Source organism: Fistularia commersonii, chromosome 4, assembly GCF_037954325.1.
Source record: "Fistularia commersonii isolate RoL2024-O1a breed Wild chromosome 4, RoL_Fcom_v1.0, whole genome shotgun sequence".
NCBI classification, from domain to species: domain Eukaryota; kingdom Metazoa; phylum Chordata; class Actinopteri; order Syngnathiformes; family Fistulariidae; genus Fistularia; species Fistularia commersonii.
Genome location: NC_141287.1, coordinates 8,584,508 through 8,835,219, shown reverse-complemented (window position 1 = coordinate 8,835,219; position 250,712 = coordinate 8,584,508). Strand labels below are relative to the sequence as shown.

The window sequence follows — 250,712 nt, the reverse complement described above, 5'->3', positions numbered from 1 at the left end:
AAGTGGTTTTATTTTGATGGGCTTAATATTAAAGTCATGTGTTTTTTATTTCATCTCAGTTGTTTGTTTGTCTGCTATATATTTACATACATGTGTTTATATGTCTACATCTATTCTCTGTATCCTTCTCTCTCACACCGACTACCTTCATATCCTCTCCTCTCTCACTGTGTCCATAAATCTTCTCTTTGGTATGTATATGTCTATATATATATATATATATATATATATAAGAGTAGGAGCATGCATCATGCAGTTTTGGTCATGGGGAGTTATGCAACATGAAAACTATCAATGTACAGGACTGTCTCAGAAAATTAGAATATTGTGATTCAGTTCTTATCTTCTGTAATACAACTAAAAAACAAAAATGTCATACATTCTGGATCCATTACAAATCAACTGAAATATTTCAAACCTTTTATTATTTTAATATGGCTGATTATGGGTTACATCTGAAGAAAACTCAAAAATCCTATTTCAAAATATTAGAATATCATGAAAAAGTAATTTTTGTTTTTTTAATTGCATTACAGAAGATAAAGAACTTTATCACAATATTCTAATTTTCTGTGATAGTCCTGTAGATAGTATTGTATAGTATACCATTTAAATAGATAATAAATAATGACTATTAAAGAGCATGTATTCAAATACATGCTCTTTTGAAAATCAGTCAGACCATTTCTGATCTCCATAAGATTTCTTTCTTTTTTTGGTAGTTTAACTTTTTTTCCTTTTATCAGAACTATAACCTTTTATAGGCTCCTCTGGGTGCTGCTATTTTGGAGCAATTCTGCGTATATTTAATCCTGTACACAGTATATACACATTAAATTGCTCAGAGTGAGTCTTCATCGTTGCCTGACATGAACATCAATCACCTGGAGTCTGGGATCTGGCTGCTTGAGCTCCTACTGAGATGAAAGGTTATGAGGCTCTTCCTTCTCAACAGTCATTTGAATAATGAGATGATGCAGTGTAACAATAATCAGCACTGATGTCTTAATTTCTCTTGTCTTCAGTTAGAAGAACACTGAACAGAACTGGTCCGTCCATAATTTTTGGTAGCCTGTAAGGATGGACTACCAATACTGAAATATTGACCAATGGACAATTACAACACTGGGAATTCAATTATGAAATTTTCGTTTGTTTGTTTGTTTTTTCTTTTCATTTTAGTAATGTAGGGATGTTTGCATAAGAGAAAATGTCTGAGTTACTGAGACCAGTGGATGGTTAGGTGAAAGCACCCAGTTGTGGGAGCTTCTATTTATTTTTCAAATAGTCATTTTTGTAACAACAAACTTGACAATAATCGTGCTCTGTTTGAATCAGAGTGTCATCATTTCTAGTCTCAGTTGCAACATTTTCATCCCCTGACCCTGACCAGTTGGTTTTACTTAAATTTATATTTTCAAACGCAGCCAAACTTAATAATTGAACATGCTAATATTAATGTTGAAATGACTTATTTTCAGTATTCATTTTTTTATGTTTTCAAATTAACCCTTAGTTCAATTCTTTGCAATTTAAGGGCACAGGGAACATTTTCATAAGACAGAAACACCATCATAAATCTTAGGACACATACCATGTTTGGCAAACGTACTGTAGAAAAAAAAAGCAACAACACTACACAGTGGTAGAGAGTACTGCGAAGGGGCCACAACAAAGCAAAGGAGTTTTCAGAGGACACAATATCATGAACACATCCTGCCATCACTGGCTGCCGTCTTTGAGGCTCATGATTGTATTTACTTGTCAGTCATTGTACCGGAAAACAAGTTCAATTGTCAATGGTAGTTCCCCACTTTTCATGCTATATTGTGAGGTTTTTACAGTGCATTTTCAAATGAAGATGTTTTATAATTCTCCATATATTCCAGATTACAGTTTGCCAGTGCCGAAGCCTTCTGTGATCTCGGCACCCCTCATCAAAAAATCTCTTTTTATAGGTGCACAGATGCAGCAAACACCTGAGAAGACAGGCAGATACGGCTTTCACTCAGTGAGCAAAGAATTTCTGATAATATAGTCACTCTTATATCTCAAACATACCACAGTGTTAGCACCCTTGAAAAATAGTTATGATAGCGGTCTGGTCAGAAGGAAATTTCATTGAATTTTCCAACAAGAAGTGCTGGGTCAAAATGGTCTGGAGATGACGTTCCTTTTTGTCAAATTCAGTTGTGTGCCCAGAGCCACTGACTGTTTGCTCAGTATTATCCACTAACGGCAGATCTCAGGCCTGATTTTTTTGCATGCATTCTGTTTCTGTGCATCTTACAGAAAAACATCAATTGTAGTAACAGTACAACAGGCATAGCGTAGTCAGCAGTGCTGTACTGTTTCAAAAACATTTTTTTTTGGATAACTGTTATTTTTTTTGATAGCGAATATATCATTATGAGTCAGAACGTCCATGTCGCTATTGACCATCTGGTCTTTCTCTTTTTGGATGCATATATGCAAGCAAAAAGTATTACCTAGTTGAAATCGATATCCTAATTTTCATCATTGCCTTCCTGAGTTTTGGCTCACTGCCATATCATGTGCCTGGGGGGCATCCATGTACGAGATAAATATTATGTCAAACATTCTACATTTGTGGAGATGCTTTTCTAGAGAAAAAAAAATGTGGTGGAAAGATTTCATGTAAATAAGGTTATCTTAAAACTTTGAAATCAATCCAGGAAGGAAATACTTAAAAAAGGCAGATGGGCTACAGAAAAGAAAAGAATTGTTTATCTTCCACCCCACCCCGTCTGGGTGGAGGGGGATTTATTAGCCGCTGTGTAAATCAATCTGCTTCTCCTTAAAGACCTGTCAATTTAGCGCTGATGTCTGGCAGCCTGACATCACTCACTGGATATTCAACTTGAAAGCCAATTAATCATCATGATTAATTCACTCGCGAAACCACGTAGAACTGTTGGACTTAACTGTATGGAATAAGAGCGGGAATCGCCAGACATGAAAAGGAGAAGAAATGAAAAGTGTTCAAAGACTCATAGTCAGTCCTCGTGCATGCACTTCTTCATCACCAACAGAAATACAACACGAAAACCTTAACTTCCTGCGCATTCATATGCCTTCTCACACACATTCATTCCACCATGCCGCACCAGAATGATGCTTCTAATTGGCTTTGCTTTTTAAATCTATGATATTTTAAAATGTGAATATAAATTTGCCCACATGTATAATGAAGTGACTCCGCAGTACAGAAAAAGCAGTAATTTTAGACAGTGCTTACTCTGTGCTGGCAGGCTAATATTTTCTTAGCCTAACTTACATTTCCTTCTTCTTCTCAAAGAAAATACGACTGACATAACAGGGAAGTAGATCGTGAATATGTATTACATTCAGTACTTAACCACTATCTTTCCTATTCCAAGCAGAAATAATAGAAATTACCTATACTGTATTTAGTCTCTGAGCGGGGGGGCCGAGTAAGTAAAAGAGAAAAACAGTCATTTCCTTGTGCTTCAGTCATCATCTTTTATTTCTTTGTTGATTTTCTAGAAGGACAGGAGATTCTGACAGGAGAAATTTAATCATACTGTGGGTGTTATAGTGTTATAGCAAGAAGTTCAGTGGGTGATAACCCTACACTCTATAATGTATTTTCAAATGCCAACATTCAGTGAAAATGAATGAAACGGCACCTGTTTTATGACACAATGTTGAGGAGACTCCAGATGGTTGAAATCCATTTTTGTCATCACAGGCTTGATTCTCAACCATTACAACAAAGTGTTTTGCTGGCATGCATGTCTGGCTGCTGTCACTCATGGAAAGAGTGAGCTCACTGAAGTGATGCAAACTGTTTCAAATGCGAGGAAGTTTTCGTTTCAGAGCTCAAGTCACAAACAAGTAGTGCATTTACTGTAAGTGCAGCATTTAGTTAACTGTAGCAAAAAATAAGGCAGACCCAATGCCATCACTGCTGTTTCCTATTACAATAATTTTGCACCACTTTGGATGTCTTTCAGAGAACAGATAAATAACAGGGGGAAGGGGGGAAGTGATTGTATTATCTCACACACAAAATATCCTTCAATATTATGCACAAAGCATCTAATTTGTCCTCTCTCAATGTTTTTGTTGTGACTCTCCAATACTGACTCAACAAAGTAATAAAGTCAGAGGTCGAACGATTCACGACAGCGATTGGCTGACTGATGATTTCCTGTCCCAGGCGCCGCTAAAGTGACACTAAGTGGGACTCAAGCAGGAGATCAATCAATCATGTAAGCCCCGACAGCAGAGATCCACTGAGGACGTTTTACTTGCAGTCTAATCACTGCCGTTGTACAGTGTGTAAGAGCTGGCAGCTCCACTGCCGCACTCAGCACATTCACGGGGCCTTTACACCTAAGCAAAAAGGTCCTTTGTACGCTGGAGCATCTGTTAAACACATGTCACTGCTTTTAAATTTGCCCGAGGTGAACATATCAGTTCCCATTTCTTAGCAGGAAAGTGATGCTTTTCCTATCAAAGCTTGTGCCATGGTAATTTCTGATTCTAATGGGGTATTGTGAGTAATTTAATGCTTTATAGTATCCAGTAGGGACCTCGCATTATCTCTTGCAAAATGATAAATGCTAAGCCCAAATAAACATCAAACAGATAAGAATGTTGTCAGTGAGAGTTGGATTGTCATTTTTGATCTTTTCATGAGATTTTCTGGCCTTATAAAAAAAGATAACTGTTGTCAGTGATGTGGCTCAGCAGTTAGCGCTCCTGCCTGTCACCAAGAATGTCCCTTGTTAATTCTGACTGGGATCCTCACAGTGTGAAGTTTCTCCGCATGCCGATGTGGATGTTCTCCATTTTCCTGCCGTATTCCACAGACACTTAGCGGCTTCACTGACGACATCTCTTTGGTTATAACAAAGACTGCATATAAGAGTAAACTTGTGTGTGACAAGATAGATAATATCTTTATTTCAGAATCATTTTTGCAGCATCTCGGTAATTTTCTTAATCACTGCTGTAGTTTCTCAATTACTTTTTAAATGGTTTAATTACTGCCAAAGACACGATAACCATACAGCAAAGAAACCAATCAAAAACCCCAAAACATTTGCGATTCAATATACCACTGCATATTGTTCCACGTTACAGAATAACTTATCCAATTCATCTCACTCATCATTCTGTCTTTCAATGAAATGTATCCACCCAAATTTAAAAACTCCTTCGCTGATGTCTCCCCTCTGTGTCTGTTTTGTTTTTATATCAACATTTTGATATTGTCTTCAATCATAAATACCTATCAGACCTCAGTTGAAGCACACCAATGACTTTATTTCAAACTTTGTCAGTAGGAGTGCATTCATATTTTCATGAAACGTTTTTTTATATTTTCTGTCTTGCTGTGAGGACTGAAAACTGAAATAGTACCTTGGAGTACAAAAAAGTAAAGCATCAGTGCAAAGAAATCGTGCTGTGGAAACCAAAAGTAGTGCATAATTGTAGTGGCGGGAAATCCGACGAGTCTTCAATGTGGCTTCTTGTGATGAAAAACATACACACTGACCACAAGGCCGAAGAGACATTTATAGAAACACACTGGAGCTACACTTGGCTGTCTACCCCCTGGACGTCATGCTGCTCTTGTCTATTAATCAAGATGTTCACCTGTAACACACCTGATTAAGGAATAGTGACTGTGCTTTTTGATGAATATATGCCTGGAACATTTTCACAACCAAATAAACTGTCATACATGTGGAGATCAGCATCTTGAAATGTCCCTACAACCATTAAGCAAAGTAATCAGCTTTGACCAACAAGACATGCATTCAGCTGTTGAAAATTATAGAGGGTTGTATTTGCTCATTTCAATGCGTGCCGTGAAGCATTTGAAACTCTTATCTACAAAAAAAAAAAAAAAGAATTTAAAAAAATCTGTCTGTAGGTTTCCAGCTGTATGGGGATTTTTACATGTTACTTTAAAAATATTCACACAAAGCCAAAGTACAGTAATTGCAGAAATGTGTATTGCGGAGATATACTGTATGCTGATATGCACCATCCTCAGAGAACAGAGAAAAAACTGCTTGATTTATTCTACGAGTGAAAACATCTTCTGTAGAATACAAAATCACTAACAGAGAATTATATCATACTTTCAACACATCATACTTTTTCATTGTATATCGACTCTACAAGATGTTTTCATGTTGTGCTATAGTCAAAAGGTTATTGCATCATCTGTTTTTTGCAGTGAAAGAAAAAGTTGATCACCCACATTAGGGCTTTTTAATCAGCTGATCCTCCTCCTATGAGAGACAACAGCCGTCCAAACACACACAAACACCCGCCCACAAGCATATGCACACAGCCCAACCAAATGCAACCTCTCACTGAGCCAAAGTTTGCACCAACCTGTCTGCCTGCCATTCCTGCTGCAGGCTCTATTAGGACATGAAAGCAACAGTGGACCCTCCATGTGGGCTTGTATTGGATCTTAATTAAAAAGCCTTGCATATTATTTGCTGTAACAAAGGGACATTTGGGGGTTCATTTAAATCCAATTAGACCTGTACTGATGCCTCAGGAGATGAGAGAGTAATTGCTGTTGGAACATGAAGAGATTTTTTTTCTTTTTTTTTTGTGGACTCCAATAGGTTGATGAAGACAATAAGCAAACAATGCAGTGTGAGAGTATGAAGGCTTCTACACACAAGATCCCATAACCATAAGATTAGTAGTATTAGTAGTAAATTGCTGCACATTTTGTTGAGAAATAAATGTGAATGAGCTGCCTTTGATGCAGTTGTGAGAAGATCATCTGTATAAATTGCTATACACTCCATACAACACAATCAAGAGGTAGACAACTGGTATGTGACTTTACTATATGAAGTATTATCTGTTATGTTCTTCTCACACAGTCACTGTCTATCAAAGTCAGATCAATGGTTCATCACATGTCTTTGACATCATGCATGTGCACACACACGCACACGGGCATCGGGACGCAATTCCTTTGGCCTCGTAATGCAGATAAAATCCCACAAGTAAAGATTGTGCATGAATAACGTTTATTTCATTTTCACAATTGTTCAAACGTCATACCCATTTCCTCAAATATCTTCACACAGGGTGCCATTGTAACACACACCACACCATTGTAACACACACCACACCACATCAAATAAGATTTGCTGCACAAACCATCAAAACACTCACTCATAATTGAGTCACTCTGCAGTCAATGTTCCGTCAACTTAAAAAAGACAACATCTTTCTAAAGAAGCACAGATTTGTGTGTTCATCTTCCATACATGCTTTGCACATCACAAGCCAAGCAGTTAAAGAAACTTTGAACATGGCTACTTTGTCTCACGAATACAAACTAAGTGATGAAATTACAAACATCTGTATGTGAATCGATGCTTTCCTAGATTGGAATCCTAAAAACTTTAACAATTTTAACTCTTTAAGGTAAAACAATATTCAGTAAGGAAACCAATCACAAACAAAAAAGCGTTTGGGATTCAATAAACTATTGCATATTGCCCCATATTACAGAGGAGGAAAAGACATGACAATCAGTCACTCAAAATTAATCGAAATTCAATTAATCAAAATTAAATCAGCCATTAAGAAAAGGGAATAGCAGGCAGCAATATCTTTACTAAACAGATTCACATTCTAAAGCAGAACGACCACTTTGGGTTGGCATTGCTGTCAGTGGAAGATCTCGGTGAATTGTAGCTATGAGCCAGAGGCGTTTTTGTTCGTTTTACTTTTTGCTTTGAGTCTGGAAATGATCACCATGGTAAGTCAGCACTGCATAAAGATTGACCATAGTAGGAAACAATGATGCAGGAAGAAAACTGGACATTTATGACTGTGGGTTTCACAAAGGCAGCACACCTGTAATAAGGCTGCCAAGTCCCCAAATGTGAAACATGCCTTTTTGTCTTTAGAAGAAGGCTACATATTTAAAAAAAAAGAAAAAAAAAAGCCTAAATGAACATTTTACACTCGTCAGATTGATCTGTCTTATTTGAAGCATATAGCTAACGTTGACAAAAATGCAGACCATTTCCATTCCGGATTTGGGGGTTCAGGACAGGAGGTTAACTTCTTTAAATCCTTCTCTTCTAACCTTGCTACCTTTCCACCTGGTCTCCTCAATACACAGTATCTATACAGTACAGCCCATTTCCTCCTCCTGTAGGTAATCCACACCGACGTCATCAACCTGGTTCTCGACCGATCTGGCATGAAAGTCATAGGTTTGAGTTGCAAATTTAGTTTGGCATATATTTTAAATCGGACGCCCTTCCCAACAAAACTCCTCTGCATTAACCTGGTCTTGGCACCAGCCCAAGCTCACTGACTCGATCCCTCTCTTGGTGCTGCATTGGAAATGACATCATCACATCATGCAGTGTTTTTGAAAACATCATTCAGAGAACAACTTGATATCAGTCTTGATGACAGATAAAATTACGTTCATACCAGTATATGATATCCTCTCAGCCCCACGTTTATTAGAATTTGGCAGACAAATATGTGAGAAGATTCTCAAGTGAGGAAACACCTCAGATAAATCACATATTTCGGAGAGCAGTATAAGCCAACATCAGGTGGGACTCCATGGAGGGTCCATGCAATCACTGCGGACAAGAAATCTCTTGCCACATTGAACTACATTTGCCATATTCACAGGTTAATCACAGATGGAGATGAAGTTGTGGTGTGATGTTTCAATTAACAAGCATTGACGTTGGAGGGAGGCGCATGTTATTACACCTGTATCTAGGCCTCATTCTGGACCGGGGGCTTGATCTATCTTCATATCTATCAAAGAAATATGATACTCCATTAAATTATATAGTGTTTATTCTGTAACGTTACTATAGCGCGTGAATATTTTGTATCTGTTCCTGCAATAACTTGACAGTCCGGCTTCAAACATAACTGTTGCTGTGTGGACACAACATTGACTAGCAGCCATACAAGATCAACAGGAAAAAACAAAGATGCTGACAGTATTCTAAAGCAGTATTTATTTTTCTATGCAGAATTTTGTTGATATTCACTAAGTTGTGTAATGTCTTGCCTATAGCCACGTTTCCACTATACACAGATAGAGTTAACAAAGTCCAGACTAAATCATCCTCTATATGTTGTGAAGAAAAAGCAATAGAATTAGATATTATCTGTCATTTTGTCAATCTAGAAAAAAAAATCAATGAGAATTTTTTCTCAAACACAGATGTACACTGTATAAATATCCTCAGAAACTTAGGGTCATAAACGTCTCAGCGCGAGAGCCCAAAAAGAAAATTAACAAACTATCTTCGTATCCGTTGTTGGATACAAAAAATTTACACTTTTCATATGTAGTGCTTTTTAAATCAGCTGTACATTTTACTTCTATTCCTGTTTGCAATTTCTCATTATCTTTAAGCTTTGTATTTTCCAGGAGACCTCATCATTGATGCATTGAAAACCTCACCTTACAAACCCCTTTTCAACAGTTTCTTTACAACAAATCATAACGTAAAATGTAAAACATCTAGAATGAGTAATGAAACATAAGTATTGAGTTTAACAAGAGAATTAGAAGAAGCTCATTGCATATGTTGCCAGAACATGGTAGCCTCCAGGTAAAACGTCCTCTCAATGCACAGAGACAATCATGATTTATTTATTTCCGATACTGCGTCATAACACACTACTCTTGCACCGATACCCATTGGGTCAAAGAAAATGTTATTCAACTTGCTCTTACCCACAACATTTGTCTTAATGTAGAACAATGTGCCAATGTAACATATAGATCAGTGTCAATCTTTGTTTTAGCTCTGGTTTGTTCTCCACCAATTCCTAACAGTAATGACTGCAAAATATCCTGGCGTATTACCAGTGACTCACTAATTGCCTGCCATTTTCTTCTTGGCAGGTGTTGACTGGGATTATCTGAGTTTTTCCACTAAAAACACTGTCTGGTGCTGATAGATGGTGCAACTCAACCAAAATAGCAATTGGACATCATAAAACCACCAAAAATGTTATGACTTGTGGCAGGATAAGGATTGAAAACACAGCACACTGCAACTCCCGCAGATATGGGGGAGGCACATTATGCTGTTTATGATCTCATGAAAAGAGTAAAGAAAAAAATAAAGGGGAACTTATAACGGTAAAATTATATAGGAAGCACACGGAACTCACTCTAAGAACCTGGAATTAAAAATCAATGGCTATCTGCCTCAAGCTATCCTCAGGCCAGCTGGTTTTGTGTCTCCTGTGCTGCAGATCCAATCAGAGTCTACTACAAACCCGGCCTTCAGGTTTGCCAATGCCAAAGTTCTGTCAGTCACGATGTGATTTCGCTAAAATGAATTCACAGTAATAAATGTTGGACCATACCAATACAAACACAAACATAAACACGCACACACATTTCAAAATTCAACCAGTTAGTGCACACTTTGGGAGGGACCTACTCGACAAAAAAATAGAAAACAAAATAGCAACGTTAAAAATATATATTAGGGGTGGACTCGATTGAAAAAATCTGTCTCATTGATTAGGCGAACCATAAATAATCAATCAATTTCCCAACCGGTCTATGACTCAGACCAGTACATGAACACGATTATTGTCTTTCATTGACATGACCCGTTTCACTTCCCTTTCATCGCCACACAATTACCAGATTTGTTTTGATGTTGTTTGTCTGGACAGCAATTCATAATTCTCAGAATCTGAACTAATGTGGGGCACCTCTTGTAACCCCTGATATTCGACCTCAGAGAGATGATGTCTTGTCCAAAGCAGTCCGGCCCATCAGTGAATTGGCCAATTTATTCGACATGGATGTGGATTTCGTTTCCGAATTTAAACCCCGACAGGCAACACTGCTTGCTCGCATTACCAATCCTGTTATTTTCCACAGAAAAATGAACACTACCAACATACATGCTCTTACAAAATTAACATTACTGACCTTGTTTTTCTCTATACCCACACCTGGAAGGTTCTTCCCAGGCATAAAACAAGCACAGTCTCAACTGCCTTGTCCATCATGCTAATCACATTGTGCGTTGGCGTAATTGGTCCCCTGGAACTTGTGCAGTGAAAAACATTCCACCATGCAAAAAAAGTTGAATTTTTTTTTTTATTTTCTTAACACGTTATTTTTTTCTGTGATTGATCAACTGAAATAAACACGTTGAAATCCCGGCTGAAAAAAATGTATAACATTTTATTGTACTCTAAACCCTGTGTTATGTGAAACACCACACTCCTACTAGTTCCTGTATATATGAATGTATATATAAATCTTATTTACTCCCTGTTCCTGGGCCTGATTTGATAACATCTTAGTTATTTGTCAACCACAATCTAATAATTTACACACATCTGACTTTTCTTCACAAATGGTTATTATTAGTCCTCATTTACCTCTGAGCAAATTCTGAGTTCCTTCAGTTGGTGTCATTGGTGTCCACTACATGTTGCTGTCCCAAATGTTAGGACATAGGACAATTAAAAGTGATGTTGCTTGGATGGTATTCCCAATGAAATCACCCTTGCCTTCTATTCACAAATGGTGCATTTACAGTCCCAGAGCAATTATACCCACGGACATACTTGGACCCAAAAGAATAGACTAGATCTTTATCTATAGAAAAAGAGCAGCAGCACTGTGTCAAATTGGGTTGCCTGTCCTGTGGACTGTTCTGCTTTCCCAATAAAAGAGGTGGCAACATTGTTTTTTCTGATCAAACAACCAGGATTATGGCCAGCAAAAATATCCATTATTATTTTGCATTATTTGCAAAATTCTACAACTCAACACAGGCCCACACAAACAAAGCAAAATACAAACATCTATTTAGTTAAAGTTGTCAATCTCACCACTGTAAATGGGGCATAACAGGCTTGAAAACAATTGCTTTATATGAAACCTGTACGATGCCAGAATTTTGGTAATTTTCTGTCCAGTTACTGAAGTATCATATTTTCATTCTCAAATGAGCCATCTTTTAATTGCTTTCTTTTTCATATGTGCGAGTAATGGGGATCTACTCCCCAATACATTTTTGGAATTTATCAACAGCAATACACAAAGACAAAACCAAATTATACTGTTATTATTTCGAAAGGTAATGCTCATTGTGAGGCCCTGGGAATGATTAATTCCCAATCCATGTTAGGATATTATGAACACATGAGTTCCGATGTGTTTGGAGGTCGAGGGTTTTTTCAGACATACTTTACATTCATCAGTCAATTGGAGCTTTTATAATGTGAATTTTGCACTTGCCCATATAGATTGTTCTGAAATGACTGACTGAACTCAGAGCATTTAGCCCACAAATTTACACAGGTAAAATCTTTAGCTCCAGGTGTTTATATGAGAATGCTTTTAAAAACATCAAGTTCTACCTTCGACTCTCTTCATCCTAAGTGATTACAAACAAAACAGATACTGGAAGGCCTCCAAACCAAAGACTACATAGAATACATCAAGCAAATATTCTCTAAAATAAATATTATCTCCTTTAACATGATTTCTTCCAGTTATACATGTGTTTTATGAAGGGTCATAATATGTGGCAGCAGTTTGGATGAAGGAAATCTGGAAATTATCGCGTAAGCTTGAATCCATAGAGTGTTTTAAGAAATCCGGTGAGGAGAAGGGAAAGACGGATATGCCCTGGTGTTACATCCAACTGAAGGAGGCTGTGACTGTTAGTTCTTCAAGGAAGAGATTAGTATAGTAATAAGTATGTGTTGTGTATTCCACCTGCATATGCATGAGTCATGGCATTAAATAATGGGACATATTATGCCGTAAATTCAAACAGTTATTATCAACTCAAATTCAAAGGTATGCATAAAATGTGTTGGAAAACACATTTTGTGCAATATTTGAGATATCAGTATGACAGCACACCCATCCAAACTCACTTCACTCTCTACAAACCCCCAAAATGTGGTTTGTTAAAATTTACATTGGACGGGTTACATTTCTGAAAACACCTAGTGTACAAGGTTTGGATACAAATCAGTCAATTGCAATTAGGGATTGTCTATTTTACAAAAAAATGTCATGACAGAAACCTCAAAACAGAGCATTTGCACGTTTGTTTTTCTTCAACAATATGAAGATGACTTTTAATGCGCCCTGGGATTCACGTTGGTGGAGAGGTTTGTAAGACCCTGCATTCCTCATGGGAGTATATCAAGGGGAAATTCAACCCCAAACCAAAAGAATTTTGCTTATTAATCTAGATTTTTTTTCTGTGTGAGTTGTTTACATTTGGGTGGGATTGGCTGTGGAGACTGCCTTCTTTCCAAATAGCATTTGGTAAAACTCAGCAGTAATGTGTCTTTCTAGGAATCACAGTTTAGTGGCTTGAGATAAATGAAGATTTTAATAATTTATCCTTAACTGATCCCTCATGGGGATTAACCCAACATGGATGAACCATGGGCAGTAGGTTGCCGTCCACCAGCGCCAGGGAACTTCAGTGTCTTGCTAGACACTATGACGAGCCAGGAATCAGACCAAGAATGTGTGGTTCCAAAGACGATCACTCTACCTCCTGTGACACACCGGCCCTCATCTTGAACATTTAATGGTCCTTTATGTACTCTGAGCGCCACAAGACAACTACCGATTCAATGTCTTAGTCATTTATTTATCTGTATAACAACACAATCACAAACACACTTTCACCACTTTGCAATCTATACACAAAACAATTTCCTGGATCCCATTAAGATTTTGTTTGTCTCAATTGAAGACCCTTCGCTGTTGATATATCCAAAATTCAGCAAATAGATAGCAATGCAGGTAAGTGTTGAAATGTATGTAATTGATATGGGAATGAACTGTGCCTTTTAAGTGTTAATAAACCTGAGCACACAGATATTGGGAAATGTGTCAGGGCCTTTGGGAGCTGTGTTTTAGACAATCTCTAATTAAAGAGCAAACTCCAAGCTGCCACTCTGCAGTCATGTCATGGCTGATATGCTCTTTACATCATTGGGTGCCTTTATTCGCAGCCAAGGCACCTAATTACTGTAATAGATCATGTGTTTGTGGAGCTGCTCCTTCAGTTCATAGTAAAAAACAAGGTCCCTGATCTGATTATTGATTATTAACAGCCAGGCATAAAACAATTTCAGTATTGAGTTCTGACAAACCTCAAACAATACTGTAGGCATTAAGGTAACTATTTATTAAGATTCAACAGATAGAACTCTCTTCAATTATTGTGATATCCAATTTCTTCTACCTTGTATTAAAAGGGCTATCCATCATTTTTTTGCTAATAAATTGAGGAAAGACATGTTGCTATAACTTTTCAATATGAAATATGTACTTTCTTGGAATTTGAATAACTGGGTTTTGGATTTCAACTATGACATGTCCATTAGCTATCCAACAGTAATACTATACCAGTTGTTTATCCCTCAGTTCTTAGTACTATGTTAGTTACTGGAGTATCAAAAGCTCAAAGCAGCATATCTGGTTTCTGCTTCTTACGGTTGTGGTGGTGCTTTGTAACAGAAACATTGCACACACGTCCTGTTTCCTCAGTAGACCTTGTCACTCCTTCCAGTCCCCTGCATTTAATTTTGGAGCATTCATTCAGGGTTCCAGCTTATTCCAAAATATGGAACAAATCTATGAAACCCATGAATAGTGAGAGCAGTCTTTATGACTTCCAATCCACCTGAGTAACTGATTATATTTCGTAACACATTAATTCTAAGTAATGAGGATGAAACGTGCTGCAAAGTTCACAGCTGTTTGATCAAGAAGATGCCGACTGGAAGCAACAGGAACATGCTGAAGGAACAGATGGCAAGGCAGGAAAGACAGAGTTCAAACAAGAAGGAATGAGGAGAGGTAAGAAGAAAAAAACTGTAGGAACTCCAGACTCAGAATTCTCTCAGAAATACACCGATGGGTGCTATTTGTATCAAAAGAGGTGCAGATCAATACTTGAATTGATTTTTTCCCACTCATTTGCAATACAGATGTCCTCAGGAAAATGCTGCCAAATTGGGCAAATATGCATAGCCAGCTCCTTGTAAAAGTTGTTTGGGGCATTGGATCTAACTATCTATCTATCTATCTATCTATCTATCTATCTATCTATCTATCTATCTATCTATCTATCTATCTATCTATCTATCTATCTATCTATCTATCTATCTATCTATCTATTGATTAATTAACTTAGACTATCTATCTATCTATCTATCTATCTATCTATCTATCTATCTATCTATCTATCTATCTATCTATCTATCTATCTATCTATTGATTAATTAACTTAGACTATCTATCTATCTATCTATCTATTGATTAATTAACTTAGATAGATAGATAGATAGATAGATAGATAGATAGATAGATAGATAGATAGATAGATAGATAGATAGATAGATAGATAGATAGATAGATAGATAGATAGATAGATAGATAGATAGATAGATAGATAGATAGACATTTTTGTTACGTAACAACTGGTCTTCCCCCGTCACTCGCTGAGAGCCCTGCTCATTTAAGCAGTATGTGCAAAGATACCAATGGCTGTTCAAAAGCTGGTTGCTAAGGGCAACCCATTGAGCCCCTCTCTCTGTTGAACAGATGCCCCTTTGCACATCCCAGAGGCTCAGAAATTGCAATGCCAACACGCAGGTGTCCTGTGTGCAGATGGCCACAAGCAGGAGAACTTCAGCTGAGTGAAGCAGTGCGGCGCAGAGACTGGACCTGGCTACACTCAGGCCAACACACACACTGGCACCAGACCCAGGCAAAACTACTAACAACCCAGAGGAACGGGATCTATTACCAGAGTTTAAAGTGGTTCTTGATCCATGTCACTCATTAAATGTCTGCAGACTGTACAGGTCATACATTGCCGATGGCAGAGTCAAATTTTTTATTGTGGGTGCAAATACAAAGGTGGATTATTATTCTCTGGTCTTCTGGCCATCAAATATTCAGGCTTAATTTTGGATTAAAGACTGTGCTATCTATTGTTCCTGAAAAGGTTAGAGGGTATACACCTATTGTCCCAATGCTCTTGAGAGATATTTTATTTTGTTAATTTGTTTTGTTTTGTTTTGGGTTTTTTTATTTATGCTTGTTGGTAAGGCAACTATATCTCAATTTACTGACGTAAAGTTACCTCTATTTTTGCTCCATTATTTCCACATCTGATAGTTCTACTGGATATTATTTCAAAAGTACATTTCAGACGGTAACATGATACTTTGTACTCAACTACCCTCATCAGACGGCTGTAGTTACTGTTTTCTTTCCAGACTTGTTATGCCATTCATGGCGAGTGAAAACCATGTATTTCTAAATGTTTGGGTTCTTAGCGTTTAGAATAAACTCATGGATTAAATGTTTCTCTATGGGTTGAGAAAATTCTTCTGCTTCTGAAGATGAATTCAGTCTTTAAAGTGGCTCTTTGACCAGCTGGAAAATGATTCACCGTAAAGCTGAAAACGTGCTGTTTTTCTCACTTTTTTCAGAACTGTGGTTCTCACAGCCCAGACGTGCCATAGAGGGCTTCTGATCGTCTTATAGATTCAATGTAGAAGTACCATGAAGTGGCATTAATATCAAGAGTAGCACAATTGCATATCTATCTATCTATCTATCTATCTATCTATCTATCTATCTATGTGTGAGTGTGTGTGTGTGTGTGTGTGTGTGTGTGTGTGTGTGTGTGTGTGTGTGTGTGTGTGTGTGTGTGTGTGTGTGATACATTTTTCATTGTAGATGTTTCTTTAGAAAGTGTTTAATTTTACTTAATGTACTGAAATGTACTGTGCCACTTTACTTATGATTTTAGCAATTTTACTTAGGTAGAGAATATGAATACTTTGTACACCCAATTCTATATTGCACTTTGGCCACTTATTTACTTATTTACTGACTGACTTCTTTACTTACTGACTTAATCATAGAACACAAAACGTACAACACGCAAGCAACCCTGCAACCCCATTTAGTGACTGATCACTAAATGAATAAAAAAGTTGCACCACATTGGTGAAAGAAAATAGAATAGAATAGGTGTATTAACCAGACACAATAATAATAAAAAAAAAACATTAAAATGATCACCAACTTTTTCCCTGTTATTGTCCCTGTTTACATTTTTGATTATTACCATGAATTTATTTGTTTCTCCCCTTAGTGGCTTTCTGATCTGGGTTTATGGCACAAATCGTGAGAACACGTTTCCTTCTGCCGCTTTACAAATAGTACCCCTAATCTAATCAGTTTCTGCTGATAGGAAATATGAAATACCTTCTGTTTTACAATTTATATTTCTATTCCCATTTTAACAATTAAAGGCTTATGGTTTCTCTTTAAGCTGAACAGCATGTTTGCAGAGATGGGAAAGCTGTAATATTTTGTAAATATATGGTTCTTAGTACAGAAATAATATCAAAACAATAAATAAACATTATTGCATTTATGGACTTTATTTTCTCAAATATCAAAATGCGTTTTGAACTTTTTTTCCACTTTGGTCATATTTATTTCAATTTAGTTATTTTTGAATTAAATTATATTTGGTTATTATGGTGATGTGAAACTTCATCACCAGTTTGTGCTTGTGGCTCAGGAAAAAAGGTAACTGCTATTATTCATGTGTTTCAGAGGGGTCATTAAATATTCTTTACCCTCAGAGCAGTGAAACAAATGAACCACGGCTTTGCTCTAACAGGGGTTGACAGATCTTTTAAATAATGTTTATTTATCAACTGTAACATTTACCAGCCCTTGTATATTCCCTCTGGCATCTGATTCAAATGCTTAAGCCCAGCAGTGTCTCTTCATCTGATACTTTCTACAGTCTCTAAAACTTTGGAGAACTTTGTGGTGTGTTTTGGGGGGACTCCTCTTCTCTCCATTACGTCTTTAGAGCAGAAGATACAGAAAGTGAAGCGAGGGTAGAAGACAGATTGGAGTGCTGAAATGCGACGATTTGCACAAGCTTGTGAAATGGCAGAACACAGTGAAGGCAATACAGCAAATGATCAAAATTATGATGAAAACATATACATATAAGGTATATTACAATATTGATATTTAGATGACTATAAACGCAAGCTCAATTGCTGCGCAAAAGTATAAATTAATAAATGAATATATGAACATATTCAGTAACCATCTGCATGAAGATACATTATTCACTGATCCCTTCCTTCTCCACATCCACACTAGTGATATCATTATACTTCAATTAATACAAATATACTTTTACCATTGCAAAACCAAACTCCACACTCCACATGAGATTTTACTTGCAGGGAATATCAGCCCTACTTGGGGGTCAGAGGTATAATTTTGCAAGTTGAAACCGGTATAAAAGCAGTGCAGTCACAGGATGTGGGTTACTGTGATGCTTGTTGTTCACGAGGCTGAAGCAAAAGGACATTGCTGGGTTTACATTAGCTTGCAACCGAAACAAAAGAGGGTCCTTCATTTGATGCGGCAGCAGGTAACACATTCCCTTTATTGTAACAGAATATTTGTTCATGTCTGTTCTGTCTCGGCTTCTTTGTGACATCTGCAGCGTGTTTCTCTGCACTGCTTCCTGTCTCTCATCTGCATCCTTTATTTAATAAAAAAGTCCCAGCCTTGCTTTGAGATGAACAACTAACTTGATAGTTTAGGTTTTTATTTTATGTTCTTTCTTAAAGTCAATCAAGTATTCCATCTGCTAATCAGTGCCAGATTTATGTAGAGTACATACAGTCAAGTCCGAAATTATGCATACCCCCAGGGTATTGATAATTTTGTGCTTAACAATATATATACATGTATGTGTATATATATATATATGTGTGTGTGTGTGTGTGTGTGTGTGTGTGTGTGTATGGCTTGACTGTATGTAACCTAAATCCTTAAAAGGATTTCTCATCTTATCAGTGTAGTTTGTGTCCAGACCTCGTCGAAGTTGCTCTGCTCTGGTTTCTTTGACCTCCTGGATACGTCACCTACGTTTTGAACAAGGCAACGTGACTTTAATGTCACTACCAGCGTATTTCATTTGTTAATAATAGGCCCCTGTTTGTTTTGCAATCATTTAAATTCGTAATACATCATTTTCATAAATGTTGCGCAAATGAAGTGAGGTTGCGTACGGAGGCACTCTTATGAATACACATGAAGGGTGAAACAAAGAGAGAGGAGATCATTTGAATACTTAGATTAGAGTTGTACATAATTCTTTTCTATTAAATATGGTAAACAGTGCACTTGCTTATTTCCTGAATCCCGACATGCAAAAGACAAACAAATATGACAGTGCCCTCTTGTAAAATTGTATTAATAATCATGTGTAACATTAAAACAATTTGCCGTATAATGGAAGAACAAGCATTTTATATGATTTGAGTTCTGGAAGTGACTGGTGCTTGAAGTTACGTGAGGACAGTGTGAAAATGATGAAGACAGAAAACTATTATTGAAACATTATTATTTTTCGGACAAGATTTTTTATCTCCTTAAAATTCATTAAAACGGGGTAAGAAATATTTTCCTATAGTTCGTCTTTTTTCTTTTGCAAATCGACCAATAGCCCAGAACTGCTGTGCTCCGTATATGATCTTTGTTTTGGACAGAAGTGTCCGTAATTGTATAGGTCTGAATTTATTTTCTTGAAAATCAAAATACATCTTTTTTCAAGAAGAAACACTTTACAAAAAAATATGCACGTGAATTACTTTCTAAAAGTACGACTGCTGAAAAAGAGCAAAACAGACAAAAACCAAGGTATGAATATGTAAGATATCTATTACTTCTGTAAAATGGTTGTTTGTATAATGTTGATAGGCATCAGCTTAGGCATTACTATTGTTTTTTATTTTGAATCACTTTAGTTTTCATAGAATTCTGAATAACGGCATCGATACATCTTCAATATTGCCCACATGTAAAACGCGGCCCTAAATTTCCTAATTTCTGGCAAAAATTCCAATAAATTCTTTTTGAAGCACCTATTATAATTAAGAGTGGTTTTGCCGTATCGGTGTACTTTACTGTAGCATGACAGTCACAGCTTTTCCGGTGAAGATTCCTTTGTCAAAAGAATATAATCAAAGGCGGTACAACTTTTAGAGAGAAAGAAAATATTTTACCAAAATACACTGTGAACACTGAAAATACCAAAATACAATTTTCACTAAGTGACAGAAGAACTAAGAAGTAAGTTTTCACTGATGATTCTTCAGAATGACTGAACGGCTCAGACCAGTATTCCAGTACAGAGTGGAAATGCGCGGCTGTGAAACCCCCGATGCCCCAGCAAGGCCTCGTAGTATAACACCGCATATAAAGCTGTGTATTTGAATATTCATGATAAAATCTATCAGCTGTTTGTACTGTGGCATTAATTAATTGCTTGAGGGGAGGCTGCACCCAAATAAGGGTCTCGAACGCTGCAATATAACAGTCCCAAAGACAGAATTATAAAGTGAGAAATTCATGACTGGAGGGTGCAAACACCATGTGGATCTTTCAAACAGCATGGGATGCGCACAGTGGAAGGTTTTACTGAGTCTTTTAACACTTAATAGATGTTTTATAGATGATCTACGTGACAACGACGGGAAAGTAAAATTTGAAACGCAAACTGGGCAAATAATCAATACATTTTAAATTGAGCGGACCTTGCTCTTTGTATAGGATGTTAGTGTGTGTGTCTTTATATATTTATACATATAAATGTATGCCATTAGAAGTGTATGAATATGCAAGACTGTTGAAGGGTCCCAATCAACTCCTACACTGACGGGCTGGCAGTTAAAAGAGTGCAGCGGGGAGGAGTTTCACGCTGAAAGACATTAGCATGCCTTTGAAACAAGAGACCTTGAATATGAACAAGAGCTTTCCGTGTACACTTTGGAATGTAATTTATATGCATAAAGTGAGGTGTGAGGCCAGAGGATGTAAGAGGGGCAGAAAGGCTACACTCAGTACAGGTGTAGCTCTCAACAGTCGACGACCAGATTTGTTTGGGGTTTTCTTTTTACACGCAGTGCCTCTTCAAACATCGGGAAGTTTCTCGAAACTTCCAGGATATGATAAAGATAGAGGCATGCATATTAAAGCCCTAAAAAGATTGTTAGATGTTTTTGAAGAAATGTTATCTCAAAAGTGATTTTGTTTGCAGTTTCAAGCGAAGAACCAAATGCTTGTTTGATGACCTGGGTTAATTTTAGTGCCAGTGCCACGAGTATCCTACGTGCTCAACTCTCTGAATTATGCATGGTGATTATATGATGTAGCCCTCTGAATTGTAAATTCTCACAATTATACAGCCCATTGTCTATTCATTATTTCAAAACGAATGGGAAATTATGTAAAACTATCTCTAAAGAGGTAGGCAGCGTGTAATGTGACTTGCCATACTGTTCATGCAATTCAAATACTTTGCTTTTTCTGAGAGTCGAAAGTAATCGTATTTAAATGAAATCTGACTTGCGTGTCGTGTGGGATTATGATACATTTGGAAGATAAGCTATGATAACTACATGCCATGAGGTGAAAGCACTCAGGCAATGAGTGTTTTCCAATTAACTTAAACCTCCTTCAAGGTTAAATATACAAGTATTGACTAAGAGTCAAACTTCTTTACTCGACCCGTCAGAGGATTTTGTGTCACTCTATCGGCATGAAAGAAAACATTGACCTATATTTTTAAAAGTAGGATCTTAGTTTGTTTGTTTTGTTGTGTCTGGGATTTTTTTTTAGTCCCTTGTTTTCATTTAAAACAGTTCAAGTGTCTTTTTTTACAATTCCCAAATTGTTCCCTTGGTCCCAGGAGAAGCTAAAATCAACAATTTGATTTTCTTTAAAGGCTGCCGCTACTTAAGGACTCAATGACTTTACTAGGTATACTTTTCTTACTGTTTCTATGTCACATTTTATAAGTTGTATCCTGGACCACAATTGACTTCCAGAAAACGTGTCCCAGAAGGTTTGTTGTATAAACAGGTCACGAGAGCACAGAGCCATTTCTTGAAGCCAAACGGTATAAATATCATACGGCACAGTTGAAGGCCAAATAACAGGGCAAGGATTAATGAGAAAATATATTTCAGAGTTTAAATTTTCATTCATAATAGCCTCAGGCAATAAGCATAATGGGAGTTTGGTTCAACACACTCAGATGGATCAACATCAGAGACTCTCCTTGTGGTTCTAAAAGGTTTCAGGTCCAGACCCCGAGTGCGAGGAGGCCAGATATTTGTGACCCACACAATCCCTGGACATCGTCTAAGGAGACAAATGTTGCCATGCATGCATATGTATGTATGCACACATACACGTGCACATGCGTGTGTATGGGCATATCCATATTTTCAATGCCACTGTCTTCTTTATCTGCATCACTTTGTCTCTATTTCTTTTAAACAGATAAAGGGAGATGTAAGCTGTTTTTTCACCATTTTATTTTCTCTTAACTTGGATGTTTTTGAGTGATTTTTTTGATGGTACTAGGATTCGTGCATCTGCTCACACTGAAAAGATGGAGTGCATTTTCCAATTGAAATTTTACTCCCACACTGGTGGATACTTTGAACGTATACAGTTAGAGTAATCATAATTTAAAGCATACAATATTAAGTCACTTTTATAATCAGTCTTTGTCTGGAGCAAATCATTTGTTGTATAGTTGAATTGTATTTCGATGATGTGCTTTGTAACTTTGATTTTAAGAGGTGTGTAATAACATTACAAATCTTAACCTCCCTTGTACATTTCCATCTTTATTCTATTTTACTTTGGCTTTTGATGTGAGGACTCTAATGGGCAGTGGCATATGCTTGGTGTATTAGATTAGAACCAAAGACAAATCATAAATGTCCTGGACTAAAAATGTCAGAGGTTTCCTTCCTAATTTGAAAAGTGTATTCTAGACTTGCCTCATGTGTTGGCTATTACAGACCCTGCAGTGAGACGCTGCTTCCTGTCCCTCCTCCTCCTTGTCTGGAAGTGTTGCCCTTTCATCATCCATCTCTCCTCATCCGCTATTCTCCTCCTCACCTCCTCCATCCCTCTGCTGAGCACAGGTATTTGTTTAGGAATCTCTCGGTGGAAATTATACTCCATCTCCGGTGCTCCCTATCAACACACAATTATCATGGGCAATCATGCAGAACAGTGTTCAATTCAGCTGGAACTCCCACTCTGATGACATTACTGACTGTAAGGCCCGGCTTCTTCAGGAGGAATCCTGCTCCGCACCTGCATGAATGCTCTCTCTCTCCCTCATCTCCTGTCTCATACACTTTCTCACAAGGGTGTGGACAGAAGCATGATTTAACTCTCCTTTTTATCTTATTAGGATTTAATTTAAAGCAGGAACTGAACCAGATAAGAAATCTCATTCCGATGGGGGACTTTCTCGCTAAGAGAACCGCTCCAACTTCAAACGGGACAAATGTGTGATCTTATCCTACAATACATTAGCATCTATGGCCTCCTTTTGTCGTGACCTGGAGAGGTTTACCTGGACGTGGCTTCCAGGAGTATGTCTGGCTATCCTCCGAGACTAGAACTTCAGGCTTCAGCAATTTGCAAGTGTGAATCTCCATTTGTAAAAGTAAAAGTCAATCTCACGAAATAATCACTGCCTTACATTGGCATCACTCCTTCCTGCATTCTGAGGCAAACAGCAGATGCATTCCGTTCTGTACGATAAGTACATTATTAAGCTCAAAAGGCATAGAGTTGATACAGACACATGAGAATCGACACAGGAGTCCATTCAGATCCTGATCAAATGCTCCATTCATGAGTGAAATTACCATCCGTCTGTCAGCCAGGGTGTGAATTCTTTCATCTTCAGATCCTACCTCTGAAGTTCTGATTGAATGCAGAACACCACATAGGCTCTAGATAAGCAAAATAGGATTTCTACTTCTCAGGGTTGTGGTGAGAGATGAGTCAAATGAGACAACAGTGCTCTCTTGTGGTGTGCTCACCAAACAACTACAGAATGGTTTTTGACAGCTATCAAGCTTGCCTTTATAACAATTTTATTACAAATAAATCAAATTAACTATTTATATGGACAAACTCATAACACAAAGGAAAGGGAATAAGTGTAAATCATGACAAACACAGCAAATAACCAAGTGTTACATAAACGCAACGATTAAAAAAATGAAATCATGTTGAAATGATGACTTACCAACAGAGTCAACCAAAAAAACAATTGAATCTGACAGAAATTACCAGTTTACTGCACTTACAGGCTTTGAATATAACAACCTACAATGCGGGATAAATAGCATCCGTTCTATTTTCCTAGCAATGAACTGATATTTCTGATATTATGTATCAATTCCAGTGATAATATAGGTCTTTGCTGCTCAGCGAATGGCATAAAAGTAAGAGAGAATTGGTCTGATCAACAGTTGCACTCAAAGCTGCATGACGCTTCCTCTGCTACGTCGAACTCTGTTATCTGCAAATCTACTGGGAATAACATCAGTGGGTCATATTGTTGCACTGGATGACATGTTCCTTCTTTGGAATAAGCCCAGAAACTTAGCCACACGGCCCCATTCCACATTAAAAAAAAAGAATAAAATAAAAGGATTATCTACTGCTAGCATACACAAAAAATTGTCAGAGATAGTCAAGTCAAAGTGAACTACACTTAAGTATAAATCTGAGAAACTTAATTTTAGGCCTTTACCGCTTGTGATGTTAAAAGCGGAAAAGCCCTGTTTGAAGTGTTCTGTGTCCATCTGTTTATGCAAATTATTTCCCCTTTAAAACGTGAAGCCATACACTCACCAAGTCTTTAAAGACATCTTCGCCGTGAATAAATATGAGATAGGAGTCTAAAAATATCAAATATAAATCAGCTTGTCATCTCAGCACAGAAAGGCCAGCATCACTCTTCCAAAAAACATAAGTTATAAAATTTAGCCACACTGTAAGCTTTTTCCTATCTAGATCAATCACACATTTTATAAAGTGCATAAGGTTATGTTTTTGTTTTGTTTTTGGTTTTTTTTTACACACTTTGTGTCACATACACATTATAATACTTGTTCAACCAAGTACTTCACTCTCCCAGCATTCTTAAACCTAAGCAATACAATAATCAAGAAACATCAACATATGACTCAAATTTCTTTTCCACAAACAAACAAACACTCACACATATCCACACTCAGGATCCAACCTCAGGATTTTTACTAAATACACCTTTTCCATGTATGATCTGAGGATCATACACATCCTTTTATTGGCGGATCAATTTAAAGCACCTTTTAATGGAGGGATCACAATGATATAACTCCCAGCATGATAACAATAATTGCAATGTGTTGATCCTGGAGCAACCATTAACTCTAACCATTAACTTTGTCTGCTAACCTACTGTGTTGACAACATGAGTCAAAGTGATGTTTCTGTGTTGAATATTCATGAGAATTAATCAAGAGCCTGACTGTAAAAGCAAATGTATTTCAAAATTCTTGATCCCTTCCTCTAAACCGTCATCGGTTCAAGTTAGTGATAATGTAGCTGAATGGTTCGGCCAATCAGGAGAAAAAGAAGGCCAGATAGTAGACAGAAGAAGATACCAATGGGGGCAAACATGAATGACAGGCCATAGTTGAGTGAAAGCTGGAATCCCGGACATAGAGCTGAACGCTGGTAGTTTATGTAGGCATCCACCACATCCAACACCTGAATCCACAGGACATACATGAGCACCACACACAGCAGGGAAAAACCTGGTGGAGAAAAAGGGGCAGCAAACGAGACAGGTAAGATTGTCATATTATAGCAATGGATTGTGAAAAGGGGTTAAATTATCAATTTAACCAGCTGAGAGCCTCACCAGATGCTAGGAAGAGGCCGCCTCCTGCTTTGTACAAGCGATGGCTGGCGAAAGGAGCAGCACAGATGATGATGAACCCCGCAAGCACGACGGCTGCCACACCAATAAGCATGAAGATACTCCAAAAGCCTCTGTAGACTGAATAACACAGATGTAAGCCAAATATGCCAATTACAATAGACTCTATCGACACATTTTCCTGGGAATATTGGAAAAAGAAAAAAAAAACATACTTATGGCAGAATCATAATCTGTGCTGTTGTGGTTCTTGTGCAACACTGGGAAGGGGAAGAGGTAGGAGTGCATGCAGACCTTCAGGTGAGGTTGATTTGCTGGGGAGAGGAAGAAAATTATTGGCTTTTAGAGGACAAAAACCACACCTGCCAGTGGTTGCCATAATAGCGAATGAATATTTGTGATTTTAAGCAATAAATGAAAATGAAAAACTCCTCTTGTTTTTTTTTTTGTACTTTCTGTCTACTTTCTTCTTCCCTGTCTTTGAGCATTTGGAATTCCACAGAGCCTCACAAGGTTGTTTTAGTGCTTGAGGCTGATTCTGACAATGACCCTCCATTCAACAAGTCAACATTGGAAATTAGACGGTGCGCAATCACCTGACAAGGGGACAGAACAACATCACATGGCACAGCCACTGAATCGTCACATGAGAGAGATTCTAGCAATGTGGTATCATGCAATTGGTCACAGATTGAAAAAGGTCGAATCAAAGATTCTTAGATTCAAAACGTATATTCTGTTGTATTAAAGGAATTAGAGTATATGGCTGTCATCAGCTTGAAAGGACGGACAATGGAAAACCTTTGGGGAAAAACGGCTTATGTTCCTTCTCTTGTGCATGAAAGCATTACTTCACTCTGTGAGTCTCACTTACTGAACCAGAGCTTCCACAGCAGGCTTTCGTCACCCATGTTGCCTCCAAAAGAGCACCTCCAGAAAAAGCCCTCATGGTATAGAGTGATTTCACTGGGGCCTTCCTTCATCACCACATCTCCCTGCTGGAAAACAAAGACAAAAACATAGCCCTTGACACATTCACTATTATTTGAGCATGCAAGTAGACTTCGGCGCTGTCACAAGTGTGACCATGGTGGCGAAGAGCAGCTGCAAGAGAGTTCAAAGGTCCAGCTGAGCGAGCACCTCCGAGCACGTGAAGCTTTGATGTGGTGTCCAGCAAGCGGCGCAGCCGAAGATGTCGTCATTTGGGAAACATTCATAATTGGTGGTCTCTATTTTTGTCTGACAGCCAAAAATGTATAGATGTTTGAAATCGTAGCTGGTCTGTAGAATGATATATATAATGTTGAATCTCTTATGTTGAGGAAATACAAATGTTTTTCTACAACATCCATACCTGCTGAAACAAAAAAAATGTTTTCAATCAACAGAAATTCTAAAACTGATGATGTTCATATTTTCTCCCCCCTGCTTTGAATGAAACAGGTGAGAAAAACAGCAGTTGTAAAAAAGTGGATACTATTATCATCTTAGTACTATGTATTGTAAGAAATAACTTACTATGTTGATATCTAATTTCCAGTACCAGTGCCCACTGTGAAAAAGTAGACATGCTCTAGTCGGTGATATTTAATACAGTCCTATTCCATGGGATATACTGGTATTTGTATTTCTATCACAGGGACACTTGCTCCTGGCTCAATCATTGCATAGCTGTATACACACAACATTTTATAGTGTCTGGTTTCATGAAGAGGTCCCTCAGGGACCCCTCCGAGCCTTGTGTGCCGGTTATCTCCTGACAGAATACTTGCAGCAACTGATCACTGCGTCAAAAATAGAAAAAGATTTGAAATTCAAGGTCCACCAATGGAATGATCTGTACTTCAACTGAGAGAGGAGAGAGAGTGCACCTTCACAAATAGCACTGATATGTTTGGAGATTATATAAAATAGAATTGATTTTATCGTTCATAAAATCAGAACGAATGAGCACTCATCCAATTTCGAATATGCATTTATATGTTTATAAGTGCCTTGACCATATTCTTAGTCTCTCAGCTGCTGTAAGAACTTCAACACCTACCTCTATAGTCACATCACCGAGGACAGCTGTTCCATTTTTGTTGCAGCTCTCGGAGGCCAGCAGCCAGTGATCGGTTCCAAAGGAGAGGAGGATGAACGCTGCTGCCAGTGCTCCAAAGAGCCCTGCGAAAAAAAGTGCCACACTCAGCTTCATGGTCCAGAAATGACCAGCTTCTCTCCGTCACTTGAACTCCTCTCTCCCGAGTTACAGTGGTCGCATGTGCCAGGTTGGGTCAGAGTGTCTCACTCCTCAGTACACCACTGTTGTATATCCACCCTGGGAGATTGCTCCTTTCTGCGTTGAACTGGTTTATGTGGGTTTACTGGATCTTGACTCCTCTTCTGCCCCCTGTCTCTGTATGGGAGGACAAGTTTGTGCACATGACTCCTCTGGACCCCCCACCCCACCCCAACCAATCCTCTTGGCTATTTTTGTGGTCTAATTGAAGCGTCTGCTACCCACAGTTAGTGGAGCAGCTGAAGAGTGTGAAAGGAGGGGATCCATGCAGAAATAACTAGTGGCAACTGGACACTCTGTGTCTGCACAAGAATGTCAGGGTAGGGTTGGACTGAAAGGACAGGAGTAACTCTCCTTCCAAGTAACTCTGCCCTACAAGAACAAACACATAAACAGACAAATACACTAGTGGCTGCTATTTCCTTCAAATTTTGAAAGTGAAAAGTCAGTTTCACCACAGATATGAATGCTAACTGTTATACAAGACATACAGTACGTGTTTTTACGAATGTCTGAACCTGTAAGTTTCCATTTTGCTTCTTAATTGCTTAGCATTGTGGTTTAACATTGCTGTGGCATTTATACAAGCATGTTATCTTGCTTAATATGTTGCATTTTATGCATTTAATATATTCAATTTCATTTTCATCTAACATTTCAAATAACTCCAAGTGTTTTTATACCTTAATTAGCTGTAGTACGTAACCACAACTACCACTTGTACTTTAACTTTGTGCTTAACCCCACTCCTGCTATTTAAATTTTTTTTCCAAAATTATCATACACTTAATAGATACTAAGCCTACTATTACTATCACCAATAACAGCAATACCACCACCACCAAAAACAGCAATAATATTAACGAAGGGGTATATTCCTTGAACTGAGGGAACCACTAACTTGTTAACATCCAAGAGACACATTCAGCAGTGAACCTAAATGTGGACACACCAATTTACACAGGGATGTGACTCAATCCACTGTGACCTAGAATCACTTCACCCATGTCCTCCGTTCCCTGGTGTTTGTCTAAGAGATGAAGTGTTGCTCCTACAATAACCTACATCTAAAAACTTACTGCGTTGCTGACTTCCATATCATATAACTAAAGGCGAGCAAAGAGAACATACTGTATGTAAGTGATAACAGGTTTGAGAAGTTGACTACAGTATAGAATTTTCTGATTTGTGGCAACTAGATACAGCCTCAATATGGTTTTTCCTCTATAGAAGAAATGCCTCAATCGTCATATTCAGTTATACGTAGAGCGCAACTGGACCACTGCATTTAACCCATTATGGAGGGGCCATGAGCAGAAGGCAGCTAAGAAACAGTGCCAGGGGAGCTGTTAGAGGTTCAGTGTCTTGCTTAACAACACTTCGGCAAGTTGGGAGGAACCGGGAAGCGAATCGGGAATGTTCGGTTCCAAGGACGAGCGCTCGAACCACAGTAACCCCCAGTGCCACGCAATTTAAAATCTCAAAAATCAACTTATGTCACTTCCTGAAACCCCAACATCATGTGCTTCATACAAATATAGTTCAACGGCATACTCTTTAACCGTGAATAAAGATGCATTTTTGACTGATAATGCAAACAATTAAAAAGGAGATAGTGATTACAACAAGTTGTACAGTCAAAATATGAAAGTCTGGGCAAAGGGATATTTAAAAACTGAAAATGTCTCAGTTGATGCTGTGTTGGAAGTTGAAGTGTTTGGCTGTAGCTGTGCCTGCTTTGTGTAAGCGTTGATATTTAACAAAATCAGGACAGCCTGATCGACAACTAAAATTGAGCTGTAATTAAAGAAAAATTGAAAAGGAAAGGGTTCAGAAAATAGTTAAATAGTAGCGTGATAGGACAAATATTCTACTTTAAAGTAATGTATTTTTAAAATAGTATAGCAGTCCATTGAATCGCAAACATTTGACTAGGTTTTGCGTGTCTCCTTTTGTCCAGCAGATGGAGTGCAAGTCCTGAGCCTCAGTAGTGCATAACTGCCGTTAGCCAATTCAATAATATCATATTACAAATAACATTTAAAAACGAGATCAAATTAAATTCTGAATCTCAATATTTATATTGATTTGGTTTGACAAGTACTTGAAATGACATGCGGTAGTGATTGTCCTGATTTCTGCAAGTACCTGACCCAAATGCAAGAACTCCGAGGAGTTAAGGTTATTTACAAACAAAGTGAACGGATGATTGTTTCTAGGGTCGAGTCGCGGGAGTCTCATAAACTTGCGAGGAAAGGTGAAACGTAGATTTCTGGACAAGGGAACGAAACGGAAATAACGGATCTTACGGTGGAGTTGAAGAGCCAGATGATCTGCACCCCAGCAGTGATCCACTCCTGCAGGGCTGCTGCTCAATCAGGCTCACTGGTGAACAACTGAGAGGTGAAATGAACTGCATATAGACGCATAACCCTGGATCCTAACAAATTGTCCTTGAGCCTAAAATTTTAAAAAGAAAGTTAAAGTCAATGACAGCTTTATTATCAATTTCTCCACATGCACCAGACATACAGAGGAATCGAGAAGACGTTTCTCTCTATCCCATGTCGATATGAAATTAACAAAACAATAAAAGAAAATAAGGCGCACATTAAACAGAAAAGCGCACAATAAAAAATAAACAATAAACATCTGCACGCAGATACAATTTACTGCAGTTATTAGATGTGGCTCTTTGAACAAACGTGAATAAAATGTACATATATGTGCATTGATAAATCCAGATGATACTTCTGAAAACACAAGTTTAAAAAATAAAGCAGGTAAACCCTTTTTTTGTAAAGGTTTATTTCAAAATATTGTAAAAAAAAAAAAAAAACAGTTTATGAATGAAAGGCAGCTCGTGACGTCAGTGGGTGATACCACCTGCCAGCGTAGGGGGGGCTGGCTTCAGACGAAGTAGCAGCCCATCGCCTCAAGAACGAACCAAAACGCTGTCATCTAAATGGCCGGATACCTGCGTACATTTGTTTGGATAATCCGCCTCCTTTCTCATCGTTTACATTTTTACCGGCGTTATAACCGGCTTCAGTTACCACCACCCCCATTCTCCGAGACAACCGTTGGGACGGAGACTCGCTCTCCGTTTGGATCAAAGGTCTGGATCATTCGCCGCAGGCCGGATGGGACCGTCCGCTCCGCTGCAGCCAGGCGATCACTGCGGGAGGATGATCGACCAGAAATGGAGCACTTCCGATCAGAAATCCGCGGAACGGACGAGAATTATATGGTGTATCTATGTGATCGGCTTCATGGTGAGCAGACATGACTGACCTCGGCCCAGCTTACCTGTAGGAACAGCGGGATAGACTGCAGAAAGGAATGAATCAATGCTTTTTCCGCAACCTCCAGATAAATATCACACCTCATTTCGTTCAGAACTCCAAAGTTAAACTTGAAAATGCAATGCACTTGGACTTAATTTCACTTACTAACACAATGGATGTATAGATATCAGATATTTATAGAAATTGAACATGCAGGTGTTGAAGCTTCAGTGATCTCAAAACAACCGTTTGTCTATACCAACAAAAACACTTTTTGTAATAAACTAATGCCGTGAGTGTTTGGAAATAACCGGTTGTGTCCTTTTTTGTAGGCTGCATAACCAGTTTTTTTTCTCCCTTTCAGCATTAGAATATTATAAACAGACATTCCCTGTATTTGACTTTGCTAACTGTTTTTTTACTTTGTTCCTCCCCACATTTGGAAAGTTTGCTCAGAGCAAGTAGTCCAACGTCCCATCTCAATTCAAAATTAATTTGTTTAAGGCCTCTTTTTTAACATATTTCTCACAAATTTAAAACTTCATTTGTTTGCCAAAAAAAAACAAAAAACATAATCCGCAGTCATAAGTATTTAATTAAAGTCTGTGGTATAAATCCCAGTGAAATGTCCAGACATTTCATGTTTCTAGTCATGTTTCTTTTTGCTTTAAATCAATATATGTCAGAAATTTGAAGAATTTGAGTCATATAGACAACAAAACTATTTCAGATCACTGAATGGATTTTGTTTGGCAGATAATGTATCGAAATAGAAAAAAAAACTATAAAAAACTATAAAAACTCAACGTAGTTATCTTGTGATAATGACAGCTGTTGTTGTTCTATTTATCATGTGCTATTATCACCAATATGAATACTACGAAACGTGCAGAGGCTGTTTTCACCCCTTTGGGGGGTCATTAAGGGCCACTTCTTCAAAGCGTCATTGTGGATAAGATGTGCTGGAGCGTTTCTTTTGGAGGGCATGAAAAAGAAGCCTCCGCCATGTCACAGCTGATGCACAGTATGTCGGAAAGTTGAAAGAAATCCCAACGCTGTCTTAAGGGTTTACGTGCCGTCATGTTTTAAAGAATGTACTTTAAATATCAGCCTGCATATTTGGTAATCATCTAATTAAAGGAGACGGGAAGAATCCCGGGAGCTCAGACTTCTGGCACATAACCACTGAGAGAAACGTTGCTGAAAGTTAAACAATTAGCGCAATGAGTTTGTTAGAGGATTACGAACAACGGTATGACTTCAATCAAGGGTTTGGCAAGCGTTTCTCTCCTCCTCACTTTGCAAACAAACATGATGGCAGTACAGAGGCCTTTTCCTTTAAGGTGGGAGGTTGCGTAGAAACTCAGAGAAATATTGTCCAACATAGTTTTAAATAACATACTGCATTGTATACTGCATTTTTACATACATTTTTCCTTTTCCTTCAACATTTGCACATTTTCAGGTGTATTTGTTTATTTATTTTTTTATCATTAATGACTTTTAATCATAAGGCCACAAGGTAAACAACATACTATTTCTCAATGATTTTATAATAAACAATTTGGAGAAGCCTCAGATTTCATACATTTTTGGAGACAGTTTAGTGAAGCCACCCTAAGAGCATAATATGCCTTTTGGTGGGAATTTTTTTTGTAATCCAGCCAAGACTTCTAGAGTTTAATAAACCTAGGAGTATTTACTCAGTAGGTCTGTGGGGAGCCAATTAACAGGACCCATCATCAGTGGAACTTCGAGTCAAGGCTGTGCATAGTAGTTGCTGCAAGCAGACACACTCATTGCTTCTGCCAGGTCTTTCCAGGTCTGTGATTGGTTGTTTTGTCACTGGCCTTTGATTGGTTTTATATCTAGTCACCAGTGTCTACAATATTTCGTTAACAGCTGCTTGGCAACTCAGATTAAGAGACTGACCAGTATAGGTAACTATGGTGATTTGGTCTTCTTATATTCCCTCCAACCGATGCTTGTCCAAGGGTGGTTTGCAGTTGTTATTTGTCTCTTGGACTTAACATCTTGTCATTCAGACATGACTGGAGTAGGGACTTTTCTACATTAAACACAAAATAATTCAATCAACTTCAGCACCCGCCCTCAAAGGGCTGTACAGATTAATTTATGAATTAACCAGAATCCAGTGTTTATCTGTCAGACTATTATAGATGAGATCCCTGGCAGAAGAAATAATAACAGCAGCATTATTCATATGCAACTTTCTCTCTCCCCTGCAGGACATGTTTGGGGTGAGCATGGTCATCCCACTGTTCGGCCATCATGTTAGAAGTCTCGGAGCCAGTCCGACTGCTGCTGGTATTCTAGGTAGGATGTGTCCCTTTGGGAATCTGTTAAACTTCCCCTGAAGAGCGTTAAAAGCGACACAAGTTTGTCCACTTTAAACAAGGGGAAAATTTTTCAAAGCAACCAGAGCATCAAATTGAAACTTTCGATTGATATTTTAAAAGCTGAGTTTCATATTACCCTAATTTCACTGGACAGTTCATATTTGGATGAAGAAACCATTTGCACACGGACAGACAGTTCACACATACTAGCTCCTCTGATAGTATGAACAGTTTAAGTCATTTATATGTTGCTTGCTCAAATCTGTTAAATTCTCTATTGTGATGTAGGACTCTCTTCCTAGTATGTCTGCATTTTTCTCCGTTAATTGAATAAGATGTTCTCCCAGTGGGCTGGAACACACTGGTGTCTGCTCTGCTGTATTTCAGAAATTGGACTGAAAGACTTTCTCTTAATATTACAGCATCTGTATATGGGGTCTTGCAGCTGTTCTCAAGCACAATCATTGTAAGTATATTGTCTCTGGTAGTGTTTTCTGGCCTGTTTTCAGTGTCTCCTGCCTGACAAGGCATGCTTACATGGAGTGGCTGAAATGGCTGCGTCTCATGTCATCTGTGGTATTTCATGGAAACAATAAACACTGGTTTGGGATGATTGTGGTCACACGACACTACCAGTATTTACCCGCTCATACACAAGCTACTCCCCGTTAGCCTCAGATACACACAAAAAAAAAAACATTTTTTGCAAAATAATTATCTCTTGTGCTCATCACCTGATATGGCATTAAAGGGACATAGTTTTTTCTGCAACCCAGCCATCAGACTGCCATCATAGATAACAATCTTTTTCATTTTAAGTTGTGTCCAAATTAAGAAAACCAAAACGCAAAACACTCAAACATCCACAGAAGCATTGCATCTGATGCAAAAGTCTTAGCTCGCCACTACTATCCCCACCACCCACAGCTCCTGAAATTGGTTTAACTCTCAGGGGTCATGCGACAAATTAAACAGATAAGGAGTCATCTGTTGGTTCCCGTGTGCAGAGCAGCGGAATCCTGGTAAATGTAACGAGAGGTGAACAGCTTTAAAATCCCACTGGACTGCATGCAGGACACTGCAAACACAGTTGCACCTAATTTCATTATTTTATCTGATGGTTGCTGTCTTGCCGTTAAACTACATTTGTGGGGTCCAGAAACAAGGAGCCCGCCATGTGTTCCAATGTACTTTGTGAGTTCCAGAACCAATAAACATAATATTGGGATGTAGGTGTGAGTGCCAATCATGGTACACACTCCTGCTTGCTAATGAGGTGTTGAGGCAAAATCAATTACTGTCTACTCAAAAAGTTTAACAATCTTTGTAATAAACACGGGGTCTCTTCTTGCTCTGTCGACTGCCAGGGCAGCTGGAGTGACGTGGTGGGACGACGTTACTCTCTACTGACCTGCCTGCTTGTCAGTGCAATGGGCTACTTCCTACTCGGCATGTCGACCAGCATCGCACTGTTTGTCCTGGCACGAATTCCTGTGGGTATGTGGCAAGGAAACAGCCTCTGCAAGCAGAAAGTCAAGTGAACAAGACAGACAGGCTAATTAAACTAATGAAATATGCCCATTAATATCTGATTTTTTATTCGTATTTATTTTATTAAAATGTATTTATCATTTCATAAAAAGGTTACCGCAGACTTTAATGATTCCTCAAAGTTACATTACATCTTTATGGGAAGCTCTTTATATCTTCTCAAAAAACATATATTGGAAATATCACAAAAATGTAGTTATATTGACCTTTAAACATGTAGACTAAAATATTCTCAATACCTACAGAATGATGTTGTACAAGATATGTAATGTTTGCTTTATGCATCAGAAGTTTAGATGAGTGAACATTGATATAAGCTGTAAGTTTTTGGTTTATTAATGATCTCATGACCTTAAGTAATCACAAAGCCAGCCTAAGGATGCATTTTTGAGTTGAATGTCAATATGCAATCTCAGTCACCGCTCGCTCACCCCAACCTTTCGAAAACATGACTATCAATTCATTTCTCTTCTAAGTAGAAAACAGCGTAGATCCTTGTCTTAAATCAACAACTGCCAGGCATATATATTATGGGCTGATAACTTAATTTTAGTGTGGCCACAGCCACACAAGCAACTTAAAATAGATCCAGATAGTCATTTTGCCATTCCAAAAAAATAATACCTTTGGATATGTGCATGCAGCAGTTAAGGTCTGACATCTCATCTGATCTGGTGTAGTTAACATCCCTGCTGCTGTCTCATGGTGCAGCTTTTCTCCATCAATAATGTCACCTAACACACAGCCCAGTCTCTGTTTAAACTGTCTTCATGTCAACATGTCCAACATATCCAAACACATATGATGTCTGACGTATTTGGCAGACGTCCTCAAGAATTAAAGAAACATTGGCATGAATTACCTCTTTAGCTGACTGTCGTCTAAAAACACAAAAATTGCAAACAGGAAATCATGTGTAAAGAAAAACTTGTCTAAAAACCAACAAAACATTCATAGAACCTGCAAAAATTGAAGAAAAGATAAGCTTTAAATTTATCAGATCTTGGGATTTGGCGGCTGTGTCAAGTCTCTGACGCCTTCATTTGGGGTTTGTCTTTGAAAAGTCCTAAAGCCACAGCTATGGAAAATAAAGGAAAATATCGTACAGCTTGTTGCATGCCATATTTTGAGCATCTTTAATATTGGTGCTGCAATGAGTTAGATTTAAAGGTAGAGACTACAAGCATAAGCATAATTTCAACATAAGAATGAGTACAGGATCTTGTTTTTAAGGGTGACTTTAGAAACTTTGGTGGCGAACCAGATGGGCAACACAGCAAACAACCTGTTCTATCAACATAGGAAGAGCTCCATCAAAGCAAAATGAGAAAAGCACCCAAAATATGCAGTTTCAGAAAATGTTCTTTTTTTATGGAGATGCAGGTGCATTCTAAATGAAAACATAGTCTTGTAAATCACTCACTTACTCTCAGCCACACTTGTTCTCTGTCTCAGGTCTCTTCAAGCACTCCCTGTCAATCTGCAGGGCCCTGCTGTCTGACCTGGTGACAGGGTCAGAGCGTGCCGTGGTGATGGGCTATTTCAGTACAGCGTCCAGCTTAGGCTTCATTTTGGGTCCTGTGGTGAGTGGATACCTGTCAGAGCATGAAGGTGGCTTCTATACTTCCTCCTTCACTTGTGCATCCATCTTCATCCTTAACGCAGGTGGGTTGTTCAATAGACAGAAATCAAGATAAATGTGAGAATCGTCATTCATCGTCATTCTCTGATCATTTCAGGACTGGTTTGGATGCTCCCGCGGCCAAAAACTCTACCTCACAGTAATGGCACCTCCTCCAACAATGGCTTCCAAGAAGTCTGCTGTGACACAAACTGTAGTAAAACTGTAAGCAATGGTTCTGCAAATGGCAGTTGCCACTGTCTGGAAGCAGAGAAGAGGGCGTCTGTGCTCCGGCCTGCCTTGAAGAAGGTATCCTCAATAGGCACCAACATCCGCACGGTCATTTGCTCTGACCTGTGGGACCTCTTCCTAGTCCGTCTGTTGATGGCAATAGCTATCCTACTTTTCCACAGTAATTTCTCTCAAGCCTTGGGGGAGCGTTTCTCTATGAGACCCAAAGACGCCGGTTATCTAATCAGCTACAGCAACACATTAGGAGCGCTGTCAGGGTTTGTGGTGGGACCAGTCATTCGGTTATACAGAAACAATATCTCAGCCTTGTTGCTTCACTCCACAGTTCTCACCTGTTCTCTCATTTTCCTCTATGCGTCTGCGGTCAGTGTGTGGCATGTCCTGATCAGCTCAACCTTCATTTCAATTTCTATCACTGTCGGACGAATGTGCATCACACACCTAGAGCTGCAGAGGGGAGGCGGGGGGGCCAGCGGGACTCTGATCGGCGCTGAACAGTCCGTCACCGCCGTTGGACGAGTTCTGGCCCATGTGCTGTCTGGGCTTTCCCAGGAATTCAGCCCCTGCGGCCCCCCCACAGTGGGAGTGGTGATGTCCCTCACGGCTGTCTTTGTGTTACTTATAAGAATTCCAAAATGGAATAAGATGGGGGTGACAAAAATGGACTAGGTAATTAAGCTAATTTAAATATATTTATAAACAAATACACAGCCAGCTGTCAGAGGTCTCTACAGAGACACAAGTCCCACAGTGACAGGAATATTTTCAACTCTGGGAGGCACCTTTCACCAAACTTATCTGCAAAAAAATGAAACATCGCAGAAGGTGAAAAGGCCTGCAAACACCACCACTGGAGTCCTTCTTTCACAGTGTGGATTTAAAATGGAGTGAGCCACAATTTCAGCACAGAGCGGTGTTGAAGCAATTATATCACTTATCAAAATTCCACATATATTTTTTGAACAGAAATGTGATCTTATCACGGTATCTGTAACAGTAAGTTATCATTCTTACACTTTTCTAAACACCAGAAACCACCTTGATGGACAGACCATTGCATTAATGATGTCAATTGTGAATCAAAGATTATTGAACCCGATGCCTTACTTGTGGAGAAGCTTCAAAAGGAATAAACATATATTTTGTATGTTTGACTGGACTGTCTTGAATTGCAAATGCTTTGAATCACAAAGCTGTGGTCATTGATTTAATCCAGAATGAGAGAGATGACAATCAAAAATATCAAAAATCACAATAGAAAACAGATCAGTGCAGAAATACGTGTGTTCCTGGTCCAATCTAATGCACAGCTACTCGATGCGAAAACAGAATATGTATAAAACGACTGTCAGACACAATGGGCATTAACAAAAAAAAAGACACTATTTACATACAAAGATTCAGGATAGTTTAAATTACCTTGAAATGTACTAGCAGACATATCTACTAGCAAATTAAAAAGCTAGTCATGAAACATTTAAAATATCTAAATCAGTCATCTCCAGACAATTGTCTTTACGACCGTGTACGCTACTTTGCTGCATATCTGTGATGCAGCCCACTCACACTGCCCACAGCTGCATTTCAGCAAACTCCTACTTGCACACAGTCTGAGTTGAAACAATTCAAAACCAGCATCCTACATGAATTCAATTGAACCCCATTGCCAATGTACTTGACCTTAAAAAGTGGTAAAAATTCACTGTTTAAGGCTGAGACTGCCAGGGAAGTCCAGAAACAGCGTCACATCTTCTTTGGGTTCCACTGAGGCCGTCTGAGCAGAGGGTTTCGTGCTGCATTATCTATAGGTTCAGCAGCCCAGCCGGGCGTTGGGGCAGCAGGTTGCTGCTCATCTCTCAAATTGACTGAAGAGCTGCTGTCATTCTCACTAGAAGAGAGTAAGTGTTGTCGAGGATATGGCAGCTGGGAATCATTTGAGAATGAGTTCTCGTGACCAGGGTGCACGTCATGCACCCTGCCTCGCTCTTCCCTGCTTTCATCCAGAAAGTCAACAGAGGGAAACTCCTTCAGGGTGTCCAGTCTTTTTAGGGGCATCATGGCTCTTGATGAGGGGCGCTGGCCAAATCGAGAGCGTCTCGCCGGGTAGGCCAACTCTGACATGGTGTCTTGATCATCTGTAACAAGTTAAAACATGAAATAATAAAGATTAACCAAATCATGCCACCACCATTTGTTACAAAAACTCTAAATTTAAGTATCTTATAAGACTACGATATAAAACTAAGGTGTTGGAAATTTAGTATGGTACACAATTTTTCTCTGCCTGGATTTAGTAATTTGTGATTTTTGGAACTACAGAACACATGAACTCCATTACTAGGTAAATATTATTTACAGGCCCATTTATGCAATCAAATTAAAGTTGGGTATTGCTCGCCTGGAATTTATTGTTTTGTTTGAAGACTGATGCCGTGGTATATGTGAGCCACTGAAAGAACAAAAGATGTCCACTATTCTCAATTATATAAGGAACCATCTGTCATCACTTCTCAACAATCCATTCTAGAAGCTGTAAAGGTTATAATAAAGCTTGAGAACTAGGATCTTCTCTGAGTTTTCCTTCTAAATTGGAAATAAAAGGGTAAAACTAGAGTCGAGGCTGTCACGTTTGATAGGGTTACCTCTGTCGCTCAGCCGTCGAGGAGGGAATTTTGAGTCCAGACTCTTCCCGGCAGGAAGTGAGTAGTACTTCTGAGACTTAGAAACCACCTGAAGGTCAAACAGGAAAAAAAACAGTAAATTGAAAGTAAGAATTAAAAAATAATGAATGCAGATCAGTTGTAGATAACTTCAAATAAAGAGAATCTGAGACCCTTACTTGTGTCTGAAAGCTGCCAGGGCGGAGACTGCGGCGGACGCTGGCATGACGTCGGATCAGGATCTCTTTGGTGTGACTGTCATTGGGCAGAGCGTGCTTGCTGGTGAACGCAACCGTCTGATTACAGAAAACAGACAAGACACCGCATTACGCACGGACACATCTGTCGGACCTTTACATTGCAGACTCGACCATCCTAAATAAAATCACAGATGAGACAAAAGGCAGCCGCCGTATGCACAGATTGTGAAATCCATGATTCTTTGAGGAATGACAATGTACTTTCTATCTGACAAGACACACCTGTGACATGTGCACAATCCAGAGTTTTGTCAATATCGAAAATCACATATTCAAACTACTCTGTTTCTAATTCACCTAATAAAAGATTAAGGTAAAAAGAAAGTCATGCGGTGGCTCCATGTAACTGTCATGAGTTTGAAAAAAGGAAAGAAAAAAAAAGGAGTACATGCACACAATAATGTGTGTTATGTAATCTGTCAAAAATAAACACATTTGCCTGGAAATAGATAATTCCAGAAACAGACTGAGAACATGTGTAAGAGGTAGACAGAGATTTATGTGTAGACTTGAAAAGAGTCAGCAGACAGTTTGTCCAAGAACAGAAGCACATGCTGCCTATTTGCCTGCACTTCAAAATATATCTGGGTACGACTGCAACGCCACCGACAGAAAAATACAGCAGGCCGATCTCTGACTATGCAAAACTATTTCACTTCTGTCACGCTATCGTTCCCACAAAATCTTTAGTGCCACAGTTATGAAAATACGTTCAGGTTTGCAAAATATGAATAGATATATGTTTCACTACTTGCTATATTAGGACTTTATTAAACAAGAGTTGTGGGTGCTGGTTGATCCATCTGGACGAAATAAATGAAAGCTCATAGCTGCTCTACAACACTGTCACACCAGCCATGTTACAGCATAGGTTTGAACAAATGCTTGGAAAAGGGAGGAAAAATTACCCGTTGCCTGATCTTGTACATGTTCTTGGACAGGATGTCATGCATGTTCCGCAGATCGGCAGCCAGGAACTTCTTCTTGGGTTTAGTGACATCTTTCTTTTCTTCGCTGCAAAATGTGTCAACAAAGTCAGCAAACTACTAACTTACATTATCCTTTGGATCTGGACAGAGGGTGAGGATTTGGTGTGATAGAGGAAGAAAAAAATATGATGTTATCTTACTAAAGAGAGACGATGGATGGAGCGGCGCTAATGTCTCCAGACACAGTGTCCAGGATCTCCATGGCGTTCTGAAGCTCCAGCTTTTTGTAGAGCGCTACAATACTGGACTCTGCCCGGTTGTCTCGGATCAGGACTTTACGCAGGATGCGATTGTTGAATTTCAAGAACCTGAGGTTGAAAGAAGATCGTTCTGAGAAGGGTCCCACTTAGTGTGAGATCCAGAAACCGCAGCCTGTCATATGGGACAGGTTATGGGGATATAACATATCAGGCTGTGAATATGGTAATAGTTAGTTACTCAGATATTTAACAATCTGAGCAATTAAGATATTTCTGCGGCATATATGTGCATTAAGTGCGGGCTTTTAATACACCTATTGTTTTGTGATTTCATTTTATCTTTTTTATATTTCATGGCACAAGTCTGGCCTGTAATTTGAGACAAATCTTCAGAATATTCTTCCTCCTCTGCTCCTTTCAGCTCCTCCCTTCAAGGGTCACCAAAGCAAATCAATCTTCTTCATCTAATCCTGTTCTCTGCATCCTCCTCTCTCACACCAACTATCTTTATAATCGCTCTCACTACGTCCATAAATCTTCTCTTTGGTCTTCCTCGAGCCCTCCTGCCTGGCAGCTCCAATTCTAGCATCCGTCTACCAATATATTCACTATTCCTCCTCTGTACATGACACCAACCATCTCAGTCTGGCTTCTCTGACCTTCTCTTCAAAACATCTAACATGTGCTATCCCACTGATTGACTCATTCCTGATCCTATCCATCTCTGTCACTCCCAAAGAGAACCTCAACATCTTCATCTCTGCGATCTCCAGCTTTGCCTCCTGTTTTTTTGTCAATATCACTGTTTCTAGAACATATGGCATCCCTGGTCTCACCACGGTCTTATACACCTTTCCTTTTATTCTGGCTGATGTTCTTCTATCACATATCACCCCTGACACTTTTCTCCACCCATTCCAACCTGCTTGAACCCGTCTCTTCACCTCTTTTCCACACTCTCCACTGCTCTGGACTGTTGACCCCAAGTACCTGAAGTCCTCCAACGTCTTGATCTCCATCCCTGCAGCCTCACCGTTCCATCCGGATTCCTCTCTTTCACACACATATGCTCTGTCTTGCTGCAACTGACCTTTATTCCTGTCTTTTCCAGAGCATATCTCCACCTCGCTAGATTTTCCTCAACCTGTTCTCTGCTCTCACTACAGGTCACAATGTCAAAGCATGAACTAGTGAGTGATTTGACCATATTTGTTGCTTAATGATGACAAAATAAAACATCATTAATACGCCGGTTCTTACTTGTCCTTCCAGTAGAAATGGCTCCACTGGCCACAGAGGTCTTCGATGCCAGCGATAGTGTGTTCCATGAGCTGAGAGCAAAGGGGCAACTGTTCACACTGCATGCAAAAACATGAGCTCCACGTGCACAACGACTGAGATTCATGTCATACCCTGCAGTGAATTTCCACATTGATGGTGTCAAGGTTGCGATTGGTTCTGCGGACGTTAATGAATTCAATCAGTGGCCGAATACTGATGCCCTGTGAAGAGAAGAAAAAGCAAAATCCAGCCAGCTCAAAAATGACACATCTGAACTCTCTAAGGACCCTGAATGAAGATGTTTCAAATATCTGGTCAATAGGTGATAAGGTTATTAAGGACCCGTTAATAAGGGTTCATACTAAAACGATGTCTGAATTGTCGACAAAAAATGAAAATAATAGACACTTTCAAAAAAATCAATGACACCATTTTGGTTTCTTAGATTGCCTTGTTACAAAACCATCAGAAACATCTTTAATATTAACCCTGAGACTAAGCATTAGCTTTAATACTGACAGGCAAACTTTTTCTTCTCTAACTATTGACTTTATGCTGTCAACATCAAACTCCTGTTGCAAGTGTCTGCATAATGCCACCAAATATTCAATCTCATGTCACAGTGTCATTCTTACCTGGAGAAAGACAGTGAAGATGATGATGGCAATAGTAGCAGTGACGAAGAGTTGCTTACGAGCAATATTATCAGGGAGGGTGAAGGCCAAGGCGAATGAGATCGCACCTCGCAGGCCACCATAAGCTAAGCCGAACTGATCTTTTAGGTTGAATGGGATGGTGCGGAAGGGGTTAATGATCTGAGTCAGCACCAGGACACCTGGATAAAATAGGGAAAAATGTTAGCGCCTCCAGTTTATATCATGTTTACTTCAGGCAAATTGGTTAAATGTGTATACCATTACAAAGTTAACAAAGTTAAATAAGTAATAAATTTAAATTAAGTATAAATCTTTGATTTGGTCATATTCGGGTTGAAGGTTTATCAAATTAACATGAGCATGGTAAAGCATGCAGCCATTTTATTGACGCAGGTAAAATTTCAATTCAATGAACAGCCCTAATCAGATATTTTTCTATTAGCAGAAGCCACAGCAGTGCCAACACATACAATATGCTTAGAGATTATATTCTCGGAAGAAATAAAAGCCCTTGTTCCTCCCCACAAGGGTGGGGACTGAACACTCAGGAGAAGGAGCTTTAGTTGTTGTTGCCCCATGTGGAGCTTTATAATGACAATTATCACATCATTGTGACAAACTAACAAAGAAAATGTTTCCATCTCCTCTAAACGTCCTGGCCCATCTCACAGCTGTCATTACCAAGAGCAAAGGTTTGGTGAACATTTCAATTTAAAAAACAATTGTCAATGAGCTAGCTCTTTGTGTAGAATTTACAATTTTAGTTATTGGTAAATGAACTGGTGGAGATTTTTCAAGTGGTGGGCTATTTCCTAAATGATTTTGGTGTAAAACAAGATTATAAGTCTCAGGACCACGGTCCAAGTGTTACTGTTTTGATTTGTTATCCTACCTGTTGATTGTGTTACATAGAAAATACTTAAGTCTAGGTCTGGATTTAAAAACTCCACTTTTGGGGTTAGGAAAAGAACATTTGAATTTAAATACAAAGAATTAGTTTCTTTAATTACTTTTGACATGCAATCAAGTAAAAAGGACAAATTTCCTCAAGATAGTAAAAAAAAAGACAAAGAAGTTTGTAGATTATCGAAGTTAAACAAAACCAAAGCTCCTCAATCCTTACCGAGACCCCTCCACAAGAAAGCAAACAGCAGTGTAAATAGGATGTAACCCCAGTTCCACTCATGTTCTGTTGTTATGGCAACAACCCCCAGGAAGAAGAAGATGAGAGTTTCGGAGATGGAGCCCAGCATCTTAACCACGTGGCGGATGGTGGTGCAGGAGCGCTGGGAGACATTTTCCTCCACATAGTACTTCATAGTGAGGGCACATGTCACGATTCTGCCAAAATAAAAATACATGTTAATGCATGATTTGAGCAACTTCAGCCTCCAGTCGGATATATTTCCTGATCTACTCACGCCATGATCGATGAGATGGCAAAGAGTTCGGCCACCAGATAGGCCAGGTAGCTGTACATGAATATGAAGAGCGGCTCGATCTCTCGAACCCTGGACGTGAACCTTGTGGTGAAAGCTGCGACGAAGCCAAACAGAATCCCGAAGCCCATTCCTCCGAGCCCCACCACAAAGAACCGCGCCACCCCAAGAAACACATCCACTGGCTCCACCACTGGCATCTCCGCTACAAAGTTGAACATGTTGTACAACACCTAAAAACACAGAAACAAGTCTCATACACATGATCTGTCTCAGGCTTGTATGTGTGTGTGTGTGTGTGTGTTTGTGTGTGTGTCCATGTAGCTTTAAGGTCATGGGTGGTGTCAGGGGCTGCGGCCTGTAATGACACAGTTCCAGACAGTAGTGATTGAAGGAAACCTTTACCCTGCACTGTTTGCAATTTGATAACCTTATTTCAGCCTGCAAACTGAATGACACACAGAGAGAGCGTTTTTTCAGCCTGCCAGTTTGTTCCTGTTCATTGTGTTCAGGCGAAACAGACCATTAATGGCCGCGGACTTCCTCTCGGTCTCACTGTTGCTGGGATCTACAGCTTTCCAGCCAATCAGCTGTCTGACTGCACATATCTTATGTTACTATTTTGATATTATTAGGCATCATATATTACATTAAAGTAAGAGACTGACTTATATAAATTAGCATTAAGGTGCAATAGCAGGCTTTAATATATATATATATATATATATATATATATATATATATGTGTGTGTTTGTGTGTGTGTGTGTGTATAAAATAGCATTAAAGTGCTTCTTATACATGTATATTTGTATAGATTGCAGATTCAGTCTTCCCAGCCCGGTGCAGGTCTACAGTTTTGTTTCTTGTGTCCTTTGACAGCTCTTTGGTTTTGGCCATAGTGGAGTTTGGAGTGTGACTGTTTGATGTGACAGATGTCTTTTATTCTGTATGACCAGTTCAAACAGGTGCCTTAATACAGGCAACATGTTCAGGACAGAGGAGCTCTTAAGAAGAAGTTACAGGTCTGTGAGAGACAGATATCTGGCTTGTTTGTTGGTGACCAAATACTTAGTCCACCATCATTTGCCAATAAATTCTTTAAAAATCAGACAATGTGATTTTCTGGATTGTTTTTTCTCCCATAGTTGAAGTGTAACTATGATGAAAATTCCAAGCCTCTCTCAGGCCTCTTTTGAGTGGAACAACTTGCACAATTGGTGACTGACTAAATATTTTTTTGCCCTTCTGTTCATATACATAAACACACACACACGTATATAAATATATATGTTTAAAGCATTCAACATAAGTATTTAGCAAAAGAAACAAAACCCGAAATTTGAAAAACCACAATTATACAAACATACATCCCAAGTTTTATACCAACAATCGACTCAGCATCCCTGATAAATTCAAATGTGTTCATTTTTAGAACACATGTATTCATAATGTCAAATCATTTCCAATCTGGAACTCTGATAAAGAGAATTTTATAAGAGGGGAAAGTGTTTTGTGAAAATTACCAAAAATAACATTACCTGAGAATAATAACGTGAGGTAATTTCATAAAGCAACTTTTTTCCTCTGTCACTTGATACAAAAACTTGTTTTTACTGAAGACATGAACAAAGATTCGGACACAACAGAGAGAGGAACATCTCATATTTCCTTGTTTCCTGCGGTGAACACTCGGTGGCATAACAAACGGAGATTACAACACGGCACATTGAGATTACAAGCCTGCTGTTGTCAGTTCTTTTCATCTCTCAGTTGCAATCTTGAATCTGAAAGTAATTCCTAAGATCTTTTGATCAGTTGGAGTCTACTTAACGCAGACCACTCCTGCTCTTTTCAGTCTCCTGGCTCAATGTTTAGATCTGCCACTGTGTACTAAACAAAAGATTCTTCACACCAAAGGTTGGGGAAGGTAAAAAGGTGGGCGTGTGTGTTTGAGAACAATAAGGGGAAGGGAAAGGGGGGTGTTAAGCGTGAGCAGACTAGTTTCAAATGATGTGTGCACGATCTCCTCCCACTTAGGCAAATGTAGCAGTGACCTCAGGAACTGGTTCGGCAGCATCTGAGTAAACGGATCCCTATCAGAAAACAGCGATGTCATATTTGTGCAGGAAAAACATTCCTTCACTTGAATTTTTCCTCTGTTTTTTTCCTCTACAATCTTTCAACAACAACACATATATTTTCTCTCTCAGCCAAAGGCTAAAGTAAAAGTCACGAAAACCTAGAGAGGCTGAACTTATTGCACGGTATCTAAAGAGGAACTTGAGAGGAACCTTGAGTGGGGGAACAGGAAAGCTGAAGACGACACAATAGGATCCATCTGCGGTTTCATGTAATGGCAGCTTGGAATATGAGGGTGCCAAACAAGCTGTCGAATTCTGGGCGGAGATGGAAAAGTGACCCCAATTCAGATCAGCAGAATATTTCTATCAATTACGGTACTAAATACATTTGCATTCATTCATAGGGACACACCTCTTGTTCTCTTCATTTCAGCTTTTCCCTTCAGGGGTCACCAGAGCAAATCAATCTTTTTCATCTAATCCTATTCTTTATATGCTCCTCTCTCACACCAACTAACTTCACATCCTCTCTCACTACGTCCATAAATCTTCTCTTTGGTCTTCCTCCAGACCTCCTGCCTGGCAGCTCCAATTCCAGCATCCGTCGACCAATATATTGACTACCCCTCCTCTGTACATGACCCAAACATCTCAGTCTGGTTTCTCTGACCTTCTCTCCAAAACATCTTACATGTGCTGTTCCTTTCATGGACTCATTCCTGATCCTCTCCATCCTGGTCACTCCCAAAGAGAACCTCAACATCTTCATCTCTGAGACCTCCAGCTCAACCTCCTGTTTTTCATCATTGTCACATCCATAAGGACACACCATCAAGCCGAATTCAGGGCGAGCGGCAACAACGCACCACGTAAGCTAAGTATTCAATGACCCCCATGGTCCCTCAGCATGTTATCATAACAAACATCAGCCTGAGGAGGTGACAACTGGCCATCGGAGTGCAGCAGGTGTCCTGTGAAACTCACCGCCGCAACGCTTTCGTAACATCCTTCTGGACGGACTCACCACAGTGACGGCGTCATTGAAGAGACATTCGCCAAACACTACGATGTAGAGCTGCTCGTTGACGGACACGTCCTCGAACACACTCAGCACGGCCACCGGGTCCACGGCAGAGATGATGGTGGCAAATAGCAAGTTCTCCTGCAGATTGATATCCTGGACACCAAACGCTTCGATCTGGCAAATGGCGAACAGAGACATGCCGATGCCGATGCTGTTCCACAGAGTCCCCACTACTGCGAACCATAGCACCTGCGCACACAAACACACACAAAGAATAACGGTCGGCCGAGGTATAAGGAGTTGTTTTGGGAAAGTGCGGTGAAACGGACCGTGCCGATGTTCTCGAAGAAAGGTCTGGTGGGCATGAAGTAGCCGGAGTCCAGGACGATGGGGGGCAGCATATAGAGGAAGAAAACATTGCTGGTGAGCACAGCGGGGGGCTCCTCGTTCACAGAGTGCATGATGGCCCCCACTATGAGGCCGATGCTGATCAGGAGGCACGTCTCTGGCACCCAAATGGTGATCTTATTGTAAACATGGAAGCCTGGGAAAAGAAGATATATGGTTAAGAGGAAGACAGAGGTAAAGGCCATCACCCTGGAGCTCCATCATTCACTGCTGTGCTCACCAATTTTTGCGAATGAAGCCAAGAGCACCCACAGAGTGATCTCGAATGGGATCTGGATTCTGGGGTAATCCATTGTGAATACGGGTAAATTGGACTTTTCCGGGTCCGGATATGCGTGAGGGCCGTCGTCGGGCTTAATGGGGGGCACGACCGTGACACCGCCCGTGGGTTTAGTCGGCATTTCTCCTCCGGATCCATGCAGGATGGTTAAAATTGCGAGGAAAAGTAGACACACTGTTCTTTGTAAATCCATGTTGCGTGAAAATGAAGTACGCGATCCACGTGGTACAATCTAAGTCACTCCATCAGGATAGAGATCAGCTCCTCCGAAAGTCGGTGTCTGGAAATTCCACGCGTGATTTCATCACGCCGTCTAAAAAATACGTTCAAAACTTACTCACACCCACACGGTTCTGTGCGTTATCCAGGTGAGGCGCCTTCACACACCTGTGAGCCGCCTTTCTGCGCGTTCACGTGTTCCGATACGGGGCCAGGCGCGTTCCCGAGGCCCAGCCTGATTGGGCGACGCTTTAGGCAAATAATAAGGGAGGGACGCGTCAGGTTTGCAGGACTTAGTTTCGGTGACAAAGTGACTCCAGGGACGAAGTTTCTCCTCTCAGTCTTGCAGTTTCTCCCCCCCTCCCCGTCGTTTGAGATAAAAATTAAACTTAATTTGCACCCTGGGCCACCAAAGTGTTATGACCTTTTCACGTTGAAATATTAAACAGTGAGTGCTTTTTTTTTAATCTGTCTCTAGTTACACAACATTTTTTATGAACTTTACTAAATGTCCTCATTACCTGGTTGTAAGAATCTCCAAATGACAATAAAAGCATTTTATTAAAGAAAATTAAAAAAATCAAATAACTCCCGATAATGATTCGGTTATTTAAATTGACTCTTACAAAACCCATCAAACAAATGCTCATGTTTCGTTTTGGCTTCCACCAATTCAGAGTAAAGGAGTTCGACTCTGATATTCGAAGACATAAATGTATTATTTTTTTTAAATGATGTTACCTGATGTCAAAGACAGTGCATAAAAAGCAGAGCTAACAAAACAAGACTAACAAGAAAATGATGCTCGTAAAATGGGGAGAAGCTTCTCCCCTAGTGTATTGAGTCACGAATATTGGGGTTTATGTTGATGCTTGTTTTCTGTGTGATTTTGGGGTGCAAGGAATTCTGTTTTTTTTTTTATTCTTTATCTGGAATTGAGCGAAAACACTTAGTTGTATTGCAAGCGTGACTGTGGCCAACAACAGGTTTTGCTTATTGAACGGACAATTTACCGTCAAGCAGGTGTTTTCCCTGACAAAACGCTACAGTATTTAAAAGGAACAACAATAAAAAATCAATCCCAATTACTATTAGAGGAGTCAAATGGAAGGGCTGGTAAAACACCATATGAAATATTTCTTTTTGAGATGGCTTGCAAAAGAAGACAGAGTAGTGAGCCTTTCTCTCCCTGCAAATAAAGAATTCAGACATAAAACTTTAAAAACATCATGATTCCAGAGGCGTTTGCTGCTGTTGCGCTCTGAATAACATCCTATTAAACTCTCTCAGAAGTACAACGCCCTGAAATCGCTGCAATTAAAATGAAAACAAACCTCACTCCTTTGGAGCATTCAAATAAATGAATTTAGGCCTGGACGTCTACCAAATGACGAATCATTTTACTTTCCTATCATCTTTTTTTATACATTAGAATCCATATCTCTCCCTACGAACCATGGCCAATTTGGCAACTGTATTTTTTTTTTTCTTTTTTTCATTATTTTTTTTATTTTTTTATTTTATTTTTTTTTATTTATTTTTTATTATTATTGTATTTCCGTTTCCCTGCGGTCGGGCGCCATCTCCGCAGACCGGTGAACAGCGCCCTCTCGTGGCGGGACGGGGCGCAGCGCCCAGCCCATCCATTTCGCCTGGATGTGTCAGAGGGAGCAGGGCGAGTCTTGACTGCAGAAATCGTCGAGGACGCGACCAGGATGCGCATCCGTATGAAACACCTTTGTGCTTTCCTGGATGGTACGTCTGATTTACTTCTGCTTTTGTCTTTAGAATGATATTATGTTGCGGTTTTGTCGAAGGTGTCGGAGTGATGGATGTGGCCGGAGGAGAGGACCGACAGAGACATGTTTATTATATCGGTGTTAAATGTCGATGAGCTGTTTATGTTTGTGTTCCTGCCTTTTTTTTCCGCTGAGGGAGTAAACACCCTGCAGCAGCGTCATGACGCAAACACTGTCCGAGAGTCAGCGGAGAGAAACACTGAACGATGTGATGTAATAATAATAACAATAATGTTATGACTCTGTGTTGCCATTTATAGACATCGCATGGATGTTTACATCCAGCCTAGCAGTGAGAAGGATAACATGGGTAACATGTTTCCTCGCAGGGTTTTGAAAGCCCATCGGCGAGTTCATGGTGGATTAGGATGAATTGTATTTTAAATTGTACACACAGTACAGTTAATACCGGATGTGTAGACGAAGGAGCTGCACGCACGTCATGATGGGCCTCCAGATGCTCCCCTCAGTGCGTGAAGGGTTAGATTTGATCTGTTGAGTCACTGTTTTCCATCCGTTCAAAATACAACTAGATTATGATGACTTCAGCTCGCTATTCTTTTTGTCATTTGTGTGAGTGTATTTCAGAGAAATACTGCCTGGCACACCACTTGACAGCATCCTAACTGCACACTTGTGTATAGAGAAGATCTGAGGGTTCTTCCATTATCACAAGTTTGACCCACTGTTAACATGATATCACTTTTCGTGTGATGTTGCTACATCTTCGTACATGTGTACATGTGTGTTTGTGTGAGAGAGTTCCCCTCCCTACTTTGCATCTCCTTCTCCCCCTCAGTCAGATCAGGAGGCAATGAACGGATGATCACATAATTGGAAGGCAGTCTCAAGGGAGCCACAGATATAAAGCAGAGCAATGGGTGTGAATGGTTGAGAGCACGGGGTTGGGGCGTGGGGGCGCGTGGGGTGGGGTCACAGGGGCTTAAGCAAAAGGGGAAAAGACAAAGCCTGATAACAGTAATGAGGCAGATCAACAAAGAGGACTGGAAGACTCAAGGTTTTTCTGTGGGATTTGAGGGCAGGACAAGAGGGGTTAAGGAAATGAACAGAAAAGACTCTGCAGTGCAGCGGTGCCGACAGAACCTGGCGGGTGGGGCCGAGGGGGTCCAGCTGTGAGCAGCCAGCTTGGAGAACTGGGTCACTTTTGTCCCTGGAGGAACACAAGAAGTCCCCGAAGCCTCTTTGCTTGGATGCAACGCATTGCTTGTTCATTGTTTCCCTGCATCTTCTTTTTTACATCTACTTCACCATGAACCTGGAAGATACTGACCCATTCACCATTCCTGGGGTCAGAGGTCGTGCACCGACTGTGGAGCATCTCGCTGTCATCGCTGCTGCCTGCTCCACTGTGTTGTTGATTTGTCAGTCAACAGTTAATTTGGTCTTCAATTATTATCCGAATCCAAAACTCTTGAGGGTGAATGTTTGCATAGTTATGAGTATTAAGGCGTTCACCACATCTGCTGTCTTTGCTCTTTCAGAAGCCATAGAAAACCAAGCTTTAACATTTATAACAACAAAAACATGATTAAATAACTCTGAAAATGCAATTATGAATGCACTTCTTTAACTCCAGCCACTTATTGAAACAACACTTCTTTTTTATATGTCATGTTCATGACCATCTTTAAGATAATCCCAGTCTTGAAACTCTTTTACTATGTTTTAATAATTAATTTGGTTGTAAATATAGTAAAAATGCATAATCATCAAGAAAAACTTGAACTCAAAGAAATCACAAAGAAAATTCAATATTGTCTGCAGGTCATTATTGCTTGTAATTTTGGATTATGCTTCATTCAGTTATTGCTGATTTCTTTTAGGGCTACAAAAGCCACACCTTTCAAAGCAGGATGGCAGACATTTCAATATGCAACTATCAAACAAAAATCAATAAGTTGCAATTTACAATTACAGAAAAAAGAATACAGGATAAACTGACCAATTAGAAATAAAAACAGCCAGAGCTCTTATTTGAGAAGCTTGAGTCGGAGAGCATTTTGCACACGCATGCACATGTGCACTTTTGTTGGTTTGCATGTTTGTGCATGTTTGACATGTGGGGATAAAGCTTTCACCGGCTCACAGGGTGTGACATCACTAGTGATTCACAAGTAAAAATAGACCACCACTGGTGAGATATTTACACATGAATACACTCTGGCACGTGTGCTAGAGCACACAAACCCAAACACACATCTTTTGATTTGTATCAGACAAAAAAACAAACTGGATATTAGATGAATAGAGCTTGAAGAGAAGGAAGTACATTGTCGTTGATTATTCTGAGTACATTCTAGTGTGTCATTGTGACATAAAGGAAAATGTCTTTTTGTGAAACTCACAGAACTACACGTTAACAAAATCTGATCGGGTACAACCTACATGAATATTTGTCTCTTAGAACTTAAATTCATTTTAGTCATCAAATCCCCTTCAATTTTTCCTCTTCAACATTCTCATTTCAGTGTATTTTTGTACATTGTGCATTACACAATTCAATACAACAGGTATTGTATTGCATATTGCATGTGATATCAAATTAAATCCAATGTGATTCTGCGCAGCTGTCTTTGTGAAGGAGGCTCTTTGTGAACCTTAACCTTACCTTTACCTGGACCTCAGAGATGAACCAGTAAAATGCCATTGTGAGAAAATTATACACGGACACACACGGACACAATTTTCTCCTCTATTTTTGCCCCTGTCCTTTTCTCTTCGTTATGTGTTACATTCTCACTCAATCTTTGCTGTAACTTAATAACTTTATTAGACTTTGTAATAAATTGAGCTGTTTTTTCTCAGACTGAACAACAATTTGAAGTAAATCGCTCAGGTTGGAAAAAACTTATCACATGAATACATAAAGGATAGGTTAAGCAATTTTTGCCGTAACAAATGAAAATATTAATTCTTTAAAGAAAACCTTGCAAGAAACAGAGAAGCTGTAAAGAGTAGAATTTAAGGAAAGCCTGAGGGAAGGAAAGGAAGGAAAACAGGCTGAGCAAATCAATTAATGAATGATTGCCTGAAATCTTTCAGCAGAACCAAATCTCCTGAGTTACAGCTCTGTTATCTCAAATTTACATGAAAATACTGCATCAGTTCCGTAAAAAGAACAGTAAGGGCTTTTGCTTCGTCTTCACAAATGAGCTGTGGATGATGAAGATGATGTTTCCTTGAAATCGATATAATCTGTACAATCACTGTATGGATCGTTTGTTCCCTCTAACACGGTCATATTTAGTTTTAGAAAAGTAAATCACAGGTGGATGTCTGAGAATCCTTTAAGGTGATTTACTAGAGAAAGAGCAAAGACCCCTTTTAACTTCAAATATCAAATTCTTTTCTTCTGGTGTCATTTTCTGTTGTGTTTTGATGGAATATAACTGAAGAGCAAACTACATTATTGACTATGTGAGTGTGTGTGCTTGCCATTTCAGTCTGAAACCAAAGCGTGATGAAGAAAATCAAACACAAATTCACACTCATTTGCAGGAGATCGGGAGCTGGCAGAAGCTGGTTTAGTCATTCACTGCTTACTTCTCAGATCTTGCAGCTGTGAGAGAAGTCACACGTTCAAGAAAAAACTTTCCCACTGCGTACATTAGCACTGTAACAGAAATGGCGCCACATTCGCACATATTCTTTTCATGACTGAGCACCGCAGCCAACCCTGTCATTCATCTGCGCCCTTGTGAAAACACACTGGAATAGAATGTCAGCCACATGTGGCGTAGCCTCCTTTATGCAACCAATTACTTACGACTATCATTTTATTTTCTTGTTTCCGCTTAGCTGCCATCTGCATTAAATCACAACATCATTATTAGAGTTGAGAACCCCTGTAATGTTTCCATGGTTACGATTATCCGTCTTCTCCCCTCTTTGTCTCAGGTTAACAGATGACACGTGCGTGAGAGCTGATATCAAGGGAACACATTCATATCTCAGAGAACAGAGAAGTTTTTGGTCTTGCTGACACTGCTCACGTCTTCGGCCTTGGCCTGTTTCCTCAACGATGCATCCTCAAGCCCGACATGAATCGTCCATGTCCGGGAAGGAGCGCAGTCCGCGCCACAGGCCCTGGTCAGTCTACCGGGCCAACACATTTGATCTCTCGGCAGAGATGATGGGGCTGGCACTATCAGGTAACTAAGAAACTGCCACCATGGTAACGTGATCACTGCACTGGTGATGAAAATACAGGATGTGTAGCAAGACTCATGGCTTTCTCTTTTTCCTTACAGGCAACAATCAGGATCCAGATGAGCCCGTGTTAGAATTTAGTCTCGGTGAGTTTCACCATGAACAACACATTTAATTAGATTTAGTGTCATATAGAGCGCCAAAGTGGCACAGTGATTAGTAGATTTGATTGCACCAGACGTGTTAATGACAAAGTGAAGGATTGTATGTCTCTATAGTTGGCACTGTGATTTACTGGGCGTCCCGTCCAGGGTGAACCCTGCATCTCGCCCAAAAAAACAGCTGGGATAGGCGCCAGCAACCCTGAAACCCTGATTGTGGGATAGGCGGTATAGATAATGAATGTATGAATAGCGTCTTATAACTGTACTAATAGTTTTTATTTGTCCCTTTGAAATAGAGGATGGCATTTCAGATCTTAAAGTGTGCGACTCTTTTGAAGTATATGTGTTGAAAATTGCAGCAGATTAATACTTGAAAAGGGGCTTTTGGAAAAAAATGGCCTTTAATTTTTGTCCTATTCAGCCAATATTTCTAACTATTAAAAGTGCTGTGTCATGTCTCACGGATTAGTGAGCATTCTGGAATTTGTGTGTGTTTTCATGCTTACAGCCTGCAGTGAACTTGTGCCCCCAGCTATGGAGAGAAAGCCAACCAGCTTTGTGGCTGTGAGCTGCACAACTCCACCCCAAGCTTTCTGGACCAAACATGCACAAACTGAAATCATTGACGTATGCTGTCACCCTTTCCTTCTCCCTGATGATTAAAAACTCCAGACATAGTCCAATTCTGTACTATGTCTCTGTATCCAGGCAACCAACAACCCCATCTTTCTGAGCAGCATAGCCTTCTTCCAAGACTCTATGATCACTCAGCAGACTCAGGTCAAGCTTTCTGTCTACGATGTGAAGGATCGTTCCCAGGGCACGGTCAGTCACCTCTCAAGAATATGATCGATTATACCGTCCTTAAACATCAATACATTTTTTTACTTATGCAGGCTAAATCCGTTAAATTTGTCGTGTGTCCCAGATGTACATGCTTGGTTCAGCCATGTTCGCTGTGAAGGAGCTGCTGCAGGACAAACACCACAGGCTGCACCTTGCTCTGAGGTAATAGGCTTCTCGACCGGTGACACACATGCAGCGGGAATATTGAATGGTGATTTTTAACCAGTGTGTGTCCTTGTGTGTGTGTGTCTGCGTGTGCGGATGCCAGGTCGGCGGAGAATGTGAATGTAGGTAACATCACTGTCATCGCCTGGCAGATAGAAGAGAAGCGTGAGCAGAGAGCTCCTGTTGCGAGATTGCAGAGGGGAGATACTATTAATGGAAGGGTGAGCGTGACAGAGTTTTAATTATAATTTTATGACAAAGTCCAAATGAAGCTGGAAAGTCGTCCTTCTCAGAATGACCAGAAACAGGGGCTGCGGAACACACCCCAATTAAATCCCAAGGGAACAATGAAAGTGGTTAAAATACAGGAGCTTTCCCTGCATTTTTTTAAGAATTTAATTAAAGACTTCATTTGTTGATTGAAAAGAGATATCGTCTATTCTTTTTTGACATTTTTTTGAGCTATCTAACATTTAGTTTTTTCTTTCTGTGAAAGAAAACAGTACTCTTCTCAAGTAATAGCCAATATTCCCTTCAAGTGTAATATACTATATCTAGCAGTTTACCTCAGTGGTCCTGTTGTGTTCAGCTCACTGTGTCTGCACACATTTGCAGGTCACATTATTGTTCGTCCGAAGTGTGTGATGCCTTTTTGTGCCTGTATATCAGATGGTCCTTCCTGTGGATGAAAGTCTAACGGAATCAATGGGCATCAAATCCAAATCCTCTTCCTTGTGTAAAGATCCACTTCTGAAGGCTGGTGAGTGTGTTAATGAGTGTATTCCTGAGCTGAGGTGCACTTCCTGCAATTTTGTGGTAACTTCCAAGTGTGACAGTATGTCTCTTTCCGCCTAAGTATTCGGGGGCGTCATGTCACAGACGTACCGTTTCCCCACCACCGATGGCAACCACCTGCGGGTGCTGGAGCAGATGGCAGAAAGCGTGCTGTCCTTGCATATTCCTCGCCAGTTTGTCAAACTGTTGCTGGAAGAAGACGCTGTCAGGTAACATCTGAGATCTGTTCTCTTCCACATTAAAAAGAGTGTCAGCTGTAAAGTTGTGATGCCAAATGAGACATTTACAAAACTAACATTATTCCACTTTTTCTCGTAGACCGAGGTGCAACCCTGTTTCATCTATGGCTTGAAATGATTTCCTTAGGAAATTTTATTTGCACAAACAACAGCAACGGGTTGACCTTTCAGCTTTAAAGATGGATAACTTTTGTCTTTTGAGATGAGATGAGATGAGATGAGATGAGAACAACTTTATTAATCCCGAAGGAAATTGTTGTGCCAGAGTTTCAAGTAAAAAAAAAACATAACAGTAATAGATAATAGTAGAAAGGAGGAAGAATAAGAAATATACTGAAATATGAATTGTCTTAACTGTTAGCAGTAACTACAAAGATTGAAGATTCCCTACGGCTGAGGGAAGAGGAATTAAAAAGTTTTTTTCTGTAACTTTTTCTGGGAAAGTCATATTTAAGATCTGCAGATTTTCTCATTCTCTAATATTCTCATTAAACGTCAGCAAAATACGGAGATATGACGGTGACCAGCTGCAGTAGGCTAAACTCAACACTACATAAAAAGTTTAGCGGTCCCTAATGATGAATTCCCTACTGGAAAGCATTGATACTGTATTTATATCAAAGTACATTGTTATTCATCCCATAGTTGTTGAGATACTTTACTAAAGAACATTATAAGTGAGCACCCAACAGAGATATGTTTTATATTACGAATCCTCAAGTGGCCTAAAGTAAACCTCATAGGTGACGTGGTTAAGTGTTTAAAAGCACTTTTACTGCTTTCAAAGCAGTCTTATGTTATCCACATGAATGGGGCTTCGCCTCTGGAATAATCGGAGGGACTTAATTGAGTATTTTACTAGGATTACATGCTGCATTAACCTCAAGCTGCAAGATCATCAGCTTGGTGTCTCAGCTATTAAAAGAATCATATTGTGCACAGGGTGTGTGAGCTGGAGGAGCTTGGCGAGCTGTCTCCATGTTGGGAGAACCTCAGGAGGCGGATCATCACTCAGTATCAAACCATCATCCTTACATACCAGGAGACTATAAGTGACCTGCATGAGTACAAAGGTGAGAACCACAGTTTAAATGAGGTGAACCATCAATTCAAACCCACCGACAACAAGGAGTCCGTTTTTTTTTCTTAGTTGTCCAAAATACCAAAACAAGAATGATGGCCCAACAGTCTGTCCTCTTCTTCTTCTTTCGGCTTTTGCCCTCAGGGGCACCAATGCAAATCAACCTTTTCCATCTAACCCTATTCTCTGCATCCTCCACTCTCACACCAACTAACTTCATATCCTCTCTCACTACATCCAGAAATCTTCTCTTTGGTCTTACTCGAGACCTCCTGCCTGGGAGCTCCGATTCTAGCATCCGTCTACTAATATATTCACTATCCTTCCTCTGTACATGACCTAATCATCTCAGTCTGGCTTCTCTGACCTTCTCTCCAAAACATCTAACATGTGCTGTCCCTCTCATGGACTAATTCCTGATCCTATCCATCCTCGTCACACCCAAAGAGAGCCTCAGCATCTTCATCTCAGCGACCTCCAGCTCAGCCTCCTGTCCTTTTGTCATTGTCACTGTTTCTAGTCCATTCAGCATCGCTGGTCCACCAGTTTCTTGTACACCTTTCCTTTCATTCTGGCTGATAACTTTCTATTGCATAGTACCCCTGACTCTTTTCCCCACCCATTCCAACCTGCTTGAACCCGTTTATTTTCCACACTCTCTGTTGCTCTGGACTGTTGACCCCAAGTACTTGAAAAAAAAAAAAAAAAATATATATATATATATATATATATATATATATATATATACACTGTATATATATATATACTGCATACATATATTTTTTTTCAAGTACTTATGTAGTGTTATGTTATGTAGTGTTATGTGTATATATATATATATATATATATATATATATATATATATATATTCTGTCTTGCTGCAATTAACCTTCATTCCTCTCCTTTCCAGAGGATACCTCCATCTCTCATGATTTTCCTCAATCTGTTCCCTGCTCTCACTACAGATCACAATGTCATCAGCAAATTTCATGGTCCATGGGGATTCCTGTCTAACCTCATCCGTCAGCCTCTCACTCTCTAACATCCTGTTGAATAATCTAGCCAGAAACTACCACTGACTCTCTTAGACACTTCCATACCGCCACAGGTATATCATCAGGACCAACTGCCTTTCCACTCTTCATCCTCTTCAATGGCTTCCTCACTTCACTTTTACTAATATCTGCTACTTTGTGGTCTACAATAGTTACTTCTTCTACCCTTCCCTCTCTTTCATTTTTTTCATTCATCAGCTCTTCAAAATATTCCTTCCATCTTCCCATCACTCCTTTAGCTTTCGTCAATACATTCCCTCTCTATCCTTTATCATCCGGGCCTGCTATACATCCTTTCCTTTTCTATCTCTCTGTTTTGCCAACCTGTATAAATCATTCTCTCCCACTTCCATCCTTTTTGCAAAATCTACCATAATCTGTCCCTCTGCGTTCCTATCCTAGATACCAAATCTGCCCATCACTTCTTCACCCCCTCTATTGCCTGCATCAGCATGTCCACTGAAGTCTGTACCAATTACCACTCTCTCATCTCTAGGGATATTCTGTATCACCTCATCTAATTCATTCCAGAACGTCTCCTTCTCTTCAAATTCACATCCCCCCTGAGGGGCATGGCCACTAACAACATAGAGCATCACACCCTCAATTTCCAGTTTCAAACTCATAAGTCTATCTGACATTCTTTTCACCTCCAGAACATTTCTAAAAAACTCCTCCTTCAAGATAACTCCTACTCCATTTCTCCTCCCGTCAGTACCGTGATAGTACAACTTAAAACCTGCTCCGAAGCTTGTAGCCTTGGTACCTTTTCACCTGGTCTCCTGGATATACAGAGTACATCCACCTTCCTTCTCTGCATCATGTCAAGCAATTCTACCTTTTCCTGCCATCGTCCCAATATTCAAAGTCCCTTCTCTCAGTCCCAGACCCTTGCCTTTCCTCTTCTCTCTCTGCTTCCGAACATGCCCTCTTCCTCTCCTTCATCGACCCACAGTAGCCTAATTTCCTGTATCCTGAAGGTCAACGGTACCAATGGCAGTCGTTGTTAACCCGTTGTTGTTGTTGTTATATTTATAACCCTAGCTGCAATTTTCTGAGCCCTGTAAACCTGTTTTGCACTGTATAAATGTTGCATGGGCTTTCCAAGGAGCTCCTGGTCTTTTCATCGAATTTTACAATGTTTACATAACATTCAGCCTTTATGTATAAATATCCCTATGAATGTCTGTATGTTAAATAATAATAGTACAAATAAAGTACTGCTGTTGCTTTATGTACAGTAGATGATTTATTTCTCCCCCTCCTGCCAGGTCCCTCTTTTAAATCCAGTACACTCAAAGCAGAGAGGAAGTTAGAGTTTATTCCAACTAATCTACACATTCAGAGGATGAGAGTTCAAGGAGAGACAGGCTATGGTGGGTTAATTGATTATATATTCTCTACATGTCCTGGATTTTGAATCATTCAGGTTATTCAATATCTTTTTTTTTCCTCCCTTTTAGACCACACCTATGATGTTGTGACTATTGGCGCCCCTGCTGCTCACCATCAAGGCTTAAAAGGCTGCGGCCTTCGAAAACTGGTCCAAAAGCTAGAGGAAGCCAGAAAAGAGTGAGTGGAATAACATTTCTATGATCTGGTGTCACAGTTATCAAGGTTGCGTTAGATGTTATTCACTTTGTGATTTTTTTTTTCACTTTCTCCATCAGCACATATGAGGAAGAGAGGTGAGTGTGCGACATTGCCAATTTTGTGTCAAAGTTTGCCACATTTGCGCTGCTATTTAATTCCTATTATCTTTGTTTTCCACACATAAACAAAGCTCTACTGGCATCGGCCTAAAAGGGATGGCATATCAACCTCAGGATGTGGTAAAAGCAAAAGAACTGATTGGTCAGATAAATACTCTGAAGACGCAAGTGTGTTACTACACAGAGCGCCTGTCCCGTGCTGCCAAGGATCGCTCACCTAATGCTCTGGAGAGAACACTGACCATCCTCACTGAGAAGGTAAGAGAAGGGCTTTTCTAAGCCAACACTCTCTTGTAGCTCATTATCTGTGAAAGATCTATTGGTGTTTGGCGTGGTCTGCAAGTTGTGCTGAGATTATGGCTTCACTTTGAAAAAATGAAACATCACGTCATCAGCGAGTCTCAGCAGTCAGCACAAAGGGAAATTGCAACGTGTTTCCAAGCCTCTGAATCACATCCTGAAATGTTACATAAGCTTTTAGATGAACAGCTAGATTGACAATTTATTTTCAATATTGTCAGTGTTGCTTTTACTTTGATGCAGAAAAAAACTTAAAATTTTCAAATACAGAACTGTCTCAGAAATTTCTGTAATGCAATTAAAAGAACAAAAAATACTTTTTCACGATATTCTAATATTTTGAGATAGAATTTTTTAGTTTTCTTAAGATATAAGCCATAATCGGCAATATTGAAATAATAAAAGGCTTGCAATATTTCAGTTGATTTGTAATGAATCCAGAATGTATGACATTTTTGGTTTTTCAAGTCCTTTATATATGCAAATGTAAAAGCCAAGGTTAGCATGTTAACTGAACACCTTGAAAAATGTGTTGGACTATGGATCCAAACTGAACCATTATGTATCTAATTCAGTTCGATAGGAACAGCCTTTTAATTCAAACCTGTGTAAAATTAAAATGACAATAACCATGAGCAGAATAGAAAGCTACAAGTGACTGTTTATAGACTTTAAAGAACATTTACAGCTGAGTGATTGTTAAATTCCTCTCTTCCTCCAGACACGTCAGCTGGTCACCGTTTGTGACTCAAAGCTGCTGTCCTCGGCCATCCTCGCCCTGGCAGCTGCCCGTCCGGAGGTCACCCGCCAAGGCACCCCGTCCCCCTCCTCCACCTCCCTTTCTCCCTCCTCTCACTCTCCATCCCGCTCGCCATCCCACCACCCGACTTCACCCTCGCGTTTAGCCACTTCCCCTTCCCGCCACACAGCTCCTCCGGAGGGCGGCGAAGCCATTAAAAACAAGCGTGCCTCCCTGCAGGCAGATTTGCATGAGGAGGAGTGGGTAAGAGACAGAGCCCGCGCCGTTTTGTTTATGAATTGTGATGAAAAAGCTTCATTAATGATTAATGTTTTTGCGCAGGAGAAGATTTGGCTGAATGTGGATAAGAGCCTGGAGTGTGTCATTCAGAGGGTGGACAGGTTGCTGCAGCGAGACAAAATCCAAAGTGACAGCAGCTCTGAGGATGTTTTCCTCCTCGCTAACGAAGAGCCAAAAAGCACCAAGAAAGGTAAATAGATAAGACCGACACACTCATTGCAAATCCACTCTTCATTGTCATCCTTAAATTTAAAAATAGCTTAGCTTTACGTTGTGTCTCATTCTCCTCATAATCTGCTTTGGAAGTTATGATAAAAATACATGAAAGTTGTTTTTTTTTTCCTTCAAATGAACAAACAAACAAACAAACAGACAGACAGACAGACAGATAGACAGATAGACAGATAGATAGATAGATAGATAGATAGATAGATAGATAGATAGATAGATAGATAGATAGATAGATAGATAGATAGATAGATAGATAGATAGATAGATAGATAGATAGATAAATAATCACTGATCGCTCTGCGTGTGCTAGTGTGTGTGTGTGTATATAAATTGTGTTAATTACTTTCTCTCCCTGGCAGGAAGCAGCCCAGAGGTTGAAAAGACATCACCAGGTAAGATTTAAAGCAAAGAAATATTCAAACAAGTCAGCGTTCACTTCAATTTTCGGTAACAACTAAAAAACTAGCTAAATATAAAAGCAAAGACTCCTCATCACAGTCCTGTAGTGGGGAGCTGCTTCTGCTTAATGCCGTCATTAATTAAAACAAATACAATATCGTTCGGCTTTTCAAATGTGAACGTAGTAACATAGTTTTAGTACCATATTACATTATATAATATTTCAATATGCATCAGGATATGAAGTTTTGAAATTGTCCTGTATTCATTACATTGAGGAGGCCTGTACTCCATCCGTACAGGCCAGCAGCTGAGAAGCCCCTCGGTAGGCCAAGCCATTTGGGAATGAAGGAGTTGGTTTTTGCCTCCTGCAGTTGCTCCTTCTCTTGCAAAGTACTCTTGCAATTCTTCAATGGAGATTCCAAGGTTACACTTGTCCTCTTCTCAAGGAGCCCACAATGGATTCCTGAAGAAACTTGAGCTTTCCTTCTCCCTTCTATTCCCCTGTCTTCGGATATGTTCTGCCCACCGGATATTAGCGAGACATCCCGGAGCATCTCATCCCGGAGCATTTTCAGGCCCTCCTTTCTCCAACGCTGGCGGAGATGACATCTGCTTTCCACCGGCTCATCGATCTCGTTCTCCCTTCTGCCCTTTGATCTTGCTGCAGTTTCTCTGATGCTCACCTCACCTTACCAGGTGAGGTGAGCAGATGTTCATCTAGCTTTCTCCACTCCTCAGCCTCGTTGGCCTTTGGTCCCCTGATCTTGTTCCTTCAGAGTGGCTTCTTCAGCTTCCTGGCACACCTCTGGTCTTGAACACTTGGGGGTGCTACTGGGTTCACTTCTTTGGGTTCATCAGCATCCTTTTCTTCCTCCACCCTCTTTCCTCCTGCTCTTCTTCTGCAACCTTATGCCTGTTGGCGCTGTGGTTGTCAACCCGGCCTTGGATCCCATTTGTCTGACCTGCCCTTTACGGGGCAGTGCAAGGCTGCATCAGTCTACCACTACCGCACATGGTTTCCCATGTTGTTGTTACACTTTTTAGATGGACCTTTGGTTGTTCTCTTTTTTTCTTCTTGGTTGTAAGCTTCCTCTTAGAGAACTAGAGCGTACGGTTACCAGCCCGCCCCTTCCGGTGCAGTCTATTCTGCTGTCATCCAATCTTCCCTGGACTCCGACTGCTCTATTTACAGTAGCCATCGTCTCCTAAAATGTGTTATTCATTACAGTGAGGTGATCTTTTCTGCGGGGCTTTAGGCCTGTTGCAACTCAAGCAGTGGCTGTGGTGTTCACGCCTAAACATGACCGCATAACTATGCAAGGTTTTTCAGCCTCATATGTCAAAACGTATGAGGGCACAGTAGCTGTGCTGTTGGGTGATTTTATTGAACCTGGGATTGGTTGATTTTTACTGATAGAAAAAGAAAAATATTGGTCTGTTCATTGATAATTACATCTAAGAAAGAAAGGTTTCCTGCCTATTAGAAACATAAAAATAAATACATTTGCACACAGTTCAAATATATGTTTTGTTTTTTATGAGTGGGAAATGTATTATTAATTATTACAGTATTGAAAATTATTATATTATGCATTGTATTGGTCAAGTGTTTACAAATTTCAACTCATTATTTGCATTTGCACTTTGGACAACACACAGCTGCGTACAATTGTATGCACTATATGTAAATGAGGAGCAAAATTGAAAACAACCATTTTTTTTTGGAAAATAAAACTGTCAAACTGTGACATGAGAATTATAGCGAATGGCACAGTGGTTTGCTCATCCGCCTCACAGCAAGAAGGTCCTTGGTTTGAACCAGACAGCGGCATTTCTGATTGGAGCATCCATGTGCTCTATATGTGGCCCTGTGCCCATTCAGGGTGAGCCGCCCCTCACACAATGCCAGCTGGAATAGACTCCAGCATCCTGAGTACAGGATGGCAGTATGGATAACGAATTTATTATGGCACCAACTTCTAAATTGTCTTAGAAATTGTCTATTCGATCGTAATTTTTGTGCTTGTACTGAAGAAATCCCTTCACCCGTGTGTACAGGTGAGTGGAGTGAAGCTCTGTACCCTCTTCTCACCACGCTGACGGACTGCGTGTCTCTGATGAGCGATAAAGCAAAGAAGGCCATGGTGTTTCTGCTGATGCAGGACAGTGCACCCACCATTGCCATGAGCCTTACCATGCAGTATCGTCGGGATGTCGTCTTCTGTCAGACAGTCAGTCACTCTTTCTACTATTTTGGCCATTGATTTAATAACCACGCAGTTACATGTCACTGTGCAGCATCTGGGTTCAAATCCCAGCTGTACTGATAAAGGGGGATGTGTTTCTTACAGATGACTGCACTGATCTGTGGATTTATTCTGAAACTGAGAAACTGTCTCTGCGACTCAGGCTTCCTCAGGCAGCTGCACACCATTGGCTTACTGGTGCAGTATGAAAGCCTGCTCAGCACATATGGTAATGTGTGTTTGCACTTGTACAGAAACTGATCGGCACACAAAAGAAAACTGTTTCTTTGGTTAAGCAATAAAAAACAAATGAATTCCTATGGCTATTGACTATAGAAATCAATGTTATAGTCGCCATGTTATCATATATAGAGGAAGTATATATCACTATAGTGATATATTTTTCAATGTTACTCTCACAATATTGACTTTTGGAAATTCACAGATATAATACATGCATACATCATCCAAGTGTCTCTTTAACATACTGAAGAGTAGTTTAATTCTTCAGTTAAGGCTGATTTCTTGCTGATTTGCCATACCATTCTTATTTGATAAAACTTGTTTGTTAAAGGAGAGGAGTTGGCCATGCTGGAGGATATGAATGTTGGAGTGATGGACCTGAGAAATGTTACCTTTAAAATTACCCAAGCGACTTCAGGATTCAGCCCGGACATGCTGCCAGTGATCACTGGGAACAGAAACGGGTTTAATGTAAGGGTGCCGTTGCCAGGGGCAATATTTGACACGTTGCCCAGGGAGATTCAGAACGGGATGCTGCTGCGCGTGCAGCCAGTCATGTTCAATGTTGGGATCAACGAACAGCAAACACTGGCTGAGAAGTAAGTGAGGAAACCAATGGATTTGAACGTTTGAGGGCGATTAAGCCAGTAAAAACTAATACAGCTACTCTAGAAAAGTAAACAACTGCCTAACATGGCTTATATGATTCATATCCAGGGACTTTTACACGTTCAAAAGAGAACAAAAGGCATTGTACCGAACCAATTTTTGCACAGCATTATTCAGAGAAATTCGGGCTTGTCATTACAAGAAAAATTCATGTCACTTTTCAGTTATACGATAATAAAAATATGGAAAACTTTAAAATATGTTGTGAAATTGATGTTAAAGATTTTTACATCTGTAATAATAAAGCAAAAAGTAGTCTGCTCAGACAGTAATATTTTATGTTTCTCAAATGATGTGGATATATTTGTGCAGGTTTGGAGATACGTCATTGCAAGAAGTGATTAACATGGAGAGCATGGCTCGCCTCAGCTTGTACTTTGACCAATTTAAAGAGGTCTTGCCAGAAGACTGTGAGTCCGAATACTATACATACATTTTCAGAAGGAAATATCTGTTATTTTGAATCCTCACATTTCATTCTCTTCCTCTCGCTGTTACCTCCTAAGGCTTGCCTCGCTCCCGCAGCACCAGCAGTCTCCCCGATCTGCTCAAACTGCTGAGCCAGAATGTGAATGCCAAAAAAAGCAAAAATGTGGAGATTTTGTGGCAGGCAGCGGAGGTAAAATGGCTTCTCATTCGTTTAATATAGCCTACCAAGAATATCAGCCTTTTAATCACTGACTGGTTAAAAGATGTGTGGTTTCAGGCTTACTCCAATTTATATTTTTGGCAAAAAATGACAGATAGATTGACATTTTGGCAATGAAAGGCAAGATAATTACCTTCTTAAAATGGCAGATGAATTCATGAATGGTTTCCCTGAAGCCGCCAGAGGTGGTGTGTATTTAGGATTGTGTCCAGAATAAATTCCCCTGGGAGTTATTTTAAATAATTTAACATTCCCTCCCTCTTCTATAAGAAGATCAGGCACCGTTTTTTTTTCTATTCCAATTTCGCTACTTTCAAAACACACCCCTTTATTGACTGGAAAAGCTTCCTTCCAAACAATGTAAGTGAAGGGATACCAGTTTTCAAATGTGATTTAAACAGCTGAAAATATGAAATAGCTCCATATTGCTTTGCTGCTCCAATCCAAATCTCTGAAAGACCTAATTTGTGAAACAGTGTGTGTTTTTGAAGAACAAGAAGATATTTATTGCAGTGTTTTAGCTCTGAGGCACGTGCTCACTGGCATGCAATCTGCCTGAACAGCTGAGTTCTGACTGTAAGTATTGTGAGTTCTCAGACTTTGCCTTTGTGAACAACTTGGTGTAAAATAAGTCTTCCAGAGTAAATGTCACATATCAAGGAGTGATATATGCCAAACACAAAAAACACACTTGCCCTTCTGGTGTTACTAGAGCAAGTGGCCAATGACTGATTTTTCATTTTGGGCTAATCTATTTATTCAGTCGCTCAGTTTTTGCTCATTCTCTTTTTCCATTTTCTCTGGTCACTCCAGGCATGCCGCCGGTTGAATGGAGTCCGTTTCACCAGCTGTAAGAGTGCCAAGGATCGCACAGCAATGTCCCTAACCCTGGAACAGTGTCAGATCCTGCAGCAGGAGCATGCTCTTGCTCCACAGATCTTCTACCAGGCTTTGGATTGTATGCGCAGGTTCGTTGATAATGATTTAAAACGTAAAACATTCCATTTTATGACTGCAAATCATTGCAGAAAAATGCAAACATTCCCAAAAGATTAAAAAAACAAAAACAAAAAAACAACGGCAAGATGCCTGCTTTATGTGTCTTCCATCTTTTCCACAGTGAAGGATGCAGGAGAGAGAACACGATGAAGAATGTGGGATGTCGCAAATACGCCTTTAACTCCCTCCAGCTAAAAGCCTTCCCTAAACAGTATCGCCCTCCAGAGGGGACTTATGGGAAAGTTGAAACTTAACTGGACTCCTTTATATGGAGATAAGAGACTGAAGGAGATAATGATGATAGCACCACACACATAACAACAAAAACCCATCTGGAACAATTGTTATGCTTACTCACTGTTGAGAAGATAGATTCACATCCAGCACGACCGTAGATCATTTCGTAGCAGCAGTCTCCCCCTCCTTTCAGTCGTACAGAGTTTCACACTCTTCTCCACCGCTTACGTCGTGGCCCATGTGGAGGCGACCATGTTGGCCTCGGCAATTGTTTGACCTCGTTAGTTCGCCAGGGTTTCTTTATTTATATTGATGATCAATAGAGAAGAGCAAATAATCATTTCACTAATCCGAGTTAAATCATCTTATACAACATAGTTATTGGCTGAACTGAAACTCTGAGCATTTTGTCACTATACATCATCATACAACCTGTAAATAGTTACAAATGTGCCACGTGTTGATCCAGCACTAAAAGTTAAAAAAAAATTGAAGTATTTTTCACTAGAAGGATGAACTTATATTTTGGTTCGGCTCATGAGCTCTGCAGACAAAGAAATACCCTCAGAATTCAAGGAAACATTATTTGTGTGGGATGTTCTCATTTTCCACCTAAAACACACACACATGCACATACACACGCAACATCTAATCTTATTTGTTGACTGACTCATTACTGCAAGGTGTGGCCGATGAAAAGGTTTTAGAGCAGATGTTTGAATTCTTAAAATATCATTGTCATTACGCTTGAACTACAGTGCAGGGCAGCAGCTGTTATGGTCAAAGCACTTATTTGTATTGTTCTTTTTGCATTTTGTCTGTTTCTTTAATACTGTGTCCCATGACAGTTCATCCACGTATATAAGCTGAAACTTGAACATCACACAAGGCACAGATGTGACTGTTTGGCTGGTGCGAAACACGAAGCATTTACTGTTAACCAGGTCACAAACTGTGGTGCATTACATACATTTTTAACACATCTACAGATTTGCAAGACAACACATGCAGGTTAAATCAATTTTTCAAAAGCTAGTATTGGTCAGTTGAAAAATTGCAGAAGTTTGTGATTTAAATTGGCCAAGGTTTCAATATTTTAGCCTGCATGAGAATAAATAATACCAATGTGTAAAGTAATAATTCTATACTGTTGCAATGAAAATCCATAAGCACTCAATTCATGCCTTTAGACTGATTTCAAAATACATGATGCTTAATTACACATATCATCAGCAACACTTCTGTTAGTTTACAGCTCTTGGCTCCAGGTTATGTTCTGTACAAAATTTGCAGACGCAGTAGATTTTATCATGTAAATGTTATGTTGCTTATATGTATTTATGTTTATACGGCTGATTTAGAAAAAGGCTGTCATAGCTTAATCTATTGTTATTGAGCAAGTTATTAGTAGATGTACATACACACATATTGAACACAACACGTTGGGAGATGGCTGCTTCCCCACAAAGGGACAAACTGAAACTGGATGATTAATAAAGCTTCTCAATGCAAAACTTGTGTATCACTTATTGAATATATCATTTATAAACAGTTTGTAATGACAAAAAACTTTCACTTGTATGATATTCAAGTGGAATATGACACATTTAGAACACAATTCAGACCACACCTTCTTGTGAGTGCAAATGCAAATTGGAATTTTTCATTCTATTTGACTGCTTTAATTCTATTTTGTTACTTCATATCCTTTACTGCACTGTCACTATAAAAGTAACACAGAAAATATTTAATTTCTTTGACGGTGTCTTGACCGGAAATGACGCAGGTGCAGCTCGTCTATTGCAACAGAGGACTCGCTCTGGGTTTAAAAGCTGGTGAGGTAAAACAAGGTCCAAACAGATGGCAAGAAAATGATCTTGTCTGTCGGCTTTTCTGGAAAAGAAGACGTGTGTGTGAAACGGGTGGAGCCATAAACTCGCCAACCGTACGCTTCTTCTTTGTTTTACATATGAAATTCATGTGGTTCTGTTACGCGGGTTAAATAATGTTTTCTCATATGAGGATTCGCAGAGCTATGAATATTAATTCCTTATATGTTGAAAATGGAACAGAGTGAGAGCTCTTCGTCCATCGTTTAGCTTCAATGGCGCTAACCGTAAGACAAAGTGCTGTCAGACTTGGCAAACACTTCAGCTCCACAACGAGGTAAGACACAGTTTGACCCGTTTAATATTACTCTTACCCTTTATATCATATTCATGCTCTGATAATTACCCATTAAAACCTTTCACTTTTCGTGCTTTCGTTTTACTATAAATGCTAGTTTGTCCTCTCCTTGCTCATTCTCAGAAAATAAAAATGTGAAGGATCACCTCTTTTTCTGTTGCTATCAAAATATCTGTGCAGAGTAGCTGAGTGAGAGAGGAGGCGTTAGTCGTCCTCAGACGACCTGTACAAAATACAGCTCTAATCGCTTTAACTGAAGGAAGATCAACTGGAATCATTAACTTCATAGTGCATAATTCAAACTCAATCTGCCTTCCTGTGCTGTTCAAAGGTTATTGTCGACCGACCGCCGCTGCTTAAAACCTGGGAGCAGAACAACTTGCACACCCCATAGATCTTTTACACTCTCAACAGGTGGGTTTGCATGTTTTATGCTAAAAATCCACTGAGGTAGAGGACTGCTGCAGTCCTGAGGATACCCAATTTTCCTCAGCATCTCTTGATAATTGTAGATGATGTCAGGGAAGGGGATATTTTGTCCATCGTGGATTTCAATTCTGATCTCTTTAGGTTCCAGGATGAAGAAGCTTCTGGTGGATGTAGACTGCGGGGTGGATGATGCTCAGGCCATCATGATGGCATTGGCTGTCCCTAATGTGAAGCTGCTTGGAATCACCTGCGTGAATGGAAACACCACAGTGGAGAATGTGTGTAAAAACACACTGCGTGTTCTCCAGGTTTGCAATAGACTGGAGGTAGGTGAAGACAGCGTTTTTTGTTTCTCTTTAAGTTCGTGTCTGTTCTGGACAGGTTTAAAAAAGGTCAGTGCTACCGTGGTGCATGAATTGGAATTCTGATCATCATGAGACTTTTCTGGACACGCTTTAGTGTGTCCTTCAACAGGTTGTTGTTCCCAAAGTCATCTGACTTAAAGACATGAAGTGGATGATTAATCGGTTATCTATTCAAACAGTTTTACTTCAGTAGATTAGACTGGGTAAGAGTCATACAGAGACAACTCAAGTGTGACTTAGTTGTGATATTCAAATGAATCCAATCATCTCGATACCAATAGAATAAAGCAAATTATTTTAACAAGTACATTTGATTAGAAACAGTTACAGTTTTAAAGTCTGGGGAATATTTTGGCTCTACTATTGCCTTCGTGCTTTCTTTCAAAATCAATGCTTGTAAAATTCCTTTGCTATGCACCATTACTAAAGATTGGAATTTTATTTTATCTAAACTGATGGGTACTCTTACTTGTGTTAGTGATTGTGTACACTTCTATTCTTTGCAGTGTTAAATATGATTTATTCCATTTCTTTCTTTTTTCAATGAGAAATCTTAATTTGTTTTTATGGACTACTCGTTTATTGTATTGCAGTCAAAAAACTCCATTCTCTCAAACCAATTAACTTCCTCTTTCACTACATCCCTAAATATTCACTTCAACCTTCCTCTAGGGTTCCTGGCATTTGAACAATTGGTTGACACGGTCACAAGACACTAAATATTACGACAGGCCCATATCCTGTAAAATCACTTTTACATAGCTCTAACACCTAAAAATGTACGACTCCATTTTTGATTCTAACACGTACGGGGGGGGGGACATGGACGCATATAAGTAATGCAATTCGAATTAAAATGCATTTGCGGAATGCTTTTTCATTTTCTGAATGTAGCAATATTTTGACTCAAACTAAAATAAGTTATCCACACTGCATTTTCATTTTCTTCTTCCAAACAACTCATTCTGTGACATAATCCAAATTCATCCATCCATCCATTGTCTGCTGTTTATCCTGCATTCGGGGTCGCGGGGGATGCTGGAGCCTAAACAGTCATCGGGCGAGAGGCGGGGTACAGGGTTAGGGTTTGGGCAGGGTTGGGCAAAGTATGGCCCGCGGGCAACATCCGGCCCGTTTGGCTTTTTAATCTGTCCCGATGGGTACCGAATTCATACTTGGTATGAATGATTGAATCAATTAATGTGGGAGCTCAAACAGGAGATTATTTCATTTTTGGAGCTACTTGAGAACACTTGAGAATTTTCCTGTGATTTAGCCTTTACTGTGGACATGCTGACACACATGAATGAGCTCGACGTGAAGCTACTCGGGAATAAACGGTTTGTCCATGAAATGCAAGTAAACGTCAGAGCCTTCAAAACCAAGCTGGTTTTATTTTCAAAGCAAATGTCAGACGAGTCTGATATGTGCTGTTAACAAATGTGTTTTATTTATTTTTTTATACGCATCATGTGGTGACCCGGCCCGTCTGTCAAATTTTAAAAGTCAATGTGGGCCCCTGAGCCAGAAAGTTTGCCCACCACTGGGTTAGGGTCACTTGGGACAATGTTTACTCTCGCATTCGGGTCAATTTTCCCATTTTTTTTCCAATTAACCTGCTGCATGTTTTTGGAATGGGAAACCGGATGCAGACACAGGGAGAAAATGCACACTTAAAATGCATTACGAATCATGCTACGTGTATGCTTCCAGAGGAGGGAAATCTCGAGTCTTCGAGAAATGTAGCCTCTCACTTGTCTACTTGTTCAGCGTGAGATACGAGCAACATATCCGATTTACGAGCAAGGCCTGCAAACTGCGTAGTACATCCTCGTATCTGCCGCCAACCTCGGAAAAAACACGTGCTGCCTGGATTATTTTCATTTTTGACAACAACATCCCAGCTACAAAGAGCAAATGCCTTTTTTGATTGAGCGAACCACTTTGCGTCCGACTGCTTCACCAACCTTCTGAAACAGGAGCCGAGACCAACCATTCGGAACAAACTGCACAAAAGGAAATGTAAGTAGTAATCCCATCTAATTTCTGAGCACCCTGTTTAGATGGTTTGCATACAGTTAGCTAACTTTTACCAGCTGTTTAACTTAACATTTACTAAGAACCGCTAGTATTATCAAGTTAGGACCTCTGGTTAAAATGTATTTTTAATTGCTACCACTAACCTGGTGTTGTCAGACAAGCTTTAGCCGGGCTGCGGCTATACTCTTGATTGATGCTTCAGCTCGAGCTTAACTTACTGAAATGCTTTTTTAGCGAATACATACCCAGCAGTTGTAAATCAGTTGAAATAAGTGATCAATTGACCAGAGGTGTGGTTTGTTTTGAAAGTATAAAAGGACACGGTAGTTTTGATGTAAGCAGGTGTGACGAGCTTTCGCAACTGCGCGCCGAGTCACCGGTTTGCTCTTTCTCCGCCTGCGGAGTGTAGAATTCGCTTGGAATAGCAAGGCAGTGCACAGAAATAACGTAAATAGATGATAAATAATCCGATGTCAGGATTTTGTGTTGACAAACTTCTCGTTGATACTCTGGAAACGTCATTCTTTTAAGCTAAAACAGCGCGCTGCTTTCTGCCAAGGCTGTCCTCACTTGCAACTTTTTATTTGTCTCTTACAGTTAGGGGTTTAATGGAAACAGTTGTGCTGCAGCAAGCCAAAATTTTGTTTCCTCAGACGACTTTAGTGCTGAAACAGGCTTGTCAGACATGGACATCAACAATTATAAAGAGCATCAAAAATACATCACCTGGAGAAGGATGACAATAGGTGGCGGCTCTGGTCCTTATGTGATAATACCCACAATTCTGAAGATGCAACATTTGCTTTTACAGAGTCAACACGTCATGTGAGTTGCCCCATATCTTTAATTCTCGATCAAAACCGGGGGATTCAGTTCTTTGTTTTTTAAAGAAGTTAATATTTATTGGCCAAGAATTGTGGTCAATGTATTAAAGTTTGCTTTTGATGTTCACATAAACAGTCAGAAATTAGCCTCCCCACTTCTAAGTAACACAGTGTGTCACAACTGTTTTATTTTTGTCTTTTTCTGTTTGCTTGTTTCTGTGATTTTAGCATCAACCCCCAACCACAGGATGAAGAAATACATAGTATCTGAATTCTGCATCAGGGAGCTTTTCAGGAGGGCCCTGTCTATAAGCGTGAGTGAGGTTTGCAGTCCAACGATAGCTACATTCCTCACTGTGGAGCAGTTGTGTCCTCAGTGTCTGCACACCAGAGGCTGGAAAAGTTTGAAAAGATCACCATCCCAGAAGACCTGACGGCAAGTTCTGAGATATCTGATCTGACAAGGAGGAAGTCATCGCTAGCTATGTGTCAAGGTTGAACGGAGGGGGAAGTTTTACCCCACCAAGTCTGCCATTGAGGTCAGGAGACCTGAGACTGATAAAGAAAACTGGGTTGGTGGAACAGGTGTTTGTCAAGGAATTCCCTGCCCAAAAGCATCCGCATGTGATATCTTGTTTGAATTTATTTTTCGTATGTATTCTAAATGTAGAAAAAACATTTAATATAAATTAAAGAACGAAAAAACAAAATCCAGCTTCTGCAGGAGTCTCCTCTTGTGTTCAATGCCTGATTAAGGGTTGTGTTTTGGGAGAGTCTGTGTGCTTCAAGGTGCACTTATCTGGTACCAGCTGCTACTAAGACGCAAAGCCAAAAGGCCACTTTTGGGTTTGTGTTTGAGGACATCGTCAGTTCAACACACTACCTGTTTGTCCTCAATAGGACCAAATAGCCATTGCGCTTCAGGAACAAGTCCGGAGTGGTATTCTAATCAAACAACATGTGAAACAAGGCATTAACAAACAACAAGGCACATCTCCGGCATCAATATAATTCAAAAGCCAATGTCACCACTTAGTTGAGATGTATCTTAACAAATCGACATACAAATATCTGTGTTGAGTGGCATCATTGTCTTAAAGCACAACATAAGACGTCTTTCACTTTAAATTGGCCTCAGTGCAGGCCCTCTTCTCAGTCGATGGCTCATGTCACATAGGTCAGGTCCATTATTTCCAATATAAATTGTTCACAGCGCACCAAAAATGTCCTTGTACATTTTCTGGAAATTCACTAAGGAGTTGAAATAGTCTCCGTCAGGTTTGCTCAAAATGTTAAAACTGCTCATGATATTAATAGTAAATGAATTAAAAGAAGGTCTGCTAAATAATTTGCAGCATTCTTAATACTTTTGGCAAAACGTAATCTTTTGGTTGACCAAATAGAATTGGCAGATTTTAGTTGATTGCTATCATGTTTGTCTAACACTTAAATTAATGGAACAGATAGTTTGACCCTGTGCTAACACATGTCTAATTCATTTTAATCTATCAGATCCCGGTGTTTAGAGGTGCTGCTAAGCCGATCCTGGGGGACTGCATCTACGCTGGGGATTTCCATGGACAGGATGGACTGGGAGATGTTCCTGACCCCAACGCACCCAGCCTGGACCTGCTTCAAGAGGAAGGGGCTGTGTCAGCCATGATACGGATTGTTAACGAGAACCCAGGAGAGGTAAGTGTGAGATTCAACAGACTTCCTTTTTTGCATGTTCTTGCTTCTTTAAAGTTAGTGTGTTCTTCACCTAGATATCCTTGGTTGCCACGGCACCCCTCACCAATCTGGCTCTGGCTGTGAGAATGGATCCTTCTCTGCCCCATAAACTTAAAGGACTTTACATCATGGGAGGCAACACTGAGTGTCAGTGAAATATCTCACTATGCCTTCGCTATACTGTAACAAGAGAACGGGTCAATGACTTGAACACTGAAAATACAAGACGCATTAACAAAAACAATGGCTTCAGTTTAAGGTTGTGGAGATCGTCACATTTCAAGGAAAACAAAGTCATGTCAGGTCATTGAACTAAAAACCTAATTCTTAGATACGCTTTGTAAATTCTTATATCCTTTCAGCACGTGGAAACAGCAGATGCTGTGCTGAATTCAACTTTGCTGCGGATCCGGAGGCTGCATTTATTGTGCTGAATGACTTCAAGTGCCCAACCTACTTGGCCTGCTGGGAGTTTACCTGCTACAACAAGCTGTCCTGGGTAAGACACCTTTCAAACATTTTATCAGAGAAGACCACTAACCCGGGGTATGTACTTATAAGAATCACTTTCAACATCAAAATTCAGGCCTTACTGAAGCCACTGGTCCTTTTTACAAATCTCAGTCCACTGGGAAGCATAAAAGCTGCACACACTTATTGATAATACATGTTCCTTTTTCAGCCCTGCCTCTCAATCCAGACTTGTTTTAGCACCAGTTTTTTCACTTTTGTTAAAATGTCAGTTTTCAGTAAACACACTTTCTTTAACTTCCCATTCAGTCATTATCTTTGTATTCCTTTCTTACGACAGGTGTCATTCTTCCCTCAAAGATGTTGTCAAAAGCTGAAACTGGAAAAAAAAGGAGCAATAATGATGCCTGTAAAAACACAAGCTGACTATTTAAACACAGGAAGTCATTATGTGACTGATAAGATAACTCAGTAAAGAGAAACATAGTGCTGGCTATTTATCTTTTTTCTGTCATTGCAGGAGTTTTGTGACACCTGGCTGGCACAGGACACAGACAAAGCTCGCTTCATGGCAAGGATTGCCAATCACAGCATTGAGGTAGGAAAGAGCCCGAAGTCCATGAAGGAGCTTATAGCCGGCAACGGTTTTGTATCCTGTGACTCGTACGCCATGGCAGCTGCCCTGGATGACTCCTTTGTCATAGAAAGTGACAGCTTCAGAGTTAGTGTGGAGCTGTCAGGGACATACACCAGAGGAATGATGATAGTAGACACTGCAGGCTTCCTGAAAAAGAGTCACAAAGCCCTCATCATGAAGAAGGTGGATTTGGAAAAGTTCAAGCAGATGATGATGGCTGCTTTGAAATAATGGCTCTAGCAAACCGAATGTCTCTGACAGTTTAATCTCCGCTCCAAGACCAGCAGCTTTAGACAGTTCAATATGCATCAAGCTTATTCTTTACTATGTAATACTGTTTCTTGAAGACTTTGTCTTAAGTGATACAAACTGACATAAAATGTCTGATTTTAAAAAAAAAAATATGAAAGAAAAACCTGTTTCATTCACTTTTTATTGCAACATATTGTATTTCAAACCATGCACGCACGCACACACCATTCATAAAAACAGAGCTGGCAATATATCTTTTACTAAGCTATACACAATACACAATTGCTTGAGATTATGTTACAGTAAAGATTTGCATGTTTGTCAATGACTTTGTTGTATCTAACCTATTCATGTTGGGCCCCATTACTTTGGTCAAAGATACTGCAAAGGATAAGGCTTTCCGGAATTTGTTCCTTGATTTTAGTATGAATAAACATGCTTGAACAATCCCATTGTCTTTATCCCTTATCCTTTGAAACTGAAAATTTTGATATGGAAAAAAATTGCTCAGCCCAAAATAACTCAATAAATATTGACTACATTTCAAGAATTCAACACTTCATTTCACTGACAGATTGTGAGTTCTCTTGCATCAGTGGACATAGTTCTCAAAAGTCACAGTCCATTTCTCATCAGTTTGATGATGATGTTGAGAAAGCTCGTCAGTAGGTCTGGACACTGGCCACCCTGTCATTCGACGATGAGCCACCCGCCAACTTGAAGACCTAATATCCTTTTCTCCCTCTGAATCTGGACCTTGTGTCCAGCTGTAGAGAGGACACACACACGTCATTCTCTGCAGCACAACATAGTCATGAGTTCATGCTATTTACAATAAGTCATCTCACCTTTGATTCATTTAATACAAGGGTAACTTTTTCTTTGACCAAAATTGAAGAACTTCATATTACCCCTCTCTTCAGACGTGATTTTTACTTGACTGATTTCTTATCAGTCTAACAAAAAACTTTGTCGCATGGTTTAATATTGGCCAATTGAAGCTCAGTGTATGACTTTTATACACAAGCATTTGAGATAATGTGGCCACATCTCCTATTTTTTTACAATAATGTGCAGCTTCGCAAATATAATATATTCTTAAGAAAGTCACAATTTATTACATCTTTCACTGTAGCACATTTTTAACACACCTGTTACATTTTCCAGTAAGCTTTTATGGTTGTCAAATGTGTTTGGGTCTCCAAGTACTCAACAGGACATTTTCCAAATTTGTCTTAGGACAAGTAATTAGTAGTCTTTCCTCAATATCCAATCAAGCTGTGGGCATGTTAGCGTTTGAGAGGACAGTAACATCATTAGAAAATAAATCAGTATGATGTCCTTCCGCATGAACAGATATGAAAATGCTAATGCCAATCAGAAAAAGAAAGTGAAAACAACATGAAAATGAAAACAGAACATAATTCCCTTGGATACTTTCGGAAATGAGGCCTTTCAAATATTTGAGGACAGCTTTAAGTGTAATACTTCTGTGATGGAAATATTCAGTAGTCTATTAACAGATAAAGATTTGGAATGAATTTAAAAATATAGTTATTCCCTGGTAATATTATGGCTTTGGTTCACAAGTAACCACTTCAGAACCACACAGCACTTTCAGGAATCTCTTCAGATAATAAAAGACATTCTTAAAGCCAATGAAACCTGTCTTTAATTGTATATGTATTGCTCTTATACTTCTGTTGGAGCAAGTATTCATTCCTGCTGTGGCTTTGAAAATTACTGTCTTCTTTGTTGTGATAAATTCTACTGCGGTCTTTATTTGTGGAAGAGGAGAAATGTTTCTTCTTAATCTTTTTGTAGGTCTGATCAAAATGAGCCAAATTATTTGCTGTACCAGTTTGATATCATGCAGACATGACTCACCATTGACCTTTTGCACTCAAAGAATGACGTCTGCAGAGCTTTACAGTGGCCTTCTTTTAAACACTCACTGGGCATCTTCCCCTCCTGAAACACGAGGAGACAATCAGATCATCACCTGAGGACAAAGTACTTTCTCTAACATTTCAGAGCATGCATCGTCTTTGTGTTGCCAAACAAAAATAGCTTAAATTATGTTAGAAACCCGTAATAAATGCCTCACTGGTGTTTGTTCAAATAAATGTATATTGATATTTCCTGCATCCTTTTCAGTCCTGCATGATTTTTTTGATGTATGAACACTGCGTGGTGGCGCTTCTGCCACACAGCACGAAGGACCCTGATCAACTCCGACAAGGGGACCATTCTGTGGAGTTCCATGTTTTCCCTGTGTCTGTGTGGGTTTTCTCCCACGGTCTTAAAAACATTAAGCAGGTTAATTGAAAAAATTGCCTCGAGTGAGTGAATGGCTGTCTGTTTATATATGTGGTCCTGCGATTGACTGGCGACCAGTACAGGGAGTATCCCGCATCTCACCAAATGACAGCAAGGATAGGCTCCAGCATCCCCCACAACCCTGAGTGCAGGACCAGAAGCAGACAGTCGACGGATGGGTAGCTTCATTACATAGTTATACATTTGCATAGAATCTACGCAAATGTTGAATTTTTTTGCATGCCATGGTTGCGCAGGGGTTAGTGCTTCTGCCACACAGCACCAAAAAGCCTGGTCAGATTCCCATAAGGAGCCTTGCATGTGCTCCCCATGTCTGCATAGGTTTCTTCTGGATTCTCCAGTTTTCTTCACGCAATCCAAAAAGTTTAATTGGAAAAAAAATGGGAAAAATGCCAAAATGACAGTGAAAAGTTTTCGTCTCTATATATGGCCTTGCAATTGACCAAGGTTTACCCTGCTTCTCCCCCAATGACAGCTGGGATAGCTCTAGCATCCCCAAGTTTAGGATAAGTGGTAGATAATGAATGAATGAATGCTGATTGTGCGACCACAAAGGAAGAGACAATTTATAATCAATAACCAAAACATGGGGGATACAAACTGGCATTCCTACTGATAGGTTTTCTCATGTTGACATATTTGAAGATTTCATGTAATATGAGTTACGGGCCACTTAAGAATATCCCCTTGTGTGTTTCACTGAAATAAACAACTAAGTGACCATTTACAACACCTAACTGACCTGATGATGGACATGAAGCAGAAACAACCAGACTCCCTGCTTGTTATTATTCTTGAGGCCTTAAAAAATGCATACAGCCACATACTTCCAAAGTACAGATTGTAAATGTTAAGTGTCTGATCAGAGACACAAATAGACTGTTACCAAACCATTAAATGATGCCTATTGCCTGTCCCCCATGCAGCTTTAGGACCCACTGCACTGCAATTTCCCCTTGGGAGGAAAAACAGTGGAAACCTACCCTTCCAGAAGCTGTGTGAAGTCCTTCCTGCTTTCAAACACTCTGCAATAACGGTCACCCCAACACCAGGTGTCATTAAAACATTTGAAAGGCTGGTATTGTCCCACTTGGAACATCGAAAGACCCTTGTAGAACCCTTTGCAGTCTGCCTGTCAACGTTGGATGACATTACATCCTCCAACATCTAGACAGATCACTGAACACCAACACTACCAGACAAAAGAAGAGCCTTTTCCCACAGACCATCACCCTACTGAACACAGAAATCTCTCAAGACCTTATATATCATGTGATTCATTACAAATAACGTATGTACATTTTTAAAGTCCAGGTCAAAAAAGCTCTCATGTACAAAGGTCATAGCAACAGTCAAAAGATTTAGAAACCTGAATCAACTCTCTCTATCCACTTACCTTATATATTCATCCCTTTCCTGATCTTGTCTCTGAACCAACATAGCTTAAACCTTGGATGGAGTATGTGATGGCCTCCCGACGGTTGATTTTATCTGTCTTTACTAGGTTATATATCATCCTTAAAAAAAAAAAAAAAAAAAGATAATTTTTCTTTTATCTTTTTATCTTCCATGATTTTTTTTATCACTATCATTTTTTTATTCCTACATGTACAAAACAAAAGTATACACTTTTTATACTCCAGTCCCGTAGCCTCACAGTTCCACTTAGGTTTATCTCGTTTACACATATTATTTTGTGTCTTGCTGCGGCTAACCATTATCTTCTCCCACCTGCTCCCTTTAATCACTTGAACGGACCAGAAATTACGTCTGCACATATCTTAGTTCATGGACATGGTGTGACTAAAAATCAAATTCCTTGTACATTTGAATATACCCGACTTAGTGTTTCGGGTTCGGATCAATCGCAGTAAAACCGAATAACTAAAAGCAGAGAAAATAAACTGCTGTATCAAACTGTACGAAGCCATATGGCCACATGGTCATAGATTTAGGGTGCTGCTAGTCTTCTGGATTAAAAATAAAAAAAATAAAAATCAAACACCCCCCCCCCCTAAAAAAATAAATTGAAAAATTAAAAACACTACGGTTTGACGATTAAATAACCGGGTGACTGCGTTTTTCTCGTGTCGCGTATTCTTGTAGTATTTGGCGACAGGGGGTGACTGTTGCAAAAAACTACTCGGAACAAGAGTTGTAATTTTGAGAGCAAGCTATTTATTGAAAGGGGGACTTCAAAAACAAACATTAATACACTGTCCCGACGGAAGGCTGAAACTCGGGCCCCAGAATCCAACTTACCTTGACGACGCAGTCGTGTTGAAGGAGACAAGCCTTAAAATCTTCTCTAATGCCGGCGCAGGCTCTGCCGTCCTCCTCTTTATCTTCGTAATATTTTGGCATCTTGAATTCTTCCACGAATCACTGATTCTGTCGTTTGTAAAGTCCGAAAACAAAAGAATCAGGAGTATAGCAGCAGCGAACGTCTCTGTACTGCTGCGCAGAGAGACGCCATTTTTGGAGTAGTGCATGACGGGAAACCGGAAGGGAATGCCGGAAGCGTCAAATACGGAAGTAGATGAGACAAGACTTTCCACAAGCCGAGCCTTGGGATGGAGAGCTGACAAGTTTCAAGTTGAGTGTCTTCACTCTTCTTGTTGAAATAAATGTTTTATTCTCAATTTCTGCACAGTCACAACCCTTACAAGCCCGGTTTGGCTCCCACTATTGAAAAATCAGAAGAAGTCACACTGATGTTAAACACATGATGGTGATGCATTTGATTTTCTAGTTTATTTACAGTTGTGTAAAATCAAACTTGGCGATGCAAATGGCATGAAGAACTAAATCATGACAAACAACGTTTTTTTTTTCCTTCCATTCATTCATTGCAAATATGACCACGAGAAATGGTGACAATGAAGTCAGAGGCAGGCATACACATGTACAGCATGAAGGCACATGAAGTAATGGGTGTATGGAGTCGTAAAGCCTGCAGAGCTCAAAAATTTTCAGTTTTCAGTCCGCTCTCGGTCATATGTCTTCTCATGCTGTTTTCATGCATTCAGTTCAAATCTGGGACATAGATCAGACACTCCAGACTGCAGTAGCGAATGTCTTTTCCTCCAAAACACCATGTTATTGACTTGCTCTCAAGAATAATGTTTACAGTTCAATCGAAAAGGCAGGATCTACATTTCAAAACAAGTCATGCATGAATGGTCGGACCAACATTTAAAATGCTTGAGCAAAAAATAGACTGGTTATAGTTAACAGATTTGTTTATCTGTCTGTGGACAAGTACAACTGGGAAAAATTGTCCCATTCTCATGAATTCCCCCAAGAAGGCACTTCATTATCCCCTCAAAAACATCTGGCTGTTTCAGCTTCATTGACAGTAACTTCTATCACACAAAATGCAATTAAAGTGCATTTCAAGAAGCTTAAATAAAATGGAAGAGGAAGCATGAGAGACACTCATTGCTTATTTCTATATATATTTACAAGAAGTGAATGAACTACACCCACGACAAAAGGTGCATCCTTCAATGACCATTGGTCATACAATTCTAAACATCAGAACAGATATGTGGCCTTCCAAAATAAATCTGAGTGGATTAATGGTTAAATTAGCATCTCTTATCATAAGACATAAATGAATTACAACAGTGAAGGGTGTGATACAAAACGCAGTGCAAACCAAACTATATAAGATCATGACCTTGTAAAAAAAAAAGAAAAACCAGACAAAAACAAAAAAAAAAAATCACTTTCATTCAGTATAACACGTGCTTTTTACAATCGAAAGACAAATTATTTTTTGTTATCAGAACAATACTTTATCCAGGTATGAGGTGTATGGAATATTAAGAGGAACAATGTCTGAAAAAGTTTAAAAGGGGGCTTCATTTAAGGCACATTTCTGTGAATTTGACCTACAAGTAATGAAAAGGAATCATGTGACATCTGTCACCATTCAGCTTTTATAATTAAATGAAAATAACCAATTTAGTTGAAATCTTCAACTTCAAGGGACAAACCAGTACAAGAACTGTAACAACCTACTTGCACTGGTTGACAGCAACACACCAAGTAGCTGCAATAACGATGAAATACACAAACAAATGAAAATAAAATAAACGCACATATGCGCGCACAAACACGCACATTTGTGGACAGTACACAAATAAAACAGACTGAACTCCAATAAACATCTCTTAATAGAATAAAAATATATTTTACCTCTTGTACAAATTAAAGATTTATTTCAAATAAATTAAGTCACCTTCATAGATCGTCATAGCTGTAATAGTATATCAATATAACAATATATTCTTTCGGGAAATAATGAAAAGGCAATGGCTGATTGGTTTTCTAAAAATGGACACTGAGGTCATACACAGCTTGTCAGAACAGAGGTGAGACATGATGTCATGACTTTTCTCAGTGGACTCGGGAAGTTACCACAGAAACTAGCCTCTGATCAAACTTATCACTGTCTGGCTGAAGGTAGGATTTAACACCAAACTCATCCTGAGACTATGTTCCAGGGCATGTTGACTATTTGTGTGTGTGCCAGACAGATATTGGTGTGGAAGAAAGCTAAACGTTTTTGTTTGGGCTGGTGTAAATCTAAGGTTCCATCATCTTTGTCAAGAACAGAGAGCAACTGGCCATTAGTGATGATTGAACATTCTTCATCATCACGGGCTGTGCTGTGGCGCTAGTGACAGTGCAATGCCTCAGCTTGCCCAAGAGTGGCAGCATTGAGTTGGAGAGGGATTTGGCAGCATCTACACCAGTGGCCAGGTGACTGGTTCTCCCCAAATGTGATAAGTCCTCAGGAATCCAGGTGTTCTCTGATTGTGTACAAAGCTGCTGATCAAGGCAGTCACTTCAAGGCTGGAGCCGGGGACAGATTTCTTCACACGCTTAGCTGTTTTTTTTTTTCCTTTTGACAGTAGTATTCACATTCTCACAATAGAATTAAGAGCACAAGAGTGAAGGGGATATGCAAAGGAGAGGGAGGAACTATAAGTAAAGAAGCAAAACAAGGTACAATAAGAAGAACGAGGACAGAGAGGGGGACGTTTCTCAGACAAGCAACTCTAGTGGATTCTAATGACTTCACTGCTGGTTGCCGGGTGCCAGAGGCCCCTGTGTAAGCAGTCTTAGAGATTTTAGTCTCCTGGGTGCCATGATTCATGTGCCTCCATGCAACAGTCAGCCCACTATTCTCTTTATATGTATCTGTAGAGAAAGATAGCAAAGCAATAAACCTCTATTGGATAAAAATATGGAGGCAGTGAATATCTGGAAATTCTGTCCATTTTAGACTGAAATAAAAAAAAAAGTAATGCTTGATTTGCTTACTTCACTGAGTATGGCCCATACAGCGGAGTCTTTGAGAATTGACAGTCGAAGTGCCATGACAGGATTGAAGGAAGGATCTACAGCCCCTTCTGCTACACCCTTGTCAAACTGGCCTGTTATACAAACACAAAGACAATACACAGAACACTCCATGTAGCTCAAACAAGAATCAGCTATCAGATTGTAAAGAGAACACACTTTCAACAGTTCGCCTCCTTGAATAATACAGTTAAAATTTGTTTAAGCACATTTTCAAGATGACTCACATGGAAGAAAATACACAGGCAAAGGATAATAAAACCATATACACTACACTAAGGAAAGCTGGAGGTGGGAGTAGTTTAATGTGAGCATATGAGGCTAACATTTGCCCTGACCCTCTCCCCTCCTCTTGGTACACAGGGGTTGAGCTACAGTACGACCCAGTGTAAAATGTCTTAAACATTTTTTATATTTGCATTTTTTGTTGGAGTTCAGTAACTTCACTGTGCATCACTTTATGTGTGAAAGGTACAGTGATAATTGTTATTGATTCAAATAAATAATTTTCATTTTTATTACGTAGCCGCTGCTACTAAGCTGCTTTGAACGCCGCAGGTTAAACAATGATGTGGCTGAAATTCTGAGGCTGTTCAATTCTGACACTGAAGAAGACGACTTTCATGGTTTTAGTCTGCAGGAGGAAGACAAAGATAGCAATCAGCTGGACAAAGCGGGTATAGAAAATGGATGGATGGATGGACTTTTCCTTGTTATTTATTATTAATCATTTTCATCAGTCGTGTTACAGGCACTGTTCGGAAAAAAGCATTTCCAGTACGTATTTGTGGATGTTACAGGGATGTATTTAATTATGAGTTAAAACCTATGTTTCTGTGTAACATATTTCTGTGTAAATATCTCACATTATAACGTAGACACTTGCAGCTTATAGAAAAGTGTCTATACATGTACACATCTTCTTCTTCTTTTCCTTTCGGCTTTTCCCTTCAGGGGTTGCCACAGCGAATCAATCTTCTCCATCTAACCCTATTCTCTGTATCCTCCTCTCTCACACCAACTAACTTCATATCCTCTCTCACTACAGCCATAACTCTTCTCTTTGGTCTTCCTCAAGACCTCCTGCCTGGCAGCTCCAATTCCAGCATCCGTCTATCCGTCTACGAATATATTCACTATCCCTCTGTAAATGACACCAACCATCTCAGTCCAGCTTCTCTGACCTTCTCTCCAAAACATCTAATATGTGCTATCCCACTGATTGACTCATTCCTGATCTTATCCATCCCTGTCACTCCCAAAGAGAACCTCAACATCTTCATCTCTGCGATCTCCAGCTTTGCCTCCTGTTTTTTTGTCAATATCACTGTTTCTAGAACGTATGGCATCCCTGGTCTCACCACTGTCTTGAACACCAGCGATCCCCAACCTTTTTTGCACCACGGACCAGTTTAATGTCAGAAAATATTTTTTCGGACCGGCGGACAAATACATATTAATATCAATATATAAATATTCCTGCGTTTTTTTCCGGTCTCTTCAATTTGAAGGCTTCATTGCCTCAATGGAGAGCCGGTCACTGCATATTATGCAGAGCAGGCTTGGTGTTGGGAATCACCAGTCAGGATAAATCCATATTTTAAGTAGGTCTCCTGGCATTGTTTGTTAAATGCTTCTTTCTTTTTCTTCGTGGTCATAGGCTCTTCCTCTGTCTCCTCCCTGGGCCTTTTCCTCTTTGCAAAGAAAATTTCAAAAGACATCTGTTTCTTATTTATTTTGCTAGCTCATTGGTTTAATATCAGTGTTAATGTATCATGTGACTGAGACAAGCATCTTGACATCCGTCAAGAGTGAGTCATAGATGGATGTGACAGAGAGAATTCATTCATTTTTCAAAATAAAACATTGTTCAGACTCAGATAACAAATAAAACAGAAATAATATAAGTTATATATTCTGTGCGGCCCGGTACTAAACAACCAATGCACCGGTACCGGTCCGTGACCCGGGGGTTGGGGACAGCTGTTGTACACCTTTCTTGTCATTCTGGCTCTTTTACACACTCTCTGTTGCTCTGGACTGTTGACCCTTAGTACTTGAAATCCTCCAACTTCTTGATCTCCACTCCCTGTACTCACACCGTTCCAACCAGGCTCCTCTCATTCACATATATATATATATATATTGTGTCTTGCTGCGAAAAACTTTCATTCCTCTCCTTTCCAGAGCATACCTCCACCTCTCGAGATTTTCCTCAACCTGTTCCCTACTCTCACTACAGATCAAAATATCATCTGCAAACATCATGGTCCATGGAGATTCCTGTCTAACCTTATCTGTCAGCTTGTCCATCACCACTGCAAAAAGGAAGGGGGTCAGAGCTGATCCCTGTTGAAGTCCCAACTACAACCTGAACTTCTCTGTTACACCTACAGCATTCTTCACCACTGTCTCACAGCTAGCATACATGTCCTGTACAGTCTAACATACTTCTCTGCAACTCAAGACCACTCTCTGCCATGCAATACCACTATATATGTACACATATATTTATTTATTTATTTTTAGCTGGTGTGGTTTATATTCAGGTTAGCTCAATAGTCCAGAAATTATGGTAATCTATGAACAATTCGAGTATTGATATTGATCCCTGATCAATGCACATGTTTTCAAATCACCCATGATGCTATTAATGACTTTAAGGACACACACAGCAGCTGTCCTATGAGATCCAAATCGACTTACCAATCCTATAGAAGCGATCTTCCGTTCTCTTGTATTTCTCTTTGGTCTGCAATCCACTTTCCTAACACATTTAAATATGAGCAGGTAAGTAAGGTTTTCACAATGGTCAATGATTTCACATTTGAGTAGTGGTGTAACAAATTCTTGCATAAGTTATGACAATACGAGCGCATATCACAGTGTCACAATTTAGCACCTCAGGCAGTTGAAACAATTCTGTCATGAACACGTTCTGGTCAATAATCAATAGCTTGCATCCCTGAGAGCAAGCACTCAGTGTAATCTAATCAGAAGCATTTGAACGTCACAATACTGACGGGTGACAGATTGTGTTTGTGTGTTGCCCTACTGAGACAGGCAGTATTTCCACTGTGGTGTTTTCTATCTTGTCCCCTGGGTGCTCCTGATTACCGCTGCGAAATAGGAACCTGTAAAAATTATAAATACATTTTAAAAGCTTTATTCAATGACAAGTATTTCAGTTTTTTCTTCATAACACCTCAAACATATCCAGAGGATTTGCCAGCGATGAATGAGTCACTATAATATATAAGAATGAATAACAGGGTTATTGAATTAAGGAAATTGAGAGAATGCTTCATTTTTAGTCAGCTGGGGAGAAAAATACCATGATTTTAAAAGCAAAATCTTACATGTGTTGACTGCCCTTGCTAGAAGGACAATAATCTAGGACTTCATCTGGTTTAATCTACAAACATGATTTCAAAGGAATATTCAAGCACAGAAGCCATGTGCGTGACAAGAATTATAACTATTTTTTGGCTTTAGGGTGTCACGGCCAATAACATTTGAAGAGAAAAAAAAAAACATTTATTTGGCCTAAATACTAAACAAGACAGAAAAGTATGCACACTGAAAAGGTCGTTTGCACAAAATGTTTTCCCTTAAGATCGACTGTGGGTAAGATGTTGTCTAATCACTATGGCAAGAGTCTATAATTGGTGTCACAAAACACATCAGAGGCAGATGAGGGAACTCTTGATGGCTCTTTTTCCACACACTGCCACTTCCTTGCTGAGTGATTGACAGTGTGACAAAAGTCTCTTCTCCCATTTTTCACTGTTTGATTATCTTTGTAGAAATGGTGGATACAATTTCCCACACCAAATATTAACATCATTTTCAGTTAGGCTGTAATCCAAACTATCAGTCCGCAATACTGTCTCTCCCTTGCTGCGGCTCTGCAAAGAACAAGAGGTTGACCGACCTGAGAATGCTTATTTTAGAGCTCTTTCATTAGCCTGTGCTGATCCCCAGAGAAACAAGGAGGCTAAAGACTGAATCCCAGATAGGCTGGGAGAATGTATTAAGAGGGCAGAATATGCATGGCCTGCAAATGTCTTAATGACAATCTGCTGGGCTGGTACACACATACATACCAAAGCTACCTGTCAAACTTACTTCTCTATGCTGACTGGTCTGTCAAATCTGAAGAGGATGTAGTCTCCTGCAGTGGGGGTGATGGCCCAGAAAAAATCCTCTCCTAGGTATGTCTTTTCCAGCGTATGGCCCTGATAGACCTGCATGACAGCACAGATTGTTCAAATATAGATTGTTCAATTTTGATTGATGAGTTTTCCTTATCTCATCTGACTTTCTCTTGTTTTCAATTATTGCCATGTGCTACACTATAACTTGACACGTATTACACAATTAAATGTGATATATTTTTTACACACCTAATTGTTAAGACTCTGACAAATTGTGGGAGGACTGATACCTTCATTGAGGTGGAAACTTCTGCTGGGGGATTGACATGCATTTTGTGAAGGAGTGGCTTCAAGAAATCTTTATCCTAAAGACAAAGAAAAAACAGAATTTCTACACAAAAAGTAGATTTAACTTCTCCTTGTGTTAAAATACAGAGGTATAGACACTCACGGTGAGTTTTTGGATCTTTCCAGCAAGAGAGGAATGGAGTCCCACGTGTTGGAATAAGGAGGGTCTGAACCGCACACGTAGGCTAGACTTCTGTCGCTCACAGTGTTTCTAAAAAAGATGAAATTAGTGAAAAGCTCAGACTTTAAAAAGACACTCGTGCCAATAAATTAAAAATATAACCATACCGCATCTTTCTCTGGATTGCAGACTTTGACCCAGAGAATATGGTCCAGCAGCCAGTCAATGGGCTTCTCCTTATAGAACATGAAGATAAACTCCACAATAAGGTTTAGGTCTGGCGCCTGGAACATTTTTCCTGTTACAGAAAGATGAGGGCTACTGTTATATTTAAAATGTCACAGCTGCATATCTTAGGGCTGGTTGGAATCTATGCAGCCAGTCATGATCATCTATTGGGATTCCAACATTGTGCTTATGTTTGAACTGTTTCAGTTGGCTGCAAGCCATATGGACTGCATTTTTTTGGTCTGAAAATAACACATCCAAAACTCCAATTGTAAGATTTTTTTCAACTCCTCATTAAGCTTTTTTTTTTATAATCTTCAACACAAGGCCAACTTTGACAGTAATTAAAGGCAGATGTTTTTAAAAGTAGCAAGAGCTGGAGATAAGGACTCAATGACCTGTTGCTTAAATGTAAACAAGAACGTGATCAGTTTGAGCCATGAGGTAAGATTTGTAGTTTAACTCTTAAATATTTTTTTTTAATTTATTTAACCATGTGTTAATGCAATGGCCTGCTTAATCCCATATAACAAATGGCTTTGGCATACATCTCACAATGCAACTTTGACACCCCCTTGGCAGTACAATCTGAAATCATGAGGTGCCTTCTGTCTCTCAACAACTATGAGTCACATTCTGGAGACTCAGCAGCCTACGGCAGTCAAACACCGTGTCCAGGCCCTGACTGGCTTTTGAGGTCTTGTGGAATAGATAAACCTCAGCCAGATATAAAACTCATCCAAGTCCATGTAATGGACAAGTCCATGTAATGGACAAGGCCTAAGGAATTCCAGCTGCAGTGGGGTATTGTTGCCCTCAAGGGGGCTGTAAAATCTATGCCAGCAGATTGATCTTTCAAATTAATGGCAAATAAAAGATAACCGAAATTGTATACAGTGAAAGCTCAATTTTCTAGAAATCCTGCCACATTTCTACTCCAAATTTAGATTTTATTTTCCTGGAAAATTTCATAAACTGTTAATCTTTACAGAGCTTTCCACATTGTCTTTAACTGTAAATCAGAATTCCAACTAATCTCTACTTTGTAAATACCTGGATGAGGTGCACTTCATTTCTGTGTTTACAATATGAGCTAAGAACTGTTTCTTGGGAAAGATTTTGTAAGAATGCTACATAGCTTTCCAAGAAAGCTACAGTACACAGCTCTTTTCTGTCAAACAGTTGAAATGCAGGATATGGATAGTTTCTTAATGACTCATACCAATAAAACCCAGCTGAGAGAATTCCAGGATCATCCAGTCCTCTGAAGAAAGTTGAAGGGCAAAGTTCTTCATAGTGGCAAAGTAATTGGGCTTGGCCACAATATCATCCTCCAACTGAGATGAAACAGAAACCATAGAAGCAACAATTAACCACTTAACAGAGATGGTAGGTAAGAAGCTGGTGGAAGACTTCTCCATTAGTACGAGGACACATCGCTTTAAACTGAGACAAAACATTGCTGGCAAGCTAAACTATGCTAAGCTAGCAGTTATATCCAACAGAAAAATACCTCTTCCCTCCAGTTGAGAGCAGAGAATGGAAATGATGCATGAGATGGAAAGATGGTAGATTGACAGCACAGTTAAAATAATTATCAATGCCTGGTGTTTATCTTAATTTTTGTTTACATTCACATAAACATTTCCACACTGGACGCCTCTTTCAAACAAAAAACACATGAAAGCAGTGAAACTTTAACGGCCTGTTTTTATGTGTAAAAATATTTGCGAGCGTGATATCACCATTAAATAAATCTGAAAGCTGACTTTAAACTGGGACATCTTCCAAATTAGCAAAACAGCAGATCTCATCCATGAAGCATGGTTGACTCTGTGAATATGCAATATGGGGCAATTTTTACCCTTGTGTGCAAAACACTGAGAGGCGAAAATGCAGAGGCTGATGTGTAACATGCATTGTGATTTCCTCTGCCTTACATTAATCAATTCTGACAGACAGTAAAATAAATTGCTTGAGAATAACATGTAAATCTGGCCCAACCACTCATACACTTTGGTTACCTTAAACATTAGAATACTGTATTACAAACATATTACTTCAACTGTAATCTTCATAAAATTGCCATTAAAACAAACAGAAAGTAATTTTTTTTTTTTAATCCGAATAGCGTATTTCAGGTTGCCTTCATTTCAGATTTTTCTGCTTTTACCAATGGTTTTCAAACTATTGCTGCTATTCACCCATAAAGCATTTTGTATTGTTATCCTTACATGTCTGCTTTATTCTCTGCATGTGTTTCTGTTTCCTCTAGTTCCTCACTCTTAATATTTACTTTGCCCGTGTCATCATTCTGCTTTTCCTATAAACTCTCTATGGCTGAGACAATGAATGACCCTGCAAATGACTGGCAACCAGTCCAGGGTGTACCCCCCTCTCGCCCAATACAGCTGAGATAGGCTCCAGCATCCCCCACGACCCTGAGTGCAGGATAAGCAGCATCAAGATGACATTATAAACAAACCTGAACATAATAAACCCCCTTGCTCACAGCGTACATCATGAGGAAGGAATAGTCCAGATTCTGCTTTGTTCGCCATCTAAATGAGACATTTACAAACAGGCAAAACATAACTTTCATTTCAGAGTCGTTTTCTCAGAAATATTGAACATGTAAAGGACATACAAATCTGAATGCAAAAAGCAATAACCTTCACCTTATGAACTCAGATACTTCAGACAGTATTAAGGATTGAGATGATGCCAGTTAATGGTGCTGCACACCCAGAAACCTTAATGAGATGAATCTGTTTCCTCCCCTTGGACCCCTTAAAAGTGGCAGTTCTGCTACTGTTTCTGATATTTCTGAGGAAAAATGTCTTGCCTAAATGTTAGTATATATCCCTGCCTTCATATTTTGATTTGATAATCTGCTTTAACTCATGACATTTACTTGTATGTAGGTGTCTACAGGACATGGCACTGTTGACCATTAGAGCATCTGTTCAAAATACAAACACACACATAGAAGATATACTACTGGCCTTGAAGGCAATCCTCAAAGATCTATGAGGTAAACATAAGCTATACTGTGAATAGATTTCTTCTAAAGCCAGTAGTGAGCTGAGAATAGAAAACATTCTGACAAATGATAAGAAATAGAGGGTGCTGTAGATGACCTTGATCTGACATTGAGAAGTGTCTCTGGAATACTAAGTACCTATGCAGGCCAACTAAATGCTCTTACTTGCTCCCTCCCACTTTCCCCCTGACTCATCCTCATGCTTTTTTCAGTCCTCATTTAAGCTCCCATGTGCTTCATGCCTTCAAGGCTGATATCTATCATTCACTTACAACTGTCTCTCACATTTAGCCTAATCCAAACAGAGGCAAAACGGATGTACAATACCTGTCTGATTTTCATACCTGACTCTCTCCTTGGAGTCTCCAAAGGTCTCTTTGAGGTTAGTGAGGTCAGGGTAATAGGCAGCGGGAGGTGAAATGACCTCTAGTAAGCCTGAACTCAGCTCTGTAGAAAACCTAATTAAAAAAGGTTAGTCAGTAACCTGAAACACATACAAACACATGCACACACGCACACACACAGACATACAAACACACATACAGAAACACACTTTTGTGCTACTAAACAGCCAAACTGCCAGAGTTTGGTTCCTCGTGTTTTGTATTTCCTAACAAAAGAAAAAAAACGTACTTACTCTTTCTCAAGTCCAGCAACTACACTGTTTACATACTCTAGGTCAGTCTGCAGAGATGCAACAAATAGAAAAGATTTACACAGACATACACATACATTTACATCACATTGACACACACTGTGCGAATGAAGGGCCTCACCTCTCCAACAAAGACAATGATGACACAGTCAAGTTTCTCTTCAGGTGACAATTTGTCTATAAGTGAACGCAGCGTCTCTGACAGGTACGACTTCACCTTCCGCTTCACGGTGGGTATCCCCATCACTGTGGTAACTGACAAGAAGAGTAAGATCACAAAGTATGTGTAAGTACACGGCTGACGGGTTTGTAAAGTCCATCCAAAAGCAAATCATCCCTGATTTAGACAGTATCAGCTTACACTGGCCTCAATCCACAGGACAGCAATCCATGCCCAGACTGACAGATGGCAGTGGGAAGAATTAGTAACTTAGATAGTTTGTAATGAATACTGTGAATGAAGGGAATTAAATAGGGAATTGATGGAGCTTTTACCCAACGATCTCACATTATTTGACAATGTATCACAGAACATTCAAGATTTAAGTTTATGAATGCAGACAATTTTAACGTAAACTATACTGGACTTATGCCACAGGAAGCAAACAAAGATTTTAGTCGATACTGTCATGAACACGGAGACCCTTCAAATAATGGACTTTGTGAAGAACAGTCAAGTGAAGAACATTAAAGTGTTCTGATTGGTCAATCTGCTATCCAATGATGATCAGGGTGGGAATTGTCAACTTTAAGCCAAGAAACAATTCTAAAAGCAAACTCTCCATTTATTGAAAAATCAATATAAAAGAAGGTGAGACAGGAGAGTGGGAGAAAAAGAGAAAAAGGACAAGTGATTTGGAAATTCCAAAGATGAAACCAGTCCATGTCAGAAGGGATGAGACATCAAGCCTATCTAGTAATTTCACAATGCTGAAAAAGCAAGACAGAGAACTGACTGTTTATCTGGCTGTTAATCCCATTCAAATTAAACTAAGGAGAGATTGGACTAGGTATGTGGTTGTTCTTGTGGGCTCCTCTTTTCTAGTTTGATCTTCAGTTTGCTAAAAATAATATATGTACTCACTTCTAATCACAAAGGTACCAAAGGTCCAGAAAATTCTTGTGCAATAATTCCATGGATGAATAAAATGTGGTTAATAGATGCACCTGGTTAGTTTTGCTTGCTCCTGCATGTATTTTTGTGCATGTATGGTACACAAAGGGAAACATCCTGACTGTGCGAATGTTGAGCCACAGGGGTCCCCGATGGAAGGCCAAAATCAAACTTGAGGAACAGAATGAATGAGCAGCTCAGTGGGCCTGAGGAAGGGTACAATCTCTGCAGCATGGACAATATGTCCCAGTTTTGCTTTGTTTCACACACTGTTCTTCGTGTCGTACAACGACACCCACCACAAAAAAATCTAGGTCGAAGATGAAAGGAGAGTGTGGGAGGAGGGAACGGAAACGCTGTATGACAGAAGACTGGATGGTGGCAGAGTGAATGAGTGATAATGCATGCAAGTGCAGTGTGTGCAAAGCTCTCTCCAAGATTGACGCTTGATCAGCATGCCTGCCTCACTCTGCCACACTTTCATCTAGCTCAGGACAAAAAAAAAGGGGTGGAGGGCAAGCAAAGGACTTACATTTTTGCTTGCTCTTCCATCATGTAAGCCGGGTAGCACCAAGCATCAGAAAATGTTACTATACATCAGACAAGTACTAGATAAAAACTGGGATTGCACGATGGTGCAGTGGTTAGTGCTTCCGCATTATAGAACCAAGGACCCTGGTTTGTTTCGGGGGAGCCTTTTGTCTTATCTGTGTGCAGTTTGCATGCTGTTTCTTTGTGGGTTTTTCCAGTTTCCTCCAAATAACTAGATTCATTTGGTAAAATTTGGCCAGATGTTTTAATGAGAGTGAATGGTTATGTCTATATGTGGTGAAGGTCACTAGATACCCTGCCTCTTACCCAATGACAAATGGGATAGGCTCTAGCATCCCTGCTACCCTAAGTGCTAGGAAAGCTGCAGATAATGTATAGACAGATAACAAAGAGATATATATCCCATACTGTCTAAATGATTGTGTATTGTTCGATATCAAATACATCCTTAGACACCTGTATATTTGTAGACGTCTTGTTTTGTGTTTCTAATTCTTTTTCTCACTTCAAATTTTTGTATTTATTTATGAAAAATCTGCACATGACAAATTCTTCAATAAATTCACCTGATTAATTGCAAATTGAGAGAAAATGGCCTTGTAAACGTGCAATTTATCACCTTTAAATCAGCAATAAAGTTACAGAAAATGAGCTGATGATGAAAAAAATTACCTACAAAGAATTTACTTTTGCAGAGAAGGAGGTTATATAAAAATGTAAGAAATAGAAATTAGTAAAAGATAGATAAGCTGTAAAAAAAACAATCTAAGCATCAATAAATCAGGGACTTTTTCAATTTGCTTAAGTTATAAAGGCCCGACAAAAATATTCAATAATACTTTGTGATTTTTTTTACTTAAACCTGTTCAAAGGGCTTCTGAACCCAACATTATGACAAGAACAACTCCTAATTGAATCAATGGAATTAGTTGCGCAAAACCGACTATATCTGACTAGGAAGTATACTGTCTATGTCATATCAATTGAAAAGGGAAACTTTAAAGTGACTAAATATTAAAAATTAAAGTGATGGCTAAATAATGGAAAGAAACTTAAGACTAAAAGTGTAATAGCACTTAAACACATGAATATCCTTATTTACGCAACTAAAATATTCCAGCGGTAGTTACGCTTAAAGCACTGGAGAAAACAAGAGTTAAGTTGAAGGGCATGAGACCAGCAAGCCACATAAAATGTCACCAGTGGTCATTCTGGGGTCTTGACACTAATGGTCAATTTCTTCTTTGACACTTGATTCAGGCCAAGTGAACTGGACTTGATTCAGGGTACAATGTAGGTAAGTGGAGAAAAACAATTGTTTTATACCTTAGCCATATTAGAGCTAGTTATTCAGTGCTGAGTCTCCTGTTCTTGTAGAGAAGAGACGGTAAAGCAAATCTGCATACTAATTCAAAATGGATGGATGTCTGTGAGTCTTAAAGACAACTCACAGAAATGACTCCACATAATCTATCTGCATACAGCTGGGTAAAATTAAAGAGTCCAGGCTCCTGATATAATGTATATCAGTACCCTTTTCTCCCCTGATATGCTGACATCTCAAAGAAGTTACAGAGAGACCTTCTGAAGTTCAATAAAGTTCTCAGCTGATGGCAAGAGCAAAACTCACATGCAACTTGTTCCACCTGAGATAAGATAAGATAAGATAAGATAAGATAAGATAAGATAAGATAAGATAAGATAAGATAAGATAAGATAAGATAAGATAAGATAAGATAAGATAAGACAAGACAAGACAGACTTTATTGATCCAACTACAGGGAACTTCAATTGACACAGCAGCATTACAGGGCAGAAAAAAGTGGGTGAATAGTAATGGTAGAAAAAATATGAAAGTAAGGATATCGTTACCAATGATCACACTACATACAATAGAAAAATAGAAAAAAATAAATAGAAAAAATATGCAAGAAAAAGAAAAGAAATGCCTTGAATGGTCACAGAAATAACAGGTACACAGTAGGGGATGTAGCTAGTCAAAAAAGAAACTATAATGAGTAAGATGTCATGGAGGGCATATAAATATAATATAAATATAGGGTGGAGGTAGCGCAAAATAGGGATTGGGGTAATGGGGTAGTGAAAAAAGAGCAGCATCAGCGCTGTGCTACATGCAGAGGAGTTTATGTGCTTGTTGTATTGAACAGTCTGACAGCTGATGGAATGAAGGACCTTGCGTTGACGTTCTATCTATCTCATGCATTATTTCCCAAATGTAACCATCATTGGTGCTATTACCAGATGCAGGCTTAGTGTTCATTGTGGCCTTGTTTGTTTTTTCAAATAAAGAACTTTCCTCCATTACCTCTCGGCATTGCAGAAAAAAATATTAGAGATGTCCTGATGAGGATCTGTTTTTTGTCTCAAGTGTGTTCTATTGCAGTTTAGCCATTAATTCCTGTTTGGTGAGCCACCATGAACATCCCTGGCTTTTGAGTCTCAAGCTAATCATTCCAGTTCACTTGTTTGTGTTGTCCATTCTGTTCTGTTCCGTTCTGTTCTGTTCTGTTCTGGGTCACTTTGATTGTCCATCACATCTCTATCATATCTACAGGTCAGGATAAGTATAACCATCTCATGGTTAACCATCTCAATCCTTAGATCATACCAGAGGCAATCCTGGTTTAGGCATTAAGCCCCCCCCCCCCCCCCCCCCAAGACAACAACCCCATGTTGAATCAGTGTTCTGTCCAGTTATTATTTGGTCAAACTTGCAGCAACTTAAGCGTTGCTTGTGCTTGTCCAGGATGAGGGCAGATTGGTGGCTATTAGGAGGACTTGCTTTAACACCTAGTTTGGGAACAGTCTGGCTACTACCTCAGATATTAAATCAGCATCCTAATTGTGCTCAGTCATCAAGTGGTGAGCTTGCTCTTAAAGAGTAACCCAATAGCAGAACTATCTGTGTCAGCTTTACGTCATGATCTGCGTTGAACTGACACATAAGTATGAAAAGTTTTAAGGTTCCAGCAGCTACAACATGTGGTGCATTGACAAAAATAGTCTGCAGCAACTGCGTGTCTTTGTGATCAGTTAGTGTGGTACCTCCACTTTGGTCGCGCATTCCGCAGAACATAAATAGCACACTTTGAGGGTGGGAGGCAGGTGAGAAATGATTCTTGTCACTGAACCAGAATCTCTAACTGGATTATTAGGACAAGTGAATTGAGCTGTTATCAGCACACACACTGCACACACTTCATGAAGAACCGATCAATTAGAAAACAAGTAATATGGGCATCTCCATTATGAATTTCTTGTTTACAAGACAAGAGCTGGAAAGCTTCTGCAAGTAAGAGACACCCTTCCACCTTTCATAAACCCAGATTGAGTAAATATGTAAAAATGGCAAGGACAGACTCTTCCAGTAGGGATACTCTGTGTTCATTAATAACTTGCCTTGCCTATAAAATCGGGCACAAACCAAGAAACAGAACGTGCTGGTTGTCAACTTCTGCCTACATCATTTTCTCTGATTTCAAGGGCCTTTGGTCTTTGCTTCAGTCACTGTGATTTGAAATCTTGAAAACTTTACTGGTTGTTCAGTCCCCGGACTCACCTCACTCAGGACAGATGTTCCTCAAGGCTCTCAAATACAGTATATGACAAGTATATTATTTTGCTTTTCATATCAGTTGCTGAAATTTGAAGTTAATAGGTTAATGAGAGGCTAGCAACTTGCTTAATTTCAATAGAAGCTGAAACTCCTCTGCTTTGAAGAGTTTTAAACAAAAATGGTTTCAGTTGTATCAGAAAGGCTGGGATAATTAACTGGCATCGGAGGAAATGCAATGGACCAGATCAAGTCCTACCTATCTGAGAGCTCTCAATTTGTACATGTAAATAAGCTATGTAAGCCAAATTTGGTGAGACGGTGCACCACAAGGTTCTGTGCACCTACTCTGGATGGTGTCAAATTGTCCCCCAGCACTACTGTTACAAACCTGGCATTTAACCCCCCCCCCCCAAAAAAAAAAAAAAAAAATTAGTCATCAAGGACAGCCTTCTTTTACTTCCTAATACTGCAAAATCATACATATTCTGTCTCAAAAAGGGTAAGAAAACTAATTCAGGGTTTTGTGTCTTCCAGACTGGATTATTGTAAGACTCTCTTATTAGGCTGTCCAAAAAAATCGTTAAGACTTTCCAGCTCCTCCAGAATGTTGTTGCACATTCTCTTCTTCTTCCCCTTTCAGATTTTCCATTAAGGGGTCACCACAGCGAATCAACCTTCTCCATCTAACCCTATTCTCTGTATCCTCTTCTCTTACACCAACTACCTTCATATCCTCTTTCACTAAGTCCATCAATCTTCTCTTTGGTCTTCCTCAAGACCTCTTGCCTGGCAGCTCCAATTCTAACATCCGTCTACCAATATATTCACTATCCCTCTGCTGTACATGACCGAACCATCTCAGCCTGGCTTCTCTGACCTTCTCTCCAAAACATCTAACATGAGCCGTCCCTCTGATAGACTCATTCCTGATCCTATCCATTCTGGTCACTCCCAAAGAGAACCTTAGCATTTTCATCTCTGCGACCTCTATCTCTGCCTCCTGTTTTTTTTGCCATCCACAGATAAATAGACAGCAGAGAGAACAACAGCAACAACATCAAGGATAAGAATAGACGACAGAATGGATAAAAAAGACAGTAAGGGTGAAAGTAGACCACCAAAATTAAACAACATAAACAGTGACAATAGCAATGATAAGAATAAAATAAATAAACAAAAATAGGCAGAAAGCAAGTTGGCTGAGACCAACAGGATGAAAAGAGACAACAGAGTTAGGGCATGACACATGTATGAATAGGTGAGGTAGTGAATGGGTGAGGTGGTGAGGTTGTGGTAGCACAGATGCAGCCCCATTTGGCCAGAGTTGTGAGCCGTCCAGACTGCTGTTATATGAAGTCCTAAATTGCAAAGCAGCATCATATCTCAAAGAAGTCTTCAAAGTCTATTGCCCAGTCAAATCTTTACATTCCCAGAGCGCAGGGCTACTTGTGGTCCCAAGCAATTTCAAAAGCAGAGCAGGAACCAGAGCAGTCATTCAACTAAGCTCCTTTTCTGTGTAACCATCTTCAAATCTCAATCCGCGTGAAGGACATCCACTCTTTGTACACTTGAGAAACGTCTTTTATGAGAAAACGTATTGTTAGGGGTGGGGTAGCCTCTAGTTATGCTCTTAGCCATAAGGCTTAGTCTGTTGAAGGATATCCCATGATACACCCCTGTCATTCCACCCACCCTATCCTGTCTGCACTTTTGTCCCATCACCAATATATATTAGTAACCTAACATCTTCTCCCAAGTCCTTGGACTCTCCCATTTCACAGGTTCTCATGGGATATGGCTTGATCAACTGGAGCAATCTCACTGCTGGTTTTAGTGGTAATAGATTATTTGTGCCTCTCTAACCCAACCCTCACAACCGCCTGTCTCTTCCACACTGCTTTCTATCTCTCTTTCCTTCTCTCTTTCATCTAAGATATGTCCAAGGTTTCTTTCCAGTTAAAGGCAGTTTTCTTTGCCACTGTTAGGAAGTGCTTGCTCATGGGAGAGTGTGCGTTTCTGTCAACAATAACATGTGGTTTATAATTGCTCTGCATGCAAAGTGTCATGAACAACCTTGTTGTGATTTGGTAGTATATAAACAAAATCTGACTTGACCTGACTTGACTGTCAGTAAAATAATCCATTCACTTGTAAAGTAAGCTGAAACACAAAGGCCGCAAAAAACAAGAATAGATTAGTTATTATTTGCTATGGTTTGATCATATTTTTATTGGTCATAAAAAAACACATGGTTAACAGTTACTTAGGAGTGGCTGCATCTATGAGTAACATGCCAAACTGGTATCATGGCACTAAGCGATGATGTGTATTCCCAGATATAAAATAGTTTTAGCATATTTTTAGACATATTTATAATGAACTTATTTTTTATTTCTTTATGGTCTTTCACAAGCCAATAATGTATTTGTTATCTTAACATCTGTTATCTCTCTCCATTGGTGGGTATGTTGGCGACAAACATTTTTCTCACTTCAAGGGCGCAATTTTTTCCTGTGGGCCTTTTTACATTTCACTCAGGTGTTACCAAATACTGTCATTAGTATGGAATACAAGTATGGAATACTGAGTGAAACTGCTCCACTTAAGAGTACCTGCTAATAGTAGTTATTATGAAATTGCCCCTCTGTTGGAATCCGAGATTGCCTCATCTTAAAGCTCACAGCCAGCAAAGAAATAAATCACAAGCCCACTTCAGTTCACTGTTGCAAGATCACTCAACAGAGGTGACAGAGAGAGCAACTTGTGGCCACAAAAAAATACCTCACACTCACAAACCAACACAAGTAATACTTTTATTCTGTAAGTAGCTGTTTTAGTATCTTGACAATTCTTTGGAAAAAGGAACACCTTACTGGGGTTTGAAACGTGGCTAAACCTAATCAAATCAAAGTCAAATAAGAACTCTGCTCTGAGGGAACAGGCAAATCTTTGGTGAGTGGTGTCACATGTTATGCTGAGATGTTGCCCCCTCAAGACAGCGTGACAACATATATGCATATTCATGTACTTTTAACCCATTTGCATTTACTCACAAGCCAAAGAAAAGCAGAGGGAGGAAGAGTAAATTTCAAGGACAGCTTTTTCAAGATTTTGGGACTTTTTTTTTCTCACTTTCCTTGATTTCCATAACCGGAAAATTGGTCAATCATTTTCCGGGTTTTCCCGGACACATGGGAAATCTGTCTTTCAGGGATTAAAAATAAATTCAAATATTTTGCTGTTAAGGAACTTGTGTCAAGTACATGAGATGGCATTTGGCAGCAGCATATGGTCTGTCCCATTCCGTTCCTCCTACTCACTGTTTTCTCATGCGCCACCATTCTGATTGTATTTGTAACCAGTTTAATCCGTAGCCCTGTTTGGTCTCTGTCCATTGATTATGGCCACTGGAAAAACTGACGCAAACTCAGAGAGGCTAATTTATCGTCGTGATTTGGTCCAGCACTGGCAGGCTAATCATGCCCCTTGCTGAGGAGAACAGTTTGCTTCCTTCTGCTCTACCAGCTCGGCTGCTGTTGTTTGTAAGACCGTTCTCTCATTTGAATAACTGAAAAATAAACTACATTAATTCAAAGTTTTTCTACAGAGTATCTTCTATGTTGCCAACTCACCAATTGTCACACTAACTTGCTATCCATTTCAGTGTCCATATTGATTGATAATAGTTCGTAGATAACTGTTCCCACAATACATTATTTACTTTCAAACTTAAGTTCAACATTCACTAAAACAGCCGCTCATAATATCCGGTAAATATTGCTTAACTGGACAACGTTTTCTGGAATGAGATATAGTACTTGGGTTCCTTGAATGTAGAATCTTTACTTTTGAGAGGAATGGGTTAGGTTGATAGGTTGATAACATCCAGAAATGAGCAATTTCAACCAAAATGATCACCAAACAATACTTGTACTGGCACAAAGAAAATGTTCCTTAAAAGCTGCTAATATCAAAGTAATTGAATTTAAGAAACATTACACTGACATTTTTAAAACAGACCAAAAGAGTCAAACATCAGATTTTTTAAAAGGTGCCTCCGACTAAAAAGCAACTCTTGCTCGCTACATTTTTCGTGTAACTTTTTCCCACATTCTCTAAGTAACCTGAGATTCATTTATATTCAATGATTATCTTCAACCATGTAACTCTTATTAAAAGAATTACATTGTTACGCTCAGTCCAGGGGGAAAATTATAACGTCAGAATCAGAATCAGAATACTTTATGATCCCCGATGTGACTTGTGGTCACATGATCTTTATTCTTGCTCAACACTTCCTTTTACAAATCCTGTTCAAAGAAAGCATCATAAATCAGCTCAGTTTAACAGAATATTCAAGAGTTTACGAATTTGTATGCTTCTCACCTCCTGTGCGGCCAAGAGCAACTTGCACAGCAGGTTGCAGGCTGCCCTCATTGTTGAGAAGGTGAGGCAGGTGGTGATAGATATTTGGAATCTGAAGAGATTTCCTGCTGGCAAGCTCCTTCAGTAGTTTCTGTGTCTCATCTGGAAACAAATGCAGAGGATCAAAAGTACCACATTATGACAAGTGTCACATTATAAACCAGCTTTTAGCATGTAATACTACCCAATGAACCCAAATGCTCTCTGGGAGATAAGCGATGCTGTTTAGTAAAGCACTCACTGGCAGTAGAACTCAGTCTACATATCTGACTTATGGCCGAGTGACCTTCCCAGTAAGACAACATGAATAGTGTGATAATACATATGGGATGTAAGATTAATTAAAAAGCAAAGTGCAAGCTTGTCAGTCAAGGAATGATAAGTAAGACTGAAAACTAAATCATAGGAGGCGTTCTACTCAGAAACACAATGTCATTTTGATAAGCAAACTTGATATAGATGCACCAAATGAACACAAAGACCTAAGACAAAAATACAATCTGAACATTTTGGCCAAGAAAGGGAAAACAAAAGTCTGATAATTTTACCAGCCTGATCAAAGGACCATTTTTGTAAATTACAGAAAAGATGACTTTACCAGGAACTTCTTTAAATTATTTTACTTCAGTTTTGAGGATTAAGTATCCCAGACACTGGTATAATTTTATGTCAGCAAACTTTTGTTTTTACTCTATCCATACTTCACATGTCACAGTTTTGAAAAATCAAAGATCAGATCAAGTTAAAGAGCCTAAGATGCAATGGTTGGTTACCAGAGAAGTTTGTGAGGGCGTCTTTGCTATTGTTAGTTTCAGCAATGGCTCTTCTGAACTGCTCAAGAATGTTGTTGAGCTCAGATGAGCGCTGTAGCGTCCTGTGCTCTGCCACGCGAAGGCGCTCTTTCAAGGCATGGAACTCCCGCTGGTATGCTACCAGCTTTTCTATAAGAAGAAAAGATAAGACAACTTGTTTCAACAAATGCTAACATTTTGTACATAAAGGTATTTCAGTTAACAATGACACCAATATCTTGATATGTTTTAACAATGTGAATTACTGAAGCCCATAATTATGCTGTAAGACTTGATGAACCAGTGGGGTGATGTGGTACTTGCTTTCTTGCAATTGTCCGCCAACCACTCTCACTGTGGTTAAACTCCATGCAGACTTGTACTGTTTACCTCTATACTGCATTAAGTGGGACTTTTAAATGACTTGATAGAATGATTTGTGAGGGGTTAGAAAATAGAGCACATTATTTCCTTTAGGGATTATTTGAGATCGTGGTCATTAGGGCAGTGGGGTGGCATGCAAGTACCATATCAAAACAGAGGCATGAAAAAAATGTAAAAAATAAATGAATAAAAATTAGTAATACTTGTACAGATGCATTGTTGCAAACTTGCTATATGATTTGAAAAGTCAAATTTAGGTTGAGATATAAGTCAGCATAACAATCTTGTTCAATTCTTTTTATCACTTAAATGGTGAAAAGTATAATATTTCAGTATTGTACCTCATTAATCTTTAACTTTCAGCTATTCCCTTCAGGGGTCACCAGAGCAAATCAAACCTCTCCATCTTTCCCAATTTTCTGTATCCTCTTCTCTCCCACCAACCACCTTCATATCCTCTTTCACTTAATTCACAAATCTTCTCTTTGGTCCTCCTCTAGACCTCCTGCCTGGCAATGCCAACCTCAGCAACCTTCTACCAATATATACACTATCCCAATTTTACCCCATTTATCAACCTGACTAAATTGAAAAAACTATATTAAAAATGTAGGGTAATATTAAATCCCTTTATCAGTAAAACCGAAAAGAGAATACGCCCAGAAATGTGTGTGACACATGCATGTCAGTGAAAGAGATCTTTAACAAGATCATTTCATAATAATACAAATGTCGCATGACAGACCTCAACCCCAGAGGTATTCTAAAGCTTAATGTTCCTTGTTGTTTTCCAGGTTTCTATTCAACTTCACAGGAATGGTTGGGAGTGGGAGTGGTCCTCACGGTCCTGGATACACTTTTTCAGTGAACTGGAGGGCAGCAGGGCAGCATGCTCAAAACACACGCGCACACACACACAGGCACACACACCCAAAATAAAAAATTGTGATTATATAGATATTTGGTGTTAATGGCTTTCCAATGATCTGGTCAGATCTCTTTTCATCTGACATCAAGCTGTAGTTGTTCTGCATATGCTACTACTTAGCCACATGTATAGTTCAGAAGAGGTAAGAAGGAAATGGGTAGCTTATTCCCTGGCTCAGGATCGGGAGGACCATCAGCTAGTCATCTGACCAGTAAGTCGCTGGATCTACTAGCTCAACATAATAACTTTCTGAATTACATTTTGCATTTATGAGTTAATAAGAGACCTGTGATTTACAGTACAAGACAATATAGGTGTGTATTTGTTTGTCAGGTGGGGTATCTTTTGGGTAGTCTCTGATCTTCCACAGCTGATATATTTGTGTGATCCTGACAGCTCATCAATAAAATATAGAAAATCTGACTCCCTTTATCTTCCCAACTGCTTTCTGCGTTCTCTCTGAAACATTGTCCACGGGTTGTCACAGGTTGCACAGAAGGATGATGTTCATCTTGAACTTTACCTTGACACTGGGACAGACGCTGTTATTCGGGTGCAATCTCATGAAAAAGGCAGCTTCAAACTAAGACCGACTTTCATCTTGGCAGCACTCCTTTGATTGCAGGACACTGGGCTTGTTGAAAAGAAACCCCACATGTACTTTCACTGCACGAACTGGCAACAAACACACACACGCACATGCACATGCATACGCGTATGTACGTACATACATACAAACACTGCACTGAAATTAATCAGATCTGCTTCCTGTCTGCTGTATTTTTTTCCTATACAAAACAAATCCATCTACAAATCTTAAAAAATCTGCAAAAACATTTTCGTCACAAAGCTGGTCGTATCAATTCAAGTAGAAAGCATAAAAGGGGAAAAGGAAAAACCCTCTGCTGCAATACAGCCACAGGCCTACTGCATGAGTACAGACTATGCATTAAACAATTACATCTATCTGAGGTCCAGAGCACATCTATACACTGCCAGTGAGCTGGCATCATTTTGTTTCCTTCCTCACATTTACAGCAATCCACTCTTTCTAACATGACATCATCCTTTCCTCCTCGTGATACTATTTCTCCAATTTCAGAATATAAAGTGCTACACACACCATCTAATCAACTGCTACATTTCCTGAAGTGCACTTTAAACTTATTTTTTCCTTTTACTCCTGATGTTCAGCGTTCTCACATCTGGGAATACAATGCCATATCTATCTTATTTGGTGATGTGATATGATGGGGTTGGGGTCAGATGAGTAAGGAACATTAAAAAATGATAAATCACATTATTGTGTCACTAGGAGAAGTTAAATCAAATTTATTGTGGACAAAAATGAAAAAAATGTGTGTGACACTTTGTCACCCCAGTAACAAATCAAGCATTGCTACTAGTTGTAATGATACATATTTAAAATTATGCATAGCAAAATTCTGTTTAAGTATAAATGTCATATCATTACACAGATCCAGTAAGTACACATCTTTCTACATTTGATGTAACACACCAGAGTAATGCATTTTGCTTCAAAAGTAGTCTTCTTCTTCACCTTTCGGCTATTCCCTTCAGGGATCGCCACAGCGAATCAACCTTCTCCATCTAACCCTATTCTCTGTATCCTCCTCTCTCACACCAACTACCTTCATATCCTCTTTCACTACATCCATAAATCTTCTCTTTGGTCTTCCTCAAGACCTCCTGCCTGGCAGCTCCAATTCTAGCATCCACCTGCCAATATATTCACTATTCCTCCTCTGTACATGACTGAACCATCAGTCTGGCTTCTCTGACCTTCTCCAAAACATCTAACATGTGCTGTTCCTCTGATAGACTCATTCCTGATCCTATCCATTTCCGTCAAACCCAGGGAGAATCTTAGCATCTTCTTCTCTGCAACCTCTAGCTCGGCCTCCTGGTTTTTCGTCATTTTCACTGCTTCTACGCCATACAGCATCACTGGTCTCACCCCTGTCTTGTACACCTTTCTTTTCATTCTGTCTGATCTGTCCTCTATTGCATAGTACCCCTGACGCTTTTCTCCACCTAAGTACCTGAAATTCTCCAACGTCTTGATCCCCACTCCCTGTAGCCTTACCATTCCACCCGGGTTCCTCTCATTCACACATATACCCTGTCTTGCTGCAACTAACCTTCATTTTGCTTCAAAGGTAGTCTATCCCCAAAATATGGCTACGTATATAATCATGAAATATATTCATTTATAAAACCAAAACCAAAACCAAAACATCAGTTGGCCAGTAATACATTTATACATGTTATCAGAACCATAAGTGTATAAAAGCAATAATCACATACCACTAGCTTTAACGTCACAATTTAGGAGAGAACAAGGACAAGCTTAGCTCTGACGGCATAGAAAGGAGTCCTGGCACTGAACTTCCCCTTCTGTGACCTTGACCTGACTCAACCGTTCTGATATGATGGGCTGTATAGCGTCGGCTTTTATGTAATGAGCTACTGCTATTCAACTTAAACTGTCATTGCAAATCACCTCCTGAGTTTTCATGCATATGTAATTGCCTTACCAATAAATGCATCTTTACAATGAAGCATGGCAACAATGGATACATGGAGCAAAATAATTAAAAGTAATCAGACAAGCAGCATTATGTGTAGTTGCCAGTGAAGTATTGGTTTACAGCACTCAAGAGATTGTTGATGTTACGGCCCAATACGGATCTTCCACATGTATATTACAATCGAATGTATGTTAAATTGAGCACATATTAAAGAAATATAAATATAAATTACCGTAAGCAAAACTATGGGTATTCAGAACATCTCTGACATACCTTTTGTGAGAATTCCTTGAAGAGAAGACTACCGCAGCTGCATCACAGCCTGTTTCTGTGGCCCAGCAGATGTCAATTTAATATGGTCTGAAAATCATATTTTGGTCAGGCCCTGGGGCTTAGTTACATTCTGACAAAATGATAATGACCCTTACATAGGCAATATTCATATTTCGTATGATATGCCAGTAATTTTTTGCATATAATTATGGAATGCAAAGATTGCACAAAAGCCAACCAATACTGTTTTGGTTTCTTTTTATTATTTCTAATTAAGGTGCTTATTGGTGCTCAAAAGTTATAGTTCTCATACGTAGGGGAATTCAATGGTTATATTCCAATTTTTAATGGTTATATTTCAATTTCTCCCCTCACATAGGATAAGTAGAGGCCTGTAAGTTTTTACTCATTACAGGAGGAGCCATAAACCTCGACTGTGATAGCTGCAGATACACATAGTAGATGCCAACAAGGTCAGATTCTCTAAAAAGGCACATAAAGATATATGGATGCTCCCTTGAGACGGGGGACATACCTACAACAACTGTCGCCACTAAACACTCATCCCAAGCAGAGTCAAGGTGAGTGCACTATAACACAGTTCACACTACCAGACCTCTGTTTGAGCATTTGTTAAGAGCTTGATACACTAATTAAATGTTTGCCATGTGAAGGAGGAGGGAGTTAGCATTTATTTAGTGCAACATTAAATTCATTCTGAGTTTGTCACCGAAGATCAAGTACCATAGGTTCTTGAGCTTCCTTCTTTAAATATCAATAGTTTAAAAAATAAAAGTGTGTACTGTATAATAACAATACAAAATAAAGTAAGATAAAGCATATTATTCTTCTGTCAGACACTGGCTGTATATTCACTAACCAAGCCCATGTGCAAATAACACCTGTTAAACAAATGTCTGGGGGAAAACAGTCTCTCTCACTAAAAGCTTAAAGGTGTGTGTGTAAAGAAAACAAATGTAGGAATATACTACTAGTAGAATAACACAGCCTTGGCACAGGAAAACCTGTAAAGCATACTTCGAAAATAAAGATCAAGTCATTCTGCATGACCCTTCATCCAGAGCATGTCTGCCTTGAGTCGACCTCCCTACAAAATGGCCTTCAAATGCAAAATGAGTCATTGGAAGGGAAAGAAAAAGCTGTTTTAGTTAGACAAATGTCATTATTTATTTAGAAAAAAAAAAACAAGAATTACATTTGTTATGAGGAAATGGCATTCCTAGATATTTTTGCAAATGTTTAGGACTCAAGAATCAAGAGACACTGTTTTGACAGGAATATTGGCACTGGAAGAATACTATAACCTTACTATTACCCAATTACCACTTTTTTTAGCAAGGGTTTCAATAGTACTGTGAGTATGGTGGATTACATGTTGGCAGAGGCCATGAATAAGAGGCTTAAAATACAAAAACACTAGTATTGTGGCAAGCAATATCTCCATCATCAGCCTTGATGCTCCCCCCACTCCCATTCTTGCTCTTTTAGTGGTATGCAGATTTGTACTCCAGCATCTTCAGCCAGTGCATTAGCGTCATGTTCTATAAACTAAAAGGTAGAAAATGTTTTCTAGGTGAAAGGAAGGCACTAAGCTCTATCCTGCAAATGAAAATTATGCTTTCACTTGAAAAATGCATCATTGTTGTGTTTCATCATGTGGTTGATAGTGACATACCACCCATGAAACACAGCTTTACAATACGATCATAGTATTTCTTTACATTTTGAAGAGTAATATTTTCACAAATGACAACCCTGGAGTGAACAGAAAACTAGGCAATTAAGTAGGTATTCAATTAAGTAATTTAATTTAGTAATTTAATTTGGAGATGAGCAGAAAAAGTAACATATATTAATTGGTAGCACATAGCATCACATCTACCAATGATGGCTCCTGATTTTTTGCAATCGGGGAAAATAAAAGCCATTGAGGCAGATGGTTCTTTCTGCCTCATTCACCAGTTACCTCTGGGAAAGGTTAAAAAATGTAATACTGTCCCATGTAAAAAGATCACTGCAGAAGCAGTAGCTGCTGGGGACTGTAATTCCAAGAAGCACTTCACAAAATCAAACCAACTCCTCTACTTTACAGCAATTGGTGGAAATTTAAATAACTGAGCCATCATTTGATTTATAGATTACAGATGAGCCATACAAATATGGGTTATTTGTTAATAACACAGATTACAGTATATGATATTATGTGAAGTAAAATATTTGAGAATATGTAAAAAGAAGTAGCTTTGTCTTACAGCCTCCTTGTCTGAAATTCAGGTCTGTTAAATCCTCAGACTATACTAAAAACGTGCTGTATTATGTTGCTGTTTATTACAGATGTGCCTCTACAAGCTCCACCTGCTACACATGACTAAGATGCACACACATGCAAAATCTGCTCATGCATTATGCATCTGTGAAGCCCCTCCAGTGGTGCACCTGCTAGCCATTTGGTTTGATACTGCAGCTGCTATGTGTACTGCAAAAAGTTTAAATAGGCTGTGTTTCTTAAATAGACCAGATGGTACAAAATGTGAGATTATACCAAATGGGGATGGTATTAACATGACCTATTCAATGTACACTGACAACTTTTGCCAACAATATTATCGACTTGGAAATTTATTTCATGAGGAATCATAGGATATGACACCTTAAATACATAAAATAATGGTTGTTCTACTGTAGTACCCCAGACAACTGATAATAGCAACTGATAATCCCTGAATGAAATCCCAGATTACCCCTGGTATCCCTTCAATTTCCAAGACAACACAGGGGGGACGATGTTTGTTTGCTTTTTTTTTTTGGAATGTCTAATGGGACAGCTGAAAAAGTGAGGCAAAACAGGACCAGGGCAAATATGTAGTCATTGAGTATATAACAGTATATCCCATGAACAGGAGTGTTACAAATTTATTACAAAACAATTAGTGTGAATGCAATTCAATTTTATACACAAAGTTCAATGATCACCTTTATAGTCTCAATATGGCCATGGTATGAAATTAGTTTTGACCGAGAAATGTAGAAGTTACAGCGAAGTATGTTCTTTACTGCCATGCAGCCCAGGCCTACTGCACTCAGTTACAAATCAGATTTCAACCTCTTTTCAACTGCACCCACTTAGCGGCTTTATCAGCAAAAATACGCTTAAGAAGTTTAATGACATAAATAGTTCAGGAGACTTCATGCTACATAGTCCTGGCTTATCAAGAGGCTAGATAAGTCTAACATGGCAAGTTAGCCAAACAGCTCAGTAGAAGTTCAAACGCCTACAGAAAAGAATAAACAGATTTGCAGGCTTGTTTTTTGGTTGGTTTTTCCGAGAAGCATTGCCAGTCTTTACTGAATGGTTAATGAAGAAACCATTTGTAAAACCACTGCTTTTCCTGTCAAGAAACGTTTCTAAAGGTATGTATTCTATGTAAATTCATTATAACGTCTCCTTTCATAACTCCATTGTATTGCTTTATCTGTGTTAATTTACAGTTAATAATGGTGGGGAGGCACCACCCAGTTCATGAGATCACAGCATCAACTTTAACACTAAAGAAGGGCCCATTATGTAATGTCACAGTTCATTGCCCCTCTCGCCAGTCCCTTAACCTCTGTGCTCAACAAACATTTATATTGAATTATATTCCTAAAAACAGTTGAGACCCTTGGGTATCTGTCACAGAGGACCAAAGGTTTGATTGTTTTCTACCATTAAAATATTTTGATAGCATAGATTTGAAAACTGTTATTGTTTTAAGCCAGTGAAATGCAAAGTATTTGCTGTTATGTTTTTTGTGACAAAAACCACAGCATGCAATGGAAACAAGTGAAAAGTTCTGCTACCCTGTTAAATAATTGTTACTTAAAACAGTGACTTATTCATAAGTAGGGTGATTAGAAAACCTGAAACAAACAGGAAAAAAGAGCATAGGTTTTATTTATACCAAAATTGCGATACATGGATAAACTAAATAGACTGGTAACTGGTTCCTGGCTTTTTCTTGAAACGACATAAAAACTTTAATGGCCCCTGCTTTTCTGGCAACCATCCAACTCAGTCCTTGTTTTGTTTCTAGATCATACTGTAGACATATTGTTTTCTTAACCTCCACCCACTCTCTTCCTCTAGTCTAATTTTACTTCCGAGAAAAAAAATAATCTCCACTTCGAATGATAAGCATAGGAATCAAGTGCGTCAAGGCTAAAAAACCTATTTCTATTACTTAAATGACATTTAGCCATTAGCTTGGTCTAATAAAATTATGTAATATTGAAATTAATTTTCCAAAAGTTGGGATTTGTAGAATTGATGCAGGTTACAGGTTCTCTTTTTGTACAAGCTGCAGTGATCGACATAGTTATGCATTATCATGTACAAGGGATATCAGTTCTGGTTTGTCACCCATTAAATGGCTCCGAACTAAATAACTTGATAAGATGACATGAGAGGCTTCCCCTTTTGTCTGGTCTAATTGCTGATCAGACCCCAGATAGTTGAGGTCCCAGGTCTTTACTCCAGTCTGCAGTTTGACATACAGACACTTAAGGTTTGTTAATAAGATTTGTCTGTAAATCAGTAGTCAGAGCTGATGTGTCTGCCCAGATAGTTTTACTTTTGATCCATCCTTCTGGTGTTTTTTTGCTAGTGCTCAGTTACACTGTATCTCTGAAATCTTATATACTGCACACTCCAGGTAACACACAGGAACTTGAAAAGTCATATTAGGATTTCATATTTTGGCATTGCTATTTTCAATGAATGAATGTGTCTGGGCTGAGCAGGGGAAAACTAAGCTTCCTAGTGAATCATATCATACAAATTACAATTGTTTAAAGTCATGTAATACTACTATAGTAATCACATTAGTACAAGTACATTTAGTTAAATCTGTCTAGAGGGCAGCTTCTTAATCAACTTTCACTATCACTGCTCCAAAAATGACAAGAAACAGGTAAACAGGGTCCCTATTTTTATTTCATAACAAGGATTAGTCCAGATACAATTGTACACCTACCGGTATTAGCAATTTGGTACAACACAATGTGGCCAATTATTCATTGCATACCTTAACATCCATCTGCCCCGCTGACACAATGTCCAGTGTTGAACCTGAGTCTACAGATCAACCCTTTTGGCATATTGATCTTTTAGGTTTACGAATGAAGCCTGCTTCTCCCCCTATTTTACCCAGGTCTTAACACAATACCACTGGTAATCTGCTGTTTCAGTATTTCAACAGCACATGAAGGACACATAAGACCTATTATGACAAAAGGAGGACTTGGTGGATGAATTGATGATGGTGGATCAATATCCTAAGGCCATTTCATCCTTCTAAAATAAATATTTAACAAGACTAAATACAGCCTTGTGTGATCAGTAAGGACTAAATACAAATAGGACTTCATTATAATTCATACTGTGAGAATGTCAATTTATTTCTGAGTACTTTGGAAGGTGGAGTCATTCTAGAATGTTCATAACCATCATGATATTTACAATTGACTGTAGCTCTGCAAATATATAGGCAAGTACCCGCATACACTACAATGATAAATCCTTTCCAAAGCGTCACACATGCATTCACATCTTATCACGGCTGTATGGTACGGAATACTGAGATATAACAAAGTGGTCAGAGTGCATGTCTGCAAAGAAAAAAAAAACATGTGAAGGCAATTCATTAATGCTATTTGTATTATATAAGGGCGCCCAGTTTCTTTTCTAACAGCTTGCAAATAATATACCCTGGGCATTATGACTTCAAATCTATATCATCATTATTTTAAACTTCTTCCCTATTTGCAATTAATGAATGTTAATTCAGTTATTCCAAATAAAATTTACTGTTAACAAATGACCTTTTGTCTATACTTTGTTCATTCCTTGCAGGAAATTGTTAGGTCTACTGCATTTAACCCATGAGTAGTGGAGAACCACTAAGCAGTGCCCAAGGAGCAGTCAGGGGTTTGATGTCTTATTCAAAAACACCTTAAGAGGCGCAGGAGGAGGTCGACAATCACGCAAGGTATTTTTCAGTTCTAAGACAGCCACTCCTACCACCTGAGCCACACAACCCTTTATGTCATTTGCAATTTGTGGACATGGCATTCTGCATTTAGCATATGCTGTTCAGGTGAAGATCTAATTGTTGGTTGAGGTGTTTGATCTCTGTGTTCATGCTGATTTGCTTTGAGAAAACAGAAAGAAAGAAAGAAAGAAAGAAAGAAAGAAAGACCACAGTTGTACATGCTACAGACGTTCAGCAGGTTGCTGTAACAAAGGTGCAGGTCTGCTGTGAAACCAGGTGTTGCTCGTGTCTGACTCAAATTATTTGTCAACAGAGGCAACTCTGCAGCCAGCAGTCATTTAAAGAGCTTTGTTATTTCTCAATGAATGTGACTTCACTTGACAAATCAAGCACACTGTAACCAATCAAAATGATAAGTGATACCCCTCTGCCATTCTGAAGTGAGACCAGAAGTTGCCCTTGAATGAGGACTAATAAAAAAGGTATTCAAGATGGGAATTGCACCAAATATTTCTTTGTTTTTTTCCCATTCATCCCAATTTAGTTATCTAAAAATAATTGTCTAGCCATAGTGACAGCGATGCTTTTCTAGATGGAATGCTCCTCTGTTTAACAAATTCATCTTTAGGGTGTATATAAACTTAGTCATATTCAAAAAAGGTGAAAAAGTCTTTCAAAGTAAAAGTATGGCATAACTATATGCATAAACTTTAATTTGCATGTTTGGGTTTGTACAGCAAACATGAAACCTGAGAGAAATAAGAAAAGCTAGAGCACAACAATCGCAATGTCTCCTTCCACTGTGGAGAAATTTGAGAATTTCCATGAAAGCCGGAGGAAAACAATGAATGAATGGATGAATGTATTATGATAAATAATTCGAACGGAAGCACAAGGGCTAAAGCAAAGATGATTCTTGAGTGCATAACAGTGGATTTTAGTAGTTCTTTCTCTGAATGGAACATGGTCTGACTGCGAGGACAGAATGCGGACATGAGAGACTAACTAAGCAGGATACAAATCATAAAAGGAAGCAAATCCCACTGTCTCAGTGCTTTGTCAGCAATCTCATCCTTTCCCCCATCATAGCCAACCTCAGGCTCTTCTCATGCTCTCTTGAAATTTTGCAGGCTCCTCTTTCTTCCAGGCCACTTGGGGTTTGTCTGGCACGCTGCCCTTTCTCATCTAGCACACAATAAATACATATATTTACACACACACACTGACAACTGGAATTAGTAAATGAAAAGCCTCAATGTGCGATGCGTATTGTCGCCCCATTTTAACTAATAAACATGTATCTGACCTACCACTCCCCTATCCTTCACAGCAATCACTTGTGCTATTTTTGGTCCATTGTGTTGGGAAAAATAATGTGATGACGGAACAAAACTATGTCTTCAAGCAGCTTGGAATGGAAAGTGATGGCCCAAGGACAGCAGGGAGGAAGTTGCATGGGTAAGACAGAAGCCTGGTTTGAGCTTGGTAAGCATCCTCACTACTGTCTTCAAACTAAAGGTGGAAATCATGTGAAGGAAACAGAATATTCAAAGTATCTACAGCATTTCTGAATAATGTGGTTAAAAACTGATTTGCTTTGTTGGAAAGTCATGTTCTACAATACTGGCTCACAAACTAACCTTATTATTCAAGGATCTACATTACACTGGGATAAAACAACAGAGACGCCGGAGTGGAGTCTCACTAGGGGATGGGTCAGACTGGCAGAGAAGCACACATTCTGGAGAGTCATTCAAAATGGAGTGTTTGTACAGCTGACAGACCCAGCTCTCATTCATAGTGGCCAAGTGACCAGGAGACAAGATGTCAGGCACAAGATGAAAAATTAGTCTTTGTACAAAGGTTCTCTTCAGTGTCACATCAAAACTACCCCTAAACCATGGTTTGGGTGTAGTGATTTCACATACAAAAATGTCACTCACTAGGTTTTCTGTGAGCAACCCAATAAATTGAACTTAAAATGTGCCCAATGTCTCTGCAACGGCCAACTTGAGAATGGAAGAAAATATATAGAAACGTTCAGTGAAATTTTATGTGGATCCAAGTTAATCAATAAAAATAACATTTTTGGAAATGTTATACCAGGGTACCACACACACAGGTCAAAGAGAAACAATTTACAGAAAGGTAAAACAATGGAATGCAGTGATGTAGGCTACGATACTCATGGGAAAAAAATCACAGAAGTGAAAGTGGATGTCCAAGAATTAGCAACCCTGTTCAGACCACAGGAAAATCAAGTTTGTTCCTTTAATTACATCAACAATGAACTCATTCCATATTCAAGGTAAAGTTCTGCTTTCAATGACTAATATATATGTGCTGGATTTTTAAGTCATCGTCATCAACAGCCTCAATGGTCGTACATATGTGCACTAAGCCAAGGCTTCTCTGTGGCTAACTGTTACTGACATTTTCTTTTTTGTATTGCACAGTGATGTGTGCCAAACAGACATACTAGATTCATCACGACTACATTCCTGATGAAGCTTTTTAAGAATTGTCGTTTTTTCTGTTTTATAGAAACGGGAGTATTATACTGGGACTAAACCAGCCTGTTCAACCCCTTGATCATAATGATCTTGTCTAACAAGATTCTGGTGGTTCTGGGTCATGAACATACAGCTCATTTATCCATTCTGTGTCCTCTGTTATGCGAATATCGCTGTCCAGCTCATTGAACAGGAGAGAGGAGTGTTTCTCCCTGCTGGGGTATTTTCAGGTGACAAGCACTAAAGGTTGTTCATCAAGTCTGTAGAAATGGCAGCAGAACTGTAAAATACTGGAAGCGCAGCAGCAGCTTACTCTATAAGCCTCCACAGGAAGCCTTCTTCAGTGCTCTTACACACATAAGCCAATCTGCTCAGAGACCAAAGTGTATTTGGCACTGAATTATTATCGATGATGATTTACACCAATTTTATCAATGGAACCATGCAGGAAAATGGTACAATAATTTTTGAGGTGATGATTATAAAAGTTCTTGCTGATTAGAAGTGATGATCACACTAAGATCTAAAACCATTACAGACGAAAATGTCAGTAGATATTAATAACAATAAAAAAGCGCTACACTGCCCTTTGGGCATTAAGTTATTTGCTTTGAAAATGTTCACTTTCCACCGAGTGAATTATTGTTCAAATGTATAGGTATACATTTTTACTCGCCACTACTGCTGCAGCTTATGACAACACATATGAGCCATCAAAGGAGCACCAGACAGCTTACAACCACAAAATGACTCAGTGATGAAGCACAATCTCTTATTATTGAATGGCCAGTGGCTTAATACAGCTGGTGAATAAATTTAATATACCAGAAAAAAGCTCAAAATATATGACCTATCGTTCTCTGTACAGAGTTACAATGCAACAAATTATGGGTCCATTAAACTCAAAAATAACTGACTTTCAGAAGAGCCAAGCCACTTAAGGACACAGTGTGGCATGACTCAAGACAATTTTTTTCTTCTTTTTGTGTCAGTTTCTTGTTGCATTTCAAAAGTAAGCAGTAGAGCCACCACAAGTCAAGTGCCCTCTCTAAGCTTATCAGGTAATCTTTATGTTAATAACACATTGTCTGGATGCACAGGCCAAAACACTCAAACTTTAAGTCAAGAGATCAATACTTGTTTGCTATGTGCCATGAAAAATCTCATTTCTTCAAGTGAACAAAAGAAAAAAAAATACTTGAAGCATTGATCAAATAATCAATCAAATCTAACAACAGAGATTTTACAGATTTTATGTCTGATACTAAGGTACAGAATCTAAAATATACAACAGATTGAGTCTGTATTAATTGTATGAATTGTATAACTTTAATTAAACTGGTTCGTCACAACAAGTGCAGCACTTCAAGGAAAGTGTGTCCTGACAATTTCCCATCTCACATACACTGGACTAGTCTTAAAGTCCTAAAGTCGTGGACACCATTTTTAATGTTAACTACTTCATAACACCGTAAAGCCTCACAACATCACAGCGTGAGCCTTTGCTCAGAATGTACCTGACGGATGCAATGATTAATACTGCTAAGTGAGCAAACTCCCAAAACATTCTCACACACATTGTATGCACCATAGTCAAGTAGGCACTCCAACCTGTCTTGATGCTGAATGCCAAGAGTCTCTTTGACAAGGTATAATGCAGGGCAAAGTTTGACAAGTTAAAAAAAATGTGGTTATTATTAGAATGATTTCTGGATATTGAGCTAATGAGAAAATGGGTATGAACAGTATGACGAGCTTCACTTGATCGTTGATAAAAGATTTGGAGATGCTCCACATGTGGCGAGGTATTTACGTCAGCGCCAACGCCATGTCCAACGACATGGAACAGAAACCGGTTCGTTCATACTCTTCACTTTTCGTTTAGATATCCCGTGTTTCGACTGATTCGCACCAACAAAGCAGTGCACCGAATGGCATGTTGCCCGATCGTGCCAAATCCAAACCTGCTTCTCTGCGACCAGTGCAATTTTGGCAATATCTACCCGTGTGGTACCAGGCCGCACAAGACTAAAAAGAAGCAAATCACACATTATATTTGCGTCTAACCTACCTTTGCCATTCTGCCAGGCAGTGTACCAGGACAAGCTGAGAAAAGACGTGAAGAAAATAATCGCAGTGGCCACAGTTCCATTTCTGAGCCTCATCTCATTTCAGCGATGCCTCCTTTCGGCTGAGTGTCGGGGAGCCTCCTTCTCGCTCTGCCTTTAGGCTGCCGATGGGGCGCGGAAGCTCGGGCATACGTAGGCGTCGAACGTTAAAAAGCCGTCTTCGTCACGGGGACCTGTGATCTCTCCTGGATAAACTTCACAACCTCGCCGTCCTCCGTGCTCCTAACTGCCTCCTCCTGAGCCGTTCCACGGCGATCGCTAACGGATAAATTGTCATCCGTGGCAATAAAAGTTTACATGATCGATAATGATAAAAAAAACAACCAGCTAGCTGTCAATATAAAGCATTTTGGTGGTTCTTCAAGCGTTTCCGCACTAGAAGTTAAAGATAACGGGCATGTCGAGCGCGGCGGTTCCGTTATATTAGGCTGCTCAGTCTCTCACAATATCCGGTGGTTGACTTATGCCGTCAATCAGACCGATTCCGTTACAACTGCCCAAAGACGGACGATATAAAGAGGGCGTTGCTAACTGGCATTTCCATTAAGGGGATTTCTTTCGTCATGTAGCCCGCAAAGTTTCACCAGTAATAGTACCCGCTCGACGTCCCGGCTATGGCAAAATGTGATAGCTTGCTAGTTAGCCACAAGCTAACAAATAGTTGAAACTCTGCGACGGATAAACCGCTATTCAAAACGCAAGCCCGCGGCAGAGGGATGAGACAATTTTCGTCGTGTTGCGCAAAACGTTTTTCGCGTTTTCGAACTCCCAGTTTCAGTCAAAAAACGCCTTACGAGGATTAACTACCCCATTCCACTCCCCAAACGACCGAGTATTTACCGTTAAGGATGCCTCTCTCGTTTAGTCGCTAACTAACCAGTTACGACCACCTGTCATTGGAGCCTGTGTCTGCAAGCCTTTTTCCGCCGGTGACTTTCAAAATAGACTAAATGATAGTTAGACATCTCTCACCTTCGTGCCTTTGAATATGCGTGTTGAACTGTATTATTTTTTCAAGGGGGGGCATATGAAATGATACGTAACAGTTGCTTTTTTAAATCCATTCGCTGTGTACATGGATATAGATAAGATGAAATAGTCAAGTTACAAATGATGAGGTTCCGAGATGGCGCAGTCTTTTCTTTTGAAAATATCGGGAAACCCTTGTGACCAAAAGCAAATTTGTTTTCCACTCCGCACCAGGGACCCTTCCCTCAAAAATAGAAAGCCCTCCGTCTTGTGGGCCTACACTGTCGATCCGGGGGGTTGCAGACTATCATTGGTCTTTTCAGAAATATTAGCTCGGCCAACCATCAAATAAGCCTTTGGACATGTTCAGTGGACATCATTTAGAGAACAATCTGAAAAAAATGAGTCGTTTTCCACAGATTTTTTTGGCCATATAAACTCCCCTGTATGTTGAAAAAAACTATCTTTTCTGTTTGTGTAAGACTGATGATGGTATCATCAGAAAGTATAAGCAAGTCAGAACAATTTTGAAAAAGGAAAATATAATAATCTCCACAGATTTGAGCAATTGTATTTACTTTCCCGCAGTTAATGCACTGTTTCATGTCTTAAAGAGTTGAATTTATTTCATTGAAAAAAGGATCACATGGACAGTACTTGTAAGGGAGGTGGTGGGTTTAGCATTTGTTCTGAGACTGTTCCTGTTTTTCAATGCGAAATGGCCCTCAGATGCATAGTCCTGTGCTGACTTTTACGAGACCTGTAAAGTACAGCAAAGTTGATTAGCCCTGAATGGTTTATTGTGAGCTGCCCGGACAAAAGATGAGGAAATTAAAACATCTCCATCTGCACTTGGGATTCAATTTCTAGATTCTCGATGAAAGTCCCAGCTGGTTATCTAATTTGAGGAGCTAATTTGGTGTGGGTGGATTGGCCTTCTCTGTGCTCATGCTTGGTGCATGCAAGGGATTTGGTTTTGTGAGAATTATGCATCCCTAAGTATAGCTTGGCGTATTGATCTGCAACGGTCCTCTGTCAGTCCAGGCAACATCCTCTCTTTGCTTTCCTGTTCTGTATCTGCCATGATACCAGTACAAATTATTTATCTAGTCACAAATCTTATCGGGGCAACCACACATGATTTTATTTTTTCTTGTGAAGTTGTTACACCTCTTACGTGAGAGGCTTCTCCAGTTCCACTTGATTGTCAGGAGTTTCCCCAAAATGTATACCTTTGTTCACACAATGACCCCAACATTAACGCAGCAACCCCATTCAACCTAGTTTCTGCAAAACAACTCACTCATTTACACAACGAGGTGGCTCAAACTGGGCCAATGCCCAACCCTGATTCTCACAGTTACAGAAGTGTCTCAAGGATAAAACATTTTCAAGAGAAATAAAACAAGTGCAGTTGCCATGATAAGATTTGACAACAATTAACCATGACCGGAATTACCGAAAACCTTCACAGACATTGTCTAGCCATTGTCAAAGACTCCAATAGAAAATAACAATATACGTTCAGTGTGGACATAAGGATTTATTTGGTCCCCAAAACATACTCAAGGTTAGGTTACCTCAAGCTTCCAGTCACCCAAAACACTTGACAAGTGCAGCCAATGTTAGCATCAAATGCTTGCTACAGCCATGTAAATGGCATTGAAACCACATCTGCCAATGTGTTTCAGAAAAACTAATGGACTCAGGGAGGAAGAGGGGTTATTGAGGATCAGTTCGATATTCATTCTGAGACCTTTCTCATTTTGCTGTTGTCATTCTTAATATCAATTTTAAAAATGAAGTAAAATTTTTAAATACTCAGCAGATGATCATTCCTCATCCTCTGTTAACTTTGTTACAGTTCTTGTGACTCTCTCTTGCAGGGTATCTGACCAAGTAGAAAACGTAATAAAACGAGTTTTTGAAAATATCTCTCATTTGTTAGTGAAAGTCACTTAGACGCATCAATATGAGGACATATTTAAGTAAAAATGAAGCCTTTATTTTAGTTTCATGCATGCATGTTACCAGTTGCTCCTTTGTGAAATATTACATTATATTAGAGCTGGTGTTACATATATTTAACAACTTATATCCATGCAGTAGTTTCACTACAGCCACTATCAATCCAAGTACTGTAAATCTGCATCCAATGCTACTGTTCAATTCCTTCAAAAAAACAACAAAGACTTTAGCACACCTTGTGACAATACCCAGGTTAATGTAAATGTAGTGTTTAAATCAGCTTCCTACAATAACTCAATTACACATTGTGCCATCAAGATATTTATCAATTTTTTCCAGCTTTTGCTCACTCACGCATGCTTGATCTTGACATGGCGGCAGTAGTAAGTTCGGAGTTTGACTAACCAGGGCCATGAACCACTTAAAAGTTGTACAATTCTGGCATCTTGTGGAGAAAAATAAGCATAACATGTAGTCGCCTCAAAGGGTCATAACTTACAAATACGTTTATAGACAAATCGAAATTTTGTGGAATTATTTTCTGGGGTGTTTTGGAATGGAACTAAGGAATGATAACAATAGTCTTGTCAAACTCTAACATCTGGATCATTTTGGATCCATGCCCATATGCTAACTTAATTTACCAGCTTCATAAAATTATGTTGACAAGTTTGTAAATTTGTAATTACTATGCGTCATTAGGGAAGTCCTCTGGGTTGCCACTTGCCAGACAGTCATCATGTGAACACTTTCAACAGGAAATGGGAAGTCTGATTTTGACATGTGTTCTGGACTGGGTTAAAACCGGATGTAACTGTCATTTCCCTTGTTTTCAAAAATCTTCACTTCAGGGATTTTTGACATTGCCTGTTACATCAGTGTACCACCATTTTTTTCAAGGGCTTTCGGAAAAAATATTATTTCATTTCTAGATTTCAATTCACACTAAACACAATTTAAAACCCCTACTCAATTGAACTTGATGAGATTTTATTTGGGTTACTTTCATAAAAATAACTGTATCATAAATTTGCCATCTTTAATTCTCCACATAATAGTGCTGACTTGACATACAAAAAACATACAAAATAACTGAGTGTGTTTAAGTCATTTAATTTTCAAACAGCACACACATTCCATACAAATCATCAAAACAATTTAAGTAACTTAAGTCCAAACGCAACATCATCCATGCCAGCTGTGATGTGTGTGACTACTAGGTTTCATTGGATTATTGTTTTTTATTACATTCATAGTGTGGGTCTTTGTGGTGATCTTAACGGACAGGCATCACATTGATGCTAATGGAGATTTGGCTTGTCTGTGCCAGAGTGGTTACTGATCTGAAATGGTTCAGTCTCCTCTGGTTGTGAGATCGGTGAAGTTTCTTTCTTACAAATCTGCATTTCCACATATAGAATTAAGCTTTCACAACTTTGACCCTACAATAATACTTTAAATAAAGCATCTGACATGCCTGAAACACTTGTGCAAAAATACTGAATTGTTGGCCAAGCCTTAGAGGTAATGATATGCTGAGAAAATCACATATTGACATTTTAAATATTATCTATTTTTGTCAAGACCCCAAGACCAGCCAAATATGTACTCTTATGTTCCTAGTGTGATTTTTTATCCCCTGTAGATCCAACATTGCATGATAGCAGTATTGTGTTTTCACTTGTTTGTAAAGCTCTGCACTATGGGTAAAGTGCCCCTGAACTGATGCATCAGAAGTTTGTACCATTGGTTCAATTTCCTTTTTTTTGTCAATTCAATAGGCTGCGGTGAAAAAGTAGGTATGAAGAATGTTCATTTTCACAGTTTATAATAGTAAAGATGTCAGAGGTTTGCTTATTTCTCTCAAAAGTTTTATAGATTCCCCCCACCACGGAGAGACATCTTTGGAAAGAGTGGGCTACCTTTTTTCAGGCTGACATGATGCAGGGGTAAAAACATTCTCAGAAAGGTGTAGCTTTATAGTATTCCTCAAGTGGAACGACCGATATGCCTCCAAACCAGTCCTGCAGCCAAACCTGAATCAACTCTAACTTCATGAAGAACCACTTGTGTCCCACTGGCCACTTTGTCATCACAGGGTGCCTAGAAAATAAAAGCAATATGTAAATACTGCATGTTCGCAGGAATATACTGGACTGATCAGTCAGTAGTTATCAAATCTGTGGTAGTTTTCCTTCCCCCGTAGTAATAAGACAATGTACAGATGAACAAAACAACATTAATTTAACAGGCTCTTATTCTATCCAACTACCACAGTGAATGAAACTAATTCAAACGTGTTGACACTGGGAATTGAGTTCTGCCTGTGACTTTTTTTTAATCAAATAAATAAATGCTCAAAAATAGACCATATTAAAGCTGTATGCAAGCATTCACCATCAACTGGAATGTGATGGCAGAAAAGTAAGCAGTGTGTTTTAAAGTGTGTGTATTTCTAAAAGACACAAAACATTGCTCTGTCAAGAAATTTGACAGCGAAGGCTAGGAAGACAATTTATTAGTTGCACCACAGATCATCAAGGATCTGCAAATGCTACTATTCTAACGACATAAAATTCCAACATCAAGGATCCTCCAAAATAGGGTTATGCAATTCGTCCAGACCTGAAAGATTGCTCCACGAAATCCTCATAACTGAGAAATGTGCATCAAATAGGCTCAAAGCACGTAAACCATCTGTCTAGTCATCACACACGGATAAAGTCTCTTGAGAATGATTAACGACCAATACTGCATATGCTATAAATTTTGGTGGTGTTTTCCACTTGTGCTTATTCATGTCGCCCATGAGCTCAGGTACCTTGAGAACATTGCCTCCTTGGCGAACGCGATCTCCTCGGGAGGCACCTCCACCATTTTGCCAGTTAGTGTGAGTCGAGCGCATCTGGGATCCTCTGGATCGTACAGCATCTGTCTAAAAAAACATTGACGATTGCGCTTCAGACATCATCACACCAGAAGTCAAGCCATTTTTTAACACAAGGTGTGCTAATTTGATTTAGTTAAGCTTCAAACACGAGCATGCCTAAGTACAGTGAGGTAAAAAAGTGTTTAGTCAGCCACCAATTGTGGTAGTTCTTTCACTTAAAAAGATGATAGAGGCCTGTAATTTTCATCATAGGTACACTTCAAGTATGAGAGACAGAGTGCAAAACAAAAAAAATCCAGAAAATCACATTGTCTGATTTTTAAAGAATTTATTCCCCAGTCATGTTGGAAAATAAGTATTGAAAATGTAGTCTTTAAAGATGAAGCTAATAATTGCTACATGTCTCCAAACATGTTTTACAAATGTAAAAAAAAAAAAAAAAACACCCACCAAAACATTCATTCTCACCTGCAGAACTCCCCCTCAGCCTCTGAGAATGTGAGAGAAGCATAGGGATTCATTTTCAGATTTTCCACGCTACTGTCCATTGGAGTCACATAGAAGTAGATGATCCCAGTACTGTTGTCCAGCGGTCCATCACTTACTGAGAAGATGTTCCCAAATGGGAGATCTTTGATCTACAGAGGCAAAAGAAGATACCATCTCTATTTCCATTTCACTTTAGTGAATAGTAATGAATAACTTATAATTACCACTGATGTCTTTTCCTAAACTTATAAAACACAGCACTGACATTGATTGGCTCCCGATACTTGTAGCTATCGACAGTCTAGTTAGTGCTTTGCATGACAGCACTGTGTGAATGCATCAGTGTGTGTAAAGTACTTGGAATCACAAGGTGTTGAAAGTAGTAAAGTAACAGTAGTGTATCCGTGATTAACATTCCCAACTCTCCTCAAGTCAAAAATGTGACTCAATTGAAAGATTAATTTTAATTATTTTGCCCACGTATTAATAGGGGGAAGTTAAAAAATGCGTTTCTGCTTCCATTTGTGCTCTGACAGTGGCTTGACAAGACATTTTCTGAAATGTCTGAAATTCTTTGGAATAGCCTGCTTTTCCAAAAGAGAACCATCAAGACATTAATTGACAATATTGTTATCCTCTTTAAAATACCGAATTCCTTGAAAATATTTGCAAGATGGCTCTAAAATCGTCAAATCAAGAATATATGCCACTGACAACCGTGTTATAGTTATCTAAAGACTTGGCGAGAAAGAAGACAACCACACTGTACAGGATATCAAATTTCAAATGACCTTCGGTCCATCTGACTGTCCAGCCAGCAAAGGTCTCAGTCAAACTATCCACTCAGGATAAAGAATAATAAGAATAAGAATGAACAATATGAATAAAGATGAATAAAGGGGTCACTGCGTTTGAATGCTGTTCGGACCTGATCAGACAGAGACCCCTGAACTTCTAGCGCTTCCCCCGTCATCGTACTCACGAGTGTTACCTTATCTTGGGTGGAAATGGTTGCCAGGTAGCCCCAGTCGCTCTCATGGGCGATGTATCTGGCGGTCCGGGCGGACTCCTGGTGGGGAGGTGGGGAGCCACCGGCGGACTTCACTTTCTCCAGCCGATACGAAAACAGACGAGAGGAAAGCTGCGCCACATTTTCACCCTGCGGCTTGTCTAAGTCTTCGGGTCTCTCCGCGCTCTCACCGAGGACACTGGAGGACGGATATACTTGCTTCCATAACCCCGCGCCGTCCGCCAGCAACGCCGGGGCGACTTCCTCTGACAAGTCGGCGTCGTCCACATCGTTGGAGGAGACGACCCAGGACACCGAGCTCCTCAAGGTGTAGCTTCGACATAAACACGGGACGTTGGCAACGACGGCCAGGAAGAAGCAAAGGTATCTCATCTCCCTCGAAGAATGGCCACCTCGGGCCCTAACGATACCCCTGGACTCGGAGGGAACACTTTCTCGCCTTTACCTTTTACCCCATTACGTATCAGTGCTTACATGTCATTGGTAGTTTTGCAACCAGGGCAGGCCTATAGCGCCCCCATGTGGTGGCTCGCGGGACTGCACTTTACAAAACACTTGCATACAATTTAATTATTAAATTGTATGTAAGTGCTTGGAGGACTGAGAACCTTCACAGACACTAGAATTGTATGAAAAATCGTTATAACCAACAGAAAAACAAACAAAAAATTAGGAAAAACTAGAATTATGGAAAAATGTCGGGCTGTCAAAGTCACAATTTTCACAACTGAGGTGTGTCTATCATATTAACCTCAGTTGTTTTGAAGGAAGCTATTTAACCTTGATGAGGCAATTTTGATACATTTCTCTTTTCCCAGAGAAAATCGTGACTTTGACAGCCTGACATTTTTTCTTGACTCGAATTTTTCCCAATTTGTTGTTTGTTTTTCTCTTAGTTATAAGGATTATTCATACAATCCAAGTGTCTGTGAAGGTTCTCAGTCCTCCAAGGCTTTGGAGGACCAAGCCATTGGAGCAAACGAGGGCCCACAGGCCACATCTGGCCCGTTGGTCTTTCTAATCCTGCCCGCCAAAGATTGGTACAGAAATTATACTTGATGTGAATGATAGTATCAACGAATATAGGCGCTCAAACAGGAGATTATTTCATTTTTGGAGCTACTTGAGAACACTTGAGACTTTTCCTGGGCCGAATGACACAGATTGGCTATGTGATTTAGCCTTTACTGTGGAGTCACATCTTATTGAAGTCACATCTTATCATTGCAACTGGGCTGGATAGTTGCTAAAGGAAAATTCACCTCTCATCCAACAGGCCTCTGTTCAAAATTGGAGAAGCCTCACGGCTTGACTACCACTACAGTACCGAGGACTAAGTTACACATGAAACCCTGACTTACCTCCTTCCTTCAGGATGAGGACATACTTACAGTTACATGCTTAAGATGAACCTCTTTTGGTTTCCGTAAACAAAACTATTTAGCTTTTCTGTACATGTAGAGAAATAAGTTTGATAAACCTCTATGCTTTATTATACTTGACAGTGTTTTTCTGACTTCTGTTTAAATTATTACCCATCCATCATCTGCCGCTTATCCTGCATTCAGGGTCGCAAGGGAGAGGTGGGATACACCCTGGACTTGTCGCCAGTCAATCGCAGGGCCACATATATAGACAGGCAACCATTCACTCACTTATTCGGGGCAATTTTTCCCATTCTTATGGAAAGATTTCAATATGGTTTATACTAGGATGGAAAAAAAATGGCAATATTGGCATTGAGGGCATGGGGGAGATTCAAGCAGCAAAACAGATAAAATGATCAAGATTGAAAATTAAGACAACTAAAATCTAAACTCATTTACATTTTTTAAGACTGGTGCAGAAATGGACCATCTAGGCTTATCTGAGGAACACATACAGGGAATACAGTGCTCACAAGGACTTACACAGGTAAACTCATAAAACTAAAAGAGAGATAAAGGGTACTCTAGATTAAGACAGACAGGAAAGTACCACCTAGATCAGGGGTGGGCAAACTATGGCCCGCAGGCCACATCTGGCAATATTGGTCTATTTCATCCATATACCAAAGATTGGTATAGAAATCATACTTGATGTGAATGATTGGATCAATGAATATTGGAGCTCAAACAGGAGATTATTTCATTTTTGGAGCTACTTGAGAACACTTGAGACTTTTCCTGAGCTGAATGACACAGATACATGAAATGCAAGCAAAAGTCAGGGCCTTCAAAACCAAGCTGGTTTTATATTCAAAGCAAAATGTCAGACGAGTCTGATGTGTACTATTAACGAATGTGTTTTTTTTTTTTCATATGTATCGTATCTTGTGGTGGCCTGGCCCGTCAAATTTAAAAGTCAATGAGGCCCCTGAGCCAAATAGTTTGCCCACCCCGATCCAGACTGTAGTACTATAAAGTCATGACACAACAAAGTAAAACAGACAAAGAGGACAATAAAAAGGAGCTCAGAAAAGTCTGCGTTCAAGAAGCACTATGCTCTTCAAACCTGGTCTCACTCCAGGGAAGACCTTGGAGCATTTCACCCCTTCCTTGTGAGCAACTGGTTAGACAAAAATGTGCTGCATTAAATGCTGCAGTCCAGGCTGATTTTGAACGTCTTTATATTAACATATAATCCGCAGAGCCTTTCAGTATCGTAATAACGAGAGAGCTGCAGACTGATATCTTCACAAATCGGAGTGTTGATGAGGATAGCTGTTCATGAAGTGACCCTTATTATCCCTCCTGGTGCCATAAATGTCACCCGGCCAGTAGAGGGCCATATGGGGTATATGTTATCCTCAGTAAATATGATTTCAAATATGACATAGGCCTTCATCTAATAATAATAATACCCTTATTCATCCAGTTATGCCCTTAACTGGCTGATAACCTCTCTTTACTTACATAATACATGTAATACTACATAATACATCAGTTTGCTTAAAATAACTGATATTGCTGCTGTTGCTCTCACGGAACTACTTCATAACAGAAGTCATTTAAAAAAAAGCGCCCTTTTCTTTACAATATGTTTGATGATGTCCGCATTTTATTTCGAAAATATAGTTTACAACTGTACATTTGAATTTCCTATCAGATATGTTGTCAGCGGGCTTCAGCTTGTCTACATTGACATAACTGAAACACAGAAAGTTGATGTCACAAATTTTAAAATGCAGAGAATATTAGTGACAAAGAGAATTAAGATCACATGATAAATAATTTAGAAATACACTTTATCTTGAAGCAGTAGAGAGAAATATTCAAACTATTTCTATCATTTTAAAAATAACAGGAATATTTCATTATATATTAAACTTAAATATAGAAACAAAACAGTCTGCTTAATGAACTCAGCATTTTTTTTTAGACACTCTTAATATCAATTCAAGATAGTAACCTTCAGAATGGTGGCTTTTTTGTACAGCTTTCTGGTGCAGGTTGTCCATGCTGTTGTGTAAACATTTTGAATTTTTCCTCTTAGTCCATGGTTTTGTCACTCCATGCCATTGACTTCCTCTTGGCCAGTTCCATCCAGGAGGGCTGGTCACTGTCAGACATGGCCTGCAGTGCTGATGGTATTGTGGGCGACATTGAAGGTGACAGAGAGGATGACATGTTTTTCCTCAGCCATTTCTCATCGCGAGGCCTGTCTGGAATTTTTGTTGGGCTTGAATCTGAAAGAAGAGACTGTGTGACGCTGATGCAAATAGAATTAGTGAATACCAACTTTTTGTGAAAATCGTTATTATTTATAAGGGTCTATGCACCTGGAGGTTTTATCCCCTGTCTTCCCTCAGTGATTTGAAGTTTTCTAACTGAGGCTGGAGATTCACCTGAAGCCTGTACTTCTGTTTGAGGCTTTTTCAATTCCACCTGAGAAAACAGATAATAGAGATCAAGTCAGGTACGCAGGAAAAAAAACATCATGGTTAAACGATTAATCTGGGTGACATTTACTTTTTTTCAATCTATAAAAAGCTAAAAGCAAATTGATCCTGTCAGTGAGTACCAACCATCCCAGTCAAGCCTAAACATTTTATTTATCTGTGCTACAGATTCTTATGATTGGTAATAACATACTGGTGTAACATGAACTTTTATTACAGAGTGGTCACCTCCTCTTAGACAAACACTGATAATCAGTAATTAATACTATTTTCAATTGTCCTTGTAAACACATTATACCCTCCAAATGTCTAAAATGTCCCTTGATTTAAAAGAATATCTGTGATTGAATGTTTTTACATTCATGCTTTTATTAATATAAATGGGTCTGGATTGAAAGCCAAGGAGGCCATAAGGCATTTCTAAAATGTGAAATGCCATCCTTTTACATTATTGTTGGTTTACAGGTACAGACAAGACAGCTAGAAAAAAAAAAAAAACAGCAAACCTCCTTGGTTCCAGATAAGGTGGTCCATTCTGCCTGTTTCTCCAAAAAGGCAGCCTTCTCGCTGACCGACCCTGTAAAAACTGTCCGTTTCAAAAACGGCGACAAGGTTTCTTTTTCCTGCGAGGCAGTTTTCTCCCCTCTTGTTGGAGCACTCAAAGAAGATGGAGCAACAGCTGTCGAGGTGGTAGGGACAGAGTTGAGGGCCGAAGTAGTAGATTTCGGCTGGTTGATGGGGTTGAGAGTTCGATTGTTCCAGGCCCATTGCTGCTGGCCTGAGGAAAGGTTTGATTGTGCATGAGATGGAGGGACATTTCCCGGTCCAAGCTGAGACGTCTCAATCAGTGAAGAGGTGCGCAAGGGTGACTGGGATGTCCAGGGATTTGTCGGTCCAGCTGTCTGACAGTCTGAGGCAGGCTTGGTTGTATTTGTGTGTAACTGAGGTGCATTAATATGTTTAGACATTTCTGGTTCTTTAAAGGTGCTTGACGTTGATGGAGCTGTTTTTTGTATTGTATTCGTCATAACTGATGACTTGACAGTCTGCGACTGATTTTGCACTGCTTCTTCTTTTACTAGAGACTGATTCATCTGTGTTAGTGTAGCAGTAGTATTCTGTGGCAATTTTTGAGTCTGTTTTTGTACTTGTGCCCCTCTCAGCGTCTCCGATGGGATGGCTGGCTGTGTTTCTGGCTGCACTCGAGAGGCCTGCCCACCTACAAAGTCTCTGGGAAATCTACTGGTGAAGAGCTGGTGAATGCTTCTGGTCTTTTCCATTGCTAGAGTCATCCAGGACATCTCAGGCGAGGTTTGAGGGGCAGGCTGGGCCTCCTGAGTAGTTTCCACCTCTCTGGTCTTGGAGGTCGCTGTTTGGTCTTCATTAGTCAAAGAATTCTGCTTGGCTGAAAGAGAAGGATGAGACACAAATTTGTTACTCACACGGACTCATGTCGAATCAAACGTGATCATGAAACAGTGCTTATTTTCCTTTATTCGCCAATATACATAACTATTGCATCCATGAAATATTTAATACACACAAAAGATAAAAGATTGTGTGCTCCAGTTTTACACTTTAACAGATGGCATACTTGCTTTCTAATGTAATAGTACCAAAAAAATTGAAACACTTGGAAAAAAAACTCACTTGTTAGTTTGTCATCATCAGAAGTGAAGAACATGCGAGGAGTGTATGCTGGCAATTTTGTATTCATGGAGGGGGCATTTTCAGTGTCTTCCTGTGGTTTTTGTTGGTCCTTTGGCCCTTCACTCAATGGTAACTTTGAATAAGGTTTGGAAGGATCTGACCAGATTCGCATGGACTGAGACGTGGACCGAAGTTTACAACCAAACACGGTCTTGCTGTCTTCCACCTGATCCTCCTCCTTTGCCTCCACTGCCTCTTCCACTAGCTCCCGATTGCTCTGTGTCTCCTCCTCCCCTGATGGTCTTGCGTCTATGGTAAGATTTTTAGATTGTGTCACCAGTTCCACTTTTCTAGGAAAATCTTGCCTCTCCCATGGAAAAACCTGGCCTTTCTGCTCTTGTCTAACTCTCCCCACAGCAATGGCGCCATCTGTGGGCAAGACGTCTTTATGTTCTTCCTTTTCGCTGACGTTAGCAGGGGTTGACTCCACTGCGTCCCCTCCCGTCTTCTCCTGCCCAGCTCCGGTTTGTTGGAGCACTCCAACAAAACTAGATGTTCTCGGTCTCTCCCAATCCCGACTCTTGGCAGAGGTGATGGAGAAATGGAATGATCCAGAACCGGCGGCATATCTCCTCATTCCTTGTGTGTTCTCTGTTTCACCTTGAACCTGGTCGTAAATGGAACAGAGCCTGGATGTCAAAGTTGTGCCAAAGCTCGCAGACGGCTGGTCAGAGGAGTCTTCTTTAGAGTTTTTACCAGCCATTCCAGCCTTGTTTGCATTATGCCTCTGGTCACTGGACTTAACACGAATTTGGAAATCCCCAGGGTCATCGCTCTTTTCCCTCCATTCAGACTGTATGAAAGATGAATGAGGTCTTTCAGTCAAACACATATTTCCTTTTCGATGAGGCTTTACTCGTAACAGCTGGGAGGGTAAAGAGGTCAGTCTGCTTGGTATGACATTGTCCGCTTGGGACAAAGAAAGATTGGATGATTCAGGTCCTCCCTCTGTGGTGACTGGATCTTCTTCGAGGAATTTTGAAACTGCTTGTTTAGAGGATTGACAGATTTCAGCCCCATCTTGATCATTCGATAAGATTGCCTTATCTGTACAGCACAGTTGCTCTTCTTCTTTTACAGGCTCAGGATGGTGGATGTTTAGTGCATCTAAATAAGACCCAGAGTCTGGCTGCCAAATAAAAATAGGTCAAGTAAGTGAAGCGCATGATGTATGTTGTTTGTCTTTGTCAACGTGAGCAGGCAGAAATATTGTTCACTTACTCTCTTCCTGCTGCTGGCCCTTTGGTTTCTCGGCTTTACAGACATCCGATGACGTGCCGCTGAGGTATCTAGACAAGGAGTGAACTGAGCCGGAGAACTGAAGTCCAGTGGGGATTCAGAATAGGATGAGGTGGAGGTGGAAAATGTAGAGAGAGGGGAGGTGTGGGATGGAGGGACTGGCACAGATGTGGTAGACAGAAGTTTGACAGGCGAGAGTGGCTGAGACGAGGGCTGGGATAGAGTCTGAAAGTAAGATAATCAAAAATATTGTCAAATCAACACATACCTGTAAATAAATGTGTGTATGATTGTTTACACAACCTCTGCCCCATAAACTACAACGTTAAGGAAGAGATAAATAGTCTGTAGGGAAACTTAAATGGGAATTTTTAATTTGAAGTCTGTCCTACATTTGACACCAAAACAAATACTGTAATTTGTGCAACTGCATTTTACACACTCCCTCATGTCATTTGCAGTTGATTTGAGTAATAGCCCAAACAAAGATGTACAGTACCTCCCAATTGATTCATTGCTTAATTCACCGCTGGCGAATTGATAAGCATTAATATACCTACCTTTGAACCTCCTAACAGATACTATTAGTTATCCTACAAATGAGGCTGCTAAGAGTATACGTATCTTCGGTCTGTCATCACAATATAGCCGTACTTGAAAAAACTGAAAAGAAGTAAACTGCATTTTTAACTGTTTAATTTTTTTTTCAAGAAGTGAGAGTAAAACCCACATGTTCTTGAGACACAAACATGAACATACTGGGGAAAAATCAAATGAAAAAAAATCTGTGAAAAACAGGCCATATTCTTTTAATATTTCGTCAAGTATGTCACTAATTTTGGCATCACTCAAAGTAGGCAGACTTCAACACATCTATACAGCATCACTTTTTGTATTAAACCATAAATAAGAAATTTGGTCAAGTAACTTTGAAAGCGGCTTTCCTTCCTCTGCATTTTAGCTTTTTAATGTATTTGTCCCCATCTGTCACTTCTTTGCAACAAAGTCTGATAAAATTAATCAAAATGTGCAATAAGGCTCAGTTTTTATTCCCAACATTTTGAAAATTATATAAAATTGTAAGCCCATATTGTTTAATTGGAAATTTCTGCATTGCTTGATATTACACAGAATAAGGAAAACAAACATATTATGGAAATATTGCTGAGAAGAGACTTGTAGTGACATTAAATATATTGTGTATTAATAAATGCTGTAATAAAAATGGCATTACATGGGAATTTCTGGGAAAGGGGATATTTAAGACACAAAGTGTCACACTTGGAGGAATAAACAGCGCCCATCCTACTGTTAAAATCCTTGTTAAAGACAATCAGCAAACTTGAAAAAATTTACATTTAGATTCTTTGAAACAAATGTCTTCTACATGTCAAAAAGGCCGTGACTCATCATTTAAGAAAAAGGGTGAAAAATAAAGGAATATCCATCTTTAGGGAGGAAAGGAGGTAAGGTGGCATGTGGATGAATGCTGCAGATAATTTATGAATTTATGAAATATCCAAAAACCATAGGGTGTTTTTTTCTGTCCTTTCATGATTCTTTTTTTATTTATTATGATAATATGTATAATGTACTATACAACCAACTTTACTTCAAATATTAATCTTCAAGTAAACCAAGACAGATGTCTAATCTCATACCCTTTTCACCTGCTGAGCTGGAATGAAAACCCATGTTACTAATGATCTGTCTCATATGGAAAGGATAATGCTCACCTTGCCAAGGGTTCTCTGATTTGTGATGCAACATGACGGCATCTCTGTGGGGCCATGAGGAAAACCACCATCGTGGGTGTTGGCCCCCAAGTCCTCTTGCCGCCTGACTGGCAGAACCAGAGGCGGTGGACCTAAATGCATCTTCTGCAGCTGAAGCTTCATCTATGAGAGCACATGACAGACTGAGTACCTAAAATCTTGTTCCTTTGAAAACACTCCCTGTGTAATGTGTTACCTGCAGCGCTTTTATCTTGCTGTGAACATTCTCCTGAGATAAAATCCGGACTGGCTCAATGTCAGACATGCCCTCATCTGCCAGAAAGATACTGTCATGGGAGAACGCTCGTGATCCCATCATTCCTTGGGACAATCTGAAATAACAGTCGAGAAAAGCAGGAAAAGGGTATATTTGTTATCTCAGAGGTGGGGCACTGTTTTACTAGCCCTGGGTAAGTTCCAAATCATCAGCAAGTCCAAGTCAAGATGGACAAATTTCAAGCAGTTCCAAGTGTATTCTTAACAAATGTAATCATATGGCAACATTTTAATCCAGCAGAGTCACAAACGAACACATGGTAAATTCTTTATAAACAGTGTGTTCATTTACCCTTGTTTTTTTCTTTTCATCCAGTAGTGATTATATTTTTCTGTTCTGAGAAAACTGAACTGAACTGCTTGGTCTTTTTGAAATTTCAGCCCGAGGGAGAATGTCAAGTATTTCCAAGCCATAGGGCTAAAATTACATATTAAAAATATTTATGTCAAAGTTAAGTTACAAGTCTTGCTGGCTTCCGATGTCCTCAAAGTTGTGTCTTGAATATGACAAGTCCAAGTCACATAATACAAGTCCACCTGGGATACACATGTTCAGCTACAAAGCAACAATCATAGACAAACTTACACTAAATCTTCATCTGATCTGAGTCCCTGTCCTGCAGTGATGTCACTGGCCGACTGGCTGAAATTGGTGTTTACCTCTCCACCTGCTGTCTTGCTCTTTCCAAAGAGACGGGATTTCAGAGTCTTTAGTCTGGATTTTTTATGACCTAAACATAAAAAAATGCGATGGATCCTAGTGATAACATCTCACATGCACACAAAGCCATTATGCTGCAGAGCATCATCAATCATTGACAGCAGATTGTCATTGTACGAGTCATGTTTTATGTTGCACTGACTATGCACTTTGTTTATAAAAAGCTGTTTTCCGCCAAAGCCTTTCTTTCTCTCTAATAATAATACAAATAGACGTGTATAAATATTTGCAATTTATCATCTTACCTGGAATGTCTTCAGTGTTTTCTTCTACATCTCCATAGCCAGACTCCATCAGCTCGATCTCTACGAGAGGCAAAAAAACACAAAAAGTGTGAAGACCTGCCTTTCTAATCAAATTTAACTATGACAGAATAGACCTGGGGCATACGCTTTAAAGAGGTTGTTGTCACATTCTGAGAGGCAGTCTAATGTAGTGCTGAATGTATCCTGCTCTCTGGCAAGCACAGTTTTATGGGCTTAAGTGATAGCTGCAAGATGAAACACTTGGGTTGAGGTTCAAAGGTCCGTTTTAATTATCAGGAACAGAACTTATGTTTACTGGAAAGGTGTGCTGCAAGAGGGTTTCTAATTCGATATTTGCATCATGTGCAGAGTTTGCATACATAAACATAATGTTCACGGCAGACAGGATCATGAATTTATTTTGAAAAATGCTGAGGTTTAGCTCACTGGCAGTTTTACACATGTACTACTTCTCCGGTTGTCATGGTTGGATACTCTATTCATTTGACTGAAGGTCATTATTTCTTGTTTATATGGTGACTTGATTGTTTTTTTTTTGTTTTTCTTTGGGCCTGAAGACAGAGGTCTGTTTGTAAACATGCACATTACATTTTCTAGCCTGTAAACACAGTTCGCAGTGTTCACACATGAGCAACATGGTACCTGATAAAGAGCAGATGTGTCAGGTTATGGATAAACATGCAAAGTCCACACCACATCTCTCATATAACCAGCTGTCTCTCAGGCTATTGTACATTCATGCCCTGCTGAAAAGAATATGAGAATATGAGCCTTGTGATAATCCAAACATCTGCAACATTTTCACCTCTTACACTGGAAAACCCAACTTGATGGTGAAATTACCACTCAAGTCCTGCACAAAAGTCACGGACGAAGCTGTTTAATGGGGTTTTTCTACCCAAAGAGGTGTGAGATTCAATAGAAACAGAGGTCAATCCCACAGATTACTGTCAATGCAGTGGTATCCTTGCAAGATTTCACAACACTATAATGCACAACAGAATCATTATTACTATTTTCTCATGCCACGCATTGCAATGGGAAATCCAGCTGGAAATCAGAAGCATTATTTCTCCCCACCCAGGAAAGGATGGAAATTAATGATCTTACTTGATGTCTTTCCTTCCTGGTCTGTCCTCTTCAATTCACTGGCCTGTCCTCTAACCGTCCAAATGTTTAAACCTCAGGATTGAGTCATCCACATCTGCAGAAGGATGGGATGTACAGAGGGAGAGGAGCCAGGGAAGTGGAGGGGAGAGACAGAGAGGTGGGGAGGAAGAGAGAGAAGGTCACTCCATGAGAGGGTAAGCAAACACACAGAGAAAAGAGGACAGAACAGAGTGAGAGAATGATAGGGAGGGAGAAAGAGAGAGAGACAGAGAGAGAGAGGGAGGGAGAGAGAGAATCTATTACATTAGTAGCACACTGTGGCCCTCTGCGCTAAGCTCCTTATAAAACGCTAACCTGATTTTAGGCCCAGAAATGAGAGTAGAGCGAAAAAATAAAGCTGCAGTTGGAAAGAGGACAGGCATACAGGAATTAAGTTCCGCTGTTAAACATTACACCAGGTTGCTTACACTCACAGACGGTCACTGGGGGGAGTTTTAACTGGTAGAACTGCAAAGAACTGAAGGGACTGTGTGAAAACAACTTTATTAGACGCAGGGTTCAAACCCAAGTGTAACAGATCTTAAGGCCGATGCTAAACAAATAGCTTTATTTATCAAAAAACTATTCAAAACAGGTTGGATCTTGTCATTTGGCCTTTATTTTTTTTTTTTTTTAATTAAACATACATTTTATGTAAAAAAATGCACTAAATTACTATGATGTCCCTCCCCGAAAGAATCTTTTTAGAGTCTCTGTTTCATTTGTGCACACCTTCTCCTGATCTTGGACTTAATAGTGCAAATAAAGCTAAAACTCTATACAATTAAACAACAATAACAACAATAAAAAGTTACTATTCCAGCTCTCTCCCTCACTTTCCCTCTCTCTCTCTTTCTCCAATCCCCCTCCCCCACTTGCCCTCCTCTCTCACAGATACACACATACACACATGCACACAGATCCCTGTGTATAAAGTGATTCCAGTGCTGAGTGCAATTAATCCTACTTTTGGACATTCACATGAGCAGAAAAGGGAGATGGGAGAATAATGTAGGCCACAGAGCAATAGACAGGGAGAGAGAGAGAGAGAGAGAAAGAGAGAGGGAGAGAGAGAGAGCAGGAAGGAAGAAGGAAATAAACCTGTATATCCATATTTGACTCCTTACACAGGAACCTCGAACACCAGTGTATGAATGTGAAAATGTGGTTGAACACTTGAGGTTTCTGCAAGGAAGACACATCACTTCCATAAATTACATTTACTTGCTTATATATTTTTATTCTTGTATCTGGATATGTGGCTGACCTGTCTGTGTGGTGAAGCTCCGCGTCACACAAATCCTTATCTCTCCAGTGGAGTATAAACCCAGCCAGTGACATCTGGATTACATACAGCAAAACCACATACAACATGTCAGCACCCCATGGTAGCACATGAGGGTGTTGGTTTTATTTAATTCCTCCATTCACAGATTAAATGCCTGTAATCTAGACTCTAAGGGTAATATGTGAATTTATGCAAATCTTATCTTGTAATGTGATTACAGCTGATACGGTGTTCTGTAGGTGTTTTTTTATCACTTACTTGAACGTGTTATGTGTTCATAGCACTGAGTGCTTCTGCTATTTGAAAACACTTGACGTTTATTACACTTAAAGCCATAACAAGCACATGTGGTTTCCTGATGGATTATAACTTCTTCCTCTCAGATCCCATGCAGATTTGAGCTGCATATCGAGATTAAGGCCGGTAGATAATCCGATCATTGCGCCTTTTGACCTCACATGGGTTCATTCACACAAACATTTTCCCATGGAAAAGGCAAAAAGACATTTATGTGTGTGTGTGTGTGTGTGTGTGTGTGTGTGTCTTTATTTTTCCCTCATTGAATCTCACTTATATCCACATCATACAGCACAAGGGGGGGAAAGATCATAAACAGATCAGTATCCCAACCACTGAAGACACCTACACTACACATTTTTAGATTTTGCTATGATTCTGTTAATTTGACTGTCATGTTAAATATTAACAATTTGCCTCTGTGTAGGCTGTTTTTGCACTAACAGGACAGTTATCAGTTAATGTCTAAACTCGTTACTGTTCAGGAGACGTATAGAAACTGTTTGTTTATAAGCAGCAACATTGTTCTTGAAAAAGACATCAATTATTTTTGTTTTAGATTGTAAGGTTAAGAATTGCAACAGTATAATATTATTTATTATATATGTTCTAGGTATGTGAACAATTGAGAAATCTGAACATTTTCATTTGTAATGTTTTGTATTTTAAGCAGAATCTTAATCTGTATTGTCAGATTTATCTCCCTCTATATTACTATCACAGTGAAGCAATGGAGGCCTCATAATAGTTGGGAAATGTCCTGATATTTTCATCAGGGGTTCCACACTCCATAGGTCCCATAGCTGTAAAAAATGTACTCATTACTTTAAAATAAACACTTAAACGTATTGCTATCTAAGAGCAGTAATCATTATCAAAGCAGTTACTCCAGCAATCCATCCATTTTCCTCTGCTTATCTGGGGTCAGGTTGTGGGTGCAGCAGGCAAAGCAGAGGCCAAGACTTTGCAAAAATATATTTTTTTTCAGTCAGTCTCAACAGTAATTTCACAAAACTCTATTGTAACTTGGGATGTATGTAAAGTCTGTAATGTATTAAATCAGTTCTTTGAACCCTTGGGATTCAATAACTTTCCTTTATTAATAATAGCATACACTTACAAGTGTATTACAATACATTTTCTTTATGTGACATTTATTTAAGACATCCATTTCATAGAGCAGCACAGGAATGAGCTCCATAGTTGTGTAAATGACAAATTTAAAAGATGTTTGAAGATAACATAAAGGCACTTATAATTTTAATATATAAACAACTTGTGAAAAATGCTTTATGCAATGTTATTACAAAGAAAATGAAACCTTGGGTATTCAATGTTAAAACCAATTTAACACAGGAGATGTGTGTGTGTGTGCGTGTACGTGAGTGTGTGTGTGTGTGTGTGTGTGTGTGTGTGTCTGGGTGTATGGCAGGTCAGTAAATTGTGTTAAATAAATTGTGTTCAATAAAAACATATACAATTCACAAATCACCAAGAGTTTTTGTATGTTTGGTGTGAAAGATGTCTACCGTTGTCTCCTGACACAGCCTGAGGTCATAGTCACAATATCCAATAGAAAATCGTCCCTGTGGGGTTAAAATGTATATTTGTTACAGAAAAAGATCAGCAACTTAGGATTGCAGGTGATAGTTAATAGGGCGGAGAATAGTAAAATATCCTTCTCACTTTAGGTCTCTTGAAGTAATCCAGACCTCTTCCTATCTTGATGATCCAACCATTGTCGAATCTACAAACACAGTGGTTTACATTAGTTCAGCCAGACCAGGAAATAAACTGCAAACTGCACAGAAATAAACTCAACATGAACAAAGATTGGGGGATCAACAGAAGCTGCTGTGGAAGGAGAGAATCTGCATGTACCTGATCTCTCTGTCATGGATAGTAGAGGAGAACTGCACTTCCAGAGACACTCCCTGAGCACTGAGACTCTCTTTCAGCTCAGCCAGGGCGCCACCCTGCTGTCCGTTGTCTGCCTGTACATGGGGACCACAAGAAGCTAAGATCCTGAGAAAAGACTGTATGGATGCGTTAAATAAAGTCTCATTGTGTGACCTTGTGACTTCAACAACATACCTCATCCTGTGAAGTGAGAAGATGGATCCTCTTCACACTGCAGGAGGCTTTAAGAAGCATCTCACAGAATCGCAGGAAGTTGTACAACTGAAATAAACAATCCCAAAGGTTCATGATTTTCTGAAATGTAAATACCCAACTGTTTCAAGACATCATGTTGTTACATATTCAGAGCATAGGTGGCTGGAGTTTTGTTGCATGCCATGATTTTTTTTCTGTTTATTACTGTTCTAATTTACCAAGGTGAGTTCTCGTGAACCATCAAGACGCATTAATCCATGTTAAACTATTTCAGACTGGTTCAGATGGATTATTGCCACTTTTGTGTTTGAGAATGATATCATTGTGAGAAAATGTCCAAACCGTTAATGAGGACCTGGTTTTATTCATGTTTTAGAAACAGATCAATGCTGTAACACATCCTGAATACCACATCCTATTCCAACCAAAAACCATGTGCTGATACTTGCCTATTGCGATTCGAGCTTGCCACAATATTTCATGATAAACTATCCATCTTTGGTATCTAGTTATTACACAAGAAGTCGAGTAGAAGTTTGGTTTGGTCATACCAATAATGAGTTGCTACTAATCTTAATTTTACAGTCTTACTAGTGCTAATCAATTACATATAACATAGCCATTCCCAGCCCGCAGGTAAAAACTAAACAAAATGATGTCAATGTCAATCGAGATGCGAGGGAGATATGACCTGGTGGGTTTGTCGTATGTAGGGGTCTTCCACCCAGACCTCTGTCAGTGCACTGCTGATGTAAGGTTTAAACAAAGCCTCGTAGCTGTAACCAGTGGAATCATCTGCTATTCGCATCTGCTCATGATACTTGCCATCTAAACAGACAGGAGAAACAAGTAAGATAAATCCCACCGTACAGTGGTGGCTCTACATGGGCCCCAGAGGCCCACAAGTTTGCTCTGCTTTATATGTCTGCTGGCTGAGGCAGTCATTTGATGTGAGCTGCAGCATCTTTACTCCGTTTTATTACTCCTTATTCCAGACTGTCATGACTTTCTCCTTTGCCGCCATTTAACCGACTCTAAAATCATCCGCTAACCTGTCAGATCCCTCTTCCGCCTCCATGACCAACAAACCACAGGGACAGGCAAAATAATTCTTCAGGATCAGTCTCACATCCTGTCACCCCTAAGTTAACTAAGTTAACTAAGTTAACACTCATTTTTCACTCTATTTTCATTTTATATACTTACAGATGATGGATCTGCTCTAGGATACTCTGCTACCCCATGTGCTCTCTAATAGCCCCTCGGGGGCAAATAAAGTTTCTCTGATTGCCATTGTGATACCTTCTTTCATCTGGTTCACATGAGCTTTGATTTGCTCTGCTCTGTCCATGTAGCCCTTTATCTTCTCCCTGTAGTGCCCTTTCTTGGCATCATCTTTAACAGCTGTTGGCAGAAGAAAATACAAGAAAACATTGGCTACGCTTTGGCCAGATTGAAATCTATGTGACGGAGGGAGACAGACACCTTTCAGCACGTCCATCAGGAGCTGGATTCCCTCTTGGTAGCAGATAAGACACTCCTGGAAGCGGCCGCTCTGGTCCAGCTCTACCGCCCGCTTCAGGACGGAGACGGCGGACGCCTCCATTCCTGACACATGATTGAGAGACATGTTTTGGACCCTGCCTTCAGCGGCTACTTTCCAGCGACGAGGACATACTTGACATACAGCTAAAAAACGTCACTGAGAGAAAATGCAACATTGGTGTGCAGCAATAACAACTCCCCGGGAAACATAGCAGCGACATCCTGTTCTCTAATCACTACGTGAAGATAAAATAAAATAAAATAAAATATATAGCTTAAATTAACGTGTGTTTTGCCATTTTCCAATGTTTTAGTGTTCTCTTTCTTCCACTTTTTATCGTTTATTTTCTTTCACTTTTTATTTTACTTGAAAATCATTAGGGTCATGACTTCATCGCATGTGTCACCCCGGCTCAAAATTAGTGTTACAACCAGATGACTTCCGGTTTGAGGACCGAAGGAAGAGGTGAACGAGTAGCTTGTCTTCGGTAGCGTAAGCCCGGCGATAAACACTGAAGTGAACGTCGTGTTATCATATTTTATCCCGAGAAATTTAATTTGGAAAGTTTAGTGGTGGTGTTGAAATACGGTTACATCCAGCATTGTTGGCGCTGTAACCTTGGGTCACATCCCTCATGAGCCTGGGTGAGCGGGTGTGAGAAGCTTCCGGAAGTGGGAGACACTGAACCGTTTGTGACTCAAAGTAAAACATGACAGGACTCAGTTTGAGCTTCTCATCACTCAAGGTAAGATCATTACTAAATAACCGTCTTCCTGATGTAGTGACCTCATATTTTTGCATTTTTTGCCGCGAGAAAATACTCAACCACGGATAACACTAAATTTTAGCAGCCACCTTCAAAAAAGTAACTATTCAAGTATAAAAATAAGAACAACTTTATTTATCCCGAAGGAAATTGTTGTGCCAGAGTTTCAAGTAAAACATAACAATAATAAATAATAGTAGGAAATTGTATAAACAGTATAATAAAAAGGGGGAGAATAAGAAATACAAATAAAACTGAAGTGACAAAGTAACAAGTCAAGGCTATAAAGTGTCTTAAGGTCTTAAGTACAAAGATACTAATATAATTCCATTAAGAATGAGAATACCATGTAATTAATTTATGACGGTTATCAAGTATTAAAATTTTTACATTTTGACACATTTGATAAAGGCAGAATTATAATATTGCTGAAGCTACACAACACCGAACTCTTAGATGTAATCTTTCAATGTCTTTATGTCCCAGCATTACAGAGCACCTCTTCATGCCCTGTCAATTTTGTTATGCTTGTCAACAGATCCTTACAGATGCTACGCTGTTACGATGTCCTCGGTTCGTATCGCTGCGCTCCAAGTTTACCAAAGCAAGAATTCCAAAAGAGGTAATATTCTGTTGACATGTCAAACAGGACCAGTCCTCTATGGCCTCCAAAGTCCCTGATTCACTGTCAGTCCAGTAGTTGCAGCAATAATAGGGCAGGACTTTGGAGGATCCATGAATATCACCTGACTTTGTGTATGGTAGGGTAAGGGGGTCATGTGTAACCCTTCAAGTTTTTGTTAATTTTGACTGTTGAAACAAGGTCAACACTTTCTGTTGGGCAAATTAATCTACTCTGCTGTGAGTACCTCTTTAAGAGATGAAGCTTTCCATAGATTCATTAACATTTGAGGCAGGATTGAAGATTTGTTGTTTGTAGGTTACTTTCACATCATTTGCACACCTTTCATAGGCACTTTAAAACTTGAACTCTGATTCAGTATCATTTACTGACCCCAAAAATATCAGCCTATTAGTTACTATACTTGTGTTTGTAATGCATGTTTTCTTGTAATTGTGTTTTTGTAATACAACATTGAGGTATGTGTAAAATTATTAAACAACATTTTGATATTTTTCTAGTTTTGGTCTGTGTTGAAGAACTGTGTGTCCACAGCTGTTCGTGGAGAGATCACAGGAGCATGAGAAGTACGGTGGAGACCCAGACCAACCTCATAAACTCCACGTAGTGACACGTGTTAAAAGTGTTATGCGGCGGCCATACTGGGAGAAAGAGATGGTTAAAAGCCTTGGACTTCAAAAGGTGAAGATGATGTTCTGTACTTGACTGACTGCTTCAGAATTTTACAAACTAATGACATAATGAAAGGGAAAAATAGCAATCATGGTAAAGACTAAAATGTTGTTTGGTGAAGTTTTGTGTCAGTTGGTATCATAAAGTTGCCTCTGCTTTTGTTGTTGTAATACTTTGGCTTTTTAAAAATTTTAATGATCTGTTAATGTCAGTTAGTTTATTTATCAATGTTCTTTGAAACAGCAAGACATCAGCTTGATGTGGGCCCTATGGCTTTGTGGTAGTGAAAAAAAAAAAAGAATTCATAGTATTCTGAAACTACATTTGCATATCGGAATTCACCAGGGAACTATCAAGAAACTTTCCTAAAAATTAGCATTTCTCAAAAATTAATGAGCTATTATGAAAAATTATCCTCAAAAAGTACTCCAAAATGAGTTAATAGGAACATTATCAGTAAATCATATTAAAGAAAAAAATCAAAAATTTTAAATAGAAAAAATTGTCATTGCCTTTGTTTGTCTAGGCTCATGTTCCTGTGATTCATAAAAACACACCTTCAGTCAACAACCAACTGAAATTCGTGAAGCATCTTGTCAGGTAAGTGACAATTAAATTCGTAATCACTGCTGGCAGTACAATCTCCTAACAGATGTTTGGAAATTCAAGAAATAGTTTTGACTTTGAAAGAGAAACCTCAGAATTCTTACTCTAAATTCATGTTTTCTCTCCCTCCTCCAGGATCCAGCCACTAAAGACACCATATGGACTCCCGTCTGAGCAGGACCTGGCTGAAACTTACATTAACAGCAACGGGGAGCTGATTGTGTGTCGCCTCCTTCAGCCCGTAGATCCCACGTCTGTAGAGTCTGACTCAAACTTGCAATCAAAGTAATATATTCAATATCTGTGTTCTCTTGTGTCCTGACCTGGTTTGTCCTCAAATATAAGGTTTTCATAATTGTAGAAATTAAATGTTGGAAAAAGACTTGGAACCAAACTGTTCTTTTATTTTGAATCACCACTGGACTTCTGTTGAGTTGGAAGACATTAGCAGATATAGAATTGCTTTTACATGACTCACATCCCAGTTTATCGAAAAGTATCTCATACTATTCCTTTTTAAAGTTGTGTGAGAGAAGAATGTCATCTTTAAGATTTTCTATCTAAAAAATATTTCACCTGCACATGTAAACTACAATGGGTCCGCTGCAAATAGACCTGTCCAGAGGCAGTCTGCTTTTCAATCCCATTTTCTCCTCATTAATATTTGGAGAATTCCCTATGTTTTACAAAAAACCTCCACTGAAACTTGAGGGGGAGTCAGAAGCCAACTTTGAATTTATCTTTAACTCCTAACAAAATACGCTGACTGAGATTTCTTACCAATGTCTGAGAGGAGGTAGTCATGTTTTATAGCATGATATTCTGCCCCAATATTTGATAAGACACTTGATTTGAACCAAATGTCAGCTCAGCTTGGTTAACCATAGTATGAATTTGAGATGATATCCCTTTGCCCATACCTAGTCTAAGAATACAATACAATTTCAGTCCTAAATTAAAAAGGCATTGAGAAATTTTTAGCTAGTTGTGGTATATTAAATTGTATCACCAACAAACACATGAGAGCCCATTTGATGTACAATAGGTAGATTAAGCATCTAAAATATGATTAAATTATTCCTTTAAGAGATTCATCTATTACCTTTCATACAATATACATATGCCATGCTTTAAAAGCAACAATTCAAATGTTGAAATATATTGTAAGATAGTCATCTTTAATGTATAGCATTCATAAATAAAGCTTAGTACAGTACTTTCCTGTGAAACTGAGTGAATAGATTAATTTAAGCAAAGCACAAGTAAATATAACTGGAGTAAATTAGATGATTATGCATTAACCGATATATTAGTCAGACTCCGTAATTTCTCTGTTTTTTTTATTTAGTCTGGACAAGTTGATGCAAATTTTTGCTACATGGAGATGGGTGAAAATGTAGACTTGGCACTCTCATGAGTCAAGTTTTAGAAAATCAGGCCTAATAGTTAAAAGGAAACAAGATAAACAGAAGCAGCTCCATCATCACGCCAGGCAAAAAAGCTTATTGTTCTGTCAGATAAAAAGATCAGGCATCCTAACTTAGCAGTGCAGAGGATGACTGGCTCACCCTGTGTTTTCTAATGTTCATTCTTTTCTTTTTTGAGGTTCATTTTTTTTAAATGATTCCATTCTTCAAATATGAAAATAACAAACAATTCATGGGATAAGGCTAAAACCAGAGCACCATTTTTCCACATGAAACTTAGCAAAACAGGTATAGAGAAATGATGATGAATGGGCAAGTCACTGAAACTAACTTCAAATGAGGTAGCCCTGAGGGAAGAAACCAGACGGCTGTTTGGATTTCTCAGTCGGAATCAGAATCAGAGTCATAACCCCGCCCTCTGATGGTTTTCTTCTCCACTTTTTTGAACTTTGTGCCGGATCTCTGCACACATGTGGGAGGCTCCATCAAGTTTCCGCTATGGGAAGAGTAACAAAAGGTGGCATGAAAATGGGATTTTTGCCATGATTCTGTAGATATGATGCATTTGGTGGCAAATCAGTCGGTCTTACCTGTAGTTAATCACATCTGCACAGCCAAGTCTCCATTCCAGCATCTCTGTGGAAAAGTCATCTGTGTTCCCAAGGTCAGTAAATCCGACCACATAGTCCTTTGTTTTCCCATCAGTCAGCAGAGCCAGAGTGGGAATAACCTTGATCCGCAGTCTCTCCGTCAGAAATGGGGCCTTTTCTGCATTCAGTTTTATAAACTTGGTCTCCACGTGCTTTTTTGCCAAAGTGGCCAAGTGTTTGTCAAGAATCTTGCATCTGTAGGTTGTGGATAGAAAACAAACAAACAAACAAACAATATTATAAGCTGATGACACATATACATGATGTAACAAGTAGCAAGTATTGAAAAAATATTTGATAACAGGTCACATGAGGTACTGTGCTCTTAACACACTATTTTTCAAATACTGATAATTATAACATTCTTTCTTGAAGGTGATTTAGGTTTTAAAAAAGCATTTTATGTATGATGAGACTTTATGGAAAAACATCAAATTCTCATCTTTATTCGTAAAGAGCAAAAGACAAGCAGCTTTTTCTCTCCAATGCAGGAGGAAAAGGTGAACGGTGTTCGTGACCAACTGCATCTTCTATGGTTTACTCTGGTCGAGATCAGTGCATCAGTAACTGCTTTGTTGTCTTTTCCCGTCTGTGAGTTGTCTCACAAGAAAAAGGGCAGCTATTTATTGTAATTCGCAAAAGCCACAAGGGCTGCTGCTGCTTGTTTCCCTCAGGTAGTATAAGACAGAACTACACTGACAAACAAACATGTCACAGATGCCTCATGACTGGGAGCTAGGATAGTCCTCTTGCTTAACGCTCTCTGTAGTTTCATCTACCGGTAATTACATTTGTACCATATGATTGTACTGATTCTAATCAATTTTTGACAACACTCCTGTGTAAGCACTTTGTAATACAAGTACTTGGTGTGGGTTTACCTGAAGGTGGAGTTTCTGTAAAAGTGGCAGATAACATTCTTGCTCTCTTTGACCTCGCTGAAGAAGTCTTTCTCACTTGGGATTTCTCTGAGCTCTCCATGTCCTTTAGATAACCACTCCTAAAAGAAAAACAAATAAATCAATTCAAGTTGAAAAACATGACTGACAGCAGAGAATAACAGAGAAACAATTTTGTATTCATGTTGTGAGACCACAGAATCTCAAACTACATTCTTGAAACCAAAGTCTTTTAATGTGTACAAAATATTCAAATTACCTGCTTCTGTTTCTGGGCTTTTTTCAGGGCCTCCAGTCTCCGCTCTTTCAGTCTTTCTAATTCATCTTCATCCATTTCATTGAGTTGGCTCAACTGTGCATCCACCTGCTCCTCCACCAGCTTGGCTGACTGCTCCAGCACTTTTGTTAGAATCTCAATTTGGTTGGCCATGTTGCCTCTTCACGTTGATGATTATCACTGAAGAACTGAAGATGTTGATGATACATAACACACAATTTTAACAAGATACTGGGGAAAATGGTTGAATTAGGAAGAAAACGTACACATATGTATATATGCAATAGAGAGTGGAAATCAAATCCTTCCTCAATGAACCTTGGAATGTTTATATTTCATGAAATGTCAATGTGTTTTGACAAACAGTTTAACATGGATAGCAAATATTACAATATATTCTTTAACGGTATAAGTATTTTGTTAATTTTCATCATTTCACTGAAAATTTGAAATGGAAAACTTCCATTAAAACATATAATATACCCTTATAGCTTGCAACCACTTTCAAGCTAAATGTAATAATGTCTAGTGATAAACATATTTTCTTTCAACATCTAAGAAACTGGACTCCTTGCCCTATTCTCCAACGACTTCTGTGCAGTCGGCTGCTATCGTTACCACCTCTTTCCAGAAAGTGGCATTTTATAAACAATTTTCTGTTCCACTGCAACAAATCGATGATCAAAACACATTTGATTATTTTACTGGGCACATTGTAAAAACCAACAACACTTTGTCTAACTGTTACCCCACTAACCTCAACCTTACAGGAACTTTCAATAGTATGTTCCACGAGTAAAACAGCAGTTTCAGCTTCGCTTTTAACGAGATCATTTAGAAAAGGGAAAAAAAACGGAGTGACTGTTTGAATAAGTTGAATGTCAGTGGTCCGACAGCTGAGACAAAGCCGTTGTTCCCACAGGTCACGCCTTGCCGTTTAAGTGTGCGTTCACTAGCTTCACCGCTGCATCAGATTACACTTTATTTCTAACCAGCTCCTTTTCACCTTTTCTTCAGCCAACATGAAACCAGTGGATACTGAAAATCGTACTTGAGCTCTGTATATTGGCTTCAGCGAGAGTAGCTACTCTGCTAAACAGATAGCCTGCTAATGCTAGCGTATCGCGTTAAGTTAGACTGCGTGTTACGGGAAGTGCAACCCCAATAAACCGGTCAGACACAGAAAGTTACGTAATATTCTATAGGATAGAGATGTATTACCGAAACAAAAAAAGGATTAATGACCAAAATGTCAATAGTTTACCTGCTCCGATTCGTGCGCCAAAGACCGTTGTCAACGGGTTCTAAGGCCGTGTGACGCGTTTATGGCGTCATCAAACCTTTATTGAGCCAGTCGCTACGCACAAGTTTCCAACTGACATCAGGATACCAACATTTAAGTCATAGACAAATTGAGAAAAACAAATTACTTGGCGTGAAATATAATTTGCGAGATTTTACTTACGTAATATTTAAATTTATGGCCGTCACTATTATGGAAGACAAGAATCCTCTTTAAATGAACCTGTCAAAATGAAAGTGAATTTACAAGCCTTCTTTCCTATTATCAGATAATCTTTACTGGAAATACATTTGCACGGCTTTAAGGCATCAGTATTTTGATAATTACAATAGCAGTATGTGAACTTTTCCCCTTTTTGGGATTTTATACATGTATATTATTTTATTTTCAATATGGCTGTTCTAACAAAGGGAAATCGTGTTACTCAATCATTGCCTACAAGTAATTTTATCCTTGTTTGGTGTGTGCAACTTAAACTCAGGCTTGTTAAAACATCCCTTGTTGAAGCCATGCGGCCAAAACTTCAAAAAAGACAACAGACATTCATTAATACAGAATTTACAGTTTATTATCAAGATTTAGAAAAACGTTCACAGCTTCAGGTCTTCAGGCACAAGCCAGATTACAGATGATAAAACAGACCAATTATAACCTCTGGCCATTCCCTTTTGGAGAGATGACTGGTGAACAGAAGCAACAACTTGAAGGTGAGAAGAGACTTACACATTCTGAATCACATTCGTTTCAACAGGTTACAGAAAAGGACAGATTTGGTTTGCATATAGAAATATCATTTTGAACAAACTGTTCAACCAAACACAGCATATCTTGCACAGTAAAATCAAATTCCAGCAAACAAGCAGCATCTGCTGAGCTCTTATTACCACCCATGAATGTTAAATTTGCAAAAACAAGAATGTTGCTATGAGCCATCCAAACTTCTTTTGGGCCTGAAGTACACAAGTACACAAGATGGGTAACAAAGTTAAAAATCAGATCACCTGTTCCGATTCAAAGTATTATTTGAATAAGATTTATGAAACAGGTAACTAGGCTAGAAACACACTAGAATACCAAGATTTCTTCGATATACAAAGGCTTTATGAAATGTTACATTGTCTTGAAGGGACATCTCACTTATTAGCAAAAAATGCATAGGCTACTTATTGATTGCCATAACCCCTGTTAACACCCTCCTAAACCAGAGTGCTACTGAGAATCAACAGTTAACCTCATGTGACTTGCTTTGGCCAGCTTCTGATTTCCATGTTGGAACACTAAGAAACACTTAAAGAGTGACAAAGTCTACATCTTAAAGACAGTTAGTTACTAAGAAATCACTACATGTAAACAATACAAGAGGTAAACTCTTTACATACTGATATTCTTTTTAAAACTTTTAAAACAAGTATCTTTTAAAAACATTATTTACACTTTAATGACAAGAATTGGCACTTTTTTGAGAAACAAGAAAAAGTTACAACTGTATGCATTTCAGTTCTTTTCCATACAGCAGGTTTAGATGTTTCACAACTGTACGGTACATTAAAAGGTTTGTTAAAATATTCCTGGGCTCAGTACATTGATTGTGTTTGTGTCGTCTTGTTTTGACAGGAGGGATAAAATTTCAATCGACCCACACCTATCTCAAATAATAATGTATTAGAAAAAAGAAGAAATGGAAAGAGCCATAGTGCGAGTATAAGAACAACTTATGCAATGTCTGAACATTTTAACATAAAAAATAACATAACATAATATGCAGTAGATTTAGTGCACCAAATGAACATATGACATATGAACCATCTGAACTGGGAAAAAAAAAAAAAAATAATCGAGTAATATAACTCGTATTTGGGATTTTAGTTCGTAGTCCTAAGTACATTAACCTGCCCTTTTAGTTTGCTTCAGTTGTCTTGTAGAGAACAAATACAGAAAGTGGTACACTAGACAAACACTGATCTAATATTCATTTAAACCTTCTGAGCTTTTGAATTTTGAAATTATTAATGTTAACCTTGGGAAGCTGCAGCAGTCATTGATGCGGATATGCTGTGATGCCACAGTTTCAACAGGAGCATCCGGTGTAATCCAATGTGTGCTGATGTGCCAAACCTGATCACTGAGATGTTATGAGAGTAAAAACGTTTTAGTAGTGAAGTTGAAGGTGAGGAAGGACCCGTCCATCTTCATGTCACCTTCAGGGTGCTACCGTAAGTTTGCTGTATAACAACCTGCACGTTGTCGAGGATGAAGTCAAAAGCCATGCTCCATACGGACTCCACTGACTGCTGCATGAGCCTGCGGGGATCAGATCGATATGTCACTTTATCGGTTGGAGGTAACAAGTTGGAAACCTAAACAAGTCCACCCTGGCTGTAAAACCAGGAAGGAACTGCTAACATCCTTTCAACCAGGAAAGTTCCAACTATTAATGCACAAACTCTTACTTGAGGTGTCACAAGCTTTGACTGTTAACTGACAGAATGAGAATGTTGAGACAGGAAGGGGACATTAGTAAGAGAAGTGGGTTAGCCGGCCCTTACAACTGCAGTGAGGGTTAACAGAACTGGTTATCCCTTACATATATTTCTTAAGACCCATTACATGAAACAATGCCAGGTGTTCGCAACAGGCCAGGCACATTAACATGACCATGATAAAACTTTAAGTTAATATGCACATTTTTCTTAGTGCCAAATGTTTATGAATGTTTTTTAGAGCCAAATTATTATGAAGTAGTTTCTAATTTAACATACATGCCTTTTTCTCATTAAGGGCCCTTTCAGAATTAAAAACACTTCTTTTCATTATTTTAGTATTTATATGGTGATGTAGGTTCTTTTTTAAAAATCCATGTCAAATGATGCTGGGACCCAGAAGTTGACAGTGACCATCGACTGAGGAACATATTGGTGTTAATAATGTTGTTTTTGTCTAGGGCACTTACAAATAATTCCTTAAAGGCATCACAGACAGAAGGGAGAAGTGGGAGCATTGCAGAGGTGTGCACTCACCTTTTCATATATTTTATAATCAAATCCAGTCTCTCCAGATCCTTATCTTCAATCAAATCAGTGCAATATTTCACCACTTGCAAAATGTCCTCCTCCATGGGTTCTGATGAAAATTGGAAAAACATTCTATAACTTTAATTTATGATTAACATTATCAATTTCATCATAAATAACAACAACAAAAACAGCAAAGAGTTATAAAGCGCTTTTTCATAAAAGTCTGTACAACGCCTCGGCGGTGACTGATGTGGAGTGTAAAGTGGTGTGTGATGCCGCAAATACTTCTTGCTCAACATGCTTTTAAATGAGGTTTTAAAAGTTCTATGTATAGACAGGTTAATTTCATAACAAAAAATCACCATTCAAACATCAAGTTGGCATTTATAAGTCACTGCTGAGCAAGTAATCGACTGCCTTCTTGTTTGAGCATACTGCAGATGCACAAACACAACAGCCTGCCATTTTTAGTGTGTGTACCTATTACGGTGGTCACCCATTCCCGTAAGAGTGTTTTAATATCTGGCAGGTCACAGGCTCCGGCCAGCGCTGGAGTAGGGCGAGGAACAAATTTTGACAGAGATTCGGGGATGTCCGGCTTTGAGGACGATGTAGAGGAACCATTTTCAGTCTGGTAGAGAAGAACAGATGTGAACTAAAAAGTAACAAAAATGATCAATCTTAAATGGCAAGCCCTTAAAAGACTTACCTTTAGTATGTTGCCTGAGTCCCTTGGTTTCACAGAAAGGAGGATGGTTTTGGCTGGGCTGTTTGTTGTTTGACGCTTCTTAAGTGGGGAAGGACCTTTCTTCACAGGGCTCACTGCAGTCTTCTTTCTGTAACACCGCTTCACTCTTCCAATACTGACTGATTGTTTAAGCTGCAAAAGTGGGTTCTTCTGCTCCACTGCATGGTGTCAAAGAGCGAAAAAAGGAGGCTTAAGTAAACATTCCATCATGCCTGCACAAGTTGAATTAACAAGTTATTCATTGGGGGGCTTACAGTTTTTTGTCTGAGGCTGGATATTAGTTACACGGCTGTAGGCTGCCTTCAGTTCCTCTTGGAGCTCTTTGGGGAGGGCAGCAAAAACTTCTGGATCGACCTAAAGTTAGAATGGCGAGAGAGCAGAAATTAGGTTTAAAACCAAATTACAATGCTTAAGGAATTATGGCCATTTATTGACCATATAATGCAGTCAGCACTCATGACAGGGATCTTCTAACTGGAAGGAAGATGTAGGCTTCTGATATTTGTTTGTCTTTTTGCAGAATTGTATAAACTGAGATTTATGGATGATTTACAGGTTTTTAGGTTCCTGGCTCAGATAAGAAAAACTAAATGAGGAGTCTGATAATCAAACAATGCCAATCATCTTAATGGTTTGGCTATGAGAATGACAAAATTGCAATTGCTTAAAGAAGGTTATATACTGTAGTGTTTTAGTCATGGAAACACCCGGGTGACGGTAAAACGTCTGTTAAATGAGCAATAGCTGTTGATGGCCACAGCCATGTCACATGAGCCTGCAATATAACAAACTGTTTCTGATCAATTCCAGGTAAAAAAAAAAAAAAAAAAAAAAATCATTGCACCCAAAACCATACCCACATCATTACCAGCAACCCCAAAAATCACACAGAAAACAAGCATCAACATAAACCTCAGCATTCATGACTCGCTTCAATACTATTACAAATTAAACTACACATTTGTACAGAATGTCTCCAATTCTCCAATCTATTTTATATGTTTTCATTGTTTTGGTAGTCAAAATTAAGGTTTTGACTACTATAATGAAAGATACATATGAGTCTGTGAGGCCATTTGACAGATCAAATTATATTTAAAAATTAAATGATGACATCATTACTAATAACAATAATCTCATTAACTGTTACATACATACCTGTGAGAAATTAGGAAGCTCCAAAACTATTCCTTGACCATCTGGTTGGTTTGGAATCTGTAGCACTAATGTGCCAAGAGGTGGACTGAGGAGCACAGACCCAGGGGGGGGAGGAGGAAGAGGAGGACCAGGAGAACTTGGACACGATTTGGGACTAGAAGGCTGAGTACTGGGTGAATGACGGTTACTTGGCCTTGCCTCCCGGCAATTCCACGACTGCTCTACTTGCTCTCTCAGGTCTGGAGGCAGGGCCTCTAACACGGAGCGATCAACCTATGATTCCAGACACACAATCTGTTGAAATCATTTCTTTCTCTTTAGCGCTTGTTTTACCAATCAGATGTTGGCCTTCAAAGCCCTACCTGAGAAGGAGATGGTATTTCAATGCTGAAGTTGAGAAGTTTTCGAGAATGCTTAGGCGTTTGTCTACATGCTTGCTGATCTGTGCTAGTTCCGGGTACTGGCTCATTTGGGGGCAGAGGACAAGGAATGGAGCTAGATGCTGGAGCTGTAACGGAAGAACACTTTTCCTGATGAGTGTCAACCCCACCTGTGACATCAGAGTAGCATCGGGATTAGCCTGATTTGTGATAAACACGAGAAATAGGACTAAGAAATACTTTACATACCTCTCGTGCCAGATCCCTGGACAAGCAGCATGTCTTTAATGGAGCGTGTTCGAAGCCCATTGGTGTAGTGGGGCAAAGAATGATTTCTACAGGAGGGTTTCTCCAGAAGCTGGACCTGGATGCCAACTCCTCTCAGATCCTCAGGCTGTAACTTCATGGCATGGAACATCTTGATGACCGCAGCTGCTATAAGCTGACCATTATCAGTTGACTGAGCAAGCATTACAGTTCTGGACAAAGGAGGTAAAAATAAGTGAAAAGGAGTTTTTAGATACACAGTGGGTGTGGAAATGGACTGGGGGGGTATTGAATTTTAACTTCTATAATATTTCTGAAAAGAGGGACCAATTTTATTACTTTGCCATGTTGTCACATATCCCATGGCCACCATATTTGGCTGGCTCCAGTGGGGCTCCAGCCTTGCGGACCATGACCTTTAGAGTCACTCTACGACCTCGCAGCCCAGCTTCTTGTAAACGTTTCTGTACCTCCATAGACAAGTTTGACAGAAAACACTCTGCCTCATCAACCTTTTAAAAAAAAAAACCCAAACAGAAGAGGTCAGAAGAGAGAGACAAATGCAGGGCCATTAGATATAAAGATTGAGGAGTCCTAACCCCTTTAAAGCGTATGCTGTAATTCATCTCAGCAGAAACGGACTTCCTTTCCTTCTCATAGCGAACAGGACGATCGTCTAAACCCCTGCAAAATCGGAACAGGGTCTGTCCAGTGCGGGGTCCAAACTTCCTTTGTAGTTGGGACAGTGACACCTGCTGGAGGTCACCACATGATCTCACACCAATAGCAGCCAGCTTTTTACCCATAACTGGGCCTACGCCTAAGAAAAAAATTGCAAATTCCATTCAATTTCATATTTATTTTGAGAAACCTGAGACACTGTAAGTGATTGGAATGACCAGCAGGTGGTGCTGCATCTACCTGGTAAGCTGGTCACTGGCAGGTCCCTGATGAAATCATCAACCTCTTCAGATTTTAAGTAGTACTGGCCGTCTGGTTTGGCCTTGCGGGTCGAAAGTCGAGCCAAAAGGATGTTTGACCCTAAGAAGATCAGTAGTAAATGTAGTTGAATTTGCTGTGTTACAACATTATGTTTATTGACTTCACAAGGTATTGGCTCAGAGGGTTAGTGCAATTGTCCTTGGAACCGAACATTCCTGGTTTGATTCCCGTGCTTCTCCTAGTCTTTCAAAGTATTGTTGAGCAAGATGCTGTACCCCTTACAGCTTCTGGGTGTTGCTCAGTAGCTGCCTTCTGCACATGATTAATCCATGATGGGTTAAATGCAGAGGTTGAATTTCACTGATGCTATGCTATATATGTAACTGACTGCGACAAAAACGGTCTTTCTGTCATACATAGGTAAGATAAACTCACCCATGCCAACTGATGCACAGCATCCCGTTTTTTCCTTGATGTCTACTCTGATAGCTCTGGCCAAATCTTCTGGGTTGATGTTCAACTCAGCTATCAGAGCAGAAGCATCAATCAACACTTCATCACAGCTGAGCGCCTCAATGTCATGGGTATAACTGCAAATGACAAAGGGGAAACCATTGGTGTCTTTTACTTCAGCATTTAAAAGGATTAAAAAAAAAAAAAAAGAGCAGATACATTGACCAGACTGTTTCACTTACCCTGCCAGGATCTCATACATGTCAAGAGCCACTTCCTTAAACGCTTCAAAATCATATGGGACAGACTGCAGGGAAGGACACAGCTGTTTTGCTTTGCCAAAAAACATCCCATTCCTCACACCTGCCTGCCTGTGAGATGATTTATCAATATTTCTATCAGTATGTTTTACAGACAGATTTATGTAGTATTTGAGAATGAGCTGGTCTATATGTGGTTGATTCCATCTCACCTGGCTGCATAACTGCAGGATGCAATCTCTGCCATTGACAGTACAGCATCCTGGTCCACTCCATTTGCGTGGGAGATTGGGCTCTCTTGTGAAGGACTGCTATGTAAATAGTCATCCTCTCTTCCTGATAAGCAGAACAAGAATACAATAATTTGTCTCTCAAACTGAAGTGAGGTGCTTTGTGTCATCCCTTGCTTCCTTGCTATGCGCACCAAAACCTACATCCAGAGAACAAAGCTGAATGTTTACTTTACTGACTGAGTCGACGACAAGTGTGGTTTTATTGATCAAAATAGAAAAAAAATATGAACAATAAACAAGAAAGAGCAGATAATATTCAATGCAATTGTTTAACAATGAGAACATAACCTTGCAGTATTGTCAAGTGTTCATCCATCATCCCCCATCAACTTGTTATCCATATAGCAGCTGGGATTTCTTAGACAGCCATCCATCATTATGTTAATTACAAGTGTACTCGGGGTGCCAAAAAACATGATTGACAGTCTCACCAGGCTGAGCCAAAGCATGTTTCCTCTGATAATACTGCTGCTCCAGCTGAGGATTGGCCCCAGGTCTTAATGGTACTTGAGCCTGCCCGCGGTTACTGGTCACAGCCACGGGCTTCCCTGAAAGAAAACCAAAAAGACTATCTTCATCAAAGGAGACACAACGCAACACTTGACCCCCCTCGATACAAAAATACAAGCAAGATAAAATAACTGGATAATGAAGTACATTCGAACCCAGACTTAGTTTGAAAGAAACTAATTCTAATGTGGTTGTCCCACATTAAATAAAAAAATATAGCCTGCTACAATGTGACTTTGCAAAGAACAACATTTAAATGGAAAAGGATGCCCTTTGCTTAGAACGTCAAATATTTTTTTCATTATTGATTATCTGTCAATTGATTGGTTTAGAAAATGTTAAAAATTGGCAAATGTGTCAAAAGGTGCCTCACAACACCCGAGGTGATGTTCCAAAATATCCCAAACCCACAGGCATTCAGCTTTGTGGAAGGGCTTAGCATGATAATTTTGACCACTCAATTCATTTCAATTAATTGAATATAAAACTAGGTGGCAAAATCTTTGAATGTTGCAGCTCCACTTGCCTTTGAGGTCTGGTCGATGTCGAATCCCAACCGAAACAAAGAAACAGTCCATGTCCACGTGGAGAATGCAGGACTTTATCATAGGGGCTGATGTGCCTGGCACAGCCAAAACAAACCATCAACAGACAAGTTCCCACAAGTATCACTAGAATCCTTTGGATGACAACATGACTACAGATACAATATTTCAAATAGTGGGACGTGGTTTCTTAATTTTTTGAGAATGCAACAATCTGCTTGAGAGCCTTGGGAATGCTACCTTCCATTTCACAATGATGTGACCTTTTTCCCAAATTGATAAATTCTGGATTAATTAAGATGAAAATGTCAAACAATGAGATAAAATGTAAGCAATGATCTCAAACTTTGACTTTGTTCTGAAGAGGTTCATTTTGTGGGGAATGGGTTTTGGACTAACACAGCAATAATATTTTAACTATAAGAACAGAACAAACGAAAGCGTCGCTTGGACCGATTCAAGGGATCCATCCTCTCCTACCTTGGCTATCAATGGGCCGCAGTGCCAGAGATTTTCGCAGTTGCTCTTTCCCAGGAAAGGATGCAACTCCTGTTGATTTTCTTTTGCAGTGCAGTTCATTGACATATTCAGAAAATCCAGTCCTCCATGTTGAGATCTGATGTAAACGCGAGTGAGAGTAGAATTCAGAGATCAAACTACTTGTCTGTGCGATCAGCTGTGCTGAGGACTCGGACGATGGAGTCTTATCTGAGGGAGTATGAGGTTTAACTGTTATACTGTCTCTGTTAACTGAGGCAGGGTTGGATGAAAAGGCATTGTGGTGACTTCCATTGATTCGCATGGATGAATGAGAAAATGACTGAGATGCAGTCGAAAAAGAATTATTTTCAAGTTCTGAATCAACATGACAGGATGGCTGAAGCTCTTGCGGGAGTTGGTGGCCTTCTGTGGCTTTTTTGACCTCCCGGTGGATTGATGAGGGTAGTTTAAATCTCTGTTCACTGACGTCTTGTACACTGGATTTCTCAAGACAGCAAGGGGACGGGTTGGATAGCTTTGGAGGACTGTGGGGAAACTCATATGGGTCTGGTTTGGTCTGTAATTGTCTTAGGGAACTCATAGGTTTATTCAATGGACTCTGAGGTCTGCGTTCAGGTGAGTTCTTGTCACCGGAGGGTCCATCTGCAACTAAGGACGAGTCCTTTGACTTTAAGGCACCATTTACAAGATGAGCATGTCCATTGGTCAGGGGTTCAGGCAACACCGCCTGCTGGACAGTTCCCGTTTTGCCACACTCTTGCATTTCATTTATTCTTGAATGGCTAAAGTCCGACGAGGTTTGCAATAATCCATTTCTGTAAAATAAAGAGATTGAAATTATCAGTAACTTCTCAGTCACACCAATGACGATCAATGTTTCCTCACAATGTACATGTACACTCACAATCTCGATTCAACTTCCTTGCAGGAAGGGCTGATCTGAGGTTCAGGTTGGCCTGCTCTCTGAGATTGGAGACCAGGATGAGGTGTTATGGTGCTTGGCTCGGGGGTCTTGGGTGAGAGCTTCATGGAGCTGAGGGCAGATAGCTGGTGAGTGTGTAACAGGCTACAGTGCCTGGGCTCTGCAATGAAGTGGCTATGTTCAGGGCCTGAATGAGCAGATGCTAAAGGACTTGGAAATGGGTTAACGAAGTCTAATAAGGGGCTTTGCTGGGAGTTGCCCTGTTGAAGTTGTTTGTGGGGGGTGTTGGGGTTGGAGTTCTGGCAGCTGGACAAGGGCCGCTCCTGATTGAGACGAGAGTGGTGTATGTTGAGCTGTGGGGGATGAGGCTTTTGAGAGAGATTCGAATGAGGCAGCCTATTGCTGGGTCCTGGGATCTCAGAGGTCTGACGAAGATTCATGCCAGAAAAAAGGGGGCCCCTGTGTTTAGCATAGAGCTGATACTGCAGGTAAGGGAGGAGACGGCCAGCTTTGACACTGTTTCAAAGAAGTGACAGAGTAAGCCCGGTGAATGTTGAGAAAATTACATGATACTGTGTACAACACAACAGAAGAATATTTAACTGCATTTCAACACACCTGTCAATTATCCAGTCAGGCCTGATGACCTTTTGCCCCTTGAGTTCCTGAATTTTGCAGTTGGGCAAATTATTAGCAATTATATGAGTAGTCTTGGAGCGGGAATAGTAGACATGGTATTGCCCACCATGCAGCATCATCATCCTGCGTAGCTCATCTGCACTTGGTTCTGCTCACAGAAAACAAGCGAAGAATTGAAAACTAAGACTGAATACAGAGTCCTCTCATTTCCTAAAATGTTCCTACAGTGACATTTTAGCACACATTTCCTTTCTGAAAAAAACAAATTAATTACAATTGCATCGGATTTTAAATGGCCAATAACCTGTTGACAAAAAAAGCATTGTAATAATTGAAACAAAATGCGGAATAACACAGAGTTAAAAAAGTGACAGTTGCCCTGACACTGAACTCAGCACACTGATGCATTTTTAAAAATGAAGATAGGCTATTTGCAACACCTTTTTCTGACTATAAACGTTGACATTCAGTCATCAGTGATCAACAAGATAAATGTTTCTATTAAGGTAAAATATTAATGAAGGTGTTGAAAATTCTTGGCTATCTGAGGAATCAGAACAGGGGAGCACATCACTGAGTTAAAAATAGTATGATGCCAGCACTTTAGAGATGACTTATATTGCGAGTCATGTCTTCAGATTGTTCTTAAAGTGAGCATAAGTTGTGGAAAAGGTGGATAAAGCAAAGATATGTCATATAAAAATGGAGTGTAAATGCTGCATAATGATACCTGTGTATCCATTGACATAGATGGCTACCCCACTGAAAATGGTGGAGCATGTGCCATCCCGTTGTTTTTCCCTGGGAGCATCACTTTTGAATTGCTCATCCAGTTTGGAGACCTTGGCAGCCATATAGCCACCCTATGAAAAGTAGAAAGATTTAAGAAACATCTAATACACTTAGGAAAATTAATCCCTGTCAAAATCTTATGTTCCAGTTCATGAATTGAAGAACCCCTAAGATGAGAGATGAAACAGATGAAATCAAGTCCAGTTGCCATGATAAGAGTTTGACGAGGATTAACCATGACCTGGATAATAATAATAATAATAATTATCATTATTATTGTTATTATTATTATTATTATTATTATTATTATAGGATGACTGAGATGATGACTGGATAACTGAGAACCTTCACAGGCAGTTAGAACACTGTTCTAACAGTGTTCAGCGGGCCTGTACAACTCACTGCATTGATGTTTCCTGACTATCTTAACACAAATTTAATTCCAGACAATATGATGACTTTTTAAGCACAATTTGTTCTTGTGTAAGCTGTCCCAAGGGGAGCTTCAAATGGTTCAGGGTAAGGTTCAGTGAAACGAAGATAGAACAATATAGTATTCATCAAAGAACAGTGCCAAGAACAGCTGAAATACATTGACCTGGAGGACATGGTTCAACACACTATGTAGTTTGGTGGAGGTTTGCTGTTTTTTCCACATTCCCATTGTCCATGATTATTGGCCCTAGAACAGATCATATTCATGAACCTGGTGTAGCTTATAGTTATGATAAACAAGTGATCAGGTATCATTTGATGATCTAATTGACATTTAGGATTTAATAAAACTGGGCAAGTAAAATGAGGCAGCAACAAAACATTTTCATTTCTTGATCATTGTTGAAAATTGTAAACTGCCAAAGTTACCTAAAGGTGGAGGTAAAAGTCAGGTTTTTTCCATAACCAAGACATTTTTATTACTACCAGAGGATTTAAAAAAAAAAAAAGAAGAAGAAAAAAAATCTATTTTAAGCTGCTGAAATAATTGAAATTGCACAGTAGATCATTTAAATTAACTCAAAAGTATTAATCAATTGTTTCTTTATGCTTTTATTTCAGACAGTTATTTGCACTCTGCACAGACTACACAGAAAATTATGAGTGTTTTTCCTATTGCATGCCGCAGAGACTGAAGTGTGCATTGTATTACAGTAACATCACTGGAATTTCAGTTGTTGCACTTTCAAACACAATTTTTGGCCAAATCACTCTTGCCCAAATAAAGATACAGATCTCACTCAAGTCTATTTACAGCTCCAGTGTCTTTGTTTTTCTGGTAAATTTCTTAGCTGTCATAAGGCAGGTTGCACATCTCAGGTCTGCCATTAATACTGACACTCATTAACTATATATTGCATCTTTTTATACCCGTTAGCACAGGGTGGATTATTTTGGGTGGCTGTGCCACAATCACAAGTCAAACACCCTATTTCAATTATTCCTTCTTCGGGGCAAAGTGTTCATTTAGTGGTGTCATTCCCAGCAAAATATACTCGATTGTGATACAAGATTGATTTCGTACTCACCCTTTCTGCCCAACCATTATCCCCACTGGCATTGGCTCTCTTCTTTGCCCATACATCTCGACTCATAGTGAGCTACCTGGAAGCACAGCAAGTTGACCATCATCTGCTGAAGCGTGAAAATTAAGAATGTGTCTGACAGTCAGCTAAATGCTAGATAACGGTCCCCTGTATTTGCATGTGCCGTGCAAAACTCGCGATGGCAACAGATTTGAGAAACTGAAATTTTTGAGGAAATAACTTTTGGACAAAATGTGTTTAATGACACTACAAAAGGGAGGGGATTCAAAATGTAATTTTTGCTTTGTTTCTTTTTCAAATACAAGCCGAGCGAACAAAAAAAAAAAAGACATGTGACACTGCTAACAACTGATACAATGCGCGTTGCTGATAAACGTATCGATTCATTATCTATCTGTAACAGGATTGTATTCCATAATATAGTGCGATATTTGTTTTCTGCTCCGTGGCTTGGTCTACAAGGGCATGTCCGGGCAGCTCCTCCGCTCCTGACAGCTCGGTGACAAAGAGCCACATGTGGCACTTTGACAATTCTTTCACGTAAAGCGGTTTACTGCTAGCACTAGCTTAGCTACTAAAGACGATGCTAGGCTAGTTAATCGTACAGTCGCCGCACCACGACATGACTCTAACATCATGTCAGTTCAGGCGAGAGAAAACAGTGTCGCCGAGTGGTCGCTAACAATGCTTGGCAAATTAGCCAACACAAATAGACGAGGTACCGGCTGGTGTATGACTGAGTAACTTCAGTTTCGTCGCAGAGCATTGGGCATAAACAACAACGGTCTCAAGTGTTCGCGAACAGAAGTCACTTGCTTTTACCTTTTATCCTGTCAGATGAGGTGGTTAGCCCCACACACGCACACGCACACACACGCGCACACTCCCTGCAGTTAAGAGTCCAGCAGAAACGTTGTGTGCACTGAATATGCGAATACCAACGCGAAACGAAATGAACCCCCCCGCCACCCCCAAGACAGTTGTCTCAACTCCCCAGTCTTGACGTTGGTCCAGAGAAAACTCTTTCAGGTGACCCGAGATCCCCTTATTTAGTCATGAGGTCCCGCCATGTCTCTCTAATATTTTCGCTCACCCTCCCAATCCTTTGGCTCTCCGTTTCTACCGCCTGATTCCCTTTGCTTTCCCCTCTTTCAATGACTGTCAAGTGGCTATTTGATAGACATCACTTCCGGAGAAGATTTTCAAAATAAATGTATCCCTTCAACTGGACTTTGCAGTTTTGAGTGACTTAAAATACGGAGAATTTCAATTTTCTATTTCACAACGTTTCTCAACTTCCAGTACATGAGAAGAATAATGTCAAGATTGTGTTATCTAAATGAGGGCATCCTGTTAAAAGACTACAAAATAGTATCTTCACATGCCCAGGTAATATTTATTTTTAACATTGTTAAACATATCGTATTCGACTTATCAAAAGTGATTTTTCAAGTTTTATTCGTAAGAACAACTGAGGAATGAAAGTTATATTTTTTTTGTTTGAAGAAACCCCCTCAATTTCCGCTTCTGGTGCAGCTTTTCGTCAACTTGCTCCAGCGGCTCGTCGGCGTGTTTTTAACCTCTTCTGGTTCGGTTAACGCTACCGCGATGTGTACAATCACACACACATCACCCGAATCGACTCATGAAAAGCTCATATCGGTGACTTCGGACCTTCTCTCCTGTTTTTGCTCGCTTTATGCGGAACCAACCCGAGGCTTTAGACTGGATTGCGGTAATACAAGTTGGTTACACAACTCTGACTGAATGTTAAGGTTTGGGGGGGGAGGAAAGGGAGGGTTAGCCCCAATGCGTTCATAGCGCCTGCCCTCCATCGGCAGACGGTCGTTGGAACAGTCTAGGATTTTTTATTTTTTTCCGATGTGTATCCTACTGTCTGGCTCCGGTACAGTTGTCCTCAAACGGCCCTGCGCACGAGTACCGGCGGCCGTGACGCAGAGGCACGTGCGGAGAGAGCCAGCAGCGTGACAGCCGCCTCGCCGCGGTTACGCAAAAACATCCCACACATACGAAGGAATCGCCGTCGTGTCAACTTCAAATGTATGATATAGCTCAATTCAAGAGGTCGTCGACATGTGTGAACAAGTAGTTTCCAACAGCTAATTCCATCGAATCGAATATAGCAGGATACAATTGACCCACTGCTCGTCCTAACCCTGTGAGCCTTCTTATTGGTTGTTCTCTGTTGCTATGGTACCAGACATCGGATGCTGAAGTTTCATGCGCGTCTGCGTCTTCTGTGTCAGTGGAACCGGACGCGTTTGTTGTGATGGGGAGAATGAAGACAATGCACTTAAATGACCTTTTTTTTTTTTTTTTTTGAAATCGAGGCTCTTTATTTGGGAATCTGAATGAGAGCAAGGCTGATTTAAAAATCATGTACTTGCAGAGTTGTTGGGCAGTTTGCAGATGACATCTATACTGGCTGGTTTGAGATTCAAATTTAGAGTTCATATGTAATTCACCATCACTTACATTTGCCTGGAGATAACTATAACCACCTATTCACCAGTTGCTTACAAATAATTTTAAAGTTTCTGCGCTCTTTGTAATAAAGCCAACATAAGGTTGTGAAAAGAGTCAGTCACCTACAGTATGTGAGTCTTGGCATTTTGTGGCTGAAATAAAATAAAATGAAAACAAAGCTACATGTAGTAAAGTACCAGTTAAATCATAATTACTTGATATAATTTTTTTTCCTTATGCCAGGAATTGGCAATGGTTATGGTTCAGCTTTTTCCCTCTAGATAAATTGGAGATTGCAAGCAGACTCAACAGAAAAGAAGGACATCATTTTGACAAATTGTGCTGAAATCAAGGGCATTAACAGAGATCTGCTCAGCTGTGGCAATAACAGAATGGTCAAATAAGGTCACTCCACTCCACACCTATTGGTAATGTCAATCAGGAAATAAGGTCAGGCACAACATAAAAGACCTGATATGCACAGACGTTTAGCACCTCCCCCTCACAATAGTTTTGCCAGAGCCCTACCTTCAAAACAAAAAGTGTCCCTCTGCAACCCTTGTGAATTCAGTGAATTACAGAGAAACAATGGAGTACCCCAATATATGAAAACAAATAGATCAAGCTAATCTGAATAAACTGAACATTAACTTGTGTCAAACATAAAGTGGAAGAAAAAAAAGCCACATCTAAAAGTATGATGGCCACAAACCTCAACCAAAAGTGACCACAAAAAATCCAAACTAAAGGGAAATATGACAGACTCACCAGAAACTCACTGCATGCAGAATTATTAGGCAAGTTGTATTTCTGAAGATTCATTTTGTTATTCTACAACTACAGTGCTCTTGGTCAATCCAAAATCTTAACAGCCCCGCAAACCTGAACAAGTGGTAAAAGTTTCGGCTTTCTTAAGAGAATATCTTTATGTAGACCATTATTAGGCAACTATTAGTGTGCAGAATGAATTTCATGCAATTAAATAAAAAACAAAGATTTTCCCATCTCACTTGTTTATTTTCACCTGTTAAAGTGAGAATAATAAATAAACTAAATATTTACAAATAAACATTTCTGAAATAAATAAAAACAACAACAACAAAAAAAAAAGCCTCAGTGACCAATATAGCCACCTTTCTTTTCGATGACAGTAACAAGCCTTTCATTCATGGAGTCAGTCAGTTTCTTGATCTGGTCAGAATCAACTTTTTGTGCAGCCGCAACCACAGCCTCCCAGACACTATTCAGAGAGGTGTACTGTTTACCTTCACTGTAAATTTCCTGCTTAAGGGCCCCGAAGTTCTGAATAGTGTTTAAGTCAGGAGAAGAAGGGGGCAGTGTCAATAGGTTTTTCATCTATAAGGCCTTTACTGGCCAGCCACGCAATGGAGTACTTTGATGCATATGATGGAGAGTTGTCTTGCATAAAAATCAAAGTCTTCTTGAAAGATGCTGACTTTTTCCTGTACCACTGGTTGAAGAAAGTGTCTTCTAAAAATTGACAGTAGGACTGAGACTTGATTTTGAGTCCATTTTTAACCCGAAAAGGTCCAAATAGCTCATCTTTAATAATACCTGCCCATACCAGCACCCCACCTCCACCTTGCTGGCATCTGAGTCGAAGTGCAGCTCTGTGTTCATTATTGATCCAACCACGGGCCCATCCATCTGCTCCGTCAAGAGTCACTCTCATCTCATCAGTCCACAAAACCTTTGAAAAATCTGTCTTCAGATATTTTTTGGCCCATTCTTGATGTTTCAACTTATGTGTCTTGTTCAGAGGTGGTTGGGTTTCAGCCTTTCTTACCTCGGCCATGTCTCTGAGAACTGAACACCTCGTGATTTGACACTCCAAGTAGGTTGCAGTTGTGGAATGTTGCAGCACTGGGGGATGATGGGTTTCTGGTTGCTTCATGTTTGATTCTTTTCAAATCTTTGATGGTTAATTTGTGTATCTTCTTCTTGACACGTTTCTGGCGGCCCTGTTGACTGTATGCAACAAAGCGTTTGATGGTTCTGTGATTATGCCCCAAAATCTTAGATATCTCAAGAGTGCTGCATCAAAGACTTTTTACAATTTTTAACTTTTCAAAGTTAAATCTCTGTTTTGGTCCATTTTTCCTGAGGAGAATAATCTGCCAAATAATTATGCACACCTTGATATAGGATGTTGATCTCCATAGGCCACACTCTCCCTCATTACACAAATACACATAACCTGATATGTATGAAATCCAATAAGCATTCAAGTTTATACAGTTTTTAGTTGGAAATTATGGATAAGATTGTGATATGGTCAAATAATCACTTGCCTCATAATTGTGCACACAGTATAGTCTCATACACAACAAGCAAGTAAACTCTACCAAATGCATTGAAGAATAAACTTGTGAAATGGAAAGCCACATTCAAATCACAGCAATCCTATCTGGTATTACTTAACTACCATTCAAAGCTAAACTACCAACATCCACAACTTCTCCACAGCACTTAAAGATCAGACAAAATCTGATGAACTCTAAGATGTAGGCACCAATGACATTGAAATACACTCTTAGATTGAAAGGGTCACCATATATAAATTGTCAAGCTGCAATGACCTCAAGGCCATCATTAAAGAGGTAAGTTATCTTTTCTAGACAGATAGCTGTAAAACCTAATAGTCACTTACATTCACCTAAAATTCAGTCCTAAATGGAAACAGTTAGTAACACAGTGGTTTCTGCTTAAGGAGTAAATCTTGGGCCACACTATCAAAAAGCTCAACAATGTTTCTAACTTTAAACTGTACCTCAGTCAAGGTAACCTAAAACACCAGATTTTTCAGTAGTCGGCAGAGGAGAGATACAGTGAACTGCTGAACAGGGAAAGATAACCTCTCTCCAGATGGCCATTAAACACCATGTACTAAAACAAGGTAAAACAACAGGAAAGTCTGAATGGAAGTCATATATAAAGCCTATCAGTTCTTCAGGTCAGAGCCACAAGAACCGAAAAATCCTCTTATAAAAAAGGCAAAACGTCTTCAAGAAATTAAGCTGGTCCAGTTGCCATGATAAGCTTTATCAGCAAATGCCATGACTTGGATGGCTGAGAACCTACCCAAACATGCTCCATTGGAACCCAGGCAATCAAGAATAGTGGCTCACACACACACACACACACACACACACACACACACACACACACACACACACACTCACAAAGGTATTTCCACTGCCAAATGCATTGCCAGTGAAGAACACGACAGTAGCCACAACTGATGCGAAACGAATACTGTCAGCAATATATATATATGTATGTACTGTATAGAAATAATACTTTTACTTTATTTACCCCTACCTGCTATCTTTACATACAATGAAGCATGAAAAGTAGAAAAAGAAAAACAATATAAAATAAATTAAAACAATTTTATATTGGGATCATTTGCCTACAGTCTTTTGTGACTTGTTTCCTTATTCAGTAACCTTAGTAGTCACACCAAACAGACACAAGATAAACTTGCATTGAACAGACCTAAAATGTTGTCAAAAAGGTTTCCTAACATTTTATTTTTAAATTTTTCTCTCCTGCTCTCTCTCTCTTTTTGAAAAAATCAGTTACTCCAACAAATATTGCACAGTAAAAATGCATACAATTAAAAAAAATCATGTAAAAAATTACAAGACCTCAAAAAAATCATATCAGTTAAAGATACACACGACAATTAACCTCTGCGAAAAGTGGTATCCTTCAGCATCTTCTCTTTTGGCCCCACTGAAACAGTTCAGTGGGTAACAATTATTTCCAGGAAATTTAAAAAAAAGTCTTTGCACAAGAAATTGCACATACATCTGTATAGGAATCCTGTTTCTGATGCTATTGGACGTTTGGCAAATGATTAAATCCTTCACATCCACAGTATACATGACTGTCCGGTTTGGTCCAATGAGGAGGGGCAAGGTGAAAGCTGTTTGACTAGAACTTCAAGGATTCTTCCATAAACCAACCACAAAGGCAGAATCAGAGTTCAGGTGCTTTTTTCCACATTGGAAGACGCAGCTTGTGAGCACCAACATCCTATAAGGATGACAGGTTTTTGACTCCATTGGATTTCACCTATCAGCATTTCATATCGCACAGTATGAATGAGAACTATCATGTCCCCGGCACAAAACAATCTGCATCCCTTTGTCTCTTTGAAACGTGTGCTTGAGATCTATTTGGCAGGTTCAAGTGAAGCCCTCTTGTCGTTAGTTTATTTTGGCACTAATCCGTATCCACTGAAGTGCTTGTCTGGTATACTGGACTGCATGACCGATGCTACTGTGCAGTGTCAAGGGCCCAGACAACGTATTCAAGTAGTTGAAGAACTCTGAAAAAGAAAAACAGCACTCTCAAAATCCCAGTTCATCAGCTGTTTTTGAAAAGTGATTCACTTAAAGGTGTTGTCTGTTGAATAGGTGTGTTGCGACTCTCGCTTTGGCTCGCTGGACCGACAGACATCTTTACCTTTACTCTCACTTGCAAGGTTGTCTGCCACCTCCCAGTACTCGTAGCTGTAGAGGACACTGTTGGTAATGTTTAGGTGATTTGCTGCCATCTGGTGGATTCTTTGAGGAATGCTAATGAGAGAGGGGGAGGCGCTGCCCCCATGTGAACTCTGCCTGAGGTGTTTGGCATTTGGTGAGAGTAGGGAAGGGAGTCCCCCTGTGTCCCTGCAAAAGACAATATAAGCACAACTGAAGGAAATCACTCTTGTCTCAGCGGATAGAATGAAAAAAAAATGCAACTGAGGGCACACAATATAAATTTATTATCCACCTACTTCTCATTGTCAATCCAGCAGGATGGCATTGTAGGCACTTTAGGAGAAGTCTATAAAGACAGCAGAGAAGAGACAATATGTCATCCAAATGCTAATGTGTATACTGAACCTATCATCGTTCCATGACTTATTTTGAATGTGTCAATAATGTACCTTAAAATAGTCTAGCAGTACTTTGGAGTACTTCAGTGCATGGTCTTTTTTTAAACGAAACATCTGCCAGTAAAGGAGGGCGAGGCATCGAAAACTGTGGATTAACATACAAAAGTCGAAGATACTCAGAACCAAATGCAAATCATCCCCAAAACTCATGTCTTTCGGTCTGATATTTGATGGATGCAGCACAAACAGAGATGACAAACGCACCACAGAACTGCAAGCTGTTTATCTTCCTGTTTGGCTCCGGGGCCAGAGTGGCTCTTTAGCCTCATGGCGTACCTTGAGACATGGGACCGTTAACAACAGCTGTGTTATTGTGCTGTGCTGTGTAACAGCAAGTGTTATTGATGCGCTATGAGCATCTGTTTTTTCTGTCTCTCTGAACTACTAAGAATGTCTCATTCACCTTATAAGCTCCACTGTCTCTGAGTACATTGTATAGGGGGATTTTGCCTCAAGAGGCCCTTCCTCCATTGCCTTCCCACATTCCATGAAGGAGAGTGCAGCATCTACGTAATTCACAGCTTTTCCCAGTTTGTCCACCTGGGTGCAGGACAAACAGAGAGGAAAAGACAAGACAGAATTAAACATTTTTATTGTTTTTAACCATCGAGATTGTGATTAATATCTCATCTCCTTATTCATCGAAGTGAACAAAGCTTCATATGGAAGTTACAGCTTGCTTCAGTCAGTCACAGGTGCCTTCTACAAACTTGATAGGTCTGCTCTGCTCTCCCTCTAACAAAGTATGTTAAGTCCACGGCCTGAGGCCAATTGAGGACTGAGTTGTAATGGAAAGTGGTATTTTGAAGATTATCATACCCTTTTAAATAAGTAATAGATGTGTTTGAAGTCAAGAAAATAGTTTTCTTTCAGCTTTTTTTTCCTTTGTTTTGAATTGCACTTGTAAAAAAAAACAAGCATCTAAAAAGCATCTGTCAAATATCACATGAATAGGTAGCTGATATACTAAGACCTACAATTCTGGTATTTTCCACTCAGTTACAAGGTAAATATAGACCCTATTTGTGTAATTACTGCCAAACCATATATTGTCAAACGAGGGTAAAGGACTCACCATTGCATCTGCACGATGCTTCATCCTTTTGGCTTCATGTAAGTAGTACTCGGCATGGTGAGGACTAGAAACATACATATGAATATGAAGACCGGCACAGCCTGCGATTCATGGAAGGAAATCAACATGGAATTGTGTCTATGACAATGGCAGAGCTGAAACTCTATGTGGACTGTTTATTACAACTCACGTATCTTGTTTAGACATGGTCCTTATTTGTCCTGCACCATCCCAGGGCTCAGATGATGGCTTTGACAGTTTTGAGACTTTTACACATTCCATCTCCATCTTTGGCTGGCAAGAAAAGAGGTTAATTTCACCAGTAAGTTACTTGTACAGGGACTAGGACGACTTCAATATTTTCAGTGTCGATTTTTGCTGTTACCTTTACTGCAGAATCTCTATTTTTGTCTCTGTTCTTGTTGGTATGCATGTGATGCACCTCAGTGTTCTTTGTTTTGGAGGAAGGCTTGGTGGTCTCTGGGCTGTCAGACAGTGGAGACAGGGGAGAAAGCGGTCTCTTACTGTCTAGGTACTCCTCCAAGTACCTGCAAGTGTAAAGACACATAATACTGTCAAGTTTTCACACATAAAATATATATTAGAATTACTTTAGAAGTGTTCAGATGTGTATGTGGAAAGTAAACAAAAACACAGTGGTGTTTTCTTACCCGTTATGTGTTGTATCAATTGAAATGTTGTTCTCAGCTGAAAGACACGATGACGTTGTGTGGCCTGGGAGTTCTTTCTCATATGGAATGTTCTTCTTGCTTTCTCTGTGAGGAGCACCATTCTCCAACTGGTCACGTAAAAAAAAAAAACAAAACATGCATGGTTTGAGGAAATCACTTGATTTGAAGGCTCACTTTTCAAACAAAAAAAACACTAATTATATTTAACAAAGAAGAAAAGCGACCTTGCGTTTTCTTTTTCCTTCTCTTGCCACAGATGTTTGCATATACATGTGTTTCATAGCCTCTCTTTGCCTCTCCTTTGTTGATGAGGAAGCAGAGGAAGATGAAGAGATTTTGGCAGCGGACTTGACGGCACTGTCAGGGACTCTTCTGAGGAGACAGAGGTCAATCTGCACCACCAGATTTCTAAGTCCACGCTGGGAAGACGCTGTGGTCTGATCACTTCGCCCAAAAGGAACCAATGTGTACAGTTTCTGTGTTCCCTCACTGTGCTGCTCCCCCTCTATCAAGTTACCTGAGGTTTGAGCTCTGGGGGGCAATACTTTTGGCTTGTTGGCATCAGCCCTGCCTGGCCCTTGTTGGCCTCTGTTGTCGAATCTCTTGGGGTGAGAAGAGTCTGCAGCAGCCCGAGTGATGTGGCCCTGATATTCAGATTCTGAGTCAGAGCTTGAAGAGGCAGAGGATGAGCGTGATTGCCTTTGAGGAGTGGAGATACATGAAGGGGGAGAAGGGTCCCGTGATTCCTGTCGCTCTTCACTTCTCCCTCCCTTCTTAGTCTTGTCGTTGGAGTGTGATTCTTCTTGAAGGCTGTGTCGCTCTGTGTCAGTAGGCAGTGTAGCCTTGAGTGTCTGCCATCTGTGTTTATGATACTGCTCCTGAGTCCTTCTGTTTTCCCCTCTTTCTCTCGTCTCTCTCCTCCTCTGCCTCTCTGTTTGTCCCACCTCTTCCTCTTCCTCGTCCTCTTCTGCTGAACTGTGGATCCAGGGACGTCTCAGTAGCTGCTCCTCCGCCAGCCTCTTGTCTTCCTTTCTCTCCTGTTCCTTCCGTTGTTTGTCCCAGTATCGATCCCCCTTTTTCTCCTGTTTTCTCCCCTTGGCTTGAGCGAGATGAGCTCCTCTCGGGTTCACGTCCCGTTGCTTGTGCGATGTTTTGATTTGATTAACATGCGCAAGATTTGTGGCTTTAGCCTCCCAGGATTTGGCTGTAAGCTGCAGGCTAGGGCTGCATCTAGAGCTGCTAGGAGTTTTAGAGACAGATTTAGTATGAGAACTTTGGCCGGCACTGGTTTCACGACAAGCTGGATCTGAGAGTCTCGTTCTTGTTGGGCTTAGTCGAACCGGAGGTTGGGGTTTGTGGTTGGAGCTGCCCTTGGATATGCCTTCCTGGTTTTGTTCAAAATGAGGTGTTTGTTTAGCTTTAGAAGCCTCGGTAAGTCTCTTCGAGCTCGGATGTGAGTTAGACCTGGGTTTTGATGTTCGGCGGTGATTATCAGTAGAACTTAAAACTCGAGAAACTTTGGGTTTGTTTTGATTTTGATCTTGCTGCTGTGTGGATTTAGACTTGGGCCTGTGCTGATGAGGTGTCTCAGGGTCGGTGCTGTTTACTGGCTTACCCCTGTTAGACGACGGGTTAGTCCATAACCTATTTTTTGTTCTGTGGGGAGTGGTTGTTAGGTTTGATGGTTTTATCTGATTTTGACTCTGGACATCAGAGTAGTGACAATCACGTGATTTGGGAAAACTGGGACTTGGACTTCTTGGGGGGTCACTAGGGATATGTATAGGACTAGAACTATGGCTAGCTCTTGGACTCCCACCTGGACTATGGCAAATACTGGGGACGGGACTTTGGATCGGGCTGTGCCTTCCACTGGCGCTGGGACTCGGACAGGTGCTGGGAAATGGGCTTGGGCTGGGGCAGAAGCTGTAACCAGGACTCGGTACAGGGCTGATGATGCTGTAATTAAACTGTGGGCTGGGAATGGGGCTTTGGCTAGGGCTATACTCTTGATTGCTGTCCCAGCAACTAGTTGGAGATGGGGCTCGTTGGTAAGGAGGGGAAGGCAGCCGTTCTGGAATGCACCGGGGAGGATAATGTCCACTTCTAGCAGATTTTTTCAGTGACTTCTTCAGCCACTTATCCAATTGCCACTGGGCAGCTGAGGGGTGATCATTCTGGGGAAAAGAATTGCAAATATTATTCTTACAGAAAATTAAATTGAACCATTAACATATCAACAAGCTGTTGGAACAAAACATGTATGTATGCTGACACACAGTGAGGCCTGATAGACACGGTGAGGCATGAACTACAAAGAGGCAATGTGTTATATTCAGCTGTGTCATATATCTTGCACAAAAACAACCGGATTTCTATTTCAAAACAGCCATCCAAATGCACAGTACCAACAACATTTTGCAAAGATTTCATTAACTTTTGGTCCTGAAGTTAATAAAATGGCAAAGTTGTGACTCACATTTAAAAAAATGTTGGTTCACCATAAACCTGAGGTGACATAACATCTTGGGAACTTACTCTACTTTCTCCCTACAGTTGCTCCAGTCTACATCTGGGGTTACAGTAGCTCAGTCCCATCCAATTATGCCAAATGACTCGCTCAATGTTTGCTTAGCAAACAACTGGCCTTGTAACCAAAGCAATGAGAAGAAGTCATGCGAGAGAAGGCGTTTTAAATCTAAAAAAAATGTGCCGATACTCACGACTTGAGAGCAGGCTTCCTCCCTGATCCATTTTCTCTGTCTCTCATATTCTCTTTTTCTGACCAGGGCTAAATTAAACCTCCCGTCCTCAAGTGAGCCCCCTCCCTGGATCCCTTGCCCTCTTTCCAGTGAAGACACTACATCTCTTGTACTGTCTTGACTGCCCTCCCTCCTTCTCCTCTGTCCCTCCCTCTCTCTCTCCTTCCTTCTTCCTACCTGTAACTTTAAATTTGCTGCTTCCACAGCTCGACCCCCTTCTCTTCCTTTGGAGACGCTCAAACTCTATAAATGAAAAACACATGGTGCACACCCTAACCCCTCCATATACTTTGCTCCCTCCCTTTCTATAGGGGCCCAATGTGATGCATGTTTAGTAATATGGTCTACAGGGCCTTCCATTCATAAAAGAGAAGGTGGGTTCCCCTGAAATTCCCCAAATTTTAGACCAACCCCCACAATACCCCACACCTCCAGAAGTCCGTCATGCCTACCATATTTCATACCCTCAGCACCAAGCTATGTTATTCAGTATTTATCTAGTAAAATCCAAGTAATTCACACTACCGTCTGCACTGTTTTGAAAAAGGCATCTTTTGTAGATTTCATCATGGACACAATTCTTTCATCTCCCAAGAGCTTTTCCTCTTTAAGACTCCGCTTGTTGACATGACACCCAGGCATTAATTCCCAAAGCTACCACAGCACCTCCACCCCCTTCCCATCCTCCTTCTCTCCGGCTCACAGGCATTCCTCATTCCTCTGTCCCTCCCAACACCTGATGTCAACTGCCTTCAGGCCACCAACTCTGGGTCAACGGTTGACCCAGAGCCACACATCATAGAAAGACAGTGAAGGCAGTAAAACTAGACTGTGATACAGCATCTGTACCTCCTTGCTGCTGCACAGGGGCTGTGTTTTGGCAGGCGAGGCAGATCTTGGGTGAGCAACTGGGCTGGAACTCTGGGAATGAAGGCTACTGCTGCTTGACTCTGCAGTGTTGTTTGAGCCCGATGAGTCTGAGCTGGAATGTCTCACTCGCCTGCCATGTGTGTGCGTTCGCTGTGCTGACAGGCTGTAGTTCAACACACATAAACACCAGAGAGGGGTCAGCAGACGTACACAGCAAAGTGGAAGACACACACACACACACACACACACACACACACACAATAATACACTAAATGCAATTATTCTAGCAACACAGAGCTACAATTACATGTTTATACAAAGAAACACGGGCAAAACACACAAGAGCTCGAGTAAACGCATGCGTTTGACTACCTGTGTCCATCCCAGGTGGCTGACTCATGAGTTGCCTTCGGGCGTGCAGGGTAAAAACAATAACAGCAAAAAAATAAAAAAAGTCAAACCACAGTAGATCAGTTAACAATTTCCTGTATGTAATGTGTTACCACTGCTGCTAATCTGTTACTATAATTAGATGGAAATAAGTAGATATTTCCCAGCTCACTGCACATGTGAGTCTGTTCGCTTCCACACATTTGTACGTGTGCATTTTCACAGAACTGAAAACAACTGGAAAAACACACCTCCAAATGAGAGTTACCAAGAGCTACAGTCATAGGTTTGAGCATTCTCTTGCTACCACAAATATGCACAAAACCATTTAAGCATGCAGCTCTGAGGTTATAGCTATTGTTAAAGAAACCTGTAACATAATGGGAATATTAGGGCACAACATTATGTACTGGCTATGGGAAAATATGAAAAGTTTCACCATTTGTGTGTCATCTTCATCACTGCTCAGCTTCAGGTCATCTGCAAGCATGCTGTGAAACACACAATACCGAGAATGGTCTGTTATACATGAGAACATTCTGTGTAGGTTGAGTTCCAAACTTTTCTCATGCTTTTGGGAACTCATTCTTTTCCACTATACGTTGGGGTTTTAGATTAGATTTCATTAAACAAATATGAACCTTTTTTTACTGCCAAAAATAGGAATGACTAACATTGAAATTGTAGTTTTCCCTCATTTTTATTATTGCATTACCCCTTTATCACAGTCAAGCTAAAGTTTCCGCAGTTGATTTTTAGAGGACTTTTGGAAAAAGACTACTCATTTTAATTCTTAATTTCTGTTTTTGTACTTGTGATTTGAGGGCACTGGTTGCACTTTCTAACTATAGGTAATGAGATGCACATTTGGTGGTTACTTCCCCTTCTGACAAGAGGAGCTGCAGTTGAGTCAGGTGGACCCAACAAGGCTTGATGAATCACAAATATAAAACAGCATATTAGAAAAGAAAACATCATTAGTGTCCAACACATGCTTTGGAAAAAAAAATAGTGCCGCTGATGAACTATGATGCATTTTGTAACGCACAGTTGCACAATTGGCCCGGTTCAGTGATCTCCCCAAAGTTCATAAATCCAACCACAAGCAAAAAAAAAAAAAATGGAAAATTAGAATGATTCATCTTTTCCCTCTACTTTCTTATCACTGTATTCTTCTGTCACAAAGCTAAGGTGAACAATAAAGATTTCAATGAGCAAAAGTTCAATTTATGACATAAAAACTTAAATCTAAACATTTCATTTAATTCATTTTGACTGGAAAAACAGTCTACAAACTGCAAAGGGTTATATAAGCCACTATATTGTTATCTAATTCACAATCCAAAGAATGTGCAGCATGTTCATGTGCAAATGTATCAAGTCCAAATACTTGCTGTTAAAGCTGTTAAAACTAAATAGTAAATTGTTAATTAATTGTTAATTCATAACATTTTGAAAGGGTCAATGCCTCTTTAATTAAAGGGTCATTTCAATATTTTTTTTACATTATCTGATTTTATTGATAACTGATTTACTGCAAAACATACTCAGTATTAATGCATAAGGAAAAACATTAAAATATTTTGGTAAATTTCATTCGTTGTAAAACAAAAACAGCAATTAGTACATTATTAATCCCTCATGGGGAAATTTGTTCACTAAATTTAACATACCATGAATGAATCATGAGCAGCTGCTGTCCATTAGAGTCGGGGGGGGCAGTTTGGGGTTCAGTGTCTTGCTCAACAACACATTGACACACTTGGGGGAGACAGGAATTGAACCAGGAATGTTCTATTCCAAAGACTATTGGTCTACCTCCTGAACCACACCGTCCCCTTTAATTCAGCTTATATAACAAAACATGTGTTTTACATTAAAATGAGGAAGTAAAGAGTGAAAACACAGGAGCTCATCAGTCTCCACTGACAGCTTTCAAGAATGTGAACTGACTTTTGACCCCAGCGACGCTGCGTAATCTGAAACACTAAAACTATTAGCTAACTGAGGATACTCCTACCCGTCTTTGCTCTGTTGCTGTGTTTTAAATACATTCCCTGTGGTTGTACAAATGAGGATGTTCAAGATTTATATCTAGAAGAGTACCTTTGAAGACTACATCAGTTATGTGTGTAATCATTGTGTACGTGCCACAGCTGCAGTTCAGGTTTAATGAGCTTCAGTGGGTCATGTTTCCTCATGTCCGACTTACGATTTGTGAGGCGCCACATGTGGGTGACGGGTCATTCGTAGCTGAGCATCCCCCTGACCTGTGATAGAGCGAGTGTTGAAAATTTAACAAAATTGTGCATTAGCCAAGCACGACTTAAATTATTGCACAGTGCATGAAACACATGTTTAGAGACATACCTTGCCTTTGGTGTGTTGTCGTTGTCTGCTTTCTGTCCTGCAGAACAAGGGGGACCACAAGAAGAAAGGGTATAACCTCAAATTTTGCAGCAAATAATTAATTAATATTCAAATATTTATACACCACATGCACATACCTTCAGGTTGAAAAGGTTTCGCTGTGCCTGGTCACCCCCTAAGGCTTGCTGGGATGGCCAGGACTGAGTCATGTCCTGTGGAAAGGAAGGAGGCCACTGTGATTGATTAGCCTCACAAACAGAATGGCTGGGCTTCCTAAATCTGTCATTGGAACTCTTATTCTTTCATTTAGAAGTAACCTGCTTATCTCTTTTTATTCCCACTGATTTCATGTAGAGAACAACAGTTGACTCATGCTGTCATCACTGCTGCTTCTGAGTGGGTTGAAAATCAAGGTGTGAATAAATGTTGTAATTTCATGTCACTTTTATTTACATCCCCTCATTATTGAGTGGTTGGTTGCTCTGTTCAGCGATTCAAAATTGCTGTGCATTTTTTTTTTCAGATGTGAGAATTCCTCTTGAAGAAAGACAGCTCTAGAAATTGTAATAAAGACAGTAGCTCTGCAAATGTCTGTGCAACAACTGTTCCATCGATTTGGTATGTCAGCAAATTACCTCAAATAAATTCAGAGATTTAGAAAAAAAGAATGAAGGCAGTTTCAATTTGAAGAGAATAAGTAAGTTACCACTTGTCAACTTGGGGAGATACCCTTATTAGAATGAGAGTTTAAAACCCCTCATATTTGTGTATTAAAAGAGACAAAAACTTTTAAACCATATCATTCACAGATCTGACATTTTTCAGCTTCCAATGTGTGGGGCTTCAGTTAATCCACAGCAACAATGTCCACAAAGGCAGAAATTGATACTATATTATAAATATGGATACCATACAAGACCAAGTTCATTTTTCATATTATTTGATCTGCTGGTGTATTTTATCAGCTGGTTGGTTAAGGAGAATGTGGTGATATTTTTCCTGCATCAGAGCACCACATCATGTCACCAACTCATAGATTTCAAGGCGAAACTCCCAAAATGATCAGTTTCATAACTCACTTTCTTTAATATTTTTACAAATTTATAGACACGCCTCTGCTGATTTTCCAAATACATCAGGAAATGCTCTTTGGTGTCTTCAATTAGACTTAAAATACTAGTTAAACAGACAAAAACAAACAAACAAACAAACAAACAAACACACAAACAAAAATTGTTGACCCCAAACTGCACGTGGTCTGACAGGGAACTGAAGAGGGGTTGATGTATTTCCTCTCACACGTCCACCAGACGAAGCTCAATGGAACAGTGATTTTGCTTTTGTCATTTTTTTGTAAATGCATATTCTATTCAATCTGCATAACTGTCTCAAACTCACAGTATAGAATCAGACATGCAAAAACCATGTACTAAACCATGTACCAAAAACATACTGCCTCCCACTGGGCACACCTGTGTGAATGTTTGTATTGAGATTTTTTGGCATTTGGTTATGGTTGAAAATATTAATGCAAATACAGCAGATGTGAAAATGCTTTATGTGCCTTTCCCTCCTGAAGGGAAAAGCCGAAAGAAGAAGAAGAAGAAGACCAAGTTCTAACTACATTGAAATAGTATATGGTGACTCCTCATCTGATTGTGCTTCAGTCCATATTTCACTACCCACTCCACAATTTTACACCTAGTCTCTGAAAGACCACCGTTTTGTATTTGTTATACAGCCAAATAGATCCATCGTGCAGTCTTAGCTGTTGCTCTGATTTTATTCTCTGTCGATTAGATTGCCCAGAGTCACCCACACCCAAACTAGAGCCTGGGACTTTGAAAAAAAAAAAGGCCTAATTTTTCATCACAGAGATGGCATGAGAGTTGCTAAACTGCCAAAGCAGTGTTTTATCGTCTCCAACGTCTGATGATTTGCGTGTGCGTTGGGGAGTAGTGGACAGAGTGCTGGTCAGAATGTGAAGTAACACATGTGCAGTGTCAGTGCCAAACTGAGAACCAGTTAATTGCCTCCAGAATTGTTGCATGCTACTGTCTTGAGAATTGCTCTGCTGCATGACTTCACACTCGATTGATTCTGTTGGCTTATCAAAAATGTTAAACGCAAATTAGCTGCCAGCAATTGCAAAACAGTCAACAGGAAACTCTGTATTTGTTCTTAAATTGCTTTGGCGTATCCAAACGTGATAACATGGACAGAAGGACGGCTGATAGTTGTACCCGTATTATGAGGTTGTCATTGGGTGAATTGGAGCAGTCTGAGCAGGTTCCAAGACATGAATGAATCCTTGCTGTTGTTAAACACAGTGTCCAAACACGCTAATAAAAAGGATGGTGAGACAACTGTCACTTGGCGCAGGGAAAATATTCTAATTGAGTTGTCAAGTTATCCTTTGTTTGTAGCTCCTGTGTTGAACTTGCAGATCCTGAAATTACGAGTGACCCTCTACTCTGAACCCTCATTCACATATAATGCATCTTCTCAAATCAGCAGCAAAACAGCATCTGATTTGAAATAGAAATAGAATTGGTGGTTACTGGGAAAATGAATTGAATGGTTGTTCATCTCTATATGTGGCCCTGCAATCGACTGGTCCAGGGTGCCCCCTGCCTCTCACCCAATGATAGCTGGGATTGGCTGTGGCATCCCCGTGACCCTGAATGCAGGATAAGTGGTAGATAACGGGTGGATGGATGGCTACTGGGAAATTTGATAAACACACACACACATGCTTTCACTCATATGTTCATGGCTGTAATATTTGAATAAGCAGCCTGATAGTCCTTTGTCTGTCCATCAAGGCTATACCCAACACACTGGAAACATAATGTTTTGTGCAAACATCATGAAATCTTTTTTTAAATTACAACAGTTGATTAAGTCTTTATAGGATTGCTTTTCTGTACTTTTAATTTGTGTATTTTCACTTTTTGGAGAAATTCAGCATCGCATTATTTCTTATTGTCATGTATCTCCGGGATTCTTGTGATCTGGACTTCAGTTTTGACATCATTTAACTTGTTTATTTGTTTACTGGGCTGTATGTATGTTCTTAGTTTTATTGTCTTATAGTATTTTCCTGTTTTACTTGAATAATTGTTGGTTCTGTGCTTATGTCCTGTCCTGTTTTGGTCCTCTTGCAACACTGATATACCATTCTTCTTATTTCTTCCAGATTCAAGCCAATCTGCTTTCTTCCTGCCCTCAAGTTGTTCCTATCTCTCATGTTGTGCATTTTAGTTGAGTTTGCTTCTTTGTCTGTAGAAGCATGTCTTGCTTCTACACTTTACTTCTTTGGCAGATGTTGTGAGTTATTTCCAGTGTTCTTCTTTAATCAATTTGCCCAAAATTTTGCACGTATGTACACTTTATGTTCTGTTCCCGCATTCATCTTCGGCTTCTTGCTTTTGCTTTTGTTCAATGTTACATGAAACATCAGCCTCAAGTTCTGGCTCACTGTTTCCTGTCGGGTATTCATTCTCACTCGACTGTAACAGTCAGACTAGTTGCATTCACTGTTTATGCAAAGTTAAGGTCACTGTGGTATGTCATATCCTCTGAGTAAAATTGAAAAATAGGCAACAATGTGTCAAAAAATAATGGAGCAGTTTTAGATATTTACACCCACAATGTTGTATCACAGTTAAGGTGATATGTGATTTTTTTTTCTATTCCAACCACAACCGAATGCTAAATAATCTAATATCGTGCGCGTCTTTAAAGACCGATTCCCTGCTGCATCTTGAAAGAGAGCATTACCTCATTTTTCACAAGCGTGAAAGGTGACTAAAAGGTTCACTCTTTTTCTCTCTTCCCGCCCTTTGCATCAGGCCCCGGAGGGCCAATATTTCCTCTGCTCATCCTTTCACTTCATTATCTTTCTTCTGTCAGTTACCAAGGACACACACCAGCCCTCACCCCCGTCCTCTGCCAACAACAACAGGTACTCCCCTTGGAGGACTCATGTGTTGCTATCTTTCTCATTCTCTCTGCCTCCTGTTCTGTATTATTTTCAACATTTTTTAATCCAGCGCACTATGGTAGAGGAAGCCATATTTTTCAAAGGTGATTGCTATCACGCCAAATTGGCTGGTGAAATATCCCAATGCGGAAATATGTAACAGCAATGCTATGTTATATCTAGGGTGGTTAAGGTGGCATTGCATTTGGGATAATGGAGTCTTGAAACCTGTTTAACGACTGTACAATTACATAATTACTGACAGGACCATATAATGATCTATCACAGGAATTCCATTTGAAATTCTTATTTTAACTGGAATAGATTCTCCTAGGCACACAGGTTGAGGAAAAGGACAGACGCTTTGGCATTAAGGAATACACAAAACCGAAAAATCAGACATTTTCTCATAACTCTGTACCCAAAGAATGCTGATGAACTTTCTTAGTCCACAAAAGAGTTGCAGAGTTTCACGTAAAAATGTGTTAAGAGGTTCAAAATAAACCACTGATATGAACTGTCCGCATGTCCCTCGTAATCCAAGCGTCTTAAAACAACACATGCTGACTTGAAAACATAATTTACGCCAAGGTTTATGCAGAATTATGTGCACATTTAAAATATCAAGACCTGACTTATTGTAATTGATCATTTCAATTAAGGTTATTTGGGTAAGCTGGAGCTAAGGGACCTTATCTGAATTGTCTTTGGAGCTGGGATTAGTGTGTTAGGTGAACTATTGCTTTAATTTGAAATACAGCTGTTTTTAAACATGATGTAATCATTTGAGTTCAAGACTTACTTTAGGAGTTCATCATATCAACTTGTTCCATCTCCCATGTCTCTCTCATTGGATCGAGGGAAGCATCTTTGAGCGATGATAAGCTGAAATATTAAAGGGGCCCTGGAAGTGGATCAACATCACAAGTGGAATGTCTGGCCTGGAGGTATCTAACATGGGTTTTCCATGGGAGTATTTTTTTTCCCCTTTATTTTATTAAAGAGAATTAAAGAGAATGACTTAAAGGTACAAATGATTTGTAGTGAAGAACTGTAACTTTTTAAATAATGTGTAGACACTGCCTTTGATTTGTTGCAAATAAAATATGATGAAAGAACACGCCAACTTGTTTTTTATCATGACCCTTGAGGTAAGACAAGAATCTCAACACGGAGGCCAGTCAGCCAAACCCTACTCAGAAAAGAATCATTTTAGGAATAGTCTGTATTTCATCTTGTGCACAGACATGACAAAGATGGGATTAGATTTGTTAGAATCACAATCCTATTTTTGAGGGGGGGGGCAGCTGGCTTTTTTTTTTTTTATAAATTAATCGCAAATAATAATAATAATATATATATATATATATATATATATATATATATATATATATATATATTTTTTTTTTTTTTTTTTTTAAAACAAATGAAACTAAAGACAAGGTGCAGCGAGGTGTTTTAGTAAATTATTTCCGGCTACGTATTCACTTCAAAAATGACAATGTGTCGTAATATTACATTCCATTAGGATACTATCGTCTGTTTTTAGCAAACTAGTGGAAGTGGGTGTGTAGCTCATTTCTGCATAAACAAAGTAAAGACAGGCATCTATCACAGCTAAACCTTTTAGATCGAAATAGCATCAAATATTTGACCTAATTTGAATTTACAGCGTCAGGGCTTGAGTGGTGTGCTGAATAAATAACCACACAGGAAGTATGACAAGTAGATGGGGGAGGGAATGCAACAGTCTGTCCGTGAGACCCACTCCAACCTAGGATGAGAATTCTTGCAGATTTTTTTTGTCTCTAATTTTATTGGAGTATAGAGAGTAGATCCTGTTAAATTAATGATATCAAGGTTTATCAATAGATTTGAAAATGGGTTTGAAAGTGGGGCGTAAACTAGATCCCTCATAAACCGGTGAAAGTTATTAGCAAAAGTTACTCACCACACTACTAGTTAGCACAAGAAAAAAAGGATTCTAAGTTTCATTGTTCTTTTAAAGGTGAAAACCAATCCACTCCCAGCTTCTCGGATATAAAGCTTTGACACTTTTCACAAGATAATTGGTCGCACAGAACTTAACAGTAGAAGTTATAAAACCACTGAAGCATATAATGATCATATAAAACACACCGAAATGATTGATAATGAAAGCGATCACTCAGATCTGTAAGTGAGATGCGGGTGACTTTCCCAGCAGAACAAAATGACTTGCTAAAATGAATCTTCCAAACCTTGCAAATGACTTTAACCTGAATTTAAAAAAACTATTAACTGCAATTTCACAAATAGAATAGTTTATAGTATATAGAATAGTATTCATCTGCATCACTGCACATTGTCAACTAAATTACTGCTACCATGGGTACTACTATAATTTCTATTTTTAGTTCTATAAGGAGTAATTAGAGTTATTTTAGGCAACTGTTGCAAAAAAAGCAAAGTGAAAGGACGAGTTTACCCCAAGAATATCTTTGGCACAGACCTTGTGCTGGCTTCTTGTCACCTGTGTGAAGAGCAGGATAAAGGTGAAGAACATCACCGGAAGTTGAAACTTGAAGACAGTTACAGGAAGTATATCTAAACATGACAAGTTATTAGTTTGAAAAAGGCAACCGGGGGGTTGGGTGAGGGTTGAAGATTTTTTTTGAAACAAATATCTTTGTGCATCTATATCACAGTAATCTGTGTGATTTAAAAGAGTAATAATAATGCTAATTAAATCACCCTTTCATCTTTTATTCCCTTTCTGTTGCCAACATGACTCGGTCCAGCCCTCTACAGTTAACCTTACAGCCACTACACTTGAACAGGAAGAGAGGAAGAACAGAGAGAATGTTGATGCTGGCTGGTGACTCATATCTTAGAAATCACAGCTGCAGACGATCAGATGGATGCCGATTCTGTTGTAAGAACATTCTCTTTCCATCCACATTGGGCAACTCTCCTCCCCCCGTTCCTCCATTTTTCTCCCTTCAGCTAAAATTCACGGTGCCAGGGTCGACAACAACCCCGTTGTTCAAGTATTTAAATAAAGTATCCGTACATGACATATGACACTGACTTGTTTTTCCTTCTCACCTCGTGCGTATACGTGCGGGTGCTCTCTTTGAGTCCAGTGTGAAATCTCTCAACCGTGTTGCACATTTTCACAAATTAATAGTAAGCCCTGTCTCACCCGGTATTATTTTTGATAACGGCATCATAAGTTTTGTCTTTTGCTTTAAACTGTATTCTACATGATTCTCTCCATTACTGACAATTTCCCGCCCCAATGTTCTGTTGGTTTTGCTTTCTTTGGTGCCATCTGTGCAGCATGGATACAGACGGTGCACAATTTGTGCAAAGTGTTCGTTTGAGTGTGTGAGAGACTCTTTTTGCCGGCGTGACTCACTAAGGTCACCTTTTGAATCGTGGACTTTATGCCAGCGGATGGGAAACCATGTGTGAGTAAGATCAGCGCTGCCACAGTAAGTGAGGGCGAGCTATGAGGCCGCGGGTGCCTGATTAAAAACATAAACACAGACATGATATGTTTTACCTCACTGTGTGCATCCACAGGCAAAGTCAGGCTTCCTTGGTTTACACTCACAGGCCCATTGCTTTAATTACTATCATGTGCAATATGTTTCTCACCTCCATATCCTCTAGCATTAGAGGATGTGGTGCAATACCCTGCTGAATGACCCCCCCTGGGAGTGAGCAAAATAACACCTGTAACAAGCAACATGCAAGTACACTATTCACCACCTGTTACATACTTGGAATATCTGCAATTCAGTGCACTTCGTCACCATGAAACCACCGCCTCTAAATATGAGGTCTGTGCCATGAACAGCACAGCTTTACTTGGTTAAGAGCCAATCGGGCTACATGAAGACAGTCGGCACCACACATTGGAAAATACTCCATCCGTCTCCCTCACCTGAGAATTTGCGCATCTGAGCAAAAAAAAGGCGATGGAAAGTTTCCCTCTGCCACTGAGAACAGTAGGCATGGTTTCCGAGTGGTTAGAGCTCCATCTCAGGCAGGACGCGCCTTCTGAGCAGCCGCTACGTTACTCCTCCGTGAGGCGATGACAGACCGGCTCTTGACTGGAGGATCCGCCGCCTTGATGCTGTGGGGACGCGCCGTGCGATGTGTGTGCGTGTGTGAAGGAGGGAGACAGGGTGCGATGTAGGCGGGCCGGTAACGTCAGAAATGACACACGCACAGTGCCGTGGAGAGATCACGACTCAGTGGCCTTGTGGATGATGCGCAGCGCCGCCGCCGCCGTTGAGACGCTACTTTGGAACTGCGTAATGAGACCGACACCGGTGTTACCGGCTGCATGATAAACTTCTGTCGGCGTCAGACCGTGGCGTCACACAACCCTGCTTTTAGACCGTGATCCTCCTTGAAAAAACAAAACAAAAACAACCCAAAACAAATTAAAAGGCGTCAGTGCACACACGCACTTCCTTTCACTATTAATATCAGATAGTGACTCCTCCCCTCACAAAAATCAAAATAAACAATACGAAAGGAGTCAGTTCACAAGCTCGCACACAGACACACACGCACGGCACCGTGATAAAGGCTCACTGTCAATTAAAAAAAAATGTTGTTGTGAAAAATGAATGTTTGAACTTCTCTCAGTAAAGGGATGCGCCTGCATAATGTGGTTTTTACTCTAACTGATGGCAGTAAACATTGTCTCTGAACACAGATAATCCGATCCAAGAGGTTGGAGCTACACACATCATGTGTGACATCACAAGTGACAAAATCGTGATTCGATGCGCGGACAACACTGGTGTTATGGAAAAACATGATATGCCCGGTCTTGTCGAAATCTTCTGGGCGTTGCAACATGACTCTCTCTTCCGAAAAAGGAATGACCTGAGTTCCCGAATATAACTTATATTTGGAAACTCCCCACAGGTCCTTAGAACTGAAGAAGCCTCTGAAGAAGAGGCGAAACGTTTTCAAGAGAAGCAATTCAAGTCAAGTTGCAACGACAAGAAGATTTCGACAAGAATTCACCATGACCTGGATGACTGAGAACCTCCAAAGACATGATATGCTCATATCACCAACACTGAAACTTGACAATCTTTATCCAACACTTATATATTAACATATTCCCCATTTTATTCATTTATCTATTTCGTTTAATGAGAAAGTTATTTTTTAATTTCAATGCATTCCATATATGGTTATTTACTGTATATGGCTACATATATTGGCAGATATTTACACTGTATTTGAAAGAATCTGAACGGCTACAGAGTGAGAAAACGGGAATATTCAGATGATTAAAATGCATTCTTGGTTGAAGGTTGTCGCTGGTTAATACAATCTGTGTTATACTAACTTTTTTTGAAATAGTCAAGCTAAGTGTTGTTTCTTTGTGTGAAGATTCTGGATAACACAGGTCTGTGACTGAAACCATTTAATGCTCTGGGACATAATTGAATCTCATGGCTTTCACTTTGGCTACAATCCTTCACTGTTGTTGCAGAAAATATATGTCTGATCATCTGTAGTTGTTACATCTTGGCATTGCCTCCTCTTTTAGGCCATCCATTATTCCACTTAATGCATTCTGGCTTGTTTGCATGGATTCTACCTTGTCATGATAAAATATGACCTGTCTTTCCGGTTTACAGGGCTCTTGGGGAAACCAAGGGGGGATGTAGAGTGTGACAAATGGACCTGGATATATTTTAAATGAATTGATTTTTGGCATCATATATGGGGTCAAAACAAACTTAACTCTATGAAAATCCAAAAAGCACAGAAATTAAATCATGATAGATGATGATTTAATGACTGTAGTTTTAATCATTTTCTTGTTCCAACACACATATTTTCATTCGAGACTATATCCCTCAAATTGTTGTGCTCTCTGACGCAGCTTTTGAAAATATTTACAGTTAACTGAATTTGGGAATTGGTTTGACCAGTGTAACTGTGAAACCAAAGAAACTCCTGTTTATTTAGGAAAACTGTAAACATGACTACAGAACAAATGCCAGATAAGCGTATTGAGTGTCAAGCTTGTAGAGCACATATGGATATCTGGTGTCATTTCAAAGTTGCCTTTTTCAAAAAAAGCAAATGACTAAAAACTATAAAATGCTTTGTATGTGTGTTGATAGACTAAGTTTCATAAATATACAGACCTGTCTCAGAAAATTAGAGTATTGTGATAAAGTTCTTTATCTTCTGTAATGCAATTACCAAAACAAAAATGTCCTACATTCTGGATTCATTACAAATCAACTGAAATATTGCAAGCCTTTTATTATTTTAATATTGCTGATTATGGCTTACATCTTAAGAAAGCTCAAAAATCCTATCTCAAAATATTAGAATATCATGAAAAAGTAATATCTGTTTTTTTAATTGCATTACAGAAGACAAATAACTTTATCACAATAATCTAATTTTTTGAGACAGTCCTGTATTGTGTCTCTTGTGTTGATTTGAGACCCAACAATTTATTGGAATAGAAAACAAAACAATTACATAAAGTCCTTTCTGATTCAAAAATAATAATATTTGGAATATAAAATGACTGGCTGAGGTAACATGCAGATACAAGTAGATACAAGTCAGAGTGAACCAATAGAATTTGAATATTTCCGATTCCATGCACCAGTGACGGAAATGAGACACTTTTGTTATTGTACAAGCCAACATTGCATTTGGATGGTATAAAAGGGTAATAGTAAAAATAAAAAAACAAACCACTAAACAGTAGCTTGTACATCTATTACGCAATCACTGTTTAGTGGTTATGCTTGTCAGTCACTGCATTCTGTACAAGTAGTGTGCCAGGTCACAAACTGTGATACATCTAGATTTTTTGAATATCGGAATTTTTTGGAGGAAAAGGGTTGAAATGGAGGGATTGATAGTGAGTGGGGAGACAAGAAATGTCTGAGGCCAGTTGCTCCAGCCACACAGAGGCGCCCATGGTTACAGGCCTATGACGACGGGACCTCAAAGGCATAACTGCATCCCCTCGACACTGCCTATTTAGAACAGCGATGGCCCCCAAGAGTCAGCCTTCTTGACAACACATACTCTGCCTCAGTCATTCTTTTTCTTTCTCTGGGTCAGGCAAAACAGGGGGGGGGGTCCATACCTGCAACTTGCTTTAGTAACCATGGCGATTATGGATTCCTCCAAGTTACAGTTTGCACCCCTTCCTGGAAAGAAACTTAAAAAAAAAAATGCTATCAATAGCAGGAGTTTCTGATTTTCACAAATGTTGTACAAATGATCACTTGGCATTGCTAAATTCAAAGCAAATATTGCTTGGAAAATCAGTACATTATTTCAAAAATATTTCAAATGCAGAGGGGGTATTTATGGCTACCTGTTTTTCACTTGATAGAATCAGGCTTGCTCTCCCATAATTGTTAATTTAGATTTTCTTTCATTTCTGGTATCACCTCAGTTGCTGTTAAAAGCCAGTTCTAAGAGCCGGTATGACTGCAGAGCACTGCTTGGCCCGGGGCAGTCAGTACTAGAATCAGTTCTCAGTGTTGTCTCAGGGTTACTGGGCAATTTACTGGACGGCTAAAAAATTGTTATTCTCAAAATTATGCTGAGGTCAACTCGGGGGAGTTCAAAACAAACTCCTTGTAACACTGAAGAGAGGTAATAAGCAGAGGTTGGGAAAACAGCTTGAGGCTTTGGTTAATGCTGCTGAAAGAATTTGAGGTTTATCAGTTAAAGTTAGTGTGATAGGGTTTTTAATGGCAGGTGACTGACCCCTGGCTGGCCTTTCAATCGTCTCACTTTGTGTGCCGCTGGCTGCCACAGTAACTCCCCAGGACTGGGAGCGGCGACATCCTTGCTCCAGTAGATTTAAATAGAAACGCATGAGTAGAATTGTAATGTGCAGACAGCGCTATCCTGTGGCTGCACTCTACTATTACAGCTCCTGTGCATCAGACGTACATTGAATATTTTGCTACAGGGCCCTCACAGTGGGAGAATAAGATTATGCATTGTTTTTTGTTGACATACACAAAGAGACAGTATCCAGCCTTTATTGGCTTCATCACAGGCTGAGTGAGATGCCTACTTGTAGCTGTCTTCACAAAATTCACAGGGAGAATTTGCATGGAAAACAAAATGAACGATGGCATTATTCAATTTGGCTGTGTAACGTCTGGTATTGTCATGCCTTATTAGAGCAGAAACCTTGTTAATGTTATGACTAACACCTGTGCTATTGTTAAAATTGCAAGTCTGTAGTGGATAAAGGCCTATTGATAAATTGTGCCTCCACATGGTTGATTGCTTCCCTTAAAATTTGTTTTGTTGTCAAGTCTCTTTCTTTAATTGAGCCTCATCCGCAATCCTGAAAATGCAGCTCAGGTAAAACTTGGACTGTCAACTTTACGATATCTAGTTAAAGAGCTGTTTGTCCTAAAAAGTGACTTGAGAAATTTGAGCACTGAATGAATTTGACATTATATGTTTGTTCCTCTTTCAAAATGTAAATTAAAAATCTGACAAGGCAGATGTCTTGGCATTGATATGTTATTGCTACCCAGTATTCCAGAATATGTTCTTTAAATGTGACTAGATGACAAAGTCCACTCTGTGAGCTGCCACCTTACCGTAGTGGAGGGGTTTGCACGTCCCAGTGGTCCTGGGAGGCATGTTACTGGTGGCTTTATGCCCCTGGAAGGGTCACCCAAGGCAAACAGGTCCCAGGTGAGGGACCACACAAAGCGCAGCTCAGAAGACCCCATGAAGAAGAAAACATTGCCCCCCGGCATTGCGCCTGTACATTGGCGTTCAACCTGGTGGATGAGAAGGTAGTGGGTTCCAACTGTTGTTTGTGGCTATGCTCCAAACAACAGTTCAGTTTACCCACCCTTCTCAGGGTCCCTAGAGGGGCTGCTTGAGGGCGCTCCTACCAGGGACTTCCCCGTTCAACTGGGAGGCTTCAACGCTCACATGGGCAACAACAGTGCGACTTGGAAGGGCTTGATTGGGAGGAATGCCCCCCCCGATCTGAACCTTAGCTGTGTTTTGTTATTGGCCTTCTGTGCTTGTCAAGGATTGTCCATAACAAATACCATGTTCAGGTATAAAGGGGTCCATATGTGCACTTGGCACCAACACACCTTAGGCCACAGTTCTTTGAAAAAAGGGGATCGGAGGCTGTGCTCCAACTACAGGGGGATCACACTCCTCAGCCTCCCTGTTAAGGTCTATTCAGCGGTGCTGGAGAAGGGGGTTCGATGGGTCGCTGAACCTCGGATTCAGGAGGACCAGTGTGGTTTTTGCCCTGGTTGTGGAGCAGTGGTGTCACGTGACGCGGGGTGGACTTGGGCAGGGAACCACACCACAGAGCAGAAATCTAGATCAAAAGCGCATTGAAACGGCAGGTAGGGTGTCGCTGGTAAACCCCGGGCCCCGAAACAGAGTTGCAAAGGGCTGGGTCTCACCAGGACGGGTTGCAGGCGGGACTGCGGACGGGACCTCGGACGGGACGGGGTCAGAGGTTACACAGAGCGTGCCGCTGCCCTTTAAAGGGATCTTGATAAGCGGCATCTGCTGCAGCTGGCGCCGATTACAAATTGGGGTCAGGTGTGAAACCCTGACAAGTGGACCAGCTCTATACCTTCGGCAGGGTCCTTGAGGGGACATGGGAGTTTGCACAACCAGTCTACGTGTGTTTTGTGGGTCTGAAGAAGAAATTCAACCACGTCCCGTGGAAAATACTGTGGGGGTGCTCTCGGAGTGTGAGGTACTGAGCCCCGTCATACGAGCTGTTTGGTCCCTGTATTATCGGTGTCGAAGCTTGGTATACATTGCCGGTTGTAAGTAGGACCCGTTTCTGGTGAGAGTTGGACTCTGCCAGGGCTGCCCTTTGTCACCACTTTTGTTAATAACTTTTATGGACAGAATTTGTAGGCACAGACAGGGCATTTAGGGGATCTGGTTTGGTGGCCGCAGGATCGAATCTCTGCTTTTTGCAAACGGTGCGGTTCTGTTGGCTTCATCAGGCCATGATCTCCAGCTTTCACTGGAACGGTTAGCAGCCAAGTGTGAAGCGGCCGGGCTGAGGATCAGCAACACAAAATCCGAGACCATGGTGCTCAACCGGAAATGGGTGGAATGCCCACTCCGGGTCAAGGAAGCGTTCCTGCCCCAAGTGGAGGAGTTCGAGTATCTCGGGTCTTGTTCACAAGTGAGGGAAGGATGGAGCGAGAGATCGACAGGTTCATCGGTGCGGCGTCTGCAGCAATCTGGACTCTGTAACGGTCTGTCTTAGTGAAGAAGAGCTGAGCCAAAAGGAGACTCTCTCAATTTACCGGTCGATCTGTGTTCCCACTCTCACCTATGGTCACGAGCTGTGGGTAGTGATTGAAAGAACGAGATCATGGATACAGCGGCCAAAATGAGTTTCGGCCACAGGATGGCCGGACTGTCCCTTAGAGATAGGGTGAGAAGTTTGGTCATCCGGGAGGAGCTCGGAGTAGATCCTCTGCATAGAAGAGCCAGATGAGGTGGCTCGGGCATCTGGTCAGGATCCTCCTGGACGCCTGCTGGGGGAGGTATTGCGGGCATGTACAACTGGGAGAAGACCACGGGGAAGACCAAGGACACGCTGGAGAGACTATGTCTCCATGGTGGCCTGGGAACGCCTTGCGGTCCCCTCAGAGGAACTGGACCATGTGACAGGGGAGAGGGAGGTCTGGGCCTCACTACTTTGGCTGCTGCCCCCGCGACCTGACTCCGGATAAGCGGGAGAAGATGGATGGGTGGATAGATGGCAAAGTGTTAACCTAATTTCTTCTTTCCCTTTCTGCTTTTCCCTTCAGGGGTTGCCACAGTGAATCAAACTCCCCCAGCCAACCCTATTCTCTGTATCCTCCTCTCTCACAGCTAACACGTCAACTAACTTCATGTCCTCTTTCATACACCCATGAATCTTCTCTTTGGTCTTCCTCTAGACCTCCTGCCTGGCAGTTCCAATCCCAGCATCCTTTTACAAAAATATTCCCTATCCCCCCTCTATACAGGACCAAACCATCTCAGCCTGGCCCCTCTGACCTTATCTCTGAAACATCTAACATGTGCTGCCCCTCTGATGGACTAAATCCTGATCCTATCCACCCTCATCACTCATCAACATCAGCATCCTCATCTCTGCTTAATTATAAACCACATTGAGCAATATTCATGTGTTCAACACCTTAATGTCCTTTTCATTTGTTGGATCCACTGTTTGTTTGCACCACTGAAAGTCAATCCAAAATACATCATTCAGTTGTGATTATTTTTTTGCTCTTTATGTGTCATAAATAACGTGTCCCTCTTATTTATCCTATTTCTTAAGGTATAGAGCCCCAAACAGTGAGCAGTGAGTGTGCAGCAGTGTGCTATTTCAGGTTCCTGCAGCTCAAGTTTCCCTTGCTTGCATGCACCTTTTGTCACATTAGGGGTAACGTGAAGACAGTGACATTACTGAAAGACATTTCTCTGCTCTCCTGCATCGAGGCCTTTCCAGCAACACACACAAAAAAAAAAAAAAAACAGAACAAGAAAACATCCCCGCATATAGCACATAACTACGGATAGCCCGTGGCGTGGTTATTATCAACGGATAAAAGAGCAGGAAATGCAAAGCCACGCTGAAAAGAAGCCTATTCATGTTATTCCGAAGTGCCCTAACAACTGGCTGATCTGGCTTGTCCCTCTGATGTGATGTCATCCAATGGACGGGCGGTTGGCGGCTGCGATGCGCATGTATGCAGCTCGCTGCCTGAACACATCACAACCGACCGCATCTGACAGCTTGCCAGGTTGGAAGGGAGAAAACACACCATCCGAGGGAGGAAACCGGACCTGCTGAATTTCCAGCCGAGGTGGAGGCTTTCCCGCTGCCTCTCCCCTCCCAAGCATCATCTTTTTTTTTTTCATCAGGAATGAATAGGCGTGTGTTGTGAGGCGCGGATGACAGCCTGACCGGGCCGGGGGAGCTGGGAAGGAAAATCCGCACAGCCTGCTTTTGTTGAGTCGGATCCGTTGTGACTGGACATGAATTCTGCGGAACAGACGGTTACATGGTTGATCACTCTCGGGGTTCTGGAATCGCCAAAGAAGACCATCTCGGATCCGGAGGCATTTCTGCAGACCTCCTTGAAAGATGGGGTGGTCTTGTGCAGACTGTTGGAGCGGCTCAGCCCGGGGTCCACGGAGAAAGTAAGGGCAATAACCCCCTTCCCCCCCCTGCCACCCTCCACCCCCCGCCTCTGCATAACGTCGGCGTGTCTGTGTGCAGCCCATATCCGTGAAACCGGCGCGGTTTGTTGTCTGGCTTCTCTCTCTGCCCACTGGTCCATGAGGCGATTCCTTTTGTAGGTCACGACAGCCCGGGTTATTGTCTGAGGGAACGGCCGCGTCTGTCTGTCAGTGCGTCTCTCTCTGCTCTTAACCCAGATCACCCACGGCAAAATGATGTATTGTTGTTTATATTATTTTACCAGATACTTTATGGTCTTAATAACGAAGGCCTCATCCGATGCGTTTGAACGCGGGATGTCAAAACAGCCTTAAAGATCTGGGGTTGGGAAAGTCCGGATCAAAAGCCCTTGTGTCCTGGCCAGTGTGATCCTAGTGTCCGTGTATTTTTCACACAGTGAGATCAGCCGTGGGTTGAGTGTTATCTGTACACAGACCGTGGGCCGCCATTGACTGCAAAGGCGCACACAGCCACGGGTGGACCCCCTCCCCTTTTAAAGGAACAGCGCAGTGTTTGTGTCTGTCAACTGCAAAGCAACGGCCAGTTTAAGACTGTCACCTAAAGGGATGCAATGTTTTTTCTTTCCTGAAAAGAGACGCCGTATTTTTTGGGGGGGTTTTGCAAACCCCTCGTAGAGAGATGCGCCCCACTCCTCGCTTTGATGGGCTTCCCCCCTTTCTTTCTGACCCAGAGCAAAAGCATCAAGTATAAAAGAAACGATTCATACCTGACAAATAACGAGATCCCCTGTAATTTTACCTCCACGTGATAGTTTCCAAAATAATCCCATTTCTATACATAGGACACTATCTTGCTCAAAACCAGATTCTCATCACTTATACCTCTGTTATTTATTCAACTGGTTATCATATATTCCCTATTAATATTCATGTTTTTCATCATCATCATCATCGCATTAGATCATAGGGACATGGAAAACACAAGAGTTTTCAGTGATCTTTGGTTGTTGACTGGTTTTTCTCCATATAATCTATATCTTGTCATCTCTGTGCTGTAATGGCATGTTTATTCTTAGACATCACTCCCCCCAGTGCCATTAAAACTGCTAATAGAAAACATCTTCCCTATGATTTTCAGTTTTATCTACAACTGACATCAAAGTGTGACCATTTGAACTATGGTTAAATAAGCTGTTTATGTAACTCTTTTGCAGGGTAAAATCAGCCCATCAAGAGCTATTTAGGTTTTAAGGTTTGGCCAAATGAGACTTCCCATCTGAAGGTGGAGATGAAAACAGTAACTGTCCAGCCACACAGCGCCCAACTGAACCCAAGCCACCCCTCAATCTCTTGGTAGTGTTTGACACAATATAGGAGTTCCCGGAGTCCAGTCAGTGCACAACTCTTGTGAGGTCCATTACATCCCAGAGATGTGACACTTGCTCTACAAAGTTATACAGCCCAGATGATAATTTCCTGAAGAAAGAAGGAGATGCGAAGCAGATATTACATACTGCTGAGATGCCAGTGATAACATCAACTCTTATGGACATTTAGCTTGTGGGTAAAATACCACAGACTCATTCAGCAGAGGTTCCAAGGACAGAGTTTTTCTCTCATTTATGACTAAAATAGGCAGATAACATAAAATACAATATACTTCTACTTGTTAAATAGTGTGCCCAAAAGTGTTATTCCATAGGGTAACAAACTGTGTGTCAGGTGCTGGGGAGGACCTCGGGGTCAGACAGGGAAGGTGGTGGAAGGATAACATATGTAAGGGGACAGAGGGGGCAGCAGGGAGGCCACCGACAGCCAAATACGCTCTGAGACTGGAGCAGGTCCTGAGGCGTTTCGCTGGATGGGACGATTCGCCCCAACTCCAGCATTGGGGATCCTCTCAAATGTGTGAAACGATAGAATGTGAATTTGTGAATAATGTCATACAGACTATGTTTGATTGGTCCAATCTATAAATGACATGTAATTAGAATCTCGCCTTAACATGCTTCATCAACCCCCTTTCCATTGTTTCAAACCCTTGCCGAAATGAGAGGGGAAGAGAGAAAAATTATACTGATCAAAGTAAAATATTTTGTTGAACACATGCATTTAGAAATGTTGAAAATAGAGAAAATATAGATGAAAGTTGTAAAATATCTCTGATAAACAGAACGGCAGAAGATTCATATATTTCATTTTATAAATATTTTCATTTGATTTGAATTTCACTGCGCTTACTTCCAAACAATCCATGGTCAGTTCCGGGCAGTAACTGAAAACATTTAGGATTCTATTAGTGTGTAGTCCTGCATGCATATGCATTTACATTTTATCTTTTTGCGGATGGATCTTTAGGTTAAAAAAAGAGTCCCAAATCACCAACCATCCATCATCTGTATCACTTATCCTTCAGACAGGGTTGAGGCTCGATCCTGTAATCCTGTAACCAGGTACATCCTGGACCACTTTGTAAAACTACATCAGTCACAATCCATCCATCCATCTTCTTTCGCTTATCCTGCACTCAGGGTCGCAAGGGATGCTGGAGCCTCTCCCAGCTGTCATCGGGCGAGAGGCAGGGTACATCCTGGACTGATTGCCAAACAACCAATCATTCTGGAAAATTTTCCCAATTTTTTTCCAATTAACCTGCATGTTTTGGGAGGAAACCAAAGAACCCATGCAGACACGGGGAGAACATGCAAATTGGTCAGAACCGAACCAGGGTTCTGAAGCACTAACCACTGCGCCACCATACCGCCCATCATTCACAATAATATCCTCAAATTAAGAGAAGGAACCTGGCCAGAAACGGCAATAGTTACACACCAACAAACCCACAATAGACCAAATATCAAATATAGTAGTAGTTTTATAGTATAAAACTCAACATTCAGGTAGTACAGGACATATTTTGATACAGCAACTCTCTCAAGGAAAACACTGAAAACCTTTTTTTGTACAAAAAAAACCCCACAAGTTATGCATGGTCTTAAATTATACACTGGGTAGGATTATACTATAGGATTAGTCTTTTTTTTGGCTTGTGGGCCAAGTCTATATGATGAACTTTTATTTGAATCCGCACTAAAGATATTCAAGTTGCATTATTATGCCCACTGACTTTATTTAAACACTCTTAAGTATTTCCCCCTAGACAATCCACGTCGTAGCAGAAGGTTATATAACCCACTCTCCGTGCGTGGGGATCCCTATTTGTCAACGTCATTTCCTCACTCCGACCCTCCAGCCTCTTCCACTTCCCTGCTGCGGGATTTGAGCTCAGCTTTCCGTGGTGTCACAGCCAGTCCCGCCGCCTGCGTGTTGTTGTTGTGGAACTAAATAGTTTTGTTTTGGTTCATTTTCCCCTTGTTAAAGTCCCCGGACGAGCGGCGAGACGACAGTCCGTGGCGTGGAACGGTGTGCGTGTTTGTGTCTTAACCGCCGTCTCCTCGTCGTGTCTCCCAGGTTTACCCAGAGCCGAGGAACGACGGCGAATGTCTGTGCAACATAAAGGAGTTCCTCAAAGGCTGCACGTCTTTCCGCGTCGAGGTAAGGATCCGTAATCGCGTTCGTCCCGCGTGTTCGCATCCGAAACCGGAGCACTTTGACACGGAGCGCCGAAGGAGGCGCCGCCGCCGGAGACAATGGGCTCGTAGAGCCGACGCGCACTGGGCGAAGGAGCCAGCGAGCAGCCGGGGAACAATCACCCGTCGTCGGGCTGGAAGCACGCTTTGCCGCGGGGCCACGCTTCTGCAGCGATTTGGGTCAAATCAATCGATTTGGATGAGCGAAGCTAATTTATTCTAGCTTGTTAGCAATATCCTGCCTGCCATTGACGTGGTTGGATGCGCCGATCCAATGTTGACACTTTTGAATTAATGCAGAGCTTTGTCCTCCGGCAGATGCGTGGCTTCATTGTCACCAGTGGCCGGGACGAGTCCCTGAATGGGCCGCTTTCACGCACAAACCAGCTGCAGCTCTGAGGGCTAGAACTAGGTTTTGTTCTAACTTGGTCATTACAGTCTTACATGGTACAAAGTCTTAACATGCCCTTTGATGAGGCCCCACCCGAAAGCTTATACAGGTTGGACTGACGAATAAGAATAAAAACAACAGTGTGGTACAAGCAAATTAAGGATAGTGTCCTGGGTAAGGCTGTGATTTGACCAGTGCATAGAGGGGCCATTGAACCTCTCTAGCCTGACAATGCAACTCAGTGTTCCTCCGTGTTGCCTCCCTCAACCGAATCTCAAGCCGCCGAACAAGAGATCGAGATGGGACGAGACGTGGTGCTGTCGTTTTAAGTAGTTTGGCGATTATGAATTGCCTAGGAAGCCGGGGGCATCCTCATCTACTTCATTGTTTCTGCTCAGTACAGGACAAGGTTCCTGCAGTTGTGATGATCAATTAATTGTGGTTCCCTCAGCAGCAACTCTTCCAATATCCTATTTTATCGACATCTGACTCCGAACCCTGTCTTCTCTGCCAAAGTTAATTCTGCCATATACCAGGCTACATCGAGTTTGCTGAAACTGGAGTCTTCTAATTTGTGACTTTTTTTTTTTTTAAAGAACCAAACGAGCGCAGGATTATAGATCGCTCGGTTCTTGGCAGTTCTGCTATTTGCCATCTGTGGAGCGAAGCTGGATTGTGTCCAGAGCCCCGAGCACTGCTGGCTCCGACCCCAGGTAGCTGTGGCTGCAGATTAGAACAGTTGCTGCTCACCAGAGAAACACTGACGGATAGATGCTGTGTGCTTTTGCAGCCCCAAGCTCTTTTTTAGTGAAGTTGATTCGGGCATCTGGATGAGCATCAATGTGTTTATATCTTTCAATAGGACATTTCAACAGGGTGTATTATTATGAGGTCTGGGTTGATACTGCTTCCCAGGAGACTCTCAGTAACAGTTTGATGCTGCTGTAAGTGACCCTTAACCTTACATGTATTTGGCTATGGGAAAGACTTATTAGGTTGTTGTGACCCCTCTGGTCCACAAGAGAGACTCCCTCCTGACTTCCACCACACTAACACAGATCCGTATGTCCAGCATTGTAGTTTGCTGCTATGAAAATTTAAAGGCTATTTAAAATAAAATAGTCAGAAAGCCACTGTGTCTACAGCCATTCTTACTCAAGCAGTTTGGATTAAAACATCTCTATCGTATGGAGACTGTGGCCAGTTTTAGACAATATCCTCCAATTTTAGGGCATAGAAGATTAACTTAATTTCAGGGCTACTCATATTTAGTTACAAATCCTCTCACAGTCAGTTTCTGGCTGAAGCCTTTGACCCAGAAACATAAGACATAGGCTGTGCTGCAATAATTTTCTCCAGACCGAAATCCAGAAATTGCCTAGTCCAAAGCTAGAAATGTACTGGCTTTGTTAACTGTGCACACACCGCAACATCAGAAAATTGTTGGCTATCACGCACCATACGATATTTAGATTTCTGTTGTAGATCAGCGGTGTCAGCTTTTATACCGGACGACATAAGCTGCATTGGTAAGCCTAAAAGGTCCTTTAGTAAATATAAGATTTGTCGCTCATTGTTATCACATTACACGATAAGCTGTTGTTAGCAAGCTTTTTAAGTAGAATAGTAAGAACATTGATAGCAAACAGATGCGCAAGAGTAAAGGTATTTCACAATCTGTTAAATATCATAAATTGGATGCATTGAGGGTCACTAGTTTATGAACATCACACTTTCAGAACTGAGCCTTTAACTGTATTGTGCAAATTATATTCATATGGGCCATATACTAAAGTGCTGGTCATGATTTGGCACCTGTTATTGTCGTAGGCTTTTTAAAGAAATGAGCGTGATTTCACATAATTTCATGGTTTCACTTACATAGATGTAAAGAACAATTAAGCGGGGATCTTGCATGTTAAGTTTTTTTACAGTGAGAAAAGACTGAGGCTTAAAGCATAGTACCTTAACCAATAGTCATAATGTTTGAGGTGTGTCGTCTCAGTTCCCAATGAATTTCACCTCTGATTGTTGTCTACGGCTGAGTCATGGCAAATTCACAATAAATGTCTTTGGTGTGAGCTCGTGTTCTGATCACAAGTGTGCTGCCATGAAACATTCGGGGTCATCAACAACAGAATCGGAATTGTTCTCAGCCACGCTTAGCTGCACTTTTATAGCTGTGGGAACGTGACCAGTACCACATTATTGAAAAACCTACTGAGCAATTGATTTCCTCCTTGACAATTTGACCTCTTTATTTTTTGAAAATAAAATGGAACAAGTTATTTGTATTCAGTAAAGGGAAGTGAGTTCCAATAGCAAGTAGATGATGGTAATGTGTTTGTGAAAAAGCAGGTAAATACTACGTTTCCACTGGCCTTATTCCTAATTATATTTCACTCTAGTCTCACTATCAAGTTCATGTTCACTTACTGCATTTATTTACAGCTCTGTTCATGGTTGCTGTATCAACCCCACTGCAATGCATTTTATTACAATTACTGTATTAGTAATCATAAAAAATAGAAGTCTCAATTCGTTCATCTAACTGCATTGTGGAAAGGTCTGTCTAAGCCAGTGTCCAAGCTTAAGCAAAGATTTTCCTAGTTTAAAGTATTGAATAAAAATGTTAATCTGTCTCTTTTTTTTTAGCTTTAAAATGTTATCAGGTGATTCAGCATCCATCTCTGGAGTTCAAATATATTTCACGGTACTAAAATAATGTCAGTAAAATCTGACGCTATGTACATACTCCAATGTGACTGGTCATATGTTCAGCCAATCAACCTCTGTCCTCATCTGGGGTATTAATAACCATTATATGATGAGCTCAGTTTGAATGTGTAGAATTTGCTGTGAATTCTGTGATTTGCATTTAGATATGAGCTATAAGTTATAAAGCATCATAATTTATAATGGGCTTACAGCTACTGCTGTTACATATTTTGTTTTGTCATCACCCAAGGACTCGGTAGATATTTAAAAAAAAATGGATGTAGGTCAAGAAACCTTTGTTGTCCGTTCTATAGGTTTCTATCCCACTGCATGCATTGAAGAAGGCTAGTTATTTGTAATACCACATGCAGGTAAATGCTCATTCACTCAGTCACAAAAAGTGTGAAGCAATTTGCTCTCTGCCTGCTGAGTCACAAAAAGGTGTTGCTGTGTGATCACAGCCTGCTGTTAGTGGCTGGATCCGCTGCTAATGCCTGGCAGAAATGTCTAATGAATTTTTCATGAACATTATTGTTAATGTTAGTGCAAAGACACTGATGAATTTTCTGCTAATGGGCAACCTATTAAAGTCACGCACGGGTTGATCAGAATATCAATATTTTGCGAATACTCAAATGAGAAAGAAAAGTTAAGTGTCAAAGCCACATTGCACAAAACTATTGTTTGTTATATTATTTATTTTTTCATATTTTCAAATGAATAAAACAAAAACTTTAATTGTAGAGGAAATTAGTTTATTTTAGGTAACTATTGAAAAATGTCATTCTGTACTGATATTTTTTTCAATAATTGTACCGTGTTCCATTCGTCTTTGCCGCTTTTTAAGATTCATGTAATTCAAGGGAATTGACTCACGGCATTCAAAAAACAGGATGTATACTATAGGTTATGTGACTTTACCTTAATTCTGGCAGTATTTTGAGACCTAAGTGAGGGTCACAAGAAATTGTTAAACAAGTTTTTTTGAATTGTATATTGTGTCGCTCCCCATCGGAGAATAGAACCTCGAGTAAGACTACAGATTTTTCAGTTTAGTTGTGCTACAGATGTTCAATGCAGGATGCATTTCAGTATTTCATCGACCGTCAGTTCATCGTAAGAAATCCAATCGCAGTGCAATAACATGCTCTACTGGAAAGCTTATTAGCTTTGTTACATCCTGTGACTATTTCTAAACATTTGTTAACTTAAAGTTTATATAGCGAGGGCTAGCTTGGTAGTTTACATTAATCTCAATCAAGAAGTTGCCACAACATTTTCATTTTGAACGAAAGGCATATATAGAAGCCTTTATGAAGAGTACTGAAGCTTACAGGAAGGCCACTTTGTGAAGCTGAAACCAGTTCATAGGACTTTGGAAAATGATCACTCCTGTGAATGATGATAGAAAAAATAATCCAGTCTTTTAAAAGATAACTGTGAAGTTTTGTGAGTTGAAAAAAAATTACGATATAATACTAATAATAATATAATAAGGTGAAGTTTTTGAGCCACAGGCTACTGATTTATCACAGTTTGTTTTCACTGGACGAAAGTGGTATTAAAGCAGTTCGTTGTCAGTGGGAGGAAGCTTAAAGAGTCGTTGAAGAGGTAACATAAGAAGTCTGTCCTTCATTTTAAAGCTGTTCTGCTTCCATGTTTCTTCAACCACATTCTCTACTGAACCTAATCCAGAGGCCAAATGGGCGGCACTTTTCACATTTACAAAAGTATGAAAGCAGAAATAGCCACAAAAACAAGAGACATTATTGAAAGCAGAAAAAGAGAACCCAGAATTGCCTGCAGAAGCCAATTGAGCGGATTTGTGCACAGCAGAGTACCAGGTAGGAGAGCAGGTATTTCAGATAAATGCTATGGTTGGTAAATGTAACCGCATTAAAGTTAAAAGTGTTATTGGTATGGGTGATCTGGTTAGTGTTGTGGCACCCCAAATGAGATTACCAAACTTTTAATCAAGCAGTGCCTACTCTCCCACTGACAGATATCCAAGATGTGAGTGGCAGTCCACTTGTGGTTGCTTTATGAAGGCATTTGAGAATTGGATTGAGACATCGTATGTTCTTTGAGCAGTTACTCCGTGGCAGGCCGAATGTGCTGGTACCCTGATGCCAGCATATGCATACTGAAAGTGGCTAAACACAGCCCACATTTGACCAAACACTTTTGAGCCTGAACAACAATTACTCCTGCTTGTCTTGGAAAGGCACTCAAGTGGCACTTAATTTTGATAGGATAGATTCCTTTTCCTCAGTGGTTGCTAAAATAAATTTCCATTGCATGAAATACATATAGAAACTATTGAGCAAATTTATTTACAAGAACCCTTCTAAAATGCTGGAAACAGAGAAGGGAGGGAGAAAGAACAGCTACAGTATGTTCAGAGCTTAAGTTAGCTTAGTAGATATGCTGGCGATTATTGCTTGTCTTGGTTTGCCAAATACACGCGCAAGTTAATGAAAGTAAGTAATCAGGAAAGTAAGCCGTTTGCTTGCGTTTGAATATTCTTGAATTCCTTCAATCAATGACTTTGTGCAAGATACCTGTGACAGGAATTTTCCAGAAAAGGGTGGTGAAAAAGGCTCACCTTCATTTTAAAATACGTCTCTGTTTTCTAATGAAAAAGCCCAGTTTACTGGCTGCTGGTGAAGAAATGAAGGAGAAAACAAACAGATTTGAATTCCTCCACCACAACAGAGGCCGAAACCTGTTGTTGAATCTGGTCATGAAAAAGGTCTGCAGTTTAATCCATTTAAGTTCATGTCTGTGAGGGGCAATTGAATGGTCAAAAATTATATTATTTTTGAGTCTCTGCAGTAAACGAATTTTCTGTTCAGAAGTTCTGATAAGGAATCTTAATACAAAATGAAGTTATTTAAAGTTAACTTTTTGCTATATACTGTAGGAATAGAAGAACCGACACATGTTGTAAGAGGATTAAAGGTCCATGATTTGTTGGAAAAACAACCTCTTGGAACTCCAGCAAGACTTCACACACAGAAATATCTAGACAATAATTGCAACACATTGAGGAGGACAATATCTGTGAAATGTCCACTATCACAAATTTCATGCAGGTATAAGACTTTCAGGAACAATTGTATTTAAAGCAGTAGAGACGTAGGGGTCCTTTATAGTAACAGGGAACCAGTTGCTTTGAACACTTCAAAACCTATATAGTTTATTTGTATGTAGTTATGGAATAGAGTACAAAAAGGGATAGTAGCAGTACTGGTATTATTTGATTAATTTTTAATTGGTAGAATACACTTAGCAGTGAATGATGTCTAATTTTTGTGAGTCACAGTTAACCAGGAAGGAGGAAATGTTTAACTGTAGACTACTCATGGATTTGGTATCATGGGCAGTAAAGCTGGTTAATGTTCATCATAATATCAGCTTTCCTCTAAAGAAAAATGCAACCCTGATCCTAAATTATGGAGATATTGCAGCTCAGAGAGCATAAAACCTGGAAAGGAAACATGTTAAAAATATCAGTAATTTCATGTGGTTTGGAATTCAAAGCACGAGCTGTAGCATCAAAACTTTAAATTCTAATAAAAGCTGGGCTGGAGGTGCACTGAAGATGTTGTGCTTTTGGATGAATTATAATTGTTTTCCTTGGGGCCTTGATTAAATACTGTACTTTCATTGCCTGACATATGTTAGTAAGATATTGATATAGATAAAGATCCAGATCCTCATCCAACACAGTTGATTAGACCTCCAAATGCTGTCCTTTGTTTTTTTTCCAAAGGCTATGACTTGCATCACAAGACAAGACTTATTTGGCAGAGAAGATTTGCCATAAGCTCTGGGCAGCACAGTTAAAACGCTTTTAGTTAATGGCAAGATGGAGAAAATCCAAATAGAGGTGGAAAGAGAAACGAGAAACTTTTTTATGTTTCACTTTGTAGATTATTCCTCTCTCTAAGTTGAGTAGTTTAAGCAGATTTGAAGATTATTTATTTCAACCAAACAAAGTTTCTGTCAAGAGCTTACCATGCTTCTGGACGCGTAGTCGATTTAATGAAGCCCCTCTTTTATCTGGTGGCATCATTCATCGAAGATGGTGTTCTGATAGTAGGTGGCAGGATGCATCGATCAACATTTCAGGAGTCAAATAATCCAGTTTTTCATGCTGTGTAAGCATTTGGTAAACCTTCAGATTTAAAAAACATTAGCGTCAGATTATATCCGTTTGGGTTTTTAACCCCTATCCTTATAACAAGTCATTTTGAAAATAAATGTGAGCCGCAGAAAAAGAAGAGGGTCAAGTGATAATGAAGCCATTACCACAATTTTATTAATCCCATTGACCTGGAATCATGAAGGCTCAACTGTTGACTGTTACTCCTGGTTTTATTCATAAGGCAGGGATCTACTTGAAGCATTGGTGACAAAAGGTTTACGGTTCTTTTTATTCCTTTACTATATAAACTACTGTTTATTCAAGTGCAACAAAAGTGGGCTTATCCACCTCATCATAGAAAATGTTGTTTCCTGTTGAGAAGGATTGAACTCCTGGCAATTTGCGATCCTAACAATTTAAAACTCCTTTTTGGGCATTAGTTCTCATCAATAGATGAAAAATCTGTTGAGGTTTGAGTCAAAGACTGATTCACTTTACTTTACTTTAAACAAACAGACAACCTTGGTAAAGGCCAGGTAATTTCAGGTTTGAGCTGCATGTTTGAAAAGATTGTAAGATAAAGAAAGAACAGGGTGAAACCCAGCGGATCTATTTTCCTCAGTCCCATGACAAAGTTGACTAAGTATGGGATGCTACTCAAGGGTGACATTAAGTAGCCCTTCCCCATGTCAAAACCTGATCTCTGGCTCAGGTTATGTACTTTTATACTCCCAATGATAAATATTAACTTTTTTTATTCATTAGAATACATCTGTTTAGTTTTGCATATCACACATGCCTCATTGGACTGTTTTAGCTTTGATGAAAGTACTACTACTACATGAGTTAGAGGACGTTTTCAATACATCAAGAGTTGATTGTATTTTTACTCCAAGGACAGAATTACCTGAGGAAGTTTATTTTCACATGAAATCTCATGTGCTAGCTTGTCAACAGATAATCACAAGGATTTACCAGAAATAACACTCCCTAAAACACATAGTCATACAAATATTCCTCTGAGGCATATCTTTAATCAGAGGGGAAGATGGGAAAGACTCATATATCTCAGTCACTCATCTTCAATGTCACTGAAGCGAGAGTAACCAATAACAAGCAGTTATGCAGGAAAGAAAGTCAACAGAGATACAATCACTGCCATTCATACAAACCGAGAGAGTCACGCTCACATTCACATGCCTAGGCATTGCTTCCACTTCTTGCGGTTAAATGATAAGGCTATTATTATCCTATATTTTTGTTACTTTAAACAAATTGCAAAATGGAGAAATATTTTTAACAGTTCATGAGAATTGTCAGACGCTTTATGTTTTGATTGTTGCTTGTGAAATGCTGTTCATTTATAAAAGATAGTGTTAAAGAAGCCTAAAAGATATAGTTTCCGTTTTTGAAATGGTGAGAAAATTTACATTGCTTTGTCAGGCATGTATTTTTTATGCAAGGGTCAAACAGCACAAATTTTATATTTCTATGGCACTAAAAAAATGGGGGTTTATACCTCACCATATTTTTCCAATTTTTTATGTAATTGAAAATGAGACTTCCAAAATGTAAAATGTACATGTAAAATGTAACAAAAAAATTGAAAAGTTAAAGCCCAACATTTTTTTGTTTAAAAAAAAAAAGAAATGTTGCAAACTGATCGGTAAAAGGATATATAAACACTACTCAGCTAGGTCACTCTCAGAAATGTTCGGAATTTAATTCCAAGGCAAACCTGCAATGTGCCAGTACGTATAAAGACCTCCGAGATAGAGTATGTTCAATAGATTCCAAATATATCTACACCATAATGAAATAACATGTCTTTAGGCCTGTTGGTGTTTTTCATGTGACTGGAGCATATTAGAAATATCTGCAGCTCTAGAAGAGTCATGTGGACAAGAGATACCAACAGCACACAACAACAACATGGCTGAAAATATCCACGTGGAGTAATTACAAGATTTGGAGAATTTAAGGGCCAGACTGTTCTATTTCCAGGGCTGGTTTTCTGGCCACTGATAGGTGTTGGTGTTATAGTGGTAAATAAAGCTTCTTAGTTGATTTGTACAGTTTAGGTAAAAAGTAAGTATGAAGGGTACATTTGGGAAAAAAAGACAACCCCCAAGTTTTGTACACGCCTTCAATTTGTGCATTAGTAATTGAGTGAAAAGAGCTCAAGGGAAAAATTAAAACATTTGCTATTTACAAAGGTTGAATTTTCAAGATTGATAAGATAAACTTTATTGATCCCCATAGGGGAAATTCCCTTTTGGGAAATTCCAGTGGTTGTAATAGCAAAAAAAATAAAGAATGAAATAAATATGAATATAAATATAGAGACAGAAGATAGCAAGACATCAATGAATAAATAGACAGCAACAACAACAACTACAACATAAAGGAACAGTAAGGGTGAAAAATGAACAACCAGAACTAAATGACAATATAAATAGAGTGACAGTGACAAGAATAAGATAAATATATAGCCTGAAACCTATGTTGGCATGTAGCTGCTGCAAGCTTCTGTGCATGCTGAGCCTGTAATTGCCCACCACTGTCAAACAGGAGTTAAGGATGGTCAAATTGTAATTTCTGCTTACTTATAAAGACGACGGTTCTGCTGGTATGAATGATTTCCTGGCACTCACATTCATGAATCTCTTCCTTTCTGATCCACAGCCATTCGAGGCCAGTGACCTGCTGCTGGGACTGAACTTCTCGAAGGTGTTGAGTAGCCTTGTTGCTCTCAATAAAGTGACTGCAGGTTAGTCGAAGCATATGCTGTATTTGTCAGCTTGACGCGTATGTGTTTCTTTATAAAGGACACATGAGTAATGTGTGGGTTGTGATAGCATGTAACTACATCTTACCCTCTCACCCTTAGATATTGGTGTGGGCAGTGATTCAGTGTGTGCCCGACACTCTTCAGCGCACCGCATCAAGTCTTTTGAGTCACTGGCCTCTCAGACATCTCTCGGTCGATCCTCCAAACTGCTTCAAAACCAGTTTCGCAGTCTGGTAAGGCTAACATTTGCAAATCCAGCCGCACAGTTGTGGAATATATCAGATTTTTGTCGTTAAAAAAAAGAAATGACAGAAGACAGGATACCATGCCAAATGAAATAAATCATATGTGTTTTTGAAAATAAACTGAACTAAATCTCCACTTCATCCAAGTACAGCTCTTCGTTCTGAATTCTGAATATTTCTAACTTTCTAGCAATATCTAATGAAAGCACTTAACATTAGTTACCTTGCTTTATTGGTCTATTGTAGCTAGGACCTTTTGTCAAGGCCCAGTACCTTTGTTGGATATACTGATATTCATTTTCAGCTCAATATCATTTTAGAACTGGAGGTCTTTTATTAAGAGAATAGTTTTGGTCAGAGAACTTGGGGCCATTTTTAAAGATGAGGAAAAACATGTTTTGTAAATGCCTCTATGAACAAAACTAATGAATGGCACATTATGTTGAACAATACAAAGTGGCAAAAATAATTCTGAGTCAGTGAATATCTTGTTTGAAAATACAGTTTTGTATTTTAAGAGCATAATACTCCATGCCATCCCCTTTTTGATGCATTAATAGATACCTAACACAAAATGAGCTGGGGGTTAATTTCTACATTTTTGTGAAGAGTTTACTGACACTACGACAGCTATCAATTCTACTTTGTGATTTTAGTTTACTTAATTGATTTCAATTTTATTTTTGAGAGTTGGAAAAACAGATATCATGGGTCAGGTTTGTTTTGACAATAAATATAATTACCAAGTAATTGATTGATTCTGAAGATAGAGAAGAAATTGAGTTGAAAAGAGGCTGCAGGTAGAGAAGGGGAGAGTTAACTGCCCTGCAGGAGGTGACACTAGTCATGGATGGTTTGCTGTCACATATGAACATCATAAAGCCTAAATCCTTTTCTTGACAGGAGACCTAAGTCCTTTACATACTGCAAGAGATGAAAAATGTGTCATTTTCTTGAGGTGACAAGAACAAAGGTTGACATGTCATACTTCGTGAGAAACTCAGGGTCAGACACCCGCCCATACGTGCACTAAGTGAGGGAATCTGATAGAAACAACAACAGTGCAGCAACAGCAAAGGTGACAATGGCAGAGAATGAAACAGTCATGTTGGCGGTCTTTTCATGGTGTTTATCATATCCAGCGAGCCACTGCAACCAGGTGTACAGTGCTAGGATTGATTTCCAGCCACTCTTAGTTTTCTGATCAAGCTGTTTGTCCTTTGCAGATTTTGTGGTGAAGGTAATGACATTTGTCGTTACACACGCTCTCCTCTGTGCACAGCGTCCTGTCTACCTTTTTCCAAGAATTATTGGCCAATTTCTTCTTTCTTTCTTTCTTCTTTATTTCATGTCATTCATGCCTTACTTGATTTGTCACATAGATTTTCATACTTTCATTCATCGTTCTACAATTTTCTACACCAGTGGAGAAGTGGGATTGTCAGCACTTCTTCCTTTCCCTGTTAACAATGCCTATAACAAATTTCTGCTCAATAATAAAATAGTGCTCTAACACCACACAAGAAAAAAGTGCTGCCTAGATGATGTGTTGAAAACACATCTCCCAACCCGAAGTGCGAGAACCAAATTACATCTTTCCAACAAATTTCTTGCTTATGCGGAGTTTATGCAGGTCTTTAGCTCATGAGTCAGGCTTGCAGTCGCCTGGGAATTGGCAATGACATCAGTCAAGCGTCACCTCCGAGTGAGCTGTTGCCCAAGAGTTAGCTCAAGCCTGAGTTAGGCTGTAGTTATTTGTTGCTTGTGAGTTGGCTTTAACTCAAAACGTATCCTTTTTCCTGACCGTGCTATCGTGTAGTCACTATGAACCAGTCGATTCCAAACCAATGAAGAAACAAAGCAAGCCTGCAGGCCTGAATTTTCAATGAAAGCTGATGGTGAAGGATGTAAGACATCTTGGCAGCAGGAAGCAGCAAAATTGGCAACTAAAGCAAAAATTTAAGTCAAATGTTATGGAAAATAGCAACAATTCGGAAAAAAAAAATGGGACTGCTGTGTGATCAGGGTTGCATTTCCAAGATGTTATTTCCCCTAACTTGGAATGGCAAGTCTTTTAAAACTCTTCATATCTATATTTTATCCCCATGGCCTGGAAATGTTTAGAATTGCTCGTACCTTTTGCTTCTTTCCCTCCTCAATTACGCTGCTTGTCTTATTTCTCAGGACATGTCAGAAAACAGTGGACAGCAGCTGCTGGTGAAAGCACGTTTCAACTTCCAGCAGACAAACGAGGATGAGCTCACCTTTACCAAGGGTGACATCATCAGTGTGACTCGTCAAGAGGATGGTGGCTGGTGGGAGGGGAACCTCAATGGCAAGACTGGCTGGTTTCCTAGCAACTATGTCCGTGAAATCAAAGGCTCTGGTGGGTGCTTTTGCTATCTTTTGTAAGATATTTATATATATATATATATATATATCTATATCAAATATCTATATCATGTTAAAGTCAAATTTCTTCTTGCTATTAGAATACACATTCATCAGTTGATGACATTCACAACTTTAATATTTATCCTGTCTGGCTTTATTATAATTTAAGACTGTTTTATTCATTATAATTTGAGGTAATTATAATCAGTGATCCAATTAACAAACAATATGGACGGTTTCTTGGGATTGTCATAATGATATGCGATTGATTTTAATAAGAGCGAGCACTCAAACTCTGTAATTTGGAATTACAGAAAAAGAAAACCGTGCTCACATTAATTTTCCATCTCCCCTCCCCGGAGGCACCCAGAAGTACTATTTATTGTAATAGAAGTAACTTTGAGCACAGTGTTTTACTGCATAGTCGCTAAAGGAAAGGTTTGACCTGTTTTTCTCGAGCCTCATAAACTGCAAATATTCTGAAACTAAACAGAATCATCCCCCATATCAGGAGAAATGAATTAGCTTAGATCAATACTCCTCATTGTTTTAGTGCATCAGTCTCACAAGATCTGGCATCCCATCTTCATGCTCTCTGTTGAATTGTTGAGTTGATTTTTTTCCCACTCCACAACATGCTGCCAATGTTGTTTTCAACCCCGATAAATAAACACTTAAAGGGGTCTTAAGTGAATACTTGTTTTTATTAATCCACATCGCATTATATCACTTTCAAAGAGGGTGAATTGGGTGGAATTATATTTTTGTCTGGGAGTGTGCATGTACCTGTTTGTCCGCTTGCATGTGTGGAGTTGGGAGGGGAAGATAATTGGAGCTAATTGTAATGATATCTGACACGATTTGGTTGTTAATTTTGTTACAGAATGACCTTGGAATGTTCATGAGCACCCAACTTCATAGCAATTTGTTCATATGAATGCAGCTCTCTATGTTGTTAATAATTCATTTAATGCCTATATATACACCACATACTTGAAAAAATATATTTAAACAGAAATATTTTAGTTACTAGATTTTTTTTTTTTGCTGCTCACAGACAAACAAGTGTCCCCCAAGTCTGGCACGCTTAAAAGCCCACCCAAAGGCTTTGACACTTCTGCAATTAGCAAGACGTACTATAACCTGGTAAGTATGCATTTCAACTGGAAGACCAAGACCTAAACATGAAACTCTGCAGCTGAATGTCCTCACTACAGACACGCATTAAGAAACCCACTTGTATACTTAGAAGGCAGGATCCTTCAGCTGGGATTACTCCTTGACAAGGATAGGTATTAAGGGGATGTCTGGTTGGTAGGTACTTAAACCAGATTTTCGCTACTTGTGAAAAGTCAAGCTGTTTTTCTTAAAAAGATGATGTGATTTGACCTTATTCAGTTCTGTAGGTCTTTCACATAAAATCTGACTTATCACATTTTTGTGCACTAAGATTTTATATTTTTAGCAATGATTGACATTGTAGTTATAACAATAAATGAATGTTTTAATATATCATCTTTCTGAAATGGATTGATTAAAGACATGACTGTTTTTATGTGGATAAACCCTGTAAGGATGAATGGTTCTGTTTCATTATGATAACCTTCAATTCAGACAAAGCTGAGATTGTTCTTTTACTGCAGGTGTTGCAGAACATCTTGGAAACAGAGAGAGAATACTCAAAGGACCTCCAGAGCCTCCTGACGAATTACTTGCGACCACTTCATGGCATTGAGAAGTATGACTTGCTTATATAGTCTGTATATGTTGACAGTTCTGCTGCAGTTCTGGCTGTTGTATAAGCAGAAACCAAGTAATTTGCGTCCTTAACAGCAAAGCTCAGTTTCAGCGCAATACAGAATCAGTCACAGAATCCGATAATACCGTTTTGCTTTATCGTCATTTCTGTTTCTTCAGATTGAGCAGCTCAGATGTATCTTTGATTCTGGGCAACCTGGAGGAGATCAGCACCTTTCAGCAGATGCTTGTCCAGTCACTGGAGGAGAGCACCAAGTCAGTCCATCCCAGCTGCAGCAGCAGCCTCTCTGTCTTTATGTGTACAGTGACATTCAGTGTTGAGTATTTGTACTACAGAGATGTTGGCTGTACACAAAACGCTACGATATACTCTGCAATGTATCATTGTGTTTTCCTTTGTTTACCACCAAGCACACACATTTTTTTCTGTTGCAGTTTATATTATTCTCAGTCTTTTGAACTTTTCATAGATACATTTTTTTATTTGTCTCACAGTTTTTTTTTTGTTTTTTTTTCTAAAGGCTTCCCGAGAGTCAGCAAAGGGTGGGTGGCTTTTTCCTTAACCTCATGCCACAAATGAAGGCGCTCTATGTTGGTTACTGCTCTAACCACCCTTCTGCAGTCAATGTGCTCACTCAGCAAAGGTATGTTAACACACATTAGTAATATTTAGCTTGACACCCCCAGTATTCTAAATCTTCAATGACTTAGCAAAGGCATTTAGGCATAAAAGGGTACAAATGCAATTGAGAAAACTTTTACTAGGTATAACAAAAATGATTAGGATGTAGTTTTATAGTTGTTTTTGTTTGTTGAATAGCTGTAGGTGTCTGTGTCGTGTGGTCAAGACAGGATCCCTCAGTTATCTGCTGAAAAATTACTTTTCTCAAGTAGAGATTTAGTAGCAAAACTACATCCTTGACCCTGAAATGAATTCTTATTCCTTTGTGCATCTTGCAGTATCTCCTCACAAGCTCAAATGAGATCAGCTTCAGTGAAAATGGCATGACTCTTAACGGCTGCTTAACAACCTAAAATAGTTAAATAAAGCGAACGCAAAGCCCAAAACCCTTGCATACAAACACAGAAGTAATGTAACAATGACAGATAACATGCTTAAGATATAAACCTTGTCATTAAAGTCGACTTGAAGTTAATATGCATTTATATAATTGTGCAACATCAAACTCATCTTATTTGGGATTTTTAAAAAGCTACTGAAAATGTTTTAAATCAAAAACAAGCAAGTTGTGGTCACTGGAGACTCTAAAAGGCCTGTAGGTGTGAATAAGCTTGTGATGGTTTTCTGTTTTTATAAATAAGCCGCATGTTTGCCTGGTGAGTTGTTCCTGCTCCCCGCCTGATGTCTGCTGGGACAGGTTCCAGGAAAAACAGTTTAAAGAGTGAATTACTGAATAATTCATTGACAGTGATACTTTGCAGAAGTTGTTTCAATAATGTTGTCTCTTTTAACATTTACTGTTGTAGTACTATCAACTAAAAAGATATAAATATTTTTTAAATGTTTTCATTGGTGTGAAGATCCATATCCATTATGTTTTTGATGTCACTGATTCTGTAATAAGGATCAAGATCAGTTTATGAAAGTGGAATCACCAGGGTATTGCAAGTGTCCTTACATACACAAAGCATTGTTTATTTCTGTTTGTACAAAACTGTTTGTTTTTTGTTTCAAATGAGGCACAAATTTGCCTTTTGAGTTAGGGATGATGGAGTCACAATTTGGCTGCAAATTTTGACTTTTTCTCTTTCTGCCCGCAGTATTTATAACTAAATCACTCAGAGTGCCTTTTCATAGTTCAAAATATTGCCTCAATGAAAATTAATGGATTTTAGAGGTTGGGAGAAGAATTTAATCTTCTTTTACCTGTTACAAATTGATGCACCTGAGAAATAATTTGAAGTAGATATTTATTTAATCTTTTAGAACCCCTATGGAGATTATGTCAACTTTTAGAACTCCTATTGAAATATAAATTAATTCTCTTCTGTGAAGATATTTAGAACTCCAATGAAGATGAGGATTGGAAAATAAGTAGGAAATAAAGTATGAAAGTGATGAGCAAAAACTTTTGAAACACGTTATGTGCTGAGTCATGCTACCTTGAGGGACTTATTCAAGTTCATGAATATGGTGTCAAATCAAGCTTTTGCTGTGATTAAGTGCTGTGCTGGTTGCACCCTGTCAATACTATAGACTGGCTTAGGAGCCATCAAAAATGTGTATGTGTTAAATTATTGATTTTTATTGTTTTGTTCTTGTTCTACTTCTGTCCTTTTGCAGTGAGGTTTTGGGGGAGTTTATGGAAGGAAGGGGAGCTGTCAGTCCTGGAATACTCACCCTGACCACAGGCCTCAGTAAACCTTTTATGAGACTTGATAAATATCCAACCTTGCTGAAGGAGCTAGAGAGGCACATGGAGGTGAATATATGCGTACCGGTAAATATTTTTCTGGTAAATTGTGCATTGCATATATTTCAGCATTTCTATTTTTCCTCATTTTTAGGAGAGTCATCCTGACAGAGCTGACATTCAGAAGTGCATGGGGTCTTTCAAAAGCCTTTCTGTGAGTTAAACGTCTATAATCCGACAGTATGCAATCCTGTAATGCAATGATCTGAAAGGAGAGCCTTGAACAGGGATGTGTTTGTCTCAGGCTCAGTGCCAGGAGGTGCGGAAACGTAAGGAGCTGGAGCTTCAGATTCTCACTGAGTCCATCCGGCTATGGGAGGGTGACGACATAAAGACCCTGGGTTCGGTGCTCTACATGAGCCAGGTCCTGGTTCACAGCCCGGGATCAGAGGTATGAGCACCACTGAACTCCCCTCCCTCACATCGTTGTCTCTAAACTGCTTCTATTAATGTTTTAGAATAAATAATGCCTCACATACACTTGATAACATACAAGTTATTTCAGTGCATCAGATTATAGATTTTTAATGTATGTTTAGCACATTTGGGTTATCCTTACTGATTATCACAGAAATGAATGATAGTTTACTGAGGGAAGAGTCCATACAGCATTGTTATGTTTTTATTTTTGCAGCCTTCTGAGTCAATTGTCCAGTTACTTTTGGTACCTTAAAAAAGAGGCGGCAATGTATTAAAGAGCTGTAATTCCTAAATCCTTGCTCCCAACGTGGATGTGAATACTCTCAAATTACAGCTGAGAGTCTGCAGAATATATATGTGTGGTTCTGAAAACATTTGATTTAAGACTCAAAGAATGTCAGTTATCCTGCTGTGTTCCTTAACTTACATGTTTATTTACCTATGTTGCTCTTACCGCTACTCTACCTCTCCTGCAGCTAATGAGTTAAAGTGAACAGCAAATGTAAGGGAATATACAAATTTGTAGGGAAGTTAAAGGAATTATTTGTGTTAAACTTTATACATACCTTGAAATGTTATTTCTTTGTCTAGAAATCATATTCCACTAGTGCCAGTCTTTTCTACTATTGAGAAAAATGTAGTTTGCTCAAGCTGCTACTGTGGTGACATTCCACTAAAATCAGCATGTGCGGGGAATATGCAATGCAAATGAAAAGGATATAATTCAGATTTTACAGATTAAATGGTGCAACAAGAGTGTTCTGACACTTGAATTTGACAGCCCTCTTAATAGTCATTGTCCTCATTTTAAACAGGAAAAGAGACAAATTAACAAAGATATTGTTCTCTTCATGTACTATTTATGCTTTCCATGCTGAAAGATAACAATCTGCTGACTTATAAGCAGAGAGCATGGAAAACAAATTATGTTCATTTGATTTACTACTACAGCAGATCAAGATGTATCTATGGGTTAGCTGCAGGATAAGATGTATCCACGGGTTATCTCTGGGTTAGCTGCTGGATAACATTTTTTAGCCCATTGGTTCATTTCTTTTAATACAAATGGCATTAAAGGTTTTGAGGGGTATTTAACCACACCCTGTGAATCACTTGCACTTTTCTGTTGTGATTTTCCTGACGATGGGAAAGGCTTAAAAAAGACATTGTAAACTTAGTTGAATAAAATGTGCAACCACAACCAAAATGTGCACTGAAACCAAAGTCATATCAGAAGTCATACCAATATCAAATGTAAAAAATATGCTATGATTAATGATTAATGTATGATTTATCCATTTTCTGTGCCATTTTGTTTTTGGCCTCCCCCCAATTTCCCCTTTGTACCAGGAGAAGAGTGAGCGTTACCTCATGCTCTTCCCCCACGTCCTGCTCATGTTGTCTGCCAGCCCCAGGATGAGCGGCTTCATATTCCAGGTCAGCAGCGACGGCTTCCCAAGATAATTCTATCTTTTCTGAATCTCATGAGCCTTTTTTCATTTATATTTTGGGTCACTGCCCTTTTTGTCCACAGGGAAAACTACCTTTGGCCAATATGTCAGTGACAAAACTAGAAGACTGTGAAGCCCACAAAAATGCTTTTGAGCTCAGTGGTAAACCGTCCTGATATTGGCAATGTGCTTTGGAAAAAAAATCTGTGATCATTGCTTTTTACACCTTTGACACATTTTGTTTTTCTCTGCAGGCACAATGTTTGATCGTCTTCAGGTGGTGTGCACTAACCAGCAGGACTTGCAGGACTGGGTGGAGCACCTGACCAGACAGATCAAACACACTGCAGCCACAGCACCCAGTCACAAACCTCTCACTGTCCCCTGCCACACGGTCAGCAGTGAAGACTTACAAACCAAGACAAAAACGATTTTGTTTTCATTAAGTTTATACATATCAAGTGGTGAAAACTTTGAACGGTACAGACTTTACAGTGTAAAACCTAACCCTAACCCACAATCCTATATTAAAATGAGAAAATGGGACACATGGTGCTTTAAACTTAGCTAAAATTGCTATATTTGTGAAAGGGTTTATCAATGAACAATAATGCAGATGTCAATGTAATACTTATACTTTTTTTTTTAGGTCAACGGTAATGCATTTAAAAACAAAACACATCAGGAGACATTATACGTTGGTGGAAATGGGTAGGAAAAAATAGGTTTCCCCAAGACTTGAGCAGAAAGGAATCCTTGACATTGATTCAGTTGGGATTTAATGCTGGAGCCTTTAAGTGGAGGTAGTTATACCCATCCAGGAATAGAAACAGCGGCTGCAGGTTTTAAGACCAAGTTTGGAGATGGTCCTTTTAGAGATTTCAGTCTCCCTTCCACTGCATTAGAATATCCTCTTTATGGGTTGGAATGGTTTTCCTTCAGCTGACTGTGTTTGTACGGATGAAACCATCATGTTTCCAATAAAATGCTGCGCAACTCCATTTCACTGGCTTGAATTCAAATATCTCAGATAAATGCCAAAATGGACCATTATCTCAACCACATACTTGAATTTTAAATTTAATAAAAGATAATATCTTCAGCTTCAGTTTGCAGCACTGACTATTTGTGGCTCACTGAACCTCTTGGTCGACACAATCAACCAAGAAAAAAAAATGGTGAAAATATTGCCATACCTACCACTTTTTTTGTAAAATTTAAATACAGGCGATCCTGTGGTAGAATCACTATGAAAACTGAGTCTGAATTCGTGTTGTTTATAATTAAAGATCCATAACTATGTTGGACATAGTAAGCAATATAATGTGCATTCTAATGAAAACACATTTATTTCACATGTCTGTACATCACTCATATTTCCTGATTATATGTCATTCAGTCATTTAAAATCTAATTTTATCAATTCAGGACAAATCTTAATATTTTGCAGAAAGTCACCTGATGTATTCTTCGCAGTTATATTTACTTTCCATAGACTGTCTGTTGCCAGGTAGTTTGTCAGTTGATGATTAAGAGAAAGCAGGAAAAAAAACTGATACTACATGCTGGAGTTGTATGTTGTGCATATACAATATACAAAGTATATTGTGTATAGTGTGATCAAAGTCTTGATCAAAATGACAAGTTAAAATTGGAATTTCTTTGCAGAAGTGAGGATTTTGATCTGTATATATACATATAGATATATATATATGTATTGTGACACCTGTTCTCATTGTTTCATTATTCAGCTTCCGTCACACCCTCTCACCCCATCCCGACATGCTGAGGGTAGAGCCATGACGGTTGCTCCCACCTACCACACCCTTCCTCATCCCTCCTCCCATGGAACCTCTCACAGCACCATGATGTGGGGCCCCTTGGAACCCCCTAATACCCCAAAACCCTGGAGCCTGAGCTGCCTAAGGCCTGCACCCCCACTTCGGCCCTCTGCAGCCCTCTGCTACAAAGAGGTGGGAAGGTGTTTTTATGAGTGCTAATTAACAATTTTAGCTAAAATCTCAGTCCTCTAATATTTCTTTTCAACTTCTGACAATGTGCAGGATCTCAGTAAAAGTCCTAAGAGTGTGAAGAAGCTTCTTCCCAAGCGCAAGCCTGAGAGGAAACAGTCTGAGGAAGAATTTGCCTTGAGGAAGAGTATGTTTAATTTTTATAAAATCTCTTCATTTCTCCAAAGTATTTACTGGAACGGCTTATTTCATTAAGTGTTGTGAGTTGATGCCAAATCATCCATATCCTACTATATTATCCTATTTTTTGCCTTTTTTTCAAAATAACATATTGATTCATACTAATTAAAACAAAAGTGTTTTCTTACCTTCAAATAAAGTTTTTACAGTTTAATGCCATATTTATAGTTATTTAACATATGGCACCTCTTTTGCTCTGCTTACAATAAACATCACAGTAATTATTTAGAGCAAAAGTTGCTTCAAAGTTAAAAGTCAGCTTTATTGTCAATTTCTCTGTACTGGACATAGAGAGGAATCAAGAAGATGTTTCTCACAATCCCATAGTGACATTAAATAAACAATACAGTCATAATAATTATAATTAAGTGCAAAGTAGTAAAGTGCACTGTCACACTAAACAGTAAACACTGAACAATGAGGTATGAAGTAGCAAGTGCATGCAGATAGAAGAGTAGCAGTAGGTTTTTCTTTTGTGCAGTTTAGTACAAAGGTCAGTAGTCAGTGCCACAATGGTATATGGTGCAATAGCAGCATGATGGTTTCTCAGTGCAGTGTAGCAGTTGTGCAAACAAGAAAAAAGTGGCAAAAGTGGGTGAAGAGAGAAAGAGTTCAGCAGGGCCCGGCGGTCGGTTTGCAGTTGTGAGTCAGCAGGATGAAGAGCGATGGACTGAGCACGCAGCCCCGGTGAGCCCCTGTGCTGCGTGTAATGCTGCTCGAGATGTTGTTGCCGACTCATACTGCTAGTGGCCTCTCAAAGAGGAAGTCCAGCAGCCAGTTACAGAGGGAGGTGTTGAGCCCCAGCTGTTTAAGTTTGTTTGTAAAGTTTCAATCACCCTTACAGACACAGTGTGAGATAATCAGTAAATATATGTGTATATCACACAAAGTAACTCCTCCTTTTTTAGTTTACTCAAGAGTGAATAGTTGTTTCTAATTGTTTAAACTATCTTATTTCTATAGAATGAATACTACTTGATTGTCATCATGAGCAACTCAGTTGAAATCAGTGGGATAATTCATATTCTACTGACTAATTTGTTTTTAGCATCCTTATCTCAAACTATTTTTCAACGTATTTGAGACTAGCAACAGAGCATCAAAGATATCACCACTAATTCCTACCGGAATGGATGTCAATGTCTGCCAGTGACACAGCATGGAATAAAAATACGCCTAAACATAACTGAGAGGACAAGCGTATGCAAAATGAAAAGCAGTTGCTAAGATTGTAGCATCCATCCACTCTTTTGCTCGTAGAAAGCTCCAATCCATTTGTCTGTTTATTACTTTTGTCTTCAAGGTACGGCGGCTCTGGAGGAAGATGCCCAGATTCTGAAAGTTATTGAAGCATACTGCACCAGCGCCAAAACCAGACAGACCCTTAACTCCAGTAAGAAAAGACCTCTTCCACCATCCTTCACATTTATACACAGTAATGACCACAGGTTTATACTGGAGCTGTAACTACCTGACCTTTCATTAACACTGATATTCTGAACTGATCTTTCTAACAGTATCTCTTCCTTCTGTCTGTCTCTCCTCATCTCCTAATGTTTTGACATTTCTTTGGTTTGGTTTGAGTTCCCTCTTTCTCCTTTTTTCATTTTTCATTTCTCCATACTGTTTGTTTGTGTTCTGTATCCTCCATATGTTTGAATTTGCTTCATCATCCCATCCTGCATCTGTTGTTGATTCTATGATTTACCATTTGTCGCGTGCTGCGTATCCCACCTCCTTGTGTGCTGCCACTCCTCTTCCTCACCCACAACCCCCCCCCCCCCCCCCCCCCTCCCCACACCCTGCATCAACTTGGCCTTCTTCGACCAGCCTGGCAGGGCACTGACTTGATGCACAACCACGTGCTGGCTGACGTGGATCGGTCCTGTGCGGACTCCCCTGGCCGCCGTAGCAGCGTTTCGAGGCCAGAACTGACCTCTGACCTTTCGGAGGACTCTGACTATGACTCCATTTGGACCACCCACACTTACAGGATGGGTTCAGTGCCGCGTAAGAGTTGTATCTCTCACCAGAACTAAAGAACGTACAGCACTGCCACGCTGTACTGTAGTCATGTACAGCACTAGATTTTTTTTTTTATTTATCTATTTATTTTCTATTATAAACGTGTCAATTTTTTGTTAAATTATTTGGTTTATTTATTTTTGACAGTTTGAAGATGTAAAAGCATCTTTCTGTTGCCTTTGCCACTTTCCCTTCTATGTGCCTCCTCCATTTCTGTAATCGTCATGCAGTAAGTGTTTGGTAATTCTTGTTCATTTTTCTTGAATGTGATCACTCCCCGTGTTTGACCATAAATGTGGGGAACTCTCTTAGCAAGGGAGTAGATAAGTTAGAATAAATGGAAGGGAGAACCAGTGGAGGGAGAGGTGTGGGACTCAGCTTTTCCTGTCTGATATTCAGATGTACTTCAGGAACGAGTGTATTCTACTTACCATGTACAACTACTACACACGCACACACACACACATACACACACGCACATAGAGGCAAATATTCCCCTGTTGCCATATCATTTAGCAGGATACAAATCTAATATCCAAATCAAATTCTTAATATTTTATATAATTATTTTTTATTATTGAACTGAACTGTATTCACTCTTCCAGCCCTAAGCTGAATCTTAATTAAATGTATCCAAGCAACAAAACTAATCCTACTTAGATAATAGTCTGTGACACACAGTCCATTTCATGCTGTAGCTGCTACATGGGATTAGAGGAGTTTGTTTAACGCACCTTGCTCTAGTCAAGGTTTTATCAAATGGACAAAAGCTATTAGAGTGGTGATTTTAAAAGGTCTGCTCACCCAAATTTCCAAAACATTGTTGCACTTCCTATCGCAGTATGTTACTATTTAATGTCTTTTTTTACTCTTGCGTTTCTGTCTCAGCTCTAAAACAAGTCGGTTGGAATGCAACCCGTAATATAATCTTCAAATTCATTTTTGAATCTCCATATGTCTACTCTTGCATTAGAAAACTTGGTCAAGCCAGAAAATAACTCTTGTTAGACTAAGTGGTCCTGCATTACACATCAGTAACTGTTGGGAACCTAACACACTAACTTTGTGATAAGTGTGAATTGTAGGATACACAAAGCCACCTTATCTGGGAAAAGAGGCCTTTTCTACCATATGGATTTTGAAACCTGGGTAGAGGAATAGTGAAGTGGATGTAAATTTCTGCAGTGGCTGGAAATTAAAATGTGGAATTATTAATAAAGCATCAGCCTCTGGGTCCTCAGAGACTCCTTCTCATAGAGTCGAGACTGGAGGCAGAAGAAGCCGTATATTATATATTTAGAGCAACAACTCTGCAGTTCAATTTTTCAGTCACCTCACCAAAAGCTGAAATGTTAGGACTAACATCAAAACATCTAGAAAGTAAGGACCAGAAACTACCTGACAAGTTCCCTTTTGGGTAAAAGTAGAAATTATATTTTTCGTATAATTTGGGTGAGCAGACCCCATTTTATTTAAAAAAAATTAAATGTAATATAGAGTCTCCTAAGCATTATCCTTTAAAGGCCATTCCTAGATTCACTGTCACTGTCATTCGGTGGTTCTACAGGGTTGCATTTATAATACAATTGTTATGTTAGTGCATCAACATTAGATTTAAGTCAGGTATACCAGCCAGGAGTTTAAAATTTAAAAATTTGCAATTGCTGTTCAACAAATCTCTCGCAGTTTAAAGGCATAGTTACACATTTTGAGAAGTTACTTAAACCTTTGCGATATTGTTTTAAAACTACTATCTCTCCCTTTGAATGAAACTGGAGCCAGCAAGCTGCTTGTGCTTTCCTGTCACAGCACCCAATCATCTCTTTGGCTTCTCCTCATGAACTGTAGTGGAAAGTATTATTTCTTTATATGTTGGTATTGTATGTTCTGAGATTCCAGTGTTTAATTTTTTTTTGTTTATTTATCTATCTCTCTGTCTGTCCATCTGTTTATTTGTTTATTTATTTATGTATTTATTTATGTATTTATTTATTTATGTATTTATTAATTTATTTGTAAGAAACAGAGAAAATATGAGGATCAGGTCAACGTGTTTGCATTATAAATGCTTGTGAACAGATATTCCGTGATCAGAAACAGACTGGTCCCTCGTTCCAATCCTTTTTCCTGATACTTAACTTGCTTGTCATTTTTCCCCTTTTTAAAATGTTAAAGCATACAATAAGCTAAGTCAACACTGGCTCCAGTTTCATATTTGCAGATAAACATGGGGATGTTATACCGATGTTCTGACCTCATTTCAAAATACTCAAACTGTCCCTCGGTGGGTGTAGCTGTTGTTGGGCTCAGATCACCTCAAAGTCAGAAGAGACATCCTTTTTAACACAACGAGCTAGTACCTCTTACCTCCAAGGCCCTGCATGCCATGATGCTGTCAGGCTCTTGAGGCTTCCCATATGTCTTGCATTGATTACTATTTTCATGAGAAAGTATTTTTCCAATGTTGGTATTAAAGTACAGGTTGGTGTTCACCCAGAGTCTGTCCTCCTACAGCAATTAGTGACATTTGGAATACTGGTCCATATTTCAGTAGTTTACTTCAAAAGGATTCTTTAATGTAATCATTTTGTTATTTATATTTAATTCTGTATATCAATGTTTAGAAAATGTTCCCTGGAAATTCTCTTCTGTACTCTATTGGTCTGTATGATAGTTAAAATTGAAATTATAACATGAAGTGTTATTATTTTGCACAATTCATGTAATGGGACAGCGGGTGGGTGGGGAGATAGAATCTGTACTTTTTGTCGTTTACCTAGAGTGTGTATGATAGTCCTAAAGAGAGATTTTAGTATTCAGTGTTACTGTAAAGTTAATGCTCATCCGTGTAAATCCTCACCTTGAGTGCAAGCACTGGGGGTAGAAAAGAAGACACTAGAAACCGCGATTTAAAAAGAAACATTTCTATGTATGGACAATTCACTCAGCCTGAGAATACTGTACGAGTGGCCGGAAATGAAAAGAGCATTTAGTCTCCTTTTCTGTATATACTAGTTGTTCATGAGGGGAAAATTCCATTCTATGAGTATTTGAGCTGAAAAAAATAATAACACCGTCCTGTATTATGTGCTATACATTGTGACAGGCGTATTCTGTGGTTTAAAAAAAAAAGGTCAAACTGTGGGAGCGGCAGGGTGAAGACCAACATCGTCCTCTGTGTGCTCTGTTGTGCTCAGTTCAAACGTGCAACCACGTCTTATCAGCAAACAGCGCCTTCAGTGTATCTGTTCAACACTTTTGAAATGTTCAAGTCCCAAACGCTGTATTATGAGTTTTGAATAAATCTGTCATTTGGTAGAGACTGGCCTTCTGGTGGTTTTTAAATATCCAGTTCTAATTAATAATCAATTGTATTCTGAACAAATGAATGGTTGTGTTCTTCCACTACCTCTCATGTCTTTTCACTTGCCTTCGACTCATCTGGTACTTGGTTCTTGCATGACTAACACACTACTCTTACTGAAATTGGTGGAGGTTGCGCACTCTTTGTGTCATCAGTGCTTCTAATAAGGAAATCTCAGCATTTTCTCTGAGGATGAGTCAGTGCTGACTCATCTTACTGCTAACTGCAAGGTGAGACAAAATGTTGCATCAGTCTCAGTGCTCTTCTGTTTTGAAACAGGACCGCGAAAGGAAACAGGGTTGCATGTGATTATCCCTGGGGAGGAGAAAGTCCTGGTGGAGGATTCCAGTCACAACGGACAAAGTGCCGTGGAAGAGAAGTAAGGCGAGACAGATGGTACCTTTGTCCCGAGTTAATGTCTACTTACTAGAAATCTGATAAAGACTTGAACTAATGCTGTTCGTAAAGATTCAAAAAGATATCGCTGTGATGTGTTAAATATGGCAGATATAAAAGGGTATCAGATTTAAATTTGGTATTTTTGGGGGGTGAAAAAGTTTTGTATACCAAAAAACATGCATTATACTTTTTAGTCCTTCTTTCTGTATATCAGACTGGCATTAAGCCCAACTGAAGGTTTCACCTCGTAAAACAAACAGACCTTGGATATTTGGAACTAAACTTGTGGATGTCAGTTGAAAATATGCTATGTTAATCGGTCATTTGTCACCACTACACATGTTTTAGGCACAACATGATGACTGTAGACCATCCCGCTCTGCTTTGCTATGTCTGTTGCCCTTTCTTTAACAACTAGATTCACATGATTTAGGTAATAATATATAATAATAGGATTAATATGTTGCAGGACCTTAGTAGATGTGGTGTACGCCCTGAGGGATGAAGTTCAGGAGCTGAAACAGGTAAATATACTGAACTTCAAAATCAATGATTTAAGCAATTGTTTGCTCAGAAGGCAGTTTGGAACATAGGCAAGGATTTTTGTAATCCTTGACGGAAGTCTCTGTAGATGTGTAAAAATGTTTCGCCATGTCTTCAGTATTTCTGATAAATTCCTTTTACAATATTCTGAATCCCAATGGACATCCTTCATAGGATAACAAGAAGGTGAAGAGGTCGCTGGAGGAGGAGCAGAGAGCACGCAAGGATCTAGAGAAGGTAGTGAGACGGGTCTTGAAGAGTATGAATGACCCGACATGGGACGAAACAAACCTGTGAGGCTCTGCTAAGCTTGGAAAGAGAAAATGTCTATGGTTCGCTTCCGAGTCAGCATTCCGAGCTGTTTGTGGTGGACGTATTTGCTTTATTGCCACTTGGCCTCAAAGACATATGTGAGACTGATGCTAAACAGACTGAAAACTCTGCTCAGTGAAAACGTTCCTTAGAAACAAGGTTAGGTGATGTTTCAATGTTCACCTTTCGCCTCCGGCTGTGTTCAATTTGCTGGAAGACAACTTAGAGCTGTTTACAATCATCGGGTAAGATGTGATCTAGTGCTACTCAAATGGTACTTGAAACGGTATTAATGGTCACAAGCCTTCATTTCATAACCTCTCTTGTTATTTAATTTTTTTCATGAATTCTTGTGGGGTTTCCTTCTGTGACGCAAGCTTTTCCAGGGGACCATGCCGTTTTGTGTGTGTGTGTATGTGTTTTTTTTTGTTGTTTATTTGTTTTTTCTGTTTTCATTTTGCCTGACCAGTTCTCAATTTTTTGTTGCCATATAATGGGATATGTACAGAGTTGTTGAAATTGTAAAATGTAAATAATGCAAACAATGAGCCTTTGACTTTATGGGAGAAATAAATTTGTTTTTAGAACAATGACTTTTACTTGCGATCAATTCTGCCCTAGGATTGTTTGTGGGAATGAAATATTTCTGTTCAAACACACACATCTACACAAATACAAAAAGTATTTTGGCTAAATGGGCTGTATTTAGTGGTCTGTTATTCACAAAACATCAACAACTATTTAGTCATTTAGTCTGCTTTGCCAGCGTATCACTATCTCCTTGACTGAGTCTACAAATCTAATCTTTTTTCCACCTCTAAAACTGAAGTTGTTCCTGGTGGCAGTATTGAACCTAATGGCTGACTGTGAGGGGCCCAACCCTGCATGTTGTGCTGGCATGTTGGTTTCTGATGCTCTTGGCAAACAGCAAAACAACACATTCAGTCGTATAAAGTTGCTTTCAAGGTGCAGCTGGAAGAATAGTTTTGACAGTGGATGGACGCATCTAAAAAAAAGTCATCGGTGAATTTATATATATTTTCTACATCAACAGCGAACTCCCTCTGAATATTTTTTCATATTGCATTTCATGAGTCTCAACCAATCCGATTAGTTGGGTTTACCTGATGCAATAAATGTTGCGGTCTCACGTTATCACTCTGCTCCACGTGAGTTGACATGAATTGAGTTCTTAAGAGACAACATTTGACTTGTATTCAGTGGAAGCGAAACAAACACTAGCTTTATTTACAATTAGACTATGTTCGTCACCCATCTCTTGGACAACCGAAAATGATGCTCTTACATCTTGATGTTTATGTGTGTATTATTTTATTGTCATCCTCCTTTTGAAACTCTTAGCCTTTTTAAAATGCATTGTGTTCCCTGATCGTCGTGACAAGCTTTGTGTCGGGAGATGATCCTATTCTGCTGCTGTTCAATGAATAAACACAGACGTCAACCTTTTCACTGTGACTCTCACCTTGTCCACTCATTGGTAATGAAAACGGTTTCCTTTTGTTTCACATTGAATGCTTCCTGGGAACAAAGACCCAATTCACATTCATCCTGTGAGGCAGATCTCAACAGATAAAGCCTGCCGTGCTGCGACCTTTTTGGCCTGACTCTCATAGCCTGGTTGACTGTCACTCACACCTTGTTGATGAGCTAGAGCACAAAAAAGGCAATTTTCCTACTTAAGGAAAGATAACCTTGATCGTCACGTTGATGTTCCCAGCTATAAATACAGCTGGGGAGCTGAGCAGTATTACAATATGTGTGCTCCAATTTTTCTCCTTGTAATTTTGCACCTTATCAGAAATAACTTGAGTTACCGTCTTCCTGTCAAGTGTCTGCTGGTTGAGAAACTTGTGGATTGAAGAGGCAGTGCTGTATTATCTGGTTTCTGACCTGCCCCAGCCACACTTCACTCCCTCTGCCTCTTTCTTCCTACCAGGATGGAGTGACAGCTTGTCACTGTGGCTGCTCCACAATTCAGCTCAGAACCTACAACTATTGTGGAGCTCAGAAAAAGAATCAAGGTCTTCCCTGGTTTGCTCAGTCTTTTTTCTCTCTTTTCAAAGCAGAGAATCAATCAGCTGCAAGCACACAGACGCACACACACACACACACACACACACACACACACACACACACACACACACACACACACACACACACACACGTACATACACAAGACTTACTTCCCTTGCCTCTGTCTATTCAACAGCCAGTGATCATTTAGACTTGACATGTATTGTGAAAAACTGAGCTACTCTGCCTCTTTCTTCTCCTCTTTCTTTCTCCCCTTTCTCTTACAACTGTCTGTCATTAATGTCCAGGTCTTACAATATACTAACAGAGGAGAAGAAGAAAGCGAAGAGTGAGGGATGAATTGATGGATGGCAGGATAAGCACTCAGTGTCCTTTCTTTAAAGATTTGTTATTGTACAGTACTGTCTCTCAGTCATTTTTGGTTGGTGTTTCAGTCTGAAAGCTGGTCCACGTGGTCTTTTGTATGGGAAAGCAATAAGGCCCCATTGAATGAAGCTGAATGGACCTGCCATCCTTAGGGGCTGAGGCCTGAGGACTCCTATTCTTTAGCCCCCAATCTAATTGGAGCTGAAATGAAATGGAGGTTTCTTATGAAAATAGGCTTTGTTTGGCCGCAAGGCTGGTAATTCATAAACAATAACCAGGGCCCCATTGTGTAGATAATAATATATTCATGCCGCTGGAGATGGGGAGAAGGCAACGGGAAGGCTGAGGATATATAAGGAGGATAGGCAGAGACAGGGATGGAGAGTGGAAGGATAAGAGAAAGGGGAGGAGGGAGACTAGGGGCTAATAGCAAATAGTGGGTCAGAGAAAATTGGTAATGGTTGGGTAGACGCAGAGGACTTATTAGAGGAAGTGAAAGGACTAAAAGTGACTGAGTGACGGAGGTGACAATGAAGGGAATGGGAGAGAGACGAGAGCAGGTAAGGGATTTGGGGAACCGTTTACTCCTGTCAATGATGCCACCAGTGGCAGACCAGACAGGAGGGAAGGCACATGAGAGAGTCACCAAAACTGAATAGGTCGTAGAGTGAAAATTTCTGTGGCATTCAGAGTGGTGGAGCCGGTAGAGCGTATTGGTCAAGTGCAGTGAGCGAGCTGAGCACAAACCATCAATGTTTAGTAGGTGAGGGAAGATGGGGAGAGTTTGCGGCAGTATAAACTGACAGGAGGGGCTTTCAAAGCCCGGAGAGACGCTGTGCTGCAAAGACAAACAGGTGAGCCTTACTTGCATTTTATGCATCTGTAGTCTGTTGACTCTGTCTCACATGTCACCTGTCATTAAACAGGACAATGCTGCATCTCTGGTTGATCTTCAGATGAGTCTTCATTCCCTCAAAATGACTTCCTCTGCTGGCACTCAAACAGCACTCAAAATCATGCTGAACTGAAGTGCATGGAACAGGTGATCTGAGCAGCAAAAAGACCTCATATCACAGGCTTCTTCTTCCAAGGGATTTTACAAAGTGTATGAAAGGAGACTCCTGGATGATTCTGGAAAAACTTCCTCTGTGCCATGGCTTTTCTTGCTCTTTACCCCACTAAATTTTCTGCTGACTGTCCTGGGCTGTATTTCACAACAGTGGAGAAAACTGACTGAGACTGTAAACAATTCTGAATCCAATTTGCTTCCTCTTACAGATAGAGCTCATATTAATGGTGAGTAATCTAGATATTGCACTTTTTGGGTGAACTGGTATTGCGTGAGTGGTGTGGTTGTTCATGTCAAAAGTTAAAAGATTCAATTTTTGTGTTTGTAAACGATAAAACACTGACCAAGAGTATTGCCCAATATTGGCTCTATTCACTATTTATTTGTGCTCTAGTGGCATGGAAACAGTTTGTATGAATTCCATAATAAACTTGAAATTGACTCTGAACCCTGTGTACAAGTTCTCACTGGTGCTGGAGTCACCAGGATATGCAGAATATCTTATGGCACAAAGCTTTGAATAAGTTTAACAAGTGTGTAGTTTAATGCCACGTGTGTGTGTGTGTGTGTGTGTGTGTGTGTGTGTGTGTGTTTGTGTGTGTGTGTGTGTTCACACCTCACTATTCGCCATGGAAATGTTAAGATATATTAATTCATTGTGTTATTATGACTTATTGAATTTGAAGGGATCCAAACACTATTTATTTTTATCTGAACACCTCAGAAAAGAATACAAATAGATTCTAGCTATGCAGAAATGTAAAAATAAATTGAAAATAAAGTAAAATGCTCATACATCTAAAATAAAGAAAAAACAAACAAACAAAAAAAAACAACAAAAAAAAAACCAAGATAATTCAAGGATATATTGGGTCTCCTTGTTCTTTCTTGAGGTCTTGGCCCAGAGAAGAAGTATTCATGTCCATCCATGACACTTTAATGCCATGTGTCTAATCAGCCACTAGATGTCAGCATTTGTAAACATATGCAACATGTATATTCTTATTTTATTTCAACGAGGCCAATTAACAGCCAGTGCAACACAGATGTGCTGAGATGTAGTTTTTATTCCCATGTGCAAACTGGTGGTGCACACGCAAAGCCCTGTCTTAACAACGTAAAACACCTATAAATTGCCTATTAGAAACTTATCATCAATGGAGTATTTTTCTTCCCTAATATGTCAATGGATAATCCTGACTCTCTTAAGCAGTCAGGAGGTTTAAAATGTAGTAATTACATTCATGTTTTATTCATTATGTAAGAACTCTTGACTTATCAGTGCATTTTTCCTCCCTTTTTCTCTACTTTTCCATCACTTCTAAATAAAAACAGTAACTCTTCCTGCAAGATGGCAATAACACAGAATGAAAATCCTATGTATGTGTGTGTGTGTGTGTGTGTGTGTTTATCCATCACGCTTACACAAATAATATGACGGCATCATTGGTGTGTTTTTGGTAATATGTCACTATATGTGTTTCCATCTTCTCATTAACCTACAGTACTTAGTGAATCCATATCTTTGCAAATGGAGCTGGATGTTTCCCTGCTGGAGGTCTTTGTTTATTTTGTTTATTTTAATCCTGCGAAGTGGTTGTTGGCGGTGCTGGTCACTACAAGTGTCTGGCATTCGCTGCCTGCTAATCAGGCAGCGGGCAAACTGGGTGGCAGCTCTCCGAATGGTTTTCTGGAGATTATCCCAAATTTATCCATGAATTATCCCCCAGAATTATGCCATTTCAGCCAGGCCTTGTGCATTGACAGGGCTGGGAAAAAAGCATGTTGGATAAGGAAGTATGTTTACTGCATGTGCTGCATATGTTGTCAGGGGGCAATTTGGTTGGAGCAGTGCTGTTGTCAGTGTTGCGGAGTGTATAGCGGTGTGTGAGTGTGTGTGTGTTTATGCTCTCTAATGATGCTGGCAGGGTTGTTCCGTTGGGGTAATGGAGCATGGTAATCCACATCAAACAGCCATTAGTGGCAGATTTTACCCTTAAATGCCAAAACTTAGAGGAAAGACACAAACTTAACATTTGTATGCAATGAATACATTTTATAATTTAAAGCAATCTTGCCATTTGAAAATGTTTTTCCTTGTGTGCATGGATGTGCACCTGGATATTTTTAACAAAATAAATTACAAATATAAAAACAAATGTCAAAGAATCTAATGCAGTTGATTTGTGAGTTAGGAGCACTATATAGAATGCTGACAAATCCCAAAATACTAAATAAGCAATGCATGTCCCAATTTTGACGATACATGCTTCTTCCCAAAGCTGGACATTTTCTAGTTATTTGCAGCCTCTCATTAAACTAATTTCACTATGCTGTCACTCTAGATTGTACAATCATTAAAGTAGATCACTTAGTTGCCAACCTGCGCTGATGGCTGCTGGAGATCCAGGAAGATGAATAGTGCTGGTGAATCTTTCTGGGATAAGTGTTCTGTAAACAGGTCAGTAGATTGTCCTCTGAGGCTCAATCTGAGCTATTTTCCCTCACTGGGAGCACAAATTATCCTTCCATATTTATCCCATAAAACAGACCACCAGTGGCGCAGACTCCACATAGTTTGTTGGGGCTGTATTTGCATGCTCTGTTTTGTTGTACTCGGCTGAACACAGACAGAACTAGTTGTGCATGTGAATCACAATATGGGATAACACATGCATGCTTTTTATCCACTTAACACCAAAGTCAAAATGCAGCGCTGGCAAAAAGATGAAAGCATATCAACTAGTAACTACTTTGCTTTGATAAATACCTATTATATCAAAGCTAAAATGTATTGTTTTGCAGCGCTAGAAAACCCTGAAGTTGAAATGTGTCATTATAGTTACACCTGGGATTGTCTTTACTGCTGCTGATCACTCATATGGAGCATGCACACAAGCGAAGGATGTGGACGAAACAAACGCTGATAAGAAAGAGGAAAACAGAGGCATTGGGGCAAAGACAGTGAGAGGCAGATGTGAAAAAAGGTTAAGTACTCATTTTTCGGATGCTGTAATTCCTGCAGGGCCTTGTACATTGACCTGCTGGTTTGAGGGGGGCGAGGTGAGAAAAAACTGAGTGAGGAAAGAAGGGAGTGAAAAGGCTAAAGCTGCATGTGAGGTTGCAAGGTGAAAGGTGGGAAAGCTAAAATGGGAGGAGTATTTGCCTTTGGCTGATGGGGAACCAAAATGCACAGACAGACACATACAGACACATACAGACACACTCTTACACACTCACACACATAGACCAACAATCCCAGCAGGCTATGAACTTCAGTGGAGTTGTTGCCATGGCAATACACTGAGTTGCTGACCCCCGACTCCATTTTTCCTGCCGTTTGGCTATTGAAAGAGATGATTGACAAGTGTCCAAATGTCAGACGACCCAGCCGGCCACACAGATGGTGGCGCGGGCTGATATGTTGGGGGACAGCCATGTTATTACGTTTATTCACAGCAGACGTAATGGTGTGTGTATGTTTGTGTGTGTGTGTGTGTGTGTGTGTGTGTGTGTGTGTGTGTGCATGCACAAACACACACACACACACACACACACATGCATGCTTGTGGTCAGCATGTAAGGATGTACTTAGCCATCAAAAAATGGTATATATTTTCCAATTTGGAAAATACACACAGACCAAAAAATTATATTCACTCAGACAAGTCTCACATGCATTTACATATGTATAATCATGCACAAACAAAGGAATGACAGGGTAATATATTTGCTTGGTCCTTTGAGTATGGCTTAAAATATATTTGGTAAAAAGTTGGACTGATAGGTTTGAATTTTTTCTGTTTGGTATATATTTAAGTAGTAAGCTGAATAGACTTGAACTCATCACCAAATATCTAAAATTACAAACAACACATTTACAGGCACCAAAGCAAGTCATCTCTCAGTCACATTCTGTTTAGCAGAAGGGGCTTTTGCTGTTTTTATTTATATTTTCTTCTTCCTATAACTCCAGATTTGTTGAAATCCTCGCTCTGGTACTGTGTCATTGTCTGGGGTTGAAGGGATTGGTTTTATCTTGATCACCCACAGCAACACATTAACCTCTCCTCTCTTATCTCTACACTGGTCATTAGTGCCAAAACCATTAACATCCTATTGACAAGGGGCACAGAACTATGTGTGTGTGTGTGTTTGTGTGTGCATGTGTGTGTTTGTGTGCACATGTGTGTTGGTGCGTGTGCTTGCGTGTATGTGCATGAATGAATGTGTACCGTTATCGTAGGTGACATGTGGTTGAGATCTGCTGAGTTGGTGATCAGAGGCGATAACATTATTAGCCCGCTGTGTGTGTGTGTGTGTGTGTGTGTGTGTGTGTGTGTGTGTGTGTGTGTGTGTGTGTGTGTGTGTGTGTGTGTGTGTGTGTGTGTGTGTGTGGGTGGGTGGTGTGTAAGGACGATGTATAGGAGAGGAAAAATGCCATAACATTTCTTTAAGCTGTTTTGGTGTAATGGTATGGCCGGAGCGGATAATGGATATTTTAGGGTATTACAGCCTTTGATCATTTTGCTTTTACATGGATTTTAAAATATCAGGTTCATACCTTTATTTTTGATATTTATATACCACTCATTATTTTGTTCGGCCCAAATGCTGAAAACATTCAAGTTCCTTCTGAATAGCACTGAAAGTGGTGTCTTTGTAGGAAAATGTATTTACTCAAAGGGCTATCGTGAGTTTCTATGATGATGCTATTTAGAAAGTATTGAAGGAAAATGAAAAATGTACTTCCTGTCTCTGGCGCAGCAGCACTGGCACTGAATGCGCAACTCAATTTACTGTTGATTGAGAGTCACACTTCAGCTCAGACAAACAGCTGTCAACAAAAAATGTAATCAATTTAAGAAAATCGTATCTTGACTCAGTAATCAAGTCACTTATAGTAGCCACTTTAAACACTCCTTTCACATTAGAGGTATTTGAGCTGTGTCTATCAGTTTCTATATTGCGTATTTTTACACAAATACATAATATTCAATATGTAGAATGTTAATTTACCGTTCAGATGGATGCTACACTGTAAGTCTGGATTTCAGCAAAAAAAAAAAAAAAAAAGAACAAAAAAATTGTAAGAATATAATCATTGGGCATCATTCATGCTGACAAAGCCACATACAGTATCTCAAATACTTAAATGCAGGCATTGAATTTGGAGTGAAATGTTTGATGCTATTTACAACTAAATGCTCCACAACTCTCATCTCTCTGTTTTCTGTCCCCTCCTGGTCCAGTGTGTTTGTTGCGTTGACAATCTAACAGGTTAAAAGAATAATTGCAACTCTATTTACCCCAAACAGCCTCTTCTCTGCACATAATTACATCCATGCACACACACACACACACACACACACACACACACACACACACACACACACACACACACACACACACACACACACACTGTCACATACTCCAGTATTGATGCTGAAGAGAGAGAGAGAGAGCGAGAGAGAGAGAGAGAGAGTCCCTGCACTAATATTTAGGTAGTAACAGTCATGTGTTTGAGTGAACCCTCCTCTTGTCCTCCTCTTCAACGCAAAGCACTGTTAACCACTGACACTCACTGTGAGAGGAATACACCCCGCATTGACTGCACTCATTGTGCTGTTGGGGTGGATACATGCCATGTATGTGTGTGACATACACTGGGATGAAGTGACATGTGAATATTTACATTTTTTTCTACTCTCCGGATATTGTGGAACCCAGAGAAATAAGAAATATGCGTTTGAAAATCTTGCTGTTAAATTATGTTTTTATTGTATGACATTCATTTTTCACAATATCCACAATGCAGTGCTGAAATAATTATTACATTTTCCCAGGAAGGTTTAATTGCTTTGCTTTCGACAGTGATGCTGACTGAAACCTAAAATACATATGCCTGAGAGAAAAGCCCACAGTATTTTTTTTACATTTGAAATAGGAGATAATGCTCCATTTTCTTGAATGACCATAAACAAATATTGCACTTTCAAAACGAATATATACTAGAAATTACACATCCTTTCCCGGAGCCAAAAAATATATTATTTATTGAAAAGTACCACAGATTTTACTAGCTTTCAGAAAATAATTGCTGTTGAGTTATTTCAATTATGTTATTATTATCCTTCATAATAAGCAATTAGATTACTCCACATACTTACCAACATGTTCCATCAAACTTGATTTCTCAAAATGATCACTTTGGCAATTTCACTGACAAAATACGTCTTGAAATACTTAGATATTTCCTAGTTATTGCTCAGAGCTGCAGTGCGTGTGCTCAGACATTGGTGGCGCTGCTGCTACATTGAGATTAATAACTGCTCCAGCCATACAGTGGATCATAGCCCCGGCATTACATTAGAAGACATTATCTAAATGCTCAACAAAGTTAAATTGAATTTAAGGCTCTTTTCCAATCCCCCCTCCCTTCCCTGGTTCAACCAGGCCGCTCTTGGATCCCATTCTCTCCTTGTTGTTCGAGCCAGTTGCGCAGGATCCTCTGCTCCTCATCTTCTCTCAAATTGAATCTGTCTCAATTTGACCTTTTATGTACCAGAATCTGATACATGCTTCAAGGCTGCAGATGTAAAGTATGTGCAGGCGAATATGTTTGACACACATGTGTGTGTGTTTGCCCGTATGTGCCCCCATGTCAGCTTGCATTGCTTACAGTGAAGTGGGAAACAGCATCTCTCCATTTGCTGCAGAATAGACCAATTAGTGTTTAGCAACAGAGCAGGAACCCATGTGAATGTGTCATTGATTAGCAGGATTTTGCTAATCACCACATCTCATGAACTTACCCGCTACTGTCAGCTGGAGCTTCTACAGTTTGCCTCCTTCTCCTCACTCAATCTATCCCTCTATCTTCTCCCCTCCTTCTTTCAGTTCCCTCTTCCCGCCTGTCTTTCCACTCTTGTCTTTACGCCCATCTGTCTCTGTCTGTCTTCTGTCTTCAGCTCCATCCTTCCTCTCCTTTTCTCTCCTCTTCTCAATTTCTTCCTTCCTCTCTTCTCCTTTCTTCTCCTTTATTTCAGTACCGTAGGGGTTTACAGTAGAAGGAGCTGAGCGGATGCTGAGTTTCCTCCATGTACACTATGAAACAAAATTTGGATCAGAGTTCATTATAGTAGTCTACATCACTGATCATTTTTATCAGTTATAGCTATAATCTATACAAATGTAATTGTAATTGCTCATTCTGGAATAATTTCTTTTTCTTGACTCCTCATCGAAGATTTTTTTTTAGATTGTGAAATGTGTTGCATGCTGTTATTTCTATCAGTTCTTATCATCCAAACTGTTTTAAGGTGAATGACTGTCATGAAATTTGTTCTAAACAGTGTGAAAAAATGTACTGTGAGGTCAAAAATATAAAAGATAGGATCAAGGAAGCACCACATCCTGAATGTATGTGGATGTCAAGACCTTGGCCTCTGGCGGAACTGGGAAAATGTAAGTTGACATTTTATAAATCTAAACAACAAGGAATTCAATTTCTTTGTGCATGAAGTTTTATAACTATTAATAACAACGTCATTTGGTTTATGTGAATTTAAGAAATACTCTCAATATCCACCAGTCTTCAGATGCTGTTCCAATAGTCTTGATGAGTTAAAGTACTGAAAATATAGGCAGGGCTGAGGGTTTAGTTTCCCCACTACCTCAATTGCTTGCTCTGTTGAAGAAGGACCTTAGATACAACTTATTTTGCTTGTATCACATCAAATTAAGAAAATATACCAAAATGTTTGATTTATTAAGCACTACTATCATTGATATTTTTAAATGTAGAACAATTACCACAGGAAAGATCCACTTGACATTTATGACTACTTATTGATTTCTTTGAACAAGTATATAACATCTCTGAGCATAGAACATTGCTGTTATCCATCTATATTTGATATTTATGTCCTGTCTGAGGCATTTGATGAATTGACCATGAAACAAACATGAATGAGCACTTTCGATTCATCTCACGAAGGAAGGAAAATAAATTTATAATTTGGGGCTCGTTGTGTAAGGGGTATTAGTTATCATATTAATTAGCATCTGTTTGACACAGTGTGGTGTGGCCAGCTGGGAGTATGATGGAGGACATGCAATGTGCCTGCAAGGGTGTGCATGTGAGGTGGGGTGGAGGGGCAGAGCGTTTGATTTGTTGTGTTGCTAATGTGACACTGATTATACAGGTCAGAGAAAAACCAAACTGAGATGCTGCAATGCTGATACTGAAGCTGTGATAACAGGGTTACAAACACGCACACATACAGATACACGCATGTGCGTACACACACACACACACACACACACACACACACACACACACACACACACACACACACACACACACATATACACGTCCATGTAGGTACACATATTCATTCACAAGCACACACATACACACGCACGCTAAATACACATGGATAGATCTAACGTGATCTGTACCTATGTGCATATACATGTAGGCAGGCATACTTGTGTTTTTTTGAAACATTCCAAAAAACAGTCACAAGCAGATACACGAACACACACACACACACACACACACACACACACACACACACACACACACACACACGCACACGCACACACACATATCTGCAGGTAATGGAAAAACACCTGACAATGACTTCAACAAACCACATTGAGCTTTTCCCCTGCAAGAGGTAGACGGTTGCCATGGAGAGAAGAGGCTAGAGAATTTGACCTATGCTATCATGCTAGCTTTGGTCCCACAGTTGTAATTTCATATGAGAGAAAAACAGTGTTTCTCACTGAATTGATTTATCCCTATGTTTATGAGTAGATAAGTGCAGCAATGCTTAGATGGAGGGTTATTTTCATGGGGTGTCTCTTTTGTGTGTATTGTGTTTATCTAGGCCACTGTTTATGTAGGGAGTACTGTAGCTCTTTTCTCGCAGCAGGGATCCTCTTTTTGTGTTTGTGCACTTGGCTTTGCTGTATGTGTGCCTACAATTTGTGTGTGTCTGCGCCAATCTCCACCACAGGTAAGGCAAAGGCATGGAAGACATTGTGGTTTATAAAGACCGAAGCGTGATCAGACTGCTATGTAGCAGCAACAAAATCAATCAAAATAGTAAAGAAAAAGAAAATAATATACAGCCTCTTTGTTCTGATTTAGTCCACATAACGTCTGTTCTATTTAAACAGGGCATGTGTTATGGCCTTGGGTCAGCAAGTGCTACAGTGTGACGATCACGCATTCTCACAAAAAATAATGCTCAAAAAAAAATCGCTCAACAACAGCCATAATAAAGTGCTGTATTGAGTATGTATCATTTGGAAGGCAATCAAAATGCTCCTCCCGTAAATGGCCATCTGTCTTTTTAGGGGTAATATACAGGGGCTGCTGTGCTTATTGGTGGAAGTGGGAGGGATCGTGTCAGTCATGTTTTTGACAGGACCTTGTATAGGTTGTCATGTTACTCGGGAGAGGAGGCAGGGGAGATGTGAACCCGGGGGCGAAGAAGGGGTCATCGTCTGCCCCAAATGGTCCCGTCAACAGCACAGGGTGCAGATAAATGAGATGTTGCTCTGGGGAGGTCAATCCAAAGGTGATTCAATTCTCTGTGTTTGGATGTTGGGAGATTGCGTGCTCATCTCTGTCAGCTCTAACTCTAAACAGGTCAGCAAAACAAGCCGGAGACTCAAAACTGGAGGGAGAAGGGTTAATCTGAGACAGATGGAGGGTAACCTGTGTGTGTTTGTGTGTGTGTGTGAGTGCATGTAATTCAGTAAGTCACAAAACAAGGTTGTGTCTCATCCATCCTTTCTTCAGTTGTCAGACAAGCACCAATGTGCCACTTAGCTGAACCTCAAAGACCCCAATGGGGGAAACCAAGGGGGTGACTTTGCTCCTGAAGCCCAGGAGGCATCATATTTATTGTTTTCCTTTTTTTCTCTTATACCTGTTATCGCTCACTTTCTCAACTTTCCTCATCAGGGACTCTTCTCACCTTGCCTCTGTATGTTTAGGATGTTTGCTCAGTTTTGTGTTGGATTTTCTCCTGTGGCCTCGTCCTCAGCGGAATATAATACAAATCAATCAAAAGCTGCCTATCTTGGTTTACCTTCAACGCTGGCAAAAGAATATGGATCACAGAGTTCAAGATTATTGCTGTTGTGATCTGTTTGTGTTGAAGATCTTGTAAAACATCATGTTCAACCCGCTGAAGGACATGAAAGTAGTAACCAACTGTTGTCAGCTCAGTACATTATTAAAACAGTTGAAATAAAATTGTAATGTTTTCAAGTATTTTGTCAAGATTTTACCCTTTTTGTGCATTGCGTTACCCCCATGATCCTATGTATTATGATATGACACTATGATCTTAACAGTGGTATGATTCAAGATGTACTCAAATGATTTCTCCACTAATCTCCCCCAGAGAGGTCATCATGTTTCTCTTAAATAACTTAATTGGAAGTACCATCCTATTTTTGCATGTACATAAATGTAAGTATCATACTTTGGGCGCATTGTAATTTAAAATTTTGCTACATAAAATATTGTGATATTAAGATATATTGATTTCTCCCCATTTTGAATGTAGGTCTTATGCAACATCTGCTAGAACCAATGTCTGTTCCTCACCATTGATATTTTGACAAGATTCCACATTTGGTTGAATCCTCTTTTTTATACTTCTCTGAAGGGGATTGCAGTTGGAGACTTGGTCCTACAGCAACGGATAGAAATGAGTTTTGGTTAAGATGAGGGTTACATTGGGTGAACATGTGTATGTGTGTGTGCATGTGTGTGTGTGTGTGTGTGTGTGTGTGTGTGTGTGTGTGTGTGTGTGTGTGTTTATCAGGATAGTGGGAACTACCATCTGTTCATGAAGGCCTGTAGACTGTTGGAGCCCTACCCTTGTCAGTGGCAGCTGTGTGTGTTTGTGAGTGTATATCACATGTACTGTGTGTGCACAACATAATGTCTGAGTTTGGTGTGTGCGTGTGTGTGCTTGCTTGTTTGCGTGCTTGCTTGCGTGTGTGTGTGTGTGTGTGCGTGCTTGCTTGCGTGTGTGTGTGTGTGTGTGCGTGCTTGCTTGCGTGTGTGTGTGTGTGTGTGTGTGTGTGTGTGTGTGTGTGTGTGTGTGTGTGTGTGTGTGGGTGGGTTTGTGTTGTTAATTAAGACTGCCATGGTTGTTAGAAGAATATGCTCAGACCAGCCACGGTCATCGTGTGTTGACACTTTAAGGCTCTAACCAAACAAAACATTCCTGCCTCTGATTGTTTTGCATTTGTGAGTCTATTACTGAGGTGACCACAAGTCTATATCTCATTTGTAAGCAAAATAAAAATATTTGGGGATAGAGACATACCTTTCAAACACAAGTTTTTGGATCTTGTCCTTTATGTTATTTTGAAACAGTTGCAGGAAATGACACCTTACAGAATCGCTCGGCATGGTGTCGCTCGCAGTTTTCGGGCCCCTGAAAAGTTGGGTTTTAGACTGAATGTACAACAAGCTGAGATTAAATCACTGAACATGCACTGAACTTTAATCTTATTTCAAAACATTTTTAAATTTGCTGGAGATTCATCACAGAAAACATTTAATCCACTTTATTGTCAATGTCATAGCAAGCGGAAATGTTTTTGATTGAATTACCTATTGATGAACTTAAAATGGCTTGAATACATTTGTTGCATGGGCAGAAACTATAATTATTTTCTCAGAGTTTCAATTTCTAGGCCAATTTTTGAAGTGCAGGTACACTTGACAGCTATCTCACATGGTCACAGCTTTCATGGAGGCATCACCTGAGCAGGGTTCAATGGCATTACCACTTGCAACAACATAATTACCATATTTGTATGGAACTTTATTTTAATCTGTATCTATTTGAATGGAGTAGTTCACCATTAAGGCTGTTCTTACATTAAACATGTATGTTTGGAGAAGGACAAGCTTAAAGCATCCAATGCACTCAAGTTTGCAACTGAACTAAGGCTAAACCAGGAGACATGTTGCATCCAGCATCTAAATTTGAAGTTAAAAAATGTTATTTCCATATTAATTATTACAAAATTGACAAAATTCTTCAATTAATGAAATGCATTGGATAAAATTGTCAGAATAAGTCAATTAATAAACATTACATTCAGTTGTTTGAAAAGGAGTACATACATATTTTGTCATTGCTCTACATTAGTTTTGTTTATGTCTGTTTCTGGTTTAAGATGAGCATCATTCAGATGACGAAGAGAATAAATAGTAACCGAAAGCCCCAAGCTCACTTGGATGAGCTTGGGGCACTTGGATGTTACTGGGCTTTTCTACTTAGCCGTAGCCACAAAATATCGTTTCAAAAACATTAAATAAATCATGTATTTCCACATGATAATAAGTCGTGGAGGTAATAACCAGGACTTTTTCTGTCCAAAGCAAACTTTGCCGGTGTCTCTCCTTCCCTTCATCTGTAATTGTTCATTCTAACCCGCTCTGCCTCCCCCATCCCATTCCATCCCAAGGGCAAGCCAAAGGCTGACAGCTTTGTTTGTGTTCTCCACTAAGTGATTTTTAATCAACTGGTCTGCATGAGTCCTCCCAGGGGCCCGGGGAACAGAGACAGAGAGATTGAGCAGAGCGCTGGGGGACGCCTGAGAGGACATCGGGCTACCTCTTCGTTTGACCCTTGAAATGTCTCATGCATAATTGTTAATTTAGCACGTTTTATGTCTTCTGTAAAGTCAGAGGTGTAAAATTAAATCTGTAAAAACGCAAGCTGGTGAACTGCAACTTTTCTCCAGCTCTGCCACAATAAGTTATCCCGTGGTCAGGCAGGACTACAACTATTCAGCTATTCAAAATAGTAACAGTGATAATGAGCATAATCCTAATCCATCTCTCTCACAAGAAGGACAGCAATATAAGTTGTGTGTGAAATGTGTGACACAAGTGTATCACATGGGTCAATGAAGTTGTGTGAAAATAGGAAACTTGTTGTCGATAAGAAAAGCATAGTGGCTAAAATGAAAATGCAGAAACATTGGCCTACGTCATCCAGCTGAGTGCAAAATCACATCAGAGGGAAAGTAGCATGAAGCATTAGGAATGCTTTTGTGTGTTTTGAACTACATACTTTTTCTCCATAGGATTGTATCTCACAAAAAAAAACATACTTTATCGTAAATTCTATTTCAATCATCTCAAAGTCGCAGTGTTTTCAATCACAGGGGTATTTATCAGATTTTGACCTCTGATTTGGACCTTTGATCCAATTTTCAATTACATTAGAGATTCCTCTGTCTCCCTCAAGAGTTTAAATACCAGTGCCTTTTGCCAGTACATTAGTATTGGAATAACTGGACTAGAATATAGCAATGTTTGATATTTAAGGTCATGCAATATCAAGTTGTTCGTGACTGAGATTTAAACTATAGTGTTTGACGGTGAAACCTACTATTTGTATTGATTGACAGTATTGTTGTCGAATCAAGTACAAGATATTGTGTGAGAGCAGCGGCAGCAGCACAGGCTTGATGGGTGCAGATGGTTTGTGAGGATCAGATGTGCGTGAAGGATCACTGTTTTGTCAGAGGTTGTCATGAAGAGCAAAGAAGTCAAATGGGCATCGTGTAGGATTTTTTTGATTACCAAGTTTAACTGCAGAACACAGAAGCGGAAGTGATGTGATTATATGTGTTTTAAATATATATATGCTAAAAAAAAAGTCAAGAATTCAGACTATCAAAGCCTTCAGTAACAGAGTCAGGCCAGTATCTTCTTGTTTGGCTTATTTGACATGCAGATTAAAAATAAAATAAAATCTGATAAATATAATTTCACACCTGATTTTTAAAATGCCAGCATGCATGCTGAGCTGTGACTCGACCTCACTCCAAACATTTAATGTTGATAAAAATCCATGTTGATCATAATTGCAGAGGCATCATTTTTCTTTTAAATTGTGCTGGAAGCAGCCATGCTTTCCTCCCAGGAATGAAATCGAAATTGAAATACAGACCTTGATGGGGATTTTAAAACTTTAATGAATACAATTCAGCAAGCATGACAAAAAAAGTTTGTAGTTCCTCTAATGCAGGTTCACGTAGGTGGTCCATCAGTTTTAAAACAGTCTTTACTGTCCTCAAATACTCAAATACTATATTGATACTATATTATATGCTATATTATCCAAAACTGTTGCTTTGAGGAGTGAATGATGCTGGTCAGTCTCTCTGTGTTAAGTTCAGTCAGATTTTATAGCAATGTGTCATTATGCAAAATTGCATATATTATTGATAAGGCCACATAAATGGGCGGGGAAAAAGACTGGCAATTAATTACATATTAATTTAATCAGAATAACTAAATAATCAATTGGTCATAAGTTATCACCAAGATAATATTAAATAAATTGTAATTCCAGTGAACAAATCCATATTTTTTTTCTAAATAGCATTTTCATGACTGGGGCTAGGTCTTAGTGATACACTGCCACCTTGTCTGTGCAGGCTTATGTGTCGTTGTTTCCAAAAACCTTAGTTTTCTTTGTCCCCACAGAAACTGCTTCTGATGTTAAAGGTTTCGTCAGTCTAAAAGATCCACTTTCAGAAATAAGAATGCAGGGATGGAGGTTTGACGATAGATGATTGGGCACTGAAAACTGAGAAAAGAAATATTTTCTCGTCTAACTGGCTGGATGTAAATAAAGAGGGGGAATAGTGGAATCTGGTGGAGTTGTGAGACAAACAAGTTACGCATAAGGGTTCAAGGACAACACATATGCTTTTTTCATCTTAGCGTTGCTTCATTCATCTAGAAAATCAATGTCGTCGGGTAGAATTTTTTTTGTTTCTTGTGTATCTTTTTTGCCACAGTACTTCAGTCTTTTCTACAGAGGACAATATGAAGTGGAAATGCCAGGCTGTATAGAACCGATCAGGTTGCTGTTGATGCTCAGGCAATTGCATTACCTAGACTTCAGCTTGACATCAGTTTTTTGTTATACCATTTCACCAATTTACCTGTCCCATTTTTATGTCTGATAAAAGCAAGTTGACTACGTGCTGAATAACATGGTTCCAATAAAATCTTAGACACAACAACAACAACAGTTGGGTGCATGTAAGATGAATGGGAAGTGAATCCTGTTAGGATATATAAAGCACATGCACTGTATATCTGCACTGATCCAACATTTTGAAAAAAAAATAAATAAAAAATCATTTTTGACCCAACTGGACATACAGTGAATTCTTGCCAGTGCTTGAAGTGGAAAAGAAGAAATTCTGTGCTCTCTCCCGCTATTCTCGTACTGTCTATCAGCTATCATCAGAAAATCATGCTTTAATCATCATGACTTACGTAAATGAGCCCAAACTAAACCTTGCCACACAATGATTCGTCAGAATTTTACTTAACATCATCAGTCTTGTAATGGGAATAACAAAGAACAGACAGTCTTTGTAGGTTATCCACCCAGCAAAATAATTTTGTACCATATTACTCTTTGCCGATTGCTTTCTGTCAAGGACTCAATCAATTTTTTCTTCTTTTTCTGGTAATTCCAGTTATATTTTAACATTTACATCCATCTTGTGTCTCTTGTGTTGTACTACCTGTCTGCTCAGCCGTGTCCTGTCATCTGATCACCTTTGTCAGCCCTGTTCCTTTTGTCTTCCAAACCTTATCAGCTCTTTGTGGGCCCGACTGTCCTTCACCTGCCTCTTGTTGTGTGATTAGTTTAGTTGTTCATCCATTCCAAAATTCAATTTTCAGAAACTGAAAAACTATAGAAAATCAGTTGAAAAAAGACCTAAATATTAAATGTTGGTGTGATGGTCCATTGTGTTAGATGAAATGTTATTTTTACACTATCCATGTCTTCCGTGTCTGAGTCTTGTCCTGCATATAAATGAATAGTTCTGAAAATGAATACTTTATCATCTTGTGATTTGGTTACTGTGTGGCAGAATCTGAAGGGAATGTTTATTTAAAGATCAGCCACTTTATTCAATCACATCGCTAAAAAATGATTAACAGATATCTGTCACATTACTGATATGACTGTTTTGCGAACTTTTGGCGTTGTGAGCAACAGGATAGGGATGGGTATCCTGCTTAATATCTTGCCCAGAAACTGCTGTTGAACAGCTAAATGCAGACATGGAGCTTGTGTTGCAGGTTAAACAAAGACATTTCTGTAACTCAGGGTTTACTCTTGTTTTGTCAAATTCAGCAGAATGATCAGGAACCGCTTAGTGAGGTGAGAATAGTGACTCAACAGATAATATCTTGTGGGGCTGGAGATAATTATCTTATCTGATCAGACGAAAGAATATGACAGTAACATGTTCTCAAAAGATAATATCTTATTCTCACACCATGTCATCTTGAGCGCTTAAGATAATATTTTTGACTAAAAAAAGGATCCTCTGTTGGCTCAGTGTGAGGCATATTACCTGAGTGTGAACAAAGAAAAAAAAATTAAGAGAAATCTTCTGATTAATTCCTCCAGAAACATTTTAGAATAGAATGTGGCTTTGCTGAGATGTGAGAGTGACCAAATTGAAATGTTAGAAATTAAATGTGAAGGTGAAGAAGAGGCCAGTAATTAAGCTGGATTGCCAGTTTGATTGATTTTGAATTTTCACTGGATGGCGGAAAGAATAGGAGTTGTGATTTCTTTTGGACTTTCTGTGATTAAAAGAACCCCAACTTCAGAGAGAGTTCCACTAGCCTAATTGGGAGAAAATTATTGTATGGAACAATTGCTCAACAACAGTACATGGCACCACGGATTGTATTTGATAATATTTTTCAATCAAAAGGACAAAACAACTTATTGACATGTCTGTCAAATCTTATACATTGACTGGAGATCACAGTGTGATTGTTTATATCGGGTTTAACCTTTTTGTGGCACAACAAACTGAATACATTTCAGGACCAATTAAAGCAACTTCAATTTGGATTTGGCAAGGAATTTGATTGGAGTCGGCATAGCGGTTATATGACATTTCCTGATAGGGCAATAGCAAGTGAGCCATAGGGAGGGTGTAAAAGGAAAATGGCACTGGGTCAAGGATGGAATCCTGAAGGACTTGGAATTGAAAGGGAGCACACGAAGATATACGGCTATTAAACAAACCCTACAACTATAAAAAATAGACATGACACCACTTCAAACCAGTACAAGTATTACTGTGCAATTCAAAATAAGCAAAGGACAAAAGGGCCAATTGAGCCACTCCCTGGGCAGAAAAGTAAACGCACATCCCTAATTATTCAGAACCCCAAACTGTCATCCAGTGTCATTAAGTTCAGTCTTATGCAGGGCTCGATGTCACCACATTTACTGTGGAGGCTGAGAGGACTGTGATGCAGAGCAGTCCCTTCCAAAAAATGTTGATGATCTCTTTCAATGTCACCATTCAGTGACTGATAGCAGATTGTGTCTCCTGCTTACTCTATTCATGTTGTAAATACAAGCCCCACTGAGTTGGATATACCCCTTTCCTCTTTTTACAGACTGACAAGGTTGGGTCATTTTACTGCATTCAAATTAGCAGGAAGCTATTCGGAATTCCAAGGTCACATAGGTAGCTGCCTCTATCGGTGCTTTTACTGTCGTGCGCAACCCATGTGTTAGCAGATGTGGCCGTCAAAGTCCTCTTGTCACAACCATGAACATGTCGGATTAAATTGCATTACATAGAAATTTCCCTTCCACTCTCCTACCGTTTCTCATCACGTGGCACAGTGTAAAGTTCAGAGTGGTATGTGGATTCTGTACTGATGGATTGTCGCCTGACAGTTTTCATGTTAAAGATGTTGCTTATTAGGAAATGGGATTAGTCTAGATTTTATTCATGTCATTATTTACAAGTTCATTCCCAGACAGAGCACCAATGCAATCCTCACCTATTCAAAACAAACAGCCATCTAAGTCAAATTCATTCCATAAAAAGATACCTGCAAAATAACTCACAGTATCCCAGAAGGATGAAGGATTCCAATAGGAACAATATGGAGAAATTAAGTGGATGGATGGACGGTAACTGAGTTGGTGTTCTTCTTATTTTGCTTCATGATGCCATGTCAAGTGCTCATTGTTCAGATGTATAAATGTCATTTTAAAAGTTCTGCGGCAGCTGCATGAATAAACCAGAGAATAGAGACTGAATCACCTACAATTTCTCAGTGGTTCAATCAGGCAGCTTGGACCTCTAGCAGAAGTGAGATTCCACCGTCTGAGGTTTTAAATCTTTTATTCTTTTTTTCCCATCTTATTTACCTAGTACAAGCCAAGGTCCTATTCCTACAGAGAAAATGAAAGAGTTCGGGTTGCGCGCTATCGAAGTATGAGAGAGAGGGTAGTTGTTTAACAACAAACACATGCATGGTCATTCGCAAAAAAATGGTCGGGTTCCATAATAGATAACTGACTATTGACGTTTAAAGCTGGTCAGAAGTGACTATCAGGATGAAATCAAGTATCAGCGCAACTCAAATCAGGATCAAGAGGGTTCTACCAGTATGATGGGTGCACTGGCTGGAAATGATTGCAAGATGGCTTTTGCAGCTTCTTGATGGACACAAGGCAAGTTCTCCATACAGTCACAGTTCATCTTGGGGCAGAGGAGTCAATCGAAAAACAAAAAAAAAACTAAAAGTCCATTTAATTAAACAAAAAATATGAGACAAAAACGAATGAAAATAATTTTTAACAGACAGTGGGATGCTGCGCACAGCTTCACTCAGCCATCCTCCTCTCAAACTAAGCAAACTTTGGGCCCCTATTTTTGAAATGATCTCTGGAGTGAGTCCATCACAAAATGCAATTTTTTTTTTCCCTTTCGTTGTTCCAACTTAACCAACCATGCAGCAAAGCATTTAGCATCCTAAATACAAGCAAGCATGCACACACACATACTCATTCAGCTGTTTGCTTTACTGCAGTTTTGGTCCTTTTCCTTCTTCCTGCTGTGCAGAAGCAGCTGTGGAGGAGAAGAGATAACTCTTAACTTTGTTTTGACACTTTTGATTAAGGACCATTGAAGGAACACCTGTATGGCGGGAGGGAACAATGCACCGAGCCCATAGAGAGATTGATTTTGTGCATTAGAGAAGCAGCCTTTGTCTAAAGCCACGAGGCCCTTTGTTATGCTAACCAGCCGTGGAAGATTTCCAATTCAATTTCACCTGAACGCTGGTCAGCCGCGCGCTCCATTGTATGGCGTCCCTCGAGCCCAGTAGCCCCCCACCACCGCTGCCACCGCTGCCGCTCCCCTGTCGTCTCTCAAACTGCAATTTAGCTGCCGAGGAGTGCGTGCTTGTGTGTGTGTGTGTGTGTGTGTGTGTGTGTGAGATGGGTGGGGGACTGTGGCCCAGATTGACAGGTGACTGGATACTCTCACCGCAATATTCGCCGCATCCTGTCCTTGTGTGTGCAGTGGGCCGCAAAGAGGATCACAGTGAAATGAGATGATATTAATTATCCTAATCCTGATAGCTCTCTCTGGAACTCTGCTTCCACTCGTCTGTCTCAGGAGAGGACTTGAATGGTCAGACAGAGAGAATGTCAGATAAGTGAAATGAAAGCTGGCAAATTCAGGGGAGACTACTTTGAACAAAAAAACACTGCTTACTGAATAAGGTAGATTAATTGTTTAGTCTTTTGCTTTTGTTTTTATAATTTCATGGTTGCTTAATCATCTTTGCATTATCGAAATTTCAATCCCATCTCGAAACTGAGGGTCCTTCTACAGTCATTTGCAATCTTAATCAAAAACACTTTGGAATAAATGTAAATAGGCCCTTTGACAGTGAATGGTGCACATCTACGTACAACTTATGTGACACGGAAGCCTTGAAATAAATCCTCAATTTCTGAGGATTTGTATAATCTGTATGTATAGAAAATAATCATGTATTGATTTGTCGTAAGATTACAGGCCGGAGGTTCCTGCATAGGTTTCTTTACATGACTAAACTATAAACTATTCCTAATGTTCTATGCATATGAGTTGTACTAAGAGCAACTGTGAGACCATTGAAGAAATTCAGATAAAACTAAAGGAGGAGCCCTTTTAATTGAATGTCTCTCCAAAAGAGCAGCTGATAATTGAACCAGAGGGGAAAGGCTGGCTTCATGAATAGGCTAGCATAACACAGAGATTTGTATTAAGATCAAGTTTCTACAGTGATGGAAAAACACAATGCCGAGCTGCAAACATTTATTGGCTGCGTACATTAAGAAAAACTTCTTAACTTGCTCATTATACTTGATGATCGTAGCCTATTATTTTTGTGGCGTCACACTCCAGTGGGCTGAATTTAATAACACAATTCTCAGAGCTCCAAGTCAACAATCAGTTTTCATTCACTTTATTTTATTATTAAAATTTGCTTTCTATCGTGTGAGAAGCTGCTCAGTTTGGCGAGTGAAATGCAGTAGTAAAATACTTAAATAGTATACAGTAAATCCCATAAAAGAATCTGGATCTATTTGGCTTGATTCCTTTTAGATAACATGTGAGAATATTTACATGTTATCAATCAAATGCTCAGCTGTTTGCTCAGTTTGTTTCAGCACATTTAAAATTAATTGGTTTGTCATTTATCTGTGTGTTTGCACGGTTGTTTTCAATTTTGATAGTTCTTTGTTCCCTAATGCAGCACATCAACTCAAATGTGTGCACAGAAAGGCCTAATCCTGGCCTGAAGTGGAGGTACAGTATATTTAGAGTGCTTTTGATTGTGAAGGTTGTTATTATTGAATTTGAGTGACGATCACGGTCGTTTGATCATGAATCAATGCCTCGCTGTTCATTGTGATGTGCTTGGGGGGACGCGGAAGTGTAGAAATTGTTTAATGGGGCATTTTGTGTTTCTTGTTCTTTTAGGGGGTTCTTGTCGTCTCTCTTGAGCTCACCCTGTAGCCTGATGAGACCCCTGCAGGCACCCCCCCAACACACACTCACCCTTTACCAGACAAAGTGAAGTGAGGAGAATATATCACAGTAGAGAGGCATATCTTTCCCCCCCCCCATCCCCTCCCCCTTCCCCCCGAGTCCTCAATAAGCTTCTGAAGTGTGAAGTACATTTTTGTTCTCCTGTTTTTATACCAATTTTAATTCCACAGCTGCATATCTGAGAAGCAGGATTTCCTTGGTTAGGTTCCCAGATTTTCTTTCTCTCCATCTTGCTATTTGCCTCACTTATATCCTCCCCTCTCCCTCACCCATTTCATCTCCTTCTCCTACCCCTACAATCCCTAACCTTTCTGCCTCCCCTTCCTCAACCCTCCACCCCCCAACCCACCCTTCCGTTGCCTGGGGGCTGATTATTTTAGTGGAAATACCGCCACCGTGTATCGCTGCCAGATTCTGCCAGCCAGAGCCTCTGCCACCCGCCCCTCCCTCCCCGCCCCCATACCCACATCCATCCACTTAGAATAACCAATCTGATGATGTGACAGTTTCTTTCTCCCCATAGAAAATCTGCCTCTAACCCTTTTTCTCTCCCTCTTGCATTTTGGATTCCAGCGTTGTTTGACATGTTATGGAAGGGTTTCAGCTTCCCACCTCCGCAATCCTTATTCTATCCCAGGGAAGCGGTTGGCATGGGAATCTAATACTTGGCAGAGGCCATGAAAGGAGGTGGTGATGGAGGGGAGACTGGGGGATGATTATAACAAAAATCATTTTTAAACACTCTCCATGTCTGTCTCGCTTTTCGCAAATATCTCTGTTATTTCCAACAGAGTATCTGATTTAAACCGTGCCACTTTGGTGTGTGTTTATGCACCGTACAACTTTGCACAAAGTTGAACCGTGAGATTGACCCGTGCGATGGACCATTTCTGTCTGTATGTGTAGACGCTCATCTGTTTGTTGTGTGTTTCCCCAGTGGTCTTTAGTCCTTAGATGGACACTAGTTGCCATGGCACTCGCACAAGGAGAAATCAGGTCCGGTTACAAAGCTTTGATGAGAGCTACATGAAAGCCTCCGTCTTCATAACACCGAGACAAACCGCCAGAGTTGTAACCGGGTTGTATCTCATTGCTGGAGGCGAA

At 39.7% G+C, this 250,712-nt stretch overlaps 15 protein-coding genes and 1 long non-coding RNA gene across 22 annotated transcripts; 6 read left to right on the top strand and 10 right to left on the bottom strand.

Annotated features, from left to right (window-relative positions):
* Positions 1-24,055: 24,055 nt before the first annotated feature.
* Positions 24,056-28,347, bottom strand: tmem182a (transmembrane protein 182a). The gene is made up of 5 exons (XM_086145113.1): positions 27,970-28,347; positions 26,800-26,923; positions 26,141-26,239; positions 25,908-26,045; positions 24,056-25,800 (listed from the first exon to the last, which is right to left on the bottom strand). The coding sequence occupies exons 1-5, from the start codon at positions 28,120-28,122 to the stop codon at positions 25,574-25,576; spliced, it is 741 nt and encodes a 246-aa protein (XP_086001239.1). The 5' UTR covers positions 28,123-28,347; the 3' UTR covers positions 24,056-25,573.
* A 2,798-nt stretch (positions 28,348-31,145) lies between these two features.
* On the top strand, positions 31,146-37,966 carry slc67a2 (solute carrier family 67 member 2). The gene is made up of 6 exons (XM_086145112.1): positions 31,146-31,481; positions 33,743-33,830; positions 34,276-34,319; positions 35,221-35,350; positions 36,860-37,069; positions 37,144-37,966. The coding sequence occupies exons 1-6, from the start codon at positions 31,350-31,352 to the stop codon at positions 37,944-37,946; spliced, it is 1,407 nt and encodes a 468-aa protein (XP_086001238.1). The 5' UTR covers positions 31,146-31,349; the 3' UTR covers positions 37,947-37,966.
* Positions 37,967-39,020: 1,054 nt separating this feature from the next.
* Positions 39,021-48,928, bottom strand: slc9a2 (solute carrier family 9 member 2). 2 transcript variants are annotated; one of them, XM_086145110.1, is made up of 13 exons: positions 48,497-48,928; positions 48,198-48,412; positions 47,869-48,117; positions 44,745-44,995; positions 44,447-44,664; positions 43,303-43,502; positions 42,799-42,888; positions 42,647-42,717; positions 41,327-41,494; positions 41,106-41,211; positions 40,117-40,233; positions 39,920-40,007; positions 39,021-39,412 (listed from the first exon to the last, which is right to left on the bottom strand). In XM_086145110.1, exons 1-13 carry the CDS (start codon positions 48,747-48,749, stop codon positions 39,021-39,023), a joined length of 2,418 nt encoding a protein of 805 aa, XP_086001236.1. In that variant the 5' UTR covers positions 48,750-48,928. The 2 variants fall into 2 exon arrangements, with proteins under 2 accessions (XP_086001236.1, XP_086001237.1); XM_086145111.1 differs by having other exon boundaries at positions 48,529-48,928.
* Positions 48,929-50,422: 1,494 nt separating this feature from the next.
* inpp4aa (inositol polyphosphate-4-phosphatase type I Aa) lies at positions 50,423-69,330 on the top strand. The gene is made up of 24 exons (XM_086145116.1): positions 50,423-50,530; positions 54,493-54,746; positions 54,846-54,890; positions 55,417-55,535; positions 55,617-55,733; positions 55,837-55,916; positions 56,023-56,140; positions 56,589-56,679; positions 56,776-56,923; positions 57,896-58,026; positions 60,361-60,465; positions 60,553-60,661; positions 60,760-60,777; positions 60,873-61,059; positions 61,823-62,104; positions 62,183-62,330; positions 62,731-62,763; positions 64,832-65,004; positions 65,125-65,248; positions 65,594-65,861; positions 66,244-66,341; positions 66,438-66,550; positions 67,394-67,548; positions 67,701-69,330. The coding sequence occupies exons 2-24, from the start codon at positions 54,617-54,619 to the stop codon at positions 67,831-67,833; spliced, it is 2,925 nt and encodes a 974-aa protein (XP_086001242.1). The 5' UTR covers positions 50,423-50,530; positions 54,493-54,616; the 3' UTR covers positions 67,834-69,330.
* A 388-nt stretch (positions 69,331-69,718) lies between these two features.
* On the top strand, positions 69,719-77,201 carry LOC147234572 (inosine-uridine preferring nucleoside hydrolase). The gene is made up of 7 exons (XM_086145118.1): positions 69,719-69,982; positions 70,335-70,417; positions 70,574-70,758; positions 75,174-75,353; positions 75,428-75,539; positions 75,755-75,891; positions 76,384-77,201. Exons 1-7 carry the CDS (start codon positions 69,921-69,923, stop codon positions 76,729-76,731), a joined length of 1,107 nt encoding a protein of 368 aa, XP_086001244.1. The 5' UTR covers positions 69,719-69,920; the 3' UTR covers positions 76,732-77,201.
* Positions 71,253-75,071, top strand: LOC147234573 (uncharacterized). Its single transcript, XR_015106028.1, has 3 exons — positions 71,253-72,819; positions 73,435-73,662; positions 73,890-75,071. It is a non-coding gene; the product is annotated as an uncharacterized LOC147234573 (long non-coding RNA).
* Positions 76,901-81,717, bottom strand: coa5 (cytochrome C oxidase assembly factor 5). Its single transcript, XM_086145119.1, has 3 exons — positions 81,355-81,717; positions 78,640-78,723; positions 76,901-77,519 (listed from the first exon to the last, which is right to left on the bottom strand). The coding sequence occupies exons 1-3, from the start codon at positions 81,454-81,456 to the stop codon at positions 77,478-77,480; spliced, it is 228 nt and encodes a 75-aa protein (XP_086001245.1). The 5' UTR covers positions 81,457-81,717; the 3' UTR covers positions 76,901-77,477.
* A 110-nt stretch (positions 81,718-81,827) lies between these two features.
* Positions 81,828-119,188, bottom strand: mgat4a (alpha-1,3-mannosyl-glycoprotein 4-beta-N-acetylglucosaminyltransferase A). Its single transcript, XM_086145117.1, has 16 exons — positions 118,248-119,188; positions 103,459-103,626; positions 102,647-102,787; positions 93,139-93,272; positions 93,000-93,046; positions 92,707-92,820; positions 91,805-91,880; positions 90,542-90,656; positions 89,259-89,389; positions 89,074-89,181; positions 88,913-88,987; positions 88,594-88,712; positions 87,521-87,599; positions 87,172-87,232; positions 84,427-84,539; positions 81,828-84,303 (listed from the first exon to the last, which is right to left on the bottom strand). Exons 1-16 carry the CDS (start codon positions 118,339-118,341, stop codon positions 84,277-84,279), a joined length of 1,602 nt encoding a protein of 533 aa, XP_086001243.1. The 5' UTR covers positions 118,342-119,188; the 3' UTR covers positions 81,828-84,276.
* Positions 119,189-122,339: 3,151 nt separating this feature from the next.
* creg2 (cellular repressor of E1A-stimulated genes 2) lies at positions 122,340-126,132 on the bottom strand. The gene is made up of 4 exons (XM_086145109.1): positions 125,613-126,132; positions 124,601-124,770; positions 124,064-124,177; positions 122,340-123,345 (listed from the first exon to the last, which is right to left on the bottom strand). The coding sequence occupies exons 1-4, from the start codon at positions 126,021-126,023 to the stop codon at positions 123,204-123,206; spliced, it is 837 nt and encodes a 278-aa protein (XP_086001235.1). The 5' UTR covers positions 126,024-126,132; the 3' UTR covers positions 122,340-123,203.
* A 2,017-nt stretch (positions 126,133-128,149) lies between these two features.
* cracdla (cracd like a) lies at positions 128,150-136,840 on the bottom strand. The gene is made up of 10 exons (XM_086145108.1): positions 136,629-136,840; positions 135,498-135,557; positions 135,118-135,262; positions 134,452-134,587; positions 134,217-134,378; positions 132,463-132,705; positions 131,182-132,370; positions 130,038-130,936; positions 129,412-129,517; positions 128,150-129,318 (listed from the first exon to the last, which is right to left on the bottom strand). The coding sequence occupies exons 2-10, from the start codon at positions 135,544-135,546 to the stop codon at positions 129,122-129,124; spliced, it is 3,126 nt and encodes a 1,041-aa protein (XP_086001234.1). The 5' UTR covers positions 135,547-135,557; positions 136,629-136,840; the 3' UTR covers positions 128,150-129,121.
* A 2,495-nt stretch (positions 136,841-139,335) lies between these two features.
* mitd1 (MIT, microtubule interacting and transport, domain containing 1) lies at positions 139,336-142,077 on the bottom strand. Its single transcript, XM_086144551.1, has 7 exons — positions 141,853-142,077; positions 141,670-141,771; positions 141,059-141,195; positions 140,347-140,433; positions 140,134-140,246; positions 139,939-139,999; positions 139,336-139,838 (listed from the first exon to the last, which is right to left on the bottom strand). Exons 1-7 carry the CDS (start codon positions 141,995-141,997, stop codon positions 139,734-139,736), a joined length of 750 nt encoding a protein of 249 aa, XP_086000677.1. The 5' UTR covers positions 141,998-142,077; the 3' UTR covers positions 139,336-139,733.
* Positions 142,078-142,347: 270 nt separating this feature from the next.
* mrpl30 (mitochondrial ribosomal protein L30) lies at positions 142,348-144,983 on the top strand. Of its 2 annotated transcripts, none has more exons than XM_086145105.1 (5): positions 142,348-142,658; positions 143,218-143,301; positions 143,857-144,003; positions 144,521-144,594; positions 144,736-144,983. In XM_086145105.1, the coding sequence occupies exons 1-5, from the start codon at positions 142,623-142,625 to the stop codon at positions 144,887-144,889; spliced, it is 495 nt and encodes a 164-aa protein (XP_086001231.1). In that variant the 5' UTR covers positions 142,348-142,622; the 3' UTR covers positions 144,890-144,983. The 2 variants fall into 2 exon arrangements, with proteins under 2 accessions (XP_086001231.1, XP_086001232.1); XM_086145106.1 differs by having other exon boundaries at positions 142,515-142,658; positions 143,841-144,003.
* A 943-nt stretch (positions 144,984-145,926) lies between these two features.
* txndc9 (thioredoxin domain containing 9) lies at positions 145,927-149,186 on the bottom strand. The gene is made up of 5 exons (XM_086145104.1): positions 149,118-149,186; positions 147,836-148,041; positions 147,559-147,677; positions 146,618-146,872; positions 145,927-146,523 (listed from the first exon to the last, which is right to left on the bottom strand). The coding sequence occupies exons 2-5, from the start codon at positions 148,004-148,006 to the stop codon at positions 146,409-146,411; spliced, it is 660 nt and encodes a 219-aa protein (XP_086001230.1). The 5' UTR covers positions 148,007-148,041; positions 149,118-149,186; the 3' UTR covers positions 145,927-146,408.
* Positions 149,187-149,709: 523 nt separating this feature from the next.
* On the bottom strand, positions 149,710-163,195 carry rev1 (REV1 DNA directed polymerase). Of its 2 annotated transcripts, none has more exons than XM_086145103.1 (22): positions 162,944-163,195; positions 162,104-162,179; positions 160,519-160,651; positions 159,768-159,936; positions 159,132-159,665; positions 158,207-159,042; positions 157,708-157,803; positions 157,103-157,219; positions 156,591-156,714; positions 156,361-156,489; positions 156,101-156,255; positions 155,645-155,764; positions 155,323-155,543; positions 155,063-155,235; positions 154,706-154,935; positions 154,439-154,584; positions 154,077-154,349; positions 153,173-153,272; positions 152,880-153,076; positions 152,651-152,801; positions 152,174-152,276; positions 149,710-151,457 (listed from the first exon to the last, which is right to left on the bottom strand). In XM_086145103.1, the coding sequence occupies exons 2-22, from the start codon at positions 162,167-162,169 to the stop codon at positions 151,346-151,348; spliced, it is 4,185 nt and encodes a 1,394-aa protein (XP_086001229.1). In that variant the 5' UTR covers positions 162,170-162,179; positions 162,944-163,195; the 3' UTR covers positions 149,710-151,345. The 2 variants fall into 2 exon arrangements, with proteins under 2 accessions (XP_086001229.1, XP_086001228.1); XM_086145102.1 differs by having other exon boundaries at positions 154,439-154,626; positions 162,944-163,193.
* A 3,298-nt stretch (positions 163,196-166,493) lies between these two features.
* On the bottom strand, positions 166,494-185,844 carry aff3 (AF4/FMR2 family, member 3). Its single transcript, XM_086145101.1, has 18 exons — positions 185,656-185,844; positions 177,877-177,951; positions 177,740-177,776; positions 177,582-177,639; positions 175,809-175,860; positions 175,352-175,386; positions 174,959-175,142; positions 171,572-173,524; positions 171,327-171,454; positions 171,041-171,203; positions 170,846-170,949; positions 170,656-170,719; positions 169,984-170,120; positions 169,785-169,856; positions 169,572-169,665; positions 169,419-169,468; positions 169,103-169,308; positions 166,494-168,965 (listed from the first exon to the last, which is right to left on the bottom strand). Exons 1-18 carry the CDS (start codon positions 185,725-185,727, stop codon positions 168,844-168,846), a joined length of 3,606 nt encoding a protein of 1,201 aa, XP_086001227.1. The 5' UTR covers positions 185,728-185,844; the 3' UTR covers positions 166,494-168,843.
* A 7,618-nt stretch (positions 185,845-193,462) lies between these two features.
* Positions 193,463-225,738, top strand: arhgef7a (Rho guanine nucleotide exchange factor (GEF) 7a). Of its 4 annotated transcripts, XM_086145100.1 has the most exons (23): positions 193,463-193,955; positions 197,427-197,510; positions 207,490-207,574; positions 207,695-207,828; positions 210,025-210,226; positions 211,292-211,380; positions 211,878-211,972; positions 212,152-212,247; positions 212,514-212,636; positions 214,298-214,436; positions 214,522-214,581; positions 214,672-214,818; positions 216,198-216,284; positions 216,382-216,460; positions 216,553-216,692; positions 218,050-218,271; positions 218,362-218,455; positions 219,812-219,901; positions 220,339-220,524; positions 221,805-221,813; positions 224,195-224,276; positions 224,766-224,820; positions 225,014-225,269. In XM_086145100.1, the coding sequence occupies exons 1-23, from the start codon at positions 193,791-193,793 to the stop codon at positions 225,134-225,136; spliced, it is 2,586 nt and encodes an 861-aa protein (XP_086001226.1). In that variant the 5' UTR covers positions 193,463-193,790; the 3' UTR covers positions 225,137-225,269. The 4 variants fall into 4 exon arrangements, with proteins under 4 accessions (XP_086001226.1, XP_086001224.1, XP_086001223.1 ...); XM_086145098.1 differs by lacking the exons at positions 220,339-220,524; positions 221,805-221,813 and having other exon boundaries at positions 216,201-216,284; positions 224,177-224,276; positions 225,014-225,738; XM_086145097.1 differs by lacking the exons at positions 220,339-220,524; positions 221,805-221,813 and having other exon boundaries at positions 224,177-224,276; positions 225,014-225,738.
* The last annotated feature ends 24,974 nt before the right edge of the window (positions 225,739-250,712 follow it).

Excerpts from the sequence above, each read along its gene's own strand:
- mgat4a (XM_086145117.1), bottom strand. The coding sequence starts at position 118,341 with ATGAGGCTCAGAAATGGAACTGTGGCCACTGCGATTATTTTCTTCACG. Across the intron at positions 92,821-92,999 it reads GTTGCTGGACTTGAGAAAGA|GTTTTCTACAGAGCTGAGTT; the intron begins GTAAGTACGTTT and ends TTTTTTAATTAG. Across the intron at positions 88,988-89,073 it reads GAAAGATCCAAAAACTCACC|GATAAAGATTTCTTGAAGCC; the intron begins GTGAGTGTCTAT and ends CTTTGTCTTTAG.
- slc9a2 (XM_086145110.1), bottom strand. The coding sequence starts at position 48,749 with ATGGATTTACAAAGAACAGTGTGTCTACTTTTCCTCGCAATTTTAACC. Across the intron at positions 48,118-48,197 it reads TCTTCGAGAACATCGGCACG|GTGCTATGGTTCGCAGTAGT; the intron begins GTCCGTTTCACC and ends TTGTGTGCGCAG. Across the intron at positions 41,495-42,646 it reads CATTTCTACTGGAAGGACAA|GTTCTTGAAATTCAACAATC; the intron begins GTAAGAACCGGC and ends TTTCAACCTCAG.
- creg2 (XM_086145109.1), bottom strand. The coding sequence starts at position 126,023 with ATGAGATACCTTTGCTTCTTCCTGGCCGTCGTTGCCAACGTCCCGTGT. Across the intron at positions 124,178-124,600 it reads GCTGAGGGGGAGTTCTGCAG|ACAGATGCTGTACGATCCAG; the intron begins GTGAGAATGAAT and ends ATGTTTTTTTAG. Across the intron at positions 123,346-124,063 it reads AAGGAGGCAATGTTCTCAAG|GCACCCTGTGATGACAAAGT; the intron begins GTACCTGAGCTC and ends TTTATTTTCTAG.
- aff3 (XM_086145101.1), bottom strand. The coding sequence starts at position 185,727 with ATGCCTACTGTTCTCAGTGGCAGAGGGAAACTTTCCATCGCCTTTTTT. Across the intron at positions 177,777-177,876 it reads GAAACCTTTTCAACCTGAAG|GACAGAAAGCAGACAACGAC; the intron begins GTATGTGCATGT and ends CTTGTTCTGCAG. Across the intron at positions 169,666-169,784 it reads AAACAGCTTGCAGTTCTGTG|TTTTCGATGCCTCGCCCTCC; the intron begins GTGCGTTTGTCA and ends GTTAATCCACAG.
- inpp4aa (XM_086145116.1), top strand. The coding sequence starts at position 54,617 with ATGCATCCTCAAGCCCGACATGAATCGTCCATGTCCGGGAAGGAGCGC. Across the intron at positions 54,747-54,845 it reads GATGGGGCTGGCACTATCAG|GCAACAATCAGGATCCAGAT; the intron begins GTAACTAAGAAA and ends TTTTCCTTACAG. Across the intron at positions 61,060-61,822 it reads TGACCATCCTCACTGAGAAG|ACACGTCAGCTGGTCACCGT; the intron begins GTAAGAGAAGGG and ends CTCTTCCTCCAG.
- cracdla (XM_086145108.1), bottom strand. The coding sequence starts at position 135,546 with ATGGAGTCTGGCTATGGAGATGTAGAAGAAAACACTGAAGACATTCCA. Across the intron at positions 134,379-134,451 it reads GCAAGATAAAAGCGCTGCAG|ATGAAGCTTCAGCTGCAGAA; the intron begins GTAACACATTAC and ends GTGCTCTCATAG. Across the intron at positions 129,518-130,037 it reads CCTTATCTGGAACCAAGGAG|GTGGAATTGAAAAAGCCTCA; the intron begins GTTTGCTGTTTT and ends CTGTTTTCTCAG.
- txndc9 (XM_086145104.1), bottom strand. The coding sequence starts at position 148,006 with ATGGCCAACCAAATTGAGATTCTAACAAAAGTGCTGGAGCAGTCAGCC. Across the intron at positions 147,678-147,835 it reads AAGCCCAGAAACAGAAGCAG|GAGTGGTTATCTAAAGGACA; the intron begins GTAATTTGAATA and ends TTTTTCTTTTAG. Across the intron at positions 146,524-146,617 it reads GCAGATGTGATTAACTACAG|CGGAAACTTGATGGAGCCTC; the intron begins GTAAGACCGACT and ends CTCTTCCCATAG.
- slc67a2 (XM_086145112.1), top strand. The coding sequence starts at position 31,350 with ATGGGACCGTCCGCTCCGCTGCAGCCAGGCGATCACTGCGGGAGGATG. Across the intron at positions 33,831-34,275 it reads GACTGCTGCTGGTATTCTAG|CATCTGTATATGGGGTCTTG; the intron begins GTAGGATGTGTC and ends TTAATATTACAG. Across the intron at positions 35,351-36,859 it reads CCTGGCACGAATTCCTGTGG|GTCTCTTCAAGCACTCCCTG; the intron begins GTATGTGGCAAG and ends TCTCTGTCTCAG.
- coa5 (XM_086145119.1), bottom strand. The coding sequence starts at position 81,456 with ATGCCAAAATATTACGAAGATAAAGAGGAGGACGGCAGAGCCTGCGCC. Across the intron at positions 78,724-81,354 it reads AACACGACTGCGTCGTCAAG|GAGGGGAAGATGCCCAGTGA; the intron begins GTAAGTTGGATT and ends CTCGTGTTTCAG. Across the intron at positions 77,520-78,639 it reads TTGAGTGCAAAAGGTCAATG|CTGGACACAAGGTCCAGATT; the intron begins GTGAGTCATGTC and ends TCCTCTCTACAG.
- rev1 (XM_086145102.1), bottom strand. The coding sequence starts at position 162,169 with ATGAGTCGAGATGTATGGGCAAAGAAGAGAGCCAATGCCAGTGGGGAT. Across the intron at positions 156,490-156,590 it reads TCCTGCAGTTATGCAGCCAG|GCAGGCAGGTGTGAGGAATG; the intron begins GTGAGATGGAAT and ends ATCATCTCACAG. Across the intron at positions 154,350-154,438 it reads AAATACCATCTCCTTCTCAG|GTTGATCGCTCCGTGTTAGA; the intron begins GTAGGGCTTTGA and ends CTGGAATCATAG.
- arhgef7a (XM_086145100.1), top strand. The coding sequence starts at position 193,791 with ATGAATTCTGCGGAACAGACGGTTACATGGTTGATCACTCTCGGGGTT. Across the intron at positions 210,227-211,291 it reads CCGTGAAATCAAAGGCTCTG|ACAAACAAGTGTCCCCCAAG; the intron begins GTGGGTGCTTTT and ends TGCTGCTCACAG. Across the intron at positions 216,461-216,552 it reads AAATGCTTTTGAGCTCAGTG|GCACAATGTTTGATCGTCTT; the intron begins GTAAACCGTCCT and ends TTTTCTCTGCAG.
- mitd1 (XM_086144551.1), bottom strand. The coding sequence starts at position 141,997 with ATGTCTCTCAATCATGTGTCAGGAATGGAGGCGTCCGCCGTCTCCGTC. Across the intron at positions 141,772-141,852 it reads CCTGATGGACGTGCTGAAAG|CTGTTAAAGATGATGCCAAG; the intron begins GTGTCTGTCTCC and ends TTCTGCCAACAG. Across the intron at positions 140,434-141,058 it reads ACATACGACAAACCCACCAG|TTGTACAACTTCCTGCGATT; the intron begins GTCATATCTCCC and ends TGTTTATTTCAG.
- LOC147234572 (XM_086145118.1), top strand. The coding sequence starts at position 69,921 with ATGGCGCTAACCGTAAGACAAAGTGCTGTCAGACTTGGCAAACACTTC. Across the intron at positions 69,983-70,334 it reads CACTTCAGCTCCACAACGAG|GTTATTGTCGACCGACCGCC; the intron begins GTAAGACACAGT and ends TGCTGTTCAAAG. Across the intron at positions 75,540-75,754 it reads CATGGGAGGCAACACTGAGT|CACGTGGAAACAGCAGATGC; the intron begins GTCAGTGAAATA and ends ATATCCTTTCAG.
- tmem182a (XM_086145113.1), bottom strand. The coding sequence starts at position 28,122 with ATGAAGCTGAGTGTGGCACTTTTTTTCGCAGGGCTCTTTGGAGCACTG. Across the intron at positions 26,240-26,799 it reads GCTGTGGAAGCTCTGGTTCA|CAAATCAACCTCACCTGAAG; the intron begins GTAAGTGAGACT and ends TCCTCTCCCCAG. Across the intron at positions 25,801-25,907 it reads CGGCCTCTTCCTAGCATCTG|GTTTTTCCCTGCTGTGTGTG; the intron begins GTGAGGCTCTCA and ends TTTCTCCACCAG.
- mrpl30 (XM_086145105.1), top strand. The coding sequence starts at position 142,623 with ATGACAGGACTCAGTTTGAGCTTCTCATCACTCAAG. Across the intron at positions 142,659-143,217 it reads TGAGCTTCTCATCACTCAAG|ATCCTTACAGATGCTACGCT; the intron begins GTAAGATCATTA and ends GCTTGTCAACAG. Across the intron at positions 144,595-144,735 it reads TTCGTGAAGCATCTTGTCAG|GATCCAGCCACTAAAGACAC; the intron begins GTAAGTGACAAT and ends TCCCTCCTCCAG.